This window comes from Neodiprion virginianus, chromosome 5 (assembly GCF_021901495.1).
Source record: "Neodiprion virginianus isolate iyNeoVirg1 chromosome 5, iyNeoVirg1.1, whole genome shotgun sequence".
NCBI classification, from domain to species: domain Eukaryota; kingdom Metazoa; phylum Arthropoda; class Insecta; order Hymenoptera; family Diprionidae; genus Neodiprion; species Neodiprion virginianus.
This window is the reverse complement of record NC_060881.1, coordinates 16,416,192-16,704,549: the sequence shown is the minus strand read 5'-3', so window position 1 is coordinate 16,704,549 and position 288,358 is coordinate 16,416,192. Positions and strand designations below refer to the sequence as shown.

The following is a 288,358-nucleotide window of genomic DNA, read 5'->3' as shown; positions in this document are numbered from 1 at the left end:
TCTAGTTTGAAGACAGTAATCTTAGACAGTAAAGTTTAGCCTCTTTGCATCGATACGATTTTTTGTTTCTTTCTTCGTAAAAATGGTGACCGTTTGAAGTTGAATATCAATCGAGGATTAAAAAAAAAAAAATGGGATCACGGTAAAGAGAATGAACCACCCAAAAATACCGTCTCCAAATCCGATCTAAACCAGTTCAGCCGTTTTCGAGATTTCGCGAGCACCGAAAAAAATCTCATCGACCAAAATGATTTACATTTTACTGTAATGAGTAACAATGCCTCCCATCTATCAACAAAGTCTGGTAAAAAAAAAAATAAAAAAAATTGCGTACACGAGGCTCAATCTACGCACTCATGAGTAAGTTAAAAACCAATCGAATTAATTCATCTGTTGTCGAAATAGAAATTTCCAAAATCCACCAACTTTCTTAGAAAATTGTCCGTCAACTAGCCGACAGAAAATTTAATCAAAAATTGTTTTGCTTGAGTGAGTAAACTTTGTTACTTCTCATTCGTTTCGCTTGCTCATTCTCCGTCTCTCTCTCTCTCTCTCTCTCTCTCTCTCTCTCCTTTTTGCGCGCGATTATCCCCGCGTTCCCAGGGTGAGCGAGGCGAAGGTATATCGCAGTGTTTACGTCCCTTTATTTATTTCTTAGTAAATTACTTGGGGCTGGTCGCGGGACCTTAGAGGCGGTCACATCGGCTGGCCACCTGTTGAGAGACTGTCTTTCCTAATTAATTCCATTTTACACCCGGAGTCACGAGGGTCGATGGCTGCTCTCGCGCATGGCCCAGAATTGCTCCGTGAATACTTGACTCTGCTTCATCCCCCGTTCGCGGTAATTCCTCCCCTCCTCAGCCCCTCTCGACAAGTCATCTCTCTCTCTCTTCTTCTCTCTTTATCCTCATCTGCAACGATCGAATTCGTTGTTTAATTACAGTCATTAAGCACGTCTAGCGGTACCCTGAATTAATAAACATCCCACAAAACGATACGATTCCACGATATTATTATTACTTGTTTGCACAGAGAAATCTTCTTCATATTTTTTTTTTTTTTTCTTATTGTCAATGCCGTAAAGGTATGTTCTTTCATATACGCGTGCGGCTGGAAATGCCGATGGGATCGATCACCCAATTTCAACGATTGCCTATTTCGAGGGTCTCTTTCTGAGTGCGAACGGGTCTCTAATGGTGGGGCTCCTGAGGTTGGTTTCAAACGTCAAATGTCAGGTACAACACCCTTTGAGCAGGTGTGCCTGCCAACCGAGCCCCAAAATCCTGCCACATTTCCCTGCACGTCTGTACACTATGAGACTCTGCGGAGATGACTAATTTACCTTTTTTTTTTAACTCTGAACACCGTCATATTTCAACCAACGGGTCATTCATTCATGGATGTCATTCATTAAATTTAAAACGAACAGTTTTTCAATCAATTCACGAGAGGAAGGAACTCGAATAACTTGAATGTTTCGTGAATCACGGAAAATGCTTGAAATTCCAGTGATTTCCTAGCGTTTCGAGTGATTTCCAACGATTCTACATGATCTGAAAGCCATTAGAAATCGTTCAAAATCCTGAGAAATTATTTGCAATCAACGAAAATCACATAAGAGAAATCACTTGAAATCGATGCTGATAAATTAAAATCATTCATTTGACTACTCGGAGTAAATGGCCCCTCATTTTTCTACTGATACTTCTTATATATTTCCCTCGGTTGCAATTTTTTCTCCTTCCCTTCACACTTTGGCATGTTATCAACCGATGTACAGGTAAAATTCTAATCGGATAATTAAAAGTACAATTATTCAGAGTCGTTATAGACCACAGAGGTTGAAGTTTTTACTCATGGGAATTCGCAAGAGTGTGTAAAATAGTATATTGTGTAACAAGGAGGCGAACTGGATTGTTTCAGACCGAGCGTGAATTTGCAATATGAGTCATAGGTGAGACGAAGACGAATATCGCAAATACGCGAGGCGAAAAGACCGTTACCTCCCTGTTGCGCACAATTCTTTACATAACAAAAGTATCTAACGCGTTTTTGTCACGAAGCACGAAACTGAGGTTAGGATCGCGTAATGTTAGATTTTTTCGCGACGGCGCATGCGCGCAGTATTGAAAAGATCGCTTTCAACTCCTAGGACTTGAAAGTGGTCTTTCCAGTACTCCGCGCATGCGCATTTGCAGATTGACTCGACCGTCGTAGAAACAGGCACTTTGTGTACGGAAAGCACGCATGGAAAAACGCGTAAAACATGCTCGCGTTGCATAAAACAATTTATACCGTGGTGACTGCATCGGGCATGCTTGAGAGAATACAAATTTATGCACACATTATACATTCGTCGGCACGAAAAGGGAATCGACGACGAAGACTTATATTGGCGTTCCCACATTAACTATGTGCGGATATTTCTATACCTGCAGTTGAACCGGCGGGTTTTGGGCATGGGAATAAATATATTCCTTGTACCTAGGTGCTGCAGTGCATATTTTAACGCTGGTCTTTTATTGCTGCAGAGTGTGACACATGGAAATTTTCATACTGTTGGTACTATTATTGTACAACCACCTTGCTTGCACGTTGGACTGATACTCGAACTTTGAGTATATGTATAACGTGATCGTGTTTGCAGTCAAGGGCCTTAAAGAGGTTTCTTTCCTTCGGTGACAACGTTGTCAATATTTTTAGTAAAAGTTCCGTTGTTCCGTTTCAATACGAACAAGTTGACGTTAAAGTTTAATGAATTTTACAGAACTCCTGCGCGAGTAAAACGAATTCAGAACTCAATGCGTGCCCCCGGCGAGGAAACTCCTCCTCCATAATAAGAACACACGCCGTATTTTCAAAGTTTCACAATTTCACCGCAAGTTCCTGCAGATGCTTCGAAATTTTCACCATGACTTTCATCACATGTAGTCGTTATGCTTGCCGTGATTTTTCGAAAATCCCATCACCGTTTTTTAACAATCATTTTCTTTTTCATTATCCCATTGGTTGAGTTAATAAATAATTTTCGCAGCTTTGTTTCCATTTAATTTCTGTAAATAATGCAGATCTATCATCAATTTGCAGAATTACCAAATTGACTAGTGCAGAAATATTTCCCACCATGATAATCATAACGTTACGTATACTTTAAAAAAGAAAAATGCAATACGTGAAGAAACGTGATTTTTGTTGTTTTTTTTGTTGTTTTTGTTTTTTCTACAATACATGTCAAATTCACCATTGAACGTTGAAGTCTCAATTTTTTCGATTGCACTCCTCTTCCAAAGGCAGATATAACCTCATCATCAACGAATTGAACCAAAAAATTGTTCCGACCAAATAAGAAGGAAAACAAAACATTCAAATTTCCTATTTCACCTGTTTAAATTGACTATATAATAAACATTACATTCATTTCATTGCAACAAGTTAATTAGCCAATGATAAATTTGAAAATTTTTAAATATTCTACACGTCGCACATTATTTTATTATACCTACCTCAGAAAAGCCACGCTTTTTTATTTTTATACACGGTATGCGTACGAAATGGAGAGACAGTCAGTATTTACAAGATTTACATAATGCGTTTGCTTGTATATAAATATATATATATGTGTGTGTGTGTGTCAGTGTGTGTGTAGCGTGTATGCGTATAGCACAAATCGCGCCCATAACTGACGAGGCGAACGATAATGGAGGCCATCGATCATCTCGGTGTTAACGTCGACGTATCACCAGCAGGCTTGTCATCACCTTGCAGGTGCTTGCACGATAAATACTTCTTCGTCTACTCGACCTGCAAAATTTTTGAATCTTTATTTTATTCACATTTCTACGTTGTTTCACTTTTTTCCTTTTCTACGCTCACGGAAAAAAAAACTCTCAACTCGTAGTTGATGCTGAGTTTCCGGAAGAAAAAAGTTGAGGTTACGAATTAACCACCCAACAAGTTGAGGTTTTTTTTTCGCGAAGGTAGTTCCTACCTCCTTGCCGCCTAGTTTTTGTCCACATTTAGGCGCGTAAACGCTGCCGGAGAAAGTCAGAAAATCAAATGATTTTAGTTCATTGTAACGTTGATTTCGAGTGATTTTGAAGAATTCAAGTCATTCGTGTTCCTTTGATGCGGAAATCAATTTCCAATTGATGATCCTATAACTTCCTAATCGATCGGATATTGAATCACTCGGGTAAGATTAGAACTGAAACAAAAAAAAAAAAAAAACGAAAAACCCAATCATAATAACAATAATCGCTCGAAGGATCCCGGCAGACGATACAGACAATATTACAAACCATCGGTGCAAATTTGTACCTGGTATACGTCCAAAGAGTTGACAAAAATCAAGTCAATCAAAAAACAAAAATTTTGTCCACCTTATCATCGAAAACGTTGATATAAATAACTTGTATTTTACATTGTGCCTATCATATTTTATATTTTAATCAAAAAAATTCTCAAACATCCACAAGTTATAGGCTTTTGAGTTTCATTGCGCTGTCACTATTCGGCATTAGACGTCGTTGTATTCGGTGTAAGTCTGAAGCTAGGAACAACTGTCCTGGAATATGCATAAAAAATTTAAAAAATTCTTCAAACAGTATGCAACTGGGAACAACTGTTCTGAAACAAATAAAAATGTTCAAAATTCTAAAACCAGTTTGCGCCGAAACTTGCAGGACGCAATTTTTCAAAACTATTGCAAGCTCATTAACAGCTGTTGAAGCCTCGAGGCCTTGCTCGGATAATTGTGACGTAATTATATTCGGAAGTCTGAAACTGGGAACAACTATATATTCTGGACCTAGTAAAAGATTAAAAAATTCTATAACGATTTTGCAACGAAACTTGCAGGACGCAATTTTTCAAAATATGCGATAAAAAGGAGAGAAGATTGAAAAACGAGCCCATCGTCGCAAGCTCTCTCCCTGCGCGGCCGAAGCTTCGCGGTTGGCGGGATGTCGAGCTTTCCGGCAGAAGCCTGGAGTAAGTATAACCAACATACATACATACATGCGTACATACACGTACATAAAGTCCCTGCTCACCGGCGCGATCAATAATCTGTATTCTTACGCCGCCTTTCCGCACACACATTACGTAATCCCGGAGGAGGGCGAACGAACCCAGCGAGAAACGACGATGTGTGGGAGTCACAGACGCTCTCTTCTCTCTCTCTCTCTCTCTCTCTCTCTCTCTCCTCTCCTTTTTCGCCCTTTTCGCGGAGCTCGCGACTCTCCGACGCCCACAGAAACGTCAATCTGCACCCCCAGAGCCGCTTCAATCGGCGAATGGCGTTGCACACACGCGTCAAGCCTCGAAAGCTCTCCAACTTCCTTCCGCAACTTTGAGGGGATATATACTTGATTCCGACGCGAACATGTCAGATATCTTGAAATATCTGGGTCCACGGATATCGAACGCGAAAGAAGGCGTAACAGCCGCGGTCTATTTTCGATTTCGAGCAAAAACGTGAAGAAATTAGATGAAACCCACGAAACGATGATAACTTACTATCGCGATTTTTACATTTTGGACAAAATTCCACTTCCGCGTAAGGCCAAAATGTTTCGTTAATATGCGAAACAGGGCATGTGAGTCACGTTCGAAATTAAATTCAGAACGAAAACGTACTGGAAACATTTTTGTTAAAAGCAAAGGTGAAAAAAAGAGGATAAAATCTACAAAACCGTAATAACTGACTATCGCGATTTCTATACTTCATGCCCTTTCTTTTCTCATGCGTAAGATCAAAATTTTACCGCTCTTTTTTGATCAGAATTTAATGTAGAATGTGGCTGTTTTGCCATTTTTCTCGTTTGAGATCCTTGGATTTGGATACTTGGAGACATCTAACAATAAGTCCAAGACGAAATCGAGTATAGCATCCCCTTAATCCACAACGTTCAACCTTCTTCATCCCTCCACATGCCCTCGCACGTGGGTATGTGCGTATTTCTGTGTGTGCGTGTATATGGGAGAGAAGAAGAGAGAAAGGCATCGAAGAGTCGACGAAAGGGGAAGAGAAACGAAATTCAAGTCGAGCTACGGCGGAGACGCCAGATATCGAATCAACCGGAGAAGTTCCTCGCGGAGTTGGAAATCTTCAGGCGTTACAAAAAAAATTCCAACCAGAGAGAAACGTATTTTAAGGGACGCATAATATTCGAGATATTTTATGGTTACGTTAGCTGTTTTAAAAATATTTTAGATTGCAAAAACTAGACTTATATTATTGTCTAGATAACTTGTAATTGATTTCGAAACGGTTCACCGTGAAAACAGTTATATTAGAGAAATCGTATTTTTGCTTCTGCTTCTACGTCGAATTTTCAACTTTCTTTGTTTAATTGAAGCTTCATTACTGCAATTAGCACATACGTAACCTTTGGTTTGTTGTTATTATTAATATTATTTATAATACATGCTTTTGTGCAACTGCTGATGAATTGTGAATATTGTTCCAACCCTTTTACGATTCCGCATTCTTTGGAAAAATTCAGAAAATTTTCATCTTCTCTTCTAATCGTGCGAATCATTCCTAGACCGAATCTTATAACATGAAAGAGTAATTTTTATTCTTCTAATTTTGTTACGACGCTGAAGGTTTTAAATTTACAAAAATTAACGATCCGACAGCCTAAAGATTTTAAATTATTCATAAATATTCAAAACAGCGTAGCTAATTTTACGTCAAGAAACTTTTTCAAAAATTCTTCGACGCTTCGAAATTGATATTTTGTAACACAAAATTTTCAAAGTATTTACTGACACAAGTATTAAAACAACATTCTCATTGCATAACCGGGATTCAAATTATCGGGAGAAAAGGTAAAAAATATAGAATTTTGATGAACTGGTGGAAAAGTGCAAAAAAAAAATTCAGGCAAGAACTAAAAATCAATCTTACTTCTTGCAGAATCCTGTTTAAATCAAGGATTAGCGGTATTAACACATACCGATCCTTGAATACGGTTGAAGATAGTAAACTCGGAGTTCAATTGGCCCCTTTAGCATAATTCCCGTCTTTGTAATTGGATGAATATGCACGCATTTCAACATTCGTCATTGAATATCCGAGTGAGAATCAAGTCGGCTGCCACGAGGAGGGAAATTCAGTCGGCTAATGAGATAAATTATACTGATGAATTTCCACATGCGCAATTGGCTGTGAGATTTCACTCGAGACTCAACACGAGTCTCTTGCTTAAAATAGTTCTGTTCCAAGTTAAAGCACCGCAATAGTCTCACAGGGGAGTGAAAAAAGTTGTGTAATAAAAATGACATTGATGTTCACAGTTATAAAACGTGATGGCGAATTTTATTTTGAAAATTAATATGAAAAGGTATTATTTTCTTTCATTTTCCGATGATGATGAAATTATGCAAGTGGATTTCGGTTCGATTGGGAATAAATTTGAGCTTCAGAAATTATGCAAAATTTTCATTTTCCCAGCGAAGAGACTTAAAATTTTACCTCTCCGTGTGATTATTAAAATTCTAGCCATTTTGTAAGAATGCTTGTAGAAATTTTGGAGCTGGTGATTAACCGGAAAGAAAATTAATTCAAAAGGCCAATTAAACCGCCAATCAATTCCCTTGAATCGGAATTGTGATTAAACGATCGGTGGAAAAAATAATTGATCGAAGTCTACGATTAATCGATGTATAAATTCCGTCTTACTTCAATGTACACAAGCTTAAAGCAGTCTTCAAAAATTATTTTGCCATAGCCATAACACGCTTCTGCAACTAAATAAAAATTTTTAAAAATAATTACGGGGACAAATTTTGTCAACACATTGAAATAAACATGTGCAAAATTTAATTGAAATTCAACTGGTTCCCTGTGTAATTATTTGCGAAGTATGTTTGATGGCTATAAAAATTCAAATACTCCAAAGCTACTTTAATATAATTCGGAGAAAGAAACGAAGCGCATATTTTCGCATTTTCCATCATTGTCCCTTTCATCAGGTTCCAAAACACAAAAGAACGTGTTCCATCCACTCCTCGCTCCACCGGGCAAACATCGCGCCTCTCTTATTCCTTGATTGATTCATTTCGTTTGATCAGAAACAAAAATGTTTTTTTTTTCTTTTCTGACAAAAAGTATATGTACATAAATAGGTCGGCCTTCTCACCGATTGGAAAAACTTAAAGGTAATTGAAAATCGGGTCTTCGGAGCGTCAACGAGTTTATTTGAGAAATGTTTATCATCATTAATACTATTAATAGATTTGACTAATATTTTCAAACTTCATAAAAAAGGTAACTACCATTTCACCCACTGCAAAAAATTTGATGCTGGTAGTATAAAAAATAACACCGAAATTTGACTGAAAAATTAACCTTCAATTTCACCACGAATTAATAATTTTCAACTCTAAATCAACTTGACGTTGAGCTGATTGCGAGCTGTTTTACACTTTGTAATATTAAAATCCGAGTTCGTTGATTTAGCGGTTTTTAATACGAGCACGTAATTCCGAGGCATGAAAGTAAAACACAACGTCGAGGTCGTCGGTCCGTTAAAAAAAAAAAAAAGGTTAATAAACTTATTACGGTAATCGCGGGACGTCATTAGCCCCGACCTACCCGACGGCTTCATTTGAATAACAATAATAATAATGATAATAATTGCTCGGCGGGACAGCTGCGGAGCTCCGGTAGACTTAACCTTGCGCGGTGTAACAGAAAAGCACCGAAGTTCAACTTTCGCTCTCACTCTCCCGTTTTTCTTCCCTCCATTTTCCCAGCAGAGCCGTGCGGACTGAGGAAAATTTAATTTCTTACGATTATTAAGAAATTTCGCTGCCACGTGTCAATTGAATTGCTGAAAAAGTAGGCAAATTTTGGGAATTTATATCTCGGCGATCGATTATTCAATTTGATTGGGGCCTGTTTGACAAAAATATATGTAGAACAAGCTTTATTCGCATCGTTTTTTCATTACTCGATTAGCGGACAGCATTGTTATTGACAAAAACGCGAACCGTTTTATTCGGTGGCATGTTTATCCGATTTACTTGAAGTTTGTACAGTATTTTTGAAGTTGTCTTACTTGCAACAATTCCACTGTTTTCCGTAATGGCGATAGTTTGACTTGAAATTCGATTATTCGTGAGAAATTTACGACTCTCTTATTCTATTGACAAATTAGAACAGGTGTCAATGAAATAACAAATGGGGTTCCGCGGTTAAGTTGTTCAAGAATACTGTCACCAAATTTAAAGCGAATCGGTCAGGCGGTTTTTGAGATATCGTAATCACTGCCAGACATATCACGGAACAAAGTGGTTGAAGTTTGTGGCATGTATATATTTAAGAGGTTACTAGTTCGTCTGGTCCAAATAAAATCCCACATGAGTTCATATTGCAACAAATAACATTTATTAACGAATCATAGGCTTTTACATGTCTTCACATTTCACGTCTCATTAAAAACTGATTTAGAGAGTACGTCTCATACACATATGTGTCTAACTTTTCCATCGGGCGTTAGCCTAACTATTTTGCATTCAGCTTACAACAAGATATTACCGATAACAATGCATCCTGATAATCGATTCTAGTGAAACAAAATAGGCATACGAAGCGTGAACTCATTATTTTCGAATAAAAAGTACTTCAACGAAATTGGTCAAGTAACTTTTGAGACGAAATCTCCCAAAATTTGTTTGAAATGAGACTATTTCCTTCTATTATAAGGCTGTTGACGATTTTTTTTTTTTTTTTTGTTGTCGTTAGGAAAAACCATTTGATTAGATTCGATCCAAAGTCATTGTAATTCCTCAAATTTTTGTTACGAAGAAGCAAATTTCCTCACAAGTTCGTTTTCAAACAGACGTTACTTCCGCAGGTGACTGCAGCATTTGATATCTCTGCCGAAACCAAGCCTTAATATCGATGCACTATCATCTAGTACAACCCTTTCAGTCACAGTGAGATTATACTCAATGTCCCACCTCAAAAATTTCCGTAGCTTAACCTCATCACAGTTTATCATTAATTCCGACTTCAGGTTTGCGATCAGCAACCCCAAAAACCCCCGAGTAACACGTTTCGGCCAGAATCATCCAATTTTGATACGTTTTTCGTTTTCATATCCGCCATATTGGATCCGCCATCTTGGATTCAGAAATTATCAAATAGCCCAAAAACACCTGGGCAACAAAATTGAGTGAAAAAATGCGGTACTGAAAGGAATAATCTTCGGTAAAAAAAAACTATCTCATATACGAAATCCTCTAACTGAAAAAATGTATTGAATGTCGACAAAATGTTCATTGCGTATTAATCTTGACCGTTCAACTTAGTTTTTGAGGTTAAACGCCTTAAGGATGATCGCTTCGTAGTAGCCACGGCTAGAAATTCTTCTCCGGCGGCATGTGGGGGCGGTTAGGTAGCCGGGAAATGACAGGTTGGGTAACACGGGGGTTAGGGGGGAAGGGAGTTAGAAAAAACACATGGTGAAGGCGTCGCGACGCGGATCGATGTGCGTCGGGTTCCGACTGCGCATTCGTCCAGAGCAACTTGGCCAGGCAACGTGTTTCAGTTTTTAACTTTTTACTAACGCGAGTCGACCTTCGCTTTTCCATGTATAATAACCATACCGGACCAGCCGCTCGAATCCTGAACGAACCCAACATCAGCCCGTTTTTCTCTGATTATCAGCTCTACACAAAAGTCAGAGAAAATTTAGTCATTAAGAAGTCGATTTTCTTAGTGAAAATTATGCTTTTTTCGGTTAGAAAAATCCAAGGGGTGTTTCACCCAAGTAATCACGATGTCGATAACATTCGAAATGATTTCGTAATATCCTAAATCACACTGAAATCGGTGATGTTGGTACAAAATTCTGCGTTGGTAATCATTGGTAGTCGTGAGAAATCATTTGGGAATGCAAAAATTTTTTTGTTATCTTGAGATATCGTATGAAATGACTTAGTAGAAGCAAAATTATTTGTCAAGTAATCTCTTGTAATCGCTCTATAAAATCTGGTCAATCGTGAAATATCGTAATCACGGTGTGACTTTTTTGTCAGTGAAACGTCCGTTGGAAAAATCTTGACAGAAATTGAAAAATTCAGTTTCTTCGATCGAATGAAACGAATTTTATTTCAACCAAACAACATTTTTCTCACATCGTGAAGTTATCAGAGAGCTTCTCTAATTGCAATCCATTCCCTGCATTTTTTTAAATTTCGTCCCGACCGCAAGATTTGATAACTTTTTTTACACATGGATTATCCAATTTTGTGCCGTTGCTTATTTGAGAATCTTATTAATCAATGGTTATATTCTTTCAGGAGTTTTTGTCTCTAGAATCAACGTGATCAATCGTATAATGAATTTACAGAGAATTTGGACTGCAAAAATGTTGAGAATCTTCTTTTTTTCTTTAGACAAATTCCACGCTCTCTATTAATTTCGATTTATTGCACGAGATTGACAATCACTACCACTTTTTATTATTATTATTCTACTACGTTCGCCATTTTACTCTGTGACCCTCGTGCCGTGAAATATGAGCCCGTTCAAGAAGAGAAACAAAGGGGAGGGACAATCTGTATATTTTACGAGTATCCATGTATACGAGTTTAAGTATAAATACACACATTTACACAGAAGATAATTAACTTTGTAGGTTTCAGGCCGCGTAAAAATCGCGTAATTTAAGCGTGCCTATTGAAAATATTGTACTCTGCACACGAAAAGATAATAAATATTGAAAATATTCTACGTATTTCTAACAAAAAAGCTGTACATGAGAAATAAAGTTCATTGTGTGAATGACAAACCTGAATATTTGTATGAAATTACAAGTTTTCCCGTTTTTGTCGCGAAAGTGACGAAAATTTATAGAGAGCTTCTCTAATTGCAATCCATTCCCTGCATTTTTTTAAATTTCGTCCCGACCGCAAGATTTGATAACTTTTTTTACACATGGATTATCCAATTTTGTGCCGTTGCTTATTTGAGAATCTTATTAATCAATGGTTATATTCTTTCAGGAGTTTTTGTCTCTAGAATCAACGTGATCAATCGTATAATGAATTTACAGAGAATTTGGACTGCAAAAATGTTGAGAATCTTCTTTTTTTCTTTAGACAAATTCCACGCTCTCTATTAATTTCGATTTATTGCACGAGATTGACAATCACTACCACTTTTTATTATTATTATTCTACTACGTTCGCCATTTTACTCTGTGACCCTCGTGCCGTGAAATATGAGCCCGTTCAAGAAGAGAAACAAAGGGGAGGGACAATCTGTATATTTTACGAGTATCCATGTATACGAGTTTAAGTATAAATACACACATTTACACAGAAGATAATTAACTTTGTAGGTTTCAGGCCGCGTAAAAATCGCGTAATTTAAGCGTGCCTATTGAAAATATTGTACTCTGCACACGAAAAGATAATAAATATTGAAAATATTCTACGTATTTCTAACAAAAAAGCTGTACATGAGAAATAAAGTTCATTGTGTGAATGACAAACCTGAATATTTGTATGAAATTACAAGTTTTCCCGTTTTTGTCGCGAAAGTGACGAAAATTTATCATCAATTTTGACCAAAGTTTTGAGGATGCTAAAATAATTCTAATCACGTCGATCAGAATAGTGTAAAAAACATTTTGCAGATTTCAGCAAAACACAAGTCGGGATTAAAAAAAGGTGAGTAGATATCGATTCACATTTATTCGTCAATATAAACACACCATTGACACCGACGAGGATAAACAATAAAAGTACAATTTGCATAGAAACGATGAAATGAAATAATTTTTAGTCAAGAAAGTTGAACGGATCTGAAATAATATTGAAATACGAGAATGAGTCAGAAGCTTCGCGTTTTACGGAGACTTATATATTACATTCTTCCTTATTCTTAAAATATCCGCGAGCGGAAAAAAAGAGAGAATAAAGAAAAGCATTCGTGTATATTAACACGTTACATAGGTCTGTATGTATGATATGTACATACACCCATATACATAACGCCGGATGTTAAATGTTCCTTGAATTATGGGGTGTCGCCGGCAGTATTCACACATTTATAATTCGTAACCCCTCGCGCTCATCCTGCGCAACGAAACAATTACTTTGCCCGCTTGAAAAAACTAAACCGTAGAATGCGGGGTGAGGGTGAAAAACCAGAGCTGAGACATTCGCCACCGATGAGACACTCAGACTTTCCGGAATCTTGAACTCACCCATTGCAGCGCTTTGTTATATCAAACAAAAATGTCGCTCTGCAGTTCGTTAATTCTACTGACCCGACTGAAAGCCACTTTTCAATTGAACTCACCTTACGACATGTTTTGTCATTTAATTTTCGTTCTTTCCTTCATTTTTTATGAATGTTTTTTTTTTTTCTCCAATAGTAATACGTGTAAGTTAAGTAATCGCTCGTGTTTTTCACATTCAATTAGACAACGGTAAACTTTAGACACAGTAAACAGTAAATCGATATTAGGGATTGTTTAAAATCGTCGGAAGCGAACGAAGATTATCTGGTCGTTTGGGTAATTAACAAATAAATCTCCTTTTCCGAATCCGAAAGCGATGAAGATATTCTGGATTTCTCGGAAACAAAAACACTGCGGTATAAGCTTCGTTGTTGTCCGAAAAAAAATTGCACCGTCGATTGAAAGTATATGTTGAATGGGCTGAAAAATTTTTATCTTCACGAACGATTTGTATGAACTTTATAGTACCGGAAAAATTTTTGCGAAAGAAAAAATAGTTCCGGAATTAACGACGTTTCTGAAATATTTGAATTTTAACTGGTTAAAACAGCAGTGTTAAAGGGCGTTTTTAAACTTAGTATTTTCCTCTTTACAAATATACGCCTTTCTCATTACACTGCGGTCTTAAAAATTTATTTGGAGTAATTTGGTTCCCTGTTGAAGAATCAAATCTGATAAATGTACAGACTCAAAAAATTTCCTGGCGCACCATCCTCTTGTGTAATTATAACCGTGGTATTTAACCACAGTTAAGGGGGCAGCATTGCCTTAGTTTTACCATCCTGAGGGTGAGTTTTCGTAAGTTTGAATATGTTTTTTACAAGTTTTATCAATGAGAGAAAGTCAAATGCTACGAGACATGTCTCAAACTAAATCTAAAATTCCTACATAATTCGGGGGAATTTTTAAGACGATCAGACCTTGTTTCGCTAGATAAAAAATGCAGGCCTAGTTTAAGACGGTTCAATTCTAATATCAATCGACTTACACCCAGGATAAGTAAAAAATTAGAAATTCAATGCTTGACTACGATTGTAAAGGGATAAAGTTTTGTGATTTAGGGAGTCCATTATTTTACTGGATGGGGGAGGAGGTCGCAACGGCTGAACCGCAACACTCGTCGCGAATCGCTGTAATAAGTTGAAAAAGTCAAGAATATTAATTTAATAAACCTGACGAGGAGTTATCGTGTCAATTTATAAGGATTATCGGCGAGGCTGAGGGACGCCTCTTTCCTCTCCTCTGCTCTTCCCGCTTTACTCGATCGCCATTTCATCCCTCTCCACGTCTCCCCGAGGGATGAAAACTGGGGGTTAATGTCGCGGCATCAGTCAGCGTCAAGAGACACCCCGGAACCATGCCTCCATTTCTCCTTTTTTTCTCTCGAGGATTATATTTGTATTAGTGAAGATTACAGCTCTCTGTTATACCGACAATCATTACTTAACTTTCGCCTCAAATATATACGTTTGTATAACGCGAGCATGTTTCACGCGTTTTTCCATGCGCGTTTTCCGTACACAAATTACCACGAGCCGAGTATTGAAATAAAAAAAATTAAAAATTAAAAATCGTCACTTTCAAAAGACGATTCGACGAATCCCTTCTTCTATTTCTTGAATAAAGACTGTTGACGATGAAAAATAATTTTCAAATTTCGACACTCTGAGAACTCGAAGCTAAATTTTATCGAATAAAATTCGTTAGTTTTCGGGTCTTCAAACTCAATCTTAATATCGATGAATGCAAAAATATTCCCAGATTAAACATTGCATTTTATATTTTACACAAGAATCGACGTAAAAGAAAATCCGACTGTCTAAGGTTTAAAAATTATTACATAAAATCATTATTTTAATTTAGTCGTTACTTATCATTATTTTCGAATGAATGAATTAATTAATTGATTAACAAAAATAATAAATAAAATACTTTTGAACTCAAGTATTTTTTTCAATAAAGCAGATCTGGCAACACCGCTTCAAACAGCTGTTTATGTTGATCTCGTTGTAAAATGCTTAGGTTAATTTTATTTATCCCAAAGAGTATAAGATATTCTTATGCTCTTTGATTAATCTTATAAAAATGAGTAATATAAAGTATTTTAACTGACTCGATATTATTTTACCCCCATTGCTAATTATGTTTTATACTCGATATTATCATTTTAAAAATTGTTTGTTTAATTTCAAATAAATTCAATAAATAATTAAATTATAATTACTTAAATAAAATAAACATCCACAAGAGTAACCGGTTGTGATTACAATTCAAAAAGTTGGCGCGTTTTATTTCTTGCGATGTTGCCGGACTCATCTGAGCCACGTGACTAATTTATTTCCAATCATGGTGGACGTATATTTTTGTGAGTTTCTTGTGTTTCTTATTGAAATATTTTTAAAAGCCTTCGTCAGAATACTTTTTGACCATTTTTTACGTATTCTAGGAAAGTTAATCAGTAAAAAGAAAAGTTTTGTGTTTTTTTATCTTTTTAATGCATGTTGTCGACGTTTCCTATAGTCTCAATGTTGAATTTCGATATTTTAATAATTAATTACTCTTCGTCAGATCTTGCTTAGAAAATTAATTTATACTTATTTAATATGAATTAATAACGTACTAAAATTTGAGAATTTTATCTTGATATCGCGGTAATGTCCGAACAACCTTAATTTAAAAAAACTGCACGACGACGCGACTCTTTGGTATCGAGTCCGGTGTATCAATTCAACGAATTTGATCATTATTTCATCCCCGCCATTCGCTCAGCCTCACAAATTCTCTCTCCCTCTCTCTCTCGTTTTCTCGCCGCGTCTTCGTCCTGTAAAAACAGTTATTATTTTCATAGGGATTGTTCGAGCAGAGGCAGATGTCTATTGAAAGGTCGCGAAAGGCGGCGTTGGCTGATTTGCATATACGGGAACGAATCGAGCCCGCAACAGGCAGTCGGGAGGCAGGCAGGTAGGAAGGAAGGTCTCGTACAAAACAGCGTGTTACGCGTACGCGAGCCAGAGAGCCGATTCTAATAGAATCGAATGAAATGAAGTGGCCTCGCATTAATATAAGTACAAAGAAGGCGAAGAAACGGGAAGGGAAAACCCGGCCTACGCTCCGCCCGAAAATATATCTACACATGCATACATGTACAAATGTATAAATTAAATTATACCGCATTGTATTAAACGTATAATGTATGTACGAAAAGGTTCGCAAGGGGGCGAATTAATCTCACAGCCAGATACATATCCGACCGGTTTTAAACGCAATGTTGTTGCAAACGCAATTGTATAATAAAGTCATCGAGATCTACGATTTGAATAATAAACAACAATTTCAATTCGCTTGGTTAATCCTGTGATTTTGCGCATTACGCTGCTTCAACCTCGTGAAATTTTTCGTTGTAACTACGTATGCAAACGGACAAATTATTTCGATGCGTGTTGCGAGAATTATGATGATATATACCTTCATGTGGGTATTTAATCGGAGTAAAATATTAAGTACCGGAAATGAAATAGAACGGATTATCAAAAAATTTATAAAACGATCTCTCGATCTCTTCTATCAATGCGAACACTTCACGTATCGATTCGTCGAATGGATAAAAAAGTACTTCGTGTACAGGTTCACTCAGAAATAAAATTTAACCAACCACCCAAAATTCCGTACAATTAACTAAATTTTTTCTATACTTCATGGTAAATCAGAAATTTAAGCGGTCTCAACAAATTTTTGGTTGATTCAAAAATGCAGTTTCATATGTTCAAATACTATAATTTCGATGATTACACACATCGATTTGATAGAACCCATAAAATACTTGATTGTAGCGTATGAATAATTGAATTTCATTATGTTCAAGATTCAAGAAGTGTTTCAGTTGAGTCAATCGATGGATTCTAAACATCAATCATACGTTCACGATAAGCTTATTGAAAGTGGTTATATCTGTTTCGGTAAAAAAAATCACACGTCCCGCACAAGGTTTTATTAAGAAGACGAAATTGGTTTTTTTTTTTTTTTTTATTGTGTGTGCAAATATTGTAGAGACCAGGACTGAAAAAAAAACTGATAAAGTTGACAGGCACTGGATATTTTGGGAGTTGTGCAACTTATTTTTATTAATCGTCTTCAAAGTTTTTCTCGTTTTTGACTACTTCGTTATCGGATCCACAACATCTGACGTATAATCTTGCATTTAACTCGACTTGTTATTTCACCATAAAACGGAAGATAAAAAACAGAGATGGGAAAACGTAAAAACGCAATAATAATTCCCGGCACGCGTCATTGCAGAGAGAATTGCGTCTTCTCGACGATCAATTAATTACTTTATTAGTGTCCTGAAAGTAGAATTAAGGGTCCCAATAAACCCGCATTGTTATATACGGCCAAGTCTATTTTATTGCGTGTGTAAATCGCTTAGGAGTCGGCCGTTAACGCGTTTGGCAGTACGTGCCTTTTATTCAAATATCCCAATTACAAACACAGATGCTGATGCACCGCCACATTCCTGCACGCATTTAACGTGAAACGGAGAACCACTGACCAAGTCGTAAGACAGAAATCTGCAACATCGTCGGTAAGGCAGAAAGCTTCGGCCTTGTTACCGGACTGCGAGGCGTGGAGCTGCATTACCGTCAAAGCGGAAGGCCGGTATTCGAAAAGCTAGCGTCTTTGGAACACTCATAGTCTCGCCATCTAGCGGGGAAGCGATGAAACAGTTGAGGCGCAAATATCCGCCAGCAGTTCACCGACCGATGTACCGTCGGAGTTTCTATAAATATGCCTGCAATTCGAAGCGGTAATTCCAATTTATTTACGTCTGCCATTTGTTGCCGAAATTCGATTCTTATTCGTTTGTTGGATTATGACGACTTGCGAATTCATGTACTAACAATTTATTGTTACAACATGCCGTGCTGTACGTCTATTATTTGGCTAAAATTATTTTATTAGGTTAAATTTACTACCGTTTTATCATTGCGTAAAAGTTCTAATTCTGGGCAATACATTTTGTCAATGTAACTTGACGGTATTGCAAGTAATTCCCGTCACAGTCACTGATATGCAAGCGTTTTCACTTTATCAAATATAACGGCGAAATAATCACACCGAATGAAATTTCGTTTTGTTATGGTTACCTGGAAATGGCTGTGATTAAAATGATTATGATTTTCGTTAAATTTACTCGAAAACTTAGTACAAGTAAATATTTATTGTGGCGATCGCGTTCATGTTCTGGTAGTTTTGATTCAATTAACGCCCTGACGTAACTGCAATGATGCACCAACGTGAAATTATCGCAAAAGTTTAAAAAATAAAAAAAAAAAAAAATACAAGATGATTTGCCACAGTAAAAAGGATAGCAATAAATACCAAATTCTCTGGTTTAAGCTGCTAAACTCATTTTCATCTTTGACTCAAAATATTATGCTTTGGTTGTCATAGAAAATGGAAATAGTTTAAAAAAAAAACGATATAGTAACCAAAACCAGAAGTTTTTTTGAAATCTCAAAGTAAGTTTGATTAAAGCTCATGGTTATATACGTGATGAATAATAGAAAGGAATAGATAGAAGGCAGACATCTTGAAATAATCGTGAAAATTTATAAAATAAACGTTGATAACTGGTTTCACGTAAGATATTTTCGGTGATTCTCAAATAATTCTGAAAGAATTTAGATTGCAGAAAATAGACGATGAAGTGAAAACAGTATAGTTATTGACATACCAACTGAATATTTATGCATGGGCATCCTTTAGACTTTTCGACAAAGTTTCTTAATTTTACTTCTTTAATAAAAACAAACGATATACGATGACAACGTCAGTTGTCGTATCTTAACTTGAGCTAATAAGCTGAAGGGCATAAAATGAAGTATATTAAACGACTAATTACAGTAAAAATCGCTATCACAGTGTTTCACAAACAGGCTATTCGCCGGCCCGTCGGCCGACTGAGAATTCTCACGATTTTTAACTGAGAAACGATTGCGTCGCCTTACTTTATTATATCCAGGGTATTCACAGTACATGACAAACAAGTTAGCAATTGTTATTCCCTGTGAATGTTCACTTGAACGATCAGAAAAAATATTTTTCTGACTCTCAAGAAATATTTTTCCAATTTGTCTCAATTAATCTAAAGCAATAATATTGTAGCCAATGTGTTTTTTTCGATTTTACAAAATGCACAGAATCAGCTTCTTTACTATAATTTCTGCGGAATCTAGTCGATGTAAAAACCACTTTTCACATATATAAGTAAGTGAGTTTATTCTCCCAAACAAATTTCCTTTGTTGGAATATTGGTTAGAATGAACGAGTCGTGTTGGTAGAATAAAAAAAACCGCGATTCACTCGCGTGTTCAACAGAGAAGGATAAACCAGATATTGTTACAATTATGTATTAATTAATCCAATTGTATACAGCTGTGCCAAAACTTAACGATTAACCGACGCAAATGTTTCTATACTACTATTCTGCTAAAAATATTTTTTCTACTCTCGCCGTTGCATCTAAAAATGCATCACACGCGTTTGGATTGTATACATATATATTATAAATATGCGTATATGAGATATAGATCTGTTCAACGGAAAGGAAATTAGTATGATAATAAGTAGGCTCCAGCTGGGTGTCCGAAAAAAACAGCGTGTGTGAATTTGATTATTCATTTTCTTTTGTTCTCTTCAGCACCTCGACTTTTTCGTTTTTAATTTTTTTTTTTTTTTTTTTGTTCTTTTTCTCTCAACACTTTCACGATACCCTCCATCTCTCGCCTCTGTTCAGGCAGTAAATAAATTTCGCAGCAAAAGAGAGACACGAAGGGAGGGAGATGAGCTCTGTTCAAGGCTCCTTTGAAGTCTTGAACCGAAGTTGTACCGTGGGTACAAATCAACCCCTTAACCCCGAAGGCCGCCCTTTCTCCACCCGTGTCGACGTCTGTCGTGAAAAAATTATTCTCCCAGAGTCACGTACACCTGAAATAATGCACCGATTCCGTTGTCACTGTGAGTTTAACGTTCGACGAGAAACGTTCCCAGAGTCGAGGGACTAGGTTGGCCGAAAATCTATGCTTTCTATTGAATTGAAGGAATGAATGAAATTTAGGTAAATATGAAAACGGCGGAATTGTTAAAGATCGATGCTCAAATTCCGATCGTTTTTAAATGCTTAGGAAATATAGTTCGTTTCTTCGATTTCACTTTACGATGACTCGTTTTAGTCAAAAGACTATTTTTCACCGAGTCACTGAGATTGATTCTTTCTCTGTTATTTCAGTAGACAATTCAATATAGCCAGTTGTTGATCTTGAGCAATGTCGGTGCAATGTTGTGAAATCGAATATTGAACAGTGCCGGTACGATAAAACGAAAGTATTTCATTAAATTTGTAGTAAATAGTTTTCTGAATATTTAAGTTTCATCGTAGAATAAAATCGAACGAATCTGCTGGATTTTTATCAACTTCAAAACGATTTGGATCGAAGCATTAATATGTGAGCTTCCATTCATAATTCCGGCATTTTTAATTATTATATTTTCAAAAAGATATTCGCAGCTTTATACGAATAAAATAATTTGATGGACACTCGATCTGCGACTATCTTTCAATAAGATTATTGAAAAGCATTGAGTTTCAGGCAACCAATTCCTCCTTATTTCATCACGATAATACGAAATATACTCGTAACTATGAGTTGCGTTCCTCTATGAAAGAAATGTGTCAGAGTAAAGGTTCAAAACGTGTCACTAACGTTAATCAAGTTGAACTTGACTAAACAAAAGTCACCGTAATGAATGAAAAGTTGTTGGAACACTGAATTTTCAAGTATTATATTAACATTTGAATAATGTGAAAAAATTGATTCGTTATCCATTTTTTTTTGTTTTTTAATGCGCTAATAGCCTTAAAATCTGAATTTTTAAAATTTCGAAATCCATTAGTAAATATACCAATGAATATAATAAGATTACCCGCAAATTATTCGAGTAAATTAATTTCGAGAAAATTTACATACGGAATTCGATCGTACAGCACAAAATTTTTATCCTATGTATTGTAAACGGTGTTATTCATTACACGATCACTAATTAATATTCAAGAGATAAATCCGTAAATAGACTTCGGTTTCTATTTATCAAGTTCTTGGATCGAGTGAAGAATAATAATTACGAAGAGTAATGCTAGATGCAATTATTCAAGAAATCGACACGCCTGCAGTAATTTCTAAAACAATAGTGAACTTAATAAGTTGAACGTGAATCGTGCCATTCGATTCAATCCGTCCTAAATATCTACCTACCTGCATGTCGTGTGACCCCAAATACCTTTTGGATGGGCATAAATACTTGGCTTACAGGTGTCAGAATTTGTCGACAAGTGTTAATCGGAACCGAAGGTACGTCAGGTATCGTAGGGTATTGATATATTCGAAGCCGAAAATAGCAGGGAGGATCTTTTTCCTACCTGAGCAAACTGTGAGGGCTGTGAGATAATTACATTATTTGTAGATTACGATTAATTGTTTTTGTAATTAATTGATTACTCGAAAAAAAACAATTAATTTGAAGAGCCGATGCATCGAATAATCGGAATAACGGTGAATTGAAAGGACCGATTAATCGATTTATCGGAAAATAAAATATCAATATCAAAAGTGTTATCAAATATTTTTCGAATTAGGAAAATTTCTAATAGTTAACCCTCACGCTGCACGCCGGAATCAAAATCACCCCACGTCATGTTCACCGTAAATGCCATATGGAAAATATACAAAATAATCTGATTTCACCCGAGATAAATAACGAAATATCGTGAAAATCGTTAATTCGGTCTTTTTCCAAAAATTCAACCTTACTTAGCAAAATAAATACCTTTTTTCAACGCGCAGTAATTCCATAGTTTTTTCCTTAAATATCTACGTTGTCGAAGTTGCTTGGTAAGCAGGTTCAGCCCAAGATATTGAAAATTCATTAGGTTATGATTTTTTTTATTAAAACGATCCATTTTCCAGTATTTTGTTTTTTCCTGCATTTTTTTCGTATTCAAAATTTCATTTTCATAAAAATAACTAATTTACCTTGAAATATCGTAGTTGAAAAGTATCTCTCAATTTTTCCAAGTCATTTGAATCGATATCTCCGTTTCTACGCAATGATTTTTGATTTGGGGTCTCCAGCGGTCTCAGTGTGACGTCAGTGTTATACACAGAGGGTTGCACAGCGTGATGGTTAAATTCATGGTCTAATCTCTAAAAAGTGCAAAGAGAATTACAAAACGGAACCGGTTAAAATTTTCTTATTTTTTTCATCTTTAGATCCGTGTAACAAATGAAATTCTCGCTTTCTTAAAAGTAGATTATGGCTCCAGGATCGATTCTCGAAATTCCATTACCGTATCTTTATCATACGACTTATTTAATAATAAGTTCGGTTCGAAAAAGGTTTTCATTCAAAAGTAGAAAAAACATTGGAAAATTAATGCTTTAATATCTTCGAGAGATACTCCAATGGTATTATTGTAAAAAAAAAGAACACCTAATCTCGACGTCTTGGGTATCACTAAAACGTCTCTTAATAGAGAAAATTGGACTCGGTATTCCTTCGTATCAGTATAGTTTGTAATGTTTCGCAACCGATAAATAACGTTTCAGCTTCTCGAAAAGTAAAAAAATCGAAAACGTTTCATCTGTTGCTTCCACATACGTTCAGATACCGGAAACCCGGTTCCTCCATTTCCAATGTTCGCAACCCTTCTGCTGCGTTCTTAAAGGAGACGACGGCAGATGTATGAGAATAAAAATTAACATGACTACAAGCAGCGAGCACAGTAATGCGCAAGTTATAATTCTGACGCGGTCGGTTGTCCAACATTCGAATCTGTCCATCATTTCGTGAGCTGCGAAGATTCTTTTAAATATGCAAAAATAGCAATCATTGGTACGATAAAAAAAAATGCTTGAATATCGATACTGTACTTCGAATCATTTCAAAATTAATGAAAATACGGTAGATTCTTTTATATAACGTGCGCATGTTTTACGCGTTTTTTCATGCGTGTTTTCCGTACGCAAATTACCCGTTTCTATGACGATCGAGTGAGTCTGCGAATGCGCATGCGCGGAGTAGTGAAAGGAATACTTTCAAGTACTGCGCGCATGCGCTGTCCCAAACAAATCCAACGTTACGCGACCTTAACCTCAATTTCGTGCTTCGTGCAAAAACGCGTAACATAGGTACTCTTATTATATGAAAAATCGTATCCAACAAGGACGCAACGGTCTTTTCGCCTCGCGTATTGGCAATATTCGTCTTCGGCTCACCTACGATTCGTATTGCAAACTCACGCTCAGTCCGAAAAGACCGAGTTTTCCTCCTTGTTGCAAAATGTACTGTTATTTTTACTCTACGATGGCTGATTTTATTCGGAAGACTAGTTTTTGCCAGGTCAATGAACGAGATGTTCTTTGTTTCAATGGTTAACAGAAGTTAAATACTCAAAACTTCTAAAAATTACTGAATCGCTAGAAAGTAGTGTTCCGAATAAATCGACTCGAGTGAAATCGAACGAATCAACTTCACTTCGAACCATTTTTAACGAAGCATCGATACCAAAGATTGATTTATGATATGGTTATTTTCTATACATACTTATACATTACGCCGCTTAGAAATATATAATAACCTGATTAAAGTTCAACGCACGTCTATCTCATGTAAATAATAAAATAAACATCAAGATTCTAAACATCGAGTTGAGAAAACCCCCGGCAGAAATCCTCGTCCGCATGTCCAACGATATAAATTTTGCTAATTAAAATTATTTTCGAAATCTCGTCGGCGCATTCTTATACCTCGAGTATCAATCCTCCCGGCTGGTTGATGCAAAAGAGGGAGTCAAAGAGATCGAAGAAGCGAGAAAGAAGAAGAGCTCGCGCAATAAGTCAAACCTTGTTTGCGAGTTGCTGCCTAGTTAGAGCTTCGTAAGGGGGCGAAGGGCGGAGGGTGGAAGAGAAAAAGGAGAAGCGAAGGGGATGAGAGGCGAGTCCCTTCCTCATCGACCGTATAATTAAACTTGGCGCTGATTAAAAAAGTTGCCGTGGCCGTAAGATCATTACACGAGCCTCTCCCTTGCCTCCCACCTCCCCCATCCCCCTCCCCCCTTTTTCCGCAATCCTTCACCCCCTCTCTCGCAAATTTACTTCACCCTATCCCTATGAACCCAACGGCATGCGGCAGAGACGCAGATACTGGAAGTGATCAAGCTCCGCTGCTCCGCAGAGCTATACTCATCTTCCAATTTGTACGACCAAGTTCTCAGGTTTGTGAAGCAAACTTCTGGCTGGATGAACAGAAGGGCTTAGCTTTTTTTTTGATATTGGCTCGACTGGATGATCGCCATTTCAGACCCCGATAGCTCAGCTTAATCTCGAAATTTTGTGGAGTGAAAATTGAGCCACTAGGGACAGGAGTGACATTTTACTAATATTTATGAAAAATTTGGAGAAATGATTTAGAGAATTGGAGAGCTGTCCAAGTTCTTTTCACTGAAATCTCAGAAGAATTAATTCTTTGAGATTTTAGGGCTCTCTTAAATTTCTCAAGTTCAATCTCTCCTCTGTCCGGGAAATTGAAGAGAAAAGATGATCACAGAAATTTGGAAGACTCGGAGAGTGACTTTGTATTTGAATTGTAGGAGAGCAACATTTCACTCCAACAAATTTACAGGGTGGTGTTCGGTAGATGTTCGAGTAGAGAAAGTCAAGGCAAGTTGTCGTGCTGGAAAAATGTGTAACTGATAAATGATTCCGAGGGAGAAACGGGTACACTCGTAAAAAAAAAAAAAAAAAACATTACAACAATCGAGTAAAAGGTTTTCGAATTAATTAGATCCGAATGGGGAACAGTGAGTCATAATAAATTGAAAACTTCTGGGATCTACGAATTTTTTTTTTGAAGTCACGCTACCACCACTTTGTAACCGCAAGTGGAAAGATACTTTTTCTTTAAATCGTATCGCATCTCCATCGAAAAGTTGATTTACTTTCCAAATTTTATTAAAAAAGATTTGACAATTTTTTCTAAGGCTATGATTAGGCTATACGTAACTTGAAGTAATTATAGAAGTTCAAAAATTTTTGCGACAAGTCTCTACGGAATATTTGTTTTACCACACAAATTTGATCGAAATCGTTCGAGCCATTTCTTTGGAATTTAGCATAGACGAAACGATTCTTGTAAAGTTGCGAGTTTTTCCATAGAATCTTGGAAAATTTCGTGCGTTATCTCCAGCGAATACTTGATTTTTCGCCCAACTTTCAATTATATCGGTTGAGCCGTTTTACCGGAATTTAGGATACAGTATTTTCCTCGAAGAATCATCATTTCTCCGAAGCGAAGTGTTTCGCGACGACAAATACCGCAGACATTCCGCTTGTTCATAAAAATTAAGTGATATAAGAAAGAGAGACAGGAAGATTCTTCCCAGCGACAATGAATCAAAGAGAACAAACGGCTCCGCTGTAATCCCTTCAAGTTCCTCTTGCACCACTCATCAAACTGATTATCAAAGGACGCTGCGGTTACTTAATTCAGCGGGCAGCCTGGGCGGCTGTAATCTTCACAATTACACTTTTGTCAATCCACTGTGTGACAGAAAATTTCGAAGGATTTAGTCCCCGGAGAACTCAGCTGAGTTATTTTAGTCGATGGGACGCAAATAAAAACTAATTGAAAATTGCGTAGTATAATTTCCCCGTTCCACCATAACTTTTTTGCCGTTTTACCGTCTGTCATTGAATTAATTAGGCATGCGCTTGTCAATAAATCAGATATCAGCCGTTTTTGCGAGCTATTCAATATTTGAATTTCAATCCCCTTAATTACGAACGGAAAAAATGTCAAGCAATGTTAATGTCTCATTTCGCTGATTTGTAGCAGAAGATTTTGACCAAGCGTCAAAAATTTATACTCAAAATCGCACGGAACTTTGAATTTCAGGATTTCCGAAATCAATCAGTGATCACGAATGCCCGATACAAAAATAGAAAAATTCTGTTTGTTCTGTAATAAAATTCGCACGTTTTTAAATGATGACTATTTTTGGACCATATAAAGAATTAAATGCTTGTAAACAAAATTTTTGTCATCCGATAGCTGTTCCTAGGTAAGCAACATCATCAATTATAGATTCACTAAATGTGGCTCAAAACTTAATTGAGCTGATGAAAAAAAAAACACAGCAATTTAACATTGCAAACCAAGGAACTATGCAAATTCTAAACGTTGTATAAAAATATCGATTTTCATTTTCATGTTTCTAACCACATGCAAACGAATCACCGTGCTCAACGTTTGTCAAACAAAATAATTTCAATGAAATTGTAGAATCAGCGAACAATTATTGTGGTATAAAAAAAATATCCTCAGTAAAGTACACAAGTATAATTGAAAAAGTAATATTTGCGAATTTGCGTTATTGAATTTGGATCGAAAATTGGTGAAAATATATTCCCCTCAATTATGACCAGAAGCAAATCGTTCAAACATAGACGTAACAACGTAAAATTTTTGCCTTAAATATTATCGACACGTAGCCGCTGATCATTGCGGCTGAAAATTTCACAACAGAGCGCGACAAAAGTGACCGCGTAGCTGTAAAAGTTATTCGACATAATAATGTTGTCAGGGATAAAAAGACAGGGAACAAAGAAGATGAACCGGCGAGGATAAAAAAAGAAAAAAGAAAAAGAGTGAGAGGGTGGAAAATTTGTAGAGAGGGTCGAGGCATCGGGGAGTTCCTCGTCGGCAGGACTCAGTTTTTCCTCTCTCGACGTCTATCCAGCTTCTTGCTCCTCCTTGGCTGGTGGATTTCCTGAAAATTCAATATACCAACCCCGGCAGGAGCGAGGAACTCGCCCCTTCGCCACCCCCTCATGGCGACCAAACCGTTACCATGGCGATTCTTTTGCTTGACAGCCGGCGACCCTGTTCCAACGAGAAACGACGAACCAATCGGGCGGGCCGAAAAAATATTCAATCAAGTGTCAAGGGCCGGAGGCGGCCCCAATTATTCCACCCTTACCCGAAGCTGAAGCCACCCACCGACAGGGGGAATAATAAAATGTCCGGGCTTACATATTCAAAATCAATGGCTTCGCTCTTTACCAACAAAGGGTGCCTGCACGCTTCGTAGGGTTTTACGCGTTTTTTCCATCTCACGTTTTCTGGGGCTGGTTACTCTGTTTTCAACCACCTTACGGACATCGCTTGCCAATATATTTCATCCCCGATGAAAATCGGCGCAGTTTTTACAGGTCGATTACTTAACCCAACGCGGTTTGCTGACTGGTCATTCGCTCAATGAAGTCATACATTTAACGATTGGAAATCGAAATGTTGATCGGAGAGACTAGAATGACTCGAATTTTCTTTGAAGTCACGAAAACGGAAATTACTGAAAATCAACGAAGAAATCGACTGGCAAGCGTTGGATATCATGGGAATCGCTGTAAGTCTTGCGGTTAGAGCCAAATAGCTTTGATTTATCATCGACATTGATGTCGGGTAGTATCGATTTATTTTGACATTATCAGGTGATTTTTTGTGATTCTATCCAATCCGAAAATCACTGGAAGTCTCATGGAAGGCTAGAAAATCAATCGAAATCAATGGAGACTGCCTGGTACACTGGAGGACAACGAAAATCGTATGGTAAGGTTGAAATCGTGATATCACCCAATATCGATATTGACAAATTAAAATGATTGATTTTATTTCAAAATCAACGGCTCTTCGCTCTTTGCATGTTTGAAAAAGAAATGAGAACAAAAAACGCACCATACAAAGCTTCCAAGAATTCAGGTGGACAGGAAAAAATGGATTCCCTCCAACCGCATTTGATTCATCCATTGAAGTATCATGGAGTCAATTTTTTAAAATGGACTCTTGAGAAGATTACCAGACTTGTGGATCAGGAGTCTAGAGTTATTTTCTCAGTCTCAAATGTGGAGCCTGTAGTGAATTTTTACCTCAACTTGCAAGTCGAAGTGAGAACAGCTGTGGAAATTTTGATTTGATCTTTGACCTCTTGGCAATAGGAAATTCAGTAAACTATTGGAGCAGGTGAGCGTAATCATCGATATTTTAAGGAATTATGATACACAGGCTATACATTTTTTGATAACGAATGGCGGAACTCAATGGAAAGTCGACTTATCGAATAGTTAACTTTTTCCAAAGAATTATGAATTAAACGATTGGAAATATGAGCAGCAGTTGACTCCGTTTCTCCCGCCAAGTTACATTACGATTGTATCATATTGACGAACAACTCTTCTTGAATTAAACACAGTACGTAATTAATGCTCATTGCAAGCGTTTAATTAAAATTACAGTAAAATCGGTACTCAGAGTGAAAGTAAATTAAAACGATGAGCACATTTTGATTGCTTATCGAAATCGGTGGATGTGGTTGATAAGTTTCCTGAACACTAAACTGCAATTTCTTCATCTTCCGAACGACTGTGAAACTGTTACTATAACCCAACGATAACGATGCTGAACCAAAGCAATTACAAGGGCATGTGAATTAATTATTAATTAATTGTACGAAGATTGAACCGAATCTTTCATCACCATTACGAAAAAGTGAAACTCTGGTGATTGAAAATGATCTTTCTTAAACGTAATCCTTACGAAGTTACGCATTCAAAATGCAGCAATGAAATGCATAACATTAATCACACGTTGATAGTTTTTCCACTATCGGTGACCGGTAATTGATTGTCCACTGTAATAAAGTCGCAGAATCACTAATTACCGACAATAACAAACGCGTTGGTTTCCCGTTCCATTGAAAAAATTGTTTTATTGTTCAAAAATCGCGTCACTGAATCCAATTGCTTGTCGAGCGTTCGGCAAAGGCACGGAGTTTTTATTTGTTTCTTTTTTTCTCGAGCATCCGATCGAAAGCTTTCGGTGCAAGCTGCAATACTGCCGCCCGATTTTACAACTTCGTTATGGTATTTCGGCCACGCGCGGGCTAAACAACGGAGAAAATTAGGGGTCAACCGTCCCTCGGACCACGTGAAGAGCGACTGTCGAGTGGTTCAATTCATACGTGTGGTTTCCAGCCCATGACGTGGGGAACGGATGACTGTTTCTGCAGTGGCCATTGCGATATGGCCAGGGCCGGTTTTGACAAACCTGCTTCGGGCTCGAGTGCAAAATAATGTCTGCACACAGCCAAAGTACTGAACAACACTTGAGAGTTTCCGTAGTCCGGCGAAGCTGCTGCTGCTGTAGAGTAGAAATCATTCCGCACGAGTAGAAAAGAACTGCATTTTATGGTAGAATTTGAAGCAATTGTAATAGACTCAGCAACAATTGTGCTGAAATTTAGTTAACGAGTCGTGTGTAATAACCACCGTACACGGAAAAAAAAATTCAGCTCGTGGAACTAAATATTAGATAGTTACTTGTAAACAGTTCGTCGAACTAAACGTTCTGTTATTGGAAGAGCACTGCATGGTTCGTATAACTGACTGTTAGTCAGCCGTCATAGCTGTACGTTGTTCAGCTCTCTCAGCTAAACAGCTTCGTTCGAAGAGCTAGACCAGAATTTTTCGGCTCCGCTCACAGCGCTTATTATTAAATAGTACAATTATATTGCTATTAGTATTATTTTTCATCATTATTATCATTATTTATTCAGTGTCATTTACATATTTGAATGGACTATTTAAACAATTATCTATCAACTGTATTTAAATCATACTCATGAAATTTGAAGGTTATGAAATATGTCAACGCACCAGAGCACAGCGCAACTTACAGCTCTTAGAGCAAAACCATTCAGCTGTGAGAGCTGAACAACTTGCAGCTATCAGAGCTGACTAATATATAGTTGCTGTAACTACAAGATAGACCGTAGAGTGCGTATAGTTACTGGAGCTGTAGAATACAGCTCGCCGAACAGAATTTTTTTTTCCGTGTACCATAACTTATGGTAGCTGAACCACTCTACGCGGAAAAATCTATTCATTACCGCTGTCCCAGCAGTATTTTGCAATGGAATCATGAAGAATTATAATTAAATCTGCAACAATTGCGGTGAGTTAAAAATACTTAGTTGTACATTTCGTCCAATTTCCGTTCTCCATTTTATCCAATTTCTGTAGATCCTGCTGAAACATATTGCTGCCTCAATAGTTATCACAATTGATGTGAAATTGAAAACTTGATTTTTATTCCGTGTAGATGGGTAGTAAATTCTCCTGCTAACAAAGTTTCGCATTATTGGAAAGTTCAGGTTTTGAGGAATCTCGTCGAATGGTAATCAAACACACGACACAAAATTATAACTCGAAATATTGTCCTTCTCGTTCACCGTCTATAATATCCTATCAGAATACGTCATGTTCTATAATTGAAATTTTTCAACAGGGTCACATTCGCATAGCATTCATAAAAACATTAGATCATAAAACTTTGCAAGGTTCAAAGTATTCGGTTTCAGTGACACTGCGATATTTCTTTGCATATCACACGGTTTTGCTTCCAGAGAAAATTGTCGCAGCACGTGTGTAATAAACTGAAGCCAAACCATCATTTCACCTTGAATTATTTGATGATAACAGAAAAGTTAATAAATGGGAAATCTAACTATACGTGGGTAACCTTCGAAATGAATAAAGAGTGAGAACTTCTCGGTGCGTCTTCGAATTGCAAAGACTTGTTCGGACTTTTCGAAAATCCGTGAGTTGGGGGTACGAATTCACCCCCAAGTTGAAGGTTTTTCTGTAAGGATGGGAATGATATTATTGATCAACTCCCCATTTCAATTGCGAGACTAGACGATGAGATATATTTGATAAAACTAGTTTTACGTATATCGCAAATGAGTAACAAAGTCATGCAGGAATTTTTCCGTTATCATAACACATTCGGAAATTCGACAATATTTGTAAAAAATACCACCGCCTAACCGCCGGCCATGACACCATGACCGTGATGGCATCTTACACTAAAGTGGGATTGCCGGAAGTCTATTCAAAGTGGTCTAATTCAAATAGAAGACGCATTTCAGGAATTTACATCGCGACAATAAATTGTTCGATCCTATTGAGATTTGTTTTATTCAAAAGTATACGGCTAAAAAAAAATGTTCCATCATATCTAAAATTTTTGGGTTGATATGACAATTTTTTAATGTAATAATAAGTGAAATAAAAGGTTAAATTTACTAACTAAATGTTGATATGACAATTTAAGGGTAATTAAGTCAAATTTTTCTACCACTTTATACAGATAGAGTTTCATTTGAGTTTTTTTTTTCTCTTTTATTGGGATCAGCGGGCAGGAAGCAACGTTATTGACAAAAACGTCAACCATTTCGCTAGGTAAGATGTTTCGCGGTTCGCACGCAATCGGAAAAACGTCTCAACCGGTTTATGTACTTCAAATTTGTAGACAATATGCTTGGTTAGTTTATCATCTGATTATCAACACCAATACATCCTGTTGATTGATGTAAAAAAAAAAACAAAAAAAAAAAAAAACAAAAGAGAGAAGAAACAAGTAAACGAAACTTGATCAACGTACTGGTAAACAAATCATATCTAAATCAAGTATAACGATCGATTGTCGGGATGAAAATTTCAAAAATTCTCCCACTTTTTCAGCAATCTAACTCACACAGTATACCATTCTCATCCATTCCTACTCGCCAGAATAGTTATGCGCATAAGTGAGCATGTGTAATGAACTCATTCCTGGGTTCGATCACCGTCCAAGAGTTCCGTTAAATTCTCGCTGCACGTATGTAGTAATATAATAGAATTTATCGTGTGCACGAATCGGACTCTCGGTGCAACAATTGGGGCTAGATAGCTTCGGCGGAGCGGCACAACCTGGCATAACCGCGTAGGTACGTGTATGAAAAAATATGAAATGAAAGCAAACCATCGAGTGACAAGGTGAGACAAAAGGTGGGCATTTTTTGCCCGGCGACGGCTTCGGCCCAGCTGCCGGGGGATGGAAGCCATTACTTAATGAACCCGTGCATCCGGGGTGCGGTCCAGCGGGCATTGTTTCGTTTGTCCTGCAGGTCCAGGAGCCGGCGATTGAATGGCCGAGGAAGGAGGGACGCGAGGCGTTCTTGATCCGGTCGAAGGGCTGAAAGGCTTCCGACGGGTGGACAACCCTTCACGTTCCGAAGGTCGGACTGCAGGACACCTGGATGGGTCACGCGTTAGAGGAGCAAAAAATTATTATTCCCTCGCACACAACGGTCATGCGGGCTTAATCCGTCTGGTCCTTGCAAAATGACCTCCTGCATGACGAACAGAACCGCAGCTATTCGGTCAGCCGTTCAACGATGAGCCGCGGGTAGATGCGTACCTGTTGGAAAGGTCCTCGTGACGTCAGTGCCTCGATGCCGGCGCCATTTTGTCACCGCATAACCTAAGTTTTTAATTTTTAACCGAGGGAAATCGTAATTATTTGGTTTTCAAATTACTCGCGTCGCGTGCGTTAATGAAACGTGATCAATAATGTATCTTTTCTGTCATTTACACGCGAAAAAACACGGCCAACGGTCAGCCGTCAGCCTGCTCGCATTCGTTTCATCTTTTTTCCACCAGATGACGCGATGCAAAGTGACAATCCGGATACTGAAAACCAACGCATACTTGTCGATCGGTTCGAAACGATCGTAAAATAATGATTTTTCTTCGCGTTTTGCCTTGTAAGTTGTTTCTTCGAGGATGAATGAATCCCAACGTCTGAATCAAAAGGCGGGAAAAAACCTGTTTAACAAACCTCTGGCAGTTTCGTTCGCACCGATGATAGACGAATGAAACGACATTTCTACCGTGCGATACGAATAATTCAAATTCGGAAGAAAAGCGGTAAAATATCGACAATTTGAGAAGAGATTTGCGATTTGAACGCTCAAAAGTTATTACACTGTGATTTTCTTTATTCGATTCTAATGTTTTCAGGTTAATTTCGTTCACATTGAGATCTTCGAAAATCACTTGGAAAATTCTTGAAAGCTGTTATCTCCAAAGTGGATAAAAACAAAGGTTCGTAATTATGATACAACAAATTTCTATCAAGTACGGTATATCGATTGTGTCTTATAACTATACTATAATGAAAGATTTCTCTAATGTATTCAGAATCGAATTCAGCATTTGTAGTGATCTGCAGCAAAATGAGCCTGAAACATTAGAATAAGATCAAAAATACCATAGTTTGATCGTTTTGAACATTTTAATTATAACACCTGATCTCGAATTGATGATAATTGTATTTGCGTTGTTTGACTATTGTAATTTATTCAGTTTCATGGACACTGATTAAATATCAATATATATATCCTCCTCGGTGTCCCGGAATAATTGAAATACTCAAAAACATGTCGAATTGGGCACGCTCACAGTTGTGAATTTTGGGATAATACGTATTTTTTAATCTAAAAGAAAGAAACGTGATTTTCATTCAAAATCTTTCAGGAAAACATCTGAACAACAAGTGAAATTTAAAGGACATCAAAATATGATTAAATTCATAAAAAGAATTCCAAATTCAATTTCATTTTTAACGTGTGTTTATAAAGAACGTTATATAATATGAGAAAGCAAAGGGAACGACAACAATATTGCAAAATTTGTTTACAAACAATTCCAATTATGTCGTTAAAAAATTCCATCAATTTTATGAAAATCTATTCAAAGATTTGCATCCTTCATGTATTTGAAAGCGATCTTTTCATTTTCCATCCATTTCTGTGAAAAACTCTGAACTACTGAAACCACAAAAAAATCGAAGCCTTATCCAGGGAAAAATACATCGGAATCCTTATCAATCACCCAAAAATGTCGCTCGTGTCTCATCATTTCATACTAAACACGTGAGCATGCCCAAAAAAAAAGTAATTGTTTGTTGAATCTGCCTAACGGATAACTTTGTCAAGAAAATCGTTTGCCAGAATGAAAAAAAATGGCGTTTCGCTGAACGCAAATCGTCTCCACGATATTTGTTTGGCATATAATTAGAATTTAAAACAAATATCAGCGACATATGATAGATAAATGATTTCTCTCTGTGAATACAATCCGTCCATATTATCACTAAACATTTCGACGTACTTGACCGTATTTATTGCAATTAATTTACTATGTTATCGGTTTCTAGACACTTCTGGCAGCCAGCAATCAATGACACTGCTATATATCTCAACTTAATCTGACTCCCTGCTATGTACATACGCATGAAAATCGTCTTAGGAAGGAAGGGTGGATGGATTAGTGGCACCTTGATCAGCAGTCGGAATTCGAAATCAAACTCTCCCGACTTCGGTATTCCCGTCAGCCCGGTTTCCCAGTCGATTAATCGACGGATTAACCGCTGGATATCCGAACGGCGTTTAATCAAAGTCTTGAGGATACATTATCGGTTCGTTTATCCCCATTATCCGTCGCCTCAGACTCTTCGAATCGGGATTGAAGAGGATCATATAAATTTTATCCTTCGCTACTCGATGCGATCACATCCAACTTTGATTGACGTTAAATTTAATCCACAAGAAATATCTTCGAACTAATGTTATTTAGAAACTTGATAATTGAGTGACGGATTGCGGTTAACTGATTTGCTAATTAAAAATATTCTCGACCTGTGTTAGAGACAATGCTGAAAACTGTAAACATGAGAGGAATGTGAAAAGCACAACGAAATAACCTTACATTAGAAGCTGTAGCACAATAACATTTTATTCGAAGCTTGATTTAGAACGCCAGGATTTCTCGTAAGAGTCAAGTTCGTTATTCACAATTATTTTATTCGTTTCTTCCTACACGGAAAAAAAAATTCTGTTCGGCGAGCTGTATTCTACAGCTCCAGTAACTATACGCACTCTACGGTCTATCTTGTAGTTACAGCAACTATATATTAGTCAGGTCTGATAACTGCAAGTTGTTCAGCTCTCACAGCTGAATGGTTTTGCTCTAAGAGCTGTAAGTTGCGCTGTGCTCTGGTGCGTTGACATATTTCATAACCTTCAAATTTCATGAGTATGATTTAAATACAGTTGATAGATAATTGTTTAAATAGTCCATTCAAATATGTAAATGACACTGAATAAATAATGATAATAATGATGGAAAATAATACTAATAGCAATATAATTGTACTATTTAATAATAAGCGCTGTGAGCGGAGCCGAAAAATTCTGGTCTAGCTCTTCGAACGAAGCTGTTTAGCTGAGAGAGCTGAACAACGTACAGCTATGACAGCTGACTAACAGTCAGTTATACGAACCATGCAAGTGCTCTTCCAATAACAGAACGTTTAGTTCGACGAACTGTTTACAAGTAACTATCTAATATTTAGTTCCACGAGCTGAATTTTTTTTTCCGTGTAATCTCTTTGCTAACATATACAAGAATTACGATGCTTTTGTCGATTTTTATCACAGATTTTCTCCGTGCCTGGATTAATTTGAGTCTTATGACAAATGGAAGAGCCAAGTGGTAAAAACTCATTGAACGGACAGTTGAAACAATTAAACAGTGAAACGTTAAAACACACCATTCAAGGATTTTCGAAAATGCAACGAATATTTGTAACTCGACAAAATTCTGATATTAATTTGAAATGTAATGAGAGAAGAAAAAACTTGACGAAATATGAACCAGAATTTAGACAATGTAATTTCTATACGATGAGAATGTAGTTTAAAAACAAAAAAAAATTCTCATCCACAATGCTGCAAAATTTAATTTATACCGAACTGTCAGTGCAAATTTATAATTGACAATACTTGTCAAATTGCACAGCGCGTTCGACTAAAAATGTTAAATTTGTAATCATTTTTACAACTGACAATACTTACAGTTGTCTCAACGATTTCACCTGACAGCTGACAGAGTTTCATAAAATAAACTTCAATTTATAAGGTCTCAGACATTAGTTGTAGTTTTTTACAACATTCGAAGGAACTGTTTATCAAAAAATTTCCGGTGTTAGACGATCCGGTCTTGAGCTGCGCGAAAACCGGTCCCAGGTTCTCATGCAGTTCCATCGAGGAAGGGAATAATATCGGGCCCGGTTGTCTCAGTCTGAATGACGATTATTCTAATGAGAGAAAGGATACAAAACAATAGCCTGGCAACGGCTTCACAGCTGGTCTCGTCTAGCCGACCAGGTTCAGGGCGCTACAGGTTTCTTGCCTTTCACATACGGGACAACTGCAACGGTGCTCGAAACGAAGGGTTGCAGAAAACGGGTCCGAAGCCTCGGGAAGGGTGGACGGCTTCCCTATTGTTTTACCTCGCACGACTAGTTTTTGTTTCACTTGGCTTATTATAATGCGTGCGTGTTGCCGCATTCGCTACATTCAATTGTTTCCCGCCGATGCGGCACGTCCGCGTTACGACTGCACAGGGTGTGCAATTTTTTAACCTCATTTTCAAAATTCCCGCGCTTTTTCCTCGTGATTAATTCCCGGCTTTGGATGGACGCTGAAACTGGGTTGCACAGGTTCTTCTACATGTTGTGCTAAAAGAGAAAAAAAAAAAAAAACGAGGTTATGAGCAAAGTGTTGATGAAATATTTCTCTACCGCATATACCAAAAAAACTGTTAGGAATTAATACGGAGGCGTGGCTAAACAATATGGCGCCGAGAACTGGACTTGCGGTAGATGCAGGTTTTATGTGTCAATTAAGCGAAGATGAAAATACAGATGACCTAGTGAATGCTATACTTTCACATGCAATCGATTGACTGTGAAAAAATACGGTGAAAAATGTGTTCTAAAATTAATATAGCACGATTAGAGTGATACATTTTTTTGTCACCAGATGTCGCAGCGCCACATTTTCATATAACATGTGATGCGACAGAGTTTCAAAATTGATAGCTGTGAGGCCACTGATTACGAATATGAGAAATCAAAATGGCGGATCTGATATGACAGAGGAAATAGCGACAGGCCATTTGATTCGGATGAAATTTGGTAGTCGGGGGTTTTTGCACTTGCTGATTACGAATCTGGTTAGGAAATTCGGAAATTCCAGAACGGCTAACTTTTCGGAGTCGTTATTTTGAATTCTTTGATATCGAATTCAGGTAGTTGAACCGAGGTTTGAAACGGGCAAATAGCCAGCTCTGCGTTGTTTCATGGTGCAGATTGCGGTACGACACCCTGTACATCTGTGCGACGTTGGAATATGACGAGGAGGAGAGAAAGGGGTTCAGCTTCCGGGCGAGCTGAGAGCGACTTCGGTCAAACGTTCCTGCAGGAGCAGGCAGCGGCGGCGTCGCAAAAAACAATGAAAGGGTTAAGTTGATACAATTGAAAATGGGAGCGCAAACGAGAATACCTGATTTACTATACTAATATACCTACGGACTCGCGCCTTGTTCTTCAACCCCTTTACTTTTTTTCACCGGTGCGATCCGTGCACCCTTTGTCGGTAGCCTCGTATAATATGAATATGTAGAATTGCACCATGCAGTCATTATTCATCGTTCGCGAGAAAATTACCCACAGAAAATCACCTCCGACTGAGGAGTAAAAAAAAATATCCATTCAATTCATAATAATTCTTCCGCGCCAGGCGGGTAATTTTTATTACAATTTTTTACCCGAATGAGCAAACTTCTCAATGAATTCTTAGTCTCAAAACCTTTTTTAGAGCATCCGAAAACGTGTCCATTTTTTTTTTTTTTTTTTTTTTGTTCGGATTGATAAATGTTGCGACAAATTTGACAATTGAAGGGTGACAGGTACAATTGCAACATATTTTCGGCATCGCTAACAAAATAGCTTATTGAAAATCATTTAGAATTTCTTGTACAGACTTACCCACTATATACTCATACAGGCGTAATATGTCAATAGTATTATTCGATTTGTTACAGTAAAATAATTATGAAATTGGACAAAAAGAATAGAAATCTTTCGTGAATGTCTCTCAGGGTCAACGAGTTCTGTGGATAAAATCGTTCGACTACTTGAACAGAATGAAAAGAAAACCGATGAGGCAATCGTCGTTACCGGAAATGGAAATGAAAAGATGAAAAGAAAGATGAAGAAAGATGAGGAGAGGAGGATTGGAAACAATTCGAAGGGGAAAATATTCGGGGTACAAAGGTGCAACAATCATTTCCACGTTCTGGAGATAGTCGACTTAAAACGAGGGTAAGGAATCTGTCGAATCAACGATTAAATCGGTGGCTCGTGGAAACAACGAGAAAGGTGGAATAATGGAGCGAAGAGAACAATATGAGACAAAGGAGGCAAAAGAAGATTACAAGAAAAGGGAGGTTTCTGCCCCTGCTGGCTTCCAGAGAACAATTAAGGTAGAATCAACTCCCGAAGCCTGTACAACTCCGATAGGCTTTTTGTCGACAATTTTATTCAACTCCGACATTAAATCACGTCGAGAGCGAGCATTTATTCGGGGTGGGACTTTTGACAGTAACGTTACTACTTAAGGGGGGAGCCTGCTTTAGAGGCTTCAAAAAATCAATTTTTTTTTTTTTTTTTGCATAAATGTCTTCCCAAACTATCCAAGAATGCGTCCCTAAAATTTCAGACGCATATTCGAAATATTTTCGGAGTTACAGAAGAAATAGTGAGCAAGCGTCGAGCAGGTATACGAGCGGTTTTTTAAAGTTTTTTGAAGAGTCTGAACCAGTTTTTTGAAGTTTTGAACCAGTTTTTTGAAGAGTCTTGAGGGCAACTCTATGGACCCGGAATCGCTGATTAGCATATTAATGCGGTAAGTTCAAGAAAATGACGATTTTTTATGTACGAAAACTTTGACGCACGATTTCTCCGTTTTTCCATTTTTACGCTTTTTCCTAATTGGCGGGAAAGATAGGGAAAAAACTAAACGTCCTATCGAAACGAGACAAATTGCATTGTACTCGGGATGAAATTCTCTTCTAGTTGAACCTAAAAAAACCTTAAGAAAGTTAAGATTAACCCACTTTTTAAACAATCTAAAGTGAATTCTTTTCTTTTTGTGGAATTTTCTTGTTTTAGCTAGAAGCTATACTATTGAGAAGTAAAAATTTTTTTGATTTCTTTGTTTCAGATGGAAATTGCGACCTGCACCTTTCCCGCCGCACGACAAATGCATACTCGAGACGCCTCGGTGAAATGCTTGTACCGGGCATAATATGACATGTATCCTAATGAAAAAATTTGAGAAGACTGTTGAAATACAGAACAATAATCCCTGAAAGTTTCGTTTTCATCGGATATTTCTTTCCTTCCCAAAAAAATCCTCGAAAAAACCGATTTTTTGAAGCCTCTAAAGCAGGCTCCCCCCTTAATATCAGACGCGAATGTTTATGTGAACAGCATACACCGACTGATACGGAATAAACAAACTATGATTGCTCGTTTTTAAGTCCAAGTTAAAATGGCAGTCGTCAATTTGTCCCGCATAAATAGCCCTTTGCGCGTTGAGTTAACTATAATATGATACAGTGAGATATATTTTACGCCGTTAAAAGTCTCGTTAAATAGGTAATTATAAAACAAATTCACCCTTTTTTGTCGACAGTCTTTCTAGAAGTATGCGTTAGCAAAGTTGAAATCGTCGCATCGCCCAGACGTTAGGAAAAACTTTGAATTGAGAGACACGTTTCCACGATTGATTTAACTATTTCATTAATTGATTTAACGCTTTTTTAAATTTCAATTTTGGGAAATTGAATCGGAGTGAATTGAAACAAACCGAATCAAATCACACTGATTTTAATTTAATTGGGAAATGCCTGTAATTGGCAAACACATTTTCACAATTCGTTAATGAACTTTTTAAACAAATCTGTGACATTCAAATTAACAAGACCCTCTTCTGCGTGCCCTTTTGTTACATGTTGTTACGCTGAATATATAAAAACCCCCCGGTCCCCTAATAGTGATCATGATTTATGGACGACCCCGTATATGAACGTTTAAAATGTTAAACAGCCACTCTCCGAACCCGGAGTGGCGTAGAAATTTGAGGATGAATAGAATGTGCGGTAAGATCAAAGATGTGTCGTCATAAAAACGTGACAGAACGAAAATTTAAACTGCGCAAGTAAATCTGATCGAATTTCATCCGATAAAAAAAAGACTATTTAACTGAAAAAAAACTTTGCAACACTCAATTTTGATAGTAAACGTTCTGTTATATTAAAAAATCCAAATAGTTCGTCGTATTACGATGAAAAATGGCGCATGTTACTCGTAACTGAGTTCCCTTCCAATAATCGTCTCGAACAGATTTTCTCTTGAGCTGGGCATTTGGTGTAAAAAATCTGAATCATACATTCTTTATAATTTACAGATGATAAACTGTTACTTCGTTCAAAAATACATTGCTGTTAACGATTTGCGGAAAATCCAATCGAGCATAAAACGAGCTGTTCATCAGGACCGAACAAGCTGCGTGAATTTCCCACAAATAATACGATCTCTCTGACATTGTAATTAGTAAAATGAGTTGCATACGAAAAATGTAGTGTTTCAAACGTTCACCCTGACCGATAAAAAAATAAAAACCTATTGGAAAATTCACTTGTTCGAAACAACAATTGATTCAATTGAAATGTTCACGTGTCGGATGCGGGGAAATATCCTATGTCACATAGCTTAGTGCAATAATATTCGTTAAGCCTTCCTCTTCCGGTTATCTTGCTTGTGATCCGAAATGAAATGCGAGTTCGATTCCATTCGAAAGTGACAATGACTGGTTATGCGGCTGTTTTTCTCAAGTAACTGTTAAAAAATTCGTATAAAATTGAAGTTATCCGGAAAGGGAAGGAATTACGAATATTACTCTACCAAGAATTGCACGAATGCAGGCGTACTTATCGTATGCAAAGTAGCCCACAGGACATTTTGATATACTGTATTATACAGGAAATTCCATGTGAACACGATCAATGTCTGACCCTCACCATTTCTGATTTTGTTTAAAATTTTTTCTGCAATTATCCCAGCTCTGAAACGTTACTCTGAATTTTTTCAGATTTTTCATTCAACTGCTCACTTACTTATAAATATTTAAAGTGATTTTGAAAAGGACTTTTTCTTGAATACTCAAAAATTCTCAGAAACTGTATTTTCTATTCCAAACATTTCAAGACCGGACCCATGATTTTCCTGGTGTCTGAAATTTCTGAAATTTTTTTGGTCAACTGCAACATTGTTTAAACGGTTTGAAAATTCTCGAAAAATTCTAAAAACTGCTATTTTTCACTTGAAATATTTCGAGACCCTTTCCATTATGGAGCGATTTTTGTCTTATTTTTTTTTGGCACTTTGAACTTTTTTTATCAACTTCATAATGAAAGCGATCTAGAAATGTTCTAAATAAAATGTAAAGGTTTTGAGAATTTTTTGAAAATGTTCAAACCGTTCAAACAATATTTAAGTTGATGAAAAAAATTGAAAGTACTAAAAACAAACTGAAAAAAATCGGTTTATCAGGGGGCTGGTCTTAAAATGATTGGAAAAAAAATACAGTTTTTGAGAATCCGTCAATCATTTTAAGAAATGTCATTTTCAAAATCACTCTCAATATTCGTAAATGAGTAACCAGTTGAATAAAAGATGGAAAAAAAGTTGAGGGTACTGTCTCAGAGTTGGGGTGATTGCAGAAAATTTTTGTGAATATAATCAAAAATGTTGGAGGTCAGAAGTTCGTTGGGTTCGCACGGAATCCCCCATAGATATATATATACCTCATTCGTAGACACAGCTAATGCAATGTTAAATAAGGAGCGAATGGGGCGGGCTTTTGGCTCCGTGTGGGAGTCGGGGGAGAAGGGGATATAAAAATGGGGAAAAGGGGAGGCTACATCGGTTCTTTGATCAATAATGAAACCACTCTTCGTCTCCACCCCTGCAGTAGCATCAGCAACCCCCAAAGCCTAGCCGGACCCTTGCTGCACCTCGTCATATCTTGTCTTGCAGAGTTTTTAACCCTTATTTTAGGAGAGCATTCCGCTGATGAAGACTCGAGTCAAAGCGGAGTCTCAAGTTATAACAAGCCTTGCCCAGCCACCAGCCTCGCTCTGTGCCGCGGGCTAAACCGTCTCGAAAAATAATTTATTGCCACCCCTAGCTCCGCGTCGCAAGAGGGTGCACAAAGAGCTACGGTACCTACACTTATTCAACCTTGATGTCGTTTTCTGCGACAATGTAACGCGTATTATCGGGCAAACGATCGTAAAGATCTATATAAGTTACGTATGGTTAGATCAAAATCGATCGATGCAGACAAAATTTTGATCTAGTTAGGTCTGTTCATATTTTTTTTTTTTTTTCTCCTTTGTTAGATTTTTCAATCAATAACTCGCTCCCAATTGGTCAAAATCAAGTTAGACGATCTGCAGTTTCACCAGAGTCTATTTTGTATTCATGTAATCTAATTAGTTCTTCTTCGCACTTTTTTTTTTCTTTAACCACTTTCGGCCCAATAATGAAGCATTCTTCTTTATCTAATCTAATATATGAAGAGGTGTCTATCTGTTGAACATAGAATTTTTATTCTATATATTTCCTAACGCACTCTGCAGCACTCTTGACTTCGTTTAATTTGCAGCATCACCTTTTCCTCAAAGGAAAAAGACTTTCATAATCGGGAGTAAAATTAAAATATTGTCGCAAATCAACTTATCATTCGTATATATATTACATGCAATATGCCATGTAATATATATAAATAGATATATATATTGCTACGTGAATTGAACTCCATGAGGGAAACAACAAATATTGTAGTGAATTTAATCCTTTTAAAGTAGAATTTATCACATGAAATGATGACAACCTATTTTTCTCAAAAAACGGTTTCTACGTTTTTGCTGTGGATTACAAGAATATTCCCGACAGCCACAAAAATAAATTTTTTATCAGAACAGTACTCTTTGAATATGAATAATAATATAAATCACTTGTATAATTTATAGTTGTGAATGTATGCCACTGATAGCGATAGTGAGTGATCACTTTCCAATCATTAATTAGCGTTTTCACAAAAATGTCCACTTTCTGAAAATGGTCGATTAAACTGTCGATACACTTTCCAATATTTGACGTGCCTATCGCAAATAAAACGTTATTTGTCGTGAAGAAAATCCAGGTAGAGCTGGTTAGCTGTATTTTATGAAATTACATTTCTAAAAGCTCGCGTCCACGCGTACTTTATAGGACTGATATTATAGACTCATTGTCAGTAAATGATAAAACAAATCAAAGGACATATGACAATGCGACAAAGATCAAAGTCGAACGAGTGTTAGCTAAAACCTTTATTTTTCAACTTCTCATACCATACAATTACATACTGTCTTGAACTACTCGAATACTGCAGATTTATGAATCAGGTATGTTATGTCTGATTTAGCCATTATTACAGCTAAATTACTGAAATCAAAAATAACGTGATTCAACTGCAATTGTACTTTTATCTGTTAGATATTATTACAAAATCATATAAATTATAATAAAAGTTCAAGTTATAGCGATGCAACATTTGTTCAAAAATGATATTCTTTTATTAGAAAGCACGTAATTTATCTACAGAATAAAAATACTTAATTTCCGATTCTGTCTAATTCTCGCAGCGAAAGTATAGTAATATAACCAAGGCTTATTTTGAGCTGAAAGATTAGACATGTTATCCGTGATTCAGCGGTGTATCTTTGTATACATTTCGTTGATACTTGTTTTATCCAATTCACAAGAATCCCGTCAACAGGGTTGACACGTAAAATCGGTATAAATATGTCCGAAGATCTCGTCAGCGAACGGATTCGTTCATTTACGAAAATCACAGACTTGGTGAATTTCAAACTTTTTAAATCGGTAAGGTTGGGCGCCTCGCTAAAACGATAATTACTAGCGAAACTTACAGATACTTTCAGAATTCCGTACCGGTCACGTTATCAATCGAACAACGGTTGTAATAAAAACTAATCCCAAGCCCGACAATAAATAAATCTATTCTTGCTAATGAATTCCATGTGAGCATAGTAAAAAAAAAAGTCAAGAGTGAAAAAATAAAATTGAAAGTGTCAAATTTGAATACCGGATCCATATATTTGCCACCGTACATAACTTGATCGTCCAAACGCCTCGTCAGCTGTTCCTGAACTTGCGGACCTTCGTAAAGGCTAACGCTGAGCCATCCCTTAATAATTCTTTTGCATCTCCACCTTGCCGAACTTTTCGACCCTCCCTCAGGAGATCCGACGGCATCGCATCCGCGGAGGAAGACTGAGAGCTACAGGGAACGCAAAGAACCAGAATCCGGAATAATGGTTAACAAGCTGACTTAAAAGGGTCGGTCGCCATTTTGAGTCAATACTTGAAAGTCTTTGCTCATTAAGAGAATATTTCACGTATTTTTTCCCTCTTCTTTCTCCACGGCTCTTATTATTGCCTTGCCTCTGTTCGTTTTTTCCTCCACCTAGCGTTTCATTTTTTTTTTTTTTTGTTTTTTTATTTTTTTCTCTTCTCCTCTTTTCGGATGATACGAGAGTTGCGCTGGCTGCACCGCAGCGTCGCGGGCCCTCGGGTGCAAAGGGGATTGTCGGATGGCGTGGTAGGGGATGGGGGTGGAGGAACGGGGGATTTACGGTGGCGCAGGATGCACAAGATGGTAGTTATTTACCCAGCAGTCGGCACTTCACCCACCATTGCAAATCCTGCCGAGGGGTCGGACGGGGAATTTTCTCCTAAGCCCCAACCCCAGGCCCGGCCCACACCCTCGTCGAACCCCATCAAGCCGAACCTCGACCTAACGCCCCCCCCCCCCCCCCCCTACTCCCCCGGTAATCACCATCCCATTTCGTGGCGTTTTTCCTAATTCCTTCCAATTCCGTTCTTAGCATTTCAATTTATGCGCGAACCAATTCGTTACACTGACGAATTATTATCAACTCCCCAGCATCTCGGACAAATTTCAACGCGCGTATCTCCGTGATCGAAGGTGAAAATAATTTTGTAGATGTTATTATACAAATTGTACGAGCAGTACATTACTGTTTTAGGGTGTCTTATTTCAAGCTCAACTTAAGTTTCACCGTATATCGTATTGTGTATATGTACATTACGGTGGTCCTCATTTAGAATGTTGACGAATTTATTCCGGATCACCCCACCAAATCAACTATAAATAATTCAAAAACAATTCACAATTTTTTTCAGATTCTTATATCAACTGTAACCCGTGCCTGTAAAAGGATGGATTTTCCAATTTAAAATACACGTGTTTCGGACACGTTCTTAGTATATATTTTACTGTAAGAGTAATAATGTTCGAAAAAATCCATGAATGTGAGGTTCTAGCGAGCATTAGTGCTACTATCTGAGAAAAAATTCACATCATCATACCAGGTAATATAGACAATCGCATTTCTTATAAATAAAAGGAAAAAGTCAAATTTCTAGGGTGTGCAATTCGTCGAGATTAATTGGTATGATGATGTGAATTCTTTCTCAGATATTAGCACCAATACTCACTAAATCTTCGCAATTACAGATTGATTCGAACATCGTCACTCTTACAATAAAATATATGCTGAGAATGTATTTGAAACAAGTGTATTTTAAATGGTGATGTCCATCCATTTACAGGCACGGGTTAGAATTGATATAAAAATCTGAAGGAATTAGAAAATTGTTTTTGAATTATTTATTGTTGATTTGGGGGGTGGTCTGAAAAAAAATCATCAACACCCTAAGTAAGGATCACCCTAATGTACATCCAGTATTCTTACAGCTTTCATCTACGAGTATAAATGGTGATGTGCATAAAAATGATATGGTGTACCATTTAAAAACCTCATGATCTACAGGATGAATCGTTAGCTATGTGTTGAAAATCGAAAATATTTTTGAGTACCATAAGTAACAAATGAAACTACAAATAATGCGAGGCGTGAAGAAGCTGCGAAATTAGAAACTTGTATCGTGTACAAGTTCTCAGTCCATTCAACACTTTATGTACACACGTGTAATTGTACATATCTGCTAAAAACAATCTTGGTAAATACAATGCCACTTGCAATTTGCCTGTTCTTCGTACAGACGAAAGAAACAGTATTTTGAGAAAAAGAAAAACAGGTTTCCGAGGACAAGTGGACTGTTATTCATACAAACATCCAGTAATGGTACCCATAAAAATAAGTATATAGTTTAGAATATTTCATGAAAAATTCAATACCGCGTCGATAGTTAAGTAAATGTGATTTTGAATACGGTACACGAACCGATACGTGAAAACAATTAGACAAGATCAGTTCATCTTGTTTTTTACTAGTGACAATTTCACAATCATTCATAACACTTCCTCCGTTCTTTTATTCCAACAACTTCTGTTAATCCATTGTGTACTGTTTTTGAAAAAAATCCATGTTCATCTTCGGATTTCTCTATTATCAATACCACGTTATTATAGGTTGATTCAATTAAGATATAAGATAACGAACGGAAGACCTATGATGTAGCTATTGATGGGTTACCATTGTTTAATACTCATGGTATTTGCGCCTTGTATCTTCTTCAATTTGCAAAAGCTTCTCTGATGTAGCTGTTTGTCTATATTTAAGATACAAGGCTGATTCATGAGATCAAATAGGACTATTGAACAATCAAAACAATTGACTACACGCACGAATTAAGTAATGTACAATCTTGTAAAAAATTACCCCAGAGTTGATGAAAAACAACTTGGCAAATTCGTGGAACCTTACGTTGTTTTGGTTGATTACAAAAATCAAAATTGTTAATACGAGGCGATTTTATTCCGCAAAAAATTTGGAAATCGCTCAACACGATTCAGCTCACGATTCGACCAGTTCTACATTAAATTACCCGAATTCAAAGGATGACATTTTCAAGTTTTGTTGGACAACGAAATTCACATTTTTGCAAATAATTCAAGAACAGTTTGCATGATTTCGCTCAAGCTTTCATCAGTTCTTAATCAGGAAGAACCGTATCGATCGAGCCCAAAATTATCGAAATCCGTCGATCCGTTCTCGTGATATCTTTTAGACGATAAATTGATTGCATACACAAGCAGGCGTCCATTTGAAAATGGTCAGAGGTAATTCTCTAGACTTTAAAACGTCGACATCTATTGAAATCTCAATCCCTCACACTGGAGATAATTGTGTGCATTACATAATTGGCTAAGAATTGCTAAAAGTAGCCCACCATGGGTATTATTCTGACGAAAACAGTGTCCTACACTTACTGACTCGCTTAAAGGGTTACAATTACAATTGATTGACACAGAGTCCTTCTAGGGAGAGTCTCGCAGACTCGACTCCATGTGCTGCAGCCAGGTAAAGCACATGTTAACAGTAAAATGCATGTATACCTAGGGGCCATCCATAAATTACGTCGCACGTTAATGGGGGGGGGGGGGGGGGAGTATCACCGTAATGTGACATAGAGTGACAAGGGGCAGGGGGGGGTCAAAAGCTTTGTGACGTCACGTGTTGAAATTTAAAATACTAAAACACGAAATTTCTATATGAATAAAAAATTTTTCAAATTTTTGAACTTAATCGATATTTTTATTAATAATTTAGCACTCTCGCTATGAGATTATCTATCACGCAACAACATTTAACTTCTAAAGGGGCGTTGTAATGCAAGTGAGACACTAAAATTCACCAGAGTTTTGAGTGGTAAGGGTTTAAATAGGTTGAAGTCGTCGGCTATGTATTTGACTCTATGTTGATTTTATTAAAGATTATTTAATAAAAATAAGGAAAAAATGAAAATAACTGTTTTCTCTTGATTATTTTTAAATACATGAAAAAGTTTCAAAAATTAGTGACGTCACATCAGGGGGGAGGGGGTTCTAAAAATGTGACAACCTGTGTCAAGGACGGGAGGAGGGGTTTAAAAGTTCTAAAATTCGTGTGACGTAATTTATGGATGACCCCCTACATGTATGTACCAATCAACTTACGTTCAGTTGACTGAAGATATACCGAGAGGTTCTTTTGAAAAGACTTGCTCGTTGCGCGCGTGACTCAGTTTACTCAATTTTCATTGGCTGACATTCATTCTCCGAGACCTTAGAGCGTATACTACTTGGAGCTACCCATCTCGTCCACCTCGCGAAAAATGCGACCAAAGTGATGAGAGAGAGGTATATATATTAGGGTTGCTCCATCTCTTTCACTCTGCATTTGATTGGCTGAGACGAAACGTATCAGCCAATCAGGTGTAGAGCGAGAGAGAGAGAGAGAGAGAGAGAGAGAAAGAGATTATACCTAACATATACTTCTCTCTCTCACTCTTCCACCACACTTCCGGAACATGCAAAGCCTCCTCCAGTAGTATATGCTCGAAGTCCCAGTCTGAAACAAGCCTTCGCCACATTAACAAATTCCTTAGAATTGACTGCTTGACAACTGACAGTCAAGTGACTTATAGAGATAGACATCTCTGCCAATAATCTCTATATGTGTGGTCTGTGCATCGAGCTGAAGCCGTAATTAGAAAGAGAGAGCACAGCTGGAACCCGTCGTCTCTGTTGTACGATCGAAAGAGTGGGCAGCAACCGCCAGTCAGGGAAAGCACCGAGGCAAACGAGGAGGTATACTTGTATGAGTCTATGTGCTTCCCCCGCCAAGTTACCGATTAGAGTAAAAAGTCCGACTCCAGCTGCTGCTCTCTTTCGTAGACACGAACTTGTAGGACCGCTACTTGTAAAAATGATCTTATAGGATCACCACTTGTAGAAACGAACTTGTAGAACTGCTCACTTGTAGGACTGATACTCGTAGAAACGATACCCTCTCGTTTTCAGACGTGTATGTAAGGTCCTGGCCACTGAAGCCGAGAGCGAAGAACAAGGCTAGTCCCACAGTGGTCCACTCTCTGTCGCAAGTTCGAAAGAGTGTCGGTCAGCTGCCAGGCACGAAAAGGGATTCGTCAATTCGTCATGTTAGGTGTCCGCAGTACCCTACTAGTGGCCACGAGCTGAAACTTTAAAAAGAGCTGGAACTCTGATTCAAATTCGATTCAAACGTGAAATAAATAATTGATATGCTATAATAATATGGACGCAACTCGTAAGAAACGAATAAGGCATTGTAGTTTACCTGATTGTGCAGTTGAGTTTACAAATAATAGTATTTCCTACACATATTGGAGAACGTTAATTATTTATTACACGTTTCAAAGAAATTTGCATCCGAGTTTCAGCCGTTTTCAAAGTTTTGGCTCGCAGCCACAAGTAGAGCGCTGCAAACACCTAACGTAACCAGAGGCCACGGTCTCACATACAGGTCTTGCAACGAACTGAAATTTGAGTGGTGGGGGTAGCTGCATTATTGTCCAAATTTTTTTTGCCACTACTGGCCACTACGCGGTGCTGTCAGTTATTCATAGACCACGGTTTTATAGACAGGTCTGGGTACTCCAAGCCCCTTCCTATATAACGCAACGTGACCGTCTTGAAGCCTGTGTTTCTCAATTGGTGCACCAAAGACCAGAGCGCAGCAATCTCCGAGGCCGGTGTATACGTACTAATTAGGCCTCTCCCTCACTAGCGCTAGCGGAGAAAATTCACAACATCGGCTTCATTTTCGAACACGGTTTTACAGCCGGAGTTCCCAGACCTGTCTATAAGACCGTGTCATAGACATATGAGTGACATTACAACGTAAGGTTATCTGTGTATGAGTATCAAAAAGATTGGTTAGGGTTCCGCCAAATGATAATAATAATAAGCTTATGAATAACTCGTAGCGCCACTCTTGTGGCCATAAGTTGTACTTTTGTTCCAGACGTGAAACGACCACCCCCCACCACGTTCGTTGCAAGACCTGTATGTAGGACCAGCCTCCTGACACACGCTGCTAACAGTGGTTCGCAAAATGTCCCTCGATTCTGCCGCCAACTTCCACCACTAGTGGCACTAGTAGTTGTCTGATAAGCTTGCGCGCGGTAAGCGAGGGCAGCGAGCGTGTCAGAAGTCAACTAGCGTCACGTAGAGGAACTAAAAAACTGAGACAAAACGCGTACAATTTTTTAGTATACGAGCAGTGGTGAGTGTCAGGGGGATGTGTAAGACCGTGGCAGAGGCAAGCGAGGAGCCATACTTGTATAAGCTGTATACTTGTATAAGCCCATACTCATGAAGTAGGAGAGGTTGGAGGAGACAAAACTGTAGGAACAAAAACGGAGCCAGAGTATAGGTGGTGCTGTTAACAGTGCGGAACCGTTTACTTTCAGTTGACTATAGTTGTTACACTTACGCGTACTGTACCTATCTCGGGGCAGCATGACCGCACTAAAGAACGTTGCATCGTAGTTGGGTGATATCATATGCAGTGTTGATGAATGAAACTTTTTGTTGATAAAATAATTACAGTGGTTCAAACGTTCGTGATTGCCCGATACTATTCATATCAAATGAAAAAGCTAAGCCTTTACGAAAGCAATCTAGACTCACCTTAGCATATAAATATAAAGTAAAGCATATTGCAAATTTAAATAACTTATACTTTTGTCACAAGTATATATTATATAAGTATATTTTTATTTGTCTACAGTAAATTATATTAATTTTTCTAATGAACACAAATTTATTTTCATTGGCTCTTGAGCCACAACCCACAAAGTCTCACCAAAAAAAGGAAATCCACATTACAGCTAGCTCCTAATTTACGTTGATACCGGTTGCATGTTACAAAAAGTATAATAAATTTTACGATATTCATGGATGAAGTCGCATGTTTCGTAGAAGGAAACTTTTTTTTACAATCACCGGAAAAATGGGTAAATAAAAGTCGATATATTTGTTGAATTATAAGATCATACGTAATACAGTTGCGTTCTATGTACTGCCTTCTTCTGTAAATTTTCTGTAAGAAAGTTCTGTATTGAAAATTAAATCGATTCGAATGTTTCCGCTAACCGGGAAATATCGGTTCCACACTGTTAATATCGCCACCTCTTCTTCCGAAAAATGGGACCTCACTTTCTGTTAGTGAAATATGGGGGAGATTTGTCTCCTCCATACCTATCTATGTGATTCGCCCGCCAAGTCACTGAATAGAATGAGAGGGCGTACAGGTACCGCCAGTAGCTATTTTTTTCTCTCTCTTGCCAAGGCTTCTCTATAAAGCTGGGTTTGCATACGTGCGGCGGCGCTGAGCGGTGGAGCAGTAACTAATCAAAAGTCATAAAATATAGTGAACCCAGCTTTATAATTTGAATGCCCAAACGGGCCGAAAAATAATGCTGTTCATGAGTACCAAAACTTGAAAATGGTCTTAATGTGCAATGTTAAAGGATGCCAAAGAATTTCGAGTCACGATAAACGACACTCCATCTTCCGATTGCCAAAGGATACTGAAACGTTAGTTCTTTGCTGAAACGAAGCAATATTCCGTAGCCGTCTTAACGTGTAATTAACCCTCGAAGATTATCCTAGAGTGTCCTAGCTCCAAGTGACCAAACTCATAGGGGTTATAGAGAAGATCAAACTGAGTAAATTAACCCAAAAAACATGCCGTCTCCGAAGTCGCGTTCGCGAGATACGACCGGTTAAAGAAGTCCCGCTAAGTGCCGGCATGTAGGCAACCGAGCATACAGCAGGCACTGGTTAGCGGTCTTGTTGATGCGCGCTCATTGCGTGCTTGACTATTGATGCAAAACAAAATGGTTTCAAATTCACGAATTTCAAGCGAAAACACTCTTGACATTGAATTTCTCCCAAACACAACAACGAGGACGTGCGATGGAAATAGCCTTATCATTCATTCACGTTGAGCTGTCTCATTCGGTTTTGCATCGTTCTCGTTTAGTATTCTGAGTGGTATATTGCTTCTTTTTTTGTTGACTAGCATGCCGCGATTGACGTTCAATGAACAAACTGACATGCAACTTGCATACCGAGCTGCAGAAAGAAATTCGCTGTTAGCCCAACGGATTTATGAGCACCGCTTTCCTGATCGAGTACTTCCGCACTACCGTACGTTTACAGCAGTGCATCGGAGGTTTCGTGAGACAGGTTCGTTTAAGATATGTTTCAGGTCATTTTCCAAATCTGTCAAACAGTTGAAATACGAAACATTTTTCGAATTATTTATTATCATTATCAGCCCAGAGCGGGTAGAAGAAGAGCTGCAGCATTTCGAAAACAACCAGTCACCGAGTTTTCGTGCGGCTGCATCTTCACTTGACACATCAGCCGTTCAACGATTTTTCGAGCTTTGCACGACGATGGGAAAAATCCATTCCAACGGCAGAAAGTTCATGGTCTCTTTCCTGAGGATTATCCTGCTCGGGTCGATTTGTGTTGGTGGTTGTTGGAACGCGACGCGAATGACCCAGAGTTCCTCAACATAGTTGTTCTCTGATGAGTCCTCATTTACGCGAGAGGGGATGTTTAATTCACGTAACAGTCATGTCTGGGTTCAAGTGAACCCTCATGCTACTTTCAAACATGCACATCAGGTAAAATTCAGAGTGAACGCGTAGGCAGGGATTCTTGACAACCAGCTAATTGGAGTTTGTTTCCTACCGTCACGCTTGAATGACCGAATCTACCTAATTCGTCTGAAAGAAGTCCTACCGGAATTCTTGGAGAATGTTGCACTTGGTACCAAGCGCCAAATGTGGATAATAAAATTTGATATCGAAAACACTGTTGTAGGGAATTCTTAAACTCGAAAACGTTCTCCATTTCCATCACGCAGCTTCGTTATTGTATTTGGCGCAAATTCAATGTGCGTTTCGAGCGATCAACAAGACCACTAATCACTGCCTGCTGTATACTCGGTTGCCTACATGCCGGCGCTTAGCGGGACTTTTTTAACCGGTCGTATCTCGCGAACGTGACTTCGGAGACCACGTATTCTTTGGGTGTATTTACTCAGTTTGATATTTTCTATAACCCCTGTCAGTTTGGTCACTTGGAGCTGGGAAACCCTGCATAACCATTTCTGTGTTAAAAGTAAAAATAAATGATGTAGCTAATTCATAATTATATATTTATTCTTAAAGTTAAGAATCGTTATTTGCTGCACGTATTCAATTACTATAGTATAAATATCAGTACGCGCTATCTACAAGTTAAATACATCTTTTGTTTACAGGAGTGATAAATGGTTGAAATTCGTTGAACAAAACAATGATTTTTGTCATATTCGAATTTCTACAGACCATTTTGACAATAACCTGATTATAAAGAAATTCCCAAGGCCGTTGTTAGTATGAAATGCTGTACTAACCATTTGTAAACTTCCTGAGGCAAAATAGTCCCTAAAATCACACAGCCAGAAATCTGTTGAAGGTATATAAATATTGGATTCTATACCTTGAACGATATATTTTTCGTAATTTCATGTGTCAATGTGGAATTTCGAATTACAAATAAACATACGGGGTCGGGTTTGCTAAAAACAGCAGAACAGAACAGAGTATCACCCGCTCAAACACAGACAATCAATATTCATTCCAATAACGTATCTCAGATAGTGATCTCAGGTGAGGACGGAAAAGTAATTGTAAATATTATCAATGACCCAAGAAACCCAGTAGTTACACATCAGAACGTACAAAAATCAAATCAAACCTTAGCTACAAAGTAAGCATGTTTGATTCTGTTACTGGTATCAATCCAACTAATTATACATAATAAATTTAAGTTGACATTAATTATTGATTAATACATAATAATTGACATTGTGATATTTGATTAATAATAATTACATCTTACGATTGGATACCGTAATATTATTATAATATCTGGTAACGGTGTCCTGAATACCATAAAAATATTTCTTGCCTATTTGGAATGAAAATTAATTAAAATCTTCCAACGCACACTCCTCTCAATTCACCGTGTCTGATTGTGAGTTTGAAATTGGCGCTAAGGATTGGCCGTTTAAAAGGCTGAATTGAAAGAGGCGCTGAACGCCGTGAACATCACAAAATTACATTGCGGCCTTATGGCAGCCCCCTGACACTCACCACTGCTCGTATACTAAAAAATTGTACGCGTTTTGTTCCCGTTTTTTAGTTCTTCCATGTGGTGCTAGTAGACTTTAGACACGTTCGCTGCCCTCGCTGACCGCGCGCAAACTTGTCAGACAACTACTAGCGCCACTAGTGGTGGAAATTGGCGGCAGAATCGAGGGACATTTTGCGAACCACTGTTAGCAGCATGTGTCCGGGGGCTCAGCGTTCACTCTATCTAATTCTCTTTGCATAAACCATGACATAAAACTTTTTGCATTCGATGCTTCGGGTTTTTCGAATCGTTGTGTGTCTGCGAAAACTGCTGAATAAAGTTTACTCAGTGACTGACAAATGTAATGTAACATTATAAAGTCCGTGCGGAATTATTTGTCTATTTCGTTCGGCGAGAATTTATGCAGTTGAGACACTTCCATCGATTTTCGTCCCTGCCCGCAAATATCGCGTCGCGAAAGATGAATTTTTAGGTTAAGCTTATCGCGTCGGATTACCCGATTGTATAGCCCTTATATTCATACTTCCACATCAGTCTACATCACAAAAACAGACGAGATGGCGGACAAGGCAATGATGAAGGTACGCCCACCTAATTGTTTTAAATTTGACAGTGAATTATATCGGCACAACACGTACATTCAGCCCTTGCGATTTTAACGTTGCAGCAAATTGCTGAACAGAAGTTGAAAGCGTTCTCCATAGGCACGATGGGAAAGCGGCCTCTCAGCAAAAAGGAACTCGAAGAACAACGAAAAAAGGAACAAGAGCAGGCAGCGGCTCAGGTAGATAAAGTTTCACAAATGGATAAAGAAATTCAATGCTGTCTTTCGCATGGAAGAGGGACTCTGCTACAGTCGCCTATAAACACAAGGCATTGCAATGTCATTAAATTTTACGATTTTAACATCGATGATCACATACGTTAGCAACTCTGAAGCAACGCCACTTTAAATTGTAGTATTATAGTAGAAAAAGAATATCATTATTACTGAAAACTTTTGTGATTATTAAAGAATGAAGTAGACGTGCTGTATAAAACAAAAGCTAAGAGAATAGAAAAAAACTGTACAAACAATCTTCAGCCATATTATTTGCGTCAATGGTGGTGAATTTGAATGACATAATATCTTTACTGAGTAATGGAAATGGATCCGAGTAAATTCAAGTCACATGTCCGTTATCAACAATTTCAGAATTAAAAATACTTGAGTTCTGGTGTTTTTAATTCGATTTTAATGTTCTTAGACTTATTTTTTGCATAAAAGTTTTCCAAAGATTATTGTACCGTATTTGCAAAAATCTATCGTCATTTTTTTTTTGAGACAACTATTTGCTAAACATTTGTCAGGCTACCTCTTTTGATCTCTATAGTGAACAAAATAAGCCAAGAAACATTAGAATAGAATGAAAAACACCATAGTTTAATAATTTCAAATATTGTAATTACACCACCTCAAATTGTCGATATCCTTATTAGTGTTTTCCAAATTTACATAAAATCATTTCTATTACATAATAGCGATATTTTTTGATTTGTGCACACCAAGATTAGTGGGCAAAAAATATTGCTGGAGATTGTTTAGATGGTTTTTCACTTTTCGTAATTTTTGATTTATTCTAATAGTGACCAAATTCATTTTAATTTTTTGCGAGATTCGTGTGGCTAGTAACTAGTGCCAACATCAGCGGAGTCACTATCTCAGAATTTACCTATTTTTAAAAGTATTTTTAGCTCGAGAAAAAGTTAACAATTTTTTTACCTTAGGCTTTTGAAGAGTTTGTCGCAACATTTCAAGAAACTCCTAACAAAACAAGTAATAAAATCTGGGTGAAGGCTGGGACTTACGATGCCGGAAAACGACGTAAGCTTTAGTCATTCAAATTTGAAAATTAATCTTATAACGCCGAAAATGCAGGTTCAATCAAAGTCTGAGAATTCTATGTAAAAAAAATTGCACATTATGATACGATGTCATCAATTTTCAATTATTCTTGCTGTCATGTATACCTTTGGAACAAAATTGTATTGAATAATTAGAATTAAATTTTTGAAGCACCGGTATGTTCGAACTATTTGCACAGAGAGTTTTTCACAGGTAGTTTCAATTAAATTTAATAAACACTCCTAAAAACATTAACACAATTCCTAAGCAAAAGAAGTCTCGAATTACATCGATGATTGCTGTTTGCTAATTATTTTATTATAATTTTGGAACTGTCCTGGAATTTTATACGTTATTGTTATCGGTTACCCTGCGTTCGTAATTTCTCAGACTTAGGATGTAATCTTTTACACATATCTCAAAATTCGTTGGAACCAAATTGTGCCAAATCTAATTGTAATGTTTGAAATCTCGTTTACTCAGAGGAGGACACAAGGGAGAAGGGTAAACTTTACAAACCACAGTCAAAAATCTCTGAGCTCGTGGACAACAAATCCTCGGCTGAGCAAGCACAGGAATACGCACGACTGCTTGGTAGCAATGAGAGGAAACTCGACAGATTGGGTAAAAAGAAGAAGGAGGGTGAAAAGAAGAAAAGCAACCTGGAGCTCTTCAAGGAAGAACTTAAAATGATACAGGAAGAGCGGGAGGAAAGACACAAGTACAAGGGAGTAGTGAAAACAGTAATTTCAGCCCAAACTGAGGACCCGATGCTCGCCGCTCTCAAATGCGTCGAAGGTGGTAGATATTTAACCATTACTTAAAATTTTTTTTTTATTTTCAACCCATCTCTCAAAATCCCAGTCAATCCAAAGTTCGATTCCTTCATTGAATTATTATAGCCCAAATTCACATTTTAGTCATAGTTATTGAACAGTCTGTGGTTTCAACTTCAAATTATTCGTTCCTGGTAGTCTCATTGAGTCGAATTGCAATTTTGCTAGGTACGTGCTTCTATCCAGACCCGCGAAAGGCTAATCTGCGTAACTTCATTGACGATCCTAGTCTCCTAGCCCTGATCTACTCGGGTAATTCCCAATCCCATCCTACAATTTATTTGTCCGCACTTTCAGAGTAATTTTCTTCGTACTTTACACAGAATTCACCCATGGAGTTCATTGTCAATTTTTTTGTGAATTGAAGAAACGTTGCTCTTGATAGAAACACTCAAAATTTAATTATTTTTCCCTAAATTCAAAAATGTTTTGTGTGTCAGCTACAAACTTTTACTAACAGGAAAACATTCGTATCTACAGCGTAGTAATTAAAATATCTTGACCTTGATTCATTAGCTATATTTTTATACCAAATCTTGTAAAAAAAATCGTTTGGAATAAATTGAAGAGACTAAATTTCGAATATTTCAAATTCTCTTTAAAACGCTCAATATTTGATTGCCAGCGACTACATTTCATTATCTGTTCCACAATTTTTACTGAGCCAATACTAATCTATGTTTGTATAATACAGATTTATCTCAAAATGCCAGCATCGAAACTAACGAAATTATTTGATTAGCAAAATCTAATAAATTTCTTTTTCATATCTTCAAAAAAGTTTTCGATTTAACGCACATTGCAAACATATGGAAAGAGATAATTAGCCATAGTATCATTGAATTTATGGAGAATAATGTAAGGTAACAGTAAATGTAAGGTACAATATATTATAAAACGTCGTTATTTCAGAAACAAACGTTTCTAAAATGCACCGCTTCATGTCCTCTCAATTTGAGCAACGTTTTTTGAATATTAAGAAACGACCGTGATCGCCTTGTGGCTGTGATGGGAATTCTAGAACGGAATTACTCTTCATTGAAAAATAATTAAAAGGATTTTCAAACACATCAATTTGGCTTTACAGATGGTTCCTTTGACAACGGAGATCCAAACACGACAAACTTGTACCTTGGTAATTTGAATCCAAAGGTATGCATTCGCCCTCTTTAAGCTTTTCACAGTACTTTGTGTATCAATTAATTTCCATCTGTGTCCCTCAAAATTGACATTGACTCTCTGACAGATCACAGAACAGCAGTTAATGGAAATATTTGGCAAATATGGACCGCTGGCCAGTATAAAAATCATGTGGCCTCGCAGCGATGAAGAAAAAGCCAGACAAAGGAATTGCGGTTTCGTTGCATTCATGAGTCGCAAGGATGGCGAACGAGCATTAAAAAATCTAAACGGTAAGTCTCTCACTTCCCACTAACAACAAACTTTGTCCAACAGTGTACAGAAAATCTTTTGCGAAACGTTTCTTCTTGCATTGAAACTTTCATCACAGAAGATTAACATTTTTTTCGCCGCACATACTACTGTAATGTACATTAGGGTGGTCCTTGTTTAGGGTGTTGACGAATTTTTACCACCCCATCACTGAAATCAATTTCAAATCATTTAAAAAGAGTCGCCAAGTTTTTTCAGATTCTTACAGCAAGTCTGAGATAGCCCGCATTGTGATTGAAGTTTCTTATGGAAGTGACATCAGAAGAACGTTTTTTCGCACTATATATTTTATCGTGAAAGTAACAATGTTTCAAAAAATTTATAACTGCGAGGTTTTCGTCGGCATTAGTGATGCTATATGAAAAAAAAATTCACATCATCGTACGAGGTAATCTAGACGAATTGCACTTCCTCTAAATAAAAAAGAAGTCAGGTTTCGAGGTTTTGGAATTCGTCAGGCATTCTTGCCTGGTACGATGATGTGTATTTTTTCCCAGATAGTAGCACTAGTTCTCACCAAAACCTCGCAGTTAAAGATCATTTGGAACATTATTACTCTTGCAATAAAATATATACTGAGAAAAAAAGTTTTACCCATGTTAATTTCCTTAAGAAACTTCGATCACAATGCAGACTATCTTAGATAGAAACAATTAGGCTATTGTTTTCGAATTATTTGAAGTTGATTTGGGGGATGGTCTGGCAAAAATACGTCGACACTCTGAATAAAGGCCACCCTTATGTACATCTTGTAGGAAAAGTTTTCTGACTGATAAAGCAAGTGTTCTTTTCGTCACGATTTCCCCCCAGCAATCTCTCCTTTGCGAAAATTTAATGGTGGAATTCTTTTTTTGAACCATGTTTTGAACTCCAATGAAAAACAACTGTTTCCAAATTTCAGGACGTGATATAATGCAATATGAAATGAAACTGGGTTGGGGTAAAAGCGTGCCCATCCCTCCATACCCGATATACATTCCGCCAGCTCTGATGGAGATAACACAGCCTCCGCCTCCGTCTGGCCTTCCGTTCAATGCACAGCCACACCGCCGCGACAGACACAAGGTACACACAAATCAAACAGCTCGAAGAAGCGTGCATAATAAAACGCCCAATTATACCGATAATTGCTTTGTTTCATTCATTTTTGTGTTCGACTTACCACCCTCGCTGTGTTTTCAATTTCTCGATACTCATAATAGAAGGTGCTGAATAATTGAGAGAGACACGATTTCGGTTCAAGATCTAGAAAATTTTGTGTCGATCAAGTCTGCTAGAAACTCTGATCGTTGATCCTTTGAAACCATGAATTTCAAATCACTTTTTTAAGATAAATTGTTTACAAGGATCAACTTGAAACCTTCGATATTTGTGTAGAGGTTTTTTACATTCCATTTGTCAACTGTGTGTCGCGGAAACTGATTACTACAAGATGTAAATGCCCTTTTTTTTCTTGCATACTCCGAATTTTGACGATTCCAAAAATTCGCGATTGATGTTTGCTGCCTCAGTGTCAAAAACCACATTTTCCGCACAGCTGTTAAGATGACACAACTAAATAAGTATGGAATTTTAGTGATATTTTGTTACTGCATATATTCTTTTGAAAATTGCAGTTGTGCTGACTTAATACTCAAGCTAACACAACTACTCGAATTTTTTGTTAAGCTGAACCATAGGTGATATAATTGAATGCTCTTCTTGTTGCTAAGTTGTTGCCTTACTTTCAATTTCGTTGTACCATCCATATTTGAAAAAATCACTATCTTGCCGACTAAAGACTAAACTTGGCACAACCGTACTTTTCGGTTTTTCTTCTGAAATCTTTTAAGATTGTATGAATATTAAATTCATTAGTCTTTTCAGTAATTTCAGTACTTACTTTTTTGCACAAGAATACTTCTCCGAATGCCACTAATGCTTTGGGAAAGAAAGCAAACACACATAATCGAAGATTATCGTGCAAAAGGAACTGCGCTACACTCACTAAGCAAAAGAAAATGCGTAAACACTACGCATAAATACAGACGCGATTACCAACGCGTACGGGAATAAATTATTCACTGGATTAGCGTATTTTAGTATTGATACAGAGACAGCAAAAATGAACACTGAAATAACAAAGGTTTTACAAGCGTAGCGAAGTGAGCTTTCCAATGTAGCGAACCCGACAATTAAACTTTCAAAATTCTAGCTGTTGCAGAAAATTTTCTTGCTGTCTCTATATTAATACTTCAATTTGTTGGCCCAGCCAATTTTAGTGTCATTAAAGCCACTTCAAGACATGTACTGTAGTAGCCAGATTTTCACAAATTTAACTGGTTGAGTGGTAAGGCTTTTGACGAGCAGCAGCTCCAAAAGTGGTACGACACAGGTTTGCGAATAAATGGCTAAATTTCATTACTCGGGGGTTTTTGGGGTCGCTAAAACCGAATCGAGTGTCAGAATTGGCCAATTCCTAAATCCAAGATGACGGAGCCAAGATGGCGGAGATGAAATGCAAAAAAAAAACGATTTTGAAACGAATTTCATTACTCGGGAGTTTTTGGGGTCGCTGAAACCGAATCCGTTGTCAGAATTGGCCAATTCCTAAATCCAAGGTGGCGGAGCCAAGATGGCGGAGATGGAATGCCAAAAAAAAAAACGATTTTGAAACAAATTTCATTACTCGGGGGTTTTTGGGGTCGCTAAAACCGAATCGAGTGTCAGAATTGGCCAATTCCTAAATCCAAGATGACGGAGCCAAGATGGCGGAGATGGAATGCAAAAAAAAACGATTTTGAAACGAATTTCATTACTCGGGGGTTTTTGGGGTCGCTGAAACCGAATCCGTTGTCAGAATTGGCCAATTCCTAAATTCAAGATGGTGGAGCCAAGATGGCGGACATGGAATGCCAAAAAAAAAAAGATTTTGACATGAATTTGGTTACTTGGCGGGTTTTCACGTTCGCTGAAACCGAATCCGGTGTCACAATTGGTCAAAGCCCAAATCCAAGGAGGCAGATTCAAGATGGAACGCCTGACAAAGGCGCACACGAAATTTCAGAACCGAAACCGAAACACGAAGTTGTTCCCAACAGTCTTTTTACCCGGGTGTTTTCGAGGAAGCTGGTTATTTTCACGCCCGCTAGATGGCGTACCTTCACTACTGTCGCTCTCACAGAAAAAATACGGGACATTATCCGGTTTTATGGGGCCAATTCTGACAACGGATTCGGATTCAGCGACCCCAAAAACCCCCGAGTGACAAATTTCATGACAAAGTCTGTTTTTTTTTTTTGGCATTCCATGTCCGCCATCTTGGCTCCGCCATCTTGGATTTAGGAATTTGTCAATTCTGACACAGGATTCGGTTTCAGCGACCGCAAAAACCGCCGAGTAACTAAATTCATATCAAATCTCGTTTTTCTTGGAATTCGATGTCCGCCATCTTGGCTGCGCCATCTTGAATTTGGGGAGTTGTCAATTCTGACACAGTGGGCAGATTTACAGAGCCCGAGAACCCTCGAGAAACCATTCTCACGTCCATTGTATGTAAACGATACTGTGTGACTAAAAGGACAAACTGTCTTCCATTTTCCCGCCATTTTAGAGTGTTGATAGGGCGCCCCCTATGGTCTGGACATGAATTCTGAGTACAGATTCGGATTCAGCGGTCTAAAAAACCCCGGCATACCGATTTTCATGCAATTCTAGGGTCTTCTGCTGGAATGATTGCAAAATGTTGATATATGCTTCAACGCCACTTTTGGCACGACTTTTTTTTGTTGATATATGCTTCATTACCACTCAACCGCTTAACGAACGGGATTTGTTACATGTGAACTCCAGTTGGCTATAATTGCCAACGGGAAAACTTTGCACTGCGGTCAAACTCTTGCTTCTACAGCTGAAATTCTTGTCGTGACCCTATTAACACTAAAAATTTGCTGGTCTAGAGCGAACGCAAACACATGTGCAAACACAATCATGAAGGCAAGAGCAACCGCAAACGTAAAAACAAAATTAAAAGAATATAGTTGTGTTAATTCAGTAAAATATTAATTTTTACAAAATTGGGTGGCACAATAAAATTAAAATAAAACAACAAATTAGCAAGAAAAGGGCACTAAGTTTGGCCACCGTAGATGAAATAAAAATGTAAAATTTTAGTGGTTGAGCTAGCTTAAGTATCACATCAACACATCCACTATTTTCAATGAAATGTGTATAGTAACAAAATCTGCAATAGCGCAACTAATTAGAAAAGAGAGAGCACTAAATTACTATACTTGTTTTTTGTGATTGTGTTCATTTGGTTGTGCCAGCTTAATAGACGAACATGTGTAAAATGTGGTTTTTCATATTGAGGCAGTAAATAAACATTGACCATAATTTTCAAAAAATTCACAACTTGCACTATTCGAAAAAAAAAATGTATATTTTTGCATCCTATAATAATTAGTTTCCGCAACATACTCGTCCCCTTCATTTCCTGTGCAATGTAAGGGGTTTTAGGAGCTAAATTATTATCACAAAAGAGCAAAAAATTCATGTAATACAAGGTACAGGTAAATTTTAGGCAGGTAAATTGTATCTGACGCTATTATTAAAAGCCACCGTATTCGTATTTTTTTGCAATACATGTTCACAAGTGAGTTTCGCGGGATAAATTCTCGGTTATTGAAATTTCATTGTAAGTGAAATTATACTTCAGCAGCTCTTGCTATCATTTTGTTTGGCGTGAAATAACGTTTGATAACCAACGAGGTCCGAAAATCAGTTGAGAATCGAAATAAAATTTCAAGTGTGTCTGACAGCAGCCATTTTGATTCTGGGCCCAAATTCGAATCCACCTAAGAAAAACATTGTTTTCCTCGATAATATACGGACCTAAAATTGCACGATCTTTCACGTCAAATATTTCATACAAATCTTTTAATTTTCACGAATCTATCGCGCGAAAATAACCGATACGTGTGTACTTGCGTTATAAAAAAAAACGGGTGTGGTTGACTTTTAGTTATAAACTTATGGAAGTGAAGAACTTAAATTTATAAGGGGTGATCTTACTCTGAGCCATTTATATAATGCTCAACCTTGAGGAAATATCGCTCTTGTTGAGAAAAACTCAGAACATATTGGGATTATAACTTCACTTCCGAGCGATGACAGAAATAAACTTGTAAGGCGCGGGAACAACACAGCAGATTAGCATTAGCTATCTTTACAATGCAATAAGTGTGAGCCTGAACAGTGTACGGCATATAGCTGACATCCAAAAAATGTTACCAAAATGCTTAAATGTCGCTGATCAAATTACATGATGTTTAATCGACTCAAAGAAGTTGTGGGGGTACTGCCAATCAGACATCTGAAAAAGTGGATGAAATTTAGGACTTCTTATCTTGATAACCAATTTTTCAATTCCATTGAGGTTTATTTTGTTCAAAAATATGTAGATCGACCTTTGTTCAAATATTAGTTTTATTAGAATCAATCGATAAGAAGGATTATTACTAAGAGTAACGTCAACCATTTCGCCTGGTGACATGTTTTCCAGTGTCTACAATATGTCAAGAACGGCCCAACTGATTTACTTTTAATTTAGAGACAGCATTCTTGGATAGTTTATCCTCTTTGTCACGACCTGAATGTTTATTTTTTCTTGTATCCTAAACAAAACGGCGGCCAGTTTAAATTGAAATTGACGACGTTTTCGTTTATTCAAAAAATTGTATGATAATTTTATAAAAGTGGAATTGTAGCAAAGAAGATAAACTATTCGAAGATACTGTCTCAAAATTTGAAGTAAATCGATCGATTTGTTTTTGAGAAATCATTGACACCGCAAAACGGATCATGGAATTTTACCATAAAAAATTGGTGACTTGGCAACCCTGAGAGACTGTAAAGAAATATTCGCAGAGTACGATCCCCCCTTAAAACAGCACTCTTCTCGCAGCCTGTGCAGAGAACAACTATAGATGAATTCGTGTTCTGAATTGAAATGTTTATTTTCATTAGAGTATGGTGACTGATAGTTCGCGAAACGGAGCTAAGAATGATAGAAAAAAAGTGACGATTTTTGTGAAATTTGTTTAATGAAAATTGCCCGGCTTTGCTAAGAACCAGTATAATCATGTTTTTGAAACATAATCTCAGATACCACGTATTCGCAACATCCAGAGCGCAGACCCAGAGGAGAAGGAAAACATTGAAAAGGTAACGCCACTATATTCAGCTAGAAAAAGCCACAACCTTAAGTCAAGCCTCTAGTGCCTCCCTAATTAGACGAGTCATAAAAGTAGGGAGTGTAAATGGGTCGAAGGTTCGAAGTTTGATCAACTTCTGGCAAAAGACTTTCACTTTTCGTTAATGAATACAATAAAAAAAATAAAACAAAAAAAAAAAAATCAAATGCTGAGACTGATTCGCATTACACATGTGTGCTTAATAAGTATGTGACACAATCAAGTGCAAAACTGACTACCACAATAATATGTTGGCCCCTCTAATAAAAGTTTAAAAATTGTGTTGTGTTGACTTGTTGGCGTTCGTCCTTGGGGGCGCATTTTGGCATTTTGGGTGGCACGCTCCACTGTCAACCATCTATCACTCTTGCACTGTGATCCTGGGCTTGACAGATTTTGCAGAATGCGGTTGTCAAAGTGGTTATCCCGACCGAAAGGTATTTCTCAATTTTAGTTGCCTTTCAAGAATTTGTAAGTATAAACATGTGGAAAAACTGGTAGCTATAAACTCAGTGTACGCAAATTTGATGCTCTCTTCATTTTTCAGCTCTACTTCTTCTTTTTTTTTTTTTCTCTTCGTTCGTTCACAGTATGTCTCAAACAATTGGAATTATTAATAGACATTATTCATTGTAGGAACTTAGTCATGTTGATACATAGAATGGTCGAGTTTGTCATTCGTGAAGGACCGATGTTTGAAGCCATGATCATGAATAGGGAATTGAATAACCCGATGTTCAGGTAAGTTCTGCAAAATAGTCATTCACTTAAACAATTAAATTTCACCAATAATACCAGGTATTGAAACTAACTTACACCATGCGATCCATATTCCCGAATCGAACCAAAGTCTAAATCCGATTTTCTTTTGTGGAAATGATACACATACCATGATATATTTCCTTCAAGTATGATCGACAAATACACATTGAAATTTTTAGAAATTGAAATTAGGAAAAATCGAATGAAATTTGAACAAGTCTGACTATTTCCACTTGAAAAAATCAATTTTTTGTGGAGAGAGAAACGCCATTGACGTTGGATATGCTGAAATTATTTTTAAAAAATCACATCTTGTTTCAGGTTTCTGTTCGAGAATTATTCTCCCGCACATACTTATTACCGATGGAAATTGTATTCAATATTGCAAGGTGACGCGCAGAAGGAATGGCACGTAGACGACTTCAGGATGTTCAAAGGGGGCAGCGTTTGGAGACCACCGCCAATAAATCCATGGACTCAGGGTATGCCGGACGAATTGATTGAAATGGAGGAGAGACAAGAACCACGTAGAGGAAGTCTGTCGAACAGGTATTCAGTGTATTCTTGTTTGTATTCCACTGTCAACCAGATTGCTGTATAAATTTGTTAATACGTCGATTGACGATTTCTTTCACGCCTGCAGCCAGAGAGACCGTCTAGAGGATTTGTTGCGCAACATATTACCGGAGCGAATAAAGGTAGCTGAGACGATGGTTTTCTGCATTGAGCACGCAGAAGCAGCCGACGAAATATGTGACTGCATAATGGAGTCCTTGTCAATTCTTCAAACGCCAGTGAACAAAAAAATTGCTAGACTATATTTGATATCGGATATACTTCACAACTGTGGTGTCAAAGTTACAAATGCTACGATATACAGGAAAGCGTGAGTATTCAGTATAAATCGTCTGAAATTATGTACCTGAGAATCATCTAGCGTACATTTTAAAACGTTTTTTGGTATTTTCGACAAGATTTGAAGTCAGGCTGCTCGATATTTTCAACGAAATTCATCTAGCGTACAAGCAGCTAGACAGCAGACTCAAAGCTGAGGGATTCAAAGTTCGTGTGATGAGGATGTTTCGAGCGTGGGAAGAGTGGGCGGTTTACCCGCGAGACTTTTTAGTCAAGTTGCAAAATGCCTTTCTGGGTTTAGTTATGGTAAGTTCATTTTTTACATTTCGGTAAGTGATATTTCTACGATTGAGGAAGTATTACATGGAAATTTATATCAAGACAATCAATTACTCCGTTTGACAACTTGGGGACAGTATTTTTGGATAGTCGACCTTCTTTGTAACGATCCCGTTTTCATTTTAGTCATCATATTTCTTATCCAGCGAAATAAATATACGATAATTTATACGAAAAATCAAATTTCAACTACAAATGGTCGCAATTTTGTTGAAAAAAGAATTTACGACAAACTCGGATCATGGAAAAGAAGATAAGACTATTCGAGAATAGTATCTTCCAATTTGAAGTAATCCGATTGAGCAATTTTCGACGGTATTTTAGCCAAAAAAAGTCAATGAGGGAATTGATTAATTGTCAATAACGATGCTTCCCATTAATCTTTCTCATAAAGATAATATGAATGAAACAAATCCCGATCGAATTAAATAATTCGTTGCCGAGGTAAAAATTCCCAAAATTTACCCAATTTTTCAGCCGTCTATTCTTACAGCTCAATTCTGAAACTTTGATGAAGCGAAGTGAAGCTAACACCAAAATCAATAAAGGAACACAGTCTGCATTAATTCCTGAAGATGAAAAACTCCTGCATTGATATGAGCATACATCATCATATAAAGTAACGTTTATCATTTATTTTCGATAGGCCGATGAACCCGAGCAAGAGAATGATGAGGATATCGACGGAGCGCCATTATCAGACTTGGAAGGTGATCCTGGTGAGGATTTAGATGGAGTCCCGCTTGACGGAGCTGCACTTCTCAAAGGCGCCTTGAAGCACGGTCTCACGCCTCAACCAGTTACTAATTACGATGATATTGACGGAGTGCCAAGTAAGTTTGAATAAATGCTGTGTGCATTATGCGTTTTTTTTTAAATTCACAACAGAAATGCGATATTCCAAGTTTTTATTTATAAATTTACGATCTGACTGATATTTTGGTGATTTGTTACGAATCTTCAATTATTTATTACCAAGGTCAAATAGGTAATATCCTTTGATGTCTCCTAATCCTTGGAATAGTGAATTGGTTTTCCGATTTTTCAAAACACATGAATAATCGCTTGTATATAGAAGTTGTAATATTATGATAACGACAAAACAAAAATAAGCCATTACAATGGTCATAAAAATTGATGAAAAATCTATTGTTCTTAATTATTTATGGTTGGTTTTCACGAATAATTGAAATTAATATATTTACATGGTTTTCTAACAAGAGTTTTTTTGATTTTGTATTTGGCGAAAAAAAACAACAGTCTAATGTCGATTAAACGTTCATACAGAAAAATTATCCTGTCGGAAATGTTGGCGTTATTTATGATGCGCTTGTTAATGAATTCTTGCTTTCATCATCTTTGTATGAAAATACTACGTGAATATGCATGCAGTTCCAAAGCTGCTTAATTCAATCATTATTTTAATGCAGTGGATGAGGACATTGATGGAGTACCGATGGAGGACGAAGATGCTATCTCCGCAAAAGCCAGAGATGACGAGAACAAAGCATCCATGCCTGCAGGCTTTGTACCATCCAGATGGGAAACTGTGGATCCAGATCAGGTTCGTCAATTTCAATGTTTGACAGTGCGGATTCACATTTCACAAAAGCATATTGCTATCATTGCTAATATATCCTGATTAATGAAGTCCTTCGATTTTCCGGCCATTATAGGTAGAAGCGCAAGCAATGACGACGAGCAAATGGGAAGAATTAGAACAAAACGATGATTCTAATTCTCAGGACGCTAGCATGGACTCAGGGTAACACTTTGATTAAAGAAAAAATTTATCTTCCGAATAAAATTACTTGCGAAACGAACACGATGGAAAATATACGGCATATCTTATTCAAGTATAGAAAACCGCAAAGATAATGCAAATAAATAACTATGTTCCAGCGGGCGCGATTATAACGAGGAAAGACGGAACAGGCTAAGAGAAATTGAAGTGAAGACTATGCAGTACCAGGATGAACTGGAAAGTGGCAGAAGATCTCTGAAACCTGGAATGACGATACAAGCGCAGGTCGAACACTACAGAAAAAAACTTATTCGAAAAGTGAGCAATTTTTATCTGTATCAAATTTAGTCGTCATATTTCAGATGTTTCGTTTTTTTTTTTCTCATGTTGCTGTATCTGAAAAAGATTACTTAATTAATCACGTAGATAGAGTATCATTGGTTTTAAGTTAGTTTAACAAGGTAACAAGCTAGCGCTCGTTAATTTCAATTTGCAGAGCGAACGAGAAATGAAAGATATGAAGACGGAGGACAGGGATGAAGAGCGTAGAAAAGAAAAGAGGCGAAGTTCCACACCGGAATCACCTAGCCATCAGAGAGACAGAAGACGCGGCTCTCCCAGTCCTTCATCGAAATCCAGCAGCCGATACAGGTAAAGAAATTTTTACTTCTCAGGTCAATGTCCCAAAATTTGAAAATATAACGAAATTCTGATCAAGCCACAATGACAGTAGTTAATGTTTAATTAGCAAAATTTTTCGTGGCGCGAATAAGTCTAGTTTTTCTTCTATTATCAAGTATCACCATAACTTGATGCCTAGAAACTAGCCGTGTGCCAATTATGGTCGAATTGAATCAAATCGAATAATCCCAATTTTTCACGTAATTCGATTCGAGTTCGAATAATCCCAATTTCTCGTATCGTTCGGTCAAACCCGTAATTTTAGATTCATATTTTACATACCTATGACAAAATATGCGGTTTCTACATTTTCGGTTTCTCCAAGTTCTGAAATATGGCGATCGTATGAAGTTGTGACTTGTGACCTTGTGACTTGAAATTGATTCACTAGAATTATATAATTACTCTCAATTCTCTGTCAAAAAAAAATGCCGATGGTCATACCTTTCATTCGACCAAGTACTTTTATAACAGGGGAAAGAAAACGAAGTATTTGAGATTTAAACTATTTTGAGTAATGGTAATAAATCGGGGTATTCGAATTATACAGAAAAATTCGTAAACTGTTATTGAAATTCGGCATTTTTATGAAATAACTACACATTTTGTACTTGAATGAATGAAAATTTGTATATTCAGTGCTCGAGAATTTTTCAATTTTAGATCGAGGAGCAGGTCGCCTCGCGGAAAGCGTAGATCTCGCTCTCCGCACAAGAAGAGGGTACAAGCACCAGCACCAGCGACACCGTCGCCTCCGCGAATCCGGCGTTCGCCTTCCCCGTCATTTTCCTCGTCAAGACTGTCCCGCCGATCTCCAGGCAGCGAGCGTGGCGATAGAAAAAAGCGAGTAAGATCACCGAGCATGTCGCCGCCACCACCCCCCAGGACATCTTCCAAACACAGAGGAAGCAGTCCGCCATCTCCGGTGCCGAGGAAGCACAGGCATAAGCATAAATATTGATAATAAGTGAGAGGGCATGTGTCTATTGTTGAATGTGAGCATGTCAAACGATTTGTTTATAAGATGTATATCAAAACCATCGATAAGTTTTTATCTACATACTTCATTTCACAATCTTCCAGACTAAGTACATGATGAAAATATGATTTTGTGATATACTATACCTCGTAGAATGAAATATCGTTAACTCAACGTATCGATTGAATATAGGTATGTGTTAGAATTCGTATGTATACTGATAACATTTCTACGATTCTGTATGCTAATTTTTCTCTTTTCAACTAATAATGTTATAAGATGAAAATTAAAATACACACGCGTTTCATGCTTTCCAATCATAATAATATTAAAAATTTGTTCATCCCAGTATTTCTTTATAACACTACGATTTAAAAAACTGCACGTATAAAGTGTGCCCGAATTTCAGTGCGTAAGGCGATCTAAAAAAAATTATTTCTCTACCACATTAACCAGATCTTTGTTTCGACTGGTTAGAGTTTGAACTTCTCAAACAACTGACCTCTTAATTGAGAATTTAGAAAGTTCTTTTCTCGATAAGTAATATTTCAACACTTTATGAAGTGATGAATTTAATCGGTGTTTTCATTTGACAATCGACTTGTCCTGTAGTATCTTGGCAGTGGATTGGAAGACGAAGAAGCGAACCAAGAAGATTTCTTAGTATTTTTGCCCTACTTTCTCAGTTTTTAGTCCTGCGATGCACGAGTTGTCGATTTTGCATTTTTGCGGTCGAGATAGTCTAGAAAGGATCATTTGAATGGATCCTGAGACCAAAAGTTTTTGGCTCGAAAATAAGGAAACCTAGTCAATGGAGAACTTTACTTCGGAAATTGATGCTCGTACCACAAGGAAAACCGAGAAAACTCGGGGAATTTCTTACAAGGGAAAATCAGGGAATTTCGAAAATAAGACTGGAATTTTTGAGTCTGGCAAAGCAATAAACTCGTTCTCATACAAACTACTGCCGATCTTGAAGAAAAGGTGGCACTTAAAATTTTGTTTCGTCGTACCACTTCATACATCTATGAATATTACTTGATAGCAAACCTCCTTTCGTTTTTTTCTTACGAAAAATTGCAGGCTGTTGTTTGTAACATAAAGTCGAAATGTAGGAAGGTTACAGTATAGAGAGTTATAATATAAAATTGTTATAACAAATAAGAATACATCAGGATTGTGAGGGTTCTACAATCTGATTTTCTATACTTTACCTTTCGTTTTGACTTTTCTGTGCTTCGGAATTCTAAGAAATATATTTTCATTTATTTGCAAATTCGCTATCGTGACGCTCTTATTTGCAGGTTTTTCTACATCTTTGACTCTGCCCGAATTCATCTGTTCTACAGATCGTCGAATATGACGGTGTTCAATGTTAATTATGTCATGATAACGCACAAACGTCATAGAAACCATCATACTTGGATATACGGGAGTTTTAAAAAAAAGAACGGGGAATGTACGGGAATTTTGAATTCTGATATCGCTGGACACCCTGATTGAACAACGACAAGAAGCTGCAAATCAACAACTGCGGCTTTCAGAGGCTGCTGAGGGACAATAAAAAGCTGCCGCTCTAACACCAACAACAGCCCCTCCAACTGCTTCAAGCCCAGCAGGAATAGCACCGTCCGGACCGCGAGGCTCAGATGCGCTCGGAAACAATTGTAGGATGTGTTCTGGACCACCGCACCGTGACAACCCTTCAGGCTGCGAAACCATCGAACAATTCCGGAGAACCTACCTACACTCCTCGAGTTTCCCCTGTGCCGACGTCTCGAACCTCTCCTGTTCCGGCTCCAAGAACGGACCCCCCGCCCATAGTTTATGATGACCTAGTACCCCGATTAGAGGACATAAAGTCTGTTCCTCTATTACAGGAGTAGAAACTACCCCCCCTTAGTAAGCCGAGAGTAATAGATGTTTTATCTTTTCTGTCTAAAGATGAATTTTCTGACTATAATAAGCTTAGTTCTGCGATGAAATTGAGATACGGAGACAATCATTTGACAAAACTGTACATGACTCAACGGCAGACCAGAAAACATGGACAAAACGAAGATCTTGCTTCCCTCGGACAGGATATCAAACGACTCTCGCGCATAGCTTTACTACATAATGTAAGGTGGTCCTAGAAATCCTGGAGGTCCTGAAAAAGACCCGGAAATATACTTATTTTTAAGCTTGACTGCGAACGATATATTTATTTGCGTTCACTGAGTAACTATTTTAAAAAAAATTTGAGTGGATTCCCACCTCGAATCGCGTTTTTCGTTTTTCCCTAGTAACAGGTTCTATTAAAAATAACGAATATCTCGTACGTCGCGCCGATTATGTACAGTGCTTTCTGCTCTCTACAGTCCTGTATTATTATTTTTCCTGAATGTCCTGGACAACCTCTGAACATGTCGTGGACATGTCCTTGAATTTGGCACAGATTTTTTTACTAAACACCATGTACCAGAAGAGTAAAGGTCTCGTAATTTCTTACCATACGCTCTTTTTGATGTTGCATTCTTGAGGTTCTAATTAGTAGGAAAAAGGTCGAGCAAAACGAATCTGAGGCGAAAAGTTTCCGATCTCCAAAAATCAGAAAAAAGTAAGGCTCGCCCCTTTGGATTTTTTCGGTCCATTCTTGGCGGATTTTGAAAAGTGCTGGAATCGATTCATTCATACCCTATATCGATGTAATTTTGCCAGAGGATCCATTGCGCATAGTCTGGACGCGATGCGAGCAACCAATCGAAACTCACAGCTGAAAAACGTCAATTTACGCCCGGATTTTAAAGAGGTGGGGAAAAAAAAAGCACAAACTCATATCTACAAAGTTTCAGTTCCAGTTTATTAAATGTGCCTTAATCCTAGTAGAAGTGTTCAGGAGTCAGTGCATACTACTTTACCAAGTTTCCGAATAGTATAGTATGCTATACTGATACATTTGACTAATAATGATATATTATATTATTATACTAACTCATATAATGAATATAATATTTCCAACAGAATTGGAGTTTAGGAAAAAAAAATGTAACACAATAATAAACATTGTAATAGGAAATCTGACTACTATATACGGGAAACAAAACTGCGATACACATTGAACTAAGCAGAATATAAACAATTTTGTATGAGTTGATTATTATTGTAGTTTTATAGGCGCAGTTTAAGTTCCGGCCTGCGTACAGATGCAATGCACCTATGTAAGATACAAAATGTGTAATATTGTATTGTTACTATTGTACGTAACCTGGGATAAAATGTGTAGTACTTACATGAATTTATCTGTTTTTTTTTTCATATCGATATATCACTATGACGACGTAACTTTGCGAGAAGAATTGATTGGACGGAGCTCGAATACGCTGCGAGCAACGTATCGAGAGTTACAGCCGAATAATGAAAGATTTCTTTTGTAATGTCTGTGCTGTTGGTTCTTGTTGGTGAAGATTTCGGGTAAATAAGTCAATCCGGCTTAATCCGAAGTTGTCCGAGCAAATGCGAAATATCTCTTCGCCCCAATACGAGATCATCCGAATTAATCCGAAGCAGGTTTTCAAACCATTTCAATCCGTGCAACTTCGAGTTCAATCCGAATAAATCCGACTCCGATTATCTAACACGAATCCGAAGCATACTTTATTGCATTTAATTATTAATATCACTTCCAATAATTTCCATAAGCAACATTAACTTATAATCTACAACAGCTAGTTTCAATCAACTTTTGGAGGCCAGTGCAACTGTTTCGAGTCTGACGAGCGACGCAAGCCGTTGAACGGTGTAAGCGTCCCGTGAATGGATTCGAATCGGTTTTCTAGAGGGCAGAAGATAATAATTTTCCCGCCCTTTCTGTCGTACCCATCGAGGGGGGTCACGGGAGGGGGGGGGGGGCAGCTAAGCTGGTGCGTGCTGTTAGCCCCACTCCATAGAATGAGCGACAGAGAAGGCAGGAGAATTATTATCTTCCGTCCTTCAGAGAACTGATTTAAATCTCTTCTGAGCGCCGTACGGCATCAGTCGTCTTCGAGTAATCGGAGTGAGATCTTTCACGTCCTCTCTCACTATCAGTTCAACATTCAGACCGCGTTGTACAGGTTATGTCACGTTGTTCCATCAGTGTATTTTCACAATTACTTATTTATGAATAATATACGAGGAGCAGCGTGAAGCCTCAAGAAAAACGGAGCTTCTGAAATAAAAACATCCTGCGAAAGTTGAAGGTGAATTTCGTGTCCCGAGTTTTCATTATTTTGCGTAACTTCAGATTTCCCTGATAGACATTTTTGTCTTTGTGCGTCGAGTGTTAATATTATTATTTTTTTAGCTGATTTTCCGCAAATGCGCAGTTGCATTGTCAGCAAGTTTATTCAGTCGGTTCAAACAGACAGCTACAGCACAAAAAGTGTTTATAGAATCGAGTGTTATTGCGGTGTGGATTTTTGGATTATAAGAGATTAGTGAAGATCTGAATTGTGTAAAAAGTGCGTCGCTTCACCAATAAACCTGAGATGCTACAAGACCTACTACATGTAAAAGTGTGGAGCAGCCCAGACTCGAGTTAACAATGCTTATTTTGATTATTTATTGATATTTAAGGTGGTACATATAAAGCCGAACTTTTGTTCTTGCATAACATGCAATGAATATGAAACTAAACAGTAATAATTAATTTACAAACTGAAAAGCCAATTTGGTAAATTAATTCGTGTTCTATTTTGTTTTTTACAGATTTAAGCAGTGACTTCCAAGTCATTTTTTCATTTCTCAGCAACGTTAGTGAGATTGCACGTATTTAGGATACGGGTATTTCCCTAGGATTTCTCAGTCACGTGGCGTGGCGGTAATAATTGTTACACAAATCTTCGATTTCTTAGCTGCATGCCATGGATAGGCTCATTCGCGATTGCAACGTGCTTGACTTTCAGTCGGATAATTTTTTTTTTCGCAATTTAATTTACCGTAACTTACTTAAAGTTAGAAATTTTCCATGCTGCTAAAGGTGGAATGAACATCGTGACAGGTAACAACGCTTACTCGCGAGATTATATTCTGTATCGTGACCGATGTAATAATCTACGTTTGAATTTACCGATGATGTCGTTTAAGTGGTGGGTTTACCTGAAGTTTAAACGTATTCAATTATGCACATTATTGTTAAATCGATAAAATTCTAAAGTCTGGCATAACGTAACGTAATCAAATTGCATCTTATTTTATATATGATTTTCAATCTTTTAACAGCCAACAAGTAATGATCGACTGCAGGCTTGGCTCGCTTAGAAAATGCTAATTGGCATACAGGATGTTTATAACCAATTTTATAAAAGGTTAATATACCGATAGTATGCTAACATTTACTAAAATAATATATAAAATATTAGAGTTGGCGGGAACAACTGCGATACTTGATTCTGAGTAGGCAGACTATGACACAAAAACATTTTGCTTCCAATAAGTAACCAACAAAATGTAAGTCAGTGACCACGGCGAAAATGATGAAGAATGATGTTGGAAAAAATGGAGAATCGTTTAGATCGAATATAGATAACTAGGTAGGTAGGTGGACGTTTTAGGATCCGTCGAAGGGTTTATACATGTGTGTGAGTTTCTCTTTTCCGTTGTGAAACAGGCTAGGGTAGGAAGGTTGCGATGTACCGTGATGTTACGAACTTTTGTAATCCCCAGTGTTTTTCCCAAATGACTCCGTATCCAAGTCTTCGAACCATTTGTAAACATTTAAATATTAACGACATTGAATTTCCCATTTCTTGTCACTCTGCAACCATTTTTCAATCGATATTCAATTCAATTATTTAGTCATTACCGATCATTATTCCATTCAATTGAGCTCTGTGACCGTCTGAATGGGCAAAACGCATCTCTGGATCATCTATCGCGTTGCGTGGTACGCTAGATGGGGAGAGATGCTGAGCTCGAAGATTTCGCGTCAAAGAGGACCACCAACCGTCACGTTATACAATAATGCATGCCCTCCAACCTCCCTCCCGATTTCGATTCGTTTTGTAATCTGAGAACAAGAATCCGCATAGCAATGTATCTAATTCAGAAAGATACAGATGTGGATTGGGATTCTTCAGAATTTTTGGGGCAAGTTCCAGATAATATAAAATTTTTGACAATTCAATCTGTCGCGCCTTATTGCGCGTAAATTAATCAAGAGAATTGGACGCAGCTTTTGGCGCGTAAATTAATAACGGGAATCGGACACGTATTTATGCGCGTCGAATTTGCATACAGTATATACAAGAGTTACGCACTCGATGTGCTGATCTTTCATCTTTTCGGGCAATTTTTTTACGAATAGTAAAGTTTTTAAGTTCAACGGCGCCCTTTGCGCGTGGACTTGATACCTTTCAGTTATGAGAAAAGGCGTGGCATTTAGAACTCGGCGCTCATCGCGCAGGAACGATCATTTCGGTAGTGTATACTGATAGTGGAGAATCTTGGCGTAAGTATTTATGAAATATATCTGAAATGTACAGAAATACTCTATTGACTGATTGTATTATTTTCTGTTTCAGGGCAATAAAACCAATTTTTTAACAAATGTACTGAGAGCTATAGAATGTTCAGTCCAAATAGGTATTCACTTTAATAATTCAAAGCAAAAACAGCTGTCGATTGAAAAAATTAAGAATGTTTTTTATTCATCAATTAATTCATCATTAATAATCGAAGCAATGAATGTTAAGGCGAATATCACGTTGGACTCGAACCATTTTTTGTCAGTGTATGTACTTATGTGATTGTGCTAACCAGACCGTCTGTTTCGGCTAATCAAACCTCTTGTCTGTTTTGCGGAAATCTTTAGAAATACTTCGATAGATCAGAATCTTGTCTCAAAAAAGACCAATGGATTGTTGAAAACAGAATACTCTTGAAGCTTCCGAAAAGTCTTACAACCTTTCATTTGTATTTTTTAACAGAGTTATCGTGGGTAACACAGGTGAAGACGAATTTTGACTTTGATAAGAGGGTATGAAATTTCGATAGATTTATCGATAGTTGGACGAAAAAAAATGTATATGTTGAAATTGAATGAAAAAGTTTGCTTTTGTACCCAGGACAACGGTTGAATAGTATTTTAGAAAATCCACAGTTAAAATTTTTATTCATCGATAACTCGAAACAAATATATTTATATGGAATTTTTATCAACTTTTACTGTCATATCAAATTACAAAATAGTGGAAAAAAGTTTAAAGGTGAACCCTATTACTTTTTCTTTCATGTTCATAAGTACTTTCTCTCACTATACCCCAAATGTAGTCCCCGATCATATTTTTGTTGTATTTGCCCTGATAACGTTGTTCGAAGTTCATAATATCTTCATGAAAACGTTTTCCTTGTTCTTCTGAGTGCGCCCCCATGTTGTTTTAAAATTTATCTAAATGAGCATGAAGCATATTTACTTTTAGAGACATTCTGCAACCCATGGTTTCAAAGTTTTTTAACATGTTTTCAACTAGCTCTTGGTAATTTTCAACTTTGTTACTCCCTAAAAATCCAGAGACTACTTCTTTAAAACTATTCCAACTTTGTTTTTACGGTATTTTTAAATATACTAGAACTATTCAATATTTCTCCGATAACTCAAAAAAATGCATTATGATCAAAACTACTACAAAACCAAACTTTAAATGGAATGTGGGTACTTTTCCTTTATTTTGGAGCATAATGAATAGAAAAATCATAAAATAAATTTTAGGACGAAGACAGCAAATTTTTTTGTAGAGTTTTGTAATTGATGAGAATTTGATTATAAAGAATCCGGAAAATCCATGTATAGGTAATATCAGTCGTTAGTTTCTGAGATCCTATGTATAGTATTGTAACGTACTTTGACGTTACGGAAAATAAATTATGGATCCGCGAGTTTACTTATTATCAAATCAAAAGAAATCAAGAGCGTGAATAAAATATCGTGATAAATACTTTTAATGCAAGATATGTGTTTCTCGTTTAAAGTCTGAAACAAGACTGTTTTTACAATAATGTTGGTTGGCGCAGCAACCTTATTCTTTTTAAAGACATAAGAGGTTTATAAACGTCTTTTATCTATGCCGACTACTAGATCATTAAAGAGGGGGCAAAACGGGTGATTTCACCCTTTGTAACAGTATTATTACACAATTGTATCCTATGGGTAATATTGTTATTAGGGGTTACCGGGAAAGTGCTAAAATAGTATCGACTTTGTCGGAAATACATATTCTCAAATTCGAAATTCCTAACAATCAACACGAGCACAGCCATAAATGTATAATAAAGTGGACAGATATGAGTAATTATAATCTGGGCCACTTGATAATCAAGTTCTGTACAATCTTGTGTTTGGGGCTCAGTGGACAGAGTCGCAATCTAGCCAGGTAATATGCGTAGAAGTTGAAAAAAGAAGCTTGATCATCTTAAGTTTTTTAAAGTTACTTTTGTGATAATGATTGCCTAAAGTTCGTCGGGGGTTGTTACAGCATGGACTCGAACATTAGTAACAATCGAGTCTTACCTAATTTCCAAAAATATTTACAATTAGTATTTTTGTGTAGAAAGGTCTGAGTTTTCCGCTGCAAATAAACTGCATTTTTAAAAAACCACGGAAATCTAACGTCAGTTAAGAAATTATTTTTATATGTCAGCTGCGTCTTCCTTCGAAATGAAGATATAAGCGTTGACTGAACATACATATATATTATTATAATATCTTCACTTAACAGTACAAGTCAAGTATTAAACATATGTACAGAAATTACACAAAGTATATATCTATAGGAATTATACATATTTCCATCCTTTGATCAACTTCTTCGACTATATCTCCAATCCTTTTTATCAAGAAAAGGTTTCTAACTCTGTTAACGGTAATCCAGGTGCATATGATTATTGTGTATCTATTTGGATAACATTATGTTTGTCGATCCGATGGAGTTAGATTGACATTGCGGAATATGGCCCAAATGAATTAGCGTAGTTGAAAAGTATACGGCGTCCGGGCAGGAGTTATGTGAAAATTTCATTCTATTTACTTACCGATCGCTTACCGGATTGAGTTGCGCATGTAGGGCAGGACGCCAAAGGACGCAGAGGACGCTGCTTGGCGATGAATTTATGTCGGCCATTTTCGATTACGAAAAGCCCTATAAAACGTATCCTTGGCATAAAGCTGGCACTCTTTACGTATCTTCAGTCAAAAGATATCATATACATGCATAGCTGGCCAACATAACCTCATTTTATTGCAACCTGTCGTATACCTCTTTCCGTGCATGTGTCGAACAAATATTTATTGGAACATTTTTTAAAGTTATTTTTTAATTACTAAACTGTTGTATTTACTGTCGCAAAAATTATAGATAATTTGATTTTACGCTAGCAAGATCCTAGAACATTGGCGCCATCTACGCCGAGTTTGACGAATATGGACCCTCATTCTTCAAGATGTTCTGAACCCTCGGGATTTATGATCTATCATAGTTACGCGGTCTGCTTTTATTTTAACGAATTTTTCTTAATATTCTGCAAACTTACGTGACGTTATGTGGTCTAAGGATAGATCCAAAACCATACGTTTTCCTAGAAGACGAAGAAATATCCAAAAATTACTTATCACATTACACAGATAGAGCTTTTTGAACCAACCAGGAATTGATGATTATTAAAAATTTTGCGGGTTCGTATACAGGTTATCACAATAATCAGCTCGACCCGTTATAAGCTGTTTGCCTCAGTACCATTTTTCTGTAAATTTTCCGCTGACGATATGATGGAAATTGATATAAAAATAACACGCATACAGGTTCTGATTTTGACAAGTGTTTAACAACAACGCGTTTCATTACAGTCTGTATGTTATAAATCGCGCAACTTGAGACTTTTAATTAGGCATTGCCTGCTATAACTAACGTCATGGTTACACATTCTGAGAACTGAAATGAAATATGTGGAAAATTTTGCGGTTTGATTAAAAACAAAAAAAAAGAAACACACCGTAATTCAACCAGACAATAAAATCGACACTGAAGCAACACAAGGGGGAAAGTCTGCAGCAATTGCTGCACCTGATTCCAATTTTTTGCAAATTTTGCTTATAACGTCATTTATATTATATTAACAACCTTCTTTCTCATCGAACGTTGTAGATATTCACATACTTGTTTTATTACATTCAAAACGAGTGCATTCTTCTGTACGAATCCTATCAACACAGTTTACAACGGTACGCAGGCATATTCTGAATTTGCAATTGAGCAATGGAAAAATGAAAATATCACTTTTTATTGAATTACCCGCCAATAAAGTGAGAAATAATTGCCATTAATTTTACAAATTCATTAATTCTCACACAAATTTGTAACGTTGACTTTTTATGTAATTACTCTGTAAGTGAACACTCACATTAATATAATATTATATTAACCATATCACTCGAGCTTCAATTTTGGTTTAGGCACAACTATAAAGCTCATCTCACTTGATAAATTGATTTATATTATTATCGATCGACACTGTTCACCACTATATAGTTTTTACTTTATTTTTTTAAATTCTTGTATGTTGAAGTTTTTATCATTCACGAAAGTCAATCCAAACCTTCTTTACTTTCTAATACAACATTCAGAGGATTGATATGCCATTTCAATCGTGGACGTGCAAACACAATCGCTATAGCAACATCGATTCAAAGCCGAGAAGAAAAAAAACGATGAAATTGCGTCAAAATACATGTATTCAATAAATGTAATGCATCAGTTATAATTTTTTTTTACATACAAAATGATGACCCTCGGGCTCAACGTTTTTTAAATTGGTGTGTGAAGAATTACGACGTCACATAACGTGGGCGATAACATTTGAAAAATATATAGATCATTTGCAATTAACTGTCTTTGAGATACGAATTTTCAAATGAATTCTTCTGACAGTATTGGATCTATCAACCGTCGTAATTTTTACATACCGCAATTGAAAATCATGCAAGAACCTCATCTGCCGGTCCTGTCTTCAAAACCTATACATCTATGATAAGGGGTTAATGAAAATGTCAAACAACGCTGCTATCTTAAGGCTTGTACGCAGATCTAAATAGAAACTGAATCTGGTATGCAAAAATCATTCACTAGATTATAAATATACATAGTTAATAAAAAAATAATAATTGATATAACTCAAATAGATACTATACCTAAAAAATGCTCAGATAAAGGTTTGGTAATACAGAAAAGCAAACACTACCTTCAATATAGATAATATGACAAACGTGAAAGTGTTTCGTCTAAATAACGAAAAAATGAGAGAAGGAAAGAAAAATGATATAATCATGATTTATAAATAACGATACGGCGCGCGGCGGTGTGTAAGGCCACAATACGATAATGCAACGATTGCTAGAGAAATATACATTATACCAAATATCTGATAACCGCAATATGGGATAGAAAATCGCTAGATGCAAGATACGAAATCAAAAAACATGAAAAGAAATGACTGATAAAGTGAAATATGCGTACTCTAAGAATCTGTTGTGTTGTAAAATTATTCGAATTTCGAACACTGCGCAGCAACCTAATAGTAGTAGGAAAAGTAGTAGCAATAATAATATTAATAATATCAATAATAATAATAATAATAATAATAATAATAATAATAATAATAGTTATAATATTAATGATTATTGTCAATTCGCTGCCCTCGTAGTATTATGACTTAGACTCGGAGGGTTTCGCTGCTTCTTCAGCCGCGGGGCTTTTGCCGCTCGTCGTTGTCGTTTTCGTCGTAGTCGTTGTCGTAGTCTTGGTTTTTCGTCTCGGCGGGACTGGAACTTCGCCGACAGGCGGTGTGTCCGGTATCGAAGCATCCACCTCGAGGGATTCCGACGGTTTCACGACCTTCTTCACCACCTTTACCGTCTTTTTCGGTTTCTCAGTTGCAGCGCTTGAAGTTTCTGCACCATCATCAGTTTCCTCCTTCGGTTTCTTCACAATCTTCTTTACCACCTTCTTGACTACCTTCTTTCCCACAGTTTCGCTGTCCGCCGCTCCTTCGGCGCCTTCAACATCCGCAGGCGCCTTCTTGACAACTTTTTTCACCACCTTCTTAACCGATTTCAGCGGCTGATCCTCCAGGCTTTCCACACCACCAATTGGTGGACTGTTTGGGGGCGTGGCTTCGGTCACAATCGGTGTTGTCGGGATCCTCGAGTCCTTTGTTCTGATCGGTCGAACAGGAACCGTTGTGCCTGGCGAATCGGGTGGTGTGAGTGAGGCGGATTTCGAAGACTCTTCTCCGGAGATCTCAGCCTCCTGCGGAGCAACAGCAACGGGTTCGATTTTTACTGGTGCAGGGATTTCCGGTTCTGGTATATCAGCAGGAATTTCCGGTTCAGGTATCTGAGCAGGAATTTCCAGAGGAGTTATCGCAGAGCCGACGCCATTACGAAACGAATTTCCCGCCGCCTTCGACTCTTCAGCGGCTTTTGCTTCCGCTACAGTTTCCGATACAGCAGTCGCCGTTTCGAGCACCGGTGCAACTACAGATGAAATCGCCTCTTCGGTTACCGGCCTCTGATCTTCCGACACCGATTCCTTCGGTTCGGATTGCAGCACGGACTCCGCGACTTGAATCGGAACTGAGCTGCTGTCTAAAATAAGTTCAGTCAGCTCACTCGTGGCGCTTTCCGTACCGAGTTCAGTTCCAGATATTAAACTTGTACCCGAAACGGCTAATGCGGCGGATGGTTTTGCTTTCGATTCAGTTGTTTCTGCCTCCAAGACCGCTGACGACTCTTTTACAACGCTTTTCGGCACTTCAAAAGTGCTGACAAATTCCTCGAGCTTCGTCTCACTGACAGGATCAGTTTCTTCCTTTGCATGTAGTGAAATTGGAGAAGGTTTAGGGGATTCACTGGTAGCTGTTTCTGGATCTGATGGTGGTACCGGTTCAATATTTGCAAATGGCTCAACTTCCGATGCAGCTGAAGAAGATACTTGACCAGCCATTATTTTTTCTGCAGGTGACTGGCCTTCGGAGAAAATTGAAGAAGGTTGAATCAGGATTTCACTGGTAGCTGTTTCTGGCTTCGATAATACCGGTTCAATATTTTCAGGTGGCTCAACTTTTGGTAAAGCCGGAGAAGTTTGAAGAGCTTCAACCGTTTTTTTTGTTAGTGGTTCCGTTTCTGTACTTTCGGGTAACGGGACTTTGGTTGAAACTGGAGATGACTGAACCGCTTGAGTAGTGACTTTAAGTTCTTCGGCAGCAAATTCCGTTGGGATTTTTTCTTCCGGTGGGGATTTTACCACGACAGATTTTGCCTCGAGGTCGGGTTCAACGGATTTTGGTTCTTCTGGGAGTTTTGGCTCGTCTCGTACGGTTAAGGGTTCAACGATGGGCTCGCTTTTCAAAAATTCAATTACGTCGTTGCTATGAAGCGTCGCTACTGATTCTCCGGATGGAATAGAAGGGGAAGAGACGTCCGGTGTTGTGCAAACTGTGTATTTGTACAAAACAGACAGGCAATGAGTGCAATAAAAGTGTGCTGATAGAGTACTGATATTTTGTATGCAGAAATAGATGTATGTAAATGTATGCACGTGGAGGAAAGAAATGGTTGTACTATTATGTCTACTATTGTTAATTCACTACGCGTAGCGCCTGGACAGGAAATTACGAAACTTGCCCAACTGAGTGACTGACTGCGCACACGCAAAATAATTGAAATCCATTGATCGGCAAAATCGTACTGCAGCCATATTTCCATCTGCAAGGAAGGGGAGCTAATTTACTCGGTACGAGAAATGAGCTGTTAAATCTACCGAGTCAAGTCAGGAATTGAAATTATGTCATTATAACGAGTAATCGGTAAACAATAAAAGTTTGAAAGGCCTTCCCGAATCAATACATAAACTATTTTAGATCTGCTTAAGCTCAAACCGATCTAAAAGTCTAGTTAACCTTCGTAAGGCGCGTTTGAAAGTTGAAACTTGAGGTGGCCAGCTTATATGAAGAATTCTCGGTACAGCACCCAAGCAATAGCAGTGAATTTAACAGATTGAAAAACTAGATCTATATTTTTAACCCTCCGAATACATACAGGGTGTATCAGACGCTATCCTGAAGTTTTACTATTCTAGAATACAAATCTACATTTTTAGTCAAATATATTGAAAAATTAGTTAATGGAACATTAAATTTGACTGTTTAGTTGACTAATTTTTTTCAGTTAAATAAGGTAATAACATTCTTTTATTGTTGGACCTACGGAAAATTATTGCAATGGTAACAAAAAAAAAAAATACCTTGACGGAAAAAAAACCTCAACTTGGAGGTGAATTTGTACCGCTAACATAGATAATGCTGAATCCCCATAAGAAAAAAGTTGAGCGTACGAATTCACCCCAAAGTTGATGGTTTTATCTGTAATGGTATAGTAAAAGTGACCACAGATTAAATAAGAAGAGTGACCCGTACTGGATTTTCGAATTACAGTTGAAAAACTAATTTTCGTGTTATACCCAGGATTATATTTCTCGGTTGTCGTGAAAAATGAAAATAATTAGAATGTATAGTAAGAGTAACTAGAATTTTTTTTCTCCGTGCGCATAATTTTAAATGTTCCATTCCATTTCTGCACACAAAATGTTCATTAGTAGTAAGTGCTATTTTCGATCTACGTGTCGGAAAAATTTAAACAATACATTATGCAAATATGTGTATGTAGAAATTTTCTATGTGAATATGTAACATCATCCGTTATGATAACACGATAACTCCGTGTATGCACTAAAATTGACTCTAAACTCAATCGGTAAATATCGGACGAATGAATGAGTTTTTATTGAAAATACTAAATTGGTAATAGAATAGCTTCTCAAAAATAGATACATGCACAGTAAAGGTTTGATAACATCATACTCTGAAGCAAAGAACATTTTCTTTGAAATCTCGAGGGTGTTTCTATGTCGACTACATTTTCTACTTTTTTTTTAATAAAAAGCTACTACACAAAGTGTAGAAATGTCAGAGTTAGTAGACATTATGCCAAATAAGTCTGTTCATGTTGCGAGTGCAATGAAACTTTATTATAAAGCACATTCAGCCAGAAACCCTATAATAAGATTTAAATAGTGTGAAGGCGTTGTTTAGTTTTGGACTAGGTCTGGTGGCCAAACACGTGATTCTGTGTTAAATCTCAGTTACTTTACTGAAAGACTGGAAGAGTAAAAATGAAAACATTGTTCAAGACCAAAAACACCATAAAATTAGAAAATAATGATGGTTCCCAAATGTTTCGTTACGTTGATAGTTTTCGAAATTATACGCTCCACGGATTAGTGGGAAGGACATAACACTCTGCAATCAAACTTGTCGCCGGTTTTGAGGTAACGTAAGAATACTTGTCTGAATGCGGTTCGAGCGCCTCTGACGGGAAAAAGAGAAATTTTCACTATGAAAGGTGAAAAAAAAGGGCGGCTATCGTAACCTATTAACCGTGCTATAAACATGCACCGTAAACTCGTGAAATACGTTTTTGACGCGAGTCAAAACTGAGTGATTGCTTTTCCAACCTCAATCGACATTGATTCCGAAGAAAAGGTGGCAAACGGCGAATCGTAAGATCAGGGGGGAAGAGAGGAGAGCGCTTACCGGCTTACACCGCAAGAGGCGCTTAAATCGCATCTTGACAATTCCTCTTACGTTGCCTCTAAAACTGGACCAACTTATGAGCCGAGCGCTGTTTGAGTGTTGTCTCTTTCCTACTACTCCGTGACATGCTCACAGAATGTTTTCTCACGTTTTATTAGAAAAACTGGCAGTATACAGGGTGAGGAACCACCTACATAATTCGCAACGGATAGCAAAAAAAAAAAAAATTACCAAGGTCAAGTTTTGTGTAATTTTTAACAAGAAACTCAACGATGACAATGGATTTAACTTTGAGGCACAATTCAAGGTCATTTCAAGGTCAACTCAATTTTTTTTTAAATGGAAACCCCTATTATTGACCTCAGAATGGGAACCCCTAGGGGTCATTTAGATCCATAGCAGAGGTACATACCTGCACATAAAATTGTACGATCTTTCTAATTCTAGAATTAAAATGTTTTCCAATAAAAAATAAAACAAGTGGACCTTGAAATGACTATTGTGTCTCAAAGTCGAATCCAAGGTCATCATTGAGTTCCTTGTTGAAAATTACACAAGACTTGATCTCGGTCATTTTTCATACATTTTCTTCACCCTGTATATAATACACCTAATTGTAAAGAATGTTGGAAAAAAACTAGCCGAGTTGTTGGAGAATTTCTTACAGTCCTCAATTCGTCTTTCTAAATACAAGTGCAGGTCATTTAATCCGTGTAGTCCAAATACGCATGTAATTAGTATTCACTTCTTTATTAATTTCTTAAACTATCACAAATTGCAAAGAAATTTCCTGTGTTATTCTGACGTTACCAAACCACATCTGTGTATGCATCAGAGTCAGTATCTATGGGAATACAGTTTTTGCAATAGAAATATAAAATTGTGGTCCGGATCGACAATCAGCATTAAAAGCAGTATGTTAGCAGAATTTCTCAAACCTACATAGCTGAATTGCAGCTGTATTGTATACTTTGAAAATTGTTAATCAAGCGATCTATGCATGAATAATTGATGGTTATTAAAGAAAAACATTCCTATGACCATAGATATATCCACATTCCGCATGTAGTCTCATGCTATAACTATCGAGCTGTTATTCGCTATGTGGCATTGAATAAATATCATCTGGATGACCACAATAATTTTCTGTAATTATTATTGCCATAAACTTGAGGAAGGCCAGTATTTCATCATCAAGTATTTCTGGTTTTCGACACTTAGTCAGATTATTGAGCACTCTACCATCGATTCTTTGTTTTATCTACTTTTCTCAATCAATTCTTGGCGGCGGACGATAAACTATAAGTTTGTTCAATTTGTTGCCAGATTGAAAAAATGTCAAATCTAGAGCCAGGACTCGTTGGCTCCTTGCCTCAAATTACTGCCAATCACTAATTTTTTCCAATACACACAGCGAATAATCAGCAATTAGTACATTAATGGACAGTCTTTCCAATTCTGAAAGCCTGTTCAATAACAATAAAGGATCCCTTGAAAGGACCACCAATTCAAGGGTTCAAAATCTGAACCTTTGACCCATTGCAGTGATTTTTTTAACTATAATATGAATAGGTTAATACATGTAGAGTATTGTAGAGTGAGCCAAAACGTTAGTGTTGAATTTAAGGTCTTCTGCATCTAAGGATAGTTTCAATGTATACGGGATTTTTTTTTTTTTTTGATAACTAATACTTTATCGAAGAACTTATCCCAGTTAGAAGCAGAAGTACCCGAACCCTGTAAAAACTTTTTTTGGTCATAGAACAGAAGTGTAAACAGGTTTAATGATAATAGCAGTGCTGGTAGCAGTCAATCAAGACGTCGCAGCCACTCAATAACAAATTTTGCATTGACGGCCATTGAATTACACTGGTCAGAAAATTGGGTTTTTATTGGTACCTGGGGTACAAATCGTATTTTCTGGGTGTTTACGTCTATAAGAACGGAATAAAGAGTAGTAACTATTTTTTCCATAAGTCATAAAAGTTGACAATTATGCTGTTACATACAAGCTATAAAAAAAATGTATTACTATAGTCTTGAATCTTTCTAACCGTATAGATGCATATCAAAAAGATGACTTTTAATACCGACCAACTTCATCGACATATGGACATTCAAGTAAATCATGCATAGATTAACCTGCCATTCAAGAATAAAACTCTGTGTTTGTGATGGCTGATTTTATTCGCCACACTGCTAACTTTTTTTCAACTTTTCGAATTATATACAATGCTTTGTTGATGACAACCGAAATATATTTTCGCTAATTTTTTTCCAGAATGATATCCAAGTACAAATGGAAGTAGTTTGAAATGAATCAGTCTTGAAGCTGCGAATATTTAATTTGAAAAAAAAAAAATAAGTTATTCTTTTACCCACTGATGAAAAATCCGGCAATTGACTAAAACTTAAATATCATTTTCTTTCGATACTAACAGAAGGGTTCACAAATCTGATGATGGGCTATTCCGCGTCAACCGGATCAGTCATCTCTCAGATATTTTTTTAATTTGGCATGTGGATTGTGTGGGAGGAGTTAGATTTTTGTGCCAAAGCGCGAATCTCATAATGCAAAATTCGATTTTTTATTAACAATAACAAATTAGACTCCGATATTTTTCAAAAATTCATAACTTTGGCAAAAAATTAGATACAGTATATTTTTTTTTTCAAATTACGAATTTAAAAAAAAAATACGAAATGTTAAAAAAAAGTTGTTATCAATTGTTTATGTAACTTAATTTAACTTAATATTTAATTTAATTTTTCAAAGATTTTTAAAACAGTGACTGACACGATCAAAAAATTTTTTTAATATTCTGACATGTTCCTTGAACTGTACTACAACCTGTGAATTAATTCCAGAGGGGTGTTTTTCTTCGTATTCGAGTAAAAAATCATTAAAGGTGTCGATGCGCATGAAATTGCGGCGCGCCGAGTCTCTACGTAACGGCGGGCGGCCGGTTGTCGTCCACCGCTACCCCGCGGTGGCGTCGCAGCGTTATTTTAGAGTCATTTTCACGATGTAGGACATGATTGAAGGATCTGAAAAAAATACTGTACCTTCACAAGGTCTGCTCAAAGCGATAAGTGAAGTTTCAAGAATGTGTTTTTATTTTAAAATGAGTAGCAAATTATGTAATTATTATCATTTATGTGCACTCTAATGGTGTGTAACCGTTATTTTGAATCTCTGTAATAAAAAAACGGTGAAAAACACATTCTTGAAACTTCACTTATCGCTTTGAGCAGGCCTTGTGAAGGTACAGTATTTTTTTCAGATTCTTCAATCATGTCCTACATCGTGAAAATGACTAAAATAACGCTGCGACGCCACCGCGGGGTAGCGGTAGACGGTAACCGGCCGCCCGCCATTACGTAGAGACTCGGCGCGCCGCAATTTCATGCGCATCGACACCTTTAATGATTTTTAACTCGAAAACGAAGAAAAACACCCCTCTGGAATTAATTCACAGGTTGTAGTACAGTTCAAGGAACGTGTCAGAATTTTAAAAAAAATTTTTGATTGTGTCAGTCACTGTTTTAAAAATCTTTGAAAAATTAATTGTTAAATAAGCAATTGATAACAACTTTTTTTTAACATTTCGTATTTTTTTTTAAATTCTATGGAGCTTTCCGCGTAATTTGAAAAAAAAAATATACTGTATCTAATTTTTTGCCAAAGTTATGAATTTTTGAAAAATATGGGAGTCTAATTTGTTATTGTTAATAAAAAATCGAATTTTGCATTATGAGATTCGCGCTTTGGCACAAAAATCCAACTCCTCCCACACAATCCACATGCCAAATTAAAAAAATATCTGAGAGATGACTGATCCGGTTGACGTGGAATAGCCCTGATTCATTTTTTATATCCAGAAATGACCTTGCAGAGGTTGATTCTAAGATGCAGTTCACAGGACTGTGAAAACAAATATTTTGTTTCCCATCAACTTTACCACTTAGTATAGGTTAACTTTAATGTTAATTGCAATTAAAAACTGACTTTTTAACGATTTTTGATTTCAAAATCAGTGGCAATGTTAAATTACGTGGCTGATGAATTTCACTTTGATTGCTTTACATAAAGACATTAGAATGTTTAAATTTAAGGGAAAACTTGACGATGTTCTTAACAATAAACCCTACGACAGTCGAATTTTTAAGCAGCATCAAAATTGAAAATGGCTGGAACGATAAGAGAAAAAGTGACTCGCTACCAGCCCTGCGATTCTCCAAATTTGGGGCCAATTAGAATACGAGTGTCTGGTGTGAGTCGTGAGTGTCTGGTCTTCTTTAAATATTTACCCCATCAAAGCAAAACGACAATACAAGACGCAGCAGTGCATGGCGGCGCGGCCTGTTAGTTGCTCTCCTCTGCTCCTGTGTCAAACACTCAAGTTATTATAAAAGTAATATCATAAATACCAAACAATGGCGGATATCACATCACTTATTGTTAGTATTATATTCGGTAGTATTGTACTTAAATATACGGAGACGTTCCAAACCATTTCGACTTGGCCGTGAAGCTTTATACGATTTTCGATTTCATTTATCAGTGGCTTTTCGTTTCTTGTCAAACGCTGCTTGGACAAGAAAATTATAGCATTTTCCGTTGAGTGTACTCAGAAAATGTTGTATCCTAAATTTCAGGAAACCGGTCTCATCGATTTGGTTAAAAATCGGGAGAGAAATTAAGTATTGGGTGAAGATAATTCATGAAATTTTCCGAGCTTCTACAGTTTCTATCTTTTCAACCACTATACCGTGTAACTTAAATTTGAACTTTTTGCAAAGAAATTACTGTATAAATTTCATCAAAGTCATTGTTGAAATGATCTGGAACTTGAGGTATTAACATTCTACCAGAAGAACCAACCAAAATCCCAAAAATGGACCAATTGCAGCTGCTTGCGTGTTTTTGCCTTTGCGTCATGAGAATAGACGCGAATTGTCAGGAAATTATACTGTCATTCAACACACAACCAGGCCACAAACAAGCGGTTGCAATTTCTGATATATCTGTAGGAAAACACGCCGTGCATTCTCCATGTCAGCATGAAAGACCAACCAGAATAAACAATAAAAAAACTTTTCCACGAAACATTATGCGATAAGCTTGTGAAACGCAGGAAAAACTAGAAAATAAATAGTCAGGATAATAAACAAGTTGTATATAAAAGAAAAAAAAACCTTGTTACTAATTATATAGCTTATGAGAATACTTGAGCACAATCCGATTTTCGCTATCATTTTATACCTGCAGGTATGGTTTTCTGGTAATCATTCATCCCTATAAAATGTAAATACCGTTTAAAGAGAGCAGAAGCAAGCTCTACTGGCTTGCCGAAAATACAGCAAACGATATTTCACACTTTTCGTCCCTGCCGAATAACAAGATCGCTACAAAATTTCGGAAACGACAGAATTTTAAATAGTCTGTACAAACGAAATTGCGATCGGGGCCAATCTGGAATCCTCTTAAATCCGCATTGAACAAAAATGAGTGATTTATCGTAACGAACTGAATCTTGACGCGTTTTTTAGGATTGCATCATCATTCATTATGAATTCTCCTTTCATGAATCTGTAACACTCTAATTGGACTTACCGGCTATTGAACTTGATGTAGCTGCCAGAGGCGAGGATGGAACAACAGGAGAACTGATTTCAACATTTTGTGTCTCCTAAAACAGTAGAAAAATGAATCAGGCCAAGCTTGGTGAGTTTTGTTCACTCGATGACATTTATCACTGCGTTTTTTCAAAAGCTCCAAAACCGCATCCAAATTTCCTTCAACCTTTCATTTTCATTCTATCCGGTTAAAACTTGTCCGAAATTCCTGTATTTTTCAGAATTTCATCTTTCATAGCCACTGTATATTTGGACAGCTTCAACCGCATTCAAAAACTTTTGCATAGGCACATTTTTCGACATACTTTTATGAAATTTTAATTTGCAACGTCAAAGAATGTTATAAAAGTAATGATGAATGTTCTCTGATGTGTAATAGAAATGATTCTGAGAAGATCCAAACACTTGAAGCTAGGATGTCAACAATTTGAGAAAAGGCTTTACAATTAAGATGTTCAAAGTGATTGAACTCTAGTGTTTTTTTTTTCATCCACTGACCTGATGTTCCCAAAGTGTCGAAAGAAAATTTACGTTATAATACAGTTGTGAAGTGAAAATGTAATTATTGCTAAATATCTGTTATATCGTATTTCCACGAAATTTATTATTATCTCCTCTAGAGATGACTATTTGTAAAATTTCATTCAGGCGATCTCTGAAAATATTTGAGCCGAACAAAATAAGCCCAAAAGCATCAGAATCTGATAAAAACACTAGAGTTCAATAATTTTAACCATACTAATCATGACACCTTTCTGAAGTTGTCGATATCTTATCTTGTCATTCGAATTTGCTCAAATTCATTCCTATGACATAGTAAGAACGGTCTCTTATCCGTGCTCACCAGCATTAGCGTAAATAACATTTCAAGATTATTCAAGCGAGTTTTTCTCTTTTCCTAACTTTTAGGGTTATGAAAATGCTGGAATACTCGATAATAAGCCACAATAATTATATTTCTGGCAAGTGCGCATAGAATAGGGATTTCTTGACGAGTGTAAAGTCCCTACATGCGCATATGGGCTATTCCGCGTCAACCGGATCAGTCATCTCTCAGATATTTTTTTAATTTGGCATGTGGATTGTGTAGGGGGAGTTAGATTTTTGTGCCAAAGCGCGAATCTCATAATGCAAAATTCGATTTTTAATTAACAATAACAAATTAGACTCCCATTTTTTTCAAAAATTCATAACTTTGGCAAAAAATTAAATGCAATATATTTTTTTTTTTCAAATTACGCGGAAAGCTCCATAGAATTTAAAAAAAAATACGAAATAGTAAAAAAAAGTTGTTATCAATTGTTTATTTAACAATTAATTTTTCAAAGATTTTTAAAACAGTGACTGACACGATCAAAAAATTTTTTTAAAATTTTGACATGTTCCTTGAACTTTACTACAACCTGTGAATTAATTCCAGAGGGGTGTTTTTTTTCGTTTTCGAGTAAAAAATCATTAAAGGTGTCGATGCGCATGAAATTGCGGCGCGCCGAGTCTCTACGTAATGGCGGGCGGCCGGTTGCCGTCCACCGCTACCCCGCGGTGGCGTCGCAGCGTTATTTTAGAGTCATTTTCACGATGTAGGACATGATTGAAGAATCTGAAAAAAATACTGTACCTTCACAAGGCCTGCTCAAAGCGATAAGTCAAGTTTCAGGAATGTGTTTTTCACCGTTTTTTTATTACAGAGATTCAAAATAACGGTTACACACCATTAGAGTGCACATAAATGATAATAATTACATAATTTGCTACTCATTTTAAAATAAAAACACATTCTTGAAACTTCACTTATCGCTTTGAGCAGGCCTTGTGAAGGTACGGTATTTTTTTCAGATTCTTCAATCATGTCCTACATCGTGAAAATGACTCTAAAATAACGCTGCGACGCCACCGCGGGGTAGCGGTGGACGGCAACCGGCCGCCCGCCGTTACGTAGAGACTCGGCGCGCCGCAATTTCATGCGCATCGACCCCTTTAATGATTTTTTACTCGAAAACGAAAAAAAACACCCCTCTGGAATTAATTCACAGGTTGTAGTAAAGTTCAAGGAACATGTCAAAATTTTAAAAAAATTTTTTGATCGTGTCAGTCACTGTTTTAAAAATCTTTGAAAAATTAATTGTTAAATAAACAATTGATAACAACTTTTTTTTACTATTTCGTATTTTTTTTTAAATTCTATGGAGCTTTCCGCGTAATTTGAAAAAAAAAATATATTGCATTTAATTTTTTGCCAAAGTTATGAATTTTTGAAAAAAATGGGAGTCTAATTTGTTATTGTTAATAAAAAATCGAATTTTGCATTATGAGATTCGCGCTTTGGCACAAAAATCTAACTCCCCCTACACAATCCACATGCCAAATTAAAAAAATATCTGAGAGATGACTGATCCGGTTGACGCGGAATAGCCCATATGCCAGGAATCCTGTTTTCTGCGCTAGTCCTTGTAAAAAATGAGAATATTAACTAGTTTTTATAGTCACTAGTGCTTAAAAGTCAACTTTTAAAATCACTTTGATGTCAACTTTTAAGCACTAGTTCTCATAAAAACTAGAAAGTATTAGAAGATTAGTTGACGGAGGTGGCGCTGAAATGGAATTGCGATTTAGACAGTATGTTCACGGTTTGGCATAATGCAGTAATTAATATCCGCCGGCATACCATAGTGGGCGATGGCTGGTGTTCCTGAGGTTGACTTATAGTACTGAGAATCTTCTTCCAGATGTTGTCGAAGCTGTCACGCCCCATATAATCGATTTGACCCTGTTCCCAGCCTTGCCTTCTCATGTGTTCCTCAAGTGCCACTTGTTCGGCGCTCCTCGGTTCTCCCAAAGTCATCTTTGCCAATGCTCCGGCAATTCCAGCCTAGAGAAGATCACAAATGCAGACGTATTCTTAAATTAACAATCTTGCAGGAAAAATGGGAAATATGAATCCCCAAATGGTGGCTGAAGGGTATAAATACCAAAATGTCGATGTTACATTGTAGATTTTCGATTCAGATGGAGCATGCTCGTTAAAATTAAGCAGAATCATGGATGATTGGAAGTTCTCAATATTAAACCAAAACCATCGGTCATTGGTCTTTGGTCAGCCATTTTGGTCACTAATGTTCTCACAATTTGCTCCGAATCTGTTTATGAGACGGCATCATTTTCTACAAGATGGGAAATTTAGACTCAAGAAATGATTTCGATTTTCACGCTCATTTGCGTATACATAGACAGGAATATGATAATATAGTATTGATGTAAAGTGTTGAAAGAAATATATCAATTATAACTGTAACGTAAATTCGGTAGCATGTTGCACATACAATAATTTCTCACGAACAGCATGCTATAGTCAATTTCTTTCATGCAATTTATGATTCAAACTTAAAATATGATAGTTTATCGTACAAAATACACGTAGTAAGATTATTCGGATGTACCACGCGAGACTCCAACGTCTTCAGCTTTGTCAACAGTTTTCATTGACTACTAGTTCAGGACCAACTAAACTGATCAAAACTCTGCCAGTTACTGCTTTTTTTCAACAGAGATATCAATGAATTTTCGTGCTAAAAATACGCAAAATGCCTAATATCAACAGGTCGTTTCATCATACTAATTACAGTAAATGATACATTATACTTACGAAACATTAGATTGTTTTGTTTGGAAGCAAAATTCTTTTGCATTTTACCAAAAAAACCTTGTACATAGTATAAAAGTCATCTTTAAATCCTAGATTTGAAAGGTAGCTCTAAGAATCTCAAGTTTCTTCATTAAGATAACATGGTAGAGATGTCATTTTTTTAATTCTCACCACTCATTGTCCGCCGCGTTTAATGATATAAACTTTATCTTTAATTTTTTTACATAAAATTATTTGACTTTTGAGGCAAGGATGATAATAACTATAAATAACTAACAAAGACGATGATAACTTTCGAACTGTCCGATCGTGGGTTACGGATTGTGCTTAATACAAACTTTTGTAGAGAATGTAGTTATCGAAAAAATTAGACTGAGCGGTCTTCATATTCCGGAAGTGTCCTTTCGAAATTGAATTTCAGAGGTATCCTTCCTTAAAGATTCTTTTTCGCTAAGTACAAGATTGATCGGGTGAGAGCAAAAAATAAAAATTTCCTACTAAACGCAACCCCCTAACATGTAGGCATACGTAATAGAAAAACATTTTATATGACAATAATTACTTACGTCATCGACCGCTGGTTGCCCCTGATTGTCTACGGATTGTTCATAGTGCTGGGCTACATTGTGCGGAGGATCTGTACAAGGCTCATGATTAGAGGGAAATTCGGATTGGGAATGTGGAGTGGCATCGATAGATCGGATAGATTCAACTTCTCGTACAGAGTGAAAATCGTCAAGCCTATCATTTGTTTGCTCTTCCCTAATCGAGTCATTTTGCTCTTCAGGATCGTGCCTGAAATAATGATCTCCGTGCAACCGATCGTCGATATTTTCGCGGCTTGTTTGCTCTCTGAAATGCTCAGAATGTTCAGTCTGACTCTCCCGCCATATTTCATTGTTAACGGCTTCAAAATTTTTCGGTACTCTAAAATCCCCGGTATTATCAACAAATGTTTCCCTACATAAGTTAGGACTGTGATACGCCTCTGTCGATTGTTTTTGAACATGCTGATAATCATTCTCACTCTGCCAAGGATTATGGTAATTTTGATTCCGGTTCTCGTTCAGATTTTCGTCAAAGTCGCGATGTTGCGACGTTAAACTGTACGCGTCAAGGTTTACCGACGGAGTCGGTTGCTGGGGATTATCGACCGATAGTCTGTCGTGACGCTGAAGTTGCTGCGGAGGATTATCGAATGCGTAATTTTGAAATTGCTGGGAACTCTGACTGTCATTAAACTCGTGTGGACCGGTATTATAATACTGCAGAGTGTGATCTCTTTGATGATGATAGTCCAGATTTTCCGGCGGAGTGTAATTCGGTATATACTGTTCCCACGGGTCGTTGAATTCGGAAAAATCTGCGGGTTTCGCGATGTCGTCTTCATAGTTGTAATTGGATTTTCGTGACTCTGATCTGTACGAGTGACTTTGATTCGATTCGTTACGGATTGGATACCAAGGAACGGACGTGCTGGGCAAAGGAGGAGTGAATCTGTGCCAAATTGATGCCAATGTGCTCCTGGCCTACGCAAGCGTCATGTCATGCCAAAACAGAAAAAATACACACTCAGCTTGTTAGTCGTCCACTATAAAATGCAGTGTCCATTTTCGAGCAGTACTGTACCAGACTCTTCGTCGATCTATTGTATTCAAGTTCAATTGTGGCTGTGCGATTAATCGATCTATCGTATACTTCGATTAATCGATTGATCAGGAATTCCGGTTAATCGACTAAGCAAACGTCGCAATTAATCGTTTATTCTATTAACCGACCAATCGATCACTCACCCCCTCCCCCCGTCCGATTTATAGGTTAATTCGAGATTTTTTCGATTAATCGAATTATCGTCCCGTTCAATTTACAATTTTTTCAATTAACCGACTAATTGACCCTTTCAAACCATAGTTTTTGCAATTAATAGATGAATCGAAACTCTCGATTCAAGATTTTTCCGATTAAATGAATAATCGGCCCTCTAAATTAATCGTTTTATCGATTAACAGGTTACTCTGTCCGTTCAAATAGTCACCTTTTCCATTGGTCGATCAATCGGTCCCTTCAATTAATCATCTTCTAGATTGATCGATTAAACGTACCGTTCAATGAATTGTTTTAAAATTAATCGAAGTCTACAATCGATCGATCAATCGCGCAGACCTGGTTTTTGTCTTGTTAAAAAACCCAAGGAATTTTTCTGTCAGAAAATAAACCGAGAATCTAATAGCTTTTAAACAGAGGCTAATTGGAAGGTAAAGGCTATTATTAGGGTCCAGCTTCCATAAACAGCTTATAATGTCCAAACATATACCATAATATGGAATACTAACAATAAGTAATAGTTATACTACGTAACTAATTGACCTTATGGTTTTGCTTGGTCTGCCATGAAACTGTTTCAACCTTATACTACTGCGTAAAAACTACTGGAATCTCAAATTTTATGATAATATAAGTTCTTCCTTAGCGTTGAACATTCCAAAATTTATATCATTGGTGTCACAAACTTATAAGAAGTTCTGGTACATTACTTTGCACGTAAATCATGCACAAGTATATTTGTAACATAATGTCGAAGAGATAGAATAAGTATAAAAAACTTTATAGATTGTCTGGCAAATCTCTTACGATTAACTGTAATTGCCGCTTTGCGTTCTTGTGAGTATTTTTTATTTTTTTTTTTTTTAGTCTACGGCAGCATTACTTTACGTGATAAAACATGTAACAAAGAAGACAACAGTGCGAAACTATTTGTTCAATCGTCTAGTACAGAACTTTAATATTTTTACTAAAATTGTGTAAACTTGGAAAAATTTCACGTGTAATGAAAAATCCTACTAAAATTAATATTTTGATAAATTGGTGACATTAAAGTGATACATAGAGAAAAAAATTCAAGCAGGATACAAAAGTAAGAGTAAGAAAAAATTCATGCAACGCTGGGCGTGCAAAGAATATCGGCAAAATTCAGATAGTTAAAAAACCAGTTATGCTATAATTAACATAAAATATTTCGTATATTATATTTGACACACTTGTGCATTAATAATAAGAAATGAAAGACGCACACCTAAAAATAGACACTGGCAACGAACTAAAAAACGATTATCAGTATTGATTATCTAAATACTCATACTAAAAGCTGTATTGAAAAAAATAATACGATTTAGGAATTTATCATTGATTTTGTCACGCCATTGGAAAAATTTCCACAAGCCAAATTTCAAACGAGTATCTACATTTGTCAATTAACAATATTGAATAGGTCAAGAAGCCAAACACTAATAGATCAAAACTGGCAAAGAAAAGAACTTGAATGAAAGTAAAAGTGGACCGGAAATCAAATATTATCGATTTACATATTTAAATATTTCTGCAATTCTTTTTTGCATTCACGTCGAATGATAATTTTCAACGGATACATGAAAAACAATAATTCTGTATTTGAAGTAACGAACAATAGTCTGTTGTGATATTTGAAAGGCTCCTGGTCTATGTTATTTGCAATTAGTCATTTGGAAGAAATTAATTTGTGGAGACTGTGAGTCGAAATTCATCAATATTTATAATCTTTCTTCTTTTTACATAATTTTTCTAAAAATATACGATATCAGAGTGAATTATGTAGATGATCGGAAATTATGATATTCCATGATTAAGTGCATTGAAATGATTTGTGATTGGTTCTAAAAATTTTTATGTCAAATTAATTGTCAAAAAGTAAGCCCCTAATCTTTATTAGATTTTTGGAACTCTGTTTACCTGATATCATTATGAATATGATCTGAAAATATTTACTGCCGTGTGCTTCTTTGAACCCGATACTGAGACTTTGTTTTTCAAGCACTTTCGAATAAAAATTCTTTAATTAGATTTGAAACATCGCGGTGTAAGATACCAACGAATGTTCTATAACGGAACAATCTCTTGAAACTTGAAAATCAACTGCGCATGCGCCAGTTTTATCGGCTCTTCGTGTAGGCTGGCCATCCCGAGTTTTCAGCTGTCAAACTGTTTCTGCCGGCGATGTAGTTGATACGAATTTTCGAGGATAAAATCTCAAATAATTGAGATTTGACTCGGAAAGATTTGGGAAGCATTTTTAATTGGGCCGGAAAGTTGATTCTTCAAAGAACAGTCGGAATTTAATGCTTATGCTCTTTGAAAATTCAAACGTACACATTTTGTGCACGTTGGCTCGCCTGCATCGCAGACAAGAATATCGCTGCGGGAAGATTTCGCCGACCAATGAGATTGATTTATTTGGCGCATGCGCAGTCGATTTTCAAGTTTCAAAAGATTGTCCCGGTACGTGAACAACATTGACACAAATTGAGTAATTTTGGTCAATACAACAAAAATGAGAAATATAGACAGAAAAAAGAAAACGATAAATAATGTTCATAATTATAATTATTATATGACGAAGGACAAATAAAAATAGTTTTTAATACAGCTTTTAATATCGTTGAACAGAATACAATTGTATTATCCATGTACAGATTGAGTTTTTTCAGCGGATATTCGATAAACTATCGAAGAATACTATAATTAAATTCGAAGTAAATCGGTCAAGCCGTTTTTGAGATATTGTCGGAACTGCAAAACATGTCGCCGTGCGAAATGTTTGACATTATTTTCAATAACAATGCTTGTTGTCACTTGATTCCAAAAAAATCTTTAAATGAAGCTCGATCTACATGAGTTCGAATAAAGCGAATTGAATTGAGCTATTGTTTGTAGAGATATAAATTCCCAAAATTCATCCACTCTTCAGCTATCTACTCGTATGTAAGAATAAACAATAGTCGTGGATTGGGAAATATTATGTTTCCAACACATGCTTGGAAAGTTAGATTTTCGAAGCCTGTGGGGCGTGCATAAAGTGCCCCATTTCTGAACAGTGCGGTAAAATGACACTGGCGCATATGCTTGACTGAAATTCTCAGTTTTACAGACTATGGCTGTTTTAGCGTATACACACTTTCCGATAGCTTAATTTTATGCACGGACTTTAAGCACTACCGGTTACGTCATTCGGCTAAGTTCATCCTGAAATTGGTGTGTTCAGATTAGGTTTTATGAAGTCAGGCCGTGTCTCCGGATATCTTGATTTGCTTCTCAAATCAAACTTTCCGTCGCAGGTGTTGGAAAAAATAGGGTGTCACACATGCGAATGGGTGATATCTGGCTCGTGGGTTTAAAGCACTCGCTTGGCTCATGCTCCAAACTTCACATTCGTCGGAAATCAACCACTTTCTGCACTTGTAACAGAATATACTACTTTGATTGACTGAACCTCGAACCCCGAAAAGAACTCACGCTGTACGTATAATTATACAAATAGTGTGATTAGGTAAAACAAAAGAAAAATATACCTTGAACCCCATGCAACGACTGATATTAAGCGCAAATAAGTTAGAGACCCAATATCAACATTCACGACTAAATTTTCAACCAAATTGGAAACTTCAAGGACGTGACAAGGGTTCAAAGTACATTCTACAGTCTGAAGCTTAAATCGTTAAGCCTAAATCTGTGAATGAACAAGGTAAAATTACAATGTATTTTCAGATTAGAAAACAATATAATATGACACAATGAATATTAAGAAAAAATCAAACGAAATGAAAATAACTTCGCGGGTGTTTATTAAATCACTATATTTACGGTAAAAAATCATTCCTAAACCAAAATAAAAACGCCTTTCCAATTGAATATCATATTAAATAAAACTCGAAAAGGCCCTAATCAATTACGGGTATACCCTGCTCGAAATCACACGTCCCTTGAATTTTGTCGAATATTTCCTAAAGGGTGCATCCAAATCGTGTTTCACCGCAGCTTTGAATGTTTCTTGAGGAATAGATTCCGATGAAAGCATAAAGTCACTTAAAATCGATAAAATTTCACGCCATGTGAATCGTGAAATGCGGGCGTGTTACTTATGTCAATTAACATCTGAACCTAGGCACGTTTCATCCAAAAAAGGGCATAAATGCCCCATTCTACATGCAGTGACGAATAAGAAGATTCCAAAACATGTGCACATTTGTTCATTTCAAGGAGAAACGCACAGGTTTTGTGATATACCTATTCGGGACTGGATGTAAATGGGGCCGATATACCCTTTTTTGGATGAAAGGTACAGTTAAGGACAATGAATTTGAGATGACTAATTTTTTCCACTAGACTTAAGGTTAGATTCGACGGTCATGGGTTATGTTATGTTTATTGAGATTGAGTTAGTTTCGCGCTCGGCCGACTATGGCGCTGTAGGTTTCTCTGTGTTACCAACATAACTGTCTAGTGGAAAAAATTGGCCGTCTCAGATTCATTGTCCCCAAGCGTACCTAGGCTCAGATTTCAATTTACATACGTGACACGCACTGCATCAGATACTTGAATCAAATGTTAGGTCCCTCTTCCATTTTTAATTTTTATCTTCGAGTATGAAATAATACAATAGATCAGAAAAAATTATTCAAAATTTGTAGCTCCAAATTGAATTACAGATCAGATGTTTTTTCAATGAGTTTTTTGAAGTATTCCAACAAATTTTTCAACATTCCTATAGATATATGTTTTAATAAATGCAAATTCAATTTAAGAGTTCATACCTAGAAATTGAAAATTCGAAACAATACTCATATTATATAAAAATTGGACCTGTGAATATCGCATTACTATCAATGTCTTGCGCACAGTCGAATAAAAATAATGAAAAAAAAATACACTACTTTCTGAATGAACAAATTAATTAATGTGAGCGGAACTTTGTATTTAGTATTTCAAAAAATTTAAGCAGGTGGAAAATCAACATTTTTCAATTTTTTTAAAAATAATTTCATTCTCTTGTATGAAAACAAGTTGCAAATTCAAGCAGAATTCGATATCGAGTTGAACATTGAATCTGGAATAGAGACAGAAATACCCGGCCCCTAGATTGATTTATTTGTAAATGCGAGCGCCTGAGAAATCCCGACATAACGTCTCTAATAATACAAATCCGTGGGTGTGATAGATAATTCGATGTAACAGCCAGCTGCGTGCGTGTGTGAATAAAGGCTAACTTTTTTGGTAATTTGGTAAGAGAAAAAAAATCGAAACAAAGATGTCAATATAACGGTGTCGAAACTATACTCCTATAAAAAAACCAAACCAAATGTATAATAACATTGTGATAAGGATAATTAAAAATGAATAGAAGAAATAGTTATAGCATATACATAGTCATAAATGGTCACATGTCATTCAAGATCGATTAATTATCACCTTACCTGATCGACAAACGGCTCGGTATTCCTGTACTCATTGTTTGGCTTGTAAAATCAATAGAAGAATTTTTATTTGTACTATTTATCTTAGTTTCTCAAACTGGATGTAACCCACGAGCAAAGTATGTACAATTCATAGACAGGGTTGTTAGTTAAGCTTTAAACGGTTGCATCAGTTTTTATAGATCAACTTTTCACGGTTCAATTGAATCTTTACGAAAAGAAAAACATGAAAAAACGAAAATTATGTGTGTCATAATAATTGCGGAAAGTTTCGAAAAGTTCAAAAGTTTTCTCAATATCTCAGAGATGGATTTTTTTCTCAACTGTGGCCAAAACTCACATACAAAATTTTTTGAATTCTTATCTCAAGAATATCTTTCCAATCATAAGATAATGACATTTTTCAAAGCCTGATCTAGCAAACTAGTGACACTTTCTAACCGAAAATTGAGATTCATTTATAGCAAAACTCTTTGGGTAATATGAAATTGCAAGAATGTTATACATATAATATATCAAAATATAGTCCAATCAATAAGCGGACAACTGATGCTAAGATGATGCAATTTGAATTTTCGGGATCTGCGGATAAATTAGAATGATAAAAAACATTTGACTTTGTTCAGAGTAAACGCGGATCTATATTCACGTAATGTGATGGAAAAAAGGGGAAAAGAAACAAGAATAACACATGTATCAAGAGATTAAACTCACCATCACTGGTGATAGCTTAGGGTAAACGTTTTCGCAGAAAATGTTCCACCAGAGTTGCAAAAGTGGCTGCAAATGATTGCATCCTGACGGCGGATGGACGGTTGAGGTTTCAGTGTCGAAATATTGCAGCCAAGGTTTTGTGGCGCCGATGAAATGTATAATACGAACATTTTCCCCAAATCTGCAAGATAAGCGGAAATTTCTAAATGTTCAACCACGAAAGTTGGGCTGTTTTTGGTTGTTGTTTCGGCTTCCGGCATATAAAACAGCAAGTTTTGTTCTCTCGGAAACTTAAACGTTAAACCAACTCGGAGATGAAATTTTGAAAGATGGTGCAGTGCGATTTGGGATTTTGATCTTAAATCTGATTCTTAAAACTGAAATTATAAGTAAGAAGTGTTTAAAGATAAAAATGGCGGACCTAGAGATGACAGGAAAGTATCGCAATAATTTTGTCCAACTTATTCAATCATAGTTTGTAGCATTGGTCGAAAAATCTTACATTCATTGGCACATCTTCTCACCCTGTATATTAAATCAAGGATTTCAAGATGAATGCAAGTCATAAATAGATGAATTACTGGATTACCGCGCCAACCACTACTATTGTAAAACAGTCAGTCTCAAGACTTTGATACGACAATACGTCTTTCTAAAATACACAATTTGCTCTATATTTTCCGCGTTTTGCTGCACTTGTTTTATTTATCGGAGAACTCATTATTTTAAAATAAGTCAAAAGTTACAATACGTATTCAAATAAGCAGCAAAGATCAATGTTTGTAGATAGGGATTCATTTTCGATACAATCTCACATTTCGTGGTGTAAGCCATGACCACGGTCTTACATACAGGTCTTGCGACTCAATAGAATTCCAATGGTAGAGAGTGGCTTCTCTGTTGAAGAAAAATCCAGATGGAGCTGCGATCGAGGGATGCATCAACATAACCTACAATGTTTGAATAAGCCTTTGACGACTGATTCCACGCCCATGTGACGCGCGAGCGCGACTATCATCATCCTTGTCGCACCGGGCATCCCTCGATCGCAGCGACGCTAGCGGCTTGACACGTTAAGAGGCCCATGTCGAAACTCAGAGTCGCAAGACCTGTATGTAAGACCGTGGCCATGACTAAACCAAATAACTAAACGAGCTGTAAGTTGGCTCCCCTGTCTTGTAGGCGAGAATATCGCTGACCAATCATCGGTTTGCATTTTGCGCAAGCGAAGTCAATAACTCAGCCTGCTGATTTTCGCTGCGTCTTTTTAACGCAAGTAAGTATGACGTGACGGTGTGGGAACCAGGCATGAAATAACTGCACTTGAAATAAATGCGAGCGTCTTACTGTTTGTAGGCAGGCAGATACGAGTAAGTTGCCGTTGAGCACATGTTGTAGATGAACGGTAGATGCTTGGAGATGTCCTTGTGGGCCCAATCACTGAAGTACGAATTGAGGAGACCTTGGTCACCACCGTCGAACGAACCTTTTTCCGCCGCGAATGAAGTGATCGAAGCGAAGGTCTGCTGCGACGGCTTGAATACGAAAACTCCCGAGTTGAAGCAGTCCGGCCATCCGACGTCGGGTGCTGCTGTCAACTCTTCTCGTTCAAACAGTTCGTCGCAATTCCTGACAACCTGTTAAATGTGCGAGAACGTCAGGTTATATATAGGACAGCGAGAAGAAAAAGGATGAAAAATAAATCCATGTATTGTAAAATCGATGAAGAATTACTTATGAAATTCACAGGGATCAATTATCTTTAGGTATCTTTAGGGAGGTTGATAAACCAAAAATCGATGCTTTTTATTGATTTTATTACGATTCAGTCGTACATTGAGTATTCATCAAATTTTTGTATTGGTAAGATGTGAAGATCTTTTTAAAGATACAGAACTAGTATTATGAATGAAAGCTTATAGAGAGTCGTTAGCCAACAGTCGAATGCTCTAACGCGCTTGCGCTAAAAATCTAGAGCAACATCATTTGTTTTATCAGGTTGACCAACCGTCCAAGTTCAGTTGACAGATCGCCGCGATGTACGTAACCTCAACTGTCCTCAACTCCCAACATTTTTAAGGTTACATACATCGCGGTGACCTGTCATCTGAACTTATGACGGTTGGTCGACCTGACGAAACAAATGCTATTGCTCTAGAAATTTTGCGCATGCGCGTTAGGTCATTCAACCGTCAGCTAATCGCTGTAAATATGGATGCTTTAATGTCATATCGTTTAGTTGGTAAAAGTGTAGTGAATAGATTCGATTTAATGATATCGATTATGATCAAGAAATGGCAATATTGCATTAACTGTTGAAAAGAAAGAAATTCCATTTCAGTGACTTCGTGAAAAATAGTATTTTGAATAAAATGAGCCATTGTGAAGTAAAATCGAAGTAATCTGCCAAATTATTAACAATTTAGAAGCAATGCGAAATGAAGCGTCGATATCTAAGCTTCTCTTCACAATTCGAATACTTGTTTATTTTTATTTTTTCAAAGATATCTTCATAGCTTATGAATATGACGTTTTGGTAAATAAACCTTCGTAATAAAAAGTAACAGAAAGTATTGACTTTCGGTCAACCAAAATTCTTAATAATTGTTGGGTAACTTACGAGAGCATCGGCATCCACGAAAACACATTTTTCGTACTGAGTCAACCGCCAGCAGTGTAATTTGGTGAATGTGATTCCGAGTTCGGGTCGTGCAAGGAGCGCGAGATTGGCCTCATCCTTTGAATCCAGGACGTTTACTTCCTGGACAAGAGAATATACCGAGGCCAATTTTTCCCTGTAAAATTTGAAAAAAAATAACGTTCATAATGTCAGATAAGTACTAGGTTCATACGAATATCGAGAATGAATTAAAACAGTTATAGTAAACTGCTCAGTTTACAGAATCTCAAGATTCCACAAACCAAAAACTGTAAGTTTGTTCATCGCGATTCGAGAATTCGTGACAAACATTTATCAAATGGGAAAATGAAACAATCCGGAATTTTACATTACACAATGATTTCAGAATCAACGAACGCCAACTTTTGAGAATTTATTCTTCCGAGCTTTATAAAGAAAAAAATGTTCAAATATTCATAACTGGAAAATTTTAGCATAACGAAATAAATAATGCATAAAAAAATGATAGAGGTTTAACAGGTGCTAAAATCACCTGAAAAAATTCCTACTGCATATTAAAAATTGTGCGAGGTGCAAATTTGGTCGAGTCAGCACATATGAAATATACTTCCATAGTTTTTACTCGTATAAAACTTCAGTATTTTCCAGTTCATCATTACCCGTAATAACAAAACGAGAAAAGTACCAATATAACATCAAAAATAAAATTTCTGGAATACAAAATAAACGTACAATGGCAGGGATTAAAAATTAAAATGACGCGGACTGCGATTTATTTGCTTTATTATAAGTATAGTGTCATAGGATGCACTCTTGTATACATTACATCTATTGTCACACAATCAGATTTCATCGTCAGTGCAAGACGGGCAGAACGCCAGAGAATTGTAGCGAGACGTGGTTGACATTGCTACCACAGAAATTGACAAATGAACTTGTTTGTAAACAATTAAGCCAACCGTGTTTACAATTAAATACATAGGATCGGTGCCAATGATCATTGACCGCATTCACTATGACGTACAAATCAAGCTTCATCTCACTGAATATTAATGAATTAATACCTTTGCGATGTATTAATTGTTAGTATAATGTATTCACTGTAATTTTCAAAAAGAACCTAGCACGATAAAATACAGTCACCAAATTAATTTAACCTTCCATATATGTAAGTAACTTTAGTATTATTTATGTTTTTTACAGATTGAAAGATAGCAGAGAATTTTTCTCAAAAATTTCAAACATCCATTTTTACGAATCCAATATTTTCTAAAAAAAAAGAATGAAAATGAATGACTTCATTATAAACCAATTTTAAAAAAGTTCGGACTATGAAAAGGTTTTTAAGTATTCATGTTTATATAGAAAAATAAATGAAAATCGAACTTGAAAAGTGCTTATACTATCAGCTGAAAAAGTTTCAAACCAAATGGAAAATGGTGATTCCAAACCTAGTCTAATTGGCATGGGATTCTTCATATACGTTAAATTTTGTCACCACTACGGATCAAAGTGATAGATAGGAATGATCAAAGCTAGTACACATCGCCTGAGAAAATTAAGTGGTTGAATTAACCCTTTGACAGCTATTTATTACTATTAGCTATTTATTTTAACATCTTCAATTTCAATTTAAAAGTCCTGAAATAATTTGAAAAACACTAACGCACTCTAAAGCAAGTTTCCACTAGATAATTTAATTTGAAAAACTTTCTATTTAGGCATGAAAATTGAGAAACTCTATTTGTAAAAAGTGTAATTTCTCAAACATTTTGATTGAGAAAAATGCTTTTTTTCAACAAAAAAGAGGCTTCGTCGTTAAAGTTAATGTATCTAGTATTTAAACGGAAACTAACTTTAGCATCATAATTACCGAAATACTTGATTAGGAAAATTAATTTACAACGTTATATCTGCTTTTATCCCCATCGAATAAATTTTGCACATTGGTGTGTCAGATAAAGTTCCATTTCAGTCGACTGTACAGTTGAACTGTTATTCAGAATTCACGTGATTGTATCGCGAAAATTATTTTTCGAATTGATTGTTCATATATTTGTCGATGTTGAAAAATCTGAAATTGACAAGCGCGAGCGGCGAGCTTTTTCCTGAATAATTATTGACATTCAACGTCAATAATTATAAATGTCGGAGTCCTGTTGTCAGAATAAATTAATATTACAATTATAATGGTAATATAAAAATTGAGAAAACGTGAATCGCAAGAGTAATTTATAATAGCATTTTTTTCAGTTTACGCATTACAAAGGTAATTAATTGGAGATCTTTTCAATTAAAATTTTCACACAGAATTGGTGATAACCGTGTGATTTTACTTATAGAAATAATACTTGTGCACCAAATTGATCCCAATGCAAGTGTAAAACTTACCTCATAACCTGAGTGACACCCGGGGTTATAAGAATTGCCAAATCATGCTTGGTACCGGCCCGGCGCAGGGAATGCGCCAAAACCAAAGCTCCAAGTGAGTAAGAATCGTTTGTGGCCAACGTCACCCATGCGAAACCTGAAAAAACGTGGCAAAGAATAAACGATTTAATACAATATTATCGAATAATCGAAAATGTGCAAGCAATTATTGAGTTTGTTTCACACGTTTGAAATTCGATAGTCGTATACATACAAAATGATTTTAGGGATTAACCAAATATGGCGGGTGAAATTTTTTTTATTTTCGCTTATGGTTGAAAAAACTTGTCGTTTGATTGAACAAAACAGTGTTCATAGAAGGATAGTTTAGGTTGTCAAATGAAACCGAATAAGTTATTTGAATTAAGCCAACTTTGCTGTTGCCATATATTTATTACATTTAGCAAGGTATTTTTTATAGTATACCTATACCTCTAATATTGCTAGGGAAATAGAAAAGAGATGAATCTGCGGGGTCGAAAGTCTGAGAGAGAAAATGACAGTCTTTGGAGTTGTTTTGAAATAGCATAAACACGAGACCGAGGAAATATGTGTCCAAAATACTGATCTAAAAAGGACGTCTAACAATAAGTACGTATATATAAATTATACCGTAGCTACGTCTTGAAGACGTATTTCAAACGCTGTAATAATTCTATGACGCGTTGTGTTGCGTAAAAGGGGGAAAACATTGTAAGTGTCAAAAATGACCGCCAAGTAAAAAATAGATTTGATCACAGCGGCCAAATGAGTGAAAATTATATGGGCTGTTCTATGCCAAATCTGTGGAAACTTTTGTAGGTGATGGTAGCATCTCTAAAACCACCAATATATTTATGGATTTTGTGACAAAAGGTTTTTGATCACTTTTCAATTATTAAATAATTGAACCTGCTTCAAGTTCCTCGCTTTTGATAATTCTCAAAAAATTACAAATAATTAGGTTTTTGGTAGCAATTATTTTAAGATTGGGCCGATGATGCATAGATATTTTTTCTATTAGTTATTTCGGTATTTTGAAAATTTTTGTTCAAAGAAAAACATTCCTCAACGTTTTCAAAACATTACGAACATTATTTAACAAATTTTAATTTATAAAAAAATATGTTCAAGTTACGTGAAAACAAGAGAAAGTCGATGTTTCGAAATTATTTTTCCGTAACTGTGGAAAAGTCATGTAGGCTAAGCTACATTGTAATTGATGAAATATACCAAAGTGCTGGAAGAAATAGAAAAATAGCCAATTCAATGCATCGCAAGCTTAAATAAAATTTTTTTGACTTTCAGGTTCATGCTTCATCACATTCTGCTTTCGTTTGTATAATCAATATAACGTACGATTGAATGAAGCTAATCTCTTTACATCCAATTAGAAACAGTCCCTGCAGTACCAATAAGAAAATTGAAAAACGCTGAATTCTACATGCAAACAACCCATTATATAATTTACGATTGTTTTTATAACTATTTATTTAAGTCAAAAAAATATGTTGTTCAACCGATTCTGATAAACAATAAACTTATTTTATTTGTAGGTGAATTTTTCACTTATATTACATTTTTATGTCAATTTTGACCATCAATTATCATATTTCTTGGCGAATCATAAGTTTTTCATACATAATAGTTGTAACGATTGTAAAACTAATTTTTTTTTCACATCTCCCGATATGCTCACGATAAAAATCTGTGTAAGACAGTTCGTAGGGAATTCATTCATGAATAAAACGAACTCTTTTTCATTACAATCAGACGAACTGTACGGATTTGACGGTAAAAAAAAAAAAAATGAATACAATAATGTGATTTCTTTGAGGTTGTTAATAGTAATATATTATTAGTTATATATTAATAGACATTAATCAAAAAATTGCAATTTCGATTTTTCTGCCTCGAGTATTGATATAGATACGGGTGGGCATGTGGATACACTTTATGTACATATATTCAACGCATACATATAACAGTTGATTTAAAAGTTTTTACGGTGTACCAATAAATGACACGTGTTCAGACAGGCGAAGGCATTTCCTGTCGATAAAGATGACAGGTAATTTATAGATTCCGCAATTAAATTGCCTGTGACGATTGGAGGTAGGCCAAAAATTTACCGGATGTGTAGCGTTCGAATTCGCGTTTATACAATATATACGAGTGTGCCTAAGGTTATATACATATTCACATGTGTAAATCACCTATCGAAATCCGGAGTTATTCGACATCGAATAAAGTATAATCGGCTGTATGTGTAAAATATTGCACTGCAACTTAAATAATACTCAACCTTTGCAAGATTAGAACTGTTCAAGTTATGCCAATGGTATTCAGAGTTCAAGGCTCGTCGAATTAGTGATAAGAGAAGTTCGACCTAGTCTGTACGCCTGAATTATAATCAACTCTTTAACAAAAAATAACGACAAACGTAACAATGATGTCTCAATGTTGATAGTAATCACGATAATTATACGATTATACAAATGGCAACGCGGTAATATATAACGCAGATAACTAAGCGAATATACGTGTATACCGGGTGTCCCATTTTAATCTTACATCTAAATTATCTCGAAAAATATTGCTCTGATCAAATTTTGTTCGAAACAAAAGTTTTAGAGTTCAAAGGGGGACGTTCAAAAAAAATTTTGTTGAAGGTCCCAAATTTACAATAGCGACGCTACGATGGCTGACATGGTTTTTTTAAGGGAAACCTAACTTTTTTTTATGACAAAACAATGCATTGCATTGAAACTAACAATTTTTGTAGAAAACATTTTTCGATTCAGATTGTGGTTTTCATGTTGGAACTCCATTTTTGACTATTTAGCGCTTGGGTTTGTTTGGGTTTGTTTGGGTTTGTTTGGGTTCGTTTGGGTTTATTTGGGTTTGTTTGGGTTTTGTATGGTACCTTCCGGACAGCGCTAAATAGTGAAAAATGGAGTTCCAACATGAAAACCACAATCTGAATCGAAAAATGTTTCTTACAAAAGTTGTTAGTTTCAATGCAATGCATTGTTTTGTCACAAAAAAAAGTTAGGTTTCCCTTAAAAAAAACCATGTCAGCCATCGTAGCGTCGCTATTGTAAATTTGGGACCTTCAACAAAATTTTTTTTGAACGTCCCCCTTTGAACTCTAAAACTTTTGTTTCGAACAAAATTCGATCAGAGCAATATTTTTCGAGATAATTTAGATGTAAGATTAAAATGGGACACCCGGTATATTAGAGTGTTACAGAAAAAACAATTACGAATTTCTAACGTGGCAATCCGTAAAACGATTTTTTAGGCCAAAGAAAAGATTCTGGAAAATGATAAGCATTTTACGTTAAATGGAAGATCGGCCGCATTTGATTTTTAATTTTTTGTTTTACAGTGTTTCGAATTTATGATCAGTAATATGAAATAATTTTTTTTTTTTTTTTTTGTTTCTTATATTAATTAAAATATCAATTTACGTTGTAAAGGAGACCCACACTTTTGATATTAGGTCTCCAATTGATGTTTCAGAATTGTAGGTATCTCATGAGTTTTTCATTATTAATTCAATTAACTCATAAAATTACTATAATTTAATATAAATTTTTAACCTAGGAAAATCAAATTCCCGTTCGATATATTTTTATATTAGCAATCGTGATCTTTAGGTTGGATCTTTGGGTATAAATTTGTGCAAGAAATAATAATTGAAGGGCTACAGCATATTTCAACTTGCTCATTTTACTTCTCTCTTTTTATTTTACATTACTTTTTTTTATAATTCGATAATCAATTGGAGACTTGGTATTACAACCGTGGGTCTTCTATACGACGTTACATGATATTTCGATTGAAATAAGCAATAAAAATGTTTTTTAATCACTTCTATTCCTTTATTCATAAATTCAAAAAAATCTAATAAAAAGAAAAAAATGAAACGAAGAGGGTCTCTTCCGCAAGACGCTCATGTTTTCCCAGAATCTTTCCTTTAACCTAAACAAACCTATTTGGGGTTGCCACATTGTAAAATCGCAATTTATTTTTTTCCGAAACACCCTAATACATATGCGTACAGATTAATTATTCATCGACTGATTGGTCCATCGTCTACCGTGGTGTAATGCGCAAGCGCTACAATCAAAGATCAGTTGTTTGCCAGGGTGACCAACCGTCAAGTACGTAACCGCAAAAATTTTGACACCTGTCGGGTGTTGAACGCAACTGACGGTTGTTTTTGAGGTTACGTTCATGACGATTGGTCGCCCTGGCAAACAACTGCTCTTTAATTTTAACGCATGCGCATTACAGCAGACGAAAGGACATTCTTTCGATAGATAATCACTCTGAGCATGCATATGAATGATTATGTTTCCGAATGCAAAACCGTTGCGAAGAATTTAAGCTGGGGAGGTAAGAAAATCGAGGTGAATTACGCACATATAATTATATATATATAAGAAACGAAGTCTTCGAAGGATAGAAAAAAGTGATACATGAGAACGCAATTGGCTTTAGTCCAAATCTATATATACCTATTCAGACATTCGACCACTCTATATACCTACCTGGAATTTCTGCCTTTTCTTCGGCATTGTGAAACTCGTTGCGGACGCATTACATACATAAACTAAACGAAGTTATGTAGCCATTCATATTTTATACAAAGAAGAAACTTCGACTCGACGACGAAACTCTTTCGACGCATGGCGCACGTTAATTGAATGCAAAGATTCATACGTTATAGCTTGGAAGGAACCATTTTTTTTCACTCCTCTTTGAAAAACTTGCTGTAAAAGGGTATCTGTTAAACCAAATTTTAATAAATTGCTCTCGAGATCTGACTTTTTTTTTACTTAAATAAGGTGAGGGATATTTCGGTGTTTCTTAAATTTTTATGACTTGTGGTTGGATTTGAAAATGTCAACTTTGTGATGAAAATATTTTGTATGGGATTGTAATCGTGATTTTTAATCTGTTGTTTTTGCTATTCAATTTTTGTTCAACTAAATAGAGGAAAATTATGGCCAAACTGATTCAGCTTTCACTGCTTATCATACGAATTTACCACAGCAATTCTTCACGCGAAGATCGAATGATTCCAATCTTTTCTATCCATAAAGTACGAGTATTACTCGAATGAAAAGTTCGTTTTTAAACTTTATCCGTGTCTTTTTCAAATAATTTATTCATTGTATTTTTTGAACGATGAATTCTGACTACCCACAAATATTTTATCGGAGCATAAAATTAAAAAAACTTGATAAATTTCAGGGACGAGATTAAAATTCCAAATTATCACTTCTGAGATTTCATTTTCCAACTTAATATCTAAGATTTCCAAGTCTGAATAAATAAATAATTTATACAGAGATAAGAAAAAAAACGGCAGCAATATAATATATATATATCCATTGTATTACGCAAATCGCAGTGATAAATTATCATACTATGTATAACTGGCCGCATTGTAGTGGACTGTATAATTAATTACACAATCAATATCGCCAGCAATAAAACTAATCAATGAACCAACGCGCGAATGAATGTAATTACGTTATGTGAAAAAAAATATCAAAGCACACAGTGCAGTGATTCGTATTTGCAAAAGTTGTCAGTCCACTGTCTCTCTTTCTCCCTCATTGCTCTTCCACATTGCACAGTTGCAGTCGTTTATATATAACCAGATGTTTGATGTTATACTTAGGATAAATACATAAATTAAATATGCGGCATGTCATCGTTGATATACGTACAAAATATATTGAATATATCTCTACGTAATTATACGTTGAAAATACCTGAAGTAATATTTATCTATACTTATTATTACACATATATTAAATTGTATATTTTTGAAAAAGAGATTTTTTACTCAGGTTTCTTTCAAACTCAATTCAAACGAGTATCTTCGATTTAAGTAATATATTTCGGTGTTTTTGCACAAAGTTTAATGGGAAGTTTCATTCAAATTGATTATGATTATGAGCCGATTTATGAAAATCGACCGTAAATAGCATGTACAAATACTTTCAAAGTGAAAAAATTGAAACACGTTTCAGTACAACTTACAAATTGTTTTTCCTGACAAACGTCACGATATACGAATGTGTCTTGTAATTATCTATCGATATTCTCGTTAGGTTTTATCAACGTTAGAATATTAAAAATGTATGTACCTGAAGATTGAATGTAACAAAATTTATCGAGAAAAGTTCAAGAAGTTTAGCTGTAATTTGAATAATTCTGTACTCTCCAATAATTCATACTCAAGTTTCATTCGTCAAAATTATTATAAAAAATGTTAATCATAGGAATTAGATTTCAATCAGGCTTGATCACTTCAAGTTACCGATGAAATATTCGCAGAAAATAAGCAAAAAGCTTCCACTCAATTTTTCAACGCTTTGAGTCATACGTAAATTATTGCGCTGAGTCAAATTTTACAACAAAATAGTATTCCACGATTTCTGGGGTCGCTGAATACGAATCTGAAAGCAGGTTTCAATAATTGAAGATGGTGGATCCAACATGGTGGACGAAAATTTCAAATTTGATCGAATGTGGTTAAAAAACTCTATGCACGGATTTGCAGAGTCACTGATTAGACCCGCCATCTTGAATTTTTCAAATCCGATTTCAGATTCGTAACCAGCGATCCTAAAAATTTATAATTTATCACGTAATTTATGTAAAATATGTCATACATATAAAAGGGTAACTTTCTGTGAACCGAATTATTGCTTCAATTTTCGCGATTTTTGTCAATAAATTTGTTTCCAATAATAATAATTTACATTATATTTCAATAATTACTCTCGAGTGTTGAAAACCTATCAGTGTACTGTCAGAAATAGCAAAGAATCGGAAAGAAATATGTTGAAAAGTTTTCTGAACATAAAAAAAAAATGAAAAATGATTACAAAATAGGTGGTCAGAATACTTACCACTACGAGTCAAAGGGTTAAAGCAATAACTTCGCAACCTTTGGCTAATTTTAGAAAATTATTATCAATCAGTGTTACATTTTGAAATTGCGATCAAGCCTGACCGATAAGGAGTTCAGATTACAAATTGAGAAAAAAGAATCAACAGAAAAGCTGGGTAGACGCCCAGAGACTTGATAATAATTAATCAACTCGCCGTCCATTCTCTGAAAGTGCATCGTCCAGCCAAGAGCCAGAACCTGCAGTCTGTACTTGACGTGAAAAGAGAGACTGTAAAAACGCGTGTCGTAGATAGGCAAGGTACTTTATACATGATACCCGTGGTGAAACCTGATACAGGGAGACGTAGAGACACTAGACAGTGCCCAACGACCGGGTATGTATATTATATATAGACTCAGTTTATATTTACACGCAACGACTTTGGGCCCATAATAGATGCGCCGTATATGCATTTGCGAGAAAATAGGCGCGACGATGCATCGCGTTTATTCGCTTTATATACTTATTTATGTACGCGTTCGCTTGCAGTGCATCCCTTGCCTTGGGTCAAGCTGCGCTTAAGGGGGTATTCTAGTGTAGAAATTTGAAAAAATCGATTTTTTTTTTTTTATATTTTCAAAGCTTAACCTTTCAAGAATGTGTCCTTAAAAGGACAAGTCAAAATTTCAATTATTTTCAGAGATATAGCTATTTTAGTGACACGTCTTCAATACTGGCGCGGCTGGAACGAATTTTACTCGAAACTTTAAACGCGTTTTTCTCAAAACTACATTTTTCAAAACGGTTGACATGATTTCTCAATTTCTATTGAACCGATTTACTTGAAATTTGGTGAGAATCTTCTCAATACATGTCTCTATCGCACGAACTATTATTATAACGAAATAATAATTTTTTAAAAAAAAACGTATTATTTTTTCGGACAGCCGTAATTTGGCAAAAAAAAATTTTTTTTCGACTTTTTTTTAGTTAGTACGATAGCTGCATTTATGTAGATTAATAATCTTTTTTCTTTTTTTTTTCTGATTTTGAAAATGCTTGCAATCGTGACAACATTGGCGCGCCATTTTTTTTGTACCCCCCACTTCAACAACTCATAGCACTTTCAATTTTGTATTTTTTGACTTGTTTTTTTTTTTTTTTTGTAATCGTGAAATAATAATAAACGCCTGATAAAAAATGGATGGTAAAAATATTTTTTGTTTTTTGTTTATAGCACTTCAAAAAACACCTCAAATTCATGCCCCTACACTAGAATACCCGCTTAATTGTAAATTGGCCATTTTTAGCAACGAGTGATTTTGTTCAGTGTTTTGTTCCGAAACAGCCATTTTTTATCGCCCTCGTCTGAGAAAGTTGTACATACAAAAAAAAAAGAATAAACAACATTTAACAACAACTAAATAACATTTGGGGGGGGATAAATTTTTTTCTTCAAACGGTTACTACTCAGTCGCATTTAACGATATGGGCTTGATTCTGAAAGCATTTTTTAGAAAAATACAATTCTCTGCAAAAACGTAATTTGAAATTTTGTTGTCAAATTAACAGTTTGGCCACTAAAGACGTTTGAAGATAAAGTTTTACGAAAAAACGATTTTCAAGATGCATAACCGGGAAACCGTTGAAGCCACAGACTGCTTCATAGAAATTTTTAGAGAGAATCGAATTGCCTACGCATTTTTACTTTGCGTGTATATGTTACGAAGTGAATGGTTTAGCCACTAAAGACGATTGAAACTGCATTTCTACACAATATTGATGTCAAAGACTAATATTTTGTAGACTGTGAAAGTAGAGACTTTGCTCTACAGACATTTTGATAGAGAATTGAATTGCCTAAAAATTTGTAAAGATTGTTTCAATTAAGTTCAAACGATATCTATCGAACTGTGAAAAAATTGAGCCCGGTAAAGAAAAAATAGGTGAAATAAATTGATATCACAAGTTTTTCGAAAACACTGTGAAAAGAAAGACCTGGCACTTTTTCTAGTTTCTAGAATACACTTTTGGATTTTTATAAGAGAGATGGCACAGGAATTTTCATAGACGAAAGACTTTCATAATCGACTCAAGATATAATTTTTCCATTTGCTTCAATGAAATTAATTATCTCTGTATACATTGTTTCGAATTCCAGCAAGTATCCGTAGAAGAGGTATTTAAGACTTTTTTTTATAATACACATTTCTTATTTGGCAGTTCAATCCGTCGACCATAAACAATTGTTTATATCTGCAAGGTTGGCTCAGTTGTATAAAGTTTCACGTTGCATAAACAGATGACGAAATTCTTTTCTTCTTCATTCTTCATTCACACCCATGTAGTCAACTCAACAAACGGTTTTCCCTTAAACCTCATCGATATATTTTTAGCTTGTGACGAAGGAATAAGAATATAATAAAGTTTATTTTTTCATCGTTTATGATCGAATTTCAATGAAAGAATTAGCTCTCACTATCTTCCCCATAAATCGAACTTTCGTTCAGAAATTTTCGAGCATCGCTGGACGTGTACTTTCTATTCAGTTATGTTATCGTTCGCCTTACTTTTCTCTTTGTAAAAATCTGAGTAATTTCGAGAAAAACAGTGATTCTGTATCGAACACACGATTAACAGAAACCGAAAACACCGATAATTGAACCAAAATTTTGTTTTTCCATTTCGGGATTAAGAAATCTGATTTGAAGACAGTTGTTGAAAATCCATACGGTATGTAATGTGAGAAACTAGATCGTAGAGGTTAAAATAAAATTCGAATAGGTTATACACCTACTCTGATTTGTTCAGTTGCCAAAGGATGGAGCTATTTCAGAGCAAAATGTATATACGTCATTTTTCAACAAACATATGGTTTATTCCACGCTGTTTTGACCTACTCCTTGGGCATCATGAAATGTTATTTAAACTTTTTCGCCCCTTCACTTCTTTTCTTTGCACACGTTCAAAAAGTTCGTCGATAAAGAAAACTGAATTAATTTACATTAATTTGCTGTCTCGTAACAAAACATTGTCAACTTTCGCTCGAGATTTTTCAAGTTTTTTCTAAAAGTAGAATTTCATACTGTGAAACATTTTCCACACCTCTGCAACGGCATAGCTGTAACCGGAAATTATTGGACTCGACACCAGAATAGAATTACTAATTACCCACAGAAAATGACACAAATATAAAAAAAGAAATGAGGTTACAGGCAGGAAAATTAATATGTAATGAACATATCGCACGCATGACATGCATTTCGTTTTCTACAGTTTGGATTTTCTCTATAACTGCCACAGCAAACCAGCTGGAATTATCAATTCATTCTCGTAAAGCAGACACGTTTTTTTTTTATAATAGTTGAACGTGTTAAGGGGGGAGCCTGCTTTAGAGGCTTCAAAAATCGGTTTTTACGAGGATTTTTTTGGGAAGGAAAGAAATATCCGATGAAAACGAAACTTTCAGGGTTTATTGTTATGTATTTCAACAGTCTTCTCGAATTTTTTCATTAGGATACATGTCATATTATGCCCGGTACAAGCATTTCACCGAGGCGTCTCGAGTATGCATTTGTCGTGCCGCGGGAAAGGTGCAGGTCGCAATTTCCATCTGAAACAAAGAAACCAAAAAAATTTTTACTTCTCAATAGTATAGCTTCTAGTTAAACCAAGAAAATACCACAAAAAGTGAAAAATTCAACAATTTTTCGCAAATTAAAAAAAAAAATTCATCTTTCTTGGGAAAAGAATTCACTTTAGATTGTTTAAAAAGTGGGTTAATCTTGAATTTCTTAAGGTTTTTTAGGTTCAACTAGAAGAGAATTTCATCCCGAGTACAATGCAATTTGTCTCGTTTCGATAGGACGTTTAGTTTTTTCTCTATCTTTCCCGCCAATTAGGAAAAAGCGTAAAAATGGAAAAACGGAGAAATCGTGCGTCAAAGTTTTCGTACATAAAAAATCGTAATTTTCTTGAACTTACCGCATTAATATGCTAATCAGCGATTCCTGGTCCACAGACTTGCCCTTCAGACTCTTCAAAAAACTGGTTCAAAACTTCAAAAAACTGGTTCAGACTCTTCAAAAAACTTTAAAAAACCGCTCGTATACCTGCTCGACGCTTGCTCACTATTTCTTCTGTAACTCCGAAAATATTTCGAATATGCGTCTGAAATTTTAGGGAAGTATTCTTGGATAGTTTGGGAAGACATTTATGCAAAAAAAAAAAAAAATAGATTTTATGAAGCCTCTAAAGCAGGCTCCCCCCTTAATTCGCGCGTAAGAAATATACGTCAGCGGTGTTTTTGGCCTGATAGAAGATAAAAAATACGGGAAGACAACATTTAAAAATACGAGATATTCCAACAACGAAATATCCGGCATTTGGCAGGGGGCCGTTTCACTGCGAACGCCAGGAATAAACCCTGGAGTCAAATCTACTACTTCTCGACGTTCATCGCTTGCCGGCTTAAGATCGGAAGAAATGCGAGCTTCTCTCTTCCCAGGAATAAAATTGGAACATACTGCAAGCTGAAGTACCGCACTAATTCGAGACGATAATTAACGCGATAGATAAATCACAGCAGATGATATGTAATAGGAGCTGTCTTGTTTTTTTTTCTGATTGATTCGTTATCGGTTTTTCTATTTTAATTCTCGTGAGACGTATGTTGTATTTTTCAATTTCAAATGAGAATGACGTTTCCAAGATTTTATATTGAACATCATTTAGTATCAGTAATTTTATGTTTTCGCTACTTTGGTACAATTGCTTTTCAATTTCGATCACGTACTAGAAACGAAGGATGAAGTCTGTTGTTAGTCTCGATAATCACGTTTAGCTGTAATAAAAATGCAAAATTAAGGATTTTAAGACGATTTTAAGAGGACCATGTCTTAATTCAACGGCCTCACGAGATCCTCGAGACGTCTTTAACGATGTGTATAAAATGTGCACACAGATTTTCAGTGTTTGAACAGATCAAACTCGCATTCGTTGTAGATCCAAAATTTTCCTGTATCTCCAGTTGTATTTTGATTATTATTATTAAAAAAATAATACAAAAATATTGAAGTTACCGTGTGTTCAGTTTTGTTCTTACACTCTCCCTCATTCATTATCATAGACGAGATGAACGAAGATATTACGTACAACAATAACAATTAATCGACAAATGTTTTGTTTCGATTTTTTTCGAGGTATGCAACTTTGCTCGAACAAAATCTTTCTTCTGTACTTTTAAATTCATATAAAAATTGAAGAACGTTCATTAATTTGCAAGTTTAGCATGACTTCGAACAAGTTGAATTTGTCGAATATTATGAGTGAATATTTAACTTTGTTACGGCTCATTGAATTTCATAAAATCCTATAACTGCGAAATAATGATTTACTTGATAGAAATCCATTATGCTATCACCTCTTTACGTACGACATTTCCCATCATTAATTATGTATCCATTTTATGCATACAAATAATAACGCATACATATGCTAAATATGCGATACACGTACTAATGTTCTTCCTTTTCCCCCCCAACAGATTATCGGCCTATAAAGATACTATTAACCTACAAACATGAACGTAGAACATGTTTTACCGGTACGCGTCAGTCGGTTGTTTATGGCATAATTTCACCGTCCGCCTGATGTTGCATAAATCATGTAGATGACAATCTCGTGTCAATTGTTAAAAATAGCTCGAGAGGGTGCTTAATATATCCAAATTCCTCAACAAGTTAGACAAAATAAGCATGCAGTGCAGAATTCGATTTATAAACTATGTTTTATAGTTTACGCGACACGATTATGCCAAAATCGCTAAGCAACACCACGCGATCAGCTAATCAGGAATAATTATCATAACGTGTGATCCGAGCAACATAGCCAGGCATGTATCAAACCACAAGCTGAAATGCGAGTACATAGTATGAAGAAGGAAAAAAACGCTGTTGATAAAATAAAATAGAGGAACCGTCTGCTAATCGTTAATTAATCAAGCATGGGACCGGCGGGGTTTGTGAGCGTCGACACTAATAATCGTCTCGGTTTGAAGGTCATTCGGTCGCAGCGGGAATCGGTCTAACCCCAATCATGTCCATGACCATGACCGAAACTAGCCGGGTCCTCTCCGAAAGTTGGTTAGGGAAGTGGTGAATGAAATCGATAATGTCAGACGGACTCGGTTGGCTGGTGATAATTAGTACGATATGAAGCTTACCGCCCATTGTTGCTGGTCTTGTTAATCAAACGATTTTAAATTCTTTCCAGTATCTATCTCAGAACACACCCACGACTCAGAGAGACCCCGTGTAACTGACAGAAGTGTTCACTCTGTCAGCGCCACGACACGAGTGACGAACCGCGACGTGATGTGATGTTCTACATTATCGACCGAGTCTCGTGCAAGTGTGCAAGCCTTACCGACCGACCAACTCGCCGACACTGCCAATCCGGCTTCGAGTACAAGATTTAAAAATGAACCCAAGGAGAATGGACTTGGCGAATTTTTCAACTATCTCTTTCGCTCAAAATTCACGCGAATATACATTTTGAAGAAAATATCCTCGCATCATCGAGTGAACTTAATTTTTTAGTGAATCTTGAGGATGTATTCAAATCGCGCTAGATTAATGAAAATTATACGAATTGTTCGTACTTTGATTTTAAAGACCTGCGTAAATTTTGAAAGCGATTGTCTAAATCATAACGGATTTACTTTGCTTTTCATTTTTCATGATTGTATATGATTTTATATGAAGCCTGACAGTTTCCAATAAGGATCAATGTAAACTCGCGAAAAATTGAAAGTACAATAACTCCGGTATGGTTCAGACAACCGTTTCTAAATTTTACACAAGTGTTCAAAATAAATGAGAGAACAAATTATATAATTTTTATTAACCCAGAACGATTTCCACCCACACGCCTGTAAATCCTCAAGGTCAAGTACTTGATTTTTTTTATAATGCATAAGTCACTTTTTTTTGAATGTGAAAATTCTACTAAATAGTCTGATGAAAACAATATCAGAAATCGCAATGAGTACCGACCTAAAACTTGACTCCACAAGCAATGAAATATTATGTATGACACTATTTTTTATCGCACTTACAATCTGTTTATTATTCATATTTCGAGCAATCTTTTTTTTGTGGTGTAAAAATTTCTTTGTAAGGATATTTGCGATGGTCAAAACATCGTTGAAATAATAACACTATACAAACAAAGTTCAAAACATATTACCGATAAAGTTGAATACATTTAATTTGATTTAAACAATGTCGCTTTGACGGAAAAAATATGATTCGATGAATATCAGTTCAAGGACCATACTATCAAAATTAACATGAATATAGATCACATTGTTCCACAAATTCTTGGAAATGTAAAGCTTTCTGAAATGATTTTGGTTAACGAGAACTTAATTGTTCGACAAAAAAGCTTTGTCCAAAGTGGATTATTTGTAAAGAAAACGTCTGGGAACCATAAATGTTGATGGCAATAATCTATTTTTTGTTGAATTACAAGGTCATCACGTATATTAACTCTTACCGATTTTAGGTATAAACCAGATTATTTTATTGAATGCCGAGCTCAAGAAAAAATGAATGTTTAAAATTTGTAGAGTTATTCGTGAACAAAATGATCAATTATTCGACAAAATCAGACAAATGATCCACTTTTCTATGGTTCCGAAAACGGTGCAATTACATTAAAGCCAAGTAAAGAATATGCATGAATGGATACTTGAGAATTGTTTTACAAATGTTCATATCGGGTTGTCATTTGGAGAAAAAATATAATTGAAGCCGTTATAAGGTATTCTCATAGTTTTCCATTGTGTCCAGGGATACTTACATTTTTATACTGTAAAGTAACATAAAAAATCTGTTATAAATGATCAACAATTTTTTCCGTTCCTTACTTTGAAATAGAACAGCTGAAAATTATCCATCTGTGACCGAGTGATTTTAGTTGGTACCGCGAACTAAAGAATGACGGAAGATAAAAGGACAAATTAAGCTAATTAAACGTTTAGCATCTGAATGAATTCTTGGCTCGTGTCAGTGTGAAATCGTAACAACATATTCCTCGGTATGTGGTCAAATTAGTATTTTTTGAGGAGAACAAATAAAGGGCTTCGTTAGAGTCCAAAATTTGTAAAGGTATTTTTTGTTTCGAGAGAAAAAATCGAGGGGTCATTCGATAGAAAATCATAGAATGATTTCAATTCATTGACGTTCATTTCAAACGATTTATAGACTGAATTCTACTTTATCATGTGATTTTCGTTGGTTCCCAATGTATCAAATGATTTCTATTAATTCCAAATAATTATACAACGCTTTAGGTGATCTCCACCGAGTTTTAGATTGAATAGAACCACGGAAATCCAGCTGAAAGGTTGTAAAATCGTTCAAGATAAATGAAAATCGGTAATTGGTAAACTGGCAATCGACAAAATCCCATGATAAGATAGAAACCAATGGAAAACGCTAGCAATTGATATTGATGATCGATCGAAACAATTTATCCTTTACAACAAGACTTGCAAGTCAGCTTCAGTGAAATATCTCGATTGCTTCCTCGTGATCTTAAAACTATTACAAGCATATGAGTGAATGTTGAGTTCAAGTTCCTTTGATTTACAATTTGTTTTCCCAACGTCGAATTTATGACTTTCTTAGGCGAATGGGCCTTCGGCGAGAAGTGTATTTGTTTGCCATAAACAAGTATCCACGATCCGCGGTTTGCTCGGTTGGTAAGCCGTGCTAGGTTGAATTTCCTTCCTTGTGCCGCCATCTTTATCAAATCATGCGTACCAGCGAGGGAATGCGAACCTGCCGCGACACCTGCCGCATGGAAGTCGTGGAACAATTGGCAACTGGTCTGCCAGTTGTATAGAATTTTTGACATTCAAATATAAACATATTTGTAACATTGTACCGGGGCCATGCAGTGCGATGAACCGATGTTACGCGGCGGCAGTAATATCATGGAGTGACTCGTTAACATCAACATTATCCAGTAACGCTAAAATGTAGTCAACACGCGCCTATCCACCGCATATATACATATGTATTATACATGTATGTTCGTCAAAAAAGTGGAAATGCATATTATGTACACATGTGTACACCCACTTATCAGACACGATAGACAAACGTAAACCGCGTCAAATTTGAAGAAAACTTGATGAAATACCATCGTTAATAATAATATATATATTTATAAAATGGCCAGTTCACCAGCAGCCAGCATTGAGAATCAAATTGACAGTTTCTTGGAACAGTTTAAAAGAAGTGCTACTCGTGCAATGGAGGACAGATCAGTTCGGAGCAACAACAATGCCAGCAGTATCGAGAACTTCGATCTGGAAATTCTTGAGGCTGGTAAGAATTGCCTTAGAAAATACATGATACTCGTGTTAGGGTTTGAACATTAAATTATCTCTACTCTCTGAAACAGGGATAATGCATTAGCTGTAGGTGATGTGGATATTTTAAGTTCGTCAAGCGAAGTATAACAATTGATGCCGTATGAACTATTAAAAATTGATGCGAGCTGCATCAACGCGCATGCTCGTTGCGCTGTGCGCCGAGTTATTCAGCAAGGGTGTCACCCTCTTCTTTTCATTGTGTCCTTGTAGACACGTTGTAAATTATACAGATTGTACGTAGTTACAATCAATGTCTCAACTGTTTCTCGATTAAATCTTCATTCACCTGGCACTAATTATTCATAAAGAAGACATCACGGGATTTCGAATCCAACCGTCCGTTTTGCTCAACCAACGAAGAGATTCCCTTAATCCAAAAACAGCCCAATGTTTTCATCCCAGAATTTTTTACACCAATTTTCAATGCATACGCCAATGGCCTGAACCGAATAAACGGACTATAAGCAGTTTAGCATGCAGTGTGTTCAGTGTATTGTTACAATACAAGAGCGTAGATTACGCAACGACGAATGGACATGACATTTAATTATCACCTTGAGCCATTGTTACTGTATGTACTCAGTGTAACATGTTCTACCATTCTATGCCCTGGGTACTCAATCCAATATTTTGCGCAGAAACATTTTGGCCTTTCGTCTGGCTGACGAACAGCAAATAAATTATTTCCGCATCAGTGGCTGGCCGAGTTCGTTATGCTCGAAAAAGCTGTTGTCGAGTTCTGGACGAACGGTCCAGTCGTTCCTCTTGAATGGCATCTACAGGACGGTCGCATCGGCAACATTGCAGTTCATGATATTGGTCAGGTCATGATATTGGAGAATATGAGATGTGCAGAAGCGACTGACCATAATGTAATGTAGACCACAATAGCGTTGACTGAAATCAAACTGTTCAAGCTTCCACTACTCGACGCCAAACCGCGGTAATCGATTATCCCCACTTCAGTTACAGCGGTAAAGTTGGGTCGATTCGAGTGCCGAAGCATTAATTGATGCAATTTCTCGCAAGCACCTCGGGGCGAGGTGCCATCCGCTCAAAGCAGTCATAAATTTAAAAGTTGACAATAGAGTTGGAGATTACAGGACCCGAATGAATTTTTTTTCTTTTTTTGAAATGATGAGACATCAATTGTGAGAAGGTCAAATCATTTATTGTGAGAATAGTTGAGAATTATACTTGACATTACGTGACAATGCTGAAGAAATCGCGAGACGAGCATTGGAGATCATGGAAATCACTGTTTAAGTCTTGCGGTAAATGGAAAATGATTTCGCTTGATCTTAACACCGATGTTAAGCGGTTTCTCTTGGTTTGTTTCTTTTCGTTGATTTCCAGCTTACCAAACGATGTTCAGTGATGTTCTAGACAGTCGATTACCAGCGTTTTACAATGATTAACTGTGACTCGATCTAATCCGGAAATCACTGGAAATCGCCCAGTAGGATATAAAATCATTGGGAACCAATGGTGATCAGTTGGTACACTAGGAATCCATGTAAATCATATGATAAGATGAAAATCAATGTTAGTGATTTGAAATCATTTATTTGATTACCAGTGAATCGAGTAATTTCCATTGATTTTCAACTACTTTCCAACGTTCTGGGTGATTAGTTGTGATTACTTCTTCTATTCAATCCGGAAGTCACTAAAAATTGCCTGAAACACTGGAAAATCACTGGAAGTCAAGGTAAATCAATGTCAATGGATTGAAATCATTTCTATTTCGATTTCCAAGCGAATGGGTCCTCGTTCAAACGTTCGAGACGACTCGTGGGAGCATCAAAAACGAGTGGCGCGATTTTCGACAAGCCACAAGGCTACACCCGCGCGCAATTTGACGGTCACATGTTTCCCCGGCTTGCGGCGTCGCGCAATGTATTCTAATTGGTCTGCGCCTTGCCCCACTCCGAACGACATACCACCACTCCCGCAGCTTTTGACCCTTGTGGTGGGGTCAATGGCCGTTGTCAAACAGCCGGTGACCAGCAGCGGGAAGAAGTATGCTCCGGGTATCACGTTTTGGCACGGCATATATGCGTACGTACAGGGTACACCGAAATTTATTGATTAAGGGTAGGTTCAGAGGGAGACAGTGACGCCGAGCTCCGAGTACCATCGGCCAATGAGAATCCTCGAAATTGCGAGTGGGCCAAATTCCAATTGGTCGATGCCTGTTCGTGGTTCGCGTCCATCTGAACCTACCCTAAGGTTAGGCACGATTCGAAAGCTAGACGTTGCTGCTGACGGGTGTCTCTCTGCCACCTAACCGTTTAAGTTATGAATAAAATCTGCGGTGTGTTAAATCCTTGTTGGTTTATTCAAATACATTGATCTTTGGTTAAAGATCGAATAAAATTACAACGTGAAGTTGTTCCTTTTTTTTTATTTTTTATTATTATTGCTGGTGAAGCGACTTCGAGACGTGCTCAATACGCAGAGAAACGAAGGGGAGGATCTGTGAATTGTGGTTGACGAAACAAAACAGAGCGAATGAATAAGGAGATCAAAATCTTGGAAGACCCTTCAATCCTGTAGAGACTTGGCTCTGGTCTGGTGGCTTGCATCCTTTCGTAAGTGTTTTTCTGTTGACATTTCAATTATTCATTTTAATATCTCCGTTTCTCCCAGTGGGGTTTATTAAAAGACGGAATGATGAGAAGGTCTCAAAATTATTAGACACGGAAATTCTCCATCTTGGAGAATATTAATAAATACTTACGAAGAAAGGGACTCAGGTCCGTTTCTTGTACGATTATATGATAAAAAGGGGAGTAATTTGGAAAATATTCACAATATGGCTTTTGGTAGAAAATTTAGAGAATACCATTCTGGTATAAAGTATATCAAACCATCAGATTCTAATTTTGCGAAAATTGCGTTTAACAATTATAAAGGTGCCAACCGATCGGTTGAATCTGCTGTAGAGGACAGCAACAAAGAGTGGGGAGCATTAATCCCTGATGGATGTTTGTGTAAGATTAGGATGGTCAATCAAAGATGTGGATACAAATATGTTAACAGAGGAATTAGAAGAAGAAATCAAATCTTGGGTAATACTTTGGAAATTTTTTCGCATGTGGAGAGAATACCATGGAAAAATACAGATCAAAACAATGCTATCACGTAAACTAACTCTTCTAGGATTGAAATATTTTTCAGAACGGAATTCATTCCAAAAACGTGGTTATCTAATACTTAGTTCGAAACATTTCTGTTTATTACAATGAATCTCATAAATTGAACGATGCTACAAATGCGTTGGATTCGTTGATATTATGTCGCAATGTAGGATAAACGGAAATGTGCGAGATGTACTGGAAGAAATGACTACGGTGAATGTTTAGCGAAAGATAAGGCCCGAGATTGCAAATGTGTTCATTTTTCGAACAATCATTTTGCCATTGATAAAGAATGTTGGGTGTTCAGAACTCACAAGGTAAATGTTGCTAAAGCGAGAGAAAAGAAATACTCGAAACAAAGATTTCATTTGATAATGGCTCTGTATTCACTGAACAACTTTTGAACTCTCCCATTAACCAGATATTTCAGGGTAGAAGTCGTCGTGCTTTTCAAGAGAGTAATATTGATAATATTATGATAGCGGATCAAGACAATGGTGAATACCGCGGATCGAAGAGAGAGATCTCATTGTAAAACCAATGGTCCGAAGTTTCGATCATTTCGTTAATTTAGTGATGGATAAACTTATTCCGCTTTTGGATTCGCAATCGGATACAGTTCTCAAATGAGTTAAAATTCTGGAGCAGGCTAAGGTGAAACTCCAAAACTCGGAGAAAAAATAATTAATGGATAAAGAGGTCAAAATGGAAGAATGGAATAGTAGAAGTATATTTAGAAGATGGTGTGGTTTTCAAAATTTCCTAATACAATGTGACATTATCTGCTTGCTGGAAACTTGGTTAGAAGAAAATAAAAAGATTGATTATGAAAATTTCAACGTTATTAGAAAGGACAGAGGAGGTGATTTGATGGGAGGAAGAGTCACGATCTTTATTAAGAAACAGTTTCAATTCAAAACAGTAGAAAATCGAGATATCTTGGATAGCGTAGAATAACCTTTAAATTATATCGCGATAATTCACCTGACCAAATATATTAAAGATTCATAAATATCAGTGAAGAATGCGATAAGCTTTCAAGAACGAAAAATTTAGAGGGTTTAAAAAATATTATATATCCCTTAGCCCTAAAACGAAGCTGTCAGAAAAAGCTTTCAAAATAGAAATGAATCTCTTAAGGCAATATATAATAAATCAGATATATTCTAAAGATGATCCTTGAGAGGGGTGTTCCACTTCGTTTCTTGCCTTATTTCATTCTTCAAGGTGTTAAGAATATGTGTGCCAAATTTCATCGCAAAACCTCGCAAAATTGACTTAAAATTAGTTAACACCGCAAGTACTCCAGATCCCTGTAGAATTTACTTGAAAGTTTAAACGCGTTTTTCTCGAAACAGCTTTTTTGCAACGGGAGTGCGCGATATTTGAAAAACCAGAGAACCGACTTCAAGTTATACCAGCATACAGAGTATACATCTTCTTATCGTTGAATGACTGGAAAAAGCGATACCTTTGATATATATTAGGCTGATTCAAAAAAAACGGCTAATTTTTTTTTTCAAAATCCTCACATAAAAACTTCCGAGAAGGTGTGAAAGGACGCCTGTAAAAAGCAGAGCCCTTAATATTATTATTAAGAGGTCGCGCATCGGGAATTTCTATTTCCCGTTTAAATAACACAGGAATAAATTTTTTTAAATTTTGCAATTTCGTATTTTTGCAACGGCTCATTGAATTAGCGGACCAAAGCATATTTTTGTAGGAAATTTGACGCTCCACAAAAAAAGTCCTTACAAAGTTTTCGATAGTCACACTCCTTCAAAAGTTATTCGAGGTCAAAGTTGAACTTACAAAAAAATTCAATGTTTTTTTTTTTTTCGATGATACTATGAATCTTTTCTCATTATTTTGTTATAAAGATATATTTAATAAATATATCTTACTCTAATTGGGCTTTTTCAATCATTAATTTTCCCATCGAGTCAATATAAAGTTACCTTACAAAAATGCGATGTTAAATAATAAACATGTTATCATGGAGAATCCATAACTGATGCACTTGACTATTTAAAAATGTAATTGTTCCGAAATCTATCCTCTTTATAACAAAATAATGAGAAAAGATTCATAGTATCATCGAAAAAAAAAAAAAAAAACATTGAATTTTTTTGTAAGTTTAACTTTGACCTCGAATAACTTTTGAAGGAGTGTGACTATCGAAAACTTTGTAAGGACTTTTTTTGTAGAGCGTCAAATTTCCTACAAAACTATGCTTTGGTCCGCTAATTCAATGAGCCGTTGCAAAAATACGAAATTGCAAAATTTAAAAAAATTTATTCCTGTGTTATTTAAACGGGAAATAGAAATTCCCGATGTGCGACCTCTTAATAATAATATTAAAGGCTCTGCTTTTTACAGGCGTCCTTTCACACCTTCTCGGAAGTTTTTATGTGAGGATTTTGAAAAAAAAAATTAGCCGTTTTTTTTGAATCAGCCTAATATATATATATATATATATTTTTTTTTTATACAAAAATTAAACTCAGTCAATTTTTAGTGTAAAACTGACCATTTGAGTTTGACACGTGACTATTCCGTCCCAAAATTTTTTTTTTCGTGCTTGCTCATTGAATGATGGCTGCATGTGTACGAACCAAAATGCCATTTCGTTTTTTTGATATTCAGACTACCGGAAGTGAATAAATCTTGCACACCCGCGGTCGCGGAACTTTGCACGGAGTCACGAATAAGGAAGGTCAGCATACGGAATTTTTCATAAAAATGACTGACCATTTCTTGTTTTTGAGCACCTGGAATATCAATAAAAATACGCTAAATATGTATTTGAGAGTAATTCATTGCATAGTTTCGTTTTTATTAAATCCTGCAAAAACTCTCACTTTAGCAGAAAAATGGGACATCTCCCTTAAGTGCAAGAAGCGTTCAATACAATTTCTCCACTTATGGTTCAAGAGTCTCTCTCTATTATTACGAAGATTTAGAAGTATCACTTTGTGCTCGATAAAATTAAACTTTTTAGTCGAACATCAAAAATCAAAGCTTCTGTGGGATTAGATTTGATTTCTAATCAAACTGTTCAGAATATATGTTTTAAAATTCTCTAAAAAAAAAGTTGCCAGCTGCTTGTTTCACAGTTTTCCAGGAGCATGTGTCAATGACATTCCTTCCATCGTTATCCTTTATACCTCTTTTGGACGAGAGTTGATGAAAAAAATATGGACGTATGGGTCTTCCTCAGGGATCAAACCTGAGTCCTATTTTGTGCAATATTTATATAATATGGATAGGCAACTTTACTGACAATAAGTTTCAAACTTTAACATTTGCAAATGACGTGGTTATTTACGATATCAATTTAGATAATGAGACGTCGTTATTGCTGTTGGAAGAAGCTTTAGAGAACTTGGGTAATTGGGTGTGATTAAAAGGCTGAAAAGTACCAGAAACAAGAACACAGTTATATATTTTTATAAAAAAAAAAATTATGAATCTGAACCCGGCGACGATAAAATTCAGGGATACAATTATTCAAAATCAACGATCGGTTAGGTTTTCAGGAGTGTTTTTAGACTCCAAGCTATTATGGAAACATTAAATAAATAGCATTAAAATTAAATCGAATAAGCTCGTTAGTATATTGAGAGCCATTGCAGAAGTTACCATGCTTATGATGTATAAGGGCTTGATAAGAGTTATACTGCATTTGGATTCCATGTTCTATGATGTTGCATGTCCTTAATTGACATCTTCTTTAGAAATAATGCAATTGCGCTTCTGTATTTAACAGATAAAAAATTTTTTGAACATTCATAACAAATATTACAAAGATTTTGTAATAGCCTTTACAGGTGGATCTAAATTAAATAATGCAAAAAGAACAGGCACAGTGTTATTTATTCCTAAATTTAGCATCTCACATACAATGAGAATCAATGATAATGCTTTGACTTTTGCAGCAGAAGCCATTCTCAAAATAGTTCTATTCTTTACTCAATTCAAACGGATGGAACTATTAATTCGTTCAGATTCCTTTCAGTTTGATCACTGCGTTATCAGGATGCAGCTTTAATCCAAACACGCATCCGGTTATTTTCGATATCGAACACAAGATATTTGCGTGTGCCGAATAAGGTCTGATCTTAAAATTTATTTAGAGTCCAGCACCTATTGGCATTTGAGGGAATAAAAAGACTGACAAATTAGCACAAGAAGTATTGTTCTAAGGGGAAGTTTTAAGGTAGTCCGGAAAGATCGTACCAACACATGTATATAACTACAAAATTATAGTTGAAGCGAATAAATTTATTCTAGAAAAAGGAGAGTTGATAGGTAAAGACTGCGAATTTAGCTATTCAGTGAATGGAATGGCATATAATCACAGTTTGACCAAATCCCATCTTCATAGAATTAGACTAATTATGGATAATATGTACGATTGTGATAATAACGTTCAGACTATTGAACACATTACGCGGGAATGTCCGTTATTAGAAGAAGAGAGACAAGACTCGATCTCCTTTTCTACCAAAGGTAATATTGTGAATGGGCGAAAGCACGCTTAACATTATCGTTACTAAATCCCTTAAAGTAGCATTAATTATTTATGAATTTGGTCTGAAAAACGAAACTAGTATTTGAAAGTTTTAGCATCAGGGTAATCAATCTCTGATATTTTATTATTACAGTGTGCTTCGAGGTGAAGGTGTACCTAACCTGTGTTTTGTGAAGTTTTCGTGTATTTCCTATTACCGTCATCCTGCAAACTTCAAGATTAAATACGATGTCGAATAAAATACTGCCCCAAATAAACCGACAAACTGATGAATAAATATATTTCGCTTAAATCATATATTCGATCAAAGAATATCGCTGACTCGTGAGTATTCGCATACACGAACTAATAACGAGTTCGATTACCAACCGTAAGTAATAATCAAATCGAGTCAGATAAATCGCTAGACTACATTGGTACTTACCCGTTGGGGATATATGCAAGAAAGGACCAAGAAGAAAAAGGTTAGGTACGATGTTATGCCGTGACAACATTAACTACCTCCACCAGATTGTCTTATGCAACTACAAATCAGTGCCGGAATAGAAAAAAGACAAACGACATACCGGAAGTAGAGGAAAGATGTTAGCACAGTTCTCGTGTGGATTATAATAAATACGCACACCTACGCGCATCATACGCATGTATGCAGTGCGATAAGTGCGGAGCTGAAAACCTTAGGGTCACAATGATTCTACATGGGAAATCGTCGCACAGCTGTAACTGCCCCTGTCATCAGCACTGTAGTACCAGGTCTTCAGGTTAGAAATTACTTATGTATCTTTTATTTTATCAATTCGTAATTTTTATTGCTTCGAGAGATTTTTCGACGGGCATTGAGGTTTTTTTCGAAAGTATGTCCGTGATCAACACTGTGATCGATAATACATGACACGTGATGTTATCGCGTCACCGTGGTTATACGATTCTAGAGTGATCTACACTAGGGCTGTGCGGAATCGAAAATTTTATACCGATTTCCTGTATCGATTTTGTACACGGTATATTCGGTTTACCGAAATACTGCTCTGCCGGTAAGTATCGAAATACTAAAGTACCGACAAAATAGCGCATAACCAACAAAATACTAAATTACCGATAAAATATTGAAGTAAAGACGAAATACCGAACAAGTGAAAATTGAAGAGCGTATAAAATTAGAAACTGTTGCATCTAATTGCAGCAAGTAGCTGAATGTTCGTGTCACTGACCCATCCAAGTGCATTGTTTAGAACGCAAACTCTTCCGCGGTCTATAACTTAAGAAGGTGGTAGAGTTATTTGAAAATACAACATTATACGACGATTGTCCGTAGTAAGCAATGGAACATGGATAGTACCGTGAAAGCATGTAATATGCGATTTTTTTGAATTTGCATTTCGATATTATGATCGCGATAATTGAGAGTTGCGGTATTTCGATACTTAGGTGATTCGGTATTACGGAATTTTGGTATTTTGGTATCGGTAGTTGCAACTTTCGGAATGATGATATCGATATTTAGGTGTCGGTATTGAAAACCGATCTTTATGACGAAATATTTTTAAACAAGATTGTCAAAAAATTTCGGTTTACCGAAACATGGCACAGCCCTACTTTACACTACAATTCATGTTAATAAACCAAAGTCTACCACAATTTAGGTTTACTAATTCTTCATGTTTGAATAATGCTCCTGAAGATAGCGCGCTTACCATTTGATTTTTATCTGACATGTGTAACATTAAGATCGCCATATTTTATTTCATATCAATATTGCGAGAATATTGAAGTGAAATGTTTATTGAAGTTCTAAATTTTAATTTAATCATGCTTTTTTAGGAAAAATTCTGATTTTGCCATTTTTGGATGATCTAAAATTCAGTGAACCCTAACAAAGCAAAACATATCTCCCACATTCTGAAAACAGAACACCTTTGAAGTATCTGTAAAGTTACAATTTAGTGAATTTTTCCAACATTTCATTACGTTAATTTTACTGCTAGTAATTCAACCTTGTGAGATGAACTTGTTCTTAACTCGATGCTTTCAGTGCGCACTGAGCGCGTTTTCTCTAGTATTTTGCTTGCCGTAGGTGGAAAATTTGCGAAATTGCATTGAGCACAGTTATTTGAAAACGCGAATGATAATTTTTTTCATCCAAGTGTAATTTTTTTTCACTCAGTGCAGTAAGTGAAAAACGTAGGAATATGAGATTTAAGTGGCCGCATTCGGTGCACACTGACAACGGTTGCAATTTTCTTAGCACATCAGTCTTTCGTTGGTTCTATTCATTGAAAATGCAGCTAGTTGAAAACGCTGTCGATTAAAACTGCACTACATACGTTGGATTATGTTTTAACATGCCCCAAGTGGCTTCTATTCTCTTCTCTTATTTTCAGGTAGTAAGCTTAAGTGTACGTTCTTCTATTATCACTCCTTATTCTTTTACTCTGCATGGAATATTGGGAACAGGGTGTGAAACACAATTAATTGAAAATCACATCTATGCAAGCATCGTGAGATTCTTCTTTCCATACTGCTTTAAACCTATATACCATATGCTAATTCCTTCAGTGTAAGGAAAACGTAATATGCTTCGTATAGCTCGAAACCAGATGTCAGCGCGATGAACAATTCTTGCAGTTTAACGACAGAGCTAGTCGACAACTCGGCAGTGCAAGAGATGCAAAATTGCTGATAGCACTGGTAGCTGATTCAAAACGTATCTCCAGTTGCGCACCGAAATCTTATGAACCAATGATTTTTTATTTGGCATCCGTTAAATACTGCACATTGTTATCGACGGAGTAACCAAATCGTATTTCAAACTTTCATGCTGGGTTGCTATCATAACCTGAGCAATGAATTGATTTCAAACTTTTGGAAAAAGATAGAATTTCTACTGTGGTCGTGTGGTTATTGCGAAAAGTTCGGAAAATTTATAAAAACACTCTAACAATAAATATATTTGCAGTTCAAAGTTCTTACTCACGACTAACTGTCCAATTAACTCCAATATTTTTTCTTTTTTATTATGATTTCTTCATTAATTTCCCGAACTTTTTTTAGTGACTACATAATGCAATATTAAAATGACTATAAATGAGATATCATATAATTTTTTTACATTATTGTTGGACGATATTATATACTACTGTCTTCTTATAGCAGTTCGACTTATAGAATGAGCGCGCTGTGAGTGTAATTTTACTAGTTCCCCTGACTTTCCTTTGGCTGAAAACTATGGCATCTGCAAGCAGTGTGCAACTCTACAATTCTACAATCACCAGATAGTACAAAAGTTGTTTACATTTTACAAACCCGTTTGCCCTTTTCACTAAAATCCGCCAACGTAATTAAATGCATACGTGATAGAATCTATTCTAAAACGAACTGACTTGACTCATACATTATTATTTAAATAATTGAGTAACAAATTATTGTAAATTTCAGCACTGGACTGTTTCGGATTGTTATATTCTTCAGCCAATGCGCGTAAAAGTGTCAGTAAAACTACAAAATATTAAAACATGTTAATTATGTTATTCCCTTTATTAATTTCCTTGCTCCAATATTGTAGTATCAAGTTATTGATTAAAATATTCAAGTGTAAAAACTATTGAACATCAAAAAGAAAGATTTGAATTTTCGCGAACAGCTGCCATCCTAGAATGCGTGATGTACGATTAATAAAAACTTTTGCATGTATTACGCGTTATATTACTTACGTATTAAGACATATTTTGCACCTCAAGTTTCATGAACTTCAATGAACTGCCAGTGACAATTTGTAACTCTTGAATAAGAGCAAGTAAAAGCGGAAAAATAAAGCAACTGGATACCTCAGTGTCGCCCGTTCTGCGCCTTATTTTCATACGGCCCTGATACATTCCCCCCACTTCGATCGAGGCGGCCAAGCTCAGCGAGCATCGCGTTCGCCATTTCCGAACAAGTTGTGGATCCAGAATTTAATGAAAATAATCGCGTTTCCGGGCTTGTTCAAGTGCGTTCGAGGCGTATAAGCAAGGACTGAATGCTTGTTATTGATCACGTTTGTTTTAATGGCCAAAAATCCGCTTCTGAAGGTAAAATAGAGGTAAGTCAAAGACCGATCAATCTGTGACCATAGAGACGAGAATTGTGCGTCTCGCGATGCGTGCCAGCGATTCTCGACCATTAACTCGAATACGTTTGTACACGTTAAGTGCGTTTTATTTACCGGTTGTCGAAAAGAGAGTGAAACCCGTCGATTGGTTGACTTTCAATATTGACCAATAACGTGGCTTTACATGTTCTTTAATTTTCGAAAACCTTCTACACATAAAACGCACTTGTTTTCAAAACTGCTTATGTTTATTTCAATTTCTCAAGAATAACTGCAGTAAAATTTTTAAACTATAGTTGCTATTTGTATTATTGTTATATATCTGTTTGACCATTTTCTGCTCACTAAGAGTAAAATAAACATATATATAAAAAAATATAATTTTATTTTGTACTCAAATTGTAGTCTAATAATATATTATATACCAGATGGCAGGTATTTCTCCAACCGATCGCGAGACGGAGGCTAGCGAGGTCCTCTATACATTGTTGTCTGTCGAACGCATTAAAGATGCTGGTAAAAGTATCGAGGAAACTTCAAAGACAGAAGATAATGCCGTAAGTATCGTTACTGGGGAGTTCGTCGGAAACGCTACGAATGTTTCATTTTTAAATTATCTACACAATGATGTTGAATCAATATAATTTTACATAGTTAATTAGCATGTACTTATTGTTCAACTGCTTAATTTATATTATAACATACAAAGTTCGATATTGTAACAAAAATTTATTGTACATCATATATTATAATTACGGGTGAATGTGAATGAAGTCTGCATTGAACAAACCATTGTAATTTCTTTGTTTCAGTCTCCTAGTATAATCCAGAAGAAACAACATCGGATCGTTAAGAAATCTTCCAACACCTTGAAAAAAAATAATACCAAATCTCAAAAGGAACCCGGTAAAACGATTGAGGACCCACCTTTTGCATTAAAAAATGAAGAAGCAGATGAGATAATAATGAATTTAAATGCTGATGATGCACTTGTTATCAACAGCTCAGAACAAGAGCACGAGGTATTTGGAAAACAACTCATGCTTATTCTAGGCTTTGAAACACCTTCGAGATTTATTATTGAAACCAAGAAAGAAACCAACTTTTTAAATAATAGAATATTGAACGCATTAACAATTGCGTTCAAGAATATTATAGACAGTAGTAGTCTAACCGCAAGCAAATTGCAAAATTGTTTGTTGAGATATAAATTTCAAAAATTCACGTATCTTTTATCCGTCTATCCGTTTATACCTCCTTAAAATAAAAAAGCAATTTAATCCGTAAATTTTCCTTGATCATTGTTATATTGTACATTATATTTATATGCTATAAAAATTTGCAGTTGACATGTGACGAAGCAGAAAAGCATAGAAAAACAATCCCAAAGAAGAAGTGTGGGACTAAGAGGAAACAAAAACGAGTTAAATCGGAAGGGGAGCCTAGCTTCGAACCGACACGCCTCGAGGACAACGCGGTTCAAGTATTGGAGCGGTTTAAACGCGGCTGTGAGTGCCAAGATGACCAGTGCTTCAAGGGACTGAATCCAGAATTTGTTTACCGTCACAGATTGAACATCGCGGAGCTGACTAAAGCTGAGCACGACATGTACTTGATGGGAGTGACGATGGCCTGCCTGACGAACCCGTCGCTGACAGCGAGACACACGGAAAGACGAAGGCTGAGGGCGCAGTATGTTTATCAGGGTCGCCGAGTATGTTTGGATGCCTTTTTGTACCTGGAAAACTGCACCCACTACCAGATAAAGAGGATCAGAAAGCACCTTGTCACCCATGGAGTGACGCCTCGGGTTCACGGGAACCATGGAAAAGTCCCACACAACACTTTCTCGCTTGATATATACAAAATAGCGACGGAGTTCCTGAAGAGCTTTATAAGCAAGCAGGAGGCGAAGCAGGAGGCGAAGCAGAAAGCCAGCGCAAAGCAAGGACCGCTTCACCTCGCCTCCGACATGACGCGGAAGACGGTCCATGACTTGTACAGCAAGTACTGCAGAAAGTTGTCACCCAGCATAAAAGTTATGGGATATTCAACGTTCAGGAGATTCATGAAGGTTCAGTTTCCACAAGTGAAATTTGCCAAGGTTGAATTTGTAGTCAAGGGACAAGTCAGTCACAATCAAAATTCCGCCAAAGGCGGCGCAGAGGAAAGAGACAATAAGGATAAGTCTGTGGGGAAAAACGACCTACTTCCGCTGGTCATTGCTGATGCTACAGTTGAGCAAAATGGCGCATATCTTTTAACTCCTGTCAATAAACTGCAAGAAGGAGTCAGCTATCAGCTCACTTCAGATGGATTTTTGGTCAAGAGTTCTGCCGCGCAATTTACTGTAGCCAATAATCGTTGTCCTGAGTGATAGTCTTCGAAGATTTATTCAACAGCTTATTAAATTCAGAGTATTCACATTCTGGAAAATCATGGAAAACATGGAGCTCTCAATAAATTATTGAAATAATCAGGAAACTTTTTTTTATGCAACTCTTGAAATAACGAATTTAAGACAGCAAAAAATTTTTTTTTCCACTTAATTTTTTTTTTCGTCCCCAACACGAACGCCGCGTATCCGACATTTACATTAGTTTCGATAATTCTAAAAAAAATACAAAATCTTCAGAACACTGTTTTTAACTGTTTTGAAAATTCACATTTTAAGGTGATGTCTGCGATGCACTTGCAAAACTTCTAAAAACATGGAATTCTCAGAAAGGAATTATGATTTCACATTTTAGTAGACACTCAGACAGTTTGTTCCCAGCCTTTGATAACACTTAGGTATGTATTATAAAATTGCAAGGGTGTTCAACTTTCACGCCTGGTCTTCACGCTACGATTATGTTGGTATGATTATGTCAATCAATGATAATACGCACGTGTAGCTGAAACAATATGGAAGTATACGTAAACATAATCATACCATAATCATAGCACGTAGATTGGGCATAACCGATTAATTAAAACATAGATAAATTGAGGGCTGGTTAACCAATTAATCGAAATAACGATAAATCGAAAGGGTCGATTGATCGATTAATTGGAAAACTGATAATTTGGAAGAGCCGATTTAATTGATTAATCCAAGCCGATTTATTGGAAAACTGATCATTTGGAAGAGCCGATTTAATTGATTAATTAAAGCCGATTTATTGGAAAACTGATAATTTGGAAGAGCCGATTTAATTGGTTAATTAAAGCCGATTTATTGGTTAATCGTGCAGTTCTACTATTTGTACAAAATAGTTATTGATGATAAGAGATATAAGACGTACCAAACTAACTTGTGTAATGTTAAGATTGCAAATTATGAACCATATATTTCATTTGTTTGCCTGTATTAAAAATTCATTATTGGAATATGTGGAAAAATGTCAACTAAAAGTGCTCTGTAATTGTTCATATTTGTCTGTTTCGCTCAATCTTCATCATGCTAATGCATGAAATCCAAAATCCCCTGCATTCAAGGCAAAACTGTGTGTGAACTTTTTTCGGGAAAGGGGAATTCGGTGTCAGATTTTCAGAATTGTGAGTAGTAAATCCCATATGGTGGATCAAAATTCAAAAGCATCTTGATTTGATTGAAACTCGAGCTAACTAAAGATACTCTAGTTTCATCAATTTTATGAATGTGACAATATGAACTCTACGAACATATCCTTCAAGTCGTATGCTGTTTATTTGTGTCCAGGAAATTGTGTTTTCTTTTCGTAAATCAAAGGTTCCTCCAACTAACTAAAATTCACCTATTTCCTACATCTTGTTGCGAGTATTATTTTCATTTTTTGAAATATGCAGATACAAATATGGAGAAATTTTTAAAGAAGCTTAATTCTCAAGTCAATTTTAACACCCAAACAATCTAGCACATAATTCCAGTTATTCTATTTTTTAACTGTGATCAAATTTTAAGCGCTATTATAAATATATATAATATATAAATGAATAATAAACATGAATTATCAGTTCGAATCTAAATATATAATTCATTATAAGTTATTTAAATTAAAAGTAAACTCTTATTGGTCAATGAGTGACTGATCTGTATATTTGTATTCTAGTCTAATCCTTTGACATTTGGAGCTGTCGGATTTAGAGAATCGGGAGTCGAACTTTAAAAAGATATGTTAATCATCCGAATATTATATACATAATGTATAATATTATTTAATAATCGTTCAAACGAAAATTTAACCATAATACAAAGTTCTGAACTTGTCTCTTAGAATGGTTTCATTACTTTCGTATTTTTACATTGGATCTGAATCTATTGGAAATTTGTTTGAATCAATATCTGTACGTTATTACGGATCGGTCATCTTTGAGCATTGTTTCATTGTTGTGAAAAATTCAAACAGCATAGATTCATATTTTAGAAATATTACAAAAATGTTTTCTAGAATTATTTATACCGAATTATCAGAAAATATTCACGAGTATTATTTTTTTCTGAAATATTACAATTAAAATGGTTATTAATTGATATGTTCCGTGCTGTATGGAATATTACTATATATACTATAATATTACTACCATTTAAGCACATCAGCTGAATTTAAACATTACCGTGTAGCGGTTGCGAGGCGTTTAATAACTTGTAACTGTAACTGTGAAATATATTAAAGAATAAAACAAAATCTTGAAATTTTGTACTTACGAAGTTGGTACAAATTAATAATAAGACACTGTTTATCTAAACACAGAGAAAGAATTTTTTCAATTTACCAAACATTGAAGCTCGAAAATACATGTTTATCGGATTCAAAAGAAATGTAATTTAATTGAAGAAAAAATTGATCAGTACAATAATTTTTTGCTATCGAATGAAACCACATTTATATCTATGTATAACTTGAATCACCAAAACATTTCTTTCGTCGTATTTGATCGCCACGTTTGGTAAGTTCAACGACTTTTTTTCTCTTACGTCAACACCATTCGAAGCCGTTCGAAACTATAATATATTATATTTGCACAGAGAAAGGATTTGTTGAATTTACCAAATACGGTGATCAAACATTGCGAAAGAAGTGTTACTTGATTCACCAAAAAAGTGGTTAAAAGGAACGAATTGTATCAAGTGAAACCACATTTCTTCGATCACATTTTTGTAAAATCAACAAATTTTATTTTCTGTGCACACAATACATGCAAAAACGTCGGATTAATGTAATACGATATTAATTTATGATATTTCAAGAATACTGTTTAGTTTCAAAAGCAAGATGAGCACAAAAGCGTTCAAATCGGACCAAATACAGCAGATCCAGTCATTTTGACCGTTCCAGTTACAAAACCTTTTTCTAAAATTGTTGACGTCATAGCTTAGTGCTAGTCGAATTTGCTCGCATTCATTTACATCTCATACTGGAAATGTGTTTTTACCTGTGAGTATCATTGGCCCAAATAACGTTAGTGGAGACATTCTTAAACGGTTTTTTCTCCTACCCCAACTTTTGACTCAGACGGTCCGGCCGATTCATCTTTAAATATGGATGACCATAAATTGCTTCAGGCGTTAACCACTTTGAAATTTATTAGAAATAATCCGCGTGTATTCCGGATTAATTAAATACGAAATGTGTCGTCGAACACATAATAATTATGAAGTGATTACGCATACAAGATTTCTCACATCGAGTCCTACCTTTGTAATGCATGGACACGTTGATTCGTAATTAACAATTCAAACAAATTTCATTATGTACTCAGTCAACACCTGGAGCAGGTCATTCTGTTTGTTTTACATTCAAGGGTATCTTGAAGGAATTCTTGTGTGGTAAATTTGTTGTATTTACACGGTCGTTTCCTTTTTCATTGAAAAATAATGTATACATTCAAGTATGCAGGATAATTTTTCCGTTCTAAAATAATAAAAATGGCGGACATAAGAGCCGGTTTAAAAAATGGCCTCTTTTCACGTTGCGTAACTTTAGCCCGAAATGGCTGGTCCGAAAAAGAAAAATAAAAGTAGATTTCAAGATAAGATACGAAACTAGATCTTGGATCGAGTACATATTCGAATTTTTAATCAGAAGTGAAAAAACAGTTATCGTTGAATCATAAAAAACTGAAGATTATCACTTTTTAGCACTTTTGTTCAAGTTTCTACTTCTAGAAATGTATTAAAAATGTGTCTTATCGTTAGTCAAGTTCTCGTTTTATGATGCATCTATTGGCTTTAAAATCACAATTAATGTTTTTGTTCGGTTTTTTCTGATCACACATTTCGCCAGAAAGCCGTCCGATGCCAAAAGAAAACTACTTTTTATTTAACCACCCGCCATTGTCGCCATTTTGAATATTTTCAAACGTAAAAATTATTCCGTGTAGTTGAAGGCATGTATGTATGTAAGTCCGTCTAAGTAAAAAATGTCCCTATAAATGGGAGCTGTGCGATTAATCGATTATTTTTAAAAACGATTAACTGCAGAAAACAGTTGTTCGACTAAACGATTAACTCTAACGGCTGATTTATTTTATCGACCAACCGATTAATCGAAAGATCCAATTTTTTAAGCAGAATTAATTGATTACGATATATAAATTCTACCGATTTGCCAGGCAAAAAAACACTATCGATGATTTTTGCTCTCTCGAAGTGACAAAGATCAATTCGTAAAACACAGAGTCACCTCAGGCATTACTCGAGTGGTTCGGAACACCTGCTTCCAGAGATCCTTACGGTATATTAATTGAGTCGTTTTTCTTTACCACGCAAGAATATTTTGTAATATTTCAAGAATCACGTTCGAGTATAGAGATGTATGAAATATATACTTGTATTTGAGGGATTCTCCGTCGACTCGGCCACTTTTCTTTCGACCATCTCAGATCTGCCCCATAATTGGTTAAATCAAAGTACTACTAAAAGGTACTCTATGTGAATTTTTTCAGATTTTTTAATTCATTATTTGAGAAATTGCCGTTTTTTTTTTCAAATGAATATATCTCGGAAAGTTGAAGTAACTGAAGAAAAAATGACTCTACATAAAAGTTGTAGTTTTTTGTTAGCTTTCGAGAGGAATTTTTTAAAAAATTTTTACGTTCCGGTAACGCTGATTTTTTACCAAAAAAGGAAGTTATTTTTTTTATTCGAGATGGACCCTTTTTGCTGAAAAAATTACAGAGTCTTCCAATATGTGTGACAATATCGCCAAAAAATCGCCAGAGTGGCACGAATTGAGGTTCTAGGGTAAAAAAAAATGAAACCACACAAATTCGGTCGAAGTTCCGGTATAAAAAAATTAATCTGTGTGGCTTAATTTTTTTTACCCTAGAACCTCGATCCGTGCCACTCTCGCGATTTTTTGGCGATATTGTCACACATATTAAAAGACTTTGTAACTTTTCCAGCAAAAAAAAAGAGTCCTTTTTGAATAAAAAAAATAATTTTTTTCTTTTTTGGTAAAAAATCAGCGTTACCGGAACGTAAAAATATTTTCAATAATTCCTCTCGAAAGCTAACAAAAAACTACAACTTTTATGCAAAGTCATTTTTTTTCAGTTACTTCAACTTTCCGAGATATATTCATTTGAAAAAAAACGGCAATTTCTCAAATAATGAATTAAAAAATCTGAAAAAATTCACATAGAGTACCTTTTAGTAGTACTTTGATATAACCAATTATGGGGCAGATCTGAGATGGTCGAAAAAAAAGTGGCCGAGTTGACGGAGAATCCCTCGTTAACATGTTCGTATAGGTAATATCCGAGAATATAAAATAATCTTTTTGAAGGATGCTATTGTGACAAGTAACAACACGCGGTGTGCGTTGAATTCAGAAACGAGTGTCGTCTGGGTGAAATATCCTTAATCCAAACATATTGATCTGGGCTATAATTCAGGATTGTACGCTATGTATTCGGAATACTGTCACTTTCGACCTGATATTATTGGTGAAAAAAAATTCTTGAACGCCTTTTGGTATTATCCTTTCTGAAAAAGATCGTAATTATTTCAGTTCCTTCAGAAATTGGGATCAAATCGGGTTCGGGTAGAATTACGAACAACCATTTCAATCTTGCATTCGTTTTTTCGAGTCCAAAATAAAAATTTTAAATAATCGTTTCGGCCAACTATAATTGAATCTGTTTCTATTATACTATGAGTAAGTAACGATTACAACGAAATGTAAACCATGATTATGTAAATTCGAATGACACAATTTTCAACACTTTCTTTCAACTCATTAGCACGGTATGTACTTGAATATTTTCGTTAGGCCATTTTCCCTGATCACATAACCCGTTACGAAATAATTCGATGCCTATCAAATTTACATATGTATTCACTGCAGAATTTGCAATCAGTTGTGAATAATCAGCGAACAGGGGTAGAAAAAGAAAACGAAAAACATCTGAAATTCTTCGTGACATATTGAACCAAATTTACCGTGCGGTACGGCAATTGTAAAAATCCAACAGCATGTGTTACTTAAAGATACACGAGAGATTAAAATGATTACAGAGTTCGAACGAAACTAAAGTAATATAAGTGAAATTTTCACCAACGCGTAATTAAATCATACATTGTGTATTAAATATACGAATAAGGAGAACTTTTTACAACTTGTGCTGTAACTCGAACGCAAAAGAAATTGAAGGAAACCCGAAACACCGCTAAAGCTTATTTGTATTTCAATACAATAGGAAACAAAAATACGCATTCTTAGATATAAAAATTACCGATTAATTTGTTTTCGTTGGAATGTAGAGTGTGTTCAAACTTGAAAAAATTAAATGTTGTATCAGCGGGATTACTATAACAACGGTAAAAAAAAGTTGACGCATTCATTTATGGATTTAAAAATGGACTCAAGTCAAGTATAAACAGTTACCTAATATTCCTCGTTTTCAACTCTATCGGACATCGGCTTTTAGTCCACGGGTCATTATCATTGACCCGAAAAACGTAACGACGTTCGAATTTCGATTGAAAAACCGTACGTCGTATACGTTACGGTTGTAGTCGATTTTTTTTTTTTTTTTTTTTCAACACATCTGCTGAATTATTCCGTACTAGGTTTTCAATGAATATAAAATGTAAAACTGTAAAACCCCACACATTGACACAGTTTGCATTCACGTAAATAGATTAAAAAACGGTCTCGTGAATATGTAGACGCGTGATTCTTTTTTTTTTTTTTTTTGTTGTTTTCGTTTTTTCGATTCGTTCGTTGTTTTTTATTTAGTCTGATGAACTTCTCTATAGAATCGTGAAGCGAAATACCGGGACGCGTAATAATTCTTGATTAACGGCGTCTTAATTATATATATATATAAGCAGCATGGTCTTTTTTTTCTTTGTCTTTTTTTTTCCCCTCCTCATCTCTACCCGCAGATTAACATTTTGATCCGACGAAACTTATACACGTGTGTGCACATCTTTATACACATACGTATTTGGCTTGATTATGATACGTAACTGGAAAGAGAAAGGTCGGGGTCAAGTTATAAAAAGTCATGGGATTTCTTGTATTTTTAAAATTCTTATAACCAAGGTATGCAATCCCCGCGCCTGACTGGCCGACAGAGGTTCTCAAACTCTCTGCCCTGTTCTTTGAAAATATTACGAATATACTGTTACATTTATGTCTTAGGGTGCATAAACATTGGTTAATAATGTGACTGTTTTTATTCAAATGTCGCGGAAATATAAGCATTCTAGAGTATAAAACACTTTTCAGGTTCAAATAATGACATGAAATTCATTTGAAAGATCAGAATTTAAAAAACTTGGAAATTTTGCAATACAAATGTTATATTTATACAAAATTCTTCCGAAACAATGGATTCACACTGTTGAATTAAATTTACTATTCGTAAAAATTTACATTGAAAACCTGAAGAAGATGGTAGAGAAATTTGAAGGTAAAACGTGGTGACAAACGAATTTCACTATCTTCTTATAAAATGAGCTTACTATAATTTTATGTTTGAAAATTACAGATTTATGGTATTATTTATTGTTCAATATTCTATCTAGTGAATAATCAGATGTACAATAATTAGATTACTAAAATTCGCATGATAGTTGTCAATCTTACCGATATGATAGTTTTGTTGAAATTTGAAAAATATTTGGCAAGGAAGAGTTTGTTCAGAAATTAAACGGTATATTATTTTCGACAAATTAAATCCTCTTTGAATTTTACTCTACTAAAATTGAAAATTGTGTAATAGAAATACAAAGCAGATATGATAAACGATGAATTCGCTAGCGAATAAATGGACAAATTAAATTGAAATAATGAAATAAAATATGAATATATTCGATACCTTGACTTGGAAATCGTGATTGAATTTAAAGAACCGTAGCAATTTTTAAAAGTAGTTAAATTCTTACCCGATCTGTTGCATCGTATCAAAATTATGTCCTAAAGTTTGTTACGCAGAAATAATGAGTCGATCGATAGAATGATTTTGTTATATCTATTTATGGTCTATTATTCAATCGAAAGCATCATGCTTGAAGAGAGAAAATAAATAGGCAACAATGTAAAGAAAGATGATTTCCAAGCGACGGGATTGAGAGCCTCTTGATATACAGTTACAGCCGTCAGCTGAGGGCTCGATGGTAAGACAGAGAACTGCGGCGGACAGTCTGTATCAGCAATAAGGTCATATTAGTGCAGTGTCAGGCAACTTGTTCCGATATTTATTGAATCAAACGTCTAGCGTCGGTCTGGTGATGAAAAAAGGATAAAAAAAGTAATGCGCTAAACGATGTGTGTCAAATTGTTGTCAAGTTAATACATTAAACGAGCCAAATAAGACTCGGAGTGAGATTCCTGCTGTTCGCCATGCTTTGTACAATGTTGATTCAAAATCTGCACATTTATTGTGCCGACAACTTTGACGAACAAAAAAGGATAATTTAGCTTCTTATCAGAGGGCCAATTTTACTCGGTCATTCAAATCTGATATTTGTTGCAGACGATGTCGAGAGTATGACCGGTGAGATTGAGAACGGAGACTTAGCAGTACAAGACGTCGCAGATCTTCTCCAACCGCAGTACGCTATCATTACAGGTAGAAACAGAAAATACGACAGAAAACATCCTTGAAATTTGCTTTTGTGGATTTATCTGCACGGCGTATCTGCCGCATCTTCATTCAGTGCAATATTTTGACTTGACGTGTTTAAAAAAAAGTAATCAATTTGAGTAATTTTTTCGAAAATAGTTGCTTGAATAACATTAGATATCGTAGTGTGAAATCAAACGAATCCATTAGAATTTCAATCATTTCGAAACGATTCTCAATGTAAAGAGCGATTTAAATCTATTACGCTCGTGTTGATGTTGCAAACTGATATTCAAACTTAGGTGGAAAAACAAGAGAAGGATGTCCGATAATCACATTCCCAGATAACGGAAATTTTCTAAATTTGAGTGACTTGGATTATCAGCGGCTCATGCTATATCTCACCTCAGTTCCGACGTAAGTAAATCATGGTTCTAATAATTCGCTTCAATTTTTCCTGCCATGTTAGAGTTACTCTTCATAAAATTTTCAAAGAGCACAGTTTTCAAATACATGATAAGGATCTCTTGGAGCAAACCTCTCGTATTATCCTACAGTAATTATTGACTATTAATTTACACGAGTAAGCGGACAAATGAATAGCTTGAAAGGGCAGCTCCAAAGAATTCTCCCGATATCAATACTCAAGAAATTATTGATTTAGCAATAATATGAATTTGAACTGAAATTCAATTCTGGCAAAAAGTGTGTAAAGAAGGAAAATAGTGCGAGTATTTTATTGGAATTGATGAAAACTTTCACCTTGTTGCAGATTACAAGAGGCTGATCTAGGATTTCATCTGATAATTGATCGCAGGAATGATAAATGGAACTCTGTGAAGAACGTGCTGCTCAAGATATCCGTAAGTTTAAAATGAGGACTTGAGCGCATTTGTAACGAGGTTTTATCGACTTCGTTACAGAACAGTCGCATATTGAGCATTTATCAGATTGTTGTGTTCGTAAGCTACGAAGTTCTCTTTAAAAATACACAAACAGTAAACATAGGAATCATAAATGGAAGCTTAAATATCGATACATCATTTAAAATCTCTTCAAGATTGTTGAATGTTTAGTAAATTCGTTCGATTTCACTCTATGCGAGCTCGTTTTATTCAAAAGAGTATTTTCTTCAAAGTCATTCTGAGAATGGATTATCTTTTTATTTTCATTGGTCAATTGAATACTACCACTTGATGATAGCAGTCAATTTTGTTGCAGTATTTAAAAAGTAAGTACTTAAAAATACAAACACGATAAAAAAAAGTGTTTCGGTAAGATTGTATAAACAAATAATCTTCTGAATAAAAGGAGCTGTTGTAGAGTAAAACTGAAGGATTCCATTGGATTCCCATCGTTCTGTAGCAATTCACATTAAAACATTGATATCTGGACTTCTAAAAAGATAATTCCACTAGTTTTATATTTTTTATTTCAGACCAAGTGTTGTAGCCTGCGACTATATTAATTAGATAAACGCTATCTCGTAATGAAATTACTAAAAAGTACAACGGTTTCCGTAAATGTATATTATGCTCTTCTTACACACGTTTGAACATATTTTCAGGCATTCTTTCCCGGTTTGGTACACGTAGCGTACGTTCTTCGTCCAGCCGGTTTTCTTCAAAAAGCCATCTCTGAAGTCTCGAACAAATTGTTTCGCGAAGAGTTCAAATTCAGGGTCATAGTTTTGGCCAACGTTCTCGAGTTGACCGATTTCGTTGAAAAAGATCAACTCACCGAGCAACTGGGAGGTGATTTGCCCTACTGTCATCACACCTGGATACAAAATAGAATTGTGAGTACATTCGAACACGATTAAGAAAGTAGGGAAAGAAATGAGAATTTGAAAATAAGGTAGAGCACCTCATCTGATTACGCAACAAAGGCAATAGTGATACTATTTGTGAAACGTGAAAAAAAAAAATAGGATATTGCAACATTTGTAAAAGTGACCAAATTGTATCCTCTTTAACAGGAAAATTTCGGAAATTGATACAGAAAAACTGAGTGATTTTGTTGCTTACATATTTACTTTATGAATATCTGTAAATTAATGACATATCACTGTTTTTCTAGAGTCTGGAGAAATTCTCCTCAATAACACAGGAGGTATCTCTCGCTCTGGATTCCTTCACTCGACGTTTAGCCGAAGTTGAGTTTCCAAATAACACTATTGCGACCACGACATTGCTGAATCAACAGCAGACAGAATACAACGAACTCAAGGAAGAAATACTCAGCGCAGCCAAACACGGTGAAACCCTGTTGGATAGCGTTCGACAATTGACTGGTAAAAGCACTGCTGACCGGTTGGGAAACGTTTCTGCTGTAGAAAGGTACATTATTTTATAGTGTCGTTCAAGAATGAATCAGAAGTTAGGAAAAAAGTGAAAACAGTTTAAAAAATTCCCAGCAATGCTCATTCTGCCAATCATCGGGAACACGAATAAAACAACGTCTCGACTGTTTGATGCAAATGAATCTCACCAAATTTGAACGCCACAAACTGAAATATCGTCAATTTAAGAAAAGGTTTTTTAATCATATTGTGCATAATGATTAAACCCTGTTGTTTTTGATCCGATTGTTAAGTCTTTGGGACTATTTTGTTCACCATAGAAATTTTCTGAGATCGTTTGTAACAAATTTTGCAATTAGTCATTTCCAGAGTGGATATAAATAGATTTGCGGAAGCACGGTACAGCAAATGTTCAATAATTAATTTTGCACGTTGCAACCATGCTACATCATTAGATTTATTGAATGTTTTTTGGACAATTCGTGGGGATCTGGTCAGTAAAGAAAATGAGTCCAGAAGCACTAGAATTGAACCAAAAACACCAAAGTTTAATTATTTCGCTGAACGATTGAGAATCTTGTAAATGGGTTAAATTCAAGTATTCAAAATGCTTAAGTTCTGGTGTTTATAAACCATTTCTAATGTTTTCGAGGTCACGTCATCTCTGACCAGATCTTTCACAAATTTATTTCTATCCACTCTGAAGATAACTGTTTTTGAAATTCGTTTTCAGGAGATCTGTGAATACTTTTATTAAATAAGCCCAAAAACGTTAGAATTATCAAAAAATCCAGATTTTAATCGTCTTGAACATTCCCGTTACAAAATCTTTTCTCAAATCGTTGATAGCTTGGCTTGCATCATTGGAATTTGTTCATTGGTGCAAATAACGACGCTACAGATATATTGAACATTTTTTTGACTTTATCTAACTTTGGATTCAAACCCTGTTCGTATTTCATGAGGTCAAATAATTTCTATTTCAGAATATCCAACAACAATAATTGCTTTACGTTTTTGGCAGGTTACTGGTACAGTTAGAGGAAACGGAGAGAACATTTGATCTGTTTTGGTCCCACCACAGCTCCCGGCTGAGGCATTGCCTAGCCTTGCGTCAATTCGAGCAGGATTTCAGGGAGCTTCAAGCGAACTTGGATCAGCACATGAAAACAGTCGGAGACATGACGGAGGTTGGCGAGACCCAGTCGAGAGTAAACCAACTACTGCGCGATACGTCCACTTTTCAGAGGATATGCAGAGTAAGTAGTGCTCTTCGATTTCTTGACTCTTGATTTATGATTGTTGATTCATATTCAGACTTCACGACACTTGCAGCTATGATGGTTTCAGTTTTCATCAATTTTCTACGCTACATACGACATGTAATCAATCAAATGCGTCAAAGATGCTTTTTCAATCATATGCTCAAATTATGAAATAGCGATTTATGTTGGCACACAAAAAATTTGTTAATTTTTTTCGTATCTCTAGCCATTGAGATTTGCGTAAACTATGATCAGCCCAATCACGTAAAATTGGAAATAGACTTTTTCCCCAAGCGAGATGAAGAATTGCGTAAGAATTTTTATTCTCAAAGATAAGCAATTGCGTCTAGTTGAAGATAGTCAATTTTTTGGATTTAGCTCCGCCGATTTGACAGATATTTACACTCTGTTATTGTAAAATTAAAAATATTTGGTAGCTTTGGGTTCATTTTCAAAGTTCCACAGTCCAGAAATAATTTTAAATAATTCAGTGGTGTAACAACATCGCAAGATTTGAACTACTTCATTTTGTCAAGTGTAATTCAGGCTTGTGTATATTTTGGCTTTGATTGCGAGACTTCATTTCAGGAAATATTTTATACTTAGGATAATTTGAAGATGCCCGTAGAGTTTAGAGATTTTCGCATTAGTTCATTCAAATTTCTCAAGTCTGGAAACTTTTGACCTATTCCTTGTGGTTTTGATCAATTTTACGACGATAAATTGACAAAGAAAAAGTAAAGCCAAAGTCTAATGAAAATTATTGTTGACCAGGATACAACAATTATACATCTCGGTTTATTCAATTTTATTCTCACTTGGACAAATTGATTTGGTTTCATTTCAATTAGCTAGAGCACATCAATCTTACAAATATTTAATTGGCCATAATGTGTCTTTGATATGAATCATATAATCATGTGAAACGTTATAACCATTATTCATACGTAAAATGACACTGACTATTCGAATACCCTTCCTCAACAGGCTCGCTGTGTAAGTTGTTATGATTATTATCATCAATTATGAATTTCTTAAATAATTAATGGGTTTACAGGTCTTAAACATGATATCTGTATAAGTGATTTTGGTATGTTTATGAGAACGATTTCCGAGCCATTCTACAATCGATGAATAGCCTTAAATTTGTATTATACTTAACTGTGCTTTGGTTTATTCCATGGATCGTAAGAAAGAAAGTGAAGGATTGCAGAAAAATTGAACTCAGTATATTATTTTCTTTCAAAAAGAAATACCAGACAGTGAGTGATATTTTCATTATTACGAATAATATCTTACACGATCAACAGCGAGCCTGTCGGTGAATAAAGAAATACAAAAATGGTTCTAACGCTTGATACAACTTAATTTAATGCGTAATAGAAATCAAACTTGATAAATGCACCATAATGCACAATCCAAATCAGCAGTTTAGGTATTGTTAATACTGTGAAAAAATTATAGTCCAAACATTCGAGCTTAATATTGTAAATAAGGCAATTATCGAGTTGGGAAAATTTTACAAATCCAACTTGTGGCTGAGGTTTCAATTAAGTATAGCTGATTTGGATACCTTGCACAGGATAATCTGCACAAGATGCACAGATGTTAAGTTGCACCGCTTTCCTGATTTTGTCGATAGTCCTATTTGTTGCATACCATGTGGATTTGGGTCTTGGTAAGCAATCCACTTGACAAAATTTATACATAATATATAATCTTCATATATACTGTTTGAAAGATAACAATTAAATATGTAAATTAAATCTACTTGTGTTCAGGGAAATTATAGCCGAAGGAAAAAATTTGCTCGCTAATGGGCAACCCAACGTTTATGAAATTCACATTTTTTCTGTAACTATTAGACAGTTGCTTTAGTTTTGTCTGATGGTTTGAAATGAGATTAACAGCTCAAACTATGGATTTATCTGTAACAAGGTGAATTTGTATTTATTTAAGTCAACGATAATGAAATTTCATGAACTAGAAAAAACCAATAATGTAAGAGTTTCTGAACAATAATATAATTCACATATCCGTTTGAGTTACGAGGTGATTCAAACTAACTTAAGAAAGTTGCACAGTTGAAAATGATTACCTTCTTTGTAACTTCATTACGAGACGATCGCATGTTGAGTGTTTATAAAATCATTACATTTGTAAGTGACGATTGTGCTGCTGGAAATTAAAAAAAAAGAGTCTGAAATTACGAAAAACAACAAACTGCTGTAAATAGAACTATGGAAACTTCAGAAGTCTAATGGAATTTCACTCAAAGATGGCTTATTTTGTTTAAAAACTGTTTTGTTGATTTCGTTTTTTTCTATCAATAGTAAATGCAATATTGCTACTTGTTGATTAAAATCAATATCAGTGCAATCTCGAAAAATTGACTATCCAACGATATCAACATGATGAAAAAATATAGTCATAGTATAATTGTAAAAAATTCTCCTGGATGACATGATACGTCACAAAGTCAAATCGATTCAACGTACCAAATTTTCAAAGTTTTAAAGCAATTCGCTACACTTATTTTTTTCTTCCCTGAATTGAATTCGCGTTTAATATTCTCTTACTTACCAGGTTTGCAATAAGTACGCACTTTGTTTATTTCATTCCTGTCAGTTCAATGCACCTTTCACCAGACAGATTCATAGTTTAAGACTCTAGATTTCAATACATCTAATAATTTCTTGAAATAACAGCGTTTACGATATGAAATATGAACAAAACCTAAAAGTGTTTTTACAGATTTTAGACTTTGCGTTTCTTGCAATATAAGTTTTAACTTATAACTTGAACTTTTTAGGCATCTCTCGTGGTTTGTGGCATAGTATCGAAAGCAAATATCCTGAAATCATATGAAGACTTTCATAGATCCATTAGATACTGTACTACGTATCGATGATCTGCGATAGCCAAATAAAAATGAATATCAGGTTGTCTGTCCGTGGGCGATTTTCTTCCGTCAATATAATTTCCTACTATTTGTAAAATCCTGGTGGAAAAATTTCCGTGTAAAACTATTGGAAAGTGCTATGCAAAATTAGCTGCTTATGGAGGCTACTATTAAACAACATGGAATTCTGGATATTAATGCAAAAAAATGTTGAAGTACTCAAACTGGCTGTGTTAATGATACCTTTAGTTACAAAACTGTAGAAATCTGGCCTCTAACGGAGAGCTCAATGGACTTTATTTTACATGACTTTGCAACCAAAAGAATTAATATACTATTTTCGCGTAGTTCTGTATATTTTCTTAACGTAAATATGGACAGTTTCACATGGAGTAGTTCGGTAAGAAATAATTTGGTCCAGCGCATTTCAACGGTTTCGCTTCGAAATTTTTCGAACAGGGATATAATATATAATACGTATTTCGAACTCTATCCAAAAAAATACTTCTACCTTTTCTTGTCATTACCCGAGTTTAACTTCATCATCCACACATTTAGAATTTATCGCACAAATCATTTTCAACTCTGTTCAAAGTTCAATTATTAGTAAAACAAGGGGATTCTGCTTCCGGATACTTATGAGAAACAGTAAAAAAAAAATGAAAAAATACCCGGGAATCGTTCAAATTTTTAAACAAGCTTCCAACATTTTGAATCAAAGATTCTTCGTCAATAATAAGTGCATGGTCAAGACAGTAGATATTTGTTTTTTATACAATCGCTGTTACAGAAATATAAGTTTAAGTCCAAAGTCAAAGGTGAATACATTATGTTTGTCTCCGAAGGACAAAATGTGACTTGTGTAAATTATATCAGATCAAATTATATAAATATTTCTCAGAAACACGCGTATCTGAAAGTAAAAATATAACCCATGAATTCTCAATTTGCGTAAAGAATTTGCATGAACTTGTCTTGCTTCGAAAGTATTAAAATATTGATGAAAGATAAAGGAAATATTGATTACTTCCATATCGAAGTAGGATCCTCCCGTAATTAATATTAAAAATTCCGAACGGTGCACACGATAAAGTTTTGTGTTGCATCTATGCACATAATGACAAAATTCTGTTCATCATGTAACGATTCACGATAAATTATAACAGGCCTCACGGTGATCCTTCTGTTTCCGTAGAAGCACCCTACATTCATTTTCTTAACCCCGAGAGAACATGAAAATCAAATGTTTTGCTCCGAAAGTGAATCTATTTTCAACAGATTGTTACTTTCCTTTATTTTATTTCCTTTTTTCAGCAACTTGAATATTGTAGGGGGGGTGACATCTCCATGAGTGATGCGCACAATTAGTCTGCCGACCAAAATGTGTAACTTTTACTGTATTTTACTGAATTCATGTGCGAAAGAGAGTTTTAACAAAATTAACACACGTAATGATTATTCTTCCGAGTACGATATAACAAATCGATCTAAGGGAGTTTGATAACAAAACCAAATACCGCATACTCATTGTAATTTTTTGCACTCTAACTTCTTGAATTGAATTAATAAATTTTGTCTGGTAAACTATATAAACTATATGTATATTGCCACTTTCTTATCTGTCGGACGATTAATGAGTGTTCTATACTTCTTAACGAGGACGTATTTTCATTATTCCTACGACTTCTGCATTGTTTATCCGCAAATTCGGTACAATTACATGAAAGTTCTTTAGCGTTAAACTGAGCCCTTCAAATTTTTCTGCGTCACTGTAATTTATTTGCTTATACTTGTCTTGAATACTGTGAGGCCTGTCAAATAGCATGTTAATAGCGTGAATGCAATTGATATTTGTTTTGCACAGTATTGCTACTGCATGAACTGATAGAGAAAAAAAAATAAAATGTATCGTCTCGACAAACCGTGTTTCTTCTTTAGGAAGTGTTCAACTCGTGTCTAATAAGAGTGTAAAATTTGCAGAGTATCTGCAAATTAGGGAACTTCGAAGAAGAAATACGGTCAATGTCAGTATAATCTTTGTACCAAAATCTCTTGAAACAAAAAGAAACTTGCAAGCCTCTGTTTTGTAGGGAGACATAGATCGCGCCGAAGAAGTAATATCAGCGGGTCAACAACTTCTTTCCGGTCGGCACCAATGCCCTGCCGAAGTGGTCGAGCCAAAATGTGCAGAGCTTCAAAGGATTTGTACAATTCTTAGTCAAAGACTGGAAAGGAGGTTGCACACTTTGACAAAATGCAGGGAACTTATGGAGAGGATAGACAAGGTATGTTGCAATGTAAATTTTGGGAATTGGATCTTGACAACCAATTATTCAATTCGACTTCATACGATACTTTACATACGACTATCTCGTTTTTCATTCAACTGGTAATGGATCATATATGTACATTTTTTAATATTTCTGATAACTTTCGTTGAATTTGGACAAAAATTCGTACACTACCGTTTTGGGGCTCACTAAATCCAAATTTGAAAGCAAAGTTGAAAAATTCAATATGAGAGATTCAAAATGGTAGCTTTGAATAACCGGTAATTACAACTAGGCCTCAGTATGACTGTACCAAAACCTCAAGAAGTGGAATAAGTCCTTTGAAACTTGTCTACTCTGGGGTTTTTAGGGTCGGTGATGACGAATCCATTATCAGAATTGAACAATTGCAAAATGGAGGATTCAAATGGTGCTGGCAATACTTGAAATTTTTGTAAAACTAACCATTTAATCTCGAAATAATCATTCGGGGGTTTCCGGGGCTTTTGGTAACGAATCCATTATCAGAATTGAAGAATTGCAAAATGAAGGATCCAAGAACGGCAATGGTTGAAATTTTTGTAAAATTAGGTAGTTAATCTGAAAATCATCACATATGAATTTTTTGGGTCGCTGACTACGAATCCAAGATTGGAGAATAAAAGAAAAGAAAAATGAGAAGAACTTAATAAAAACTCAGCTATAATCTAAATAAAACTGGATACCCAAGGCCATAATTAAAACTAACAATGAAACTAGCTAACTAACCTTAACTAGCCTTATCTCATCAATGCCAACCTGATATCAAAATAAAATAAAGAGTACAGTAAATATGTGATTAGTCTTGATACGCTGAGGATCATTATTCACCCTCAGGTGGTGGCAGATTTAAAAAATACCTGTCGCAATGGAATAGGCGACCCCAAAAACCTTTACAGGTACACCAAGTTTCAAATTTGAATATAATCAGAAAATTTATAAAAAAAAATTAAAATTTATCCCGACTCACCTCTATTTGCATCCCCAGGAGGTGGCAAATTTAAAAAATAAGTTCTTAAATGCAATTAGATACCCAAAAAAACCCTGGTCACTAATTTTGGTGTAATTAGGTCGGTTGTTTGTGGCTGCCAGTTTTGGCACGAAAACTGGAAAAACTCGTACTAGTTAACCAGTTAATGATCGTATTTTTTCGCTGCTTAAAACGAATTTTGGACGAAAAATCGTAATTTAACTTGTAACGGTCGCTATTTTGATTAGAAATGGAAAAAAAGAAACTTGAATCGTGGCAAATAGGATAGGATATCCATCAACACTGTTTAGCAGTTTGGGGTGACTTAGTTCACTTATTTCTGAGATGTCGTGAAAACTGCAAAACACTTCATCGAACAAAAATTGTTCATGTTATTGTTAATAACAATATTTCCTATTTATTTATTCTAATGGATATAATTGGCAATGGATCTCGATCTACACACTTTAAAAAAAAAAACCGACAATAATCGAATTGAATGATCGATTGTCGAAATATAAATTCCCGGAATTCTGAAAAATAAGAACGAAATTGAAAAATGAATTACTGTATCTTACAGTGAAATAAGTTTATACCAAGCATGGGTTGATTTTCTTGGACAGGCAAATACATGGTGCACTCGTGGCATAGAATTATTGGCGTCTCAAACCAACGCAACAACCGCACCCGAAGAGGCTCTAGAAAATCTACAGCAGCTTATCGATTCAGCAGCAGAATTTCAACATCCCCGATGCATATTTCAGGATTCTATAACCCCGGAAACCAAAGCACTTGTAACACAGGTTGGTTTTTTTTTTTTTGATTTCATCACCTCAAATGACGTCAAGATGCTGTTCGCACGTCTGTTGATTTGAAAAACTGAACTTATCTCTGAAGGGACTGCACACTAAAACTGATACTATACAATAACGATTCTAGAGAACTGTAGATTTATTTTCTGGCTATGTTGGCCGAAAGAAGTTTTTTCCAAAAAAAAAAAATTTCTTCAACAATTCGTCTCCTACAATTTTGAAGATTAAGAGTAACAGATTATTTCACATGTTTAGAGACGGTTTCGAACAATCAATCGCATTACATTTTCGATGTCTTTATTTTTGAAAAAATACACATTTTGCAAACAGCCTAGATATGATCGAATTAATTACCAGTTTCAGGCGGTCCTTTCTATCAAAGAACATAACCAGAAAGTAAATCGATAGCTTTCTACGCCCAATATGAAGTAGGGCCAATTTTAGAGTGCAACCCCTCTTTAGACTTATGTCATGTCATTTATACCCATCTATTATTGTGAATGATATATTTTTCTGAAGAAGGTTGATTGTTAGTGAGCAAAGTGAAAAAAATTCACCGTTCTATGCAGAGTATTTATAGAATAACAAAATTTAAAACCGACCAGAGACGTGAGAAAAGTTTTGAATTAGAATACCACTATCTTTAGAATTTCCTGAAAATGCCTTGTTGCTTAAAGAACTGACATTACTGTTTTTTGTCTCACATAAACAATAATTTTACACAGACTCGCTCTTATTATTCTACCACAACTCGTCGTTCATAATGCGATCGACAAATTGAAAATATGTTTCATTCCGTTTACACAAAAAAGGATTCAATACGTTTCTACTTCCTGAAAATTTTAATTGCATTCAAGCAATGTGTAAGAAAGGATCGTGATGGAATAAAGGAATATTTCTAGAATTCTTTTTTACATATTTACACGTTGAAATCGTATGATTATCATACAAAAAAGTTAGCGCATACATTTTATTCTGCAAAGATTAATCATATTGAATTTATTGTCGACTTTTTTGGCGATACTTTGCCAAAAACTAATTTGTAGTAATTTTTTTATTGAACACAGCCATCGTTTTCGACATTCATTTTGTACTATTATGTTCTACATAAAACATAAAATGTGAATATGTAGCAAAAATTGGTTTGATAAACAACATTGATTGGAAAACTCGAACACATGAAGTGACAAACAATAAGTTGCGAATTTTTGGCTTTCAATTGGACAGCGTCTTGGAGGATATTGTAGCAAGAAAGAAATTAAGAGAAATGAAAGTCAAGTTAATTTTCTATATCAGCGATAATAAAGATTTATGAACATAAATAAAAATATATGAGAACTGTAATATTTATAGGTATTGCAAAGAATAGACGACGTTCAGTTGATGTGCGATAAAAGGATTGTCGCGCTGAAACAACAGCTCGTGAAACCGACCAGACCTATTCAAACTGTGACGCCTGAGCCAGCTAGACCAATTCAGCCTCCTCCTCAAATGGTGAAGCCGAGCAGGGTTCTGAAAAAAGCGAACACCATGCCGAAAGTATGACAAATAGATTTGTGTAACCGATTTCACAGAGAAACGATCGTATTGTATGTAATAATTGTCTTCGCAGATGGAAATGAGCCCGATCGAAGGAGAAGCTGTGTCACCGGACGGGGAACCCCGTGACTTTGAAGCTCTGCGATTGAAACGAGGCCACGTTTTGGCCGAGCTAATCGAGACGGAACGCATTTACGTGGCGGAACTTGGCTCGATAATTAAAGGATACAAGATAGAAATGACAAATGAATTAATGGAGCATCTGGTCCCCGCCGCTCTGGTTGGAAAAGCTGATGTGTTGTTCGGAAATTTGGAAGACATTTACCTTTTTCACGGAGAAACTTTCCTCAAGGATCTCGAAAACTGTATTTCGAACACAGAACTCGTCGCACTTTGTTTTGTGCAGAGGGTCAGTTACTCTTCTGTGTGATGTAAAGATATTGTTGAATGTAGTTGAATTAAGTAGCTGCAAGGCAGATATACTGATTGGGAATTATCTTGACGGATAAGTTGGTTGGGAAATCTGAATTAACAGTTCGGAAAATAAAAAATTCAACAATTTTATTTACGCAAACGACAGTGAATAGAAGTAAAACAAGTTCGTTACTGTATAATAGATGTGAATCCAGGCAAATTTGATTAACACAAGGTAAAATATCAACAATTTGAGATAAGATTTCATAATTAGAACGTTCAAAATGATTGAATTCTACTCTTCTTCTCTAGTTTTAATATTTTGTACTCGAATCACGCCATCACAGGGTCCTCAAAAATTGTGTGAATCATCTTCAAGAAATTTCACATTGCAGTGCAGTTATGCAGTGTAAATGTCATTGTTGATGAGCATTTGTTGTACGGTTCATACTCAAATCTGTTTTTATCCACTTTGGGGATAACTGTTTGTGAAATTTGTTTTTGGCAACTTCTAGGGGTGTTTATGGAGAACAAAATAAAGCTAGAAACTTTAGAATTGGATTTTAAATCCCAGAGTTTAATAATTTTTAACGTAATAATTGTAAAACAAACTTTTTCAAATGATCGATATCTCAGCTTGTGTCATTAAAGTTTGCTTAAATTCGTTTTTCATCCATATCATGGGTGTCATTTCATTTGTGTTCACTATCATTCGTGCAACCAAAGTGACTTGATATTTGTGAAACAGTATTTTATCTATTTCTACCTTTTAATTTAGATTGTCCAACCGTTTCATCTCGAAGTAAACTTAATTTTCAAATACTAAGATCATTTCAACTGCAGATTTTTTCATTATTAGATAATTATGTGTCTAAGTCAGAACTTTCTTTTGCCAATTCATATTTATTTCCGTTCAGCGTGAGATATTCTTCAGACTCTACAGCTACTATTGCCAAAATATTCCCCGATCGGAGAGGCTAAGAGAACAAATTCAAAGCGAGCCACAATTTTTGGCCGCCTGTCAACAGAGACTTGGTCACAAGCTACCCTTGGCTGCGTACTTGCTCAAGCCTGTTCAGCGCATTACCAAATATCAACTGCTTTTGAAGGATTTGCTGAAGTACACAGAGGATCAATCCTGCTCCACCCAACTTCAAGAAGCTCTGGATTGTATGCTCGTTGTTCTAAAATGCGTCAATGATAGCATGCACCAAATAGCAATCACCGGGTTTGGAGTACGTATCAACAAATCGACTTACTTTGCGTAATTTCTTACACAATCATCTCTCAGACAATTTTATCTTCAGCAGATGTATCAGTTATGTTTCTACCTCCAGAAAATGATATACATATATGCTAAAATCATCTTAAAACCACTTTCTTGGATGGTGTTTACCGTATGAAACTGTTTTTGAATTGCAAGTCAAACGGTACAAAAGTGAATCCAAAAGTAATGCCATAGTTGAAAAATTTTACTAGTGTTTTTTTGTTCTTATTATTGTATTCTTTGAGAGCGATGTTGACGAGGAAAAGATTGAGTTCGATATTTTGGAAGTATAACTCTTGAAAACGTATTTACTATCCTAGTTTATGATCAGATGGTTAAATCACGAGTGATATTTGGGTTGGAGAATAATAATTTTCATAACAAATGAACATATCAAAAAAAATAAAAAAAACGTACAAACTGTGTATCACAATTTTTTAACTACTTTTCGTGAGCCATGGTGAAGCGACAAATGGCGTCAAAACACCAAGGACTTGAAAATGTGTGCCTTAGAGTATGTCTGACGGCTTGATTTTTTCAGGGAGATTTGGGCGTGCAGGGTGAACTTTTGATGCAAGGTTCGTTCAGCGTGTGGAGTAGCAGCAAAAGAGAACGCCTCCTTCGATTAAAACCTTCTCAGAGGCACATTTTTCTGTACGAAAAAGCTTTCATATTTTGCAAACACAGTAAACCTCAGGCCCACAATAAGGCAACATATCACTTCAAAAGATATCTCAAGGTAGTTATTGCAAATTCGTATTTTTTAACAGTGGTTTCTTATCAAAAAGTTAGGAAAAAAGGAAAAAATTGTCTGAAGAATAGGGAACCTGCAAGCATCTGAAATCTCTATATTCCTCTATTGGACTCGAAAGTAGGATGAAAAATAATGAATTTCCCAAGACAGTTTCTTTTTTCAAGCAACATTAACGCTGCAATAATTTTTTCTTTTACACTAATTTTTCTTGGTAAATTTGAACCGGCAACCATTTTGCTGGACCCCTCTATCAGCGCTACCAGGTGACACGTTCGGGCACTATGCTCGGCTGTAAAAACCGTCTGCTCCGAGCAAGCCGCAATCCTAACTTGCAATATTAATATTTGAAGCTCTGAAGCATAGTTGGCGTTGTCGAAATTGTATTTATCTCTGTAAATAACTATTAGTTTGGTTAAAATAAAAAGACAACTATGGATCCACAGCTCCGCTACCAAATTTAGATTGGTACATGTATTGTTTTGTACCATCTTGTAAAAATACAACAAGTTCAACTCCACAAAAGATATTTATCCGAGTGCCAAATAATGTATTAAAACGGAAGGTTTGGTGCGATGCAAACTACATTTACATGGTGTATAATAAGGTTAGGATTCCGGCTTGCTCGAAGCAGACAGTATTTACAGCCGAGCATAGTTCCCGAACGCGACACCTGGCGACGCTGATAGAGGGGTCCAGCTAAATGGCTGCCGATTCAAATTTGCCGAGAAAATTGAGAGAACAAAAAATTATTTTCTGGCGTTAATATGGCTCGTAAAAAAATACTGTCTTGGGGAATTCATTATTTTTCATTCTACTTTCGAATAAAATTAAAATTAAAAAACATGCAAGTTCCCTATTTTGGACTATATGTAATTTGTGCGTGTACGATAGTGAACACAAGTGAAACAACATCTTTAATATACGTTACAAAAATGGATCTGAGTAAGTTTAAATAACACAAGGTAAAATATTAGGAATTTTAGAAACGCTTTTTGTAATTAGAACGTTTAAAATAATCAAACTCTGGTGTTTGTCATCCGATTTTAAGGTCTTTGGGCTCATCATGTTCAGCATAGAGACTTTTAGAGGTTGTATGTAAAAAATGTAACAAACATAACTTCCAGAGTGCGTAAAAATAGCTGTGTTTGGGACATGGTCATTCAGACCTATACCTGATGGCTTAAGAAGGAAAAAAAAAAAGTTGTGCGTAAGTACGGCACAATAGATGTTAGTCAACAATTACATTTGCACGTTAAAACTGTACAGATTATGTGTTATGTGTTAACACACAACATTATGTTACATTTCTTCAGAAGTGTTCCTACAATTACTGGAGATCTGGTCACCGAAAAAAAAGAGCTCGAAATTATTGAAATCATATTAAAAACATCAAAGTTGAAGCGTTTTGAACACTACTTAGAAAACTGTATTTTTTTTTTCAATGCATTTCTTAGCCTGTGGTCATCAAATTTGCTAACAATAAGATTCAATTCTATCACATGGTAAGGAGGATCTTGTTTTATTTGTATTCACTATCATTAGCGCAAATAAGACTGCTGAAAATTATTAAACCGGTTTTTTCGCTTTTCCTCAGTTTTGGTTCACACGACCCATAAGTTCTTAAATATTTTACTGCAGCGATATCTATATGCTTGATTCATTTATTTTCGTCCTTCAAAATGTAGATGTCACAGATCGGTTTGACAGAATCGGTGAAAGGCGATGCGAGAAGGTTTGAAATCTGGCTACAAGGCCGTGCCGAAGTGCACACCATTCAAGCCCCAAGTATCGATGTCAAACAAGCTTGGGTGAGACAGATAAAAGGCGTCCTGATGTCACAACTCGCAGAATTGAAGGGGAAGCAGAATACAGCACTTGGCAAATCCAATCACAAGTGAGTATTCAATTTTCTAATAAGAATAGCTCTCGATGCTACGTAAAGTTTTCAATTTAGTGAAAAAAATTTTATTGCAATAAAAAAATGGAAATGGAAATCATGTTAAACGTAACAAAATGTCTGAAGATAAGTTAGCTTAAAGTCACTAAAAAACAGGTCTCGTTGATATCCTTGTTGTCTGTAAAATATGTTTTCGAATTTAAAGGCAAAAAAAAAAAAATTTCTGGCAAGTGACATGGGAAATAGCTTGAATAGATTTATGAAGAAATACTCTAGATTAGAACAGAGTTAATTTTTCAGTCAATAATTCAACATAGGAATGGCCATGAAGATAAAAATAATTGATTCATCCATTAATGAAGTCCAAAAAAATAATCAAAGATGACTCGATTGAATCGGTAGAAATGAATCAATTATTTCGTATTTTTTTTAAAACGGAGCATGGCAAACTAAAATTTCGTAAATTTCAGTATGTAGTCTTAATAGCAGAAAAGATTTTTGATAATTTATAGTTTTATTGCAAGTATTTTTCAATTTCGGGTGAAAATATTTGTTTATCTTTCACTTATTATATCGAATAGATACTTAGTAAGTAAGAAAATGATAATAATTGATACTTTAATCGCATAAATTTATATTGTATTGCATTATTATTGGGAACAAAAAACAAAAACCGATTGTGAGAAAAAATGATCGAGTCGTTCTATTAATCGATTTTGAAAAATAATCGATTATACTCCATTAGTCGGGAAAAAATATTCGATTTAATCGAAAATCGATTATTTTTGGTAATTCTTAATTTAACGATTCCTGTCTCAGAGATTTGGAAAATCCACTTTATATCATGCGCAGATGATGCTCTGGTTTTCCTTTTCTGAAAATATAGTCTATTTTAAGGCATTGTGCGAGTGCGATAGTTTCAATCACTGTTATTCCATTATTTAGACCTTTGCGTCAAACTATATCATGGGAAGCTCAAAGCAGCGTGTCTGGATCATTGCGTACATTGTCAGTCGACGGCAACAGCGTGATTACACATCCGATGGATTTGCCTCAAAACACAGATGACGATGTCGGTTGGAGTTCAGAAAACAGTAATACGGATGACGAAGACACTTTTAGTGAAAATCCTGGGCTTACTCCGGTAAGTAGATTGCCCTCTAATATAACAATTTGCTATTGAAATACTTCGGATTCTCAACAGTTCATTTGCAGGATAGTTATAAATTACTACAACATTCAGTCTGCGATCAAAATTCTAAGCAAACCTGTTACGAATCCGTTGAACTGAAGTGAGCTACAATCAAATAGATTACATTTACTTATTGTTGGATAGTTTCGACAGGGAAACATTTTACCTTTTTTTCCTATAGACAATATTTGTTTGTTTGAATCTACGAGTTGTTAAGAGTTGCAAAACTGTTTATATTGCTAAATTTTACATTTTGCAGAGTTTAATTTTAGACAGTTATCATCTTAAGAATGTCTCTGTGAATTAGCGATATATAAATGACAAAACAGGAATGAGATATAGATTTCAAGGATTCAAGGGCAATACGTTTTAACAAGGTTCATATCATTGTGCAATACATTTACTCTTATAATTCGGTCGATTCAACAGTAAAATTCAATCTAAGCACAACAGGAAATGATTTTAACCAAAAAGTTAAATCATTTTACAATCGAAAAAACTTGTTCGACCAACAGGCTGACAAAAAAAATGGATGACTTAAAAATGGTGATAAAATTTTCGAGAATATCACAGCATGTGTAACGAGTATTGTAAAATCTTATGCCAAAGTTACGAATCTTTCGAATACCACATGTATGTTTATAATGGAGGAGCTTTTTGGACTGCGGCGAGTTTTGTATTCAATTTACTCGTAAACGAACTAATTCCCAAAATTCATGAAACTTCGACATGAATTGTTCGTTACAATTGAAATTAATCAATGAAAATTTTTTTTTAGAACGTCGATAAAAACAAAGATATCACCTCATGTTATGTGACAACGGTGAAAAGCTATCAGCGGATAATTGAGTATTGAGTAATTGCTCTGAAATAAAATAGGTGATTTTCAACATTATTTGATATTATTTATTGGTTCATTATTTTCTGTTTCAAAATTGTTCTAGGGAGGTAGATACATAGCTCTAGCCGATTACTGCGCGGTTGGTGAATCAGAGGTGACGATGCATGAAGGGGATAGTTTGGAACTGCTTAAGGTCGGTTGCGCAGGATGGTGGTTTGTCAAGCTAATCAGCACTGGCTTAGAAGGCTGGGCGCCAGCAGCCTACTTAGAGCCAATTAGCAGGAAAACATCACGCAGCTGTCAGTCGGTGAATAGTCAAGAAACTATGTGAAATAGGCGACTAACACGCTAGATTGAACCTAGTGTGTTAGAAATTTTCACTCGCACGTATTAAGCGTGCTTTTTGAAATGCCGGCAGCGCCACGTTGCCAAAAACGGGAATTTTAAAATCATGAGTCAAGATTTGAAAAATCTCAAGCCAAGTTATGAAGCATTGAAAGTTCGACTAACAAGAACAGCGTCGAAAATTATGCATCAACACTTGAAAGAAAAAAGTGGTAGAGTTTTGGGCATTTATATCTCGACAAGCAACGGTTCAATTCGATTGGGGTTTGATTTATTCAAAAGTTATTAGACCAAGCTTCGCTTAGACATTTTTCCGAGTAAAATCAATAAACAGGAAACATTGATATTGACTATGACCTCAACCCTTTTGCCAACCTAGACATGTTTGGCAATGCCCACGATATCTCGAAAATCGCTGAACCAATTTACTTCTTTAAAGACAGTATTCTTGGATGGCTTATCCTTTTTTTTACGGCCCATTTGTTTTTATCATCACATTTTTCTATTAATCGAGTAGAAAAAATCGTAAATTTTGGACTGAAAATCGAATTTCAACATCCAACTATCACCATTTTGGCAATAAAAAAGAACGTAATGTGGGCATTCAAAAGGGTTAACTATTTCAACGTACCGTTCCGTAATTCCAAGTAAATCGTTTGAGTCGCTCTTGAGATACCTTGGATACCAGAAAATATGTCGGTAAGTGGAATGGTTAACGTTATTGTCAATAACAATACTTCCTATTAATAGATTGCAGAAACAAAAAAAAAAAAAAAAATGGGAAACCAAGCTCAATTTGCATACTTTTGAACAAAAAAAAAAATCAATGGCATTGAATTATTGCTCATTAAGAAATAAATTCTCAGAATTCACTCACTTTTCAGCCAACTACTCGTATAATATACCCCCTTAATAAAGTACATATATGGAAGATAAAATAATGACCGAATTGTGATTCTGAATACTACAGCTTACTCAATTCGCGAGTCACAGATCAACGATTTTTTGGACTCGATCGCGTATTTCTCACTTACTGAAAACAACCTTATAGCTTAGCCTTAAATGTTCGTAATTCATTAACTGAGGCTTGAAAAGTTGATATTTAACCTTATTCACTGGCTTGGAGTCCAGTTGACCCCAGAACCGACTTTTACGTACAATTTTAAAGTCAGCGTGCTTGAATCGGGGTTGCTTGCGCAAGTAAAATGAAGAACGATTGAAAAAAATTTTGGGTCTCAAAGACCCCACGCATGTGTTGCATATTTTTTTACTTTTTTGCTTTCAAAATTTCTCCCACATCCTTTATCGTTTTTTGCTGAAACTAAGATTGGACTCTATTTCTGAATTGTTACTCTCAGAATTTTGTTCAAGTCGTAACGTAATGTTGCGTACAGTAATAACATTCCATAGTTGGCTGGGATTTGTGTAACCCCCTGTGTAACTAGTGTGGAAGTTTCCATAGATGTAAATGACTAGGGTTAATAATATATCGCGCAGATATATTTTATTGACAAAAAAAGGGAAATTAGGTATCAATTTATTGTTTCGAAAAGTCAGTTTCTCAGCTGTTCAAAATTACTTTTACAATCTTTGATAGAATACGAATAGAATTTCGAAGATTTTCGGTAGAGTAGTTTACAAAAATATTCATTCTAATGGGGGTCAAAAATATGCAAAATGAGTTACACAGTACGATTATGAAATTTTACAAATTTTTCTTCGCAGTGTTTATCAAGCCATGAAATTTCTACATGCTCCGAGTACCTAGTCTTAAGACTTACATCTAATTGATATTGAAATGAGTCGACGGACCAGTTTGGACGCGTCTTGAGCTAGTTATTGGCCATATTGCCAATTTAGAATTTAAGATATGTACCTATGATTTAATGAAATTGTTGAAGTGTTGTCGCTTGACCAATCATTATTCCAGCGAAAATTTTTTTACAGATTTTTGATGATAAGTGAATCGTGAGCGATACAAAAAAACAAAAACAAACTACGTAGTTATCGATACATAATTAGTATTATACACATACTATAATGTGAACGTGACGTTTGCTAATTCACGATAATGAATAAACAGCTGACACCAAGTATTACGCAATACCATTATAACTTATAAATATATAGTAAATACTATATGCATAGAAAAAAGTAATTGGGGATTTGCTTGATTATGAAATACGCTGTATGAACCGAGATGCTGTATAACTATGTAGCAGTTACTATTATTAGAAGTTGTTTCCTGTTTTTTTTACCCGCAAATCAAGCACAGAGAACTTATTTTTACACACGTGATCTATTTTCATTTGCAAACACCACCTGATTGGGATCACATATTATCATTATTATCACTTCGATGTTCCTTGATTCTTCGTTTATGATCGCTTCGTAATCATAAATTAAAATTACCTTCAAGCCGTTGGTTTTACTCGGTTCAAATGGTATCAAAATTAATCTTCCAACTGAAATTTAACGTGTAATCAATAACCGTTCAATTGTAAATTATGCGAATGGCAAGAAGTGCAATCATTTTTACACAAACTCGTAATAAGAAAAATTAAACTATTTGCTTTTTAATCACAAGTTGTATTATCTGATATTTAAAAAAATTTTTAAGCTAATTCTCAAGGCATTTGTTTCCCATACCAAATTTTAATATCCCTCAAGGTATGTTTCAGTGTTTTGTTGAATTATTCGAACGTCTAGTTCAATGTTTGAAAATTTTTAAAAATCAATTGTCAACAAAACATCTTTTGAAACTTACCATATTTTCTCCAAATCCACGGGGTTTTTTTACCCCAACTTTAATTTGTACAGAAATATTACTTTCTTAATAATACCTTGCTTCAATTTCTAACTGAAAATATCTTGATGAATTTTACAATATCGGATCTGTGCTTTGGTATGAAAATTAAACTTTTCGCGAACTATCGGCATTCTAAATTAAAAGAAATATTCACTTGGACTTTCATTTCACTTGGAAAAGCCGTAACGCAAATTGAAATATTGACGTTTTGAGCGATTTCGATTATTACATACGATTGCATTCGCAAAATCAAGTGACTCCTAAAGGCTTTTGAGGAAATTAATGATGCACAACAGTTTTATCATTTTTATTTGCCTTTTTTTCGATTAAAAATATGGAAATTGAAACCAGTCCTAAATTTTGTGAACATATCGTCATTGGCTGATTCATCACCAATTGCACTAATGGTTGAGGAAAATTTTCTCCTCAAATTTGAATTTATCTCAGTAGATTGATCAATGTTTCTCCTGTTTTCATCGAGTCCCCCCAAATTTATCTGCCGACATTATTCACATTAATGCCTTTGAATTCTTTTCCCCATGAATATTTTCAATGCAATACCCGCCACGAGGTTATTTAATAACAAATCGTGATTAATTTAACTGTAAAGTCGTCTCCGGACTATAAATACAAGCAATTTTCTGTCCACTTGAAGTTGCAAACAGTTTTCACTGGAACGTTTTTCTAGACGATAATATTAATAATATTAATAACAATAATAATCAAGTGATAGAAAAGCATTAAAAATACTTTTAAGCAAAACGTATATAGGTAAAAATATACATACATACATATATACATATATATAGACAATAATCTTGTCCACGTATAAATATATACACACACCTAGTATTATTATACTACGAAGCATAAATTTTCTAAAATTTATTTCAATAATCACTATATACTATAGTATATTTATTTATAATTTTCAACATTGAATGCAATCAGCCGGCTAATCTATTTTTTAATTTTTATAGACAATTTGTGCAAATGGAAGACATTGTTTTCTACATTCTGCGAATATAATGAATTAAAATAAGCAGAATTAGCTTTCTTTGTTTTCGCATGCTCAATGATATAGTTGCAGAGCTTGTTAATTAAATAACGGTTCCTTTGGTTGTTCCTTAAAAATGAATTAGCTGTCTAACATAGATAATTCAATATTAGATTATATTTTTGCAAACGAAAGCTAATAAAGATAAATCCAGAAATCAATACTTCTGTTTGCAGTAAATTCTCAGTAAAAATCTTCAAATATCAGACGATAAATTAAATTTTCAATACTTTTTTTCAATAGGTGATTGTGTCTGAAGCAATTTCATAACTGGTGAAAATTACTTAAGTCGATTTTATATAAATCAAGCAGAATCACTTTCAATTAAAGATCAATTGTTAATTTTCCAGATTTGATCTAGTTTTGAAAAACGGTACCTATAATTCAATTGTATGATACTGTAATACTTCTGAAATTCTTTCAGAGGATACTTAATCCTTATTAAATCAGTATATTATTTATATTCCGAGACTTGGAGCTCAATATCTGTGTAATAATGATATAAATAATAGTATAGTAATAATAATAATAATTATTATTATGTTGAGTTAGTCAGTAATTGATTAAGGATGGGACACTGTTTGTTGAAGAAAAAAAAAAAAAATATTAAATAAAACGTATTGTATAAATGTGAGGCAAAGAATTAAGGTGGCTATAGAGATAATTTATTGTAGATAACATATACATCTTAGTACAAAAATGAATTGTTTTTTGATAGATTTATATTATATAATATTATATTATTTATTTTGAAAACAATACGGCAATTAATATCATTTATCTTTATATATGTGTATTAATCGTACATTTACCACACTTAAATACAAATATAGATTTTAATTAGCCTGTGACAAGAACATTAAGAAAAAAAAAACTCTTCACACCACAGTTTGGTCTTAGGTTACATTTGTTACGATATTTATCTTTGAGATTGTGCGCTGTATAATTCGTTGAAAAAATGTTAATCGAAATGCATACTTTGCAATTATAAAGAATATGAATCTCTAATTTGGTGAATGTACGATTAACCGATCAACTCAAACGAAACACATTGTATGTAATTTGTTATTACGCAGCTGAATTACTGCTTTGTAAATAAAAAAAACACAAAACTTAAAAACACACATTTTATCATCTGATAATACCTGTTTCGGAAATACCCACTTTGGTAATACAATTGCATTCACATTGAGAAAATATTAAAAAAAATGATAACCATAACTGATAACAGAGCAATTAAACCAATGCAATCATTTTAAATAATGTACGCATATACTTATTGTATGCGGGTAGCTTATATGATATAAAAATAATTACCGTCAAGATTACCCGAAGAAGAATGTGAAGAGAGAAGCAGTGTAACAAAAAATCAGATTACCATTGTAAGAGAAAAAAAAACAAAAATTGAATATATAATTTCTTCTTGATAATCTTTGGCATGTTTATATCAAGATTAGGAACTTCAGTACGAATATAACTGATATGTTTACATGGTATTGTTACAGTATAAAAATATTGATATCTTTAAGTATCATCATATTGCTTAGATATATTTAATAATAATAATACTGTATCGATCACGGGATGAAACTTTGACTGAAACTTAATAATCAGTTCTTATTTCCGAAAGATTTTAAATCAATGCAGAAGTGAGAAGAACTCACTTTTTCCTTTCTTTTTTTTTTTTTTATTGTGACACAGAATTGATCGTCAAACGAACAATTTGCTGATCTGATTAGAATCGGTTCAGTATTTCCGTTATGATCAATACCTTGTACTTAGGTTTCACCCACTGTTTTCTTTGGCCCAAAACTTAAATATTACTCAGTCCTTTGTTTTCAGACTACATATCGGAGTGACTGAAGATGAATTTCTTAGTCGGTAACGAATCAGTCTCATCCACCTGATCGGTGTGTGATCTTTTTATCGGCAACATCTTTCTAAAACTATTGTGCAATATCTCTGCATCAGCATCGCTCGATTTTTTAATTACTTCGTCCTGTACCCCTTTATTATTTTCCATCGATCCAACAGACTTGTTTTCCATAGGTATAAAATTCTTTTCAAAAGAAGCTGAAAAGCACAGCTCATCCAATACTATAGAAGGTTTTGGCTGATTGTTCCAAGGTTTTGTGGCATGAAGTATTTTGGTACACACTTCTTGGTTGCACAAAATTTCCACCTCCGCGTTTTCTCTGTTCGAATTGTTTTCCGTCATATTTTGTACGCAGTAAGAAAGATTTTTCCTGCTTCTTTCAAGGCAGCTGAGGTTTACTGAAGTCCCCTGAATAACAGAATTTTCATTGTGTAAAGAATTTCCACTTTCGTAAGCACAAGGATTCTGAATTTTTGCCGCCAGACATTCGGGGTACGTTAGTTGTTCACATTTCTTGGATATCTTAGAGTCCAGCGTATCTTCTCTCTCCTTGGAATTGCTGGCGACGTGAAAAGAATCAATGCCGGAATTTTCCGACCCATCTTTTCCAGCCAAACTGTCACTTTTATCCAAAGAAGAACTTGAATCGCAGTTCAAAGATGGCGAAACGATTGATGTCAGGCTTAAATTCATCACAGCTGATTGATCGATAGGTTGTGAATTTGGAGAGACCCGCTCTACTTCAAAACAAGTTTCCCTCTCATCCTTCAAAATTTCTCTGTCCACATTTATCATCTCAATGTGTTCACATTCTTCATCCCGTATCTCTTTCTTCTTTGCAATACTGAAGTCGACAGGCTGTTCTATGTCATTGTTAATTTCGTTGCTCCCAAAATATCTTTCGCCATTTGCCGCATCAAGTTTGCTCATGTATCTGTCCATCAGTTTGAAATATTCGCCGACGACCAGGTGGCTATCATTCTCGATTCCTTTCTTGATTTTCCAGTAGATTTTGGTCAAGAAGTTCCATTGCTCAGCGCATTCTTTCTGTGTCACCTTGAATCCTTCCACCTTCATTGTTTCCGCTAATTTTCTCCAAATCGGCAGCGATCGATCGTCGATCGATTGTTGAGCAGAATCCTTGATCAACGCTTTGAGTTTGATCAGCCTTTCAACGCTGTCAGGCGTCCACAAAAATGACGAATCTCTGTTTTTTGTTTCAGAATTCGAACCTCCTGAAGTGTTGAAGTACTTATCCATCAGCTGGAAATGCTGCCACTTGACAATTTCTCCAGACTCTTTTCGACGCAGTAATTTCTTGTACGTGTGACACAGGCTGGCAAATTTCCTACTGCACTCCGCCGGCGTGACTTGATAACCAGCAGCATTCATCTCGTCGGCGATCAGCTTGCCATATTTTCTCAGAACTCTAATTTCTTTAGAGAATCGTAGTTTGACCAGCATTTTAGTCATCTCTTCATTCCACACGAATTTAATCCTCGTTCTGTGGTCACAAACGTTCTCCGATTTGTTCGGTTTCGTCAATTCTCCGTCCTCTGAGCAGATCATGTGGCCAATCTTCTGACGATCCCTATTGTAAACGGCCTTCAAGTGACCCCAGTGAGACGCACAAGCCTCATAACAAAAATTGTAACCGCGTCTCTGCATCGCAAAGGCGATATCCTTCCACAAAATTAGGTCATCGATGGGCAGACAATGGAATTGCATTGCCTTGTCGAGCTTCAACTTCAGCAGCGACAATGTGGCCTCTTTTGACCACAGCATTATTCTCTCTTCTCCGTCGACAAGACTTGTGCATTCGTTACACGATTTCGACCTCTCAGCGGCAAAACCAGTAAGCATCTTCTGTGTCCTGGAATCTGGGGCTGTAGAGGCTCTCCAATTGTTCTCAAAGTGCTTTTCGTGCTCACTGAACGGGCTCAAAAATTCCGTCTCTTGAATTTCTGTTGGGATTTCTTGTCTTTTCAAGTTCTCCTTGATAACTGTCGTATATAGCTGAAACTCATGTTCCGGAATTTTACCCGCAACACAAATTACAGACAAATCTTGATCTCCTTCTCTTTCCTGTTTTGACAATGTTGTGTTTTCTGTGCATATAGTTTCGTTCCTGCCTATAATTTCTCGACCATCCTCTGCACCTTCCAACTCTTGAAAACCACTGTCAGTTTCAATTTTAGCTGGACTGTCATGCAGTCTAGAAGGAGTTAAATTATCGACGAGTTTCTCTTTGAATTCATTCGGCGTCGATTTCTGATTTTCCACACTGACGTTCATCATCGGGTATTTTATTATCGTTTTGGTACTCTGAGTGTTCATTTCGAATCCGTTGTGCATGTCTTCGAAATAGTCCCAATCGACTTTGTCTTTTTTAACATATCCGCCGCTTATAGACTTCAGACAAATTTCGTAGCATTCGCAGAGTTCCATCCATTTGAGTGAACACTCGCTGTAAGTCGGTGAAAAGTTGTACTTCTGCATCTGTGATGCGACGTATTGCCACAAGATAACGTATCTCTTGAACATGGCAAAGGCGTCTTCCATAGGAATTCTTATGCCGATCAGAGTTCTGACCGATTCATCGTTCCAGAAAAATTCCGCCGCTTCATCAGGCCTTTTTTTCGATTTATCGAGCCCTGATTTTTTCAAAACTCTATCCATTTGCCAAAAGTATTCGCCCACCGTGTCGAGCTTTTGATTATCTGAGATCTTTTTTAATGCGGTTTTTGCTTCTTTGCTGTACTGTCTCATCAACTGGTCCCATTTTCGTTTACAATCTGTGCCCGACACTTGGTATCCATGCCGAAACATCTTCTGGCTGATAAACTTGTTTATGCCTCTGTAGAGTTTTAGTATACTCTGTTTTTTCTGCTTGTCACTTTCGATGAGCAATCTCAGGTCGACCAAACACTGTGTCGAATCAATGTTCCAGGGATAGCGCAAAGTCGCTTGATTACTACATAAACACTCATCTCCGGTTGGGATTTTGGCCTTCTTGCAATTATTCTTTTCATGCAAAGACGATATGAATGTACTTCCAACATCTGAGTCTGTGTTTTCAGCCTTAGCTTCGTTAGCTTCGCTACTCATGTGGTTCAAATTGTCACCATACCTCCATGATGAATCTTCCGAACTCAACTTCCGTTTCCTCACATTACTGTGAGCTTTGGATGGTCTCTCATCAGGTTTTGCCATTTTCCTTTGTATCTCTGAGTCTTTGATGTTTTTATCCAGAATTTTCTCAGCTACATCGATCGACTCGGTCAACATTTGGTAATTAGGATCATCCTCACAACTCGTAACTGAAAAATCTTCTTCAAATTCAAGACTTGTCTTTTTAGTCTTAACTTTCACCGCTGCCTCGTTATCAGAATTATTCTTTGCTGGGGTAACAGTATTACTAGAAGTTGGACTAGAATTGGATCTCGTGCTCAAGTACTCAGTCACATCTTCCAATATTTTTGAATCCACGTATTTGGACCTAAGTTTATAGAAATCCTCAAATGTGGCGAAGAACGCTGATTTCGACAGCTCGTTTTCATCGTCGATTTGAGTAAGGTTTACATACTCTGAGTAAAGAGCATCCCATTTGGCCGAGCATTGTTTGCCCGTAACCGGGAAACCCCTGTCGAAAAGTCGGCATGAAATATCTTCCCATAGAACAGCGGCTATGCCCAAAATATCGCCACAATCATTGAATAATTCTTCTAATTCCATTCGGAACTTGAGTAAAATACTGACACAATCTTCGGGAAAAGCGCAGCTGTCTGTTTTAACTTCACAATCTCTGCTATGCGCGTCGACACTTGTTGAAAAAATATTCTGATCCCTGAGAGGAATGATGACGACACTCTCTGGGTCTGTTGAATCTGAGGTTTGGCTGTCATCGAGTTTGAATAATTTGACACAGTTGTCTGGATCGAAGTCTGCCATCTTGATCTAGATCAGGAGAGGAATAATAAAAAATTATTGTATTTTCGAGACTGACAGTTTATTCACTAGTGTCGATACATTGTAATAAGCGTTTCAACCTAATCTTAAAAGATCACACATTATTTCAAAGGTTTGATAGATTACATGATTTTGGAACGCTCATGTGAGAATTATAACTGACAACAATATTCTCCTTCAACCACAGTTAATGGATGAAGTAAGAAATATGTCAATTCTTCTAAAGACTTGACAAAAACGGGTTCACAATATGAGATGAGGCTGAAGTTAGTAACGCTAATATAACAAAACATCAGGGAAAATATCATTACTGTGCAATTTTAAAATGACTTTGAAAGAGTCAACTCTTTAAAATATGTGTATGTTTTGTTTATTATGGTTTACTAAATTTCAGACATTCCCTAAGGTGCAACGTAATAATCTTTCGTTAACATACATCGTTACATGAATGAGTTGTACCGATCGGATCAAAATTTTAGGTAGGAGGAAGAACCGGTTAAAAAACGTCTAGTTATGTTATTTATGCAAATGATATTGTATATAGCTGAAACAGCATCTTTTCTACGTGATGGAAATGAATTTGACCAAAATTCAATATCACGAGCAGAGATATCAACGATTTAAAAAACGATTGTAAAATTAGTAAGTTCAAAATGACTGAACTCTTGCGATTTTGATCAGGTTTTATTGTTTGTGGGATTCTTTTGACCGCTGACTAGATCTCCACAAATTTTTTCAAAAACATTCCAAAATTTTACATCATAGGACGGTTATAACATGCACATGTGATTGTTGACAAGCACTTCACATGTGAATACAGTTCACACAAATCTATTTGCATTTACACTGAGGATAATCGTTTGTGAAATACTTTTCCGGAAATCTCTGGAGATCTCTACGGTGAAGAAAATAAACCCGAAAGTATAGGAATCGGATGAGAAATACTAGAGTTTAATCATATTCAAGGTTCTAGTTGTTAAACTTTTTCTCGAATTGCTGATATCTTAGCTTGTGTAGTTCCAATTTGGTCGAAATTATTTCTCTCTACGGTCCATTCTAAATGCGGATAAATTATCCATTACTCGTAGATACGTAAATCTATTATTTCTTTTCCCGAAAAAACAAGTGAAATTATGTCTAAAAACTGGTAAAAACTAAGTCTACATACGCGCCGAATGCCATTGCAAGCCGGGAATATGTTGCACATAAAATATCGGCGTCGATGGTTTAAAATTTTTTCAACATTTACCTTTACTCTGTGGCGATTTGCTGCAACGTGTACATGTATTCATACAGTCTTCTAAATAAAGACACTGCGTAATTTTTGTTAATTCTTCAACATCGGTGACAAGTAATCAGGCAAAACAATAATACCATCTTGTCGGTTCGTTCTAGCAACACACAATCATTCTTCTGTACCATATAAGATGCCCAATACATGTATGTAAACATGCGAAATACTCATCTTTCTGAGATTTAAATTCAAGAGCGAGCAACTTCAGGTTTTCCGTTGACAATTAGGAGCGCGGGCTTCTTGAATAACAATTATTTTAACTTCGTAAAAATTTACCAAGTTAGAAAGAAGAAATATACTACTTCCACGTAATTTTGAATATAATCATTGTTAATTTTACAAACAATTAACGAACACCTCAAAATTTGCCGATATCTCATTTAAGTTTCGCTGTCTGCCGTGCTATTCGTGATATATCTATAGACTATATTATATCTCTGTATATGGGGCATTCCATGCCAAATCACCGAGGTTTCGGCCCGACCCCCTTCGATTTCGCTGAAAATTTTTTATCATTCTCTACCCTACCAAAGACATTTTTCTGAATTTTTTCAGATTTTTTTACCCAACCCAAAAAAAATACGAATTTTTGGAAAAAACCGCTCTTTTTTTTTTAAATGCTAGAACTTTTGCAAAAATTGACCGTTTGGGACCTTTTTTTTTTTAAATTTTGTTTTTAAATGCAGTTTTCAGAAAAAAATACAAAAAAGTTTGCAGATGTCAGAATCTATGAAATATCTCAATATTTAAAAAAAAACGTTTTTTTTCGAAGTCCGAAACCTTTGATTCTCAATTTTTTTGTCTCAAAAAAAACTTCAACTAAGACAGTATTGAACCCCCCTATTTAGATTTTGTGCCGACTTTTCTTTCTATTTTTTTTTTTCGATTGAAATTTTGTAAATTTGCTTTAGTAATTCCTTATGACATGAACTGCATACACGGTCATCAGTTGATAGATGGAAATGAATAGCCAAATACTCAGGCAGACTTTGTAGAGATTTTGTCTTATTATGTTTATCACGATTCATTGGATTACAGCAACGATTAAAAAATTTCGGCATTTTAATTATTGATAATCAAGAAATTAACTTAAAATAATTTTTATTGAATGACAATTAGCTTATTAATACTTGATACACATTAGAGAACGAATTTGTCAACGAGTTGCAAGAAAAACACTGACATCGTTCAGAAAACATAGCCTTAAAATGATTAAGAAAAAATTAGAAGTTACCTTCATTATCGGTGGTGAATTGTTTATTGGCGATATGAGCAGTTGGTAAAAAATTTCTTATTTGAAAATTTGAAATTTTACTTATCATCACGCGGGGAAAACAAAACTGAATAGATAGAGAAAAATTAATAACACTATACGTTAATAAAATATTTTAAGCTGTTAAAAATAATTCAATACTTGCGCAGATACACTTAACGATTGTTTTTGTACAATTTTTTTCAATTTCTAAGATTTTAAAAACAATCCAAAAAAATTTTAACGCAAAGCTATGTCAAATAACCTAATTTTAGAATTTTTTTTTCTTCAATCAAAAAAAAAAAAATAGAACTAAAAGTCGGCACAAAGTCTAAATAGGGGGGTTAAATACTGTCTTAGTTGAAGTTTGTTTTGAGACAAAAAAATTGAGAATCAAAGGTTTCGGACTTCGAGAAAAAAACGTTTTTTTTTTAAATATTAAAATATTTCATAGATCCTGACATCTGCAAACTTTTTAATATTTTTTTCTGAAAACTGCATTTGAAAACAAATTTTTTTTAAAAAAAAAGGTCCCAAACGGTCAATTTTTGAAAAATTTCCAGCATTTAAAAAAAAAAGAGCGGTTTTTTCCTAACATTCGTGATTTTTTTTGGGTTGGTTGAAAAAATCTGAAAAAATTCAGAAAAATGTCTTTGGTAGGGTAGAAAATGATAAAAAATTTTCAGTGAAATCGATGGGGGTCGGGCCGAAACCTCGGTGATTTGGCATGGAATGCCCCATATATAGGTACAGGTCTTGCAGCGAACTGAAATTTGAGTGGCTAGGGTAGCCGCGTTATTGTCCAAATTTTTTTTGCCACTACTGGCCACTACGCAGCGCTGTCAGTTATTCATCGGCATATGAGTGACATTCGCCCCCTGACACTCACCAGTGCTCGTATACTAAAAAATTGTACGCGTTTTGTCTCCGTTTTTTAGTTCCTCTACGTGGCGCTAGTAGACTTCTGATACGCTCGCTGCCCTCACTGACCGCACGCAAGCTCGTCAGACAACTACTAGCGCCAGTAGTGGTGGAGATTGGCGGTAGAATCGAGGGACATTTTGCGAACCACTTTTAGCAGCTTGTGTCAGGGGGCTGAGTGACATTACACGTAAGGTTATCTGTCATGAGTATCAAAGAGATTGGTTAGGGTTCCACCAAATAATGATAATAAGCTTATGAATAACTCGTAGCGCTGCTCCTGTGGCCATAAGTTGTACTTTTGTTTCGGACGTGAACTGACCACCCCCGACCACGTTCGTTGCAAGACCTCTATGTGAGACCGTGGTTTTACCTGTAAGTTGCTTGCGAGTCGAGTGAGTTGGGCTGTGTTTATACGCGGGAATATCTGTGATTACATTGAGGTTAAGTTATGTCGGAGCTCATTGATTTGGCTTGGTCAAATGAATGTGCTTACGTGTGGAGTGCGGAAGGTAAGTTTTTGCTATGGGATAAAAATATTGATAAAACTTGTGTCGACAACTTTATTCATTATCACTCATCCTATGCGCCAAAGATCGATTATAGCTTTCGAGTTCACTGACGTAATTATGACTATCGGGATGCATTGGTGCGTAATCCGTTGCTGTCACAGGTCATGTAAATTGAAGCAATTAAAATTTTCTTATGAGTTTGAAGTTTGTAGGGTTAACGTAACGATGCGCTTACCAGAAAGATTGTCATTTCGCAATATTAGGATCGTTTAAAATTCATAGATCCATAATATAGACAAAAGATATCTTACATTGTACAAACTCGACACCTTCAAAGTCGTTGTAAAATTATTGATTAATGATTTTTGTTTGAATGTTTCGGTAGGGTGACATTACTAACTTCAATCTTATATATTTTTGACGCTTCGTCTCACAGACAGGATCTTTCTTTGAGACACCCCAGAGTTGATCTTATTGTTTGGAAACAATCGTACATTACAATTCACGAATAAAAAAAAAGAACAACATATACATCGGTATGCGATTGTTGCAGTTTTAAAAGTTTTAAAAAATTTATGTTTTCCAACTTTTAATGTACAAACGTAAACATAACTCTCTGTAAGAAATCATATCCAAATAGCATCTTGAGAGCTGATCATTTTTCTTTTTCTTTTTGGATTACACATCTGAATTAGTTTAATAAATATTCTCTTATGCGGTGTTAAGGGGTATTTGAGCATTCAATTTATATTTGAATTGTTCTGAGACAATTGTTGTGATTTGTATAAAGAAATTGAATAAATTTTTACAGTCAGGTTTTATTGAAATTACTCTGATAAAACTACTGATGGAAGCTGAAAATTCCATGAATTCGCAATTCATGATATAACAATGCATTTTTATAAAAAAATTGTTATTTTGCAACTTTGGGTTTGTTTAAAATTTTTTCTTAAAAGTTTTTGAAAGTTGCAAAATACGGAATTTCATTTTAACGATTTGTCATGCTGTAACACTGTTTGCTATTCACATATATGACAATACTTTGATCAATTAGAATCATTATTCAACTAATCAGAACTTTTCAACTTGGTGAAAATGCTGAAATGTGAAAGAGAGAAGATAATAAAATACTTTTCGTTCCTTCTCTACTTGTTTTTCGATTTGCTATAGAATCTATTATTCTGAACTTCTGAAAACTTTAGAAAATCAAGCTTTTCTACTGAATCTCAAATTCCTATTTATCCATTTGGCGATGTAATATAATGACTAATCATTGAATCTAGATTGGTTAAAGTTGAGGACTGAGCATAGAATAATAGGGGAGCTGATTGGCTGCCTTCCAAAATTGCCTCGACAAGAAGTTTTACTCGGTTTGCCGCTACTTTTGATGCCAGAAGAAGTTTCCTTGATGATAGAGAAAAATATTGCACGTCTGGTTGACTATCCGTGGATTCGCAAGCAACCCAGCGAATCTTTCAAGAAAATTTTTCAAGAACATAGAGATAAATTGTACAAAGAGCAGGAAGTTTGCTTGAGAGATGAGAGAAGGAAGCAGGTAGTCAATCAGTGTACATTTGACCATTGAGTGTCAGTAAAGACTCGCAATTTTTCATTTTCTAATATGAATTATTGATTTTTTTCCAAATTCAAAATCTATTCAGGTGACGTTGATGATGGATAAAATAATTGAGGGAAAGAAGAGAAAAACTCTTGGTGTTAGTACAAGTAAAAAAAAATTACGTAAACAGGAAGTCGATGTTGATACTCATGCTGCGATGATGAAAATTAACATCGATCGCGATGTTTTGTTGAATGAGGAAATGGCTAAACTACCAAAACTCGAACAGAGTGATGCCTTGGTTCAAACTCACACTGGTAATGATAGTAATATCAGTGTAATATTAATCTGTCTCGCTATGTTTTTGATGTAGCTGGAATGCAACTTTTAACATGATTCACATCTGTTTTGATAACGATAGGTGTTTACTTGTTTTATATTTCATTTTTTGCTGGCAGCTTATCCTTGGACAGCTGATGTAGAAGTAAAAAATTCGGAGTGGAAGCATCCTTCTACACCCGAAGAAGTTGTTCGATACAAAGTGTACAAAGACCTGTGGGAAAAAGAATTTTACATAACCAGTGGCGAAAAATTTGGTGGTGACTTTCTGGCATATCCAGGTAAATTGCGTGAGATATGAAAGAATATATACCAGGTTATTTCCGCGATGCGCCCCATAGGGATCCATAATTATAGACAAATCGGGATACATATCCACTCTGAGCAGCTCCGAATATCTGTGTAGCGACATCAGCCGCGTGTTAACAAAAGAGCCCTGCAGCTGCTCAGCGTGGACTTGTACCTTGATTTACCTACAATTGGGGATCTCCACAGTGTACATCATGGAACTAACATATACATAATATACTATACATATTAGAGTTTTTGAAAAAAAAAATTTGGATTTTTCTTAACGCTACCCGATAAAATGCTTGTTTGGGACCTAAAAAATAACCTCTTCAAATTTGAGCCACGTAGCTTATGCGTAAGAACTGGCGCAATTGATTGTTCGTTTTTTTTTTTCACTTTTTCCTAAAAATGTCCCAAAATATAATATATATGACAACAAGTCTGAGATCTTTTTTATGAAATTCAATTTACTATGAAAAAAGTCTTTTGTGATTTTTTCATATATTACGTATTTATCGAGATATTTACAAAATGCAAAATTACAACTTCAAATATTGACTTTTCTTTTCCAAAACAATTTTTTTTTTTGTCAATTCAGAGTCGATCAACAAAATTTGGGATTCGATATGAAATTTCTTTTTTTATTGAGAATTGAAAATTAATATAAGAGATCTGAAGAAGATTAAAAAAAAAAAAATTGTTTTGGAAAAGAAGTCAATATTTGAAGATGTAATTTTGCATTTTGTAAATATGTTGATAAATACGCAATATATGAAAGAATCACAACAGACTTTTTTGACGGTAAATTAAATTTCATAAAAAAAATCTCGGACTTTTTGTCATATATGATATATGTTGGGAGATTTTTAGGAAAAAGTGAAAAAAAACACGAAAAATCAATTGCGCCAGTTCTTACGCATAAGCTACATGGCTGAAATTTTAACAGGTTATTTTTTAGGTCCCAAACAGACATTTTATCGGGTAGCGTTAGGAAAAATTCAAAAAATTTTTTTTGAAACACTATTACATATGGGGCATTCCAGCTGAACTCGACCCGGTTTGGACCTCATGGATTCGGATTCAGTTCTCAATTTTTTTCAAAATTCTATTAGCCCACAAAAAGACTCAATTTTTTCAGATTTTTAAAATCAAAACATTTCGAGTTATGATTTTTTGTTCAAATCACCTTTTTTCAAAAATGACATTTTTCAAGAGGACGTAACGCAAAAACGTGAGGTCTGACAATAAAATTTCATAAAAATGAAATACTCATTTTCGACCCAAAGTTTCATAAAAAAAATGTTGAAAAAATCTACAACCTCCCCAAAGGTGATTTTTTTCTTCCTAAAATAAAAAAATTGATTTTTCGTCAAGTACGTCACAATTAATTTAGCTCGATTTTTTTTCATGAAAAGGTGCATTTATTACAAACATTTTAATACCAGGATCAAGATGCCTGGACTTTTCGTTAAAAAGTTACAACGATTTCAATTCAAGAAAATCATTGAAATCCGAGATTCGACAATATGTACATCGCAAAATACCGAATAACTTGTCTCGGATAACGTAGTAAAAGTTACTCATTTATTTTTTTTTTTTTAGAATACAACATGTTTCGTATTCTACGGAGGTGGAGTACGTTTTCACGGTCACTGCCCCATCTGCGCCTGGGATTACACCGTGTTGTTTTTGTATGCTTTTCAGGGGCTTCGTATTCGCAAATCTTTCGGTCAAGAAGTCTCTCGAAGAGTCGTAATCAGTAGTGGTTACGTATTTAATGGAAACATCAGGAAAATTAGCTTCTTGTGAGGCCCACATAAACAATCCTTCGGGAGTGATAATTTGTTGCTCCGGCGGAAGCTGCAAACTTGCCCGTGCCGCGAGTCGTTTAAGAGTGCCGCCTAGACCGTTGCAAGTCCCTTTGCTGTGCGCTGTGGCATAGAAATGCCACTCTGCAAGAATCCCGAAACCTGCCTCGTGATAGTAGAGATTTACGATATTCTTAAAATTATTAAATTGCTGCGGGGTACCATCAGTAAAATAAAATATAAAATATGATCTTTAAGTACACGTATACCGCTATTGCATCGTGATGCATGCAGTCACTTATAACCACCAAACTTTGATGGCCCCTGAAAAGCATACAAAAACAACACTGTGTAATCCCAGGCGCAGATGGGGCAGTGACCGTGAAAACGTACTCCACCTCCGTAGAATACGAAACATGTTGTATTCTAAAAAAAAAAAAATAAATGAGTAACTTTTACTACGTTATCCGAGACAAGTTATTCGGTATTTTGCGATGTACATATTGTCGAATCTCGGATTTCAATGATTTTCTTGAATTGAAATCGTTGTAACTTTTTAACGAAAAGTCCAGGCATCTTGATCCTGGTATTAAAATGTTTGTAATAAATGCACCTTTTCATGAAAAAAAATCGAGCTAAATTAATTGTGACGTACTTGACGAAAAATCAATTTTTTTATTTTAGGAAGAAAAAAATCACCTTTGGGGAGGTTGTAGATTTTTTCAACATTTTTTTTATGAAACTTTGGGTCGAAAATGAGTATTTCATTTTTATGAAATTTTATTGTCAGACCTCACGTTTTTGCGTTACGTCCTCTTGAAAAATGTCATTTTTGAAAAAAGGTGATTTGAACAAAAAATCATAACTCGAAATGTTTTGATTTTAAAAATCTGAAAAAATTGAGTCTTTTTGTGGGCTAATAGAATTTTGAAAAAAATTGAGAACTGAATCCGAATCCATGAGGTCCAAACCGGGTCGAGTTCAGCTGGAATGCCCCATATACATAAATATTTAGACATTGAAGACCAGATAAAATTTTTGTACAAGTAAATACCAGAAATTTGAAACCACCTCGAAGAAAATGGTCGTTTTCTCGCTCGTTAAACAATGTACTATACCTAGTTCCAGTATTTGCCAGTTTGTAACCAAAGGTGGTAATATTATTTGGAACATTTCCTAATATATTTACAACAAATACTGATTATTAATCTTTCAACTAGATCTTAACTGATTCATCAAAGTAATTTTACATCACCTTGAAGTTAATAACGTTGCAGTAACTGCGTGATTTTGGAACTGTTTGAAATTCAGTATGCCGTATTAAAACGAGATATACTCATATTTTGTAATCTTAGTTTCTTTAAAATTATTGTACAAATAGGAAAATAGTGATTTTTCCCCAATGTGTCGTTACGATAACGTTATTAACATTGACATTGAAATTTTTCTGGGATTCAGAAGTTTGGGACAAACGATTTCTTTACAGCTAAATCTATTTGCTAGATTCAACAAAAATTGCGTTGTCTGCTTATAGTAAAATGTGATATGTGTTGCTTGATCGGTATTTTTATTCTCAGGTGATCCTATAATGTTCCATTCACAAATGATAATAACATGCAGGGATCGAACAGAGGAGATACCGATTTCAGAATTGATAGCTCATTCCCGAGTTGGATGTCATGTACGAAAGACTCAAGTGTTTGCTACCCTATCGGAAAACGGTGATAATGTTAAATATCAATCATTCCAATGGTCAGAATCGTGCATACTCTAAAACGAACCGTCTTAGATTTTGTGTATATATAAATTTGGATCTAAGTTGAAATAATATAAAATCACCCATTCAAGACAAATTGTGATCATTTTTTTTACTGCATTTTATTTATAAGCCTTATTTGTAACAATTTATGAATCAATTTAGCATGTTAGATGTATTTTACCTCATCGCTGTGTACAGTGTAAAAAAATTTCGCTAAATTATTATAAGAATATTCAGTGCTGATGTGGAAGTTCAAATGGAAAGTAAAGTGAGATACCGTGGGAACCACAAAACATGTTACCGAGCGAAATAGTTGACGTTAACGTCAAAAACAATGCCTTAATGTATTAATCGATGCTAATGAGAATAATGTGTAAATGAAGCTTGATTTCCATTCTTTTAAGTCATCAGAAACGTTAGATTCGCAAAATTCTCCCTTTTTAATGCACCCACATTTATGCAATTTAGGATACATCTTGCTGTGATCCGCCTGCATTTTGTCAACTGATAATGAGAATGCATTTTACCGATTGAGATTTGCTCGTCGACTGTTCACGATTGATTGGCCATCTCCGCATCAAGATCTCTAATCGGTGACCTTGTAACAAATGTCGATTGGTAGAGCATACACTAAATTGCCTAAATGCGAGCCGAGTTCAGTAATATACAGTAATATTCATTATAATATTATATTATCATTCAATTATGTGACAATGATTGGCGATGCAGCTGACGTCAGAGAATGGGAGTCATTGTCTTCAAACATGGTACCTTATTTTTGGCATGTACAGTAATATTCATTAATGCCTACTCTTTGCAGCTACCTTGTTTTGGGTCCTTGACAAAATGCGTGTTCGATTCCTATATAAATTATGTGACAGTGACTGTCATTCTCTGACGTCGACTGCATCGCCAGTCATTTGAATTGTCGTCTTAATGATAATCCTTGAACTTCATTTCGAGTAAGAACAGTTTCTTCGTGGCAAATGAGTGTTTCTTCCCCGTCAATTATGTTGTAGATACTTGGAATGATCCAGTAAACTCCGGGTTCCAATATGAACGAGCAGTAGATTTCGCGCAATCGTGGTTCTGATCCGGATCCAGGTACCGGTTTGTTTCTTTTAAACAAATCTATGCCCAGTGGCGCAGATGATTGATCAGCGTATTCCACCTAGCCAAAATTATCAAAAAGCGATTCATTTTGTTACATAGGTTTCTTCACTGTCTGAATCTTCGAATCCTCTTATGTCAATTGGAAATGGTGATATACCTGATATAGTTCAAACCCAATTCTAAGATTAGGGGCATGATTCATTCTCCAGGAAGAAGGAAGAATTTATACAGAAAACAGAAAAACCGTTTGTCGTCACAAAATGCAGAAATGATACTGTTTATTATAAAAAATATGAAAATTGTAAACTTTATACATTAAACATTCATTCTAGTCATACTGATAAAACTAGGGAATTTCATTTCCCGTCGTTCAACTATTCTATTTTTTTATTGCTTTGACCTCTACAGATAGAGTAATTTCGTCATACAGCAGATTACTGCTGTCCGATTATCCGCCCAGATATTTATGGTATTCGGCACATCTCGAATAATAATCTTTTCGATAAACTTCGGGATTCGACACAGAGCAAACATCAAGTTGATGAAAAATTAAGTTGAGGAAGAATTTCATTTGTTGTGTTCAGTTTCGATAGCTTGCCATCAATTAAGGATCGAAATTGCCGAACATTGAGATTTTATAAAATTTATTAATATTCTCGAGCTACCATGATTTGCTTCAAATTCCAGAAAGACAAATAATAAAATTGTAAACAGGAGCTTAGATACTTCGATTTTTCATACGAAATGGCTTTCACATTATTTTTTGCTGCCATAGGTATATTTAAATTAACTCGTTTTTTTAAAAATTAAAGTCAATATTCATGCAATTTTGGAAAATCGAACATTTAACGATAATGCTAACATAAAAAAAGTGCCTTAATCAAAATTTAGAGAAATTGGCATCGTCTCAGTAAAATATACTATATTGGAATGATATTGAACGAACCTATTGGATTTTTAAACATTTTGAATTGAACAGTCGATATTTATAGACTCTTATTTACAATTTAAATTTTTTTATTTTTAAAACTACTGGAAACCATTGTATCTTAAGAAAATATTATGGAATTTCCCGAAGTACCGAGAAAGTTTTTCTCGATGACTGTTGAATACAGAGCAATTCATGTTCCGGAATTTTATTCGCAACAAAAATTACAGACAAATCTTGACCTCCTTCTCTTTCCTGTTTTGACGATGCCATGTCTTCAATGCAGATAGTTTCGTTCCTGCCTATAATTTTTCGATCACCCTCTGCAGCTTCGAACTCTTGAAAACCATTGTCAGTTTCAATTTTAGCCGGACAGTCATGCAGTCTAGAAGAAGTTGAATTATCAACGAGTTTCTCTTTGAATTCATTCGGCATTGACTGCTGATTTTCCATACTGTCGTTCATCGTCGGGTAGTTTATTATCGTTTTGATGCTCTGAGTGTTCCTTTCGAATCCGCTGTGCATGTCTTGAAAATAGTCCCAATCGACTTCGTCTTTTTTAATGTATCCGCGGCTTATAGACAAGAGATAAATTTCATAGCATTCGCGGAGTTCCATCCATTTGACCGAGCACTCGCTGTAAGTCGGTGAAAAATTGTTCTTCTGCATCTGTGATGCGACGTATTGCCACAAGATAACGTATCTCTTGAACATGGCAAAGGCGTCTTCCATAGGAATTCTTATGCCGATCAGAGTTCTGACCGATTCATCGTTCCAGAAAAATTCCGCCGCTTCATCAGGCCTTCTTTTCAATTTATCGATCCCTGATTTTTTCAAAACTCTATCCATTTGCCAAAAGTATCTGCCCACCGTGTCGAGCTTTTGATTATCGGAGATCTTTTTTAGTGCGGTTTTTGCTTCTTCGCTGTACTGACTCATCACGTGGCCCCATCTTCGTCTACATTGTATCGCCGATACTTGGTAACCATGCAGAAACATCTTCTGGCTGATAAACTTGTATATGCTTCTGTACACTCGTAGTATAATCTGTTTTTTCTGTTTGTCACTTTCGATGAGCAATCTCAGGTCGACCAAACACTGTGTCGAATCAACGTTCCAGGGATAGCGCAAAGTTGCTTGATTACTACATAAACTCTCGTCTTCGGTTGGGATTTTGGCCTTCTTGCAATTATTCTTTTCATGCAAAGACGATATGAATGTACTTCCAACATCTGAGTCTGTGTTTTCAGCCTTAGCTTCGTTAGCTTCACTTCTCATGTGATTCGAATTGTCACCATACCTCCACGATGGATTTTGCGAACTCAACTTCCGTTTTCTCACATTACTATGAGCTTTGGATCGTCTCTTATCAGGTTTTGCCTTTTTCCTCTGTGTCTCTGAATCTTTGATGTTTTTGTCCAGAATTTTCTCAGCTACATTCATCGACTCGGTCAACATTTGGTGATTAGGATCATCCTCACTAGTTGTAACTGATAAATCTTCTCCAAATTCAAGGCTTGTCTTTCCAGTCTTAACTTTTACCGCTGCCTCATTGTCGGAATTATTCTCCGCTGGGGCAACAGTATTACTAGAAGTTGGACTAGAATTGGATCTCATGCTCGAGTACTCAGTCACATCTTGCAGTATTTTTGAATCCACGTACTTCGACCTGAGTTTATAGAAATCTTCAAATATGGCGAAGAACGCTGATTTCGATAGCTCGTTTTCATCGTCAATTTGAGTAAGGTTTACGTACTCTGAGTAAAGAGTATTCCATATGGCCAAGCATTGATTGTCCGTAACTGGGAAACCCCTGTCGCGAACCCGACATGAAATATCTTTCCATAGAACTGCAGCTGTGCTCATAGTATCACCGCAATCGTTGAACAATTCTTCCAACTGCATTCGGAACTTGAGCAAAATGTTGACACAATCTTCGGGAAAAGCACAGCTTTTGTCTGTTGTAATTTCCCAACCTCTGCTATCCACGTCGACAGTCGTTTGCAAAATATTTTGATCCCTGATAGGAATGATGACGACACTCTTGGGGTCTGTTGAACCTGAGGTTCGGCTGTCATTGAATTTGAATAATTTGACACAGTTGTCTGGATCGAAGTCTGCCATCTTAATCTGGATCAGGAATAATAAAAAATTATAGTATTCTCGAGATAGATAGTTTATTCATTAGTATCGGAATCGATACATTGTGATTCGTGTTTTACCCTGATCTCCAAGTCTTAAAATCACAGAATAATTCATCAAAGGTTTGATTGATTACATGATTTTGTAAAGCTGATGTGAGAATTATAACTGACGAAAATAATGTCCTTCAACTATAATTAATCGGTCAAATGAGAACTGTGCCATTTGTTCTAAAGACCAAACAAAAATGAGTTCACAATATGAGATGAGGCTGAAGTTAGTAACGTTAACGTAACAAAACATTAGGGAAAATATCATTACTGTGCAATTTTAGAATGACTTTGAAAGAGTCAACTTTTTAAAATACGAGTGTTTTGTTTATTATAGTTTACTAAATTTCAGAGATTCTTCAAGATGCGACGTAATGATCTTTCCTTAACATGCATCGTTACATGAATGGGTTGTACCCATCGAATCAAAATTTTAGGTAGGAGGAAGAACCGGTTAAAAAACGTATAGTCATGTTATTTATGCAAATGATAGTGTGTACAACTGAAACAGCATATTTTCTACGCGATAAAAATGAATTTGACCAAAATTCAATATCAAGAGCAGAGTTCAAAATGGCTCAACTCTTGATATTTTGATCAGATTTTAATTAGTTTGGGATTCTTTTGACCGCTGACTAGATCTCCACAAATTTTTTCAACAACATTCCGAAATTTTTAATCATAGCACGGTTATAACACGCACATGTGATTGTTGACAAACACTTGTACTGTATTCACACAAATCTATTTGCATCTACACTGAGGACAACCGTTTGTGAAATACTTTTCCGGAAATCTCTGGAGATTTCTATCGTGAGAAAATAAACCCGAAAGCATAGGAATCACATGAGAAATACTAGAGTTTAACCATATTCAAAGTTCTAGTTGCTTAACTTTTTCTCGAATTGCTGATACCTTAGCTTGTGTAGTTCCAATTTCGTCGAAATTATTTCTCTCTACGGTCCATTCTAAATGCAAATAAATTATCCATTACTCATAGATACGTAAATCTATTATTTCTTTTCCCGAAAAAACAAGTGAAATTATGTCTAAAAACTGGTAAAAAACTAAGTCTACATACGCGCCGAATGCCGTTGCAAGCCGGGAATATGTTGCACATAAAATATCGGCGTCGATAATTTAGAATTTTTTCAACATTTACCTTTACTCCGTAGCGATTTGCTGCAACGTGTACATGTAATCATGCAGTCTTCTAAATAAAGGCACTGCGTAATTTTTGTTAATTCTTCAACATCGGTGACAAGTAATCAGGCAAAAACAATAATACCATCTTGTCCGTTCGTTCTAGCAACACACAATCATTCTTCTATACCAGATAAGGTGCCCAACGCATGATGTAAACATGCGAAATACTCATCCTTCTGAGATTTAAATTCAAGAGCGAGCAACTTCAGGTTTTCCGTTGACAATTAGGAGCGCGGGCTTTTTGAATAACAACTATGTTAACTTTGTGTCAATTTACCAAGTTAGAAAGAAGAAATATACTACTTCCACGTAATTTTGAGTATAATCATTGTCTATTTTACAAACATTCAACGGACATCTTAAAATTTGCCGATATCTCATTTAAGTTTCCCTCTCTGTCCGTGCTATTTGTGCTATATGTGTAGACTATATCATATCTGTATATGGGGCATTCCAGGTCAATTTGACAAGGGTCTGACCCTCACCCTCTCCAATCTGAGTCTTAATGACCGGAGGTGTTTCGCTAGCCTAAAATAATATCTCCACATTTTTCTCAGATTCTTACCAACCCCCTGCCGTCCCCCCGACCCCTTAAGGGATAGATATTTTCGAAAACGGTTAATCGGACATTTTTGAAAATTATGAAAAAAATTACATAAATTCTGTAGCCAAAAATAAAAATATCCCAATCAAAATCGAAGTGGGCAGGAGAAACGATAATTTTTTATCAATTTTTTTACCGAATACCTTTTTTTTCAGTAATTTTGATTTTTTTCGCATTTTTCAGAATTCAATAAATTTTCCTAAATGCAACACCATCGGAAAAGTATATATATATATATATATACTTATTTATATTACTTATATAAGAGTAATATAAATATTACTTCCTGAAAAATTAAATCCTGAAAAATGCGAAAAAAATCAAAATTACTAAAAAAAAAATTGATAAAAAATTACCGTTTTACCTGCCCACTTCGATTTTGGTTGGGATGTTTTTCTTTTTGGCTACAGAATTTATGTAATTTTTTTCATAATTTTCAAAAATGTCTGATTAACAGTTTTCGAAAATATCATCCCTTAAGGGGTCGGGGGGGCGTCAGGGGGGTGGCTAAAAATCTGAGAAAAATTTGGAAATGTTATTTTAGGCTAACGAAACACCTCCGGTCATTAAGACTCAGATTGGATAGGGTGAGGGTCAGACCCTTGTCGAATTGACCTGGAATGCCCCATATATATACCTATATGTGATTCTCTCTTTCTATTAGCGCGGGACGGCGCGCTCTAGGGGTTCGTTCACACATTTATCCTCCGTGGCCAGTGAAGAAGCACAGGCTGTGACAAGTGCCTAAACTGTTATCTGATTGGTAGAAACGGCGCTGTCACTTTTTGAATCCTTGGGCCTGATGCTTTGGCACGTTGACTGAAGTATATTCTTGAGTCACGCCTATAAGTTGCTTGCGAGTCGAATGAGTTGGGTTGAGTTTATAAGCCGGAATATCCGTGATTATATTGAGGTTAAGTTATGTCGGAGCTCATTGATTTGGCTTGGTCAAATGAACGTGCTTATGTATGGAGTGCGGAAGGTAAGTTTTTGCTCTGGGATAAAAATATTGGTACAACTTGTGTCTACAACTTTATTCATTATCACTCAACCTGTGCGCCAAATATCGATTATTGCTTTCGAGCTCACTGATGTAATTATGACTATCGGGATGCATTGGTGCGTATTCCGTTGCTGTCACAGGTCATGTAAATTGAAGCAATGAAAATTTTCTTATCAGTTTGAAGTTTGTAAGATTAACGTAACGATGCGTTTATCAGAAAGATTGTCATTTCGCAATATTAGGATCGTTTAAAATTCATTGAACCATAATAAAGCCAAAAGATATCTTACATTGTACAAACTCGACACCTTCAAAGTCATTGTAAAATTATTGATCAGTGATTTTTGTTTGTATGTTTCGGTAGGGTGACATTACTGACTTCAACCTCATATATTTTTGACGCTTTTTCTCACAGACAGGATCTTTCTTTGAGACACCCCAGAGTTGATTTTATTGTTTGGAAACTGTTTGAAATAGGAGATTGGTTCGGATGGCTCGGTTAACGGACCAAAATGTGTCTGTGAGAGTAAAGGATATATTGTAAAGAGAAGTATAACAACTGACAAAAGATAAGACAATTAATGCAATTGGAAAAGTAAGAGTGGTGTTATCACACAGCGTGAGTAGGTCGGTATTGGAAGAATCTGTGAAGTAAAGAAATAGTATTAGTTCGTTGTTGGTTGAGGAGGTTCGTCTAGGGATGTAGACACAAGTTAGTTATTTTCCAATGTAAGTAGACAATATCCAGGCTGTGAGGAAACAGTACATATAATGCGTTTCATGAATGTAATCGAACGAGTCGACTGGAGAAAAGAGTGCGAACTAGGTGCTGCGGACGAGATTGCACGAACCAGGTGCAATCTTGTACAGTGTGTGGATTAAATGCTCTCAAGAAGGTTGCACGAATGAGATCCCTAAAGGATCTCAAGAAGGTTGCACGAACTAGGTGCCTTGAATGAGTGCACGAACTAGATGCTTGAAAGGATCTCAGGAAGGTTGCACGAACTGGGTGCCTTGGATGAGTGCACGAACTAGGTGCGGTGAAGTTGCAGAGCGTATTCAGTATCAACTTGTGATTCAACCAAGGTATGGGTGTTTGTAAATCTCAATGCTAAACAAGCTCGGCTGTGGTCAGACTAGAACTGAGCGCTGCTCCGCGATGGCGCTTTTATATGGGGTGGTTGGTCGTATCATGAAGCGTTCAGCAGTCGTTTGGTGACGTCACAATTCTGAGAATAGCGACAGACAGATTATCTGCTCCCTTGCCGGATTATACTCTTAGGTGCTCATTCACTCATTATAGGCAAAAGTGAATTCGACAGCGTAAATCCATACATACAGAAAGTTACCGGTATGAATCACAAGAAAAGAAAACATGTAACTAAGGTTTTTCAAACAGACACAATCGTACATTACAATTCATGAATAAAAAAAAAAAACAACATATACATCGGTATGCGATTGTTGCCGTTTTAAAAGTTTTAAAAAAATTATATTTTCCGACTTTTAATGTACAAACATAAACATAACTCACTGTAAGAAATCATATTCAAATAGCATCTTGAGAGCTGATTATTTTTCTTTTTTTTTTGGATTACACATCTGAATTAGTGTAATAAATATTCTCTTATGCGGTGTTAAGGGGTATTAGACATTCAATTTATAGTTGAATTGTTCTTTCCAATTGTTGTAATTTGTATAAAGAAATTAAATAAATTTTTACAGTCAGGTTTTATTGAAATTACTCTGATAAAACTGCTGATGGAAGCCGAAAATTCCATGAATTCACAATTCATGATATAACAATGCATTTTTATAAAAAATTTGTCATTTTGCAACTTTGGGTTTGTTTAAAACTTTTTCTTAAAAGTTTTTGAAAGTTGCAAAATACGGAATTTCATTTTAACGATTTGTCATGCTGTAACACTGTTTGCTATTCACATATATGACAATACTTTGATCAATTAGAATCATTATTCAACTAATCAGAACTTTTCAACTTGGTGAAAATGCTGAAATGTGAAAGAGAGAAGATAATTAAATACTTTTCGTTCCTTCTCTACTTGTTTTTCGATTTGCTATAGAATCTATTATTCTGAACTTCTGAAAACTTTAGAAAATCAAGCTTTTCTACTGAATCTTAATTTCCTATTTATTCATTTGGCGATGTAATAGAATGAATAATCATTGAATCTAGATTGGTTCAAGTGTAGGACTGAGGTTAGAATAATAGGGGAGCTGATTGGCTGCCTTCCAAAATTGCTTCGGTAAGAAGTTTTACTCGGTTTGCCGCTACTTTTCATGCCAGAAGAAGTTGTCTTGATGGTAAAGAAAAATATTGCACGTCTGGTTGACTACCCGTCGATTCGTAAGCAGCCCAGCGAATCTTTCAAGAAAATTTTTCAAGAACATAGAGTTAAATTGTACAAAGAGCAGGAAGTTTGCTTGAGAGATGAGAGAAGGAAGCAGGTCAATCAGTGAACATTTGACCATTGAGTGTCAGTAAAAACTCGCAATTTCTCCTTTTCTAATATAAATTATTGATTTTTTCCAAATTTAAAACCTATTCAGGTGACATTAGTGCTGAATAAAATAATTGAGGGAAAGAAGAAAAAAATCTAGGTGTTATTACAAGTAAAAAAAAATTATATAAGCAGGAAGTCGATGTTGATGCTCATGCTTCTATGATGAAAATTACCATCGATCGCGATGTTTTGTTGAATGAGGAAATGGCTAAACTACCAAAACTCGAACAAAATGGTTGGTTCAAACTCATACTGGTAATAATGATAAATATCAGTGTCATATTAAACTGTCTCGCTATGATTTTGATGTAGCTGGAATGTAAGTTTTAACATGATTTACATCTTTTTTGATATCGATAGGTGTTTACTTGTTTTATATTTCATTTTTTGCTGACAGCTTGTCCATGGACAGCTGATGTAGAAGTAAAAAACTCAAAGTGGAAGCATCCTTCTACACCCACAGAAGTTGTTTGATACAAAGTGTACAAAGATCTGTGAGAAAAAGAATTTTACGTAACCAGTGGCGAAAAATTTGGTGGTGACTTTCTAGCATATCCAGGTAAATTGTGTGAGGTATGAAAGAATCAATACCAGGTTATTTCCGCGATGCGCCCCATAGGGGCCCATAATTATAGGCAAATCAGGATACATATCGACTCTGAGCAGCTCCGAGTATCTGTGTAGCCACATCAGCCGCGTGTTAACAAAAGAGCCCTGCAGCTGCTCAGCGTGGACTTGTACCTTGATTTGCCTACAATTAGGGATCCCTACGGGGTACATCATGAAACTAACATATACATAATATACTATACATATACATAAATATTTAGACATTGAAGATCAGACAAAATTTCTCTACAAGTAAATACCAGAAATTTGAAACCAATCATCTAACAGATTTTCTAACCTTATTTGCAGTGCATTCACAAATATACAGATTGTATCTTCTAGTTTAAATTAAGCTTCACAAGTACGATTATTGCAACTTATTAATAATAATAATGAGGAATGTGCCAGATCGCAAATCTTCCAGATAAAACAATATTGTATATCCAGCAGCAAAAATTCATACTCAGCCATCTTATTGGCTGTGCTTCGTCCCGCGCGACGCGTTGCCATTCTCTGTAAATTCGGAAAGACTCTTCGGTGCGACAGGAAGAATTTATACAGAAAACAGAAAAACCGTTTGTCGTCACAAAATGCAGAAATGATACTGTTTATTATGAAACATATGAAAATTGTAAACTTAGTACATTAAACATTCGTTCTAATCATACTGATAAAACTAGAGAATTTCATTTCCCGTCGTTCAACTATTCCTTTTTTTTATTGCTTCGACCTCTACAGATAAAGTAATTTTGTCATACAGCAGATTACTGCTGTCCGATTACCCGCCCAGATATTGATGGTATTCGGCACATCCCGAATAATACACAGGCCCACAAAAAAAAACATGTTTTCTTACGTATTTTTTATCGCTGAATCCGAATCTGAAGTCAGAATGGGCGGTCTTTCTGGCTGATTGTCAGTAAATGGCTGTTGAAAGTAAGAAAATAGTGAAACACAGTCGTATGAGTTTTCGAAATTACAATCATTTGTATAACTAGACGTTTTTGGGATCGCTGGATCCGAATCTAGGGTCGGTTTGACACTATTAGGTCAAAATGAAGGTCATGTCAAGGTCAAATCGAGAAACAACTGTCAAAGCAGGGACAATCACCATAACTATACGTTTTTGGGGTTGCTGAATTCGAATCTGGCGAATTTAAATTTAAATTGTAGATTAGATGTTCACATCTGAATTTCGGAATTTGCTCGCTTTCAACAGCCATTTATTGAAAATCGGCCCGGAAGACCCCCCATTCTGATTTCAGATTCGGATTGAGCGATAACAAGTTCGTAAGAAAACATGTTTCGCATGGCAAGTTCAAACACTTTTTTTGTGACCTTGTGTAATATTTAGGTGAAGCTTCAAGATTTGACACCGAGCGAACATCAAGTTGATGAAAAATTAAGGTGAGGTGGAATTTCATTTATTGAGTTGAGTTTTGATACCTTTTTAACAATTTAATAGCGAGATGGCCGAACATTGAGATTTTATCAAATTTATTAATATTCCTGAGCTACGATAATTTTTCTTAAAATTCCAGAAAGACAAATAATACAATAATAAACAATAGCTTGAATAAATCGATATTTCATACGAAATGGCTTTCATGTTTTTTTTACTGCCATAGGTATATTTAAATTAGTTGGATTTTTCAAAAACTAAAGTCAATATGCATGCAATCTTGGAAAATTGAATATTTACTGATAATGCTAAGATAAAAAAAGTACCTTAATCAAAATTTTTAAAAATGGTTATCTTCTCAATAAAACAAACCATTTTAGAATGAAATCGAACGATTCTATTTGATTTTTAATCATTTTAAAATTGTATGAAATGTACAGTCGATATCTATAGTCACTTACTCACAATTTCCACTTTATTTTTTTTTTGTAAATATCGTACCTTAAGAAAATATTATGAAATTCCTGAACTAGTAAGAAATATTTTGAAATTATTCCACATTCTTAAAAATTCGTCAAAATCTTAAGATATCCAGTGAAATACTTATTTTCTGACATGAAATTGAATGAATCTATTAAATTTTTAACAATTCAACGTGATTTGAAATGAAAAGTGAACATCTAACTATAAACTCTAATTTCTAATTTTCGTATTCGTTTTTTCTAAATTTTCGGGAAAATCATTGCCGTTTAGAATAATGTGAATGACATAAATTTCCAACATGCGATTATGTCCCAATAAAATAAGCTATAAAGTATCGTTTCACGACTCACCAACCTCTTTAATGTATTTTATTGAACTTTCTGTTCCTCTACTCTAATTCTCGACTCCGGGATGGACTCTACGAAGAAATTCAGCGAGGCTGCGGAACTGCAAAGCTTATCACAAGATTATAAGTAACACCAGACCGGAAAAGGGACTGGAGATTAAACGTATAATCGTTGTAAACGAAAATCGCAATCGCTAAGATGAAAATAATTTTCACGCCAAACGTAAATTGCAGTTCGTTAAAACTTGTAAGAATTATTCGAAAATCATAAGAAATCGTCAATAACTGTAAAACATTATGAAAAGTAGTCGAAAATGATAATATTCTGCATAGAAAATTATGAGTTTTTACCAAGAATTATAAAAATCTACAATTTTTATTGAAAGATGATTACATTTTTGGATCTAGACAAGATGACTTTTTTTCTCATAATATTCTTAAAATTTCATTTTGAAGTATAACTTTTTATGAATTCCATGAATTCTCATAAAAAAGTATTCATTTCTATGAAAAATTGAGTTGATCGACAATTTTAGAATTCGAATTAGATCGACAAGATTAAGAATATCTACGAAAAAGTGTGAAATAATTTTATTGAACCACCACTAGATGTCGCACCGCCCCCACAAGGAAAACTTATTGAAGGCAAGTTAAATACCTAGCAAAATTTGGAACCACATTCGACACCACATTTGAAGACTGATCTTCTGAATATAACTTAGACGGGTTAGAGAATCTGTCGTGTATTTCGGAACTCACCTTGTCCCAAAGATCTAATATAGCGGAGACATCATTTGAACGAGAGTTACGTTGATCATGTAAATAATAAATAATAAAGTGTAGCATGAAATCTAATTGTTACTCAATTTATCAATCTAACTTCTAGAGAAGTCAAAGAAGTTCTCTGTGGGTAAAATATAACATTCGGAAAAAAAAGAGTGTTACGTCCGGCGAATCGCTTTGGCGTACCTTTTTCAAAATCGTAATATAGCTAAGACCCTCAACATGTGAAGTGTTCTTCGAAGTTTCTTGTCAACGCCGGAGCGAAAACTACCGCCATAAATAATATTAAAATATCCTATTGCCCTAAACTGGCGAGTATCACCCCTCCTGGCAAAAGTTATGTAGAGACCAACAACGATCCCTAGTATAAGGTTAAATTTTGTATCCACATTACCGGCTTATCGAGAGGTAAGTCTTTCTTAGTTTTAATTTTATCCATTGTCGTTGCGTGGGAGCATCTTTGTTTATGTATAATCATTAACTAATACCCGCCCTGCACACGCACCCCCACGTAACAAGAGGCTCCATTCGTGTAAGGAAATTACACTGGCAAAATCGCAGAAGCACGAGGCTGGGCTGTCAGGTAGCCATCATAGAGCTCAACAGTGAAAAATGGGGCGAAGAGCAAGGAGAGATGAGAAGTCATGGTCTAACGACGAAGAGGTTAGAGTAAAGTTGTACGCGTACATGATAGGTAAAAACAAAGAGAATTAAAGACAAAGAGAATTAAAGACAAGTGTGCAATGAACATAGGCACTAGCCGATTACCGATGTCTATCACAGTAAGATCTTAATAGTCGATTTATACACCGAGCAGCCAACAGTAAGATTTTTCCACAGTCCTACTAAATTTCTTTTTGTTGGGATTAACAACAATTCGGTTTAGTTACCTCCAAGGCAATAAGTAGTAATAAGGTCACTGTTAGGCACAAGCCGTTCGAAGCAAATCGTTTAGAGAGATATAGGCAAAACTGGGGGAGCAGGGAACGATGTCTACAGACAGAGGGAACAAAAAAAGAGGCAGACATGACAGATCACTTGGCAGGGCAGACAGTTTTTAAATAAAGACCAAAAATCCTAAGTAGGGATTGATCTACAATGTTTCAATATCTCCCGAAAGGACATTCAGAATATAATCGGGTTAGTTCAGAATTATCTAGAGAAATTCTGTCCAGAATAGTAGTGAGGGCACTATACTTGGCCGAAGTGAGTCAGGAAATTCCTAGGTAGAGTTCGGAAAATCAGAAGAATTCATGAACTCTAGGCTAACAAAGGATGGGGACTCCAAACCACCACTTGAAGCTCAATACATACTAGAAAGCAAATAATCAACAGAGACGATGATTCTGGAAATCCTCCTTTCGTGGTTCACGATTATTACAAGGACTCGTTAAAAAAACCTGGACAATTTTCCTCCATTGCGCCTTCAGAAGAAGCTGCAGGATAATAATGTCGTAATAAAAGGAATGAATAAGGCAGGTCAAGAAAAATTTGCGATACAGTTCGACACTGTGGTAGAAGCAAATAACATTGTAGAGGTCCGAGCATCGACCAGATAGGAACAAATTGAGTAGCTGTAATTTCAAACGTTAGCGATTTATAATGTAAGGATTATGCATTCCGATAGACTTCCATGCGGAGGTCGTTTGGGAGGGGCTTGATGTTGAGTCAAAAAGTACTATTGAAAAAATAGAACTAATGAGAAGAAAGGTAGAGTCTGAAGAATCGGAACAGGGTTTTGACTTAAAAAATACTGGTACGGCCAAAATGTTTACCCGTTCAACACTTCCGGATGCGACTAAGATCTACAACAATGTCAGGATAGTATCAGAAGTTCTTCCTAAGACTAAAAAATGTTTCAACTGCCAAAGATTCTGACACATAGTTGCCAATTACAGCCATACAACAAGGTGTAATAGATTTGGGGAAATCCACGAAGAAGACGAATGCAAGAAGAAGATCAAATGTGCGAATTGCACCCAAAACCATAGAGCTTCTGACTCCGTCTGTATTATTTAGAAATACGATAAAAATAGCCAAGCTTACGGAGACAATAGGTTCCAGTTTCAAAGAACTTGAAGTTTGGACCCAAGAAACATTTGCCAAAATATATGGAATAAAAATTTCAGACTTGGAAGTCTGGGACTCAGCAGATAAGGAAGGAGAGGACCGGGACGGCGTGATCAGATGGAATTCAGACAAGGAACAGCAACCAGAGGAAACAAGGTTCACCTCATCTAACGTTCCTCGTCGACACGCCCTGAGAGAAAGCGACAACCACCCCTTCCTAGAGTTGGAATCCACGTTCGAGGAAGACGTTACTAGTAGAAACATGGTTAAAGTAAGCCAGGAGATTCTGGGGCGCATTAAACAAAGACTCGCGGTTAAATACAGTGAAAAATCTGAGGGGGTAAGAGTCCCAAGCAATATTGAGGCATTAGCTCTAAATAAGGTCTTAAAAAGCAGCACACACAAATTCACCATATCCCCAATTCAAGAATCCTAATATAGAAGAATCCCAGCTAAACTATCGTGGCCACTATAGATTCGTGAAGGGAAAAAGAAGAATTAAAAAAAAGAGAATAAAGAGGCGAATAGCTAAGCAGGATGCTCCAGAAATGGAAGAAACTCAGAGGATGCCGGTTAGGATTAGAAAGGCCACAAACATAAAAGATAAGAAAGTGGATGAAAGTTCCAGAAGGTTCTCTGGAGTTTTCGAATAGATTTAAGGCAGATTAAAAGAAAAAACAACTCAATCAACAATGGAAATCGTTAGTTGGAATATAAATGGAGTCTCGTCGAAATATCTAGACTTACATAGCTTGCTAAATGAATGTGATGTTGTATGATTGTCTAAAAATAGGTCAAAAAGTTTCTCCAAGTACAGACTGTACTTCAAATACCTTTACTATACCAGAAAAGACAGAGAGATGGGTAATGGAGAAGGATTGTTGATGTTTATTCTTGAGAATTTCGTGTTTAATGAGATTACTCTACGGAATACACCGCCAGGAGTCGAAGTATTCGGAGCAATGATTAAATATTAAATATTACAAACACAGTTAAAAATCGCAAAAGAAGCACTCAGAAACTTCTTTCAAGAAGTAGAAGGAACAAAAAATACCATTATTTTCGGAAACTTGAACGTACACCATTTGCTGTCGGGTAGCAATCGCAGGAACACCAGAGGGGGGGGGGGGGCAATTGCATTCTCGATATCATATTAAATCTGAATCTTAGAATACTTGATACAGATGAAGCTACGAGAATACATTCAGAACTGGAACGAAGGAGCACCCGGAAATATTCCTATCAATAAACGACGTAGGTATGAGCACGACGTGGGAAATGCTTCAGGATTCGCGGAAGATTGGCCATAGGTAAATTTGGTGGGTAGAGACCAGGAACCTACTTCACCCAAATTTCAGTGGCCTTCGGAGGGGGGAGTCGATCTGTGATAGTGTAATGGATCCGCGGTTAGAGTTCGATATTGCAGAGATCCAAAGCCTCAAGGCAGGAGTCATCTTTATACAGAAAGAAGGGGGTTATTATGATGTCAACTTGGATAAGCTTACAGAGTTTTTAATAAAACTTAAAATTTCTCCAGTTTTCGAGGCTTATTCACGGATCGTTAAAAAATGAAATGATTCATAGCTTTGCGGAGGAAAGGCAAATAGTGGTTGGGAATACAAGTAAGGGACTACTTAGTCCTTACTTACGCCGATAAATACTCTACTGCACTTCAGCGTCCTTATAACAGTCTGAGATAGATTTAAAGAACTTACCTTAAGGTTTCTTATAAAGAATCTAGCTCTAAAGTATAACCACATTTAGAAGGAAAAAAAAATTCAAGCTAACAAAAATCAAAGACACGTTCCAAGAGAGCAAGCACTAGCTTCATGGATACAAGACTCATGGCAGGAAATCAAATTGATAACGGAGGGGATGGAGAAGGAAGACGGTTTAGCCACTTGTCAACTGGATTACCAGGCACTATTTAATAATCAAAATATCGAGCTCAATACAGGACATAGTTTCAAGCCTCCCAAGGAGAATGCACGACATTTCAAAACAATTATAAATAAAGTGTACCCGGATCATGAAGTCATACTTCGTATACGGATGGCTCAGTGCGGTCTAAGCAATTAGGATGCAAGTTCGGAATGTTTTCGGAAGATTTTCCAAAATTATCAAAGGAACTGGTCTCAAATCCCGAAAGTACAATATTTACTGCATTCAGGGAATTTATCAACCAGTTAAGCTTTCAAGGGCGAATGCGATCCCAAGGAATACCATGACATGTACGGATTCGATGAGCGTGGCAAGGAACTTAAGTAAGGGACTGATGACACAGCAGGATGAGTAGAATCTCTGCAGGAGTCACAAATATGATTCACGAGAAGCTCAGAATCGAACGGATATCACGATACTTTGGGAACCAGCCCATTAAGGTATAGAAAGAGATTAAAGGACGGATTAATTAGCGAAAGAGGCTAACGAAAAGGCTGTCTTATTGCAAGGAAAATTGATGGGGAGATAAGTGCGAAGACCCTGCAAAGTGACCAAGATAAGGAAAAAGTGTGAAGAGCTCCGAATACAATTCTCGAAGCCAGCATGAAGAAAAAAAAATTTATTAAATGGAACAGTGTATCAGGTCAGGAGACCAGAAACCTAGTCTCAAAGATGAGTCTTACGAAACAACTAGCATTTATTATTTTTTCAAGCCATGAATTCTACGATACTCGGCAACAAACTATATGGGTCATTCCATGTCAATTTAAAGACGTTGCGACGGTGACCCTCTTAGATTTTTATGATTTTTTAGTATGTTTTTATACATATAGAAAGAAGTCCTCAGCTAAATTTTTAGCTCCTTATCTCTTCCCATTCCGGAGTTGTCGATTTTTGAATAAATTAAAGAAAAAAATTCATGTTTCTGACAACAATTGAAATAACCTAATTTAATACAAAAATTTTTAAGTATTTTTTGATGCTCATTCTGAAAAAAAGTACGAAAATTGAAAAAAAAAATTTCTTGATGCTTTTTTGGCCATTTTTAATCAAAAAATTGGATTTTCGTTCAATGGGACACTTTTGATTTTATCCAAAAAAATTTACCGAATTCTACGTCAAAAAACAACATTTTTGAGCCATAATAGAAGATGAGCTTTCAATAACTTCTAGTGAAAAAAATTTGTTTAACCTAATTAAATACAAAAATTTTTAAGTATTTTTTGATTCTTCTTCTGAAAAAAATACAAAAATTGAAAAAAAAAAAATTTCTTGATGCTTCTTTGGCCATTTTTAATCGAAAAATTAAATTTTCGTTCAATGGGACACTTTTGGTTTTATCCAAAAAATGTACCAAATTCTACGTTAAGAAACAAAATTTTTGAGCCATAATAGAAGATGGGCTTTCAATAACTTCTAGTGAAAATAATTTAAAAACTAATTTTTTTTCGAAAAATAAATCAAAATTACCAAAAAAAAAATTTGTTTATGAATTATTGTCTCTAGAAGTTATTGAAAGCCCATCTTCTATTATGGCTCAAAAATTTTGTTTCTTAACGTAGAATTTGGTACATTTTTTTTAAAATTTGCTCTATCATTCTCTCTGTTTACGTATGAGGTGGAAAGCCCATTCAAAGACGTATCACAACGAAAAAATTGAAAAACAGGTGTTGAAAATCAATAATGAAATAGAGTTCAGCGCATTTTACCATAACACTATTCACTTGGCATGAAAACGATCGAGAACCGCGAATTTTGATCGGGATAGTTGAGTAATTAATAATCTGAGATGAGTCACATTATCGAGCACATTTTTTTGACACCAAATTCGACTGATACATCCAATTTCAATGAATAATAATGTGTTTCATTCTTTGAACTGTTATTCATGATTCACGGCTTATCAACAAACATATGGCTTATGTTGTTACAAGTAATTTATTCAAAAAGCTTCGTATACACAGGTGATTTACATACATAGTTATGAATGATGTCACCCGAGAAAATGGCGCTCACATTTATTAGAATTAATTACCGTGATTAGTGCGATTATGCGAACCAATAAAATGAAATTATCATTATTAATTATATATAATCAGCAAATGAAAGCAGTTTTTCGCTGATAACGTGATAAATATTAGATTTGCGAAAATTGTATAGCATTAAATTTCCCACAAAATATCAAATGAATGCATTTTTCCGTATTCAAGATTCGACTGCTTGGCGGGACGTGTTGGAGTTATCGGACGAATTCGGGGTTGCGGCCAATTTTTTTCTATATATGTTGATTACTTTTGGGAAATGAGCGTGAAAAAATTCCGACATGACCAAAATAAGAACTACCCTAGTTCGTATGCACTGCGAGAAAATGGTTATCGGATAAATAACAACGAGATATTTTCGATTCTTACAAAAATATAGTTGGATTCCATTTTTTGGTCACCTCGACAAAACGTAAATTGGTAACAATCCACGCTGCCCAGACAATGAGGAGCAATTGTACTTTCGTGACGTTTCACTTTTGCTCATTTAGATTTCCATCCCAAACGCGTGTTAAAAATTCGCTTAAAAAAAAAAAAAAAAAAACAACACAAGTATGAAGAGAAACGTTCTTTACACCAACAGATCAGAAATAAAATACACATGTTTATTTACGACTAAAGAGAGGTTAGAAAATAATACATATTTTCGCTGTCATTGTTCGTCAAGAATAACTGGCTACTTAAACGAGGTAACTCCATGCAAACGTCGGCTGACGAAAACCATGAGTTGCTTTGGATGTGGTGTAGACATTTAAAGTTGGAGGCGCCGTTCTATTCTGATGGTAACTGTGACAATTGTTTCTGTAATCACGCTACGTGGAAACGTATGCTCGTAATCTTCACTTGAATTCATAACTACAGAATTCAAGCATGTTGTAAATAAGTAAACTATTAGATTGTGGTTATAAATGGTTCATGGTTGTCCCGTTACAATTAAGATTGATAGGATGCTGTGAGGTAGTTTTTGCCGAATAAAATATGATTTCTTAGAATTCCGTTAGTCGCTGTAAAATTATTACTCTTCTCTGTCGGCGGCAATCACGAATTACCACAAATTACGCCATTTACATCAAGTTATTTGAATTCCCAAAGAAGACTCTGAGCAAGAATTCTTCTGCTTCGTCAGAAATGGCCACGAATTCGGATCCCTTATTCGAGTGACTGTCCCGATAGACACAAGGAATTACACAGTAAACTCCGGGAACTAGTTCAAATTTGCGTTGAACTTCCCGTTGCTCCCCAACCGCACTGGATCCAGATACGGACTCATTTTTTTTGAAGAAATCGATGTCTAGGGGGTTTGGTGATTTTTCAGGATTGTCCAGCTGTTCAAAAAAATTGCATGGTGATAATTTTTTGACAGATATTAAAAACAAAAAAATATGTTTGTATTCTTGAAAATCCGGACGTACTTGATAAATTTCAAATCCAATTTTCAAATTTTTTAGTCGTTTCGACCTTCGATTTTTCTGCAGTAATGCCACGATTATCGTGCACTTTCCGTTTACTTGTTCCGAATTTCCCAACGTTATGCGATATTGAGCATTTTGACACAAGGTTCCTAGAAATAGTGCAAAGCTATTCCAGAGAATTGGGAATGGAATCATAGACTCATTGAGACCAAAGAGACAAAAACCAGACCGAGATGTGGGAAAATGTACAGAAACCAAATGAAATTTTCTTTATACATCCTTACACAATACGCAAAATATTATAGATTGCGGAATAAAGATAATCAATTTCCAAAGATACGTACTCAAGTGACCTTTGGACACAGTAGTATTGTACTGCCATTCTCCTTCGAAAGTAGTGACTTCCAATTTTCTTGTGCTTGTATCGAGCGGTTCACAAATTTCAAGTTCAGTAAAATAATCCGAAACCAGTTCGTAGGGCATCCAAAATTCGCCATCTGCGTCAGGCTTGAAATTCAGCGCCTCTGCCATCTTACTATCGGTTTTCCACAGAGGATCTCTGTAAAAAAAATTGGCCCTCTTTCGAACTGACTTATTCTCATCTCATTTGAAAATCGAAACCATGAAAATGAAATGCTTCAGAATAAAATTATTGAGTCTGTCTGCTTATATATAAATAAAATTGTCTGCTAAACACAAATCGGCAATTTTAAGGATCGGTGCTGTTATTTTCTGAACTGTGAAAAGTGTAAAAAATAGAAATACAGACTTAAATACTCACGCATCGCCAAATTGGCCTTGCCATTCCATCATACCCCATGGATTCCTCAGTCTCACCATATTTTTCCCCTTGTACTTACGGACTTCCGTAATACAGTAGGCATGATCACCATACAAGCCGTCAAGTTTCTTCATCTGTGAGAATAATGGAACATTCACAAAGTTGAAAAGAAGAGAAATAATCGAAACCAGACGAAATATGAGTGAAAATATCTTTCTTAAAATTGCATGTTAAATCATTCTGATGGAATGGTCTTTCATTAAAAATAATTTTATGAAAGTAAAGGAGAAACATTGAAAGGCGAACGCTATTCAATTTTGAGGTGATTTCCAATGGCTGCATAACAGTTATCCCAGGACAGTAGCGGGAGCTCGTGTTTATTTTTTTCGTGAGATAGTAAGATATAATGATTATTGATCATTATTTCCATATCATATTGTGGGGGCAATAAATATTTATTTTTCTTGTCTATCCGTGTGTACCGATACCAAATACTCCAGTGGGATATTTATTACATGGACATTTCGTAAGGGGATATTTAGTTGGGGGTATTTTGACATGACACCATTTCGAAGAAACATTTGTTGCTCGAAGTCGGATTCAAGGGTTTTTTGTCTGCTGATTCCGTACCTTAGGAGTACCGCATCCCATGAGCAATTTTTTCTCCCAAGCTTCCAGTAAAACTTCGAAAGGTATTGACTGTGCAACGTCCAAATCGTAAATCGAAGTCAGACCACCGGTAAAATCCTGCCAGGCTTCGGTTGACTGGCCGTCTTCCGTGGCCTCCCAGGAACCGTAAAACTTGGCGTACGCTTTGACAAGCAGAGCGCTCCAGAATTCAGTTCTTTCACTTGAACGAGCAGTCCCATAACAAGGGAGACGGTCATCAACCACGACTTCGACCCATTTTCCATACCGCCAAAATCTGCGCAACAGGTTCAAACGGTGCAGGAATTTCAAGAAACTCGTGGAATAAAGGTCGAATGATTAATTTCTCAAATGATAATTATCCTTGGGATCTTGTATCGTAACTGACATCGATGCGGACGCACCTGAAATGGAATATTCCGGCGTAGTTTTCGTTGAAATTCTGATCCTGAGGCACGACTTGGAACAACAGGTTTGGATCCATCGCTAGACGAGATATTGCTGCGATTAGCCAACAATTACCGAATCTTTGTTGCTCAATATCGAATCGAGAGACTCCATTCACGAAAAATTTCGGTTCAGCGGTGATTTCCTTACAGTCAGTAGAAATGATTACATTACTTTTAATTGAATAAATTGTTTCGATTTGAAAATCACTCCGAATCATCTCTCCTTATCCATACCGCGGACAGCCTGAGATGTTCGATATTTCATTACGATAGAAAAATAGTGACATGGTCCACAGTACACAGTCTGTTTTATCAATCGATCGAGATTATTCCTTACCTTTGGCCGTACCCATTTCAAGTAATTGAACATAAAACGCTCCTTAGGAATCCCTTTGGGAAATAAAGACGCAGATACTGCCGGGAATTGTGGATCTTCAAACAGTTTTCCCTTCGAACACAATTCTCTTCTGATTCGATAGAAGTCTTGAACTTTCCCATCACCATCCTCGATCTGAGAACAATATGGTCAATTTGTCAATCGATGTAACGCTCACGTTACAGTAACGAAAGATGCTCTCGGACTAAAATACCACGCACATTAAAAACATCGAAAAGTATGCAAATACTTGTGAGTATGCTATTTTCTCTCTTACGAAAAATACGGCGATTAATTTGAAACATGTGCGTTTTGGGAAATCATTATGCCTAGTAAATCGGTAACGAATTGCATTACAGATTAATTTTATCTAGGGACGTTTGGTATACAAGGGAAGTGTTCAAATTGCCTTCCAGAAACTTCTTCCTATTATATATATATTTTCCTGAAATTCGAGAGAAATTGAGGTAAAAATATCACACCTGATATTTGATTCGTGCTTGTAAAATCTCGTCCATTTTTTTGCCAATCTGATTTTATCGTACGAATTACCTTAATTCACTAATGGCGACGGGGGGGACAATAATTACAAATTATGAACCATCAAATTGTCGTGCAAAAATTTCAAACTTTTCAATAAAGATATTTGGTTGAAAATTTCGTTTTCGAAACGTAGATAAAGTATCGTTTTAATTCGAAAATAAATTGATGGTTGTACTTGAAATACACAAAAAACAGTCGATCTTGCATAGTAAAATCAATTATCTGGTGCGCAGAATTGACACGGATAACACTACGTGACATAAAAAACTAATATTGAGTACCCTCTTAAAAATTTTCTGTTTATTCATTCATATAACGTTTGAGAAGAACATGTACGTATTTTTTTCTAACACATACTAGTTTTTAGGTACGGTTACTAATAATTGAAATTATACACTATGTGACACGATATCGATATCTGTAAAACAGAAAACTGTGTGACGATGTATATATTTGGATAGACGATAGTAAGAACCGAAATTCGGACGGATCAGCGGATCAGCGGATCAGCAAATTAGTAGGCCTAAGACTTTAGAAGGAGAGAGTTGTGTATGGAGGTGTCAGTAAATAATAAAGTGTGTGAAATTAACCCAAATCCTGATCAGGTAACAAATTAAATAAATAACGACGAAATGAAACAATAAAGAAAGTCACACCATTCTGAAATTATGAACACGACACATCAAACACTCTCCCTTCAAATTCTTCGAATAGTTGTTCCGCTCGATTTTATCTATATGTATACCCTTTTACCGTCCGCTTTTATGTTATTGTTACTATTTTGTTTTATTCTTACTCGACTATTGTCTCTTATATCTTTTAACTTATGCACCTCTGCCGTCCACTTATATTTTTTAAACTATCAAACCAAGTTTGTTGGGTTGCGACGTGCAGGGACTATAAATTTGGAATTATGTACTATTAAATTATAATTGACTTATTAAACCAAAATGACCCAAATAAATGCATAATTCTCTCTTTGATCGTCAACAACTATTTCTCGCAATTGTCTATTTGTTTCCCTTTCTTTTATATTTGACTTATAATCAATAAACAAAATTCATTACAACTTTAATAGATCGCAATTAGTTATCTTATGTTTCTATCACGTCTTGTTTTTAAGGTACCTGCAAATAATTTTTTGACGACCCTCATTTTACGTATACAGTAGAACCCTGAATAACCGAGCTGCTTAAGACCGAAGAATCGACGGACAAGTGAAATCACGATTATTCTGAATTATAAAACATTTCCGATCGATCGACTAGCGATTGTCGAATATGAGATGCAATTCCCGGATCCCGAGCAGCCCGGTTAATCGGGGTTTTACTGTATGCGTAAAATGCGGATCGTTAAAAACATTATTTGCAGGTGCCTCAAAAACAAGACGTGTAAATAATTATTTCTTGTTGTTGTTTTTGCATATATTGAAATTAGTCTGGGAGGTCAAAAACAAATGTAAATAAGGGGATGGGTAAGAATTTGAGTCGTTGGTAAAATAAAAAAATTAATGGAATAAATAGACAGGCTTACAAAAAAAATGACGAGAACGATAATAAATACGACTTCGACTATCAATTGAATAAATGAAATATAAATGAAATATAAATAACATATAAATAAAATCTAAATGGAATATAACTAAAATATAAATAAAATGTAAAGGGAATATAAATAAAATATAAATAAAATGTAAAGGGAATATAAATAAAATATAAATAACATATAAAAACTCTTTAAATCCTGTCCATCGTCAAAATAATTAAAATTACACATTCATTCAAACATTCACAGATAAGTTAAAACAAAATACGCCGGAATTAACACACGCTGGGATATAAAATTGTTTATAATGATAACGAAAAAAGTTGATAAGTTATAAATAAATTGAAAATCACTCATCCCTTTGCTTTATACTAGGCAGCAGCTCCGTCGTGTAATTGTCCATGTGATTTTGAGAATCTTTCGATAAAATTTGGAATCCACGGTCTTCTTAAGTTTTCTTCGCGGCGATTCCGTCATGCGAAGAAGTTTGTAAAAATTGATGATTTCTTGGATCTCGTGAGATAGTTTTGTTTTTTATTCTTGACTCACACGTTAGGGTGCGTACGGATATTTACTGGCGATGTCAATGTGTTAATTTATTTTCAATTTGTGTTAACTGTCACGTGCGGAGCGGTTTCGCACGTGACTGACTTCACCCTCTGAGATAACCGTAGAGGTTTATATTTATTTTTTTCATGGATACGTGGTGATCGTCCTCTACAAGGCGATCCTTGGGAATAGGGTTGGGGGATTTAATATTTATGTTTTAAGAAATGTTTATGATGAAACCAAATTTTTAATGAAATTGATAGCAAGAGAATAGCAAGAGAAAATAGGTGACGAGGAAGCTTACAAAAATGTTCTTAACCTAATGTTTTCATTCATTTGCTACTCACTCTTTGGTGATTACAAATCCGAATACTCGCTCTCTCACACAATTACCACTACACTTATCACTACACGGCTCTAAAGAGTTCGTGGCTCGAGGTTCAACACTTATTAACTAACTTCAAAACACTAACGGCGCGACACGAGGGGCTTTCGGTGACCGCGTGTAAAATTAGAGGGTTCCCTCTAATCGTCGGTGACTCTAAGACTGATGACTCTACACACGACAGCTTCGAAAGAGCCGGGTTCCGGGAATATGGTTTTTAAGCTGTCTCTAACGGGACTGCCTTCGCTCGCTCGTCCGACACCCCTTGGAGCGTCGGACAGCGAGCAAGGTTTTTGCTGACTTTAGAATTTAAGGCAAACGCTCGCCTCGCGACGCCCATCCTCGAAGCGCGTGATTTCGCGCTCGCCTCATCCCGGTGTTGATTACACCCGGGATCTGGCGGGCGCAGGAACGCTGACGTTGCAGCGGTCAACTGCAGCGCTGCGCTTTGGTCGTGCCACGAACAGAAATATAAGAAAGTTATATCATGAATTTAATAGTGAAATTAAGATTATGCTTCCTCGTCTACTTTAAAAGCAAATATGAATAAGTAATGATATGAGTACATAATGATATCTTATCTTAATATATATAAATCTCGTGTCACGATGTTTGTCCTCAATGGACTCCTAAACCACTTAACCGATTATAATAAAATACGCACACCATGTGCAGTTCGATCCAACTTGAGAGATAGGATAGTTTAAATCTCAAATTATAGTCGCAATTTTAATTTATTGCTAATTATTTGTCTGTTATTATTCGACAGTCACAATTATCTGTTAACTCCGAATGATTCTAACAGATGTCGATACCTTTCGACTGGGTTGAGTAAGTAATCAATAGATGGCGCTGCTATGGTAAATCTACGAACGTGTCATATAAGCTACACTAGCAACCTATCCCGGCTTCGCACGGGCATATAATAATATAATAAAAGAAAATACACAATGTTTACAGTGAGTTTCTAGAAAAATAACATTTATATTATTACTTAATATTATTATATGCCCGTGCGAAGCCGGGATGGGCTGCTAGTAGTTATATATGTGTATATGCGGCGTTCGTGACATCCCTCCCCCCTTAGGTGCCGATGCTCTCATCGACTCGGTGCGCCGGGCCGACGGTAACACCGGCACTGGAGGGACGACGGCTCACCCCTGACCGCATGTTTTTTGATTATTTGATAATTACAGGTTTCATACATCGCACATGCACTCTTTATATTCTCATACCCATACTTGTGCGACACATTTCCTTCCACTTCACTTTCACTTGTCACTGCACCGTTGGCTCGTCGCTTGGTTGGCCTCGCATCTCGCTAACGGCATCGTCACCCTCGTTTGCTCCTAGTTGGACGCTGCATCCCTGGGGTCTCTTTCCTCCGCAGGTTCGTCTTCCAGGGGGGTCGCAGGTGGAGTCCCGCCTGGCGATACTTCCCACCGAATCAGGTCTCCCTCGACCTCCGGTTCACCTTGCAGGACATCTGCAAGGTTCACCGGAGAGTGAGATGTTGCGGGCGGAGATTCGCCGGACGGCTCTTCCCATCTAATGAGGTTCCCCTCGGCCTCCGCTGGTTCCTCGTCGTTGGTTCCGAGGAGCATCTCCATTTCTCGCTGAAGCAAAACCCAGCGCCCCATGATTCGTGATCGAACTGCGGGGACCATGGCCTTGCTCAGCCTCCGAAAGTCGATTAAGAAGGGAGCTTCTTCACCTTCCTGAATAATTATGGGGTCAGTCTGCACCCCCTTCTCCTTGGTGTCCCTACTCGTCTGGACACCCTTCTCCTTGCCGGGAACCGCCGGACGGCGTTGGAACGTCGTCGGTCCGGCCTCACGGATGGATAGCAGAGCGGCTGGGATGGCCGGGGGCTTCCTTCATTTCGAGGAGACAACAGAAAGCTTCCACGCAGTGACCCGCGTGGAGACCCAGTCGGCTGCCCACGCTCAGGCCACAGAGGGTGCAATTACTGCCCCCGGCCTCCGGTGTGAGAGGAAGCGCTCGAGGTAGCACTCCTCCCAATGTTGGCCGCTCGGCTTCTTCCCTCAGGTCGGGCAGACCCCGCGTCTCAGCTTTTCCCCCGCGAGTGTCATTCCCGCGGGTGTCATCGTCGCAGGCAGGGGCGCTTCCATCAATTTTGGTGGGGCTGCTGGGGCCGCCGCCCAGCTGATTTTGGCGGTGATGCTGACCCTGGCGCTCCTTCTTCCTCTCCCGCAAATGGTTATGCTTCTTCCGCGTTCTTCACCACTTCTTCGTACCTTTTCTGGCACAGGGCGGCGTGCTTCGGCCGGTCATCGCTTATCAAGTTGAACCAGCAGAGAGGGCAGGAGCAGAGGTCCTTAACGAAAGTATCCAAATCCCCAAACACGGTGACCCTCCAGTCCACGTGTTGCAGACAGAGGGGGGCCACCCGCTCGTAGTAAATCCCGGGCTGGTCCTATATCGGTGTTACGTGATATGCCTTGGTGTTGTCGAGTTCTCCGTCGGCCAGAGCCGTGGAAGCCAGAAGCACCCAACGCACAGCATTGTCGTGTCGGTGTTGATGAGTCACACTCCCGCACTCGTCTTCTAGAAGCCTCTTAATCCTATTCCCGCACACATTCTTTGAACACATGCAGAGATACACATAATTTATATATATATATATACCCATGCATGCGCACACTCATACACATATTCGCTTTTGCTTAACGGTAATTGCCGCGTAGCTCGGCTGTATATCACAATATATATATATTACACAAATACAGTAAACTCGCTAGCGAATTATACCACCGCTAGTTTTAATTTATCGACATGCTTCCTCATCCTTTCCCATTTTCTGGTTCCAAAATTACATTGTTATGGTCAGTTACCTGGGCAATTTTATAGGGGCCATGATATTGGGAGTCGAACTTACCCTTACGAGGTTCCTTAAGGACATAGGCAAGGTCGTTCGCTTTACCTAGGAAAGGACGGACTTTCTTGTCATAATATTTTTTTGTTGTTTCTTTCGCGCGATTCTCATTTTCACCGGTCATTTCGCCTATCTCAGAGAGACGTTTTATTAACTCGATGGTACATAAATTATACGTCGATAATTTATCGTCCACGGGGAACTGACTCGGGAGCCGAGGCAGCCTCCCGTACACGATTTCGTAGGGGGTAAGATTCGTTGCCTCGTGCACGCTAGTGTTGTATGATAATTCCGCGTAAGGCAACAGGCGATCCCAATCATCGTACGTGTCTGCATACCGTTTTATATATTCCGCTAACAGTATGTGACTCCGTTCGAGCGCTCCGTTTGTCTGCGGTCGATAACCGGAAGTCGTTACTTGTTTTATATGAAAGATTTTGGATGTTTCGTGTAAGAGATTATCGGTAAAGGCTGCTCCGCGATCAGTAAGGGATCGCACGGGGAGCCCCAAATTACGCGATTAGTCGCCTTGCCATAGCTTCGGCGATCGTGGTCGCTTTTAAATCCGGTATCGGTTCTGCTAAACAATACTTCGATAGGTGGTCTTGCATTGTAAGTATGTGTTTATTGCCATGAGGCGTTGTAGGCAACTGACCCACCGTATCGAGCGATACTTTATCAAAGACGTCGGCCGGCATATCAGTAATGAGCATCGGCTCGCACGTCTTTGCTCGAACCAATTTACGGTCCTGACAGCCTTTGCAACGACGAATAAAATTTTGCACTTCGTTTCTTAGCGAAGGCCAATAAAAACGTTCTCGGATTTTCCGATAAGTCTTGGTTACCCCTCGATGGCCTCCGACAAGACTCGCATGAAATTCTTCGATTATTTGCGAGTGTTGCTCAATCGGTAGCCGTCGAATTGTACGATAACATACCGTTGTGACTATGTTGGACCTACCGAAGAGTCTGTCCAACAATCAAGAAATTTCGTGTGCGGCAATACGTCTGTATAATCTCCCGAGCGTGAAATACGAAACGACTTCGCAGCCGCTCGTTGAAGGGCGATTTGAGATTCTCAAGTCCCTTGTATATGTGATTGTTGGTGTTCTCGGGGTCGACTCGACTCGCTTGCTCCCGTCGGGTCCGCAGGGGATTCCGCCCGGCGAGCCCCAGGGCAGTTTAAAGGCTCCCTTTGTAGTCCAGGAGAATAAAATTAAGTTCTATTCTGGATTAACGTAGGTTAGCCGATTTTTTGATAGGTTCATTAGAGACGGACGAACATATTTTCACCTATGACCCAAAAAGTTAGGTCCGGGTTTGTCCGTAACGATTGTTTAAACTTTTGAGACCCCACATTTTGTTAAATAACGTCTTTGTTATGGGTCATACACGAAGGAATGGAAGGAAGGAAGGAAATATGAAGGAATGAAGCCGGGCGACGTGGTGGGGGGTTCGAGGCTTGGAGCGCCCGGCTGTTCTCACTGCTCAATTAACAAATCATCTCAATTATCGTACATTTTTTTTTTATTACTGCGCTATTTTTTTCTCAACAATTCGAATCTGTGATTAGATTTTTAATATTTATAATATTTTTTTTTCTTTTGGATTTTAGTCATATTGTTAGGAAATATTGCTATAAATAACTTTAGATATATAATATCTGTGAATTTTAATATAAAATGAAATTTAAAAAAACTTAATTACGGTGGTGTGAGTATGTATACATACATATATACATATTTAATGGAAGAGCGAGAGATTCCAAGCGTTATAACGGGTTAATATAACATAATAATGTAATAAATAATTTTATCATATAAAATAATATGTATACACGATTTCGAGCAGAAAAAATATGTATGGATATTTATGGTCACATGTTCACCATTATTTTATGTACAGTAACATTAAATATAATTGTCGCTTGAATCAGTTTCATTTTTTCTACCATCACCCAACGTATTTTTAATTTTGTTTGTTAATTTTGAACGAGTCTAATGTAAATAAATATATATATATACATGTGAGGAAAATACATATTTCAAATTTCAAAAAAATCCGTTATAACGCTTGGAATCTCTCTTTCGCTCTTCCATTATATATGTATATATGTATGTATGCATACTCACACCACCGTAATTGAGTTTTTTTTTAATTTCATTTCATCTTAAAATTCACAGATATTATATATCTGAAGTTATTTATAGTAATATTTCCTAAGAATATGGCTAAAATCCGAAAGAAAAAAAAATATTATAAATATTAAAAATCTAATTACAGATTCGAATTGTTGAGAAAAAAATAGCACAGTTTGAAAAAAAAATGTGCGATAATTATTAACGGAGTTATTGAGTTGTTAATTAAGCGGTGAGAACAGCCGGGCGCGCGAAGCTTCGACCCCCCCACCACGTTGCCCGGCTTCATTCCTTCGACTAACGCCGCTCGACGAACGTTGAGCAATTTTTTTTTACCAGATACAACGCACCTAAATATCTGAAAAAATTAACGGTGATGCCTTGGGGTGTTGAGAGATAGCTGATATTTTTTTCCCCCTCAATATTAATTACAACAACAATAAACAAAATAACACTTAAACACCGTTATCTCCGGTTCTAATCAAGATATTCATGTTTTTTTTTTAAATTACTCGTAAAATAAAGGGCAAGTAAAATGCATCATAATATTTACAATAATATGAATATTCTCGGAGATATCTCTATTTGTTTAAAGGCAATACATTTCAAGTCGCCCAAAAATTGTGATTTTCGAGTATAAGAATTTTTTTTTTTTCATTTATGGAAAGTACTAGTAACGAACTGACTCCATGATTTTTTGGCAACCCGTGGGCCAATCACATAAGAAAGGGCAGACGATATACGGATTTTGGCTTGTCGCGGATTGTCGCTCAACTGTATAACACAGCCAAAAAAGCCTTGCACGATAATTTTGAAGACACTTCATATTACCTGTACCACGAGTTTCAAAGCCACGCGTTGTTTATTCATCAATTTATTACAAGAAATGTAAATTTTTTTTTCCACGGCATTTTTCATTTTCCAACTAAACAAATAGCGGAAATTGATCTCACGACAACTTGTTTTATCGAGAATGATGAGACGAACAACTTTTGTTTGAACAGTTTTCGTGTATGACCCATAACAAAGACGTTATTTAACAAAATGCGGGGTCTCAAAAGTTTAAACAATCGTTACGGACAAACCCGGACCTAATTTTTTGGGGCATAGGTGAAAATATGTTCGTCCGTCTCTAATGAACCTATAAAAAAATCGGCTAACCTACGTTATTCCAGAATAGAAGTCAGTCGATTTTATAACTTATTCGTCTGGACTATTGCGGGGAGCGCCCCGGAGAAGACCGACGCTTTAAAGGGCAGCACGGGCAACCTCTATTTTCATTACAACAATATTTATATCCGCAAGCCGTTGCCGGTCGAGAATATGACATTCTCTGGCCACCCTCGCGGTTATCAGGGGTTCGCGCGGGTTTTAAAATTCCAAGAGCCGGTTGTGGCGACTGGCTTCGATACGTAGACGATTGTCTATTTTCCCAAGCCGTCGGCGACGGAGTTCGAGAGTCATAGCGAGCGTTAAGAACACGCGCCGACTCACCCTGACTCGATTCATTAGCTTTCCGTCGGCTGTCTCGAAGCGCGAGTTTTTCAGCGATTTTAAAGGCTGCTTCGAGAGTTTCTGGCTCCCGCAAATCTACCTCGGTTCCGATGTGGAAAGGCAAACCGTTTGTGAATGAACTCAACGCGATGTAATGTAGCGGGTCCCGTTTTAACTCTGGCGGATCGACGCCAAAATGAGATCTGAACACGCTTCTTCCCTCGCTAAGCAAAATTCGTACTTTGTCGTAAAATTGCCCAACGGATTGATCGCGCTTCATTCTAATCGTCGATAGTGCCTCCGCGTAATACCCGTAAGTTTTTCCGCGGGCGAGACGATTCTCTAACAATTTCACCAACCCGGCCACAGTTTCAACTCTCTCGCCATAAACGCAGTGTAGCGCGTCGCCGCGTAATCGCGATATTATTGCTCTTATGTATTGTGCTTCTGCTGCGGCCGGCACGAACGTGGACGCGTTTTGAATATCTTTCAAAAAGTCCCTCAACGGCATATTTTTACCGTCGAACTCGGGAATATTTGCGAAATTATTTTGTATGACTAGATTTTCGACCATCGTCGTGACGCTGGCGACCAATTTGGCCGTCACATCGGCGGCCACATTGGCCGAAGCGTGATCAGACATTTTTGACAAATCCGGGGGAAGGGAGATCGACAAGGATAAATGGTTCCGTTACCTATGGTTCGACTCCCTCGTTATGGCACATGAGTAAAAATTCCAAAAATTATAATTCCAATTCCAATTTCCAAAGGAAAAATCACCTAGTATTCCACTTCTGACACCAGTTTAGTCTGTCACGTGCGGAGCAGTCTCGCACGCGACTGACTTCACTCTCTGAGATAACCGTAGAGGTTTATATTTATTTTTTTCGTGGATACGTGGTGATCGTCCTCTACAGGGCGATCCTTGGGAATAGGGTTGGGGGATTTAATATTTATATTTTAAGAAATGTTTATGATGGAACCAAATTTTTAATGAAATTGATAGCAAGAGAATAGCAAGAGAAAATAGGTGACGAGGAAGCTTACAAAAATGTTCTTAACCTAATGTTTTCATTCATTCCCTACTCACTCTTTGGTGATTACAAATCCGAATACTCGCTCTCTCACACAATTACCACTACACTTATCACTACACGGCTCTACAGAGTTCGTGGCTCGAGGTTCAACACTTATTAACTAACTTCAAAACACTAACGGCGCGACACGAGGGGCTTTCGGTGACCGCGTGTAAAATTAGAGGGTTCCCTCTAACCATCGGTGACTCTCAGACCGATGACTCTAAACACGACAGCTTTGAACGAGCCGGGTTCCGGAGATATGGTTTTTAAGCTGTCTCTAACGGAACTACCTTCGCTCGCTCGTCCGACACTCCTTGGAGCGTCGGACAGCGAGCAAGGTTTTTGCTGACTTTAGAATTTAAAACAAAGGCTCGCCTCGCGACGCCCATCCTCGAAGCGCGTGATTTCGCGCTCGCCTCATCCCGGTGTTGATTACACCCGGGATCTGGCGGGCGCGGGAACGCTGACGTTGCAGCGGTCAACTGCGCCGCTGCGCTTTGGTCGTGCCACGAACAGAAATATAAGAAAGTTATATTATGAATTTAATAGTGAAATCAAGATTATGCTTCCTCGTCTACTTTAAAAGCAAATATGAATAAGTAATGATATGAGTACATAATGATATAGTTATATATGTGTATATGCGGCGTTCGTGACATAACAATGATTAAACAATCACTACGGGGAATTATAAACCGTTTGGTTGGGCGTTTTCCCGTAGACTCTTTCAAATGCTAAGCCGTTTCTCCCGCCTGACGCCTAAGTCGAGATGGCTGTGCTTAGCAAAATTTCGCGGGCCCTTTTGAACTCATAATATCGTCACAGACGTGATAGAAACATAAGATAACTAATATCAATCTATTATATTATAGTTATCCGTTTCATGGGTACCGATATCGTGTCACACGGTGTAATTATCCCAATTTCCCATGTATATAATTGTGTGAAGGAAACTTTCATTTAGATGGCATCACATACTACCAGCTGTTAGACAAGATAATGGCAAACAATTGACTCCGCTGGTTATAACATTGTGCTATACCGTCGTAAAACGATGATAATTGAACTTTCGATCATACCTTCAAAACTTCCGCAGAGAGATCCTTGGTGCTCATATTTCCAGACTTAGAAAGTGATTTGAATTTAATTTGGCAAACTGAGGTACAGAACTGTAGAAACTTCGAGTAGACCAAAGGCTTATAAAGAGTTTGTAAGCGGAAACAGGACTGATTGCACAGCATGTCGGAAAAACAATTAAACACCAAATCTCGAGGGAGGCAGGGGAATCGATAAGACCACGAATAAGACTTACTTGTGGTTTGCGTATCAGCTTTCTCTCGTTTTTGCAACCCACGTCACATTGTCATTATTCCAGATGATTATGCGGTAATTAATTTCGTTGTTACTAATGTTAACATGTTTATAGGCTGATATCGTCGTCCTTGTTTTTCCGCTGTCGATTCGATAAGAAATAGCAAATCAGGCACTTTACACTTTGCGGTATTTCGATAAAGTAACCGAATTATGAGTGCGGCAATTAGGGTGAATTTAATTGTGTGTATCAGAATTCTTACATTCTTATTTCGCGATTGTAGCATATCGCCACATTCAAATATTCGCATAATGTGAAACAACACGTTCTAACAATTTCCTCATTGATTGTCATGGTTGAGTTGAGGATACGCGTTGCCACCCGATAATTGACTGTATATTGACATTGCATTGCAAACTACCTTTCTTCTTGACTGGATAAATTTCTCTACGACTGATCTTATCGACATCTGTGAATCAGAATAGTCATTATCTTGTTAAACAACGCTGTAGGTATATATACACTCAGAAAGAAACTCTCCTCAATTCGTTTGAAATGTAAAAATTTTATTCAATATATGATCCTATATAAAATAATTTGCTTGGAGCAAGCGAAAAAATTTCATTAGGTTCGATCGAAATTCGAGTTGAATTCGAAACTTTTTTTTCTTCTTGGTTATCCAATTGTCCCACAGATTTTTATTTAGCTGAGTTTTGTTCAGGATGTACGATCTAATCTAAAAATATGCCCAAACCACGAACAGCCGATACATTTGATACGTAGTTATAAAAACTTTCTTATAATCGCCTTTTCTTACCTAAGAAAAATACATTTCGGAAATAAATCACGGTCAATCAAACTCCGATATTTCCATATAGATTCAAGCGAAGACGACAAACATGAGCGCCTTCATCGTCTGAACCATCTGCATTAAAAGTACGTGACCGAGTGAACGTAGGAATAAGTTAGCGAAAATGACTTCGATGCCTTTCCTGCCGCACTATCTTATACCGCGAACAGAATCCTCAAAGCCTACTTGGCGAATATATTATCTCATATTGCTCCCCTCTCACGATGAAATTCGATATTCGACAATTTCATACGGTCATATATTTTTAGAGCTTTCATTTGAGGCCTGTATCAGTACGATCTATGCACCGAGTGCCGAAATGCGAGTATACCTGTTGTAAGAGTTCCAACATCGACGAAATCGTCAGTTAAGTCGATCAAGAATTTTCGTTCTTCGTAAGACTAGATATATGATATACGCTTCAACTGTATATATATGCCATATTAGGCTGAAAATAGATCCGAGCACGGCTCCAAGAAGCTTACGTGGATAGCACAAGAGAATGCGTGTCGATCGCTTGCATCTCAGTCGATAGTAACGTAACGTGGTAATGCGGTATACAGTTAAACTTCGTAAACAATCCGTCAGTTGCGTGACATATTTTATAATGCAAATAAATAGACGGAAAGAATATTCCCCCAAAAAGCATCTCCGGTGCAAAAACCTTTCACAAAGCCCATTACAAATCTGTTCTCATTCTTTAACAAAAAAGATGCAAATCGCACACTACTGTTAAATACGTGTTTGTTGATACACAATAAAAGCATGATTGAAACTTGGCTCTTAGCTTTCACATCACACTGGAAACCACACTGTTGCCACACTGGGGTCAGACTGACCCTAAACTTATCCAACTACAAATGACAATTAAGTATGATTAAAAAACAAAATAACTCATACATCAATGAAAATCCGGGACAAAAATGAAAATATTAGCGTAAACCAACGTCTGGCTGTTGAAGAAAATTCATTACCATTTTATTGCTTGAAATAATATTCGATTTGATCAATCAATAATTGCTTCGTGTGAGTCAAGTGATGCCAATCGGTTGGATTCCAGCCTCATTTTTCGGCGAAATGGTCTCCGGCATATTCGAGGGGCCTATCATTTTCACTGACTGTGGCTGCACGACGCGATTCGCTGTGCGTCGTCCTTACTTCACTATTCCAGAATCATTTAAGACTGCCATTGAAGTCGATCTACTAATCACTGCTTGACATGTTAGCTTTCAACGGTCAGCCACTGTAAACCAGTTCCAGAAAAGTATTCACCTTAAATGATTTCGAATCAACATGATACGTCCGTGAAAGGGGTTTACTCCCGAGCGGTAGGAATAAACAGGTTCGGCTTCGCTTTTACGTACCAGGACAACCGGAAGTTAGGAGGATGGTCGAATAACCTTGAGTATATTTAATATATCAATTATATGTTTATTGCGAAGAAGTTGAGATAGCGGTAGGAATGAAGTGTGCTGTGCGAATGATGTATAAGAAGTCTTGATGTGACATTGTTGAGAGTTTGAATAGAAGTATCTTTAGAGACAGAACGTACGGGTGCAGGAAAGGTGTGAGAATGCAGAGGGAAGGGAATGCAATTAGCTGAGTAAGAGCAATAGTGAGTAGCGTGAGGCCAGGTAGAGTTAAGAGGAAAGGACAGAGTTAGCGAGTCCAAAAAATAGACGAGAGGTGGTAAGCCGGACGTAACAAACTGATAGAAAAACTCAGAATCATTCGCACTTCATTCAGCGCTTTGTAGTGGATCGATGTATCCCTTAAGTCAGTATTTAAATATATAGATATGTAGTCACGCATTACCCCCCACCCCCCTCTCTGCCTCTTATTCGATTTAACACGGGCTCTTGCCGTATTCGAATTACACTTCGCAGGTAGATCTAGGCGAAACGATCTCTGAACCGAACGAAGTATTCAAGCAAAGCTTTTTAACGACACGCAGCGTTGCCTGTCTACCTTTGCTCTCTTATCATGTGTGTGTGCGTGGGTGTATACTTATGTATATTGAGTATTAATCCCACGAAAGGGGTAATTAATTATATTATGTATGCTTTGTACACTTAGCACTGTGCTTAGCACCTAATCTCTTTTGTATCATTGTAATTGGCGTTTCGCTCGCTTCGCTTCATTTTGATTGGTTTTATTTTGACGAGTAGTTCTGTACAGCACTATTCCTTTTCGAATTGTGCCGCAGAGCAAGGGGCTTATCTCAGGAATCTACTTCCTCCAAATTTCAATAGCTTTCAGAGGGGGAAATCCTCCTACAATAGTATAATGAATCTGCGGTTAGAGTTGGACATTGCAGGATCCAAAGCCGCAAGAAAAAAGTAGTTTTTGTGGACATAGAAGGGATCGATCGTGATTTCGATCTGGATAAACTTGGAGCGATTTCAAAAAATATTAGATTTCTCCAGTTTTGGTGAGGTTTCTTGACGGATCGTTAAAAAATAAGATGATTCATGGCCTCTCGGATGGAAGACAAATACGGTTAAGGAATACAAGTAAGGGACTCCCACAAAGATCAATCCTTAGTCCTTTATTGTTCAATATATCTATATATATGTATATATTAGAGTGGTCCAAAAAAAAAAAAAATTTTTTTCCTATCATCTCAAAACCTTCTTTTAGGTATAAAAAAAATTCCCCCCAAAGCGCAGCTTGATATCTCAATTCTCCACTGAGCTCAATGAATTTTTATTTTCCCATTTAAATAACACGTAAAAAAATTTTTTTTTCTTTTTTGTCCGGTAAAACTACGAAAAAAATTTTTTTTTAATTTTTCTTCAATGATTCTTGTAGGAAATTTAATTTTCTACAAAAAAGTCCTGATATAGTTTTTTCGTAATCCTAACGGGTAAAAAGTTACCAAGCTTCAAATACTTGCAACTAACAATACTTAGAGATATTGACCTTATTTAATATAGATAATTTATTTAATTTTTATAAATTTGAAATAATTTTCAACTTTTTGAAAATTTTGTTGGTAACTGCATGTATTTATTCTAAAATTTATCAAACTTTAGACTGTTCACAATATTTGAATAATTTAATATTTCGTTATATAATTATGAATAATTTTTCCTATTACAACTTGGATACTTTTTTCCTTATTTCGTAATGAAGTTCAAATTTGAATATCAAAAATCACTACTATGTATTTTCTGTCGGTAATATCATTTGCTTTACCTTATCCCACCATCTAGTGGTTGATTTCTGCATAACATGTTAACAATGTTATTGATCATGACATTTGTAATCATAACACTGACAACATGTCAAGCGGATCTAAAAATCAATATGTATATTTAGTAGGCTTTCAATGCAGTGAATTAAACAAACGAAAATTGCCATCTCAGCGACAAGTATTAAGTGTTTTTTTTTTTTATAATTTGAATTTCCTCAAGCAAGCTGTTCGTGAAAGCGCGCGGAATGTATTGGATGAGGTTAATGACATTTGGAGTGTTACTGGTATACCAGTAATTAAACCATGTAATGCAATTTCAAAAATTGTGAGACTTTATAACGAATGGATGTTATTAAAAAAATTTACCGGACAAAAACGAAAAAAAAATTTTTGTACGTGTTATTTGAATGGGAAAATAAAAGTTCATTGAGCTCGGTGGAGAATTGAGATATCAAGCTGCACTTTGGAGGGAATTTTTTTTATACCTAAAAGAAGGTTTTGAGACAATAGGACTTGAGAAAAAAAAAAATGTTTATTAGGGTGGTCCAAAAAAAACATTTTTTTTATTTCTCAAGTCCTATTGTCTCAAAACCTTCTTTTAGGTGTAAAAAAAATTCCCTCCAAAGTGCAGCTTGATATATATATATTGTAACGACCAGCTGACCGGCACACTCGCGCGTTCATCTGAGTGCGTACATGAGGGGTCGCGTTACGATGAGAGCCGATCGGAACCGACGAGTCACGAAGACACCAGCGATAGAAAGGCACCCTCGTCTGTAACCTGCCTTCTAATAGAGATGAGTCGGTCCGGCTTTTTAGCGGATACGTATCCGGATTATGGGTTTCGAGTCATACATCAAATAAACTTCGGAAGAATAAATAAAAAGTTGTCAGGCAATTATTTATTGACAATTGAATAAATTACATTCTATATTACAACATACGTAGAACATAGAACCATTATTACTTAGTAATATTACATTTTAATTGAGTGAATCGATATTAATTAACGATCGAATAAATTCCACTTCAGCTTGTAACATACATAGAACCATTAATATATATATATATATATATATATATATATATATATATATAGTAATATCAATTTTAATTGAGTAAATTGATATTCAGGTTCAAAAATATTATCTCAGACATTTTATTTGGTTTTAGGCAACTTCTGCGCTCCGTAAAAATCTGACCCATTTCAGAAAATAAGCTCTTGCGGGGCACAGATATGTTGCGGGAATGCATCAACGTTTTTCATACATTTGTACAACCGGGGTATGTAAATTTTCTTTTCTCCCACCACTGAAAAGGCTCTCCTGCTCGTTGTAGTAATGATTCGTTTAAATATCGATCAACTTCGATTATAATACTACAAAATCTCTTCCAAATTGTATTTATGGCCTCAGAAGTTAATGTTTGATGTTTGTCACCAGAATTGCTTTCTGGCTTATTTTCATCATGACTGACATCTAATGTGATCTTAGAACAAAGACTTTTCGTTCCCGTCGTAATAGCTTCGATTCGTTTTGCTTTTAAAAAACAATGGACTTTTATTCTTGGGTCCCGAAAAGCTGCTTGTACAAACCAATCATTGCTTTCCATATCTCTAAGACTCGTTTCTAATTGATGTTTTATGGTGTTGCTCAAAGATTCAGTTTCAGGCGAATAAATTCCTTCGACATCGACTATGAATTGCTTTAAATGGCTCAATGTTTATTCTACGAATACAATTATCTGTGAAATAGTCAGTTTCTTCTAAGAGCTCATTATTTCTGTTGCATTTTGAAAAATTTTCAATACTACAATACTTTGATTTATCACATTCCATTCGTAATGAGTTATGGTATTATGAGATGGTTCTTCTATAGCGAGAGTAGTTATCACAGCTTTTTCTACAGTACATTCTCTCAAGCATGAGATACGTAGAGTTCCATCTCGTTATACAGTATTGTTTTAGCTTTAAGCTCTGTAATTCAAGAGTTTCTTGATTTTTTTTCAAAACTGCAGCCGCATGTGAACTTGTCTTAAAATATTCAACAATAGTTTCGACTTTTCCAAGTATTTCATTAATTTATTTCAAACCAGATTGAACTGCCTTGAAAGTATGAGCAAAACATCTACCATGACGCATTTATTGTCGTTGATCGAAAGCTATACTGCCTAAAAATATAGATTGTAGCTGCGAATTTTCATTCATAAAGTTCGCAGTAACACCACAAAAACTTTGAAAGTGGTATTAATTCTTTGACTTTTTTTTTTGACTAGTTTATGATATATTGGAATCAACGAAGTAGACAAGGTTTTCCGTGTTGGCAATAAATATCCCGGACATAACATACTGACAAACTTTTTAAACTCCGCATCTTCAACTGAAATCAAAGGCTGATATTCTTCAGCAATTATTTTAACCAATTGTTGATCCAGTTGCTTTGATCGCATAGAAGAAACGGGTTTGTTACTTTGGAAGTAATTTGTTATTGATTTTGTCATTGCCACTTGAGAATTTTCTGGGTTGATTGACGACAAGGATGACATCACGGAAAAAAAAATTCAGCTCGTGGAACTAAATATTAGATAGTTACTTGTAAACAGTTCGTCGAACTAAACGTTCTGTTATTGGAAGAGCACTGCATGGTTCGTATAACTGACTGTTAGTCAGCTGTCATAGCTGTACGTTGTTCAGCTCTCTCAGCTAAACAGCTTCGTTCGAAGAGCTAGACCAGAATTTTTCGGCTCCGCTCACAGCGCTTATTATTAAATAGTACAATTACATTGCTATTAGTATTATTTTCCATCATTATTATCATTATTTATTCAGTGTCATTTACATATTTGAATGGACTATTTAAACAATTATCTATCAACTGTATTTAAATCATACTCATGAAATTTGAAGGTTATGAAATATGTCAACGCACCAGAGCACAGCGCAACTTACAGCTCTTAGAGCAAAACCATTCAGCTGTGAGAGCTGAACAACTTGCAGCTATCAGAGCTGACTAATATATAGTTGCTGTAACTACAAGATAGACCGTAGAGTGCGTATAGTTACTGGAGCTGTAGAATACAGCTCGCCGAACAGAATTTTTTTTTCCGTGCAGGCAGTGAAGATTTGTCAATATCAATGGTGAAAGAATTTAATTGCGGTGTGGCAATAATGACGTGAGGGTACTTTCATTTTACATGTCGCAACAAATTACCTATGGAGCCTGCAGTGTATGACAAAACTTCAGAGCAATGTCCACATTTAGCTCTTTTATGCAATAACGTATCCTCAAAATGACTACATACCTCTCCATTCCGTTTTTTTGGAAGCCATGACTGTCTGGAGGAGAATGAAAATAATTAATCTTTAATACGTCCACATTAACTTATTTGACTTGACATAAACATATTCATGATAAATAGACAATAGCAACAGAAATGAGCAATCAAAATGGCGTCACATTACCCACACATACCTTTATGTTCTTGAATAATTGCTTTGTTCTTGAATGATCGCTTTTTGTTATTTGATGTTGAATTTCTGAATCCTCGTTATCCGTGACTGTAAAACTGAATTAATCAATGCAATCGTTGGAAATGATAAATAAATCTTGTGCTAGTATTAATTTCCGACTCGCCTAAAGAAGCATCCATGAATGCTTCGTCGATACTCTTATCTCCATCAATTTTTCTTGGAGGGGTAGTGACACGTATATTCACATACACGACGCCACCAGCTGAAATTTCATGAAAAAATTAGCACGGATAATAAAACATGGGGTTTCTTCTTATAATTAAATAAAAACCATCGAAACTTTACTTACTTCGTAGATCAATGAAAAGACAATAGCCGCGAGTAGAGGTTATGATATGTCCTTTATAGGTTGGAACGGGCTTGAAATACTTTACTTACCTTCCAACCATTCTTTATTCTTTCTTGTCTTCTCCGGGTGCTTGTTTTAATATTTTAATATTCGTCGAAAAACTGTAAAACTAATTTGCTTTGCAATATTGCAAATTGCAATAAGACAAGTAAAAAATGTCTAATCTGTAAAATCTTTAATCGGGCGGGATAAAGCTAGCTGGTGTGGAGGACTTGGGGCTTGGTGAGTGGAGGGTATTGGCGATTGGCGCCACCATCGCCTGCTTACTTCACTCCGCCCAACGTGAAGCTTTTGTTCTAGTTCGGGTCTGCGTGCACCGATTGTCTAAGTAGAGGGTCGGACCGATAATCCGGACCGAGAACCACGCGAAACGAGATCCTTACGTTCGGTCAACCCCGAGGTCAACCCAGACCGACCCAGCTCTACTCTCTAATGTAAAGTCATTGTGTTCGATTTTATTTGTAACATGGCATAGCGCCTCTTCAAAATCTCGCATTTCAGGATGATAGCTTAAATTTCGGCAAAACGCAAAATTTAACAGGTTAGAGTCAAATGTGAGAAACTTCCGTACAGCGCTCAAGTAATTAAACCTAGGAGTAGTACCAAAGAATACTTACAGATTTTTAGTTTCGTTATTTATCGCTTTGTAAAATTTTATGTTTAGTCACTTTCATCTGGCTTATATCGAATCTTGGATTTATTTTATTTTTGTTAAGTCGATACCTTTGATCGTTAAAACTTACAATTAAAAAAGTCTGAGATTCTGTTCCTTTATTTGGCTATCGTTTTTTCAATCAGGATGGCTACAGATCGATAAAACTTTGAGAGGAAACGGCTCTGGCTACATACTCGAGCCCGGGAACGATTTCGGGCATCCCAAATCTGACAGACAGCCACGCCTTAAAAACCCCTGGTCTGACGGTAATTTTCGCTTTGGAATAACTACTGGAAATCCGATTACAAAATCGAATGAGGGACGTACCTCTGGTCTCAACAATTCGGGAATACAACTACATGTTAGGAGAAACACTGGCTTAAGACACCCGCGTCTTCGACTAGAAGATCTGGGATCAGAATCCGAGTTTCACAAATTGCAGCCCGGGACCGTGAAGATAATCCCTAGACTCGCATGATGCAGCTCTGATCCAGAGACCCGAATCTTCGACAACTCCGGCTTGATGAACCCGAGTCTGTAAAAACGAAATAACTATTTAGAATAAAGTGATTCGGGTCGGCAAAATCAGTCCGTAGGTACTGTCACCTAATAAGAAGGAGGCCACAGTTTAATTGTCAATTGACCTTTCCAGCTTATTATTAGCGGTAAAGCACTCACATAACACACGAATTTTCAGGCGAGCTATAAAAGCTCTGCCCGAGAATCGCACACGTTACAATATGTTATGTATATATGATAGATTTACAAAGAAACTCGTCCAGCAATGCAAACCAATCATATTTGCAGATAACATTAAAATATCTACATCATATTGAAAAAAAAAACTCAGCGAGGAATCTCTTCATACATCGTCTCCCAAAACGAAGCTCCTGCTCTATAACTATGAGAAAACACCGTTCAGATCAAATTCAGTATCACTGAAAATCAGGCTTAATAAAATCAGGAATGTCAATCAAGCCAGGTACCTGAGAGTGACATGGGACTCCAAACTGAACTGAGAAGCTTATGTTTACGCTATAACGCCCAAGGCGACTAAACTCCTCTACACCCCTCGATACTAATGCAGGTATATAAGGGCCGCATCGGGGCTTTTATCGAATAAGCTGGATTCCGAATGAATTCATCAAGCTATGAAAAGCTCCGAACACTAAACGTCATTCGAAACGCAGTTATGAGAATAAGTTTGGGACGCCTAAAAACTATGCCAGTGCGACCATATAACACTCAGAGATAGATTTGAAGAACTTATCTCAAGGTTTCTTATGAAGAATCTAGCTTTAAAGAAAAAAATTCAAGCTCAAAAAAATCAAAGACGCGTTTCAAGAGAGCAAGTACTAGCTTCATGGATACAAGACTTATGGCAGAAAATTAAATTGATAATGGAGGGGATGGAGAAGGAAGACGGTTTAGCCACTTCTCAACTGGATTACCAGGCATTATTTAATAATCAAAATATCGAACTCAATACAGGACATAGTTTCAAGCCTCCCAAAGAGAATGCACGACATTTCAAAACAATTATAAATAAAGTGTACCCGGATCATGAAGTCATACTTCGTATTCGGATAGCTCAGTGCGGCCTAAGTATTTAGGATGCGAGTTCGGAATGTTTTGGGAAGATTCTCCTCAATTATCAAATTCCGAAAGTACAATATTTACTGCATTCAGGGAATTTGTCAATCAGTTAAGCTTTCAAGGGCCAATGCGGTCCCAAGGAACACCCTGACATGTACGTATTCGATGAGCGCGGCAAGGTACTTAAATAAGGACTGATGACACAGCAGGATGAGTAGAATCTCTGCAGGAGTCACAAATATGATTCACGAGAAGCTAAGAATCGAACGGATATCACCATACTTTGGGAACCAGCCCATTAAGGTACAGAAGGAGATGAAAGGACGGATTAATTAGCGAAAGAGGCCAACGAAAAGGCTGTCTTATTGCAAGGAAAACTGATGGGGAGATAAGTGCGAGGACCCTGCAAAGTGACCAAGATAAGGGAAAAGTGTGAAGAGCTCCGAATACAATTCTCGAAGCCAGCATGAAGAAGAAAAAATTTATTAAATGGAGCAGTGTATCAGGTCAGGAGACCAGAAACCTAGTCTCAAAGATGAGTCTTACGAAACAACTAGCACTTATTATTTTTCCAAGTCACGAATTCTACGATATTCGGCAACAAACTATGTATATGCATTTCAACATTTGACATAAGAAACATTATTGCGTTAATGCGAGCTATTCTACAGTTATCTGTAAAAAACGACGATGACCTACGAAAAACGACGATAATTTACAAAAAATTCTGATTTTTGGCGAATGTAAATATCAGTTCAATAACAATCTATATCAACTCGACTATCATCCAATTTTCAACCCCTTAACCTGTTTCCCCAAGTTCTTATCACAGTCTTCGGGTAAAAGTGAATATGTGTAAGGTACTTTTAGAATTCTTCGGATTAGATCCTCCGTGAAGTTAAAAAAATGGGTGCGTGTACTTATGTACGCGCGTGAGAAGTTATACTTCTTTGGCATCATTAAAAAATACACAACATGTCAAAATCTTCTGTCACACAATGATAAAGAAAAGAAGTATGTAATAAAAAATAATAAAACAAATAACGGATGTCTTACATTATATTTAAATAATCTATTAAACTCTTGTCACGAACTTTTTATTAAATGGTCTATTAAATTTATTTCTTTATTTTGTAAATATTAAAAAACCAATAATAAATATTCAACATTGATAATTTAATAATATTTAGTATTAATTATATTAAATAATGATATTTTAATTTATATCAATAAATAATACATACGGATAACTAACCTCAATTATATTGGAGCACTTGAAAAAGTATTTTAGCACAATTTTTTCACTAATATTCACAAATAGTAAATAATATTAATCCAAATATTCAATTTAAATCACTACTGAATATATTTTATTGCCACATATATAATTCGCACTTGTATGAAAATAAAACACGTGTTGTGACTGTAAAAACTAAAACCATGTGGATAAATATTTAGCTTTTTTTCGAGACTTAATGAATTCGGTTGAGTGGGCAACTTCATCCTGTTAATTTTGTGTTACAATTTTGTGTTACAGTGATGCGCGCGCATCTTGAAATTTCACTCTCATCAGTTTTTCATAACGCGCCTAAAGAAGTATAACTTCAAAAATTGTAATTGGTCACGTTCGAATTACGTAGTTCGTGTGAGCGATTCGCTAGAAAATGTTCAATCTGTTTGTACCAACGACGCGAATTTGAAAAACTATTGCGTACGATCGATTTTTCTCAAGATTCCAACACGTCTTGATTCTGAAATTCTCGAATTGACGAAGTATATGAGTTTTATCCAAATTTGCAGTTACGAAAATCGTGGTGTTTACCGAAATATAAAAAACAGTCAGCAGCAACAGCTTGTTACGTAATATATCTTATGGTTTCATGACGATTAAACGGACCAATTATGGCAGTACCGATTAACTCGTTTATACTACGTGGTAGATATATACTTCTGTGTTTTAAACTTCTGGTTTCCTATCGACATTGACGCAACGGTCGATTACTGATTTATATACGGAGAAAAGAAAACTGCAGGAAAAAAGGGACACATCGAGGTTTTTGGTGAAAAATACCAATGCCAACTATATTTTGTTGCATAAATGTAGCATATTTTACTGTACATACATTGGTTTTCACTGTTTCGAGGGTGAATTCTGCATTTCACGATGGATATTTTACCAAAAAACGCGATGTGTCCCTGTTTTCCTGCAGTTTTGAGTAAAATTAGCTTTTTTAATATGTCCGTGTATGGATGAGGTGAAAAGCCCATTCAAAGTGTCACAACGAAAAAATTGCGCAACAGGTGTTGAAAATCAATAATAAAATCGAGTTCTAGCGGATTTTACTGGAACGCTATCCACTTGGCATGAAAAAACGATCGAAAACCGTGGATTTTGATCGGGGTAGTTGAGTAATCAATAATCTGAAATGAGTGACATTATCGATCACATTTTTTTGATTCCAAACTCGAATGATACATCCAATTTCAATGAATAATAATGTATTTCATTTTTTGAACTGTTATTCATTATTCACGGCTCATCAACAAACATGTGGCTTATGTTGTTACAAGTAATTTATTCAAAAAGTTTCGTATACACAGGTAATTTACATACATAGTAATGAATGTTATCATCTGAGAAAACGGTGCTCACATTTATTAGAATTAAATATCGTGTATAGTGCAATTGCAATTTATGAGAACCAATAAAATAACATTATTATTATCAACTATACATATCTAATTAAATAATGAAAACAGTTCCTCCCTGATAACGTGAATTGTAGTTAAACGGGACGGTTTTCATCAGTCTGTAGACTGGCTTGTGATCTTCATTTCCGCTTTGTGCGTAATGTTCTATGGGGGAGATATGAGCATAGGACTTCTAGTTGCAGAATCGCGACCGGACTGGGGTGCTTAACAATACACTTACGCTACTGGGAATAGTCTCCTGCTGAGCATCACTGCCTTGAGTGAAGCATTTCTATCCGGAACCCGTTTAGGTGAACGATCATTCCTCACACCAGAATATAAGAGTTATTTTCCAACATCTGGCATCAACCGATGTCATTGAAATTCGAGGTACTTTAAATACAATGTTGGCCACTCTAGGCCTCGTGTCAGGCTTGAGTTGTACCTTCGTGAAAGCTTTCGTATCGAAACGTTGGCACATGTATGTCTTAACGTCAATCGGAATGCTTTCCAGATTTGTGTGATAAATTTTTTGTCTCTTTGGTGAATCAGGTTCGACGTTAAAGCTGATCATACGATTAATGGTTTTTAGATATTGTGCTGTCGCTGACGGGGCTTCTGGAAACGTTTGAGTCCAATGGGTGGAGCGCCGCTATTCGCGTTGATATTTTCCCGTCATTTTCCCGTTATTTTCCCGTGCTTTGTTAGAAATGGCGACGAATTAGGATCCCTTATTCGAGAGACTGTCCCAATAGACACAGGGAATTGTATAGTAAACTCCGGGAACTAGTTTGAATTTGCGCTGAACTTCATGGTTCATCTTATTCGCACCGCATCCAGATATAGACTCATTTTCTTTGAAAAATTCGATGTTCAGGGGGTTTGGTAATTCTTCAAAATATAGTTGGCATTGGTATTTTTCACGAAAAACCTCGATGTCTCCTTCTTTTCCTGCAGTTTTCTTCCTCTCCGTGTATAAATCAGTAATCTACCATTACGTCAATGCCGATAGGAAACCACAAGTTTAAAACACGGAAGTAAATATCTACCACGCAGTATAAACAAGTTAATCGCTACGGCCATAATTGGTCCGTTTAATCGTCATGAAACCATAATATATATTATGTAACAAGCTGTTGCTGCTGACTGTTTTTTATATTTCGGTAAACACCACGATTTTCGTAACTGCAAATGTGGATAAAACTCATATACTTCGTCAATTCGAGAATTTTAGAATTAAGACGTGTTAGAATCTTGAGAAAAATTGGTCAAACGCAATAGTTTTTCAAATTCACGTCGTTGGTATAAACAGGTTGAAAATATTTCTGGATACAATTTCTTTCTTTTTCTAATAAATTCGTTATAAACAATTAAACCTGATAGTGTAAGCAACCGAGCTCGTGTGACGAGCACACGAGGGGTGAGGGTAAGAAATCAGAAAAACCGCAAATCAGAATAACCAGAATTCCGAATTTAATAAACTCGAATAACATAATATGAGAGAACAGATACTATCAGAAATTTTAACTCCCGAATGGTGCTCAATAAAAAGATGCAGTTTATCTAAAATGTATTTAGTAGAGGGCTCTATTATCCGAACCCACTTACTTCAGAGAACGTTAATCCAAGAATTCAGAGATGCAGAATTTAATAATGTATAGAGTCAATATTGTAGAGAATGAATTTGTAGAAAGTGTCATATTCTCAAATGTCCAAATATTATAAAAATAGAAGTTAGAACTTCATCGTCCAGAAACGCCGGAAAACAGATATCCAGAATGTAGAAGGGTCATTATTCAGAATCGTACAATTCCGAAAGATCAGTATTCCGAAAGTAACCGTAGTTGTAGAAAGTAGTAGAAAGTAACTAATGGCTTACCACCAGAATTTCACATTCTGAGTCTATCAAACTAATCTGTTTGACTTGTAAAATGTTTTACACACAGAATCAAACAAATTCTTTACTCGATACTTAATAAAGAAGAAAAAATGCAATGCAAATGGACAACTTTGAGTTGTTAAAGCTGTTAGGTTAGGCCTTGAGAGTATGACCAACGATGTGCCCGTTTTTATATTATATAATTTTACAGATCAGCATGCTACTTGAACCACATACTTGTCGTGATTTTACAATATATTATAAATTCTTCTTCAAAAACCTCGGAGATGCAGTATATCAAGAGCAACTAACTCACGGATTTTTTATAAATTTTTAGCAAATTTTTGAGATCGCGCGTTCTGTCATTTCTCTGCAACGTCGTTGGCATGGGGGTGAGTTTTGGGCATTAGGAGTTGAACAACAAAATCCGAGATACGTCAGATTCACCTAATTCAGTAATTTACCCGTTGAAAACAAAATACACAGTACATTTCATTATATCTCAAGCGTATTGTTTCTACGTGACGACTTGGGGGTAGTTTCCGGACCAGGGGTTGATTAATTTATTTCGAAATGAGTGTATTATTCGAGCAACTAATTAGCAGCAAATTCTCGTCGTTTTCTTGTTAATATTCCGTCATCCGTTGGCCTGGCTTTGCCAACTTTTTTTAAATTTGTCATCGCCCTCAATTTCGGCGAAACTACTGGAGCAAAAAAATCAAAATTTGGGGAAAAAATTAGTAACTAAAGAGCACTAAATCCCCATATAAATCACCATACAGATCGTCCAGCTGTTTAAAAAAATTAAATGCTGCTAATTTCTTGATAGTTGTATAGTCAAGAAAATACATCTGTATTACCAAAGTTCTAGCCGTACGCGATAAATTTCGAATTCGATTCTCAGATTTTTAGTCGTTTCGTCCTTCGATTTTTCCAGAAAGTAAGAATGAAGGAGACCGAGCTCCGTACCGCAAAACCTAAGTTAATTTCGGGGTCCTCTTTATAGTGACACGGATTTCTGCCACTCGCAATGCTGATGTACGATGTATGGTGGACTAACGGCAATAGAGTGAATGATGACAGTTTCGCATTGTTCTATGTATTTTCTATATATACACCTTGTGCATAGTACATCCTTACAAATGCTTCTATTCATATATGAGGTTGGCATAATTTTTGTATACTGTATGTATGTATATATTTTATATACATTTTACTGGAGTTTCAGGTTCAAAGTCAAAAAAACCTAATGACACTCAATATTTGAATCAGACGAGTGATTTGAATGGCAGGTACACAAACCTCCACTCTTTTGGCGTTAGCCGACCTTATATAGTACATCAGCACTGTGAGTGGCAGAATATTGTACTACGAAGAAGGGCACCAAAATCAACGCAGGTTTTGATGACTAGCCAGCTTGGAGCTCGGTCTCCTTCCTTCTTATTTCTTGGATTTTTTGCAGTAAGTAAACGATTATCGTCGACTTTCCATTCACTTGCTCCAAATTTTCCGCCGTTATGCGATACTGTGACGATTAACCACAAGGTTCCTGGAAACAGAACAAAGTTATTACTGAAAACTGGGCACGGAATCATAGACTTGTCTAGACTAAAGAGCCAAAAACAGACTGAAATGTGGGAAAATTTACAGAAACGAATTGAAATTTTCTTCATACGTCCTTATATAATACGCAAAATATAATAGTTTACGAAAGAAAAATAATCAATTTCGTAAGATAGTACTCAAGTGACTTGGCGCAGCAGTCTTGTACTTCCATTCTCCTTCAAAAGTACTGATTTCGAATTCTTTTGTGTCTGTATTGGCCGAGTCACAAATTTAAAGTTAATTAGGCCGATATCAGTTCGTAGGGCATCCAAATCGCTGTTTTCGTCAGGATCGCCGTCGAAAAATTGGTTCAATTTCCATCTGACTTATCGCATTTCGTTTGAAAATCGAAACCATGCAAATCGAATTCTTCACCCCAAAATTAATGGGGCTTTCTATTGAACACAAATTTGAAAAGTTTGAAATAAATAGAAATACAGAGTCAAATACTAACCCATTGCAAAAATGGCCTTTCCATTCCTTGTGCGTGCATATGTTTCCCCTCGTTCTTACAGACTTGCGTAATACAGTAGACATGATTACCGTACAAGCCTTCAGGTTTCTTCATAATCTGTGAGAATAATTGAACATTCACAAAACTGGAAAAATGAGAAATAATCAAAAGCAGATGAAAAATGAATGGGCATATCTTTCCTGAAGTTGCATGTTAAATCATTCCGATAGATCAGTTTTGAGATTAAGCATTGTAACACGAGTCGTCAAAATTAGTTACAGCTAGAAACGAACTTGCAACTCAGATACATGGGTGCCTTGTTAACTCATTGATTTTTCAACGATATATAGCTACGCATAATAGTATGGGGCGCCAGAAATGGTACATTGTGTATCTAGGGCGGAAAGTGAGCGATTGACGCGAGTGCGAGTTTCAGCCAAGACTCAGCTGAAACTCGCACAAGCGTATATCGTTTTCTGCCCATGGTGTACATGATACTTTTTGTCCACAACCTGTACAGAAAGTTTGTCTTTGAGTGCACAAAGAATACGACGCATGGTGGCGCTAGTTCGTATTCGATCGCGCGGTACATCACTTCATTTTGCACCCGGCATTCGTCAAAGCGGACGCAAAACATGTTTTTGTGCCCGCCAGCATTTACGCGCGGTCATTTGTCACCGATCGGGAAAAGGCCACTTTGCGCGCACTTTATATACATGCACGAAAAGGCATACTTTTGGTCCACGTTGGACAAAATAGTAGATTGTGCACCAAGGGAGTAAAATGGCCGTTGGACAAAATAGTAGATTGTGTACCAAGGGAGTAAAATGGCTTACTCCCGAGGTGCACACGATACTTTATATATCCCCTGCCATGTTTTCCGTGCTTCTCTGCTCGGGAAGTTGACACGTATGTGGAAATTTTATTCTAGGCGAAAAGTGTTTGCTACCGGAGCGCGTGGGTCCGGGGGGTGCAACCCCCCGCAGTTTCCCCATATCCACGGTGAATCCAATAAGGTGTAGCTAAAACTTCCATTTTTAACTCCTGAGAATCCGAGGAAGGAGTAAAAGCCGTTTTACTCCCTAGGACTTAAAAGTACTACTTTACTCCCTGTTCGGAGGCATCTAAAAGCGAGGAAAACATGCCAGTGGTATATAAAGTTATTTTCTTCTTGCCACTTTATCTTGGCCACGTGACCAGCTTAGCTCGCGGTAGTTTGCGGCATCGAGTCATGTTGATCGGGTCGAGGTCTTCTGGCAGTGGAAGGGAACAAAATCTTACAGGAGGATATCGGGGAAGGTTTAGCAAAGAAACATTGAAAGGTGCACGCTGTTTAAGGGGGTATTCTAGTGTAGAGGCATGAATTTGAGGTGTTTTTTGAACTGCTATAAACAAAAAACAAAAAATATTTTTACCATCCATTTTTTTATCAGGCGTTTATTATTATTTCACGATTACAAAAAAAAAAAAAAACAAGTCAAAAAATACAAAATTGAAAGTGCTATGAGTTGTTGAAGTGGGGGGTACAAAAAAAATGGCGTGCCAATGTTGTCACGATTGCAAGCATTTTCAAAATCAGAAAAAAAAAAAAAAAGATTAATAATCTACATGAATGCAGCTATCGTACTAACTAAAAAAAAGTCGAAAAAAAATTTTTTTTTGCCAAATTACGGCTGTCCGAAAAAATAATACGTTTTTTTTTACTTTTTTGGACGTTTCTGAATTTTTTAAAAATAGTAAAAATTATTATTTCGTTATAATAATAGTTCGTGCGATAGAGACATGTATTGAGAAGATTCTCACCAAATTTCAAGTAAATCGGTTCAATAGAAATTGAGAAATCATGTCAACCGTTTTGAAAAATGTAGTTTTGAGAAAAACGCGTTTAAAGTTTCGAGTAAAATTCGTTCCAGCCGAGCCAGTATTGAAGACGTGTCACTAAAATAGCTATATAAATAGCTAATAATTGAAATTTTGACTTGTCCTTTTAAGGACACATTCTTGAAAGGTTAAGCTTTGAAAATATAAAAAAAAAAAAAATCGATTTTTTCAAATTTCTACACTAGAATACCCCCTTAATTTCGAGGTGATTTCCAACAAACATTTGTTGCGTGAGGTCGGATCAAAGTGATTTTTGTCTGCCGATTGCGTACCTTACGCGTCACGCTAGCCATAAGCAATTTTTTCTCCTGAGCTTCCAGTAAAACTTCTAAAGGTATTTCCGTGCAACGTCCAAGTCGTGAATCGAAATCAGACCAGCGGTAAAATCCTGCCAGGTTTCGGTCGAATGGCCGTCTTTTGTGGCCTCCTAGGAACCGTAAAACTAGGCGTAAGCTTTGACGAGCACAGCGCTCCAGAATTCAGGTTTTAGTTCAAAGAGCAGTCCCATACCAAGGGAGACGGTCATCAATCACGACTTCGATCCATTATCTATACCGCCAAAATCTCCGCAAGAGGTTCAAACAGTGTAGGAATTTGAAGAAACTCATGGAACAAAGGTCGTATGTTTAATTTTTCAAATGATAACTATCCACGGAATCTTGTGTCGTAACTGACATCCATGCACACGCACCCAAAATGGAATATTCCGTCGTAGTTTTCGTCGAATCTTCAATCCTGGGGCACGATTTAGAACAACAGCTTCGAATCGATCACCAGACGAGATAATGACAAGTAATTGACTCCACTGCTTATACTAATATACAATACCGTCGGAAAATGATAATAACCGAACGTGTGATTATACCTTCGAAACTTCCGCAGTGAGATCCTTGGTGCTCATATTTCCAGATTTTGAAACTGATTTAAATTGAATTTGGTAAACTGAAGTACAGAACTGTAGAAACATCGAGTGGACCAAAGGCTTATAAATAATTTATAAGTGGAAACAGGACTGATTGCGCGGATTCTACGAAACCGCATTAGTGAATTCGTAGAATTCATGCCACGTCTTTATTCCTGCGTCTAATGAAAATGTGTTGACGTATTTTTGCTTAGAAATGCGTATAGAATAGGGCTGTTGAGTATATTTTCGCGTCTGAGATATGTGAACTTCGATATTTGAAGATATACACGCCAACAACGAAATCGACTCGGACAACCCTTGAGGGTAGGAGACGGAAGTGAGTGAAATGCGTCATTGGAAATCCGATCGTATAAGCTGGCAAAGGCGCTTCAGTGCGTTACGATCGAGAATGGTAAATTATTGATTCGGTACTATCCGGGTCAAAATTACTTTGACGCATTCGAAGTTTGTGACCCGCTGGAAGTGGGTAGTGGTAAATTAAAATTCGATATATTTGAAGGAGACTGGAAATATAATTCAATGACAATCTCGCTGAAAGGTCACTCCAGTACGTATCCTTTAAGCACAGTGACATTTCATCCGCAAATTGTGGTGATTCGACGCAACTCTAAAATTGATTAGACAATTTCTCACGAGTGCATTACGGGAATTCAGTATCCATGAATACACACAGAGTCTAACGGGTTAATCAAGTTATCGTACTAACATGTATCTCATGGGAATGTATTACGAAAATTTGAAATAGTTTCTGCTCGTTCCTTCATATCCCGCTGTGCCTTTTGCGATTTCAGCGTCACTGAATCCATCATTCCGTGCCAACTTTTCCGGAATAACTTTGTACACTTCGTAGAAATCTTGAGTAAAGATCCCGAACATCGCGTAACGATAAAAAATCCAGATCAAGGTTACCAAGAGTGTGCAAAAACCGTGGTACATCTGAAAAAACATCGGAGGATGCTGAGACTCGATAATCCAACAATTTCATACGAAATTTATCACGTATACTTCTTTCTATGACTTCAATAATGTGAGCATATTCTATCGAAACTGACGGTTTAGAAATTACCGCAAGTCAATTCTTTCAAAAAGCTGATTGGTTTTAAGAATTCACCAGACCCCAGACTATAATTTCTTCAAAAGAAATGAACCCATTGCTCGATGTGATGCATTTAAAACGGTTCGCGTAGTTTAGTGGAATTTCAAACTATTGTCAGGATACTCGGCTTTGACGTTCTGTATTTCAGCGAGCAAAAAACATCTTCTAGCTTGTTCTGCTTCTGATTTTCAACTGGCTTGACATTGGTTTAGGTCCGAATGCGCTACCATATTTTTGCATGCACTCAGATGAAGTAATTCAAAACGAAGTATCTCAATTTTACGACGCATTAGTTGTGCCCGGAATTTACTATATCATTCCTTGAGTTTCTATCAGAAAAGTTTTTCGACTATGGCAGAAATGACCGTAAAGTCACTTCCGAAAAAAAAGAAGTATTCTTGCACACAATCAGAATCTTTCGTGGGCATACGAATAACTTGATGCAAATGAAGTAAGATACGTCAGTTAGCGATTACCTACGATGATAGAAGTTGTAATTTCGTGGTAATTTATAAAATTCTGAACTCGACTAATTTCTTAGAAGGGACCGACTTAAGATTCCTAATCTTGCTCATTGCTCAACCAGAAACATTTTATTCGCAGAAACTGACATTTCACTTCGATGGATGAATTCGATCCTGAGCATTCGCTATATATTTATAACGTCGTCGGCAACAACAAGCAAATCATGACTGTGTCAATCATGTTATTTGTCCGATTCTGTAGTTACTTTTAAGATACAACGACAACAAAATCACTTTGCTGATTGATATTTTATGAAAGGTTACAAACTTGGATATATACCACAATTTGTAGCCTGTTGGTACAAGTGCGAGTCGCCTTCGAATATTTCTGCTATATCCTTCTATATCGGGTGCATTCACACGATATGGGAGCCTGACCTAAAAACACAGTGCTGGTTATCAACTAGTAGCAGAATCACAGTTTTAGGAACATGCGTTTGAGTCAGGCTTAAATTCAACTATGAGGTCTTTGGACTCGACGATGCCAGGTCTCAAGTACAGACTATACAATTCCAAATGGTGGACCTCAACAACGGATGGAAATTTTTTTCGAATCGAGCAGATTGTGTCGCGGATGATTTCAAAGCCCAAGATTTTTGAGGTCACTGCACCGAAATCGGGAGTCAAAATATTAAAAGTTAGAACGGCGGACCGAATGATAATTTGTTTTCGAAAGTTTATGTGGTTGCTGGTTTTGATTTTTCAGACGAGATTTTCGAATCCAAAACAGTTGACCAGATTTCTTACATTCCACTCGTACTGTCCCAAAATCTTACGTTCCGGAGTTGTCGAATTTCAAATTCCCGAATTCGTTGTGGCGAGCCGAAATCAGTGAAGAATATTATTTTTAATTCGGGACGGTATAAAACTTATGATAATTTGACACATTGCTGCGGGGCTATAACTTTATGCCGCGTACAGACGAAAATGCTCAATTCGTTATTGACAGTCGTTAAAATTCTTAGCATTTTCAGGGTATTTCCGTGTCAAAGTCTAGCGGACCAAATAATCTCGCTCCATCCATGCAGCGATTACGGGAGATCCATCCAGTCAGGTCGTCGAATTTTGAATCTAGGTTCTGAAGAAGATTGGAAAAGCGGATGATTGTGAGTTAGATCGTTGAAGCTTGATAAAAATGTTTTTTATTGGTAGAGAGCGTACTGCGACAACGTTTTTAAATCAACATTAATCTCCAAAGTAGAAAACGGTAATTTGTGGCAAGTCATCGATAAATCTGAAGACTTATTTATTGTTCTTTGAAGTAAAGTTTCTAACTAGGAAAGGTCATACTGCAGGCGTCGCGCATGGTTGCAAAGATACCCTGGTGTGACTAACCCGTATTGCTGACACTCGGGACCCTAAACTACCCCCCGCATTAGCCACCTCATGCAGCACGAAGGTGGGGACTACAAGCCCAAAAGGAAATAGGCCATGAAGACTTTCGGTTTAAGGGGGTATTCTAGTGTAGAGGCATGAATTTGAGGTGTTTTTTGAAGTGCTATAAACAAAAAACAAAAAATATTTTTACCATCCATTTTTTTATCAGGCGTTTATTATTATTTCACGATTACAAAAAAAAAAAAAACAAGTCAAAAAATACAAAATTGAAAGTGCTATGAGTTGTTGAAGTGGGCGGTACAAAAAAAATGGCGCGCCAATGTTGTCACGATTGCAAGCATTTTCAAAATCAGAAAAAAAAAAGAAAAAAGATTATTAATCTACATAAATGCAGCTATCGTACTCACTAAAAAAAGTCTAAAAAAAATTTTGTTTTGCCAAATTACGGCTGTCCGAAAAAATAATACGTTTTTTTTGACTTTTTTGGACGTTTCTGAATTTTTTAAAAATAGTAAAAATTATTATTTCGTTATAATAATAGTTCGTGCGATAGAGACATGTATTTAGAAGATTCTCACCAAATTTCAAGTAAATCGGTTCAATAGAACTTGAGAAATCATGTCAACCGTTTTGAAAAATGTAGTTTTGAGAAAAACGCGTTTAAAGTTTCGAGTAAAATTCGTTCCAGCCGCGCCAGTATTGAAGACGTGTCACTAAAATAGCTATATCTCTGAAAATAATTGAAATTTTGACTTGTCCTTTTAAGGACACATTCTTGAAAGGTTAAGCTTTGAAAATATAAAAAAAAAAAATCGTTTTTTTCAAATTTCTACACTAGAATACCCCCTTAAAGCATCTAAACATTGGGTGAATTCATTCGAAATTGCTCATCGTATTGTATCGAGGAAAATTAATAAATTCATTACCAAAAAAACGATTGAAAATGCCGAGAGTTTGAGAAAATAAGCTGAACGATTTGTACAAGGTGTAAATTTATTGAATGTGTATAATTCAGATCAAAGTGGTTTCGAATTGAGCGTCACAAGATAACTTGAATTTCTTCAACGGTATACAAGCCATTCTATGTTAACTGTCCAATGTCTTTCAATATTTTGGAAAAAAATAATAACCAAAGTCCTAAATGTTTACAGCATTAGCCGTATTGATTCCAAAATTGTAAGCTCGCAATCGATTCCAGTAACCTCACAAACTACTGAAATGCCAGGCTCCGAAAGATTTCACGATCGTAAAAAAAACTATGCCAGAAGCTGTTCGGCAATTTGTGGGAGTGGTTTTTGCTATAAATGCAACCGAAATTTATTGAAACGAAGAAGCTCCTAAATTGTTGCTTAGAAAGAGCTTTGTAATGTTAAATAAGACGAATTGAAGCGAAATAGTGCGATTCTAATGTGAATTCGGCTGCACGTGTATAAGGGTAGTTCACCTCCTAAGTGACGTTATTTCGAAAAACGCAAAAACACGTATGCCCTACTTTTTTCTATTGCAATTAATTTCATTAAAATCCGAAAAATAATTTTTCAGTTATAAAATTTTTTTAACTTTCCACCCCTATAATTTTCGACTATTCAACCCCGTCGTAACCGGCCAAAATGCATTTTTCATTATTCGTCATAGGAATTATTCTCCAATTGGTTTCATTCAAATATCTCAACTGGAAGTATGCGAAACTATGAAACAACCACTTAGGATGCCCAACTTTGGGGACTGATTTCACCCCTTTAAACAGTTTTTCCGCCGATAAAAAAAAAATACGTGTCGCTTAGATTTTGATGAAGAATAACATATCCTCAAATGGTAGAAATCGGAGGGGGACACCTTAGGTAGTTTCCTTGTTAGTAATAGTAAAACCTAGACAGACAGCTTGCCTTTTACGTCGGTCAAGTACATCAGCCGATCGGAATAAATTCGATCAGGATTTTTACCAACTCAGAGAAGAATGTTTGGTCAAGAAAATTGACGCGGATGATACGAAATATTTGTTCGAAGATCCAACATTCCCAGCGCATATCTCTTCCATATTTCAGAACGGAATTCCGGATGATCAGAAGAAATATTTCATGGACATCGTATGGAAACATCCAGGGGTGAGAAATGATTCTGATACTATATACACATAATTTTTTTTTTGACGGACACACCAGTTTTGACATAATTCTTTGACGTGTAAGATAAATGAACAATATTTTCAAAGTTCATTTCGCTCTAGACACTTGAAACACAGATTTTTGAAACGCTGCTGTTTTCAGGAATTAGCTGCCGATCCGCAATTCTTTGTCGAAGGACTTCCACGATTCGATGTTCAGCAAAATCATCTCAACGATTGTTGGCCAATCGCTTGTTTGTGCAGTCTTGCAATGCACCCGAGATTATTGTATCAAGTTGTACCGCAGGATCAAGGCTTCGAGGAGGCGAAGTATGCTGAAATATTTCACTTCAGATCCTTCTGTACGGGACGTTCGCGTTCCATGCTAAATCGACAAACGTTAGACACTAACTAAATATAGTTATTTAAAAATATTTTTGGTCAAAACTCTATTCAGTATAAAAACTGTAGAAAGTTTTTTTTTTTGCGCAGGTTAATCTCCCAAAGACTTTTTATTATTTAAAGTCGAATAAAGTTTCACCGTGTCCGTCATCATCTTGCATTGTATTGGAAATATTTTTCATGGAAACAATAAATTCGATAAAACGTTGTAAATCTAATTCTCTTGACTGTTTTTATGATGTTGATCAGATCAGAGCTTTAGAAAATGAACAGGTTAAATTTGATCGCATGACAGATTAGGAAAAATACTTTTCCCTCTTACCCTCTTAAAAAGCAAAACAAAGCGGAAAGTTAAAAAAGTCGAAAGGTATCTGAGATTACAATCAGGGACGTAGAAATTCAATTTGCTTGATCTCAGATTTTGGCAGTTTGGAAAGTGGGTCGATGTAGTGATTGACGGTCGTCTCCCAACGGATTCAGCATCACATTCGATACTTGCACTATCGCCGGAAAGTAATGAGTTCTGGGCCCCCTTGGTTGAGAAAGCTTACGTAAAACTTTACGAATCTTGGAAGGCCATAGATGGTGGCGATCCCGAAGAAGTGTTGGAAGATTTTACTGGAGGGCTAGCGTTTTATTACCCAATATTTGATTCCGAACGAGTTTCGTTTGATACTATTCAATATGCTCAAAAACGAAACGCCCTTACGGTCTGCAATTCGAAGCTGAGTCATTCCGTTTGATTCGATCTTCGGTTGTTGCATCAGCCTCAAAGTAAATTCGGCACCTAAAAGGTTTCAGCTGCGATCTTGTGAAGAATATTTATCATACACGATGTACGAGAACTTGATCTTTTTGTCACTTGACCTTTCTCGATAATAAGAAGAGATCAGCTGTTACCAGACACATGACATGTGACGATTTTTCCAGTTCAAGAAAACGGAAGCAATGAAACGTCGAGTTATAGTCGACGATTATAGCTACAGTATTACTCAAGCCGTCAATTACGGGGGGCAAGAATTGCTGCGGCTGAGAAACCCATGGGGCTGCCGTGAATGGACTGGACTTTATTGAGATAAGTAAGTATATATCTGCTCGGAATTACCAACTCGCAGAAAGTCAATCGCAATGACAAAAAATACCTAGTTCAATTGGTTTAAAGCCTGTAAGTATTGCATTCGTAATTGAAGATTATTTTGCTTGACTGCACTTTTCAACAAGTATTTAACATGTGATCACGACCGCTGATGTAGCAAATCTTCTGCAGTGACGTAATATAGAAGATAGTAAATTAGAGTTGTTGAAGTGGTACGAGTGCCATTACGAATTCTTTAGTTAACACTCGAGTCTTAACGAATTTCCATTGTACGATTGAAATACCTCGCAGCTGTAATTCTGTGGGCAATCGTCAGCGGAGTGAGTGAACGGTTCTGTTAATCAATATTATTCGACGGGGATGAAGTGTGGAAAATTGATGACGATATGAGAAGAGCACTCGATTTTAAGGCGGACGATGACGGGGAGTTTTTCATACCTTTCGCAAAGGTTCATCATCATTTCACTGATGTCCAAATTTGCTACTTGCCTGTCCTCGGCGCCGATAAAAAAGACCTTGAAGAGAAGATGTTCGAAGGAAAATGGGTACGGCTGGAACCAACTGTCAAAGACACTGATTATTCAGATAAGGCTTGATTTTCAATAATTCGTAGAATTCAAAGTCACCATATTTTGGCTTCTGTTTCACCATACTCAGAGACCTCGCGATTCGTGGAAACGTAAGCTTATTGACGATTCTTTTGAGCTTCATAGCCAATAATTTTGTGAACATTTAAAGTCAAGCAACAGCAAGGCATTGGTAAATAATGGAGGCTGTTTTCAAGCAAAATCATTCATTTACGTGATAGGGATTTCGGAGCACCCTTGGTCTGATTGTACTTCCTTGGGGATTATTTTGTTCAGAAGATATGCCATTGTCGTTCTATCAACATGAATTAATATTTGAAATGATCCTTGTTTTCAAGTTATTAAAGTGATAAGCAGACTGCCGAAGAACATCATTTTTTTTTACGTTTTTGACAATATTTCACAAAACAAATACAAAAAAACTCCCGTGGTCTTCCAAAAGTCTTCCGAACAAAATCATTCCCCAGAAATTTAGCCAAATCAAAGTTGCTCTGAGATCCTTACGGTGAGTGACTGATTGCACTTGGAAAGTTACTTACTTATTCATCAATATCTTGTTGTTATTGGTTATTCAAGTTTTACGTAAATTAAAGTTTATAAAGCTCAAATGAATTGATTGGGAATTGTCACATATCTCCAATACCACGAGTATGTGCGAAAAAAGTTGAATTCGAGGATTTTTGACAATTTTGTATGGTTCTGTCGGGAGGTTAGTAAATGGATGACGCCAGAGATTATGATCGATAGTGATATGGTATTGACAAACTGTTTATTATGAGAAAAATCGGGTTACAAAAATTGGATGGTCTACCAGAAATGCGAAGGCAGGGACAAAGCGAAGCTAGTTAGTAGATGCGTATGCGCCAAGAGCGTGGCGAAAGCTGGGTAATGATGTGAAAAAGTGCAGACTCGCCGCTGAGTCGAGGCCAAGAGTCACGTCGTACCATAAATGCCACAGGTAGGGAAATTCCCGGCGCGATCAAACCCTTGGCCCTCGGCTAGCGAGGCGAGGCCTGGACACTCGAAAGTTAGCTGTAAAAAACGGTAGTTGTAAAAAGACAGACATGGAGAAAAGGAAATATTATGAGAGATTCTTCGCCGACTTGCACATTTTTATTGGTTTAACATCGACGTGTGCGATCAACAAAAACTAGCCTACGACGTAAATAATCGTTACTGGATCTTGAGATTTGTTTAACCAAATTTAGATCCAGAGATATTCAGTAGAAACACGCAGTTTCGTATAACCCTGGAAAGTCCGGACACGGAGAACGGTAAATGCACTGTTACTATCGCACTTATGCAAAAGAACCGAAAAAAAATGTGCTGAACAGCTTCCAATTGGACTGCAAATTTATCACGTAAGTTTATGATTTTAATTACTATGAAGACACTTCTGAAAAAATTGATAACCAAGAATTGAGGTCCTTGTCAAAATGTCAATTACCTGGAAGATCCAAAGGAGTTACCAACGCCATTGACCATCGATTTCTTCGAAAAGAACAAGCCGTTGTCGTCTGTATCTAGATTTCGCAAAAACTGGCGGGAAGTCTACAACGTAATGAAATTGAAACCTGGAACTTACCGCATAATTCCTTGTGTTTATAGCCTAGTCGATGAACAATACGTACTTACTTGCAACGAAGAAGAAGAATTCTTGTCCAGAGTCTTCTTAGGAAACATACCCAAAGTAAAGGAAGCGGCGATGACAATGAACATTTGGTGAATAATCGACATGTACCTCGGAGAAGGTCGGAGTTAAATTTATTCATTCCTAATATTCGATATCACACATTTCTGAATGTTATGATAACAGATGTTAACTAAATTTGAACTTAGTTACATAAGGTGCACAGAAGGTACCTACCATAAATAATATGTCCTGTCTATTATTTTGTTTTGACAAAATAAACTTGATCAGGTTTCAATGTGAACTTGTATTTCATTCAATCCTATACCACATGATAACACAACTGCACACCCCATTTCAGCGGGATCGTTTTGGTGCTCTCGTGACAATTATGATCAAAGTCAATGTGGTGAATTCCTATTGGCACTCATTTACTCATCACGGTCGCAATCTTTACCACGTAGATGAGCAAAGATTTGAATTAGAATCGTTCTTTGTCGTTTGTGATAGTCTTGCTGAAATTTGTTTCGCGATCGAAGACCGTCTCTGATCCCCAGATATGCAGAAAATCTTTCCACAGTTCTTACTTTCTCCGTGGCGCATATTGTTTATCTTCTTCCAGCACTTTCAAAATTTTGGATCTACGAAAACCACCGTTTATATGCTTTCAAAACTTTTCAATCTTATCAACTCTGCAACGAACACTCCCCGACTCCCAAAGATTACTATGTAGAAATTTTATGGAATAACTGGAATAATAATACCTGATTCAAATAATCAGATCCGTACAACACCGAAAAAAAGAGTACTCCATGAGACAAGCAAATTTGCAATAGAAAAAAGTATCAATTTTGTATGAATCAAAAAGGATCAAATTCACGTACGAGCAATAAAAGGAACTGCAGAAAGATGAAGCGATAGCATAAAAGCTTCACTAAAACCCAAAACTTACAACGAAACATAATAATAAAATCTAAGAACGCCGAACGCAGTAATAAGAACCTCCACAAAGAGCTCATGAAAGAGTGGAACTAACATTTTGATCTATGATACACGTAACTAGAAGCGAATGTCCACAAGGACATATGAACTTCGAGGAACAACGGAACCACAATCATTAACTTCGATCTGCAGCACCTTCACATCAGGAGTCCAAAAAGCATGTCGATGAACTATAAGACCTCGTAGCTGAACTCAATTTAGGCCTCGACGTCATTGTTTGAACAGAAACATCAAACGCCGACAACTATGTTTGTAACATTGATATTATTATTATTTTAGCTTGAAAAAAGTTTGAAAAAAGACACTTCAAAAGCTGACTCATGGTCAGCCCAAACCCGCTTGCTTGAAAATGTCTGGGAAAACCGCTTGCCGTATGCTGTTATGATTCAATTTTTGTTGGGTGAAACAGTCAAGGATGAAAAGATGCAATTCACAATGGATTGTGCCTTTATTTCGACGTTTCGGCAGGACCCCGCCTGCCATCATCAGGTTTCTTGAATTTAAATAAATAACCGATTTTACATATAGAATTTTCAATTATATTAATGTACAAAAATGCCTCTGTTAAATATTCTTAATAAACTATTGTATAAAATTAAAATATTCCAAACTTACATTGTTTGACATTCCTTAGTACTTAAGATGTTTATTACATGGTGTTTCTGTTAAGGCAGGTGAATTTATACTCCGTCAAAAGGTTAAAGACTCTAAGTAACACGCCTGAGTGTATTATAGATAACCAAAGTTCTGCCTAGAAAATATAAAAACAAACATCATTGCTTCCCCATGACTCAGAAAGAACAAAATCATTACTGAAGTGGAACTGGGCCCTCCAGATTAAGGGAACATTATTTAACACAATCGGCAAGGCCTGCGTATGGGACAGTCTCTCTTCGACATTACTACTTCAGAACAAGGAATCTCTTTATGATGCTTACGCAAATTATTTACACAGGATAGGCGACGAAGGCTGTCTCAAAAGTAGCACATTGAGTATTATTTATCCTCAACTGAATTTACAACGGGGAGTTCAGCAGTACTTGAAATTAAAACTCCCAAAGAGGCAGTACCAGGTACTGGCACAGATAAATCTCCTCAACAATGTCAACTGCACGATTGTAATAGACTCCCAGATCTTCAAACTACATGACAGTTCTTATTGCTACTCATGCGCGGAACCAAACGGTCTGGTCCATGCTCTAATCGAGAGCTCACTTTATGATAGCTAGAGTATTTCTAGCGTTTGCGCTAATCGAACAGAATGAATTATATATCTTTGAGCTAATTGAAAATCCGAACCGAAAATTTGTTAACAATCTTATAAACTTTGTAGATCGTGTTTTTTATGATTAGGCACCCGTAAATTGAGCACTTGTGCACCACAAAACCTGTAACTCCTTGTTATACCATTTTTTATCAAAATGAAACAATGAATCACTACTGTGTGTAAGGTCTGCAAGACCCAGCCCACTTATACGCTGGATATTCTACAACTCGGATTTGACTGAGGAAAATTGATGAAGAGATAAGCGCAGGGACCCTGCAAGTGACCAAAATAAGAGAAAAGTGCAAAGAGCTTCGGTTACGACTCTCAATCCCAGAATAAAGAAGAAAGAATTTGTTAAATAGAAGAGTGTATTAGGGACATGGTCAGGAGACCAGTACCTGGTGGTCAGAAAAAAAACCTTGAATCAAGTAAGTAAGTCTGATAAAAAAATTAGCATCTGTCATTTCTCTAAACCAGAAATTCTACGACGTTCTGCAACAAATTATACCCATTTCAACACTCAATACAAGAAAAATGGTCGCGTAAATGCAAACCATTCTACAATTGTGTAAAAAAAACGATGGTAATCTACGAAAAAGTACGATAAGCTATTTTTTGGCGATTATAACTATCGGGTATAATAACAATCGAGGATTGGATCCTTCGTGATGTTGAAAACTGTAATTGTTCATGTTGGAATTATACAGTTAGTGAAAGTGATTCTTAAAAAATCTTTAACACATTTATACTGTAACGAATATTTACTTATTGCATTTTTTTTTTTATTTCTTCACAGTCTTGTAAATAATTGTTTTTGTTTTTGTTTTTGCCTATATTCTGATTAATGTGGGATGTCAAAAACATGTCAATAAGGGGACAGTGAAGAATTTGAGTCTATTGTCAACATAAAAGAAAAAATATGAAATCAATAGACAGGCTTAAAAAAAAAAAAAAATTACGAGTACGATAATAAACATGACATTGACTATAAATGGGAAAATTTAAATATAAATAAAATATAAATGAAATATAAGTAACATATAAATAAAACGTGAATGAAAAATAAATAAAATATAAGGGAAATATAAATAAAATATAAATAAAATGTAGATGAAATATAACTAAAATATAAATAACATATAAAAATTACACATTCATTCCATACATTCACAAATAAATTAAGATAAAATACGCCGGAATTCATACCGGGATATAAAATTGTCTATAGTGATGATGTAAAACGTTGGTCAGTCATAAATATATTAAAAATCAATTATCCCTTGATTTAATACTCGGCAGCAGCTGCATCGTGTAGTTGTCCATGTGACTTTGCGAATCTTTTGATAAAATTTGGAATCCACGGTCGTCTTGAGTTTTCTTCGCGGCGATTCCGTAATGCGAAGAAGTTTGTAAAAATTGTTGATTCCTTGGATCTCGTAACTTAGCTTTTTTTTTATTTTTGACTGACACGTTAAGATTCGTACGGATGTTTACTGGCGAAGTCGATGTGTTACTTTAATTTAAATTATCGTTTACAATGATTAAACAGTCACTACGGGGAATTATAAATCGGTTGGTTGGGCGTCTCCCCGTAGACTCTTTCAAAATGCTAAGCCGTTTCTCCTGCCTGACGCCTAAATCAAGATGGCTGTGCGAAGCAAAATTTCGCGGGCACTTTTGAATTTATAATATCGTCACAGTCTATACAATATTCATATGAGCTATGGTATATTACGTGGATTAAAAAACAGAACAACAGACGATTTATAAACACCGACTATCAAAAAAAGCTACGATTTGCCTAAGTTTAACACCTAATCTCTTTATATCTATAAAAAGATCTTGTAAAGACGCATGAAGTTAACTGTTTACGACCACCGAAGCTTCGTGGTCTCCAGCGTCTAGACCTTACGCCGCGAAGTTCGGCGAATCCAGGTCTGTCCAGATCCTACGGTTCGTGATTTTCGGCGTTCCAGGACCAGTACCCCGTAGTATTCGTGATCCAAGTCGCCGAGATTTTTTAGTTTTCGTTTCTGCGACCTCAAGAGTGCATGAAAAGAATGTCACGTTGGCTCACTTTGCTCCTTTTTCTTTTCGAAATGGCGGAAAGTATCTGAGCTATGCACTTTTTGGCCTCTGAAACGCGGGAAATGTGGGAATAGTAACATACATCAAAGAACCTGACATTTTTTTAAATGATTTTCGGGATACGAGTAACTTACTTAAATTCCTCTACGAAAGAGCAATGCACCGTCGAAATTTGAAACCATTCCGTTTCTTTGTTTATTTAATATAGGACGGAAAATCGTGAATTTGCTCGGTCGGTAAGGTAGGAGTGCTACAGGCTCTTTTATAACCCTCCGCCGGGCGAGGCTGGCTTCGGGCACAGTAATCACGCTTCCTATCGCTCCCCCCCGTTTTTTTTCTGATTTTTATTTATAAATTTTCTTTAAATACATTCCTACAAAGGTGGCTCATTTTGAAGACGAATTTTGCAAATACGCTTGGCAAAAAGACCGTTGCCTCCTTGTTGTAAATCCTTCAAAATTTGTTAAACAATATTTAAGATCCACTATTATAAATATGTGCATTATCAGTAAGATTGAATGTTCTTGAGTAAAGGAAGGAAAAGAAACAAGAAATGTTGCAGCTGCGTATTCTAAACATTAATTAATTCTAAAACCCACATCACATGCAAGATTTTTAAAAATATTTATACAAATCATTATGCATTGCAAATTTTCGTACTTTCTAAAATATTTCCTCAACTTATCAAATATATTTATAATAGTATTTTTTCTCTTAATATTCATACGTATCGAGACAATTTTCCACAGTACTATAAATATTTTTTAAATGTTTAGAAAAATATTTTCTCAATGCTGTAAAAATATTTGCAGTTAAAACTTTTGGTTCTGTTAGTGTTCTTAGAACATTCTAAAAGCATCTACATAGCATAAACTTATATGTACGTATGCATGCACGTGTATGATCAATTTTTTTGTCCGACGATATCTCGAGAACGAGTTATCGAATTGCAGTTATTTTAGTTTCAAATACATTTTGAATCATTTAAATAACAGATTTACAAAAAATAAGATAACAGTGATGATATCTCGAGAATGAATGAACGGATTCGAATGAATATTGGTACCGTAAGGATACAGAGTCGCTGATCGAGAATCTGAGGTCAGATTTGCAAAATCCAAACTGGCAATTCCAATATTGTGGAAAACAATCTACAAATGTTTGAATTTTCGTGGAAATTAATATGCGAAGGTTTTTCAGGTTACTGATAACAAATCCAAGGTCAGACTTCCAAAATTTGTAATGATGGCTCCGTTCTAGTGGTTCAAAATAAAAAACATCGTCATATTTTCATGTAACCCGGTATCCGAGGACTTTAAAAGCGTTAATCATAAATCTGAATTTGTGGTTCGAAATTCGATTTGGATATTGTTCTTTTTTTTTCTCTCTAAACTTCGAATCTGCAGTGTGAGCACGGGAAGTTCGAGGGTTGGCTCATGGCCAGTCTATAGCCGTTTATTTTACCTGAACAAACAACGCTCTATGAATATTCCGCAGTCAATACGTATACAATATTTCCATATGCATCGAAGTTAAGTAGATACATAAGCGTCTAACTCGTTTTCACTATTCGAATGTCCATCGCAACACGGAGTAAGTCTGACAAGTAGAGATTAACTTGAAGCGTTTTTTTTCTAAAGAGGGTGTAATAACAAGAACAACACTTTTACGATTACTTATTGTTTATTTATAATAAATAACAGTTTGCTTGCAATTAACTGATGGTTGAGACGGGACTGTGAAAAATTTCACGAGATGATCACAGTTAAGGAAATTAGGGAACCAAGTGAGAAAAAAACGATACGCTTCTTTATTTTGGGCTGTTCAATAGTTCTCCTAATCTACGCGCAAACTTCCACAGGTTTGTATTTGTTATAAAAAAATAATTATCCAGAGTTATTATGATCAGATATTTGTGTGCCAAACTTTTGTGGCAAACATTAAAAAATATTTTTCATGCAAATCATTAGCTAGTATATAATTATGTGTATATACACTGCGAAAAAATGCTTATCGAATAAATTACAATCAGATATTTTCGTTTCGTACAAAAATGTAGTTCGATTCGATTGTTTGGTCGCTCCGACAAAACGTCTATGGGTTTTATATTGATGTCAAAGCTTGAAACTAAATATTTTTCTGTGTGTTGAAAATATACAATGTACAATACATGGGTTTATCCAAATTTTTGTGGGTTTACATTTTGCCTACATAAAATTTGCATACCTACATAAAAGTGGACACTGAGCTATGCAAATTTTACAATTTTTTGTAATTTACGAGAAACACGAAGATAAATGTTGTCACTTTTATCATACTTCCTGTAGCTCGAAAAAATATGGCATTTGTGTTTTCTTTGTATAAAAAAGATTAATTTTGCGTCCTGTAATCATGTGGAGACCCAATAAATGTATTGTTTTTATTTTTTCGTGTCATTCTGAGGCATATTCTAAAGTTTTTAGACTGGGTGGTATTTTGAAAATTTCTTTTGATTCATGTAATTGTCTCTTCTTAATGAAACGCTTTGATTCGTACACTTCAGAATAATACTCGTACAATAATCGTTACGTATGTACTAAAGTTACGAAAAAATTAAGAATGAAATTTCGCCGTATCGAATCATTGAAATACAGTGATATTATTGAAGTCGACCAGAACCGCTTGGCCACTTCACATAATACCAACGATGCAAATCAAACTGAAGAATAGTAGTTTATTCACAGGTCTCATGTTCACGGAGCTGATTGTGCACCGTACGTGCCAAATTCTGATAGGAACAGATGACACTTCGAAGTGCAATATTCAAGGGAAAAATGATAGCACGGCAAACGAATTGCATTTTGAAGCTGAAACTGAAAAGTATGCGAGTATAATTGTAATGGCAAAGGCTATGATCGAAAGCTTACTCTCAACTGTGGTTTCGTTATTTCTCGGTCCTTGGAGCGACAAAGGTGGACGAAGACCTGTCTTATTGGGAGGAACCATCGGTGAGTTGTTGTATTTTTCTACCAGTATTGAGTAAGCTCGATGATTCGACGTTTCAGGTAGTGATCAGCATAATATTATGATACTAAAGAATTAAACTTGGTATGAAACAGCCGATCACATTGATCTATGTACATTAATTTCGCGGGCAAAAAAAGCCTTTCCAATCACAATGACATCCGATGATGTATTGGTAATTCCAAGAGTTGACCACTCTTCGAATGTTATAAAATAATTAGAAATCTTTCATATCTTTGAAGTCACGTGAAACCCTTGAACCCCTGAAATACTATGAAAGCCTTAAGAATTCTTTGAAAACTTACGTAACCCTTTCAAATTTTACTCTGAAATGTTGTGACATCGTGGCGAAATCATTTGAAATCCTATGGAATCTTATAAAATCTTGTGAAATCCATTGAAATCATGCAGACTCAAAAATTACACGACAGTCGCAAAATCCTATAAAATCTGTTGAAACCAATTAAAATCTATTGAAATCTTGTGAAATGATATGAAATGTTAAGGAATCTTGAGTAATCCTTTAATATTGTATACCATCTATGAAAATTTTGTAAAATCACATAAAATCCTTGAAACCCTATGGAAGCGGATGAAATATTTCAAAGACCTTTGAAATTCATTGAAGTCGTATGGAATATTTTGAAACACCATGAAATCCTGCAACGTAATTTGAGATTTCTGAAACCTCTGACATCTTTGGAATATTTGAAAATAACACGAAATCCCTGACGTTGTGCAGTAAAATCTTTTGAAATCACGCAACCTTGAAATCTGGTCTACACACATTAACTGACGAGACGTTAGCCTCTGGATTGATTTTCTTGGAATTCACACGGTCAATTGATTTTCGTAAAAATGCAACGATATCGTATGTAGAATCACATGTTTAATTCAGGTTTTACGGTGATGTTAACGATGCTCTCATTGATGTGCAGTTGGGATATAAATCCTTGGTACTTGATAATTCCCTCGATCCCGGGATTCATTACCGGAGGAACGATCACGGTAGTAATGGGTGCAATGTGTTACGCAACCGATTCAACGGAAGAAGAACAAAGAACGGCGGTAATGGCTTGGATGCAAACCGCGATATTTAGTGGAGTGGTCTTGGGTTTATTTGGGGGGCCTATCATATCGACAAACTGTGGCTACACAACTGTGTTTAGCATAGGCGCGATTTGCAGTGCATTGTCGACACTTGTAATTTACTTCGCTATTCCTGAATCGGTCAAGTCTGCGATCAAGGTAGGTTCACTAAATGTTTTACACGTTAGTCTTGTACGGTCTCGCAGTCTTGGACAGTGGCTCTGTTATCTCATTTCGGAAGGAAATGGAAATTTGATTAGTTTCAAATCAACAAATAAAATTGCCTACACTTAATACTTCGAAAATTATTCGACTACATTTCGTACTTCGACTGACTCGAGGAATGTTTATTCAGCTCATTCGATGTTTGACGGAACTTCCAATAAACCTTTCCATGAAATTACACCTTGAAAAGCACCAACAACATATTCATTGTGAACTTTGAATGACGATATGACAAAAATATTATTTTTCCACAGGAGTCACATTTACGTGGACTCTTCGACGTCTCCCTCCTGAAGAAGCTTGTTACCAGTATTGTAGTTAAACGGGACGGTTTTCATCGGTTTGTAGCCTGGCTTGCGATATTCGTTTACACTTTTAGCGTGATGCTTCAGGTAGGAGATACGAGCGTTGGATTTCTATTCGCAAAAGCGCGACTAGATTGGGATGCTGCACAATACTCTTACGCTGCTGGTATTGGTCTCTTGCTGACCGTCACTGCCTTGAGTGGAGCATCTCTATTCGGAACTAGTTTAGGTGACATTTACACCACACGCCAGAATATAAAATTCATTTTCCGTCATCTCGTATCAACCGATGTCATTCGAATTCCAGGCGCTTCGGACACAATGTTGGCCACTCTAGGCCTCGTGTCAGGCTTGAGTTGTGCACTTGGGAAAGCTCTCGTATCGAAAGGTTGGCACATGTATCTCTCAACGTCAATCGGAATGTTTTCCGCAATTGTCCCACCAGTTATGCGATCCATTTTATCGAAATCAGTGCCTCTCGATGATATTGGTAAATTCTTTTGTCTCTTTGGTGAATGCGGCTCGACGTTAAAGCTGATGACTCGTTTAATGATTTTCAGGTACCGTGCTGTCGCTGACGGGGCTTCTGGAAACGTTGTCTCCAATGGGCGGAGCGCCGTTATTCGCGTTGATATTTTCCCATTATTTACCTCCGATATATCCATCACCAGTTTACCTCGTTTCCGCTGCTCTGTTCGTTTTATTGCTACTTTGCACAGCATGCATCGAAGTATTGACGAGGAGATCGCGTAACTTGCAATTTTACACTGCCACACCTGAAAAAGAAACGGAAGAATAGCTTGATGACTCTTATTCTATTGCACCAACGACTTACTTGGAATTCGTTGTGACAAAATGAAATAAGCTTGGTCTGTAATTATTTTTAAGGTTCCGCACTTCAAAAGGTGAAAACGGAATCCTTGTAGGATCGCTTTGTTGTCCGTTCATCCGTTCGTCGAGACCCTTTTTCTTAGGAACTGGTAGAGGTATCAAGTTGAAATTAATATCAGTCTACGATCCCTTGGAAGTGTAAAAAATTCAAGCTTCTCAGCAACGCAATCAGAAGATACGGCCATTTATGTCACATCTTTTGATAAAATCAAAATCTATAGCATACCTCCCGTTGACCACGAATCATAATACTCGTATCGAAGCAAGGTCTCACAGCATACGTAAAGAGAAAAGTCCGAAAATAATTGATTTATAATTATATTGCATAAAAAATAAATAATTAAGTTTGTGCGGAACCCTCAGGGCGCTTGTACTATTCGCACTTGTCCGTTTTTTAATTCTATGCTCCGTTCGTTGAGAGAACGATAAGCTTACGAAGCCAAACGCGTCAAGTTTGGTCAGATCCCACCCAATACGCCGCCCACATTACCCACTCCAGGTAACCAAACGGATCTCACAGTTGGCCAGAACCGGCATTAGCCGACAAGGGTACCCAGGTATGTTGAAGATATAAATTTGAAAAACTGGTAAATTCGAAAAATTAACGACGGAGCCAGGAATCGAACCTGGTATCAAGCGATGCTTTACCGGAGCCTAGGCGGTAGGGCGGCTAGGTGGTCTAGTGGAGTAAGGCTCCGGTAAAGCATCGCTTGATACCAGGTTCGATTCCTGGCTCCGTCGTTAATTTTTCGAATTTACCAGTTTTTCAAATTTATATCTTCAACAATGAAAAGGCCTCGTGATTAATGTTAAATATTGATAATGCATATCCGCATTTCAATTATTAGACGGTCATTGACTGTCTTACGGGCTTCGCATCAGAAGCGTAAGATTCCAAAATGTAAACACACTTACAGACATTCTTACAGTTGTGCTCGAAGAGGAAGAACACTTTATATTCGTACCCAGGTATGCCCAGATACTCAAACCTAATTGTCAATTTTAAACCTGACGGGTCATTTTAAACCTAATGGTTGCTTTTAAACCGTCTAGCATTAATTGTTGTGAAATTGCAAGTGAGTTCGGACCTGTTAAATTTCAATTATGGCGTATTTACCCTGGTTGATTAATATATCCAATGGCAGAAAATATGGACCAGGAAATAGAATAAAATTATTCGAGATGTAATGAGACCGCGATGTTTATATTATTTCACCTGTTACTCCTTTCAAAAAGCGCGGACGTTTGGTGCAAGGCACAAATGTACGATTTCAGAGGTACGATACTGAGTTGCGAGCTCCGCTATGCCTAGCGATTCTCACTTCGCGCGAATCTGCGCGACACTGTGTCGTTCTCTCGACGAATTGAGTATAGTCTTCATCGCTTATAATTACATTAAATTATTCGATGACCACTTGTAGGATGAAAGCACTATTTTATTTCCGATACGATTTAAAATAATAATTTTAGCAACATTTTTCATCCACTCCAGTTTTCTTTTGCAGGAACCGAGCTTCATAGAATCGTGTTCCAAGTTACAACGAATTATGCGGAAAATGACTTTGAAATTTGGTTCCATTCGTCGTGATCATATTTCTTTATTTAGTTACCTCCCTGGTGAGGGAAAGTATGGATACTAATAAAAGACCCCACAAACCCTCAAATATTAATTTTCATAGAGTTCGCACCAATTCAAAAATCGATTGCCTTCTGTTTCAAACCTGCCATATTGAATTCTGGAACTTCAAATTCAAAAATGAAATCAGCAACGTACAGCAACTGGGAAAATTCGAGAATATCAATTTTGAGGTAGTTGAGAAAAAATTGGTCCACCATTTCGGAATGAAAGAGTTTGTCCATAAAATCAAAACTAGCAACCGCAAAAAACACATTGGGTATGACTTTTGTGCAATCCGTAGCAATTTTGAAATAGTCAATTCGTCATTCATCTACCAGTTTAGAATTCAAAATGTTGGCCTATGATTTAGTATCAGCGATCCAAAAAAATTACAGAATACTAATTTTTGATAAAATTGAGCCGGTTCTCCAAAATTTACCATTTAACATTTTGGTCTCTTTTGGTGATACAAATAACAGAAGTATGAAGAGACACGTTCCTGACCAGATATTGCCGCGATTAGCCAGCAATTGCAGAACCCTTGTTGCTCAATATCGAATCGAGAGACTCTATCCACGAAAAATTTCGGTTCGTCAGCAGTTTCCTTACGGTCAGTATAAATATTGAAATCACCGTTAATTGTACAAATTGTGTCGATTTCAAAATGCATTCGAATCACCTCATATTATTCGTGCCACGGGCAGCCTAAAATGTTCGATATTTCATTGTGACAGAAGAACAGTTACATTGTTTCACAGTGAACAGTCTGTTTTATGAATCGATCGAGATTATTCCTTATCTTTGGCTGTACCCATTTCATGTTCTTGGACATAAAACGATCTGTAGGAATTCATTTGGGAAATAAAGAAGCAGATACTGCCGGAAATTGTGGATCTTTAAACAGATTTCCCTTCGAACACAATTCTCTTCTGATCCGATGGAAGTCTTTAAATTCTGCATCACCTCCCTCCGTCTGAGAACCTGCTCAATTGATCAGTCGATACAATGCTCACAGCAACGGAAGATGCTCTCAGGCTAAAATACCATGCAGAATAAAAACTATGCAAATACGTGCAAGTTTATTTTCTTTCTTTCAAAAAATACGGTGAATGATTTGAAACATGTGTGTTTGGGGACTGGTTGTGGCTGATAAACCTATAGCCAATCAAATTACAGATTAAGTTCATCTAGGGACGTTGGGTACACATGCGTACATGGTAGGTTATTTCTTTCAGAAACTTGGTAAACAACTTTGCCTGTGACAGCAGCGCAATCGATTGATATTTTCTTGAAATTCAAGGTGAATTGAGATAAAAATACCACACCTGATATTTGATCGCACGTAGTAATTTATTATTCACAAGCGGGAGGGGGGTAACAATAATTACAAATAATGAACCATCGTGTGATTGTGGAAAAATGTCAACCTCTTTAATAAAGATATTTAGTTGAAAATTCCGTTTCTACTATTCCGATTTTGTAGAATCAATGCCATTTCTTTATTTCTGCGTCAGCTGAAAATGCATTGACGTATCTCGCTCAATATTGCGTATAGAATGGGGCTGATAAGCCCTTTTTCGCGGTTGAGATACGTGGACTTCGATATTTCAAGATACATACGCCCACGTCGAGATCGATCAGGGCACTCTCTTAAGGGGTTACGTACAATTGGGGACGGCAAACACTAGAATTATGTTTGAGAAATTTTTTCGTTTATGAAACTCAATTTTATTGAGCCACCATTATGTATTTTCTAAAACATGACATTTTATTTATACGGTACGAAAATTTGGTTCAAAAATGTTAACCCTTGCGTGCGCACCCGGTTACCCGGGTACCCACCTCGTCACATTCTTGCTTGTAATTTTTTGAAATTTTTTTTTTTCGATCTGAGCTTCCGGATCTAGGAAGTTTAATTCTTCACGACGAGATTCCCATAGCTATATTTCGACAAAAAAAATTTTTTTTGGCAATAAAAAAATTAACTTGACGGTTAGTCCCAGGGGGCACCCAGGGTACCCGGGTACCCACCAGAGAAAAATTCGATATTTGATTTGATATATTCATCTGTAAATCAATGTTAATGTTAATGAATGTTCTTAACTGAGCAAGTGCGTGACTGCTGGGCCCTTGTATACTAGAAAAGGGATCTAACTATCTAACTACTACTTCCACAAACATTTGGAACATCTGCTGCTCGATAAAGCCAATAGTTGACTGTGGAGCACTCGAGATCCCCTTCTTCGATCTCTCTTTTTGGTAATTACACGCTACTTTTAAATATATAAATATAGCTTAATTACGTTTTGATTATTTTTGCTCAATTAAATAAATCGATTTATAATGATTCTGTTCACATCTGAACTCAAAAAGTAATTAAAACTCGAAGTGGGTACCCGGGTACTCCGGGTGCGCATCAACGTAGGAGTAGTTGGGTGTGCACATAAGGGTTAAATGGTGTAAAAGTTACAGTCGTTTTCCTGTGACGTATTTTTTTGAAAGCGTTTTAAGTACCAGATGCCATTTTGTATCTGAAAAAAAATGTTCCTCAAGTACATAGATAGATGAAACTAGTACTTGTTAAGTCCGAATTTAAAAATTCAACTTTTTCGGTTCACGGCAGTTTCTGGAATACAGCAGACAATTTTTTGCCTGAAAATTGTTCAGTACTTATTGTGATAGTAAAATCAACTAGGCCAGGTATCAAAAAAACGGCTCGAAAAGTATTAGATTATTGTGTGAAACATAACTGTGCAAAACTAGATTTTAACAGGTCCAGTAGTTGCAGAGATATTTCTGGTACCAATTTGGGATAGACTGGCTCGAGAAAAACGCGTTTGAAGTTTTCAGTAAGGTTTACACTGACAATGAAATAACTGGTTTATCTCAAACTTTGTGAAATCGTCGATTCCTGGGCAAAATGACGGATCTTCTTGAGATGTCGACGCTTCCATTCGATCCATTTTATGCTGTGTCAACCTCATTCTTCCTTCTTTTGATGCCCTTGTCGCTACTCATCCGGTCGGTTACAAAACGCTATAACTTCGACATTACTGCGAAATCCTTTATGAGAGTTTCAGGGTAGACAGTCAAAGGTAGTAGTTTAGAATAAGAACCTTTTTGTATGTAATCCTTTAAGGCTGAGAGAAAAATTTGCTCGTATAGTTAAAAATCTGTACAGTCAAAATATTATAGTCGTGAAGATAATTTTTATAGTAGAATTTACTCGAATTATCGTTTGGCGCACTATAAACACAATGTTAATTTTACCACACACTTCTAGTTGATCCAAGAACGTCAAAGGGACTGTAATAATCGTACAATTAACTATATTTTTTGTTATAATGTTCACCATGTATAGATTTTCATCAGTATTATTTTGGTATCGTGCCGTGAGCTTCGTTCTATAGTCTTCGACAGTACAGGGTATAGCTCAATCAACTAATTTATAATCAACTATTTATGGATAAGAATTTGGATCACCCGACATGATTCACGCAACTTTTGGCAGAGTTGAATGCACCATACATAGTTTGACTCGACTTAAATATGGTTAACGCTTATAAAGTAATTATTCTGACAAAATCATACCAACATAGTTTCAACAACTATACATACACTGTTGAAAATATTGGAAAATCTATGACACATTTACAACACAAAAGTGTAGTTGAATTAGAAATTTCATGTTATAAAGTGAATTACTAAGAATTCTCAATAAATGTGCATTATAATTTTGTCATTTTGCTTAACTTAGTTGGAAATACGCAAAAGGATATTTTGAATTTACTTCATTGTGCAGTAAATGTATCAGGTATATTTGTAAATTTCATTTACGGTACTTGGAATTTACTAAACATTCTGCTGAATTCACTTGATAAATGGAATAATCTTATTGATCAGTTTTCAGTAACTGTACCCGTCATGCCCGTATGGACCGTACATTGTATTATGAATCAAATAAAGTCATAGATTCTCATAAAGTAGTTTGGCGTAGCAGGTAAGGAGTATCACCTCGGCGTTCGGAACGCACGGACGCTCGGTCGTATACAGCACATAAATCGCAAAAACTATCAACTCATACCCATTAATCACAACAAATCGTACACAAATCAGATAATAAACTATCAACTATCATCCTCTCAATAAGGCAAAAACAAAAATAATAAATAGACACGAAATAAACCATAGAGGCCCCACTGCGTGGGAAACTTCGACGCATAACCTAAAGCATAACGCATAAACTAAAAATGTCGTCATAAAAAAGAAAATCTGAACCGGGAACAGATAACAAAGTGAACAAAGTGCACTGAAAATCAACCCCAAAAATATCCATACAAGCTACGAACAAAGAATAGAAAACATTCTTCCGAGAATATGGGAACAAAAGACGCGTTGGAATCACCAGCCACCAACCTAACCTCCAACTATCACGCAGTCGTGACCCAAGCGTCGATAACGCCGAGAATGCAGAGTCGCACCCACAATACAGCGGATGAACAACGCCCAAAAAGACAAGTAAAAAATAACACACGAATCATAACGAAACACTGATACCTTTAACCAAAGCTACGAGTTACTGCTCGATAATGAACACATGGAAATCGCCAATCACAATCGAGACGAAACCCCAGACAACACATAAAAAACGACAAGCCAGCAGCTCACCCAAACACAAGCTAACTCAAAAGCTCCCCCCATCAGATTAATGAATATAAGAAGTATCCGAGAGACAATCTCGCTACTCATTAAAGCCAATATCCAAAAAGAAAAGTTCTTCATCAGAGCCACAGATACCAACGACGCAACCGTCCGAACTGACACAATCAACACGCACACGCAAGTAACAACAGCTCTAAAAGCCGCAAAGGTCGAATACTTTACGTACACACCAAAGTCGCTAAGACCAAAACCCATCGTACTCAAAGAAATAGCCGGAGACTACAACAAAGACGATATACTAGAGGAACTGAAAGAATTAAATCTACCGAACACAAAAATCGACAGAGTCACACAACTCAAAACAAACAATGAAAACCAACAAAGAAAAATATATATCGTACATCTGACACACGACAGCGAACTCACGCATATTAAAAATATAAAATTCCTAGCGCATCAGAAAATCCGGTGGGAACACCTCAAGCGAAGTGCAATACACCAATGCAGTAACTGCCAGCGCCTGGGACACGCCAGCATAAACTGGCACATGCCATACAGATGCGTAAAACGCAGCGATAACCATGCACCCGGAGAATGCACTATTACAACCGAAACCGACAAACAAAAACTACGCTGTGCAAACTGCAGCAGCACAGGACACCCATCCAGCTATAAGGGATGTCCGTACTACAAATTCATTATCAAGATAATCCGAGCCAATAATACAACTAACCAGAAACAAACAGCACAAAAGCTACACACAGCACATAGGACGATAAAGCAAGGCCTCTCTTTCGCACAGGCAACATCAAATAAAACAACTCAACAAATCCCGCATACCACACAATAACAACAAACACACACCCTTCCAGATACGAGTGAAACCCCTCCCCACTGGGCAAAAACTCTCAAATCTGACATTATCACAGCAATGACGATCGCCATCAGCAACCTCAGCTCAAAAATCGACTTCAATAGTCATAGAATTAACAACCTATACGAACATCTATGCATCGAATAGCAACAGACAACAATGGATACATGCCCAACACCCAACGCTACACCCGACCAGACACCAAACACACCAAATCAAGATACGAAACACCTAACAATTACTGCTATTAACGTGCAGTCTATCAGAACACATCAAGGAAGGTATAATTTACATAATTTTATTACGAACAATAATATTGACATAGCACTTATCTCCGAAACTAACCTTAACTACACACATAGAATATTCTTCCCCGAATATAATATTATCAGGAATGACAGACCACCACCGCGGAAAGGAGGAGGTACAGCCATCATATACAAAAAAAAACACTCGAGATAACCCCCATGTATTATCCCACTCCCATAAACAACACGATAATAGAATACACGATTATTAAACTCAATACAAAAAACAACGATAATATTCAAGATAGCATAGAGCTATTCATCATTAGTATATGCAACCAATATCTGCAATAGCTACTACTAGCTACTAGCCATCGCTATATAAAACAGATACACAATAAAAACAATAAATGATAAGATACATCATAGAAACATCAGAGCTTACAGTCACGCTATAAATATAGCCCAAAGCTCCACATAAAAATACCAATACAAAACGCCTATTTGTAAGTTTTATTGTACGCTACAACACCAGAAAACGTGTAAGGCTACCTCATCAATAAATAAAAACTTAATATAAAAAAAAAAAAGCGTAGTAGGTAGGGTGCCCGACTTATAATCCGAACATTGCGAACGAATGGGGTTCGAGCTCCGGTTAGGAAAAAATGATGCGCTAGGTTTTAATCGATCCAGAATGCGTTTGCAACGGTTGTAGCTACTGATAAGTTGTCAAAATGGTATCTGCGCTCACGAAAAATCATTGACATGAATTATCTACGAGTTCCTTATCTATTTTTTTCATTCCACAGTTTTACTATACATTTACTATGAAGCTACTCAACTCGTATAGTAAAGTTAACAAACTGCAATCTAAAATTTCTGTATTGAATTTCCAAATTATAAATCGAGTAACGATAAGTTTATCACGCTTATCTCACTAATGTTTAAACATGGTTAGGTCTTCATTGTTGTATCGTTAACCATACAACTTTCTCAGATGTAACAATAAGTTCATAGTTTGGAACAACATAATGCAATAAGTTCTATTAACTATAAATTCGTATTGTCCCCTCAGCACACTATTTTTTATAGCAAAGTCAACTACATTTTTCTCTGAGTGCACTGGTAAATTGAAAATCGATATATTTGAAGGAGACTGAAAATACAATTCAATGACAATCTCGCTGAAAAGTCCCTCGAGTACGTATCTTTCAAACCTTACAACATTTCATCCGCAAAATATCGTGATTCGACGCAACCCTAAAATTTATTAGACAATTTGTTGCGAGTGCATTCCGGGAATTTTATATCCAACGATACACGTAGATTCTAACGGGATAATCGAGTTATCGTGCTGACACATATCTCATGGAAACGTATTAGGAAAATTTGAAATCGTTTGTGCAAGTTTCTTCATTTCCACTATGGTTTTTGCGATTTCAGACTCGCTAAATCCATGATTCGCTGATCCATGAGCCAACTTCTTCGAAATAACTTTACACAATTCGTAGTAATATTGAGTAAAAATCCTTAGCATCGCGTAACAGAAAAAAATTAAAATCAGGGTCATCAGGAGTACGTAAAAACCATGTCACTTCTGCGAAAAATCGAAGGATGCAGAGACTCTATGATCCGACAATTGGATACGAAATTCATCACGTATACAGTCGACACTCTCAATAAAGTCGGTCATGGGGGTGTAAGGCAGGATATTTCTTTGGGAGCATAACCCCACCAACGAGCTCGACATGCATTTATGGTGCTTTGAACTGAGACTCTCCCAATAGGGCCGCCAAAAGTCCATAACAACTACGCTATTTTCTTTCAACATTTCACTTTTGTTGCCCTATGGCGAGAGTTTCTGGCAAAATTGCGGTTACCCTTTGTTCAACTGGTGTAGTGACGGAAGCTGCTGAGCTCTCTTGAGGCGAAGCGGCTCTATAGCGAGAGGTGATATTGAGAGAGTCGACTGCACTTCAATAATTTCATTAATATTAGCATATTTTGTCGCGACACTCTAGAAATTACGGTAAGTCAACTCTTTCAAAAAATGATCTTGCGCATTCATTAGACCCCCTAGACTTTGATTTCTTCAAAAAAAATAAACCCATTCTTGGATGTGATGCATTTGGGACGTGTCACGAAGTTCAGCGGAATTTTAAACTTTTATCGGGACGTGAAATCGGGACACTTGACTTTGACGTTCTGTATTTCAGTAAACGAAAATAGTATAGCTTGCGAAGGCAAAACATCTTCAAACTTATTCTGCACTTCATTTTCAACTAGCTTGACACTGTTTTAGGTCCGAATGTTCTACCATGTTTTTATACTGAGATAAAGTAAGTGAAAGACAAGTGTCCCCGTTTCCCGACCCAATAGTATAATCTGAGGCCATGCAGGGCCATGTAAATCTTGGATGGCGATGCGAGGTGGCAACCACGTAGATGCCAGGTAGCGGCGGGAGCTAGCGAGGCCATGCGGGGCCATGTAAATCTTGGATGGCGGCGCAAAGTGGGAGCCAGGTAAATGCCAGGTAGCGGAGAGACCTGGCGAGACCATCTGGGGCCATCTAGATCTTGTATGGCGGCGCAAGGTGGCAGCCAGGTAAATGCCAGGTAGCGGCGGGAGCTAGCGAGGCCATGCGGGGCCATGTAAATCTTGGATGGCGGCGCAAAGTGGGAGCCAGGTGAATGCCAGGTAGCGGAGAGACCTGGCAACACCATCTGGGGCCATCTAGATCTTGTATGGCGGCGCAAGGTGGCAGCCAGGTAAATGCCAGGTAGCGGAGAGACCTGGCGAGGCCATCTAGGGCCATCTAGATCTTGTATGGCGGTGCAAGGTGGCAGCCAGGTAAATGCCAGGTAGCGGCGGGAGCTAGCGAGGCCTTGCGGGGCCATGTAAATCTTGGATGGCGATGCGAGGTGGCAGGCACGTAGATGCCAGGTAGCGGCGGGAGCTAGCGAGGCCATGCGGGGCCATGTAAATCTTGGATGGCGATTCGAGGTGGCAGCCACGTAGATGCCAGGTAGTGGCGGGAGCTAGCGAGGCCATGCGGGGCCATGTAAATCTTGGATGGCGGCGCAAAGTGGGAGCCAGGTGAATGCCAGGTAGCGGAGAGACCTGGCGAGACCATCTGGGGCCATCTAGATCTTGTATGGCGGCGCAAGGTGGCAGCCAGGTAAATGCCAGGTAGCGGAGAGACCTGGCGAGGCCATCTGGGGCCATCTAGATCTTGTATGGCGGTGCAAGGTGGCAGGCAGGTGAATGCCAGGTAGTAAGCCTATGACGTATATATATCTGACAGCCATATGGGTTAGCCGTGTAGTTTACATCACGGAACCACATGGCCAGCCAAGGTGAATTAGCCATAATAATGCCATGTCAGAAAAACATGTTAAAGCCCTGTAGCCGCTACATGGTTTTCGAACATCGACCTGCCATATAGTCAGCCACCAGCTGAACCAGAAACCTATCACCAGAAGAAGTTGACAATTATATTGAGCAAATCAATGTGCAAATAACGGAGGTAATTGATTCAAAAGTTCTAAAAGCAGAACAAAAACTATGTACAAACCAATACATCACCAACAGAATCAGAAAAATGCACAGAGACAAATCACAGCTTTTAACCCTGCTACACGCCCTACAAAAACCCAGACTGGCGAGGTACAGACCAGCGATTAGACTCATTAAACGATGCATCTCAGCGATAAAAGAAAGAATACGTTATGAAATAAAAATAAATACAGAAGCTCATTGGACAAAAATCCTCAATAACATAGACTTTAGAAACCCGGAGAAATTTTTTCCCATTATAAATAAAGTCTTCAGATCAAAACCCAGATAGGACACACCGAGCATGATCATAAAAAAAGCAGACAGAAACATTATACGTAGAAGTCAGTGCTATCTAGGCTTAGCAATAGATAATGGAGACGAATATATTATTGAAGACCAAATTGACAAGCTAAACGCAATAGGAGCCTATTTCGAGTCTATAAACTCACCGCGATACCTAAACACGAACACCACAATTAAAGAAATTGTAGACCAAACAGCGGGAAATTTCATCGCACAATACAACCACGACAGAATCAGTAACACAACAAAAATTACTTTCTCCGAAAACAACAGAGCCCATTCGCCGATCTTCGAACCAGGAAACACCAAATTCTTTTGTTCGGTAGCCGAAATACGGACAATAGCGAGCAAATTGCCAAATAAGACCTCGTCAGGTACGGACGAAATGCCATCTATAGTACTTAACCATCTACCGCCCAGGATAATGAAAGATTACGCCGCACTTTTTAACAATACGCTAAATGTGCAATACTTTCCCACCGCGTATGGAAACGTGCAAAAGTAATACCCATATACAAGAAGGGGTAACCACCACACGACCCATCCAGCTACAGGCCGATCAGTCTGACTCCGAATATCAGCAAAATTCTCGAAGTAGTCATTAACAATGCAGTAGAATACCACTGCAAAAAAGAAAAAATAATGCCGAGAAACCAATTTGGACTCCGACAGAAGTACTCAACAGTACATGCGATACACAAGCTGCTCTCGGATGTTAACAGACATCTGCTGAATAATGAGATAGATGGTCGGAGCAACACTCGTCGATCTGGAAAAAGCGTTCGACTCCGTATGGCTGTATGGCCTTGTGTACGTCTTAATAAAAAAAAATCCCGAAGGAACTCACAGGAATCATATGGCATATGATGAGCAGCAGATCATTCTTCATCTGGGATGGAATAAATTCGTCAACCATCGCTTTTAATATATTGGAAGGATTAGCCCAAGGCCTGGTCAACTCACCAAAATTATTCAACATTTACACATGCAACGTACTAAACCTATTCAGGTTAAATACACAGAACGGAACCTACTCCATAGCATACGCTGACGACACAATATTTTATGTCGCAGGCGAGACCCCGAACAAGATCAAACCAAAACTTGAAAAGATAATAAATAAAGACAATAATTACTATTCGACCTGGAACCTACGAACAACCCGTCCAAATGTGAAACCATTCTGTTCAGGAAACCCTCAAATCAAATTGCTCCGAAAAAAAGAACAGAAGCGGAAGATTTCTACATCACAACTTGCAAATCAGACTATAGAGAACCAGCCATCATTTCAACCAAAAAAATAGTCAAGTACCTCGGCATGCAGACAGATTACCTCGTAAGATGCGCTAAACATGCAGACATGCAGCTAGAGAAAGCAAGAAACAGTTATAGGGCACTCGCCAGACTTTTCCACGACAAAAGAATCAGCAGCAGAGCCAGAGTAATCTGCTATCTCCTACTCATCCATCCAATCATCACATATGCCATACCTGTGTGGTGGAACCTAGGAGCAGCACAGGGTGAGAAAATGAGACGATTCGAGAGAACGTGCTTGAGAACAGCTTTGTGTCTATACAGGAAAGCAGCAGACAACATAGAAAGGCAAAGCAACAAATTGTTATACGACACAACCAGGATACCGAGAATTGACAATTTCATGCTCACCCGAGATTATTACAGCGAACTGCCAAACATCGATAATGAGACGTTACAATATTTAAAAAAGGCTGGCACCGATCTCCGGACGGCCACAGAAAAAGGATATATCCAGCCAGAAATGTTCACCCAACTCGACAAAATGGGCATCATCCAAAACGGAAGAAACGTGCCAACAATCTACCATCGCAGCAGACACAAACCGAATAAAAAAATACCAATCGACGAGCACCTCAGACACGAGCGCAATTTGGTATACTCGACAGCGATACCGAATAGAGACCTGGAAGGTTTTCACCGCCTCCACCCCATATACTGGTGGCTGCAGGAGAACGAAAACGTAGCATTTATGGCCGAGCTCAGAGAAAGGAAGAGACAGCTGAGCGAAGAAAAACGCCGCCGAGCGCTAAGAAACCGGCGGTGATATACGCTTTCGATAAAAATAGAAAAAATAAGAGAGAACCGCAACTCTCGAACGTACAATGTACACCTGTATTGTAACGGACAGCTGTTCAAAATCGCATGAACATCAACGATGCCCGTGACATTAGACTGGGCCAAAAAAATTGACTATTTTTTTTTTTGAAAAATATATTGAGAATATCATTCAGTATGGCAAAAAAAAAAAATTTTTATGAAATTTTAAGCCCTTAATATTAACTTTAAGAGGTCTATCATCGCTATTTTTGATTTTTAGTAATAATTTGATGTTTTACGTCAGAACTGTCGAAATATTGAAGTGAAAAAATTTATGTTCACTTATCCCTTTATAAAATTAAATTCCCTACAAAAAAGGTCTGATTATAGATTTTTGTCAGACAAGCCGTTTCCGAGTAATTAAGCTTAATAAATTGATATAATTTCTCGATTTGACTTTTTTAATTTGGAATTTTGTGACTAACGAATCAATGAATGTATAAAAAAGATAATGACAGATTCTTAAAGGAAATTTAATGTTCTACAAAAAAGATCTCTTAATATTTTTGCCTCAATTTAATTTTTCAAAAGTTATTCTCAATTAAAATTTTTCTTCAATTTCTCAATTTTTTCTTCAATTTTAATTGAGAATAACTTTTAAAAAATTAAATTGAGGCAAAAATATTAAGAGATATTTTTTGTAGAACATTAAATTTCCTTTAAGAATCTGTCATTATCTTTTTTATACATTCATTGATTCGTTAGTCACAAAATTCCAAATTAAAAAAGTCAAATCGAGAAATTATATCAATTTATTAAGCTTAATTACTCGGAAACGGCTTGTCTGACAAAAATCTATAATCAGACCTTTTTTGTAGGGAATTTAATTTTATAAAGGGATAAGTGAACATAAATTTTTTCACTTCAATATTTCGACAGTTCTGACGTAAAACATCAAATTATTACTAAAAATCAAAAATAGCGATGATAGACCTCTTAAAGTTAATATTAAGGGCTTAAAATTTCATGAAATTTTTTTTTGCCATACTGAATGATATTCTCAATATATTTTTCAAAAAAAAAATAGTCAATTTTTTTGGCCCAGTCTACCGTGACATACACAAATCATGGCAACAACCGTAACGGACAGCTGATCGAGACCACCGTCAACATCGACCGTGATCTGCAAACATCCAAAATAATAAACAAAGACGACGGACGCTGACCAATGCATACCAGGACGACGACCCACAACAGGATACACAAATAGGGAAATGACGTCGACGGGATAATAGAACAGCTCTGGGAGAGTATAAAACTGGAGGACCACGAAGAGCGGTTACAAGTTGTCCGGCAAAGCGCCGAGCTGCGTCATTCTTATACGAAACGTTTCTCGTCTAGAAAGCATTATCGATTTTAGCTTCACAACATTTAGAGGGGAATTTCAAGCAAAGAGCTTAGTCCGAAATTAGAAAAGAGTATAAAATTTAGAGTCCACGATAGCCCGGGACCTCTAGAGGAAGGATTGAATAGAGCCGCGTATTTAATGTTTGAGCTGTAGGGAAATTTAGGAGCAGAACCGAAGAATTCTGATTGTATTATCATTTCTTTAATTTAATTTTTATCTTTTGTTCTCTACGGTTAATTTTGTAAAAGCATATCATCGTCTACTGACAATGACCATTGTACTCGAATTTATCGCTATTAAAACTTATATGCTATCTAAACATGCTCTCGTCTGTCTCGTTGTCAAACATATTTCTCGAACATAAAGTTTTACTTTGAAAAAGGGAGGGGAATAAACCAACAGCCAGCCAAGGTATTCCCTGGTCTGGAAGGTTGGTGGTGTTTTGGGTCAGTAACCCACAACAGAAATAGGCAGGCGACTCCGTTTACTCCGAGTTCGCGATTAGAAGGGAGTACTGGGAAACCCATATCTCCGACTAGGTGACATACGCTTCTCTCACTTGTCTCCGGTTTGAAGCAACGGCCTACAAGCCTTTGTCTTACTGAAGGGAGCAACGGGCGGAGGTGCCTGTTCATAAATTTAAGGCGGCTTTGGTGATACCTAAGTCCGCGTAGTTAGACTGTCCGGGGTTTTTTGGGTCTGACAAGCTGATCCTGCTTTTACCTTTTAGAGGGGGTTCCTTATTTATCTATTATTTCATCGACATTCGACAAAGAACACACGATAACGGGTTTATCTCATAGGCTCTGACCTCAAGATAAGCCGTACCCGTTACAGTATATACGTATTTAACTGTACATATGTATACATATACACCCTAGTCCTAGAGATGCTGCTAACAGCAGCCATACATTTCCGCAAAAATTGCCTTGTATCTATTATTATTTAATGGTTTTATCTTACTTTTCGTTTATTTATACCTATATGTACAAGACGGTTAAAAGCAAATAAATTAACATTAAACACAAAAAAAAAATAACAAAATAATCGGTTTAAAGGTATCAAACGCAAACTAAATCGAAATCCCGAACTGAAAAAGCAATACCACGCAGTTCTCAACGAATATGTCGAAATTGAACACATGTCAGAGGTTATGGAAGAACAAACACGCGACTCAGATTATTATCTTACACACCATGCAATAATCAAAGAGGGAAGTCTCACAACAAAGGTACGTGTCGTCTTTGACGGTTCAGCAAAGAGCAGTTCAGGAGTCTCCTTGAATGATACGCTGATGTTCGGACCTACAATTTAAACAGATCTTGTCTCACTATTAATTCGTTTCAGAACTTACACAATAGTCATTACGGGCGACATAGAGAAAATGTATCGCTAGCTTCTTGTTCGTCCTGAGGATAGGAGATATCAACCCATTATTTGGGAAAATCTCGTAGAAAAACAACAGAGCTATGAATTGAATACCGTTACATTCGGCTTGGCACGCGCACCATATCTCGCAATAAGATCTCTACATCAATTAGCAGATGACGAAAACGAAGAATTTCCAGCAGCAGCAAGAGTTTTGAAGGAGGACATGTACGTCGACGATACACTTACCGGAGCACCTAACAAGGAGGAGGCAATCACATTGCGTAATCAGCTAATACAAATACTGGAACGCGGAGGCCTCAAAATTAGACAATGGGCATCCAACGATCCAGACCTTCTGACGGGTCTGCCAAAGTATAAATCTGCAACTCCAACTCGGGAAACCAACTACCATAAAAACCCTAGGTAAATTTTGAAAGTTAAGCTCCGACTCTATTGTCTACACAGTCAAACGACCCTCTGCAACCTCAAGAGTCAACAAACGGTACATTCTATCCGAGACCTCGAAAATCTTAGATCCTTTGGCATTGATAGCTCCAGTAATCATGACTGCAAAACTGCTAATACAAAAATTATGGAGACTAAAGCTCGGTTGAGATGAATCGCTGCCAACAAGCATCCATACAGAGTGGTTTAAATACTACAATCAATTGCCAGCGTTAAATCATCTCTCCTTTCATCGTAGAGCAGTTATTCGTAATGCTTGCACGATACTCTTGCACGGATTTTGCGACGCAAGCGGAAAGGCATATGGAGCCTGCATCTATCTGCGGACTATCAATCAAGAAGGATCAATACAAACCGAGTTACTATGCGCGAAATCTCGCGTTGCACTGCTAAAAACTGTAACAATTCCACGTTTAGAACTGTGTGGAGCTTTATTTTTAACTTCACTTTTTTCAAGTATCCAGAAAGCCCTCCCATGCAATCTAGATGACGTATTTTTCTGGACTGATTTAATGATTGATTTACACTGGCTGCGAACCCCTTCGCAACAGCTGAAGACGTTTGTTTCAAACCGAGTCGCGGAAATTCAACGCAATTCGAATACAAAAGATTGGTATCATGTGCGAACACATGATAATCCTGCGGACCTTATGTCAAGGGGTCTACTACCTGAAAAGTTTATTCAACCATCGGTATGGCAACATGGCCCAGCGTGGCTCAACGAGGGAGACTCTGCCTGGCCCAGAATGAAACTACCCCCAATTGAGGAACTGCCGAAATTACTACCAGCGACTTGTGTCGCAATTACAACCATAGCATCAACGGGAACAAAGACGAATGGAAATGATTTCACAAATCTGCTCCATAAGTATTCATCATTTGGTAAATTACAACGAATCATTGGATATTGCTTATGGTTCAAAGAGAATATGCATCGAAAGAGTCCGTTTACAGTTCCGGAACTAGAAAGAGCTCGTTAAATAATTATTCGACTCACACAAAAAACAACATTTTCAAGAGAAATCAGTGAGATAACTCAAACGAAACCACTCCCTGCGAAGAATAAACTCCTACGTCTTAATCCATTTATCAACAAGGAAGGAATTCTACGAGTTGGAGACAGGCTGCTCAACGCTACGATGCCATTCAATGAGAGACACCCAATTATATTACCGAAAAATCATCATGTTATCTCATTGATTATCCAAAACGAGCATCGCATACACTTCCATGCAGAAGTACAAGTAACTTTGTATGCCATACGTAAACGATATTGGCCTTTGGACGGTCGCAGCTAGGTATGGAAGGTTATCAAACCCTGTGTCAAGTGCTGTAGAGCAAAGCCAACCCTGGTTGGATATGTCATGGTGCAACTTCCGCAAGCCCGAGTCACCGAATCGCGTCCATTCACGCACGTGGAAGTCGACTATTGCGGTCAATTTCTTCTCTAGGAGAAAAAACATCGAAATTGCAAAAAAATCAAGGTTTATGTTGCCGTCTTCGTTTGTTTAGCAGTCAAAGCAATCCATCTTGAAATAGTGAGTGATCTTATGAGTGACGGATTTATAGCAGCCCTTCGTCACTTTATAGCCAGGAGAGGTATTTGTGCCCATGTCTACTCGGATAATGGGACAAATTTCGTCGGTAGGCCAACCAATACAGCAGAAAATTAGTGATTCTGTGACAAAAATAGTATCAGGATACCGACTGTGACATCACACGAAAGACAGTCCATAGTTATATCCTGTCATGTTTCCTACTCGCAACTATCATTCATTAATTTTTTATAAACGGAGAGCCTGCGCTACAACTTAAAAATGGCGGCGTTATACATTTTTTAAAAAACGTATTTAAACGCAATGCCAAAACGGTGGCACTCTTGTACATTCGAACCAACGCAGACCAGCCATCGCCCACAACAGACAGTGCAAGTGATAGTGGTCCTACTAAAGGTTAAGGTTATCTGAATGTGTCAAGGGGCATTAGTAATTTGGTTCTAGAACAATTAAACATTCGAACGATAATACATGACTATTAATCGTGTGTCGTAGCATTAAGTGATTTGTTATCTATTCCATCAACCAGCATGTAGCTATCTTAAGTAGCAATAATTTGAAGTAATGAAGTTCGTGAAAAATCTATTATGTCTAATATCCATTTGTTCTCAATATTCATATTTCAACTTTCAAATATAATTTCTGCGTATACAATTATACTTTTGATCGGGTTTGACGCTCTCAACGGGAGGAGTACGCGTGAACAAGGTCCAAGGGAACAGCTTGATATGTAGGGTGACGATTTGTTTTTGTTTGATTACAATTTACAGCTACGTTGGATGAACTATCGACTTTTGTATTCTCAATAGCAAATCGTCAATCTCAATACAAATCATGAGAACGTTCAATTATAAGACACATTCGTTCTCGTACCAAATAAATACATAAATTAGGGATGTATAGTGGTAAAAAAGAAATAAGATGTAAAAATAAATTATTTAAAAAAAAAACACTCATTCATCCATCCATTCACTCCCAAGATTAAATTAACGAATAAATAAGTTGAAGGTGTATAAATAAAATGGTAAATAGAAATTATTAAAAAATGATTCATTCATCCATCCATTCATTCGCAAGATTTAAAATACACTCCCCACACACAAAATATTCACATAAAAATGTCTTGGTTCTCTTCCCATTCCAATGCGTGCTATTGCAAGTCTCTTACACTTCCTCAAGCCTCCGGCCACCTTTGGTTCTTTACGTTCATCCAACTTTTGTTCTATCTGTCGTCGTCGAAGTCTGTTTCGTAATGTTCGTCTTCGTAGACGTATTTTTCACTTAATGTTATTTGACCAAGAAAAGAAAAAGAGAAACCAAGACTATCAGACACTCTGCCATTCGTACGGCGTCTTATCGCCGAATGCTTCCCGCGTTACTTCGAATCCCATCTCCCACATCATCGTCGCCCCAAACGCCGCGTCTGGCTTATCACCGTACTACCTTGACTATATGACTCTCATAGTACGGATTTGGTGAGCACGGCAAGGAACTTAAGTTAAGAAGGATTGGACGGCAGGATGAGCAGGATTCCTGCAGGAGTCAAAAACATGATTCACGAGGAACCTCAGAAAGGAACGGATGTCATGACACTTTGGGTACCAGCCCATCAAGGTATAGAAGGAAATGAAAAGGCGGATTCATTACCGAAAGAGACCAGCGAACAGTCTGTCTTACAACTAGACTTACCAAAGGTATCATTTAGGGAGCAGCACCAAATATTTACGGAGATCGCAATCAGTAAGACGGCAGAATTCATAAATAGATATGGGAATCAACCAAGTTCAAAAGGTTCGATGTTTGTCAGGTTCTCAAGCAAATGTAAAACAACCCTATGGTTTAAGAACCTAGAAATGGATAGAAATTGTATTGGATAATTAATATATGAAAAACAGTACACGCTAGAACCGAATCACACTTAAAACGGATGAATATCATTACAGAGGAATAAACGATTTATGTGCATGTGGAGAGGAGGGTTTTAATTTGGATACATGTGACTGGGTCAGGTTAACCCGAGATAATCCAGTGAGAACTTTAAAGTTAGAAATATTGCTAGGGGAACTTGAATAGAAGTAATAACTCTGTAAAATATATCTCTCTATCTAATAAAAAAGTTTCAAACAAATGAACGTAGAAAAAGATTATAATAACAATAGTAAAAAAGACTATAATAACAATAGTATACGCATGAAGTTGGCGGTGGGGTGAGATCCCGAAAACAAAACAAAAAGCATCTAGCAAACCCTTTGACAGCTGTCATCGGCTGTTTATGACAGTCTTTGACAAATATCTTTATAGGTATCTGTTTCTGACGCGCAACAAATGAACATGCAAACGAAAATTATCAAGATGATTCCCGACGGGAATTATCTTTTTCGCGCTTTGGCGTATCGTGTATACGGCACTCAAGATCGACACGCAGAGGCGAGACTAAGTATCGTTTCAAATATAGTGGATAATTGGTCTACGTTTGCGGGTTTTATTACAGGTAATGAGTCAAACGGTGCTGTGATTAGGTCACCTGGTGATTACAAATCACATATGAATAAAAATGGAATATACGGGGGAGAAGCAGAATTAACTGCAGCTGCGGACATGTTTAAGATATGTTTAATCGTGTATCGCGAAGAACAAATTCATCCACACCGGATCGGATTACAAAATGAAACACAATTCTCGCTACTCTTCACCGGTGACGGAGACAGTGGACACTTTGATGTCTTGTAGAACCAAAATAAAATTCAGATAGTGAGTAATAAGTATGAAAAGTAGCAATAAAATAATAGTAAATCTAAATATATCACCAAACAGTCAAAAGGACAGCCAGGATTTACGATGACAATGGAGAAAGGAGGAGTTTCAAGCAGCAGACAAGGCGATGAAGATGGTGGATGGTCGGAAGTATCACAAAAGAAAGAGGAAAGTAAAATTGTAAATGCGAAGAACCAAACAAGCCATAGAATAAGATCCATGAAATATTCGTATAACCAGGTAAGAGGACGACCAGGATCTATGTTGACCACAGGAGAAAGAGGTGTTTTGCGGAGTGAACAGCAACACAAATATAGAGAAAAAAATAATATAAAGAAGATGATTTTGGAGAATAACGGGCAGAGCGGTAGCAAACATAATGCAGCAAGTCAAGGAGATAGATCGATATCAATAGAGAAGGAACACCAATTTTCAACCAACGAATGGAAGCTTAGATTGATGAAAAAAAGAAAAGTAAGCATAGAAGGAATTGAAGTGGACAGCAAGTGCAGACCTGTTATCAAATCAACATGAAGGAATTCGCCTGTCTACTAGACAATGCGTAAGGAAATAGTGAGGCGCGTAGCGCCGAGATGGGGTTGGTGCGCGAAGCGCGCAGGGGCGAAGCCCCTAGTATTTAATATAGAAAGATTAGGGAAGCTCATGTAGATAAGGAAAGTAGGTTAAGTTAAAGGTGTAGCAGATTGAGAGTTGAGAAAAAAAAGGCAACACTTAGGTTCAACGGAGAGGAAAAGCAAACACGAAGCTCTTAATATATATTTGAGTTGGAAACCCAACCTTCATCATCTCTGTGGCGTCCTGGTTCATAAGCAGAAGGCAAGTAAGACGGTAAGTAACAACAACGAGAAGACTGATCGGCATTCAAAAAAAAAAAATGTAGTCAGCAGACGTCGACCAGATCGTACATCGAGAGAGAAGCATCCTCTACTCGAATGGAAGATAGAAATATCCACATATTAGCTACACATAAGAAATAAGCAATTTTCTCAAAGAAATAGAGAGTCTAAAACAAGTTACTTCAACCTCAAACAAGACCCAGCTCACTTATAGGCTGAACATGCTGGTAGCTCGGCTTTGACTACGGAAAATTGATAGAGAGATTAGCGCGGAGAACCTGCCACGTGACCAAGATAAGAGAAACGTGCGAAGGGTTCCGGTTAAAATTCTAAAACCCAGGATAAAAAAAAAAGCTCGTCTCAATGGTGAGTCTTATGAAAAAAGTAACATTTGTTATCTGTCTAAACCAAGAAATCTACAGTATACTGCAGTAAATTATATCTATTTCAACATTTAATAGAGGAAAAATGATCGCGCAAATGCGAGCCATTCTACAATTATCTACGAAAAACTAAATATAATGTGTATAGGTATAATAAGAATAATCCATATCAACTGAACCATCATCCAGTTCTCAACTTCTTAAACTGCTTTCCCAACTTCTTATCACATTCCTCAGGTAAGAATGAATATTTGTAAGATATTTTCACAATGCTCTGGATTGGATCCTCGTTGAAGTTGAAAAGTGTAATTGTTCATGTTGGAATTATGCAGTTTGTGCAAGTATCTTAAAAAATTTTCATCGCGTCAATACCAACGACGGGAAGTTGAAAAATTACTATATGTAAAAACGATTTTTCTTAAGAATCTAACGCGTCTTGATTCCGAAAATCTCGAAGTACGCAGTATATGAATTTTAATCCACACCCGCGTGTATAAGTCGTAATTTGTACCGAATTATGAAAAACAGTGAACAACACTTGCTTGTCACATAATATTATAATTTTTTTCGTGATTAAACGAACCAATTATAGCCGCAGCAATTAACCTCTTTATGTTACGTGGTAGATATATACTGTGTTTTGAACTTGTGTTTTCTAATCGGCATTGACGTAATGGTTAATTATTGACTTATACACGGATAAAAGAAAAAGAGCAGATTTTACTAAAAACTGTAGGAATAGCGACACGCATCCAAGGATTTGGTGAAAAATACCCATGTCAACTATATTTTTTAGTATAAATGTAACAGATTTTATTCTGGATACAGGTACAATGGTTTTCACTGTTTCCAGAGTAAATGCTGCATTTTACGAAGTATACTTTACCAAAAAATCTGATGTGTCCCTCTTTTACTGCACTTTTGAGTAACGTCTGATCTTTTATTCTCTCCGTGTATGAATGAGGTGGATAGTTCATTTATAGACGTGTCGAAACAAAAAAAATTGTGAAACACTTATTGAAAATCAATGATGAAATCAAGTTCTAACGCATTTTCCGGGAAATTTACCACTTGACATGGAAAGGATTCAAAACCGTGAATTGCGATCGAAATAGGTAAGTAATTAATAATCTGAAATCTATTATGCATGACTCACGGCTTATCAGCAAACATATGGTTTATGTTATTACAAGTAATTTATTCAAAGAGGTTCGTATACATGGGTAATTTACATACATAGTAATGAATGGTATCATCCGAGAAAAAGGTGCTCACATTTATTAGAATTCAATACCGTGATTATTGATATTACAATTTATGCGAACCAATCAACCAAAACTATCAAATTTATTTTTCGACCAATTTGGTAAACAAATATGAATCTCATAAAACTAGAGTGAGAAAATTGTTTGGACTCTTTAAATCCTAAAAAATTTATGCATTAATATTGTTACGTAAGAGGGCGAATAAATAATCAGGAGAATTCAAAAAGACTGGGGCGATTTATTTTAGGACAAAAGTACAAGGAGACGTGTGTCGTTCGAAGTCCGTTTTAGGAATCCAGAAAGATACTCGTTGATTCCAAAAGACGTTTGTTGTCAGGGAACATCAGATCTTCATTTTGATTAATTAAATAAATACATGCACATTCGAAGAAGGAAACCGTAACAATATTTAAGATTTACTATTATAAATATATGCATAATCGGTAAGGTTGAAAATTTTTTAGTGAAAAGTAGGAAAAGGAACAAGAAGTGTTACAGCTGCCTGTTCTCAAAATTAATTAATTTCTGAGCGATGAAACACCCAAGTACTTTTTCCCCCAAAACCCACATGATTTGCAAAACTTTTCAAAATATTTATACAATTCGTTACTATAAATTTTCGAACTCTTCAAAATGTTTCATTTGTAATGAAAATTTTTCTGTCAATATTTATATGTACTGAGAAAATTTTTCATAGTAATACTAATATTCTCAAAATGTATGCAAAAGTATTTTCTTAATACTGTAGGAATATTTACCGTTAAAACATTTGGCTTTCTTATAAGTGCTCTTGAAACATTTTCAAGGCATCGACGGTACACAAACTTATGTAATGAGTACAAATTGTTTTTTCACCTAAGAAAATAATGCTCCATAAATTTGCCGTGGTCAGTACGAATCCGACATTTACATGTGCATCGAAGTTAAGTACACACATAAACGTCTAACTCGTCTGGACCATACGAATGTCCATCACAACATTGAGTGACTGTGCCAAGTAGAGAATTACCTCGAAGCACTTTTTTTCTATGGAGAGTATAAAAACAACTACGACACTTTTACAATTACTTACTGTTTACTTGCAATTAGTAACAGTTTGCTCGCAATTAACTCATGATTGAAGACGGGACTATGAAAAATTTGACCAATATGATCGTAATAAAGGAAATTAGGGAACCAAATGAGAAAAAAGTGATCCGCTTCGGTAGTTTGGGCTTTTCGATAGCTCTGTTAAGCTTTGCGCAAACTCCCACAAGTTTGTGTTTGTTATACAATAATTATTGTCCAGAGTTATTATCGTTGTGCCAAATTTGTGTGGAAAAAATTAAAAGATATTCTCTATGCAAATAATGAACTAGGATATAAGTATGTGTATATTAGGGAAGTCCTTGAAAGGATCATTTTTGAATTTCAACCGGCACGCCCCACTAATCGGCTCTAGGTTATTAAAAAATAATTCCCCAATATTTTCAAATTTTTATCTCAATTCTCACCAACTGGATTCCATCCAACCCTATAGGGGCACATTAAATCTACCGACCGGATTTAAATGAAATTTGGTATTGGGGGGTTTCCTGGGGTCGCTGATTATGAACCGGAACTCAAAATTTGTCAATTCAAAATGACGGATTCAATATCGTGAAGTGAAATCTAAAAAGTAATTTGATTTCGATAAAACTCGGTACTCGAAGATTTTCGAGGTCGCTGATTATGAATTTGAACTTAGAATTACAAAATTTAAAATGTTGGATCCAATATAGCAATATCAAGTGAATTTTGGGGATTCGGTCCACCATATAGAATCCGTCGTAAGGAACACCCTAGTGTATATATACACTGCGAGGAAATTAATAATAAATAAACAAAAAAAAAACCTTTCCAGTCGCAATGACATCCGACGACTTATTATTAATTTCTAGGGGTTGGCCACTCTTCGAATCTTATCAAATCATCAGAAATCTCTGAAATCTTCGAAGTCACGCGAAACCCCTGTAACCCCTGAAACACTATAAAATTCTTAGAAATTCTTAAAAAACATACGTAACCCTTAGAAACATTACACTCAAATGTCATGACATCGTGGAAATATCATCTGAAATTTTAGGATGAAATGTTCTGATATCTTGTGAAATTATTTGAAATCTTACAAATTGAATTGGATCTCTGAACTTCTATAAAATCTTTTGAGAAACTTCGGGATCCTCTAAAATCCTATAAATTCTTCTGAAATTCGTTGAAATCTTATAGAGTATAGATTGTTGTGAAATCATCTGGTATCTTTTAAATCTTCAAAATTATATCACATTTATGAAATCCTAGAAAAACCGTTGAAATCTGTTGAAATCTTGTGAAATGGTATGAAATGTTAGGAAATCTTGTGGAATCCTTTAAAATTCTATACAATCCACTGAAATTTTGTAAGATCTTATGAAACGTCAGAAAATCTTGGAAATCATATGAAATCCTTGAAGTTCGAACTATTATAATTTTTAAACGGTATTTACGGGCTACACTTATGGATTAATGGTGAGTTGAAATTATTAAGAAATAAGAGTTTAAGTGAAGAAATAGTGATTTAACGAGAGTTCAAGTTTATAGTTCTTGATAGAGACGACGATGCCGCTGTACGCTAGCCATAGATCGTGTCAAGAAGTGACATTAGATTTTTGGAACATTTTGGTTGTAGGTGACAGTAGGAGTGGACGCAAATTTGGCTTGAGGGTAGGAAATGAAAGTGAGTGAAATACGTCACTGGAAATCCGATTGTACAAGCGGGCAAAGGCGCTTAACTGCATTACTATCGAGAATGGTGAATTTTGGATTGCGTACTATTCGGGTCAAAATTACTTTGACGCATTCGAAGTTTGTGACCCGCTGGAAGTGGGTAGTGGTAAATTGAAATTCGATAAATTTGAAGGAGGCTGGAAATATAATTCAATGACAATCTCGCTGAAAGGTCACTCCAGTACATATCTTTTGAACCTAATGACATTTCATCCGCAAAACTCTAAAATTGATTAATTTCTCACGAGTGCATTACGGAAGTTCAGTATCCATGAATACTAGAGTGTCCCTTAACAGGGGTGTTTTCGAATTTGTATGCTCCCAGGGGCTCCAACGCTTCCAAATCGATAAAAAAAATCCTCTCAAAATTTCAACTCTTAATATTAACTCTAAGATAGTCCGCTTTCCAGCCAAAGTTTCTTATGGAAATAACATGTAAAAAATATATGTTGTTTTTTTAAACTATGTACGTTGGTGACGAATTAACCTACAATAATGGGAAGTACAAATTTTTGTAGAACATTTGACGCTCTGTAAAAAAGGTCTCTTACGATTTTTTGCTAAGTCTACTGGTTCGAAAGTTATTCGAGCTCAAAGTTTAATTTATATAAAATTATCAATGTAATTGAGTATATTTAAAGGATTAGCAGTTGCATGATGAAATATACTGCATTTTTCTTGCAAAAGCTCATAATATAAACTGTAATTGATCTGAAATACCATAACCTGCAAGAAAAAATTAATCTAAAAAACTTTGTTTCGATCCCGTATGTGGCTGGCCTGTTCGAGTCTCTCAATAGAATTTTCTCTAAATATAATATCCAATTTGTGGGAAAAAATGCACATGATCTATCCTCTATGTTTGACTCTGGTAAGAATCTACTACCCTTGGATATGCGCTCATATGTAGTCTACAAAATTCCTTGCAACCAATGCAACATGTCCTACATAGGTTAAACACGTAGGCAATTACATACGAGGATAACGGAACATAAACGTAATATCCATGAGCATGATGATAATTATACAGCGCTGACTAGACACGCTATCGATTTTGATCACACATTTAATTATTCTCAAGCCAGCATTTTAGATGTAGAACCAATGTTTTACAAAAGGTTATTGTTAGAAATGTGCAATACTGTTGCACATCCCAATTTTGTCAATCGAAGATAAGATATTGAACATCTGAGTACTATTTACACCTCTGTGATACATCCAACATAACTATTAATTATCGACTGAGTTTGCTCTTGCTTTTACCTTCCTAACATTTTCTTACATCTATTTAACCCGTTGACTCTGTGCTTGCTCTGTTAATGATTGAAGTCGTTCTCCTTCCACTCCACTCGTGACGATCCTCATGTTCAAAAGTGAGCTAGTCTCAAAAATTGTCGTCTGTGTGATTTTATTCAATTTACCAACCAAGATGAATGCTTGGGAGTTTCTAATCGCAGTGTTGTGTTTTTTAAAATGAACATTTCTTTCAAATGAAGAGTTTCAGTTTTTTCGATTATGCTTAGGTTTATTTATTACTTCTACTCATTGTTTCTTTTTCTTCGTAAATTGAAAGTGCCAGTTCATCATCAGGTAATTTCCCTAATTATATTGGCGCAATCAGCCTTACTTATCACATAAGCTTTCTACATATTAATTTTGTGATAACTAACTGTATTACAAAAAATTTATGTTCGTGACAGATGTTCTTAAATAAATTGTTTTGAGTAGGGCCCCCATCCGGGCTGAAACGTTAACACAAAAAAAATTGTTTTTGTTATGACCTTCATATCCAAGAATAATATTTACTCATAATATAACAATGAATGGAATGCATTGGGTATAGATAATTCTTCATGGCTTTATGAATTACACATACGTAGGTAGAGACAATAATTCAGTTGGAGTAACCAGAGCAATCGTTGCAAATAGTGTTAATTCATATCGTAACCAGTCATTGTCGAGCACGTAGAGCTGCCCACAACCCAAATCATCAAGATCAACGAAAGGTAAGTGACAATTTTTATTTTAAAAAGCTCATTTCTTTTCTATACGAGCTCAACCAAAAGAGGAAAACTCCGAGTTCACCTCAGGTAAACCGTGGTTAGGAGTTTAGTCCTAGTATGAGCATTCAATTTTCGTAACGAGTTTATTCTTTCGTAAATAAACAACAATTAGAGCCAATCTGGTCCGTAACAATCTTTCAGGAACTTTTTTTGGTAATCAAAGAATGTGTCTGATCCCCAGTTTTGCTGCAACCTTCACATAGTTATTACTTTTCCTGTAGCGTATATTGTTTCTTTTTTTCCGGACTTTGAAAAATTTCGGTGTACAGAAGCCACCACTCAAATATTTTTGATACTCTTAAATCTTATCAACTCTTCAATGAATATTCCCCTACTCTCAAACATTACTATGTGAAAATTCTAATGGAATATGAGTGCTTGATTTAATTATTAGGGTTCATATACCAGCGAAAGAAAAACTGCTTTACGACATCAAGTAATTTGTAATAGGAAACAATATCAAATTTGTATAGATCAAATAGTAGTGAATTCATATACGAGAGAAAGAAGGAACTGCGGCAAGATGAATCTATGACATAAGAGATCTACTATATCCCATAACTTACAGCGATACATAATAAAACTTAAGAATGCAGTAAGAACCTCCACAAAGAGCTCACGGAAAACTGGAACCAATATGTTGATCTATATATGTAACTGGAAACACATGCATACAAGGCATCCTAACTTTGAAGAATAACGGAACCACAATGAATAACTTCGAACTACAGCATCTTTACATAAGGAGTCCAAACAGCATGCAGATGAACTGATAGTCCCCCCAGCTGAACTCAATTTAGGCCTCGACGTCATCCCTTGAACAGAAACATCGAACGACAACAACTCTGATTATGTCATTAATGTTGTTATTATTTCAGTTTGGAACGAGTTTGAAGGCGGAGAGTTCGAAGGCTCGGAAACTTTTCATGTCAGAATTGTTTTACAGGACTCTTTTTTCATTAATTGGTCCTTTAGGAATGGGTGAAAAGATCAAAAAATGCGTAGGACCAGCAGAAGAGGAATTACAAAGGAAACCTATCATTTTTCGGCTGTAGCTCTTGGTACTTTACTCGCAGCCTATTGAAACTGCGCGTAATCGATGCCTCTCGCAAACTTACGTCGAAATAGTGCATCAAAGAATTAATTCAACTATTTTGCAAAATCTGCGGAATTTTCACTGAAAAAATCCATAGGAGTTAACCTTCTTTTAATTTCGAGCGAAGAACCTTTTATCTCAGAATCGATTCAGGTGGCCCTTTCTAAACAAATTGGACCTGACAGATTGCAAAAGAGTATTTGAAGCATCGTGGGACCGACACCTGAAAGGATACCAAGAAAATGTAGAGATATTTATGTAGGCATTATTCATTCTATTTCAGGTAATGTTGAATAGTAACAATATAATAGTATACGTCTCGTATCCTGTAGAGGTCCATTGCAGATGTACGCAAGCCAGAACTTAAACTGCGCTTTTATACGGCAAAAATAACTATCTCATACAACTATCAAAAATTTTC

The 288,358-nt window shown here is 36.4% G+C and overlaps 11 protein-coding genes across 27 annotated transcripts; 7 read left to right on the top strand and 4 right to left on the bottom strand.

The window, feature by feature from the left end:
• The first annotated feature begins 54,567 nt into the window (after nt 1-54,567).
• Nucleotides 54,568-70,403, top strand: LOC124305702 (U2 snRNP-associated SURP motif-containing protein). 2 transcript variants are annotated; one of them, XM_046765368.1, is made up of 19 exons: nt 54,568-54,890; nt 54,977-55,093; nt 56,077-56,173; nt 56,678-56,992; nt 58,118-58,182; nt 58,277-58,442; nt 59,384-59,547; nt 64,627-64,686; nt 65,109-65,152; nt 65,352-65,456; nt 65,799-66,026; nt 66,121-66,363; nt 66,452-66,638; nt 67,318-67,504; nt 68,102-68,235; nt 68,348-68,436; nt 68,574-68,733; nt 68,912-69,066; nt 69,760-70,403. In XM_046765368.1, the coding sequence occupies exons 1-19, from the start codon at nt 54,867-54,869 to the stop codon at nt 70,055-70,057; spliced, it is 2,838 nt and encodes a 945-aa protein (XP_046621324.1). In that variant the 5' UTR covers nt 54,568-54,866; the 3' UTR covers nt 70,058-70,403. The 2 variants fall into 2 exon arrangements, with proteins under 2 accessions (XP_046621324.1, XP_046621323.1); XM_046765367.1 differs by having other exon boundaries at nt 56,678-56,995.
• Nucleotides 70,404-80,352: 9,949 nt separating this feature from the next.
• Nucleotides 80,353-121,383, bottom strand: LOC124305699 (neurofilament heavy polypeptide). 3 transcript variants are annotated; one of them, XR_006908418.1, is made up of 10 exons: nt 121,209-121,383; nt 108,048-108,183; nt 105,636-105,810; nt 104,363-104,652; nt 103,016-103,196; nt 95,585-96,547; nt 94,041-94,244; nt 91,353-91,428; nt 90,047-90,121; nt 83,444-83,579 (listed from the first exon to the last, which is right to left on the bottom strand). XR_006908418.1 is itself a non-coding variant. In XM_046765358.1 (9 exons), exons 1-9 carry the CDS (start codon nt 121,213-121,215, stop codon nt 81,790-81,792), a joined length of 3,822 nt encoding a protein of 1,273 aa, XP_046621314.1. In that variant the 5' UTR covers nt 121,216-121,370; the 3' UTR covers nt 80,353-81,789. The 3 variants fall into 3 exon arrangements, 2 of the variants coding, with proteins under 2 accessions (XP_046621314.1, XP_046621315.1); XM_046765358.1 differs by lacking the exon at nt 90,047-90,121 and having other exon boundaries at nt 80,353-83,579; nt 121,209-121,370; XM_046765359.1 differs by lacking the exons at nt 90,047-90,121; nt 95,585-96,547 and having other exon boundaries at nt 80,353-83,579; nt 121,209-121,362.
• A 2,474-nt stretch (nt 121,384-123,857) lies between these two features.
• On the top strand, nt 123,858-167,623 carry LOC124305701 (guanine nucleotide exchange factor DBS-like). Of its 6 annotated transcripts, none has more exons than XM_046765361.1 (18): nt 124,246-124,383; nt 126,865-127,024; nt 132,241-132,868; nt 147,145-147,240; nt 147,537-147,651; nt 148,007-148,097; nt 148,802-149,032; nt 149,314-149,573; nt 150,561-150,795; nt 155,794-155,988; nt 157,606-157,785; nt 159,148-159,333; nt 159,407-159,742; nt 160,665-160,982; nt 161,556-161,753; nt 163,454-163,662; nt 164,611-164,809; nt 165,802-167,623. In XM_046765361.1, the coding sequence occupies exons 3-18, from the start codon at nt 132,754-132,756 to the stop codon at nt 166,027-166,029; spliced, it is 3,192 nt and encodes a 1,063-aa protein (XP_046621317.1). In that variant the 5' UTR covers nt 124,246-124,383; nt 126,865-127,024; nt 132,241-132,753; the 3' UTR covers nt 166,030-167,623. The 6 variants fall into 6 exon arrangements, with proteins under 6 accessions (XP_046621316.1, XP_046621317.1, XP_046621320.1 ...); XM_046765364.1 differs by lacking the exon at nt 124,246-124,383 and having other exon boundaries at nt 132,241-132,431; nt 132,556-132,868; XM_046765362.1 differs by lacking the exon at nt 124,246-124,383 and having other exon boundaries at nt 132,241-132,431; nt 132,515-132,868.
• LOC124305704 (uncharacterized) lies at nt 135,543-143,128 on the top strand. Its single transcript, XM_046765370.1, has 4 exons — nt 135,543-136,185; nt 136,616-136,751; nt 137,007-137,216; nt 137,540-143,128. The coding sequence occupies exons 2-4, from the start codon at nt 136,623-136,625 to the stop codon at nt 138,569-138,571; spliced, it is 1,371 nt and encodes a 456-aa protein (XP_046621326.1). The 5' UTR covers nt 135,543-136,185; nt 136,616-136,622; the 3' UTR covers nt 138,572-143,128.
• Nucleotides 167,624-171,659: 4,036 nt separating the features above from the next.
• Nucleotides 171,660-177,198, bottom strand: LOC124305698 (uncharacterized). 2 transcript variants are annotated; one of them, XM_046765357.1, is made up of 2 exons: nt 177,004-177,198; nt 171,660-175,742 (listed from the first exon to the last, which is right to left on the bottom strand). In XM_046765357.1, the coding sequence occupies exon 2, from the start codon at nt 175,734-175,736 to the stop codon at nt 171,753-171,755; it is 3,984 nt and encodes a 1,327-aa protein (XP_046621313.1). In that variant the 5' UTR covers nt 175,737-175,742; nt 177,004-177,198; the 3' UTR covers nt 171,660-171,752. The 2 variants fall into 2 exon arrangements, with proteins under 2 accessions (XP_046621313.1, XP_046621312.1); XM_046765356.1 differs by lacking the exon at nt 177,004-177,198 and adding an exon at nt 176,923-176,971.
• A 2,365-nt stretch (nt 177,199-179,563) lies between these two features.
• Nucleotides 179,564-185,582, top strand: LOC124305705 (tRNA-splicing endonuclease subunit Sen34). 2 transcript variants are annotated; one of them, XM_046765371.1, is made up of 5 exons: nt 179,564-179,733; nt 181,017-181,288; nt 181,395-181,608; nt 181,750-181,911; nt 185,307-185,582. In XM_046765371.1, exons 1-5 carry the CDS (start codon nt 179,673-179,675, stop codon nt 185,501-185,503), a joined length of 906 nt encoding a protein of 301 aa, XP_046621327.1. In that variant the 5' UTR covers nt 179,564-179,672; the 3' UTR covers nt 185,504-185,582. The 2 variants fall into 2 exon arrangements, with proteins under 2 accessions (XP_046621327.1, XP_046621328.1); XM_046765372.1 differs by lacking the exon at nt 179,564-179,733 and adding an exon at nt 179,786-180,269.
• A 357-nt stretch (nt 185,583-185,939) lies between these two features.
• On the bottom strand, nt 185,940-190,691 carry LOC124305703 (uncharacterized). The gene is made up of 2 exons (XM_046765369.1): nt 190,637-190,691; nt 185,940-189,659 (listed from the first exon to the last, which is right to left on the bottom strand). The coding sequence occupies exon 2, from the start codon at nt 189,651-189,653 to the stop codon at nt 187,662-187,664; it is 1,992 nt and encodes a 663-aa protein (XP_046621325.1). The 5' UTR covers nt 189,654-189,659; nt 190,637-190,691; the 3' UTR covers nt 185,940-187,661.
• Nucleotides 190,692-192,122: 1,431 nt separating this feature from the next.
• On the top strand, nt 192,123-245,559 carry LOC124305059 (calpain-8-like). Of its 2 annotated transcripts, none has more exons than XM_046764036.1 (4): nt 192,123-192,513; nt 244,956-245,015; nt 245,178-245,413; nt 245,507-245,559. In XM_046764036.1, exons 1-4 carry the CDS (start codon nt 192,397-192,399, stop codon nt 245,535-245,537), a joined length of 444 nt encoding a protein of 147 aa, XP_046619992.1. In that variant the 5' UTR covers nt 192,123-192,396; the 3' UTR covers nt 245,538-245,559. The 2 variants fall into 2 exon arrangements, with proteins under 2 accessions (XP_046619992.1, XP_046619993.1); XM_046764037.1 differs by lacking the exon at nt 192,123-192,513 and adding an exon at nt 242,454-242,678.
• Nucleotides 204,895-220,237, bottom strand: LOC124305058 (calpain-A-like). Of its 5 annotated transcripts, none has more exons than XM_046764030.1 (8): nt 220,110-220,237; nt 208,363-208,536; nt 207,981-208,168; nt 207,559-207,853; nt 206,929-207,062; nt 206,492-206,706; nt 206,148-206,296; nt 204,895-206,060 (listed from the first exon to the last, which is right to left on the bottom strand). In XM_046764030.1, exons 1-8 carry the CDS (start codon nt 220,143-220,145, stop codon nt 205,800-205,802), a joined length of 1,452 nt encoding a protein of 483 aa, XP_046619986.1. In that variant the 5' UTR covers nt 220,146-220,237; the 3' UTR covers nt 204,895-205,799. The 5 variants fall into 5 exon arrangements, with proteins under 5 accessions (XP_046619986.1, XP_046619987.1, XP_046619988.1 ...); XM_046764031.1 differs by lacking the exon at nt 220,110-220,237 and adding an exon at nt 211,386-211,752; XM_046764032.1 differs by lacking the exon at nt 220,110-220,237 and adding an exon at nt 211,512-211,752.
• Nucleotides 245,560-254,674: 9,115 nt separating the features above from the next.
• LOC124305285 (tetracycline resistance protein, class D-like) lies at nt 254,675-259,787 on the top strand. 2 transcript variants are annotated; one of them, XM_046764536.1, is made up of 7 exons: nt 254,675-254,947; nt 255,810-256,073; nt 256,988-257,337; nt 257,658-257,937; nt 258,016-258,198; nt 258,269-259,156; nt 259,569-259,787. In XM_046764536.1, the coding sequence occupies exons 1-6, from the start codon at nt 254,842-254,844 to the stop codon at nt 258,505-258,507; spliced, it is 1,422 nt and encodes a 473-aa protein (XP_046620492.1). In that variant the 5' UTR covers nt 254,675-254,841; the 3' UTR covers nt 258,508-259,156; nt 259,569-259,787. The 2 variants fall into 2 exon arrangements, with proteins under 2 accessions (XP_046620492.1, XP_046620493.1); XM_046764537.1 differs by having other exon boundaries at nt 255,799-256,073.
• Nucleotides 259,788-264,925: 5,138 nt separating this feature from the next.
• Nucleotides 264,926-265,729, top strand: LOC124305581 (uncharacterized). The gene has a single exon (XM_046765160.1). The coding sequence runs from the start codon at nt 264,926-264,928 to the stop codon at nt 265,727-265,729; it is 804 nt and encodes a 267-aa protein (XP_046621116.1).
• Nucleotides 265,730-288,358: the final 22,629 nt, after the last annotated feature.

What these genes read in the sequence shown, in the direction of transcription:
- LOC124305703 (XM_046765369.1), bottom strand. Translation starts at nt 189,653, where the DNA reads ATGGCAGACTTCGATCCAGACAACTGTGTCAAATTATTCAAATTCAAT.
- LOC124305285 (XM_046764536.1), top strand. Translation starts at nt 254,842, where the DNA reads ATGATCACAGTTAAGGAAATTAGGGAACCAAGTGAGAAAAAAACGATA. An exon ending in CTACGCGCAAACTTCCACAG is followed by an intron (nt 254,948 to 255,809) that starts GTTTGTATTTGT and finishes GTTTATTCACAG; the next exon opens with GTCTCATGTTCACGGAGCTG. An exon ending in TCTATTCGGAACTAGTTTAG is followed by an intron (nt 257,938 to 258,015) that starts GTGACATTTACA and finishes TTCGAATTCCAG; the next exon opens with GCGCTTCGGACACAATGTTG.
- LOC124305581 (XM_046765160.1), top strand. Translation starts at nt 264,926, where the DNA reads ATGAATATAAGAAGTATCCGAGAGACAATCTCGCTACTCATTAAAGCC.
- LOC124305699 (XM_046765358.1), bottom strand. An exon ending in TCGTGGATGCCGATGCTCTC is followed by an intron (nt 104,653 to 105,635) that starts GTAAGTTACCCA and finishes CACATTTAACAG; the next exon opens with GTTGTCAGGAATTGCGACGA. An exon ending in GGCAACCAGCGGTCGATGAC is followed by an intron (nt 94,245 to 95,584) that starts GTAAGTAATTAT and finishes GATCTTCTCTAG; the next exon opens with GCTGGAATTGCCGGAGCATT.
- LOC124305704 (XM_046765370.1), top strand. Translation starts at nt 136,623, where the DNA reads ATGGCAGGTATTTCTCCAACCGATCGCGAGACGGAGGCTAGCGAGGTC. An exon ending in CAAAGACAGAAGATAATGCC is followed by an intron (nt 136,752 to 137,006) that starts GTAAGTATCGTT and finishes TCTTTGTTTCAG; the next exon opens with TCTCCTAGTATAATCCAGAA. An exon ending in GCTCAGAACAAGAGCACGAG is followed by an intron (nt 137,217 to 137,539) that starts GTATTTGGAAAA and finishes AAAAATTTGCAG; the next exon opens with TTGACATGTGACGAAGCAGA.
- LOC124305059 (XM_046764036.1), top strand. Translation starts at nt 192,397, where the DNA reads ATGAGTTGGGTTGAGTTTATAAGCCGGAATATCCGTGATTATATTGAG. An exon ending in TTATGTATGGAGTGCGGAAG is followed by an intron (nt 192,514 to 244,955) that starts GTAAGTTTTTGC and finishes TCCATATTTCAG; the next exon opens with AACGGAATTCCGGATGATCA. An exon ending in TCGTATGGAAACATCCAGGG is followed by an intron (nt 245,016 to 245,177) that starts GTGAGAAATGAT and finishes TGCTGTTTTCAG; the next exon opens with GAATTAGCTGCCGATCCGCA.
- LOC124305705 (XM_046765371.1), top strand. Translation starts at nt 179,673, where the DNA reads ATGTCGGAGCTCATTGATTTGGCTTGGTCAAATGAATGTGCTTACGTG. An exon ending in TTACGTGTGGAGTGCGGAAG is followed by an intron (nt 179,734 to 181,016) that starts GTAAGTTTTTGC and finishes CATTGAATCTAG; the next exon opens with ATTGGTTAAAGTTGAGGACT. An exon ending in TGACTTTCTGGCATATCCAG is followed by an intron (nt 181,912 to 185,306) that starts GTAAATTGCGTG and finishes TTTTATTCTCAG; the next exon opens with GTGATCCTATAATGTTCCAT.
- LOC124305698 (XM_046765356.1), bottom strand. Translation starts at nt 176,961, where the DNA reads ATGTGCAACATATTCCCGGCTTGCAATGGCATTCGGCGC. An exon ending in CTTGCAATGGCATTCGGCGC is followed by an intron (nt 175,743 to 176,922) that starts GTATGTAGACTT and finishes CTCCTGATCTAG; the next exon opens with ATCAAGATGGCAGACTTCGA.
- LOC124305058 (XM_046764030.1), bottom strand. Translation starts at nt 220,145, where the DNA reads ATGAGCACCAAGGATCTCTCTGCGGAAGTTTTGAAG. An exon ending in TCTCTGCGGAAGTTTTGAAG is followed by an intron (nt 208,537 to 220,109) that starts GTATGATCGAAA and finishes TATTGTTCTCAG; the next exon opens with ATCGAGGATGGTGATGGGAA. An exon ending in TGTGTCCAAAGGTCACTTGA is followed by an intron (nt 206,297 to 206,491) that starts GTACGTATCTTT and finishes CACTATTTCTAG; the next exon opens with GAACCTTGTGTCAAAATGCT.
- LOC124305702 (XM_046765367.1), top strand. Translation starts at nt 54,867, where the DNA reads ATGGCGGACAAGGCAATGATGAAG. An exon ending in GTGGTTATCCCGACCGAAAG is followed by an intron (nt 65,153 to 65,351) that starts GTATTTCTCAAT and finishes TATTCATTGTAG; the next exon opens with GAACTTAGTCATGTTGATAC. An exon ending in GAAAAAAACTTATTCGAAAA is followed by an intron (nt 68,734 to 68,911) that starts GTGAGCAATTTT and finishes TTCAATTTGCAG; the next exon opens with AGCGAACGAGAAATGAAAGA.
- LOC124305701 (XM_046765360.1), top strand. Translation starts at nt 124,227, where the DNA reads ATGGCCAGTTCACCAGCAGCCAGCATTGAGAATCAAATTGACAGTTTC. An exon ending in TTATGGAGAGGATAGACAAG is followed by an intron (nt 155,989 to 157,605) that starts GTATGTTGCAAT and finishes TTTCTTGGACAG; the next exon opens with GCAAATACATGGTGCACTCG. An exon ending in CCAAAGCACTTGTAACACAG is followed by an intron (nt 157,786 to 159,147) that starts GTTGGTTTTTTT and finishes TAATATTTATAG; the next exon opens with GTATTGCAAAGAATAGACGA.